Below are 256414 nucleotides of genomic sequence, written 5' to 3'. Positions count from 1 at the left end.
CATATGGAAAAACAAAAAAACCAGGATAGCCAAAATAATCCTGTACAATAAAGGATAATCTGGGGACATCACCATCCCTGACTTCAAGCTGTATTATAGAGCAATGGTAATGAAAATAGCTTGGTATAGGCATAAAAACAGACAGGTGGACCAATGTCCAAAGACCCCGATATCAATCCACACACCTATAAACACCTAATTTTTGACAAAGACGCTAAAAATACAAAATGGAAAAAAGAAAACATATTTTACAAATGATCCTGGTATAACTGGCTGTCAACATGTAGAAGAATGCAAATAGATCCATATCTATCACTAGGCACAAAACAAGTCCAAATGGACCCAAGACCTCAATATAAATCCATCCACACTGAACCTCATAGAAGAGAAAGTTGTGACGTCTGTGCCAGGACAAAGTCCGAGTATTGGGGGAAAGACTGGAGATTTATTTAAAAGCCGAAATGTCCGGTCGCTTGTGCTATGTGCATCTATCCAACTTTATTCATCTCCTTTATTCCAGGGAGAGAGCAGCCTTATATACACTTACAGCACAGTTGAAATGCCTCAGATGTAAGAGCACGTGGAGGAAGAGCTCGTGTTTTCCTAGGTGTAGTGGGGTGAGGCCGGGGCTGTAAGCCAGGACTAGAACACAGGATGCACCTGTGATTATTGGCTGACAAGCAACTAGAGACCCCGTGGGGGCTGGGACCCAAAAGAAAGTGGGAAATACACTTGAAAGCATAGGTACAGGAGATCACTTCCTAAATAGAACACCAGTAGCACAGACACTGAGAGCAACAATTAATAAATGGAACCCCCTGAAACTGAGAAGCTTCTGTAAAGCAAAGAACGCAGTCAACAAGACAAAATGGCTCCTTACAGAATGGGAAGAGATCTTCACCAACCCCATATCTGACAGAAGGCTGATCTCCAAAATATACAAAGAACTCAAGAAACTAGAAATTGAACTACCAAATAATCCAATTAAAAATGGGGTCCGTGTTGGGTGTTGATGGTGCATGCCTTTAATCCCAGCACTCAGGAGGCAGAGGCAGAAGGATCTCTGTTTGAGGCCAGCCTGGACTATAGAGCGAGTACCAGGATAGGCTCTCCAAAGCTACACTGAGAAACCCTGTCTTGGAAAGAAATGGGGTACAGATAAACAGAATTCTCAACAGAACAATCTCAAATGGCAGAAAGACACTTAAGGAATTGCTCAGCATCCTTAGTCATCAGGGAAATGCAAATCAAAACCACTCTGAGATTCCATCTTACACTGATCAGAATGGCTAAGATCAAAAACACAATGACAGCTTAAGCTGGAGAGGATGTGGAGAAAGGAGAACACTCCTCCATTGCTGGTGGGAGCGCCAACTTGTACAGCCACTGTGGAAATCAGTATGGTGATTTCTCAGAAAATTAGGGATCAACTTACCTCAAAACCCTGCAATACCACTGTTGGGCATATACCCAAGGGAGGCACAAGGACATTTGCTCAACTATGTTCATAACAACATTATTTGTAATAGCAAGATCTTGGAAACAACCTAGATGTCCAGCCTAGACACAGGGGTATGGGGGTGGAGAGGTGCCTTGGTGCTGCCTCAATGAGAAGATGGGACAGACTTAGTAGACTTCCTAGTGGAGGCCGTACCCTCTCCAAGGAACAGATGGGAGGAAGGGGAGAGGGGTGAGCAGGAGGAGAGGAAGGAGGGGAAAATGGGATTGGAATGTAAAAATTAAATTAATAAAAAAATTAGTCTTACCAGGCCATGCTGGCACACACCTTTAAACCTAACACTTGGGAAGCAGAAGCAGGTGGATCTCTGTGAGTTCAAGGCCAGCCTGGTCGACAGAGTCAGTTCCAGGGCAGCCAAGGCTACACAGAGAAACCCTGACTCAAAAAACAAAAACAAAACAAAACAAACAAAAAGACAGTCTCTAAAAATCTAGCCTCTATAAAACTTCAAAATCTCTTTAAAAGTTCACAGTCTCTCAACTGTGGGCTCCTGTAAAATAAATTACAAACTTCCTCATTCCAAGAAGGTAGAACCAGGGCACAGTCACAATCTGAAAAAGCAAAATCAGACTTCTGGGACTCACTCACAATGTTCCGGGTTTCTTCTAATGGTCTGCCACAGAACACATAGCTTGTCTTGTAGGCTCAGGCCAGCTCTACTACATACATAACTGCTGCTGTCCTTGGTGACTATCCTATGGACTGGCATCTCCAGAATGCTGGAGTTTCTTGCTGCAAGTAGGTTGCACTTTCACCAATAGCCTCTCTTAGGCCCTCTTCCTGGGACCGAGCAGAATTTCTCTTCATGACCCCTTCAGTCCTGGCCTTCAACTGTCCCTTTGTCTGTACCTTCACCGATGACCTTTCCTGGCCTCTCACAGTGCCCAAGCCTCAGCTGCTCGCTCTCCATGGCCCCTTCAAGCCTTCAAAATCACTACCTGAGAGATTCTTACAAGTAACCAAGTTCAGCTGCCAGCATAAAGTATAACCTAGGCCCCTCCTCAAACCCTTGCACTGACCTGAAACACTTTCCAGAAGATTTCCCCTCTGAGCTGGGCTTTTCTCACTAATCTCTCAGTTCCAGCTGACCTGCATCAATTGTCAGAGGAAAGCAATGTTTTCACCTTAGAGGCTTTGGTGTCTTGTTAATCAGTCAATTCTTCAGTACCAGCTGACCAGACACCACAGAGTCTTAATTCAAAATATGCAATGGCTCCAATAGAGTCTTTAAGTGACTCTCAAACTTCCCTCTGGAACTTCATAAGCCACGTCTCCATCATCTGTATTTCTCTCAAAATCTTATCTTCCAAGCTCCTACAGAACTGCTCACCCAGCTCTGAACACCCAATGGCTTTTCTAGCCCCGTGTGCCAAAGTTATTCCACAGGCCTCCAAAAAAGCATATGATCAGGTCTGTCACAGAAAATCCCCAGTGCCTAGTACTGATTTCTTTCTTAGTTAGGCTTAACTACTGCTGTAATGAAACACCTTGACCAAAAGCAACTTGGGAGGAAAGGGTTTATTTGGCTTTCATATCCCGAGTCACACAGTCCATTGAGGGAAACTAAGGCAGGAACTCAAGCAAGGCAGGAACTTGGAGGCAGGAGCTGATGCAGAGACCATGGAGAAGGGCTGCTTACTGTCTTGCTCCTCCTGCCTTTTTATTTTGTTTTATTTTAATAGAATCTAAGACTACCAGCCCAGGGGTGTCCTCACCCACAATGGGCTGGTCCCCGCTCCATCAGTCACTAATTAAGAAGACACTCTACAGGTCTGCCTACAGCCAGATCTTATGTAGGCAATTCTCAGTTAAGGTTATGAGACTGTGAGAATATGACCCTTCCAAATCAACCTTTAATCAAGCAGATACCCACAGGCTTGCTTACAGGCCAATCTGATTGGGACATTTTCTCAATTGAGGTTCCCTCTTCTGAGATGGCCCTAATTTGTGTCAGGTTGACATAAATGAATAAAAAATGTGTGGCCTCTGTGTAAGCCTGGCTGTCCTGGAACTCACTATGTAGATCAGGCTAGCCTTGAACTCAGAACTCCTCCTGTTTTAATTTTCAAAATGCCATGAAGAGAAGCCATTCCATGCAACAGGACTCACATGGCAGGTTTATTAGAAGAGGAGAGAGAAGGGGCAGAAAGGGGCAGAGAGAGGGGCAGAGACTGGTCCCTGGGGACAAGAGTGGAGCGAGAGAAAGGGAGAGAGGGTGGGAGGGCGAGAAAGATGGGGGTGAGGGGAAGGGAGGAGGGAGGGGAGTTAGAGGGGGGGGAGGAGTGAGATGGGCAGGACCCTTTTTAAAAGAGAGCATAGTGAATTGCACAGGTGGTGCTCTTAGTGGCTGCAGCTGAGGGTGTATCCTGTCAGATACCTGAATACTAGCATTCCTCCCTTTTATTATAAAGAGGTCAGGCATTAGGAAGGGGTAGCAGGTGAGGAAGGAATGATGATGATGCCATGTTCTCAAGACTACTTCCCGCTGACCTAAGGGGCATTGTTTATCTTTGGGGTACCTGGGAACACTGGGGTGCTGACCACGTGCTGGAGCAGCTGCCCATTTCACTTCACTGTCCAGGCTCTGTGGAACTACCAGGCATGGCCTGGACCTGGCAGAATGCTGTTCAAGGTGGATCCAAGTAGACTCCCTAGGGCCTAAAGCACCTGACACTTTCCTCCCACAATGTCACTGGACGTGTTTGGTCATCTTGCACCACCAGCCCTGTGGCCAATAGTCCTGAAACAATAGCTGATTAAGAATGTCCAGTGGCAGGTGTTGGTGGCACATGCCTTTAATCTCAGCACTCAGGAGGCAGAGGCAGGCGGATCTCTTTGAGTTCGAGGCCAGCCTGGTCTCCAGAGCGAGTGCCAGGATAGATAGGCTCCAAAGCTTCACAGAGAAACCCTGTCTCAAAAAACAAAAAAACAAACAAACAAAAATGAACCCCCTCTCCCCAGTGTTAGTGCTGCAAGCACTCACCACATTGTTGAATTGATGAGTGGTTGAATGTATCCCTAGACTACATAGAGTAGTTGGACTTTGTGCCTCTTAACCAGAAGCCATAGGTCCTTAGCTTAATGTACTAGAACTTGAGTGAAGCTGTAAATGGAGTCTGGGAGTCTGCAAACCTTAGAATCAGACTAAAAATTAACTATGTGTGCATTTGTATATAAATGCCCTACTTAGTTGTTAACATTTACTTTCACTACTATTTTTTAAAGATTTTATTTATTTATATGTTTACAGTGTTCTGGCATGTATACCTACACACTAGGAGAAGACACCAAATCTCATGACAGATGGTTGTGAGCTACCATGTGGTTGCTGGGAATTGAACTCAGGACTCTGGAAGAGCAGCCAGTGAGCTTAACCTCTGAGCCATCCCTCCAGCCCTACTTTTACTATTATTGATGTGTACCTGTGTGCATTTGTGTTCAGATCCCTGGGAGCTGGAGTTGCAGGCAATTGTAAATTGTCTGATGTGAATCCTGAGAACCAAACTCTGGTCCTCTGGATGAGCAGCACTCCTCGCTCCTGAGCTATCTCTCCAGCCTCCGATTAGTTTTGAATTTCTAAATTACATTTGTTTGCATATTATTTATTTTGGAGGGTGTGTGTACATGTTACAGCATGCTTGTGGAGGTCAGACGACAACTTGCAGGAGTGAGTTCTCTTCTTCCACCCTGTGGATCCTGGGAGTCAAATTTAAGCCTGCGTTGGTCAGACTTGGCAGCACATTTTACTAGCTTATCCATCTCCCTGGCCCAATTATTCCTTTTTTTGTTTGTGTTTTTTTATAACTTTTTGTATTAGAATGAAAATTATTTTACATGTCAATCCCAGGTGTGTTTTGTTTTTTGAGACAGGGTTTCTCTGTGTAGTCCTGCCTGTCCTTGTACTAGCTCTGTAGACCAGGCTAACCTTGAACTCAGAGATCTGCCTGCCTCTGTCTCCCGAGTTCTGGGATTAGAGATGTACACCACCACTGTCTCAACTCCCAATTACTCCTTTTTTTTGGGGGGGGGTCTTCGAGACAGGGTTTCTCTGTAGCTTTGGAGCCTATCTATCCTGGCACTCACTCTGGAGACCAGGCTGGCCTCGAACTCACAGAGATCCCCCTGCTTCTGTCTCCCGAGTGCTGGGATTAAAGGCGTGCGCCACCAACGCCCGGCCCAATTACTCCTTTTTAATTTACTTCCTATGTGCAGAACTTTTGCAGTGTTCTCACAAATGGAGAGATAGAGCCAAGCAGTGGTGAAACAGATGTGTTCTTTATCTCTCAGAAGTTTCATACGTGCCAATAATAACACAGCATAAAAAAGAGTATACCGCAGTTACTTTCACAGTAGGAAAAAGTCAGGAATGGGGATCTCTGAGGAGGGAGGGCAGAGGGATCTGTGTAGTGGCATCTTGTTCTGCCAATGGACTTGGGGTGGCGGCCACATCTTAAGGTGTGACTTTACTGTGTACAGACGTGACCCCTCCTAAGGAAGAGGAGAGGATGGCTCTTTCTCCTGGGTTGTGGTGGGAGCACCCTGAAGGGCAGAGGCTGCATCTTCAGGAGCAGGAAGGGTCACGCAGTTATTCACCATCATTGTGTGAGTGTTCCCCAAATAAATACCTATTATTTCTTTATCTGGGTATTTGTGGACTCCTTCAAACAGCCTTCAGATCTGAAGATAAAAACTGGGACCAAAGACCAGCATTCAGGCAGTGGGAAGGAATAGTGTGTCCCAAGACTAGTAACTTGTTCAGCTTGGCTGAAATACAAGGAATGCACACAGCAATAACAGATAAGGTTGGACTATCAGCAGAACTGGGTCTTGTTATAAAACTTCAAGCTAAGTATCTGGCTCCTCCCTGTGTCAGCTTTTCCATCTCAATAGCAGCATGAGGGAGAACTGGAGATATGCTCAGTTTGTAGAATACCTGCTTGGCATGCAGGAGGCCATAGGTTTATTCCCAGCATAGTGAATAACTATAACCCCAGAATTTAGGAGAGGGAGGCAGGAGGATGAGAGGTTCAAGGTCATCATTACACAGTGAGTTTGAGTCAAATGTGGGCAACCGGAAAGAGATCCTCTTCTAAAACCTCAAAGTCACGCAAAACAAAATAACAAGAACAAAACTCCGTATTTGACAAGAAAGGTTGCTTTTTAAGTTAATGTTTTTGAGAATTTCATATGTGGTATGATTCCCAACACCCTTCCTACTCCAAATCCTCCCATGCCCCATCACTCCCTCTCAAACTCATGATCTCTTCTATAATTATCATTGCATGTGGACACACACACACACACACACACACACACACACACACACACCCTACAGAGCCCGTTTAGTGTTGCACTTACACACATGTGCTCAGGGCTGACCCCTTGGGATAACCTGTCAGTATGTTTGTCTCTAGAGAAAACTGATGCTCCTCCTCTCAGCAGCCACAGTTTGCCAGTAGCTCATCAAGAGGTGGGGCCTCATGCAAGTCCCCTCATCCCTGTTGGCGTGCCTTGTGTTATTATGCAGACCTTGTTCATGAATGAAGCATCTCTGGCTTTAACAATCTTCCTGCTCCTTCTTCCAATGTTTCCTAAGCCTTAGGTGTTAAGGGTTGCATTGTAGACGTTTGGGGGTCCTCCCTTTGTATTGTTGGCCAAGGTGGTCCAAGGTTGCTCTCTTTTTAAGATCCAGATTAGCTGTCACAGTACTTAGATGCTAAGGAGGGGCTTTACCGCCCTCTGTCAGAGAAACTGAAACCCAAAGGAGTTCTCAAACTGAGTACAGGGCAGGGTCAGAATGGGACTGCCTGGCTGAGATCAGATTTCTATTCCTCTTTCCTCCTGGGCTCTGTGGAATCTAAAGTCACATTAATGTCACCTCTCTAGAGCCTGGAACAAGTACCTCCTTTGGGCGGGAATACAGCTTACCATAACAGACTGTCTCTGTTCCTCAGCCTCTCTACGAACTGCCACTTCTGCAAGCTGGCTAACATTCTAAGTAAGATGCGATGTGTCCAAAACAAACAAAAACAAACAAACAAACAAACAAAGCATTGGGCTGGGGTGCATGCAGGATTTTGGAATTGTTTTTGGTGTGTTTTTGTTTTGTTTTGTTTGTTCTTGAGACGGTATCTCTGTATATAGACCTGGCTCTCCTGAGACTCCTTATGTAGACCAGGTTGCCTTTGAACTCAGAAGTCAGAGATTCTCCTGCTTCTACCTCCATAGTGCTAAGATTAAAATCCTGTTCTACCACCATGCTGGGTCAGGATTTCCAGATGTCATGCAACATGATCTCAGGGAAGTAAGCCCTCTTCCCTCTCTGCACCTGTTGGACTCCTTGTATAAATCTTGTGAGTTGCACTCCATTGCTTTTCCTGGTGTGGACCTTAATTAGGATAGAGCATATAGTTAAAATGTACATTCTAGGACAGGAAGATGGCTCAGTGGCACTTGCTGCCAAGCCTGAAAACTTGAATTTGATTCCTGATTCCCACATGGTGGAAAGAGAAAACTAATTCCCACCAGTTGTCCTCTGATCTACACATACACAGAGAGAGAGCAGTAAGGGGGAGAGGAAATAAAGAGGAGAGAGAGAGAGAGACAGAGAGAGAGAGACAGAGACAGAGACAGAGACAGAGACAGAGACAGAGGGCTGGAAGTGTAGTCATGTAGTCATGCCTTTACCCCAGTGTTGGGAGGTAGAGGCCGGCAGATCTGAGCACCAGACCAACTTTGGCTGCATAGTGAGACTGTTTCAAAAATAAAGAGGGTGATTGAAACAAAGTAATTTTTTTAATTGGTTGAATTGTTCCTTCTTAATATTTACTAAGTATTGGTAAATACCTGGGTACTCATTATAGGCTAGACCTATCTAGGTGCTGGAGGATACAGAAATGAACAAAACAAGCAAAATCCCCATTCTTGCCAGCCATTGGTGGCACACGCTTTTAATCCCAGAACTCTGGAGGCTGAGGCAGGTGGAACCGTGAGTACTAGTCTACAGATCAAGTTCAAGGATGGCCAGTGTTACACAGAGAAACTTTGTCTCCACACGCCCCCACCCCCGCCCAAGCCTCATAAGTTAACATTGGGTATGACAGGCATAATGAAACGTCTGTAATTCAATCACATGGGCGACTCAGTCAGTATTACTCTGACTTGGGATCATCTTGGGCTACATAGCCAGTACCCGGGCAGCAAGACTTCATGTCCAAAATACATAAAGGACTTGGAAGATGGCAGTCAATGAAGACCCAAGTGGACCCAAGTGCAGACTCCACTCTAGTGAAAAGCTAGGCCAGGGGCCTGTAATCCCAACTCTGGGGAGGTGGACACGGCAGAATCCCAGGACTTGCTGGTTTGCTCAGAAAACAAAGTGAAGGGCTGACATAGCCCAGTGAATAAACTGCTTGCTGCCCGAGCATGAGGACCTCAGTTGCTAGCCCCAGAATCGACATGAATAAAGGGTGCAATGGCACATGCCTGTAATCAAAAGCTCTGGGGGAGCAGCCAGGGGGGACTGAAGAGATGGCTCAGAGGTTAAGAGCACCGACTGCTCTTCCAGAGGTCCTGAGTTCAATTCCCAGAAAAAAAAAAAAAAAAAAAAAAAGAACCATGGGGTCTTGCAGGCACTAGCTTACAAACAAACAAAAAACAAAAACCGGTGAGCCCCAGGTTCAGTCTCTCAAAAGCTAAGGTGGAGAGCGACGGAAGACAGCAAACATCAACCTCTGGACACACACTTTGCACATACACGCACACACACGCGCACACGCACACACACGCGCGCACACGCACACAGCGGTGGTAAATAGGTGTCCGCTAGGCTCCCGTGACGTCAGGCGGTTCTGTGACACGGCTCCTCTGTGACGCCAACAGCGGGCAGGTCGCAGACGCCAGGGCTGAGTCGGCCGCGCCGCCCGGGGTTCACGCAGGGTCCGACCCCGCGGCGCGCGGCAGCTGAGGGAGGGCCGAGGGCTTTGGCTGCTGCGGCGACTTCGGCTTCCCGGGGTGGGGGCAGCCCCAGGTCAGGATGCGGCGGAGCCACCGCCCAGGCTCGGCCGCATCCTCTCACAATCACGCACCCGACTTCTACAGCGAGAACAGCAATAGTTCCCACAGCGTGACTTCGGGGGACAGCAATGGGCGCCGGTCCCCTGGGCCGGAGCTCGAGCAGCCCGAGGGCAGAAGGGCCCGGGGCTCGAGCTGTGGTGAGCCCGCCTTAAGTCCAGGAGTGCCCGGAGGAGACACACGGGCAGGAAGCTCTCGGCCGAAGCCTGCGCCTCGGAGCCACAATGGCCAGACCGCCTGTGGCGCGGCAACCGTGAGGGGCGGGTCCTCGGGTGCGGGCGGGGTCGAGCCTGGGGGCGAGAGGGCGGGGCGGGCGCGCGGGGCGGGGCCCGGCGCGGGCCTGGGAGCAGTTCCGACCTGGCGCCTGAGGGCCCGTGCTCAAACGAGTCCCCGAGGCCACGCAGTGCCAGGGCCGGTCCCGGGAGGGGGCGGAGGAGATCCTGTGACCGCGCCTGGCTGAGGAGGCGCCACGGCGCCGGCGTGAGTGGCAGGCAGCCCGGGACCCGGGCCCGGGCCCGGGCTCGCCCGGCTGCTCGCGGGCTCAGGCCGGGGCTTGTTCTTCCGCGGACCGAGGCTCTCCCGCCCCGCATCTGGGGGTGCGCAGGGAGCGCGGCATAGGCGCGCGGCGGGACCACGGCCTGCCCAGCGGTTTAGCACTAGGCTCAGGAGCCTGCGCCCGGGCCCCGGGGGAAATGCGGGTCCGTGGTGCACAGCACCTCAATGGAGCCCTGGGCTCCCACAGAACCGTGTGGATCTTCCGCAGTCTTGGAGGAGCAGCTCAACCTTATCCCGAGCCTGGATCTGAGGCAGGAGATGCCTCCGGTGCGGGTGTCCAAGAGCTTCCTGAGTACGAGCCAGACCAGCCCCCTCCCCTCTGACTGGCACTCGGAACCCCAGTCAGTTCTCCTGCCCGAGACTGGGTCCCAGAGTCCAGCCCGATCCCCTCTGACCTTGGCACTCGGAAGCCCAGTTCTCCTTCCCCGGCCCGGGTCCGAGTGTCCGGCCTCAGCTCGTTTTCCCAGCCCACCCTCGCCTCCTGAGCCCCCGGACCTCACCCCGCGGCCCTCCCGAGCCTCCCTGAACCTGCACCACCCCTCCCTCATAGCGCGTCCTCTCTGAACGGCTTCTCCTGTCCCCGTCCCAGACCTCCTCTTTCAGGTGCTGAGCGTATTGTTATCGGTGGCAGGAGACGCGCTGGTCAGTGTGTACAGGTCAGAGCAAGGAGGAGCAGGGATGGCTCAGGGAAGGGCAGCAGGGCTGGGCCCCACCAAGGCTTGAGCTTATTCGTGTCTGGTTGAGTCGAGTTCCCGGGAACTGGGTCTAGGATCCTGGGGTCGAGGCGAGGGTGGGTTAGGGCCTCAGAGCATCAGCTTCTGTCACGGTTTCTCAGGGAGGTCTGCTCCATCCGCTTCCTGTTAACTGCTGTGACGCTCCTGAGCGTCTTTCTGGCAGGTGAGGAGCTTCGATTCCCTGGGGTCCCAGCTCTGCAGGTTTGCAGCCAAATCCAGCTCGCATGTCCCTGTGCCCCTCAGCTCACTCTAGTGACCCCTGCTTGGTCTCTCACAGTCCTTGTGCAGCCCCAGCCACCATCCCAACCCCTTTGCTTTCCTCCGTGTCCCTTTATACCAGAGAATGCCCCTTCTCTTTCTCCAGCACTCTGGTGGGGTCTCCTGTATCTGGTCCCCGCTTTAGAGAATGTGAGTTGGGGAGACTATGTCCCCAGGTGGGGTGGAGGTTGTGTGGGTGGGTGGGGCATCACTGGGCTGCTGGGAGTGGGCAGTATAGGAAGCTTTGGGTATAATATCCAGAGGCCAACGGAGAATGGGAGGGAAATGGGAGTAGTTCTCAAGAGGGAGGCCGCGTGAGTCTAGCCACGCCTTGCAGACTTGGGAGAAGCTTGCTTATTTGTCCCTCCTTATTTGTCCCTTCAACAGGAACCTAAGGAGATGCTGACTCTAAGGTGAAAGGGCAGCTGGGGTGGGATGTGGGCAGCTCTGAAATCTATCTATGGGGGCCAGGGACAGGTAGCTAACCACATGGTGCCTACCGCCTCCCCCCCCACGCCTTGTAGCCAATACCACCAGCGTGTGTACTCCCAGGGCCAGCAGCTGCAGCAGCTCCAGACAGAACTGAATAAACTCCACAAGGAGGTGTCCAGCGTTCGTGCAGCTCACAGTGAGGTGTGTCCCTGCGTTGGTTTGGGGGGTGGGTGTAGGTATTCGCTCTGCGTTCACTCAAGGCTGCACTTTGGAACTACCACAGCCTGGGTTCTGAGACGAATCTTCGCTCCAGATACCCACAGTGGGGACTCTTTTTCTAGGCCCTTAAGGTCCTATCTCTGAGTATTGAGTTACTGAGAGGCAGGCCCACTGTAAACTAGCCTGCAACCCTCCTGTCCCACCCTCTGAGTCTTTAGAGAGTGGCCAAGCTCGTGTTCCAGAGGCTGAATGAGGACTTTGTGCGGAAACCCGACTATGCACTGAGCTCTGTGGGTAAGACACAAATATGTGGAAGGAACTTGGACTCCAGGTCATAGACAACTGTGTTAATGCGAAAGTGACTTCTGCCTGTTCTAGGAGCCTCCATCGACCTGGAGAAGACATCCAGTGACTATGAGGATACCAACACTGTCTATTTCTGGAACCGCCTGAGCTTCTGGAACTATGCACGCCCACCCTCAGTCATCCTGGAGGTGGGCCTGGAACCAGGGTGCTGGGGATGGGACCAAAGGGCAAGAGCCAGGGTAAGAGCAAGAATCAACTTGGTAGAGGCAGGACTGGAGTTGAGGTCAGTTTGGCATCAGGAGGTGCCCCACTGGAGGCAGGGTCTGGCATGGTGTGGGAAGGCTCCTGCCAAGCCAAGGATGAAGTTAAACTGAAGAGAATTGTAAACTCTGGGGACTTAGCATTGCCTCACACGACTAGGCAAGAACCAAGGGAACAGGCAAAGCTCTGGGCTGAGAAGCTCTAGGGCAAGGTCTTGCTATCCAGCTCAGGCTGCTCTCCAATTCTCAGTACTGTCTGGTCTCCAGTTCGTTATATGTTCTGATGGTCTGCCCAAACCCCTGCAGCCAGATGTGTTCCCTGGAAACTGCTGGGCTTTTGAAGGTGATCAAGGCCAGGTGGTGATCCGACTGCCAGGTCATGTGCAGTTAAGCGACGTCACCCTGCAGCATCCTCCACCCACTGTGGCACACACTGGAGGAGCCAGCAGTGCACCCCGGGACTTTGCAGTCTTTGTAAGTGGGGCCGAGGCCAGGAGGTGGGGAAGTTTTAGAAACCCCTAGGTAGTGGTGAGAAGCATTGCCGGCATTTGTCATTGTTTGTTCATCTATAAGCTGGACATACTCACAGGCTGCTGCAGGTTGTAAGTTTAGCATCCCTGGTACTAGGATGTCCTGGCTGTTACTGGTTTCTTCAAGCCTACATTCCACAATGCACCACCTACATTAGAATGTGAACAGGACCCATGTAGCTGTTGAACATGTATGTAGAAGGCCTGAGCAAAGCAGTTTCCCCTCCCTTCCTGTGTCTCACGGGGCTCCTCCATATACTCTTCACCCACCAGGGGCTCCAGGCTGATGATGAGACTGAAGTGTTCTTGGGAAAATTCATCTTTGATGTGCAGAAATCTGAAATTCAGACTTTCCATCTACAGGTGTGTTTATCTCTGGGGGTGCTAACATGGGGGCAGTGAACACTGATGGGGAGGACAGTCTTGAGAGCAGTTGTTGGCATGATCCATTTGTTTCCCCAGAATGACCCTCCATCAGCCTTCCCTAAGGTGAAAATTCAGATTCTAAGCAACTGGGGCCATCCACGTTTCACATGCTTATATCGAGTCCGTGCCCATGGTGTGAGGATCTCAGAGTGGGCAGAGGACAATGCCACAGGGGTCGCTGGGGGACCCCATTAAAAATGCTGATGGTTGAAGCAGAATTGAGATTTGTGCTAAAGAAAACTGCTTCAGAGTTGGGAGGTCACCTTTTGGGGAAAGCTCTGCCTATGGCAGGTCAGTATGGCAGAATATGCCCCTCAACACATCCTCTTTTCCTGGAAAAGTCCAGAGTCATATAGTAGCAAAAGTTGATGTTTCCAGTGTCTACCATATGCAAGAGACAGTGTTGTGGACATTCTACACCGTACAAGATGCAGCTTGATCCTCAATACAAAGAAGGAAACTGCTAGTGCAACTTGCTCCACTCACGCTAGTGAAGAGTTACACAAGAATGGGGCCTTCCTCAAGAGGCATCCTTCCCTCTTCAGCTGGAGAACTATCATGTCGCTAAAGCCACACGTCAACTCAAATCTCTACCCCAATAACGGGGAAACTCTCCTCTGGCAAACAGTGAAAAGCTAAGTTCTGAAAACTTCTAGGAAATCTTTGAGTCAAAGCTGACCTAGGCTTGGTAGCCCTCATGCAGTTGGTCATTCCTAGGACCTTAGGTGGTCATCTGACGTCCATCTGATCTAAGTCTTCGCTGGAATGGTGAAAAGAACTAGGGGTGGAAAGTACAAACAGGCAGTCAAGTAAGTCGAGTTCCTAGGGTGGGAAAGGGCCTCACATGAGCAAAGACAAGCACTATTTATCTTGGATGTTGGGATCCTTCCTACTGATATGTGAAGCAGATCACTTATTATTCACCTATTTAAATTAGGGTGATAGTATTTTGTCATTTGAAAAAAGCACTTACACCAAGTATTTTCAAAACCTAAGATTTCGGGGCTGGAGAGATGGCTCATTGTTAATACTGGCTGCCCTTCCAGAGGACCCGAGTTTGATTCCCAGCAACCACCTATAACTCCAGTTCTAGGGAATCTAATGCCCTCTTCCAGCCTTCTCAGGCACTAGGCACACATGTGGTATATTCAAGCAGGCAGAACACCCAAACACATGAAAATTCAACAAAAGGTAAGGTTAGGACAGGTGGGATGTCTCAACAGGGAAAGACCACCAAGCCTAACAATTGGAATTTAATCCCTGGGTCCCATATGGTAGAAGAAGAGAAACAACTCCAGGGATGTCTGTCCTCTGCCCCCCACATGCTGTGGCACTTAACACACAAAAAAATATACTAAAAATACTTAAGGATCATTAAGATGACTCAAGTGGGCTAAAGTGGGCTTACCACCACCAAGTCTATGACCTGAATTCAGTCTCTGGGACCCATACAATAGATAGCCAAGTCTCACAGGTTGTCTTTTCAACTCCATGTGCACATACAAAATAAATGTAATAGGAACAAATTAAAACTAAGGTTAAAAATAGAACTAAGGGCTGGATATGGCAGCGCCCAGATGCTTTTAATTCCAGCACTCAGGAGGCAAAAGTAAGGGGATTTCTATGAGTTTGAGTGCTACATAGACCCTGTCTCAAAAAAAAAAAAAAAAAAAAAAAAAAAAAAAAAAAGAAAAGAAATAGAACTAAAGATCGGACATAGTGGTGCACACCTTTACTCCCAGCACTTGGGAGGCAGAGACCAGGGCAGGTGGATTGATGGAGTGGATAGAGTATCAGTTTGCCTAGTCTGCAAGACCCCATGGCCCTGGTTTCAGTTCTCAGTGCACATAAACAGAAGCCAGAGGAATCAAAATCCTTAAGACTTTTCATACATTTTCACCATCTAAGGCTGGCCTAGAACTCACTATGTAGCCCAGATTAGCATAAGGTTCAAGGCATTACTCCTGCCTCAGGCACTCCAGTGCTAGGACTGCAGACATGAACCACCTCAGTCAGTTTCTGTTCATACTTTTTATAGATGTCTAAGTGTGCACACCATTGTTAGTGCGGGCGGAGTTCAGAGGACAGCTTTGTAGAGTTAATTTTCTCCTTCCGCCTTTACGTGGATCCTATAAGTAAAATTCAGGTTGTTAAACTTGTACAGCAAGCACTTAATCCAGCTAGCAATCACACAAGACCCTGTAAGTTTTTTGTACTCTAACTGTATTGGAACATGTCCTTGAACTCTACAGCCCCCTACGTACACTCAAAGATAAGATAAGTGGTAGAGCCTGATTCAAACATGGCTTAGGCCCTAGGCACAATTCCCAGTACCAAACAAAACAAAACAAATGCAGCCACTGAGGGAGTATTTATTATCATTGATATATGGATACATTTTTAAAAGCAGATTAGCATTTATAAAAAATAAAATTTTCATATTGCATATAAAAACATATGAAACAGTAACAGCTAAGGGAAAAATAATTTGAACATGTTGAAAAGAACAGCAGAATGAAGACTCTTGACACATATAGCCATGAACAGGCTACTGAGAATGAAGTCAGTGTATGAAATGATTCCTAGCCTTACCTATGGAAATAAATTCAAACTGAAAATGAGATCTGGGTGAGGAAGGTGACCAAGGGTTAACAAATGGAATGAGTGGGACTATGACTTTACAGAAGGTAACCTGTAATATCTGCTAAAATTTTAAATACCCTCTGTGAGCTATCATTTCCATATCTAGAAGCCAATTCCTCAAAAATGAGTAAGCAGAACAAAACAAACCTAGGGGAATTACTAAATTCTGGTATAAGAGAGTAACAGGAGACAAGGCAGTTTGGATAAGGCATCCAAAATAAATGCAAACCAGATACAAATAGCTCATGTGATCCCTTAGAAGATGTTCTGTCTGATCTGAAACTCAGAGAAGAATTTAAGTCCACATCACAATCACAGCAATCTTCTTGACCCAGACTTCCATGTGTTGGGATTATAGCCATGAGCTACCAATCTTTATTTCCATTATCTATCCCCCCACCCCACCCCCTACCCCCCCCAAACCCCCTTGCAGGGTTTTCTCTGTGTAACAGTCCTGGCTGTCCTGGAACTCGATTAGAAGACTAGGTTGGCCTCTGCCTCCCAAGTGCTGTGACTAAACGTGTGCACCACCTGCCCAGCCCATTATCTATATTTATATGATATTGATATTTGAAACAATTTTTCCTTTGTTTTTGTTTTGTTTGTTTGCTTGTTTTGAGACAGGGTTTCTCTGTGTAGCCCTAGCTGTCCTGGAACTGGTCTCAAACTCGGAAATCCTCCTGCCTCTGCCTCCTGAGTGCTAGGATTAAAGATGTGTGCCATCACACTCAGTTTTGAAATAATGTTTTAGGGGTTGGAGAGATGGCTCAGAGGTTAAAGGCACCCACTGCTCTTCCAGAGGTCCTGAGTTCAATTCCCAGCACCTACATCACAGCTCACAAAATTGTAACTACAGGATCTGACACCCTCACACAGACATATATGCAGGCAGAACACTAATGCATATAAAACAAAACTGAATAATTTTAGATCTCTATGAATTCGAGCCAGCCTGATCTACAGAGTGAGTGCCAGTACAGGCTCCAAAACAATACAGAGAAACGCCCCCCACAAAAAACTTTAAAATATCTCTGCCTCCTGAGTACTGGGATTCAAGTTGTGCACAACCATGACTTACTGGCAGATTGAGTGAAATTTTACTTCTGCATTTAAAAGTTCCCTCCTCCCTGCAAGAGAAAATCTGTTTTTCTAAACCAGGCATTAAGTGCACCATAGATCCATCTACTCCATAAGCTGAGGAAGGAGAAGCTCTTGAGTTCAGAGTCTGAAGCCAGCCTGCATAATGTGGTGAAGATGGGTCCCTCCTACAAAATTTTCCTACAATATACATGTTTAATCTCTAATATTAAAAAAAAAAAAAACCATTAAGCTGGACATACTGGTCATGCTTATGATTTTAGCACTTGGGAGGTGAGGGTAGGAGGACTAGGAATTAAAGTCATCCTTGGTTACACATGTAGCTCAGGGACAGCCTGATGAAAACCAGGCACAGTAGCACAAGTCTCTAATTCCAGCATCCATGAGGTTGAGGCAGGATGGTAAATTGCAGGCCAGCTTAGACTACACAAGTGTTCCCAAAAAACAGTGGAACACAGCTAGTCCTAGAGGTCTAATAGTCGTCACTCTACAGTGAAATGTGTCATTCTCTCAACTTTTCCACCTCTTATGAGGCATAGCACCTTCCATCTTATCCATGTTCCCAGCTCAGCTCCACTCGGAGGATGGACAACCACACGCTTACTTTATATTCAAACTTCGTGTTTGCAAAGTGAGTTGACCCAATTTGCTTGGATAGGATTACCAGACCAGGGGTAACCTTTCACTCAACAAGCCCAAGGTCAACAAAGACTTAGGTCAAAGTAAGGCTATCTTACTTACACCGGCCTGTAACCTCGAGAAAGAGGTCTTTCCTGAATGGTGTCAGGCACAGGTAGGTAGTCAAGAGCAGCAAAAGCAGAAGTAAGTATCAAAGTATCAACTATAAAGTGAGAAGAATGTGCAGGTTTGGTCCATGCCTGGAGGATGGTACCAGCTGAAATAGATGGGTCACAGCCTACTCTCCCAGGAAACCTATGCCTGGGGGGGCTGTGCAGGGACCTTGGCTGGAGCTGGAGGTGCCTTCAATGGGGCCCAACCTTGGGCTTTGAAGTAGGAAACCAGCTGAGTAGGCACTTCTGCAAGTACAGTCTGTGCCAGTGTCTCCCGTGGAGCCTGTCAGAAGAAGAAAGGCAAGTTCAATGAGGGCCTGTAGGTCTCCCAGGGTCTACATCTTACCCCAAATTCAACCTTGCCAGACTGATGAAAAGGCTTTATCTGCTGGACCTCAACTCCATTCTCATCACCCTGCAAACTCTTCCCATACTCACATTCTGAAATCGTCGATAGGGCACAAACTGTACTATGTCACGGGAAGCTGCTTCTCCATAGCGAGTACGAAGAGGGCCACCATCAGCATCCAGCTGCTCCATGACCTCAAAGTCAGCACCACCCACGCCCACAATGATCACTGACATGGGCAGCTTTGAGGCTTGCACCACAGCCTCACATGTGGCCTCCACGTCTGTCACAGCGCCGTCAGTCAAAATCAACAGTACGAAGTATTGCTAGAGAAAAGTTCATATACTGAGGAAAATTCTCTTTCCCAACCCCTCCCAACAAACCAGGCACACATTCCCACTAATGAGATGGCCCCCATGATACAGTCCTCGCCACCTCAGCACCACAGCTATCCGTAGCTCTTACCGAGGCAGTCCTCTGCTGTGCCGCCTGGGCTGCAAATCTAGCCACATGGTTGATGATGGGTGCAAAGTTGGTAGGGCCATAGAGACGAACTTGGGGCAATGCTTGGCGGTAGGCATCTACAATACCCTGGATGCCTACAAAGAACAACAGAAAATTCTGAAGTTGTAGACCTTAGACCTCATGGGATTAAGTAAGACCTGAAATCTGTCCATCTAGACCCAGAAGATTTGGAAACCTGAAAGTGTTTTACCCTTGTCACTCAGGACACAGTTCTATCCAACAAATGAAATTAAAAGGCGCCAGACAGTGGTGGCGCACGCCTTTAATCCCAGCCCTTGGGAGGCAGAGGCAGAGGCAGGTGGATCTCTGTGAGTTTGAGACCAGCCTGGTCTGCAAGGGCTAGTTATAGGACAGCCCCCAAAGCCATGGAGAAACCCTGTCTCAAAAAATCAAAAGGGCAAAGACAACAGGACTTGATATAAAGAATATCTTGTATTAAAACTAATATTAAAAGTTATTTTCTGAACCAGTGGTGGTGGTACACACCTCTGAACTCAGCCCCTTGGGAGGCAGAAACAGAGGCAGAGGCAGAGGCAGATGGATCTCTGATTTGGGGGCCAGCCTGGTCTTCAAAGTGAGTTCGAGGACAGCTAGGGCCACACAGAGAAACTGTCTCAAAAAAAAAAAAAAAAAAAGCATTTTTCTGAACTGGGAGAATGGTTTAGCCTGGTTATGTTAGTACTTTGGAAACTGAGCAAGAGGATTGCTATGAGTATCAAGAGAGCCTGGCATACACAGTAAGACTCTTAAGGAAATAAGACCAGCGAGATGGCTCAGCAGGTAAAGAGCTTGGTGTACAATCCCAGTGACATGAGTTCTATCCACAGAACTACACAGAGATAGAGGGAGACAACTGACCCCACAAAGCAAGATCCACCTGCCTTGTACTCCCAAAAGCTAGGGTTAAAGGAGTGAACTACCGTGCCTAGCCTGGGTCACAAGTTAGAGGCTAGCCTGCATACTTCTAGGCCATCCCAGGGTACAGAGAGTCTCTGTCAAGAAGGGAAAGAAAAAGTTTGACAGACTAAGAAGACAATATAGATTTGAACATATATATGTAATATATTCTAGGGTTATAAAAGAAAGGGGACTATGAGGTAGAAGGAAAAGGTCTTAAGGTACAAGATAAGGTAATGGAGCCGGGCAGTGGTGGTTCACTCTGTAACGATAAATCTTTCCGCCAAGCCGCCTGGGCCCTGCCGCCACATGGTTGCCCAAAATAACACACAGAGATTAATATTAGGTACAATGATGCTGCTCAATGACTAGGATTTCTTAACTGTAAGATTAGTCTTAATTATCAACCATAACTATTAATCTATATATTTACAAGACTTATCTAATAGAGGACGCCTGTCTTCCTTGCTGCCACATGGATACTCTCCCTCAACTACATTTCCCAGAATAATCCTTGATTCCTACTCCTACTTATCTTGCTTTCCTATTGGCTAACAGTGCTTTATTCATAAACCAATAAGACAAACATATACAGAAGGACCTCCCCCATCATCACTCCTTTAATCCCAGCACTCAGGAGGCAGGGACAGGTGGATCCCTGGGTTCCAGGCCAGCCTGTTCTACAGAGTGAGTTCCAGGACAGCCAGGGTTACACAGAGAATCCCAGTCTCAAAAAACACCAAACAAAAAGGCAATGGAATATGTGACATGAAGCAAATTGGGGTACTATTTGGAAGGGAGGGCTAGGGGTGTAATAAGAAGATATACGTGATATATATGTGTGTGAATAGCACAGACCTATAATCAACAGTTGGGAGGTGGAAACAGGAGATTCAGTTTGAGACTATTGTGAACTATAACAAGAACCAGACTCAAATGCCAAAAAAAAAAAAAAAAAAAAAAAAGGCCATAATAAAACAATCATATGCTGATGAAGGTTTAATAAAAGTAATCAGGGTCTGGGATATAGCTCTGTGGTAAAGCAAATTACCTAGTCCCTCAGTAACATAGAATTATTTAAATACAAAAGAATGGCCTTGATTTTAGGAAACATACTTAAGTATTTGGGGTGAAGAGCTATGTGAACGACACTGGGCACAAAGTTGATGGAGGCCAACGTGTTCTGTATACCATTATCAAATACTCCAGGGAAAGGGACTTTTAAAGCCAAACTCAGAGGCAGTGAGGCCTCTGGGGTTAAGGCAGTTGTCACCAAGCCTGACTACCTGAGTTCCATCCCCAGGGACCACATGGTAAAAATAAGAAGACTTCCAGAAAGTTGTGCAATGATGCTCATGAACATACACATATACACTGAATACACATAATTTAACTTTTTAAAAATGTAAACTCTGCTGGGCACTGTGGCGCACACCTTTAATCCCAGAAACTAGGGAGGCAGAGACAGATGGATCTCTGTGAGCTTGAGGCTGGCCAGGTCTACAAAGAGAGTTATAAGACAGCTAGGACTATTGCACAGAGAAACCCTGTCTTAAAAGGAGGAGGGAAGGATATATAACCCCTTCTCTTCCTCCCTCCCTCCCTCCCTTACCCCTCACCCAACTACCCTGTAGCTCCAATGACTCCAGAATTCCTGTGACTGCTGTAACTTTTCTCTAAGGCTGATGTTTTGTTTTGAGCCATGCTTATGTTATTTAGTCTTCTGTGACTGCTGTTAACTTTTCTCTAAGGCTGATGTTTTGTTTTGAGCCATGCTTATGTTATTTAGTCTAGCCTTGACCTCTAATTTCCCCACTTGCACTTCAAGTGCTTAAGATTACACTGGCTTCCAAATATGGTTTTACATCAAAATACAAAGTGAGAAGAAATTTTTAGATTGAAGCCATAGCCTTGTGTGGTGCTCACACCTGCAATCTTAGCACCTACATGGTTGAGGGAAGAAGGATCACCTGGTGCTCAAGGCTAGCTTTGGTTAGTGAGTTCTAGAACAGTCCAGGTGAGGGTGAGATCCGGAGCTGGAGCAAAGCAGCATGAACTGCTCTTCCAGAGGACCTGAGCTGGATTCTTAGCACTCAAACCAGGAGGCTCACAACCACATGTAACTCCAGCTACAAGAGATCTGTTACCTCTGGTCTCTGTGGGCACCTGTACTTACATGTACACACCAACACACAAATAGACACCCATACATACAAAGAAAAATAAAAATAAGAAGATCAGATGAGATCAGGTCAATTTTTTTTTTTTTTCACTTTAACTTGGTGCTCACGTGGAAGTGCTGGCAAGACCCAAATCTTGGGTCTTTTGTTTGTTTGTTTGTTTTTGTTTTTGGAGACAGGGTTTCTCTGTGGCTTTGGAATCTGTCCTGGAACTAGCTCTTGTAGACCAAGCTGGCCTCGAACTCACAGAGATCCACCTGCCTCTGCCTCTGCCTCTGCCTCCCAAGGGCTGGGATCAAAGGCGTGCACCACCAATGCCCCGGCTTTTTGTTGTTGTTGTTATCTCAACCAAGTTTTTATTGCTCTAGCAACTGCAAAATATACAAATTTCTGAAAGGTGTGTCCTGTTTAAAAGCTTGCAAAGCTTCTTCCCAGGCCCTTGAGAGAGACAATTACACAGAACATGAAGAAGTCATCAATCACACATTGAAAGGCCCCAAACCAATGGATAGTTAAACCCAATCTATACAGCTTTCTAGTTTTAGGCTTCCTTATACATATTTGATAAGTAAATAGCTATCAAAATAATAAAAAAATAATTTTCAAATATTACAAATGAAAATATCATTGGTGTGATTCCAACAGTTTTTCTTCTCATAAATGAAGCAATGCCCAGCTTTTTAATACATTTTTTAAAGACTTATTTTGTATGAGCATTGGTGTCTGAACTGCATGTATGTCTCTGCAAGGGTGTCAGAGCTCCTGGAACCCCAAATCTTGGGTCTTTACAAAGAAGCTTGGAAAGTTCCCATAAATAACTACCTACCCTGGCTGGGGATGTGTCTAGTCACAGATTGTTTTCCCAGTGTATAGAAAGCTCTGGACTACACCCTTAGCACAGCAGGCAGTGACAGCCCACCTAGCCCTTTTCCATGTTTTCATTTGAGAACACGTTGCCCAGGCAGGTCTTGAACTTTTGATTCTCTTGCCCCAGCCCCTCTGCCACTAGCCCCAGGTAACTTTAGTTTTATTTTAAAACCAAAGCACAAAGAGGTAAGCAACTTGCCCAAGGCCATCAGTAATAAGATGAATTTAACCCCACTGGGCTAGCTCTGACCTCCACTCCTCTGTACAAAGAAGCAGGCTCCTCCCTCCTAGTCCCCTCTGCCCAGGAACACTCACTCCCAGTGTGAGACTGTGTCTCACTGGAGAATGGGGAATTACCTGCACAGTAGGGATTACTGGGATTGAAGTTCAAGGCAAATTCATGTGAGACCTGAGGGCAAGAATGAAAATGACTCAACCAGGTATGGGTTACCTCCAGTATTAGCTAGCACACAGGAGACTAACACTTGAAGATTTCAAATTTAAACCTAGCCTGAGTTATATAGTGAGACCAATTTCAAAAAGCAAAAAAGGAAAAACAAAACCCCAACAAAAACCCCAAAAAGGCTGGGTATAGGAGTTTATGCGTTTAATCCCAGCACAGAGGGACATTAGGATTTCAGTACCTTTGGGGCAGTCTGAACAAAAAACAAAAAGCCAAACAAAAAAAAGAGAGAGAGAGAGAGAGAAAAATGACAATCTTTCTTTCCACCTTCCCCTTGTTCCCCTTTTTTGCCTCCTGAGCCCCTCCCTAACACACACTCCAAACAGGGTCTATGTAAACCAGGCTTGTCTTGAACTCAGAGAGATCCACTTGCCACTGCCTCCCAAATGCTGGGTTAAAAGTTGTGAGCCACAACACCCAGCAAAGATTTCATTTTATTTCCAACAGGATTTTTTCGGTGTTGCCTTGGCTGGTCATTACATACACCAGGCTAGCCTCAAACTCACAGAGATCCACCTGCCTCTGCCTCTTGAGTGCTGGGATTAAAGTTGCGCGCCACCATGTCTGGCAATCAGAAGAATGCATTGGGTTCCCTTTGAGGCCAAGCTCCAGGTAGCTAGCCATCTTACAAGGGTGCTGGGAACTGAAGTGTTCAACAGCCATGCCACCTCTCCAGGTACCCCCAGCCCTTTCTATGCCAAGACATGTCATTCTTGGGGGGCTCAAGTGCAGTCAGTAGAGTGCATGCTTAGCTTGCTTAAGACCCTGGGTTCAAGCCTCAGAACTACAAAGTCAAAGCAAGGGCATTCTGATGTATGCCCACGGGTGCGAGCTATCTGGCCCTGCACCTGCTGTATACCGCCCACTAGAACAGATCTCTGTATCTCTCCTTGTAGCTCAATGCCAAGCAATAAATAAATTTACCACAGACTCTGGAATTAGGATCTTGATACTAAAACCTAGAATAGAGAGAAGGAAGAAGAGAGCTTACCTGCCAATTAGGGGGTACCTGGGCCCCAAATCCAAATGCTGGGAACAGCTTGTCTCTGTGGAGAAGCAGTGAGGGGATCTTGAGTCTAGAGGCTGAGATGTGAACAGGGCATGGGAGTGGCCAGAACCTGAAACTCACGAGTCATAGTCTTGAACCACGCTGCCCACACTCCACAGTGCTGTCAGATACTCGTTGACTCCTGAAGGGCTCAGATAGTGCAGGGAATCAGGAGAGGATGGGTCTCCATTGGAGCCAGTGAAGTCAACACCCACCTGGGAAGAGACCAAGAATGGAGGTAAGGGCGGCCTAAGCCTTAAGGCCTGATCACGTGCCCCTAGGACAGCAACTTACAGTAAAGTTGATTTGGCAGCCTCCCATCACATAGTCCAGGAAGGAATACTCTGTCTCTACCTGCAGATGAAACCGGGGTTAGGCCATGGCTACTAGCGGGCTAGCATCATACAGTCCAAAGCTTAGAACTCAGAGCCTGGGACACATGGGCTGCCATCTTACCCGGCAAGTTTTCACTCGGACAGTTCCAGAGTTCTTGTAGCTTTTCTTTTTCTGCTGCTTCTCGGGGTGGATACATTCAAATTCAGCCTGGTGGAGAGAAAAAGTAGGGCAGGAAACCACCACAGCATCAGCTAAGGACCTAAGCTGCACTGGCCAGACGTTCCTATGGACAGCAGCCATCACGGCCCACCGGAGCACTGTCAACAGTCACTACCTACCGGGACTGCTTGAAGTTGGGCCAAGGTGGTGTGGAAGGTACCAATGAGATCATGTGACCCGTCACTGTCATAGTCCGAGCAGCGCACCTGAGGGAGAGTGTGTGTTTGTATAACAGAGATACAACACAGGGCCGGCAAGAAGTCCCTCCCCAGAATCCGTTCCCTTCATCATTCTATTTACAGTTGACTCCTCACCTGGATGGGTGTGCCCAGGTCCCCACCGCAGAAATGCTGAAGAGGAACCGAGAAGCGCTTCCATGTAGGGTTCAGGTTGTTCTTGATTACCTGGGGTGGAGGGTAGTGAGCTCTGAGCTGGCCCATGAAGATCTCCCACCCTCTCCTACCCACCAGTTTTTCTCCCTCAGTTCCCAAACCCTGGAGATTCTCTCCCGTGCCAACCATCAACACCACGAGTCACACCTCAGATCGGTAAGTCAGGTGCCACTTCCCATCACCTTGGCGGAAGAACTCCAAGAACGGATCAGATTTTCCTAGGAAGTCCTGCCGATGCCAAAGAGATTCAGTTATAAGACTTCAGAAGACAGCCAGTGTCAGCCCTCTGCCCCCTTAATTCTCAGATCCCCATGGCCTCCTTCCAAACACACCTTCTTGTCTAGGTTTCTAGCTTCTACCTCCATGGTTACTACCCGGTTGTCCTTTAACTCCTGAGCTGAAACCTAGAAAGAGAGGACTATATCATCTCATGAATTACTCATTACATAAACTGCTTCCCTGCCCAGGGTTTATTTCTTACAGTAATGGTTCCCTGCCCGGCAGGCTTCCCCGGCTTCAACATCAAGGGTAGAGTCAAAGTCTGGCTGGACACAATCTGGGGGAAAATGAGGTGAGAGAGGCTTCAGCACCTTAGACAGGGTGGGGTCCTGTGTGACTGGCACATCCAAGCTTCTTAATCCCTGGCCCTACACACCTGACCTAGGGAGCACTCTGCTGCCCCTAAGAAGTCGTCATCCCCCAGCTCCGGTGTCTTGTTGTCAATGTCATAGATTCCAAAGCGCAGCTTCTGGACAGTCTCAAAGTGGTACTCGACCTGCAGAGTCTTGGAGAACGCAGGGCTTGAGCAGTTCCGGACTCGCTCAGTCCGGCAAAGCTGTAGGAAGAGGCCACTAAGCATCAGTAACAAACCTGCCACCCCCAAACATAACCCTCCCCTCCCTCAATGACCTTAACCTTCAAGGTTCATCTCACCTCAGCCCAGGTGCCCCCTCCCACATCCTGTAAAAGGACGCAGAGTGGGTCAGATTTGGAGCCGATGTCCTTGTCAATGAGATGATCACAGGAAATGGACAGCTGCACCAAGGTCACACAGTGGGCCATCTGGAGGGAGACAGCAGGGTCAAGCATCAGGGCCTCTCCTCCATCCTTCACTGACTATAGTTCCCAGCCTGGGAAAGCCACACGCAGGCTTTACACAGGCAGCCTGGACACCCCGGAACCCTAAGTGGACTCAATAGCACAGGACACATTTTTGATAACAAACTCTGGCTCCAGATGAATCCTTACTCTCTAAGTGGTCTTCATCTCAACAATGCTGTCCAGACTTGGAACTTGAGCCTTAACCACTGCAGAGCATAATCAATCTCTATCTGGCCTCTTAGCACCTTCCCCAAGGTCAGAACGAGGCTATATTTCAATTCCAACAGTTTCCAGGGGGGCCATCATCTAGATACTGCTCCCTAACTGCTGATAACCATAACCTCTAATTCTGGGACCTGACATCTTGCAAATTGGGATCCATTCCATCCATTAACTCTTCTTATCTCTAATCAGCTGCTCAGGTCTACTCATTTCCATGTATGTCATGATCTAGTCTAAGCTACTGTTTAGGTTACCTAGAAATGGCAATAGTTTCTTCAGCTGCTCACTTAACCTCTTGCCAACCCTACTTCCACTTCCCATTACCACCCAGTGGACTGTTAACATAGCAACCAAACTTATCCTGTCAGAACAGTCCATCACAGCACACAGGAAGCAGAAGCAGGACTGCTGTAAGTGCAAGGGTCACCTTAGATAACATACAGAGACTTCCATGGCTACAAAGTGAAACCCTGTCTGGGGCTGGAGGGATGGCTCAGAGGATAAAAACATTGGCTGCTTTTCCACCTGAACTAGGTCCTGAGTTCAATTCCAAGCAACCACATGGTGGCTCACAAAGTGAAACCCTGTCTCAAAAACCACAAAGTATGGCTCACACTGTAATACTATCTCTGGGAGGCCAAACAGAAGGAATAAGAGTACGAGGCCAGCCTGAGTTACACCGTGAGTATGAAGCCAGTCTAGGCTATGTGAGATCAGACCAGTGTGCAACATGAGTGGCTCACATCTGCCTACAACTCCAGCTCCAGGGGGATCCAATGTCTCTGGCCCAAACATTTCGTCCACGGACACATACACATTTAAAGATAACAACAACAACAACAACAAAATCCTCACTGATATCACTCTAAGCTGCACACTGGTCTGATGTACCATCTGAAAGATCTAGGTCCCTCTAATTTAATCTGCCAGTTCTCTCGCTCAATCATTCTGGCCTTTGCCATCCCTCAAGCCCACTGGATTCCTATTCCAAAGCCCCGCAGTCACAGGCTGCTCTTTGTTTTTATTACCCACATAGTGGTTCCCTCTTCTGTAAGGTTCTTACCATCGCATCTTAATGTAGGTAGTCTTGCCTGCCACTCTAATTCCAACCCTACCACCACTGACATCAGACTCCATCACAGCCTTCACACCAGTATCCAACTTACTATACATATTTTAGTTATACAATCAGTCTCTAGCACTAAAATGTAAACTGTACAAAGGAGAATTTACCTGTTTGTGCACCTGCTCTATCCCAGCAACTAAATACACTTGTTGCATGAAATTCAAGAGGCCATCTCCAGGACCAGCTCACAGACTGACTTGTCTCCAAATCAAGCATCCCCAAACCTCTACAGTTCACCTATTTCCTCCATCACAATCATCACTACCTTGCATGAATCAACACAGTAACTACAACGTAGTTGGGCCTACAGCCCAGGATGATCCACAGGCGACACACACCATCTACACAAGTCTCCAAGATTCCTCACTGGACTTGCTTCAACAGCCCAACTTCCTACCTAGCAGTGCTTCCTGGGAGGTCTCCAGCCTCCTTCTGCCCCCAGCCTGTATCATCTCACGTTGGTCTCTAAAGTCTCCTGTTTGTTCTTGTTTTATGGTATTGGGAATTGACTAGGGCCTTGTGCATACCAGGCAACCATCTGTCGCTGAACTATATCCCAGCTCTAGCCTCCCACCCAGAATTCAGTACACAACATTGATTATTTTTAGAGTCACACACAGCACTTGCTCAAATGAGTGTTAAAATCCACTACTCTTGATCCAAAAGGTTGCAACCAAACTAAACCACATGTGTATATTCTCACTCCCACCCTGGAGGCCTCCTTCTTCCCCAGGCTCTATATTCCATGTGGCTGCAAGACAGGGTCTGGAAGCAGATGATAACCCCAACACCACACGATGGCAGGTCCTGTGTTCTAAGGCTGCTCCTCCAAGAGGCCTGCAGACTTCCAATCTTCCCAATGACTCCCCTAGAGGCTCAACAGACCACAGCTTATGCTGAATTCCACCATTGTCAGCTCATGTCTTGACAAAGGATCCCAGAACTCAGGTAGCTCACAGGTGTATCAACTAGGTGGGCTGTGCTCACCACCAAACACAAAGGAATGCCGAATGCAGATCAACCAGAAAGAACCAAGTGTATACATTACTTGAAAGATCTAGACTGCAAAGTCTCAGGTAAGTGTATATTCGATAGATCTGAATACTCTCACACAGGAATATACACAGGGAAACAGCATGTACACACACCCACCCCTTTGTATTCTGGCACAGGGTTCCATGTAATCCAGGCTGGCTTCCAATGGACTTTGCAGATGAGGGTGACCTAAATTCTAGATTCTCCTACCTTTCCCTGTGAGTGCTGGGATTACAGGCATACATCACCATGCCTGAGCTATTTATGATTTATACACTTCCTTCCGTATAGACTTGTACATTGAAGGCCCTCATTAGCTCCCTACTTAACCCCAATACACAGCCTAAGTATCAATTATTCTAAACCCTATACTTTTATCCCACTTCTTACCCTCCCAAGTTTCTCCTCCTTGGTACTGCCTCACCTAGCCAACTTCCAGTCTCAACAAAAAAACCCTGTATAACTGCCCGATGACTGTAAACAGCAAATGCTCTAGCAAGCTATTTTGTTCTACTCCTAAGGGAGAATTTCTACAGAAATTGCTAAGTCTTTCTTAGTCAGCCACTTTCCTTAGCTCTTACCAATAGGAGACAGGTGAGAACCTACATAACCAACATCTTGATACCCACAGCTCTGGTCTGACGGGACTCCCCTTATGAATTCTTGCCAGGTAAGATTTCATTGTCTTTGGATAACTGCAGTGGTCTCCTTACCAGTCTTTCTGCAACCTCACAGCCATTTCTGTGTTTACTAGCTAAATGAAAACCAGATCATGTCACTTCCCTGATTAAAACTCTGGGACAGCTTCCCAATACATTCAACATAAAATCATTCGATGTAAAACCCTAACTTTGAAAGCAGGAGAGATGGCTCAGGGGTTAGAGCCCTTGTGTTTCCAGGGGACCAGAGTTCAGTTCCTAGCACCCACATCAGGCAGCCTACACACAGGTGCCTGTGACTTCAGCTCCAAAGAATCCAATGCCCTCTTCTGGCACGCACAGGCACTGCAATCACAGGCACAAACCCACACAGAGACACAAACCTAAGTACACTAAATTAAAAACAAAACAACACACACACACACACACACACACACACACACACACACACACAAAAGCATTCTGTGGCTGGCATGACAGCTTAGTGGGTACAGTGCTTGCCATTACCTGAGTTTGATCCGTGGAACCCATGTGTAAAGAGTCATCTAACCACCCAAGTGTGTCCCACAAGGCTGTCCTTAACCATCCGAAGCGTCAATCCCATTCTCCATCTCTGGGTCTTTGTACTGTATGGTTCTATGTAAGAGCAGGAACTCTGTCTACTTTGCCAGTGTCTCTGGTACCTACTTATAACAGACACTCGGTAAATATTCAGTAACTGCATTAATGCTGAAATTACAACAGCAGAATCGTATCTTTCTCTCCCCGCCATTTAATTGTGGGCTCCTCCAAACTAGCTCTGAGTATCATCTCTATATGCCCAGTGCAACAAGCTGGTACTCAGCTATTTGATGAACTCATGGGAACTCACAACTTCACGAACTTTTCATTTGAATTAATGTACATCTGTAACCTTCCCTTTCTTGCTTTTTTGACAACTGAGTTGTGAAATTTTAATGTGGAGGGCTAAGATGTAGTATAGTGGTAAGAGTACACATATCCCTGGGTTCAACCCCCAACACCAAATAAAAATAAACGAAAACGAAAACCAAACCTGTAAGACAAAATTTCAATGCCAGACTCCTACAATTCCATTTTAATGAGAATCAAGTTAAATAAATAGGCAAAAGATTCAAAGATTCTTTATAAAACATAAATAAGAAATAAGCTTGTGAAATGATCCACAGCCTAAGTGGCTTGAGAAATGCAAAATGGGGCTGGACGGTGATGGCGCACGCCTTTAATCCTGGCACTCGGGAAGCAGAGGCAGGCGGATCTCAGAGTTCGAGGCCAGCCTGGTTTACTGAGTGAGTTCCAGGACAGCTACAGAAACGCTGTCTTAAAAAAAAAAAAAAAAAAAAAAGCCAAAACCAAACAACAAAAAACTACAATGAGATAGTTAGAAATCCATCCATGCCCAACAAAGCCCAATGTTGGCAAAGGATTTAAGATTCTTATAGCTGGTCAAAGTATTAAATATGTCACCTTGGAAGACAGCCCAGCAAGCCTGTCAGAAAGCCAAGTGAATACCTAGCTAAGTGCAATTCCACTGGCAGATTTTAATCTAAAAGAAATGAAAACATCATGTCCAAAAGCTTTATTAGGACTGCTCACAGCAGATTTAGTCATTATAGCCTAAAACTTGAAACATTCCCAGTGCTCATCAATAGGAGAATGAATCGCTATGCTTATAGAAAGCCAATTGGCAGCAGATTAATACCTGAAATCTGAATAAATCTGAAGGATGAAATGATGATTTTATTCATTAGATTTAGAATAGACAGAAACTATCTATGGTGTTGGTGCACACCTTTAATCACAACACTCAAGAGGCAGAAGCAGATCTCTGTAAGTTTGAGGCCAGCCTGGTCTAACTACACAGAAGAAACCCTATTTTGAAAAACAAACAAAAGAATATGCAAAACCTAATCTTTGCTGTCCTCCTTTCTCCCCCAAGGGAGAAGTGGTTGTTAACTGCGGGAAGCCCTAGGACTCCAGGAAAAGATGTTCCTTTGGGTCACAGAGGGTCTCACTTAATTCCAACCATATTACTGTGGGTCCACTGTGTGGAAAGTAGCATATGGGGCCTAACTCTGTGATGTTACTAAGTTGGCCTGGCTTCTATTCTCAATGTCAGGGCTTCCTGTGCAACCAAGGTTTCTTATTTTTGTTTTTTTTTTCTTCCCACAGATCTGCCCCCTTTTCTTTCTTATTGGAATATTACTGTGTGGGAAAAAAAGAAAAACCTTAATAACTTGCAGCTTTCACTGGGCAGTGAGAATCACATCTACAATCCTGTCACTTGGGGGGTAGAGGATGGAAGCCAGCTTGGGCCATGAAACTGTCTCAGGAATATGGATATGACACACGTGTACTCCCTTGGAGCTATTTCACCAGCCCCCACCCCTGAAGTGACTTGCTGGCCTGAAGTCTCAATTCTCCTTCGTCTCAAGCACAGGGATTGAAGGTGAAAACCACAATAACTACCCATAGCTACTTTTCTTGTTGAGCTAAGTTTCCTTTAAATTACCTGTAATTTATGGCATTAATTTTTCAACTCTTTCTCATAAGCCTATCCCTGCTTGGAAATCTGTGGCTAAAAATCCTGGTGCACTTTTGACCACTGTTGATTACTAACTACACACCACTTGAGACAGCATCTTTTCAGATGGGCTAGGCTGGTTTCAAATTCACTATCCTCCTGCCTTTGGCTTCAGAGTGCTGGGATTACAGCCTTTGCCACTGTGCCCTGGCAACTGCCACATACTTTACCCAGACTCACTTTTCATATATTATAGTGCCATTTCAATCAACACGAGGCTTTCATTCCAAACCCCTTGCATGTCACAGTAAGATGAATCAGAAAGTAAAAATAAGAAAATTTATCATTTAAGAGATCTGGTTATGCGTACTAGATCTTTGTGTACAGAATTCCTGTTCAATCAATTGTAGACGCCAAGGACCTTCTGGAATTATTTAAAACTTGTTTAATGCTAACCCATCAAAGGGGAGGCGAGTTTGCTGGCACATCTGACATAGTTAGCTTTGGTGTCTCCTCTTTCTGTTGGAACTTGTGCATTAGCGCAGATGGGAACACCTATAAGGTAAAGCTCCAGCCTTCTCTGCCTTGTTTGTGGTCACTTGGGGTCTCATTCCTTTCAAATCTCCTTTATTTGTTGTTTACCTCTCCTCCTACTGCCAACCTCAGAGCTTTCTAAGCCCTGTACAATTATATATTCTCCCTTAAAGCACCATCCTCCCAGCAGGGCACACCTGCACTCCCAGCATAGGCAGGGGATCCAAGGTCTGAGTCCACAATGCAATGTGCTTACATAGAGGATCTATCTCAAAAACAAATGAAACCCCCCTCATCTCCTCCCATCATAAATAAAATGGATTGACTACCGAGCCCACATTCTGTGACCCAGGCAGAATTTGGTTAAGTGAAATGAGGACTAGAACACAAACATTTGGACTCCTGAGTCATCCTTGGAACTTCGGTTTTTTTGAGACAGGATCTCCTGTGTGGTCCTGGCTGGCCTGTAACCTGCTATATTGGTCAGACTGACCTCAAACTTATGCCTTTGCCTCCTAAGAAGGGTTGGGATTAAAAGTATGCACTTTCATGGCTGGCCTAGAACTTTCTGTATTATAATTAAACTCCCTTCTCTTTTGGGGGAAAATGTTTTTATATTCACTGTCAACCTGATGAAGACAAAAGTATGGACTTCCCAACAGTGAGCAGGCACCAACTACTTCCCTCATTTCTTCCTATCCATCAGATAATACTGTACCAGATGGTGTCCTGCATATATAGTTTAGGCAAAATGACTAAGCCTCAGGTTCCTCAGCTGTAAAGGGTTTATGATCAACCTCTGAAGATTAATGTAAATAATGTGTGCACAACTCGTATACCACCCTTAAGACTTGTGCTGGAATTGTCATCGTGTTACTCAGCCATCACCATCTTCCAAGCCTAACTCAGGCATGCTGACTCTCCCAAGCTCCCCACAGCAGCACGCAATGTCTCTGGAGGTCCTGTATCTAATCTACAATGGGCAATTGCATTCTCTCCCTGTGTGTCTGCACCTTCTTGCTTATTGACAAACTTTTGGCACCAGGGTCTCATATAGCCCACAATGGCCTCCAACCACAGGAAAGCCAAAGATGGTCAGTATCTTTTTGCCTATACCTCCCAAATGCTTAATTATAGGTCACAAATTCTGCCAGTACATCTTAGCTGGGCACCATAGACCTATATTCAATGGAAATTCAAAACACTTGGGAGAAGCTGGCATCATTGTACTGGACCAGACTTGTAAGAATCCCAAGCATTGTGTGAGCAGGTGGCCTTGGTAAGTTTTAAGGAAAGACTAAATGTTGTAAGCCTCCCACATTGCTCCCTGGGAGATAGGTTATCTGCATAGCATTGAGATAGGGACTCTCATCGGTAATACAAAAATTATGTGCCTTTCATGTTTTAAATGACATTCATTCCCCTGCATTAGCAGGCTCTAATTGCTATTTGTAAACCCAAAAACAGACTGTGTCCTCCTGGGTTCAGTTGCATCTCAGTACCAAATGGCCTAAAATTCACTTATCAGTCCTTTAAGCTCAAGAGTTACATGAGCCTCTCCATTCCCAAGAGCTTAACCAGGCAACTGTGCAATCCCTGTCTCCCTTTGTCTAACAAGGACATGGCACAGATGTGGCAGAGGCTGGCCACAAGCAGGTCAGTCTGAGTAGCAACAGCATCTCTTCAGACAACTCACGTCATGCTCACACCTGATGTCGCCTACCTTGGCAAGATGGAGCAGCTCACAGATGCTGGATCGAGTCTTGGAGGCCAATCAGGAAATCCTCCAGAGGCTCCAGAAGCACTCCCCACCCCTCATCCCCACCCTCGCTGAACAGCCCTTCCCCACGAATCAAAAGACTGAGCCCACCAACACCATTTTCATTCCCGTCTCACTTCCTCAAGGGATATGGAGGAGGCAGCTCTTTTCTTACCCCTGAATCTCTCTCTAATTTCAGAATTCTCCAAATTTAAATCAGCAGCTCCAAAAACATTTCTCACAGGTCACGAATTTAATCAAATAATTTCTTTTTGAGGCAGTCTTTAGAGCAAGCTGGCTTATTGGTCTAGATTCCTCTTGCCTCAGTCTCCCACGTGCTGTTATTAAAGTTGTACCCCATCATGACCCAGTCAAAGCTCTTACTATGGAGTGACATTCTTTATTCCCCCCCACGTGACTAAGGTGACTAAGGACTAAACAAGGAGATTTATTTAGATGCACGAATTTCTAAGAAGCCTATGTGCCACACAGAATCTGGCAGTACTACAAAGCTTAAACTGTGCACACACACAGGAAACCTAAGTGGAGAATTACAGCTGTTTCCCACCTTGTACTGGGATGGCCAGGAAAGTCTGAAAGCCACTCATCCAACTCTAACATCCCTGAAGACTACCCCAAAGCCAAACAACATCTCACCTATGCCGGATCACTCACAGAAAAAAAAATCTATCCCAAAGAGAGTTGGAAATGGAGGGAAGCTAGGACTGCTCTAGCATGCTCTCCACCCAGAGACTCAGAATACATCCCATACCAAACTTGAACTGCCCACTTGAAACTCCTGTCTGATCAGCACCTGAAGATAACAGGTAGTACTTTTGTGTCTCCCTGCTTACATGGAGTTGGAAAACCAAAATCATGGAGCATTGAGAGAGGCTCTTCCCTAGAAGACTGGGGATGTATCACAGGGCCACTGCTAGTGACTTCAGCCCCCACAACCATCAAGGAAAAACAGGTAACACTTGTGTCTAAGAAGTATGAAGAATTTTCACTATGAAGTGAAAATTCCATTCATAGCTGGGCAGGTTCCTAGCTCACAGCTGTAATCCCAACATTGAGGAAGATTACTGTTTTCAAGGCCAGCCTGGGCCACAAAGTGCATTTAAAAACCTCTATCCAAACAGTACTAGCAATAGAACCTCAGGCAAGTTAGTTTCCCTTTCTTTATAGATTCCCCTATCTATAAAATGAGTGGTGATGGCAACTCTAGAAGTTAAGCTCACCCTTAAAAGTGACCAATAATAAGGATCCCTTGATAGTGGGATGCCTACAGTACATTAACTCTCCCATTTAGCACTCACAAATGAGTAAATGTGCCTTTGCTCCTTGTTTGCTCATGGAACACTTAGGACAGGCTATGAGACTGACAATGTAGGGTTTCCGCCATGCAGAAAAGAGAGGGGTCACAAAGTAGCCAAATCAAAAGTGCTGAAGTTCCATGCTTTTAGCTTCTGTTCAGGGCCAAACTCATAATGATTGTCAAAAGAAATGGAATAGCTGGGTTCACAGAACCATAGATGCAAACCACTGGATAGGATAATCCAAACCTTCTTTTATAGAACAGAGGCCAAAGGACACATTTGCCATGGGTCACAAGAACTCATGGGAGCAAAGGGGATTTCTCTGTTCCATTCTGTCACTAGTTCACATCCTGTAGTTCAGTCCAATCTTAGACAGTTCACTATTGTGTCTCAAACACCTCTTCTTCATGGCCTATACTAACCAGCCTTATACAAAGATGTAAAGGAAGTCCACATCCACCACAATCTCATTATTGGAACAGGAATGGAGGGCTTGCTGGACTCCATGTTTATAGGATTTCATAGGGACAAATTTTAAACAGCAAACACAAATAGTAAATAAACATGTATAGTAAAATTCATCGCAGGTAGTCATTTCTGGACCCCGTCCTACCCTGCTGCAACTTACATATTCAATGCCTGTTATATGGAGTGCTGTGAAACCACCTTCCTGAGCATCATGAGGGCAAGGGCATCGCCAAAAACCATCGCCTCTACAGTGTGCATGCAAGTTTAACAGCACAGCAAACCAAAGCCTGCGGAGAAGCTAACTTAAGTTTGTTCACAGGGCATGCTTCCCTACCCGACACTTGAACAAGTCACTTGGTTGGAATATGTAGAGGATCTTAAGACTGTTCTCTAAAACTTCTGTCTGGAAAACTAAAAATTTCAACAGGGAAACTGTAGAATAAACACAAACTAGTTTCACATGTGTCAAGTGTCCAGAAAGCCTTTACACAGTTCGGTGGTACAGTCAGATCCAAGCACAACTAAGCACTTAAGTATGTGAATTTAAGAATCTAATCTCTTGAGAAACTGACATCTTTCTGTTCACCTTCCCACCATTAAGTCCTGTTGTGCTCAACACACAACACTGCCCCCCCAAAATTTAGGACAACATATAGATATGGCTAAGCTGTAGTTACAAGAAGACCAACAGAAGTGGAGTTCTACCATGTAAGAAGCAAAGTGGTATCTACTGTAGCAAATAACCACCTGAGCAAGTCTGTAACCTAGGGGCACAGCTGGTCCCGTAGATCACAAGGCTAAAGGGAAGAGCAGATGCTGTGTCAGCCAACTGTCCAATTGCAGCCTAACAGTATAGAACATAAGGGGAGGGAAGCCGAACTCAGAGTGGAGCAAGACATAAGGAAATCAGTAGCCGCATGTTATATGTTAAGACTGTTCAAGCAGCTCAACTCCTTCATCCTTTTCTTTCCCCCCTCGAGACAAGGTCTCAACATGTAGCCCTGCCTGGCTTGGAAGTCACTATGTAGAGCAGGTTGATCCAGAGTGCTGGAATTAGAAGCATGTACAATGAATGACCAGTCTTTCTTAAGTGTGAAAATTTAACAGCTTGTGGAGTGTATGGCAGCACATTGTGGACACTGTCTGGTATGAATTATATTTAACTATCTTTAGCAATCAAAAGTTCCAAGTAAATGTCAGGAGGCTACATTCTGCTGAGACTCATCACCTGGTACCCAGATGACTTGCTATGTCAGTAGGCAAAACAAAAAAACTGAAACATCAAGGGGCCGGCAGCAACTCCTGGGATGAGTTATGCTGCTGCTTCACCTCTGTACTTGTTTTTTTTTTTCTCCTTCCAGATTAGTAAGAGACTCAAAACTAATTGTTCCCTAGGCCAGAGTCTAGGTGTATAATGGGGGGGGGGGGGTGTGTGGCACACATAATATCAATTCTGCCATTCACCCTTCTCTACAACTTATGTCTTAACCTCTCATTGGAGGGACGTTCCCAGGGCTTAAGAGAAATCAAAGGACATAATGAGATTTTTCTCCCCTGCTACACACAGACTCAGTGTTTTTGAAGTGTTGTCCTATACCTGGGGCTGGACTGTTTACATCAGGGCCGTGTCTCCTGGACTCTTCAGTAGCAGAGCCGGTATTTAGAGTATGCTCTTGGCTGTGACATGTTGATCCAGAAAAAAAACGATGCTTTTGAGACTCTGACAGCACAAAACAGCACAAATAAGTCCAGAAGAGCACACTGAGAATTACCATTTAATAGATTAACTTGCTTATGTTGTTAAACATAAGGCTTTTTTTCTCAGAACTGTGCTTACCAACGTACTGTGCTACCAAAGTACTCCTCAAACTATCTTACAGTAAACCTTCATGAGCTTAAAGAGATAAAATCTTAGCTGGAAGTAGTAGCACACGTGTTTAATGCCAGTACTTGGGAGGCAGAGGCAGGGGGATCTCTGTGAGTTTGAGGCCAGCCTGGTCTACAAAGCATGTTCCAGGACAGCACCAGGGATGGGGGTGGGGGGCAGAGATCTATATTTAGATCCTATCATATCCCTGAAGTCTATTTTGGGGAGAGTAGTGATGGGTATACATAACCAATACACTTTCTTCTGAAAAGCTAGACAACAGCAAACAATGTGTTACAGAAGTGATCTGTCCTGAGTCCACTCCTCTCAGATAAAGTCACACTGTGTATGCGGGGGTTGCTGATCTGATCTGTTTTTAAGACTCAGACCAGGTGACCTGTATCTACTGTCCAGTTACTCCGAAAGCTGAGGTGAAAGAGTGCTTGAACCCATGCCTGGGCAATATAGTGAGACCTAGCCCTGTAATAAATAAAATCACTTCATTGCTACCTGGAATTATGTATTGGTCTAAGCTCGTCTCAAGCAGGACATGTAGCTCAGTGGTAGACTGACTGCTCAGACATTCTACAACACTAGGAAATTCAAACATAAGCTAAACTCTGATGTGATAAAGACAAAAATTACGAGCATTTTCTGAGAACTTTGGTTGTAGGGAACAGCCCACTAATTCTTTCAACTCTAACTCATCCTTTTAAAATATAAACCAGCAGTCTACAACAACTTCCTTTACTAATTTTCCTAAGTTGAACAAATGTGAAAGGGACAAAACCCATAACAGCGATGTCACAAAGCACCAATTGCTTTGGCTCCCTTTTCTTCCCCACCTTAAACCCATCGCATTGAAATACAAAAACAAAGTTTTAGGTAGGTGGAATTAAGAATCTACTCCAAGCATTTCTTTACCCTTTCCCACTGCAACCAGTATTTGGAAAATGAGAGTTCACAGACCCCTTGGAGACTCCTGTTGAGAAGGAGTATCTGGTCCTCAAGTTCTTTCCAAATCCACATAACGAAGCCATTAGCTAGCAAAGCACACACAATAAAACGAAATTCTGAAAAAACGAGGTTCGCACATGTGACCTAAAATCAAGTTTCCTCCCTGCCGTCCCAGGCATCTTCTTTCCACACTTCAGCATTAGGCGACAAAAAGACACAAACATTTTTACCTCTAAAATCACCAAGTCCACATTTCCAAAGGCACCAATATTGTCATGAGTTAAAAACAAAAACCCACAAAGTGGTATTAGAGCTGAAAGACGTACTTTTGTGCAGTTAAAGCATTCAAAGCATCAGCCTTTATTTTGTGATAAGTTTATTGAACAGTATCCAAGACTTCTTCTTTATCAACAAAAACTGCTAAATGATGCCAGAGGAGGAGGTGCTGGCAATGCTGTGGTCACACTGTCAACAGCCTCTTGGCTGTACTGAGGTTCTAAAGTTTGGACTACAGAACTGCCAATAAAACAGCTGGAGGAAAATAATTTACACATGGCATTGTAAGTGGGAAAGGACTCAAAATGATCACCTCTAGAAACTCTCCCCCAAAATGGACTAGAAGTCATTTTACATGTTCTTCACTCATTTTTCCAGTGCTTTTAAACTGAGTGCATTTTATTTTCACACTTATACAATCACAGAATCCAGTAAAATGGAGTTTGAATGAGCTTTTGTGTTTCCTTATTTTTGTGCAAGGTGATCATTTCCTCCAAAATTGTGTATGCTTGCTTACTTCCACATATGTACATATTCCTAGATTTTCATCAAGTAGGTCAAGACTGACCTTAACTACACTGAATATTACTATCTGTAAGTTTGACATTTCCTAGTGCAGGAACTGCATTTCACTTAACACTGTTGCATTAAAACAAAACCCACAACAGCCACTAATAATTGTACATCCAAACTAGTATAATCACAGAAAACACCTCCAAATTATGCTTATGAGCTAAATCTGTCACTGAAAATTTACAGATTTGCTTATTTATAAAATACATTTGTAGGTTTCACTAATCCTTTAAAATCAAAAGAAAAATAAACACCAATTAAAAACTCAGGAGAAAACAAATTAAACCTAATGGAAAAGATTCTCTTCCATTAATGTCAAAGTCACCAAAAACAGTAAGATTTACACATGAAATTAAGAATACCTTGACAGTGTTTACAAACACTCTTTGAGCAAAGCTTTACAAAGCCTTCATGCCATACAGATGAGAAAAATCAAGTAAATTCAATCTATACCAAACCTAGTTCTGGAGAAAATTTGTCTGTCGAGAGGTATGAATAGTTTCATGGAACACATTTTCATGGTTATTAAAACAAAACTGAAACTTCAATGCCCAGAACAAGATAAAACAATATACTCAGCAGTTAGGTCTGTTAATAGTTTCAGTTATACAAAAACTGAAGTTCCAGACGGCAGAGTTATTTATATTTAGTCACATTTCACAACAAGCACTGTTGTGATCCAAGGAGTGCAGAACACAATTCTCTCTGATTTCTACACCAATACTATGTTCTTAATTTATTTAATGAACAGTGAGATCCAAGCTTTTCTTTTTAGCATTTATCTAAGATGTAGAAATAACAAAACAGTTGTAAATGAGTGAACGAAATATTTGGTCAGTGTGTAAGAATATACAACCAAAATAACTTGTGAGAAAGGATAAAAGATTTTCACCTTCCAACAACCCAATTTTTCTAAAATATAGACAGCTTTCCAATGGGAAAATAACCTGCAGTTGAAATACGATGCCCAAGTAGTTCTGAAGTTTAGTCTTTGGGATGAGAAATGATTACTTAACACAAAACATCACATATAAACATATTGCTTTTTGAGGCAGTATCTATCTGTCAAGCAAATTGTATCTGTTGAGTTACTAAGTGATTAACAATGCAGCCACTTCTTTCCAAAGTCTGCACAATCCTTTCCCTAAACAAAAACTCCACACTATCAACCCTCCAAGACTATACTAGTGAATAGGCTTTCCAAACTTTATCACAAGACTGTTGCCATTCAACTCTAGAGTTACACGACGAAACTGTATTTCCGTGTTCCACTGCCTTAGAACACCAAAAAGGCACTGTGTATAGACATACATAAATGTCTGTGTATATTTATGTGTATATGTATATATACATACATACACACGTATTCATATATAAGTATATAAGAAATGCCTCTTTTAAAAGTAAATACAGACTTGTAAATAATGTTGGTGTGTTTCAAACCAAAGCAAGGTCATATGAAAGATAAAATTGATTTCCCATGATTATTCATTAATTTCCAATTCTGTGTTACGTTAATGTGAAACAGCTTTCAAGCATTTTAAATAAAGAAACCAACTCTAGACAGAGCCTTAAGTGTCAGTGAACAAGATGTGATAAACCAAATACTTTTATGGAAAGGATACTTAGCCAACCAAAGTCTATGTGACCCCCCCCCCACTTTGGTGCCTTGATTGCCAACAGGAAAGAATATGAAAACGCAATGAGTGACCTCAGTTCTCTTGTCCGATAGCTGTACTTGTACTTTGCATAAAGAATATTAGTGAACAGGCTCATGATCGAACAACTACACCAAAAAGCCTCCAAGTTAACAGAATTAAACACACATCAACCTATGGTCCAACTTAGGGATCTTACATTCTACAATACTACTGCTAACAAAACTACCAATTTCAACTTCAGTTTTAAACCCCCAAGATAGAATGCTCTTTCTTATGGACTCCTTTGTTCCAAAATGTCACCTAAATCGGGGCAAAAGCCATTTGCTAGGTTAGTCCATCACAGAAAGGACTTCAAATCAAACACCTAAACACTGATTACCAAAGTGGTTTCTGGTTTTCACTGCCATCCAAACAATATGAACAATTTTAAACGTACTAAACTAATAAAACTTGGCGGTCAAACCAAAAAAGGCCAGTAGAGGACTACATACTTTATTTTTATGGTAAAAGTCATTCCACACAACCATAAGTGTGACATTAGAAATCAAAGTTCAGGGTTATATAGCACAAACCAAGTGTGGAGTTTTTATATTAGAAATTAATTAAAAACAAAATAGTTGTACTCATTACAAGTGAGTCAATTAGGCAAATAAAGTGGCAACATCTGAAGCAGGACTGTCTATACAGCAAGAACCCTCAAGAAGCAATAAAGGTACATACAATGAATCCATATACAGACTTTATTCAATTTAAAAAGAAAATGTAGGTTTTAGACAAAGCTTTGACCCTGTAACAAAGCAAATATGTCCACCTTTAAATCGAATTGCAAAAGTAGCCAACTTCTAATTGTCAGCAACTGGCGAGAGCACCCTCCTCGAGCTCTACTTATGTTTCTATTGTCTTCATCCCATGTGGTATAAAAGAAAGCCAATCTAGATTTCCTTGATAAGCTTTATATGATCATAGTTTTAGAAATGGTTTCCACTGGTATGCCAAAAATTATTTTTGTGTTCTCTCCAGATAGCTTTACGAAACAAATTGCAATGTTTAATTCTGTGAGTTGTAAACAGCCAACCAATGCTCTGTGTTATAGAAACCAATCTATCTGCAATTGAAACAATCCACAGGCTCTAACCTGGAAATACTATGAAAACAATCTGGATGCATTAATCACAGCAACATGAAGATATACCCTATAATGTGAACCACTATCCTAAAACGAGCTTTACCTTTCTTGAACCTATAGGTCTATCATTTAAGTCAATGACAGCAGCTGTGGCTTCGTCCCGAGATTCAAAGGCCACCATGGCTTCACCTGTAGGCATACCTTTTTCATTGTATTTTAAACACACTGAACCTGGGATTACCTGATACCCATAAAAGAAATCTAAAATTTCATCAATAGATACAGTAAAGGGCATGTTCTGAACCTTAATTATTGTAGGTCCTGGTTTTCCAGAGCTAGCTCCAAAGCCAGGGGGACCCGCAATATGTATTGGGCCAGGCCCAGGCCCAGGCCCAAAGGCTGGAGGCCCACTCAAATGCCCAGGGACACTTCCAAGACTAGGGGGCCCACTTCCAAAACCAGGGGGAGCATTTAAACTACCAGGGCCATTTCCAAAATTCTGAGGAATGCCCCCAAATCCTGACGGCCCACTTAAATTATTTGGTGCTCCTCCAAAACCTGGAACTTCCAGTCCTAGGCCAGGCAAACCACTGTTTCCAACTGAAGGCATAACAGGCCTAACATCACCAAAAGCCCCCCCTAATCCTGGAGGGGGAAGTGGTGGCCCAAAGGCATTCGGCCCGCCAAAATTACCAGGGAAATTAAATGGCGGCCCATTATTGGCCTCCTTCGATCCTACAGTCAAGAAGACATGCTCCTCTCCTCCTGCAGTGGGGATGCCAGCACCAGGCAGTGCAGGACCAGGTATTGCGGGACCAGGTATTGCGGCACCAGGTATTGCAGGGCCAGGCATTGCAGGACCAGGCATTGCGGGACCAGGTATTGCTGGACCAGGCATTGCGGGACCAGGTATTCCAGCACCGGGTATTCCGGCACCAGGCATTCCAGCACCAGGTATTCCGGCACCAGGCATTCCAGCGCTGGGCATCCCAGCACCAGGCATTCCAGCAGCGGGCATCCCCGCACTAGGCATTCCAGCACCTGGCATCCCGGCACCAGGCATCCCAGAACCGGGAATTCCGGCAGCGGGAATTCCAGCAGCAGGCATCCCTGCACTAGGCATCACTGGTACTGCAGGATTACCTGGAACAGGTATCTTTAAGCCCTTTTTTCCTTGGGCTGGGGGATTTTTCTCAATCTCTCGCATATCTTCTAGGGTAACTATATGGACAAAAGCTTCTCTCCCATTCAGCTTTTTACGGTGTAAGTGTTCAGATTTACGTGCATCATCTTCAGTTTTAAACTGAACCAATGCCTGCCCAAGACCTTGCCCATTGTTATCAACAAGAACATGGACAGCACTCTCATCCACCGGGATTCCTTCTAGGAACTGAAGAACGTCCATCTTGGTAATGCTGAATGGAATGTTTGTTATATGGGCACAGACTTTGGCAGAACTGACATCCCCCTCTGGATTTAACACCATTTCCCTCTGGTCATAGCTGAAGTTTTGAAGTCGTTTTCGAATCATATCTATCTTTTCTAGCATACCTTTCTTAGTAATTGGATGAACTTGAATAAAGCGATTGCCCATGTATTGTTTATGACGGCACAGAGCAGCCTTATAGTCAGCATCATTCCTGAATTCTACAAAGCCTTCACCAGTTGCTTTCCCATTGGGTCCATAAGCTATATAAATACTATCTTCCACAATATCCAACTTCTTAAAAAAATCAATGACGTGTTTGTTTTCTGCTTCAAATGGTAGCCCTTTTAAGTAAACACAATAACCAGCCTCATGTGGTGATCTTGACCGTGACCTTTTCTGCCCACTGGGCGATTTTGACCTTGGAAGTGTCTGTGGAGGGGGGTGGGCTTGTCCAGAAGGCCCCATGCTTTGTTTGAAAGTGATATGACCTCCAGCAGCTACCCACTGTCTCTCTGTGGCAGGACTGACTTCCACATAGCGTTGAATCATCAGCATTCTGTTCCGTTTCAAAGCTTCAAATGTATCTTGAGGGGAGAGAAACTTAACCAATCCATTCCCATTATTTCGACCTACATGATCTTTTAACAAATGCACTGCATCAACACGGAGCCCATGGAAAAACTCTCTGACATCATTTTCCATTGCAGAAAAGGGCATTCCGTGCACACTCACATACAGATCATCAGGGTTGACGGGAAGTGACTTCACGCTGCTTTGAGAGTTCATCTGGATAGGGTTAACAGGAGTTAATGGACCCAGAAACACAGGGTTCAGATTATTGTTCAGACTCATAGGTGCTCCAGAGCCATTCATTCCAGCAGGTAGAGGTGCCACAGGTGGTGGATTCAAGGGTGGCATGCCTGACATGGGTGGCAATGGGGTCATAGGAGGCACATTAGGGACTGGGGGAATGGGAGGGACAGGAGGCACAGGAGGCAATGTTGGTACTGGAGGAGGAACTGGTATTGGGGGGATGGATGGCAGCGGTGGCAAAGATGGCATTGCTGGGATTGGAGGAATCGGTGGTGGTGGGACTGTGTTCATTGGAGAAGCTGTACTCGGAATGGTCGAGCTGAAGGTTGGACTCCCAAACGAAGTCCCCATACTTGGAGGAGCAGATCCTACGCTGGCTGTGGAAAATGTCTGTATATTTTTGTTGCTCTCATGAACAGAAGTGGTAGCAGTAACTACACTTGGCGAAGGATTATTAAAGTTGGGTACTGTTGCCGGCAAGTTTACCCTGTTGCTCATCCCTGAGCTAGGTGGTGGTCCTGATCTACTAGCATTTGCTGGTGGTATATCTAAGTTGGCAGTTTCAAAACGCCTACGACTCAGTTCAATCATATTCTGCATTTCTGTTTTACTACTCAATAATAGTGTTACTTTTGACCCTTTAATTGTACCACCTGTGCGCATCATACCAAGCCTTGCATCTTCATCAGTGGCAAAAACGATGAAAGCCTCACCCAGTTCACCCCCTACAATATGCACGCCCCCATCAGGGATGGTCAATCCAGAGAAGAAGTGGCGAATGTCCATGGTCCCCGCCACAATTGGGAGACCTTGCAAACGGATGACCACAGCCATGCTGCGCTGAAACCACACACACCTGCAGATGAGAAAAGGCAACGGCCATGTCAGACTCCTTTTTATTACACTGAATTTTTAGTTGCAAGAATGACCAGCTACCATATTATCCCATAAACATTCCCTCAAGCTATCACAATGTCTTTAATTTAGATCTGAACAATTACAACTTCCAAAGACTTTAATTCTAGAGTCAGTTATAGAGAGGTTCAGTCCAAGACTCAAGAAAAACTATGTAACAATAAAGTCATCATAAAAACTATGTAACAATAAAGTCATCATAAACATTCACAGCACTAAAACTTCAGTCAGTGAGATTTAAAAGAAATGCATAAAAATCTATAGAGGGGAATCATGCAAAGGATGCATCAAAATTAATATTTAAAACTGATTTAGCATCTTTCTTTTAAACTTTACAATTTTATAGTTTTATCAGAGTGATACCTTATAAGGCTCAATCTCAAAAGCCAAAAGAAACAGAAAACTGGAATGTTCCTGGATTACAAATACCTATTGATAATTAGGTTCATATCTCAAACGAAAGACATATCTCAAATGTGAAAGCATTCACAAGACCCAGTTCAATACGTAGCACCAGAAATCTCAAATAACAAATTCCATATTTCATAGTAAAACTTTCGATTTGTTCTATAAAAACAAAGAACTATCTGGGGCTGTGAAGATGATTCAGTGGGTAAGAGCACATTCTGTATGTCCAACTGTAAGAACATGAGTTCTATCCTGCATCCACATGGGTGTGGCTGCACACATACATCTGAAAGTCTAGCTGGAACCCCCAACTGTCAGCCTAGTTCCAAGTATAGAGAAAGATACTCTCAAGAGAATAAGGCACAGAATAATGGAATGCCTGACACCCCCTTCCAGCCTTTGCCTGTATACACAGGCTTATATACGTATTTATGTATATGCACACACATACATGCATGCATCACTCATAAACACTCTTTCTGTATTTATTATAAGCAAAGTTAATACATATTAAGAATCCAAAGAATACTAAACAGAAAGGTCAAATTCTGAATTAACCGTAATATATCACCCTAAAATGGAACCTATCATACATACCATTATTCACCATGGCTATTTAACCAAAACTCAGGTACAGAGACTGTACCAAACTCTGCATTACATCTTTTTTTAACCACTTTTTATAAAACAAACAAAAAACCCCAGAGCCAGATACTGTGGGATTCCCTTTAACCCCAGTATGTGAGAGGTGGAGTTCTATGAGTTTGAAGTCATTCTGACTACAAAGAGCTCCAGGCCAGGGAGAGTTTCACAATGAGACTCAGTTTCAAAGAAATAAATATCAGTTGGCAGAATGTTTGCCTAGCACTCATAAAGCTCTAGGATCCTCCCCTAATTCTATATAAGCTCAGTAGGGTGGTGAATGTCAATTACCAGAGTACTTGAGAGGTTGAGGCAGGAGCATCTAGAATTCAAGAGCAACACCACAGATTACACACATTAATGTATAATTCACTATTTGGGCATCTGACCCAACTTAACTCCTGTTGAATCTCTGGTTGCTCACTGATACCCTTATACAGCAAAACCTGTCTCAAAAAATAAATGAAAGGAAGACGAGAAGGGGGCTCAGTGAGATGGCTCAGCTCACTGACAATACTGAAGACTTGAGTTCCATCCCTAGGACCCTTACAGTTAAGGGAGAGACTCAACTCCCACATATATACCCACACGCACAAGTAAATAACTGTAAAATATTAATAGGGTTCAGCTGGAGAAATGGCTCAGCAGTTAAGAGTGCTCACTATCCTTGCAGAGAAACTGAGGCCCAGCACCCTCATAGCAGCTCACAACCACCTCTAACTGAGCTCCAGGAGATCTGATGCTCGTGTCTGTCCTCCAGGAGTACCAGACACATGTGGTACACATATGTACATAGCAAAATACTCATATACACAAAATAACTCCTTAATAACAGTAACAGGGCAGACTTGGGAGGCAGAGGCAGACAAATTTGGCTGTGGTGACCTACATGTTTAATCTCAGCATCCAAAAGTCAGAGGCAGGAAGATATCTGTAAGTCTGAGGCCAGCCTGGTCTACAGTGAGTTTCAGGACAGCCAGAGCTGTATAGTAACAAAAAACACAAAGTAGTAATAATATGGGCTGGAAATGTAGCTTAGTTGGTAGAGTGTTTGCATGGCATCCATGTGGCTTTGGGTTCAATCCCATCAGCTCATAAACTGAGTGTGAAGGCATATACCTGTAATCCTAGCATGGGAGGGTTAGTTACAGGAGGGTCAGCTCAAAGTCATACTTGGCTACTAAGTCAATTTAAGGCCAACTTGACATACATGAAATTGTTTCAAAATAATAAAGGGACTGGAGAAATGGTTCAGTGATTAAGATCACTTGCTTTTACAAAGGATCCAGGTTAAGTTCCCAGCATCCACGTAGCAGCTCACAACCATAAACTCCATAAACTCCAGTTCCAGGATCTTCAACAACTTCTTCTTGCCTTGCTAGGTACATACACATACATGAAATAAAAATAAAATTTTAGAATAGGGGCAGAGAGATAGCTCAACAGTTAAAAGCACAAACTGTTGTTCTAGGGAATCTTAGTTCAATTCTAAGTATCATGTTGAAGGCATATAGCTGCTTTCAGCCAGTCCCAGGGGTCAAATGGCTTGCACAAGTACCTGCACTCACATATACAAAAAACACAGACATACAAATATAAATCTTTAAAAAATTGTATTTAAATATTTTTGAGGAGGGGCTGGAGAGATGGCTCAGAGGTTAAGAGCACTGGCTGTTCTTCCAGAGGTCCTGAGTTCAATTCCCAGCAACCACATGGTGGCTCACAACCATCTGGAATGAGATCTGGTGCCCTCTTCTGGTGTGCAGGCATACATGCAGATAGAGCACTTGCATACATAAAATAAATATTTAAATATTTTTGAATCTGGATTCAAGATTTTCAATTATTTATTAATACATTGTTCCTGTTGCCATTGTGGTACCTGGTAGCATTAACACTTTAGTTTTGGGTTTTGTTTTTTTTTTTTTAATTATTTATTCTTAGGAACATTTTGCCTGCATGTATGTCTGTGTGAGGGTGTCAGATCTTAGAGTTATAGACAGTTGTTAGCTGTCTATAGTTTAGCACTTTAGCACTTTAGTTTTAAAGGCTTCTACTTTTAATTTTTTTGTTTTTGTTTTTGTAGACAGGCTTTCTCTGTAGCTTTGAAGCTTGTCCTGGCACTCTGTAGACCAGGCTGGCCTTGAACTCACAGAGATCCCACCTGCCTCTGCCTCCCAAGTGCTGGGATTAAAGGCCTGTGCCACCACTGCCCAGCAATGGTTTCTCCTTTTATGAAATGTTTTGGAATCAAATTTTGGGGACTGGAAAAATGGTAATTTTGAAAGTAATCTGATCAATCAAGTTTTAAATATAAACCTATTAACTTGGTTCTGAGTCCTCAGAGAAATTTCAATTATATGCGTGATCTAGCTTAATCACTTCTCAAGAACATTAGAAAGGACAAGATTTCCTGCTATAAGCTCTAAGACTTAATACAAATCAATGGAGGGAATTCTTCAATGTCAAATACTATACAAACTATAATTTAATGTAATAAAATCTAATTATATCACGATTTTATGATTACTGTGTGCAAAATAGAAATATGGTTTTGATGGCTGGATTTTTTCCTATTTGTTTACACAGACACACCCCTGTTGTTGTTTTTTTCTTTTGAGACACGGTCTTACTATGTAGCCTCAGAAAGCCTAGAGGTCTCCCTAAGGAGACCAGGCTGTCTTCCAAATCACATAGACCTACCTGCCTCTGCCTCTACCTCCTGAGTGCTGGGATTAAAAGGCATACCACCATTCCTGGCTATATGTTCTATTTTAAAGCTTTCTGGGCAGCCAAAAACAAAAAACAAACAACAACAAAAAAGCCCACCTCATTGTTTACTATACCTGAAGAAATTTCAAAAATCAAACATAACCAAATGGTATATTTAAAATCACATTCTATTTGTAAACAGTTAATTTAAAAGCTACTGACCTTTGCATCTTAGGACATACACAGAACCAACACAATGAAATGACAAATTCTGCACTGATAACATGCTTACTGGTTTCCTTGCTCTCTCCTCTTTGACTACGCAAGTATGATTTCCTTATTTGAGACAATGTCTCATGAAGCCTAGCCTACTCATAAACTGGCTTTGTAACCAGAGGACCCTGGGTTCTCTTGCCTTTACCTCCCCTAGTGCTGGGATGTGCTACCTAATACCCAGTTCATGTGGTACCGGGGGGTTGAAACAATTTGTGCTTGCTAAGCAAATACTCTACTGACTTACATTCTCTACCCCTTCATAGCTTTCCTCACACAATTACACACAAAGATAAAAGCAATCTTCAAATTTAATCAAGAATGACGGACTAGCACCTAGAACATATTTTATAAGGCTATACAGAGCACTAGAAATGGAGGTAGAATGGGTGAGTAAAGATTTCAGGTATGGACTTCAAGAGTCAACAAAGAGGGCTGGTAAGATGATGGCTCAGATAGTAAAAACCTGAGTTTGACCTCTGCAATCTACATGGTAGAAAAAGACAACTGACTCCCACAAGCTGCCCTATGACTTCCACAGGTGTCACTGTGAGCGCCAGCACTCTCAGAAACACACACGCACAACTACAAAAGAGAAATAGACCAATAGACTTAACAGGCAAATGTAAGTTTATCAGAACATTTCCAAGTAACTGAGGCAAATTCACATTCCTTACTGAATCGGAAACATGTTTAAGTGAAAATTGTGGTGGCACTCTTTTCAACTTCAAAAATATGTTCCATCACTTTCTATAGAGGAAACATCATAGGTAAACCAGATATGCAATACCTAGGGAAAAGATACTTTCCTTTGTAATTGAAGAATAAGATGAGAACTTGAAATGGTCCCAATACACAGACAGATTAAACACAAGCATAAATGACATTCACAGTAAGTTTCTAAACCATATTGTTAAGAGATTTACCAAAAGTCGGTACAAGGCATCCATGAAAACATTCCAATTATTAATAACCTGCCTAAGACTGCCAGTTGGAAAAGGGATGGAGAACTGAACCAAGCAGAGTACAAGATTTGCTCCTAAAGCTATCTGACAACAAACACTGAAAGTATGAAGTGACAGCTGTTACTCTGCTACTAAGTATCTAGGTATCTGAGTGACAGCAAGTCTTAACCAGTCTTGAGTCAATGAAAACATTAAATCCAATTGCTAAGGTTTAAAATTCGCACTCTACAAACCTAACATCTACACCTGTATTTCTAGGGAATATAACCATATCAAGAAGCACTGAAATCCACAATCCATCTGTAATGCTACAAGGGAGGGCGCAGGAGCTTACTACCTAGCAATAAGAAATACATCCATATAAATAAAACACTTTCAGAGGAGGAAATTATTCATCCCACCCTATCCCTCAGATAGGCTTCTAACACTAACACACACACACACACACACACACACACACACACACACACACTCACACTCTGCTATATTTATTTTCTTATTTCTTAATAAGGTATCTCATTTTATTTTGCATAAAAATAAACCTTCTATTCAAAATCTCTTACCTTGTAAAACAAGAGATGTATTTTCTTAAGAAGTAGAGGCCAAGTCAATCCTGTGGGCAACCAATTAAAACCAACTTTTAGACTGCAATAGAGAATAAATGGAGGCAAAAAATCAATGCAGGAAACAAAACAACACACACAGGCCACACTGCACTGTACATTATGAAGGAGTCTGACACCAGTGGAGTACTTAGTAAGAATGTATAGTTTTGTTGTTTTTTAAGAAAGAGATACCAAAATCCCACACTTGCTTTCAAGTCTGAGAACCATTCTATCAAAAATATGCCATCAGGTATTTATATAAATATGCCATGTAGCCAAAACATAAATATAAAAACAGTACACGCTCAGCTTCAGATGGTAATTATCACTCAATGTTTATACAATCCAGAAATGCCATAAAAGTCTATTAACATGTCCAACCTCAACTTATTTCCTAAGTTCTCACCAAACTTCTGATGAAAAGCAAATTTACATAATAACAATTCCTGAACTGTCCTCAGGTCAGGGATATTCACAGAAACCACTATAATTACTCTTTCAAATATATTACCTTTGCATCAAACTATCACAGGTCACAATACAACTGAAATCAAATTTCAGTCTCTAAGCACTAATTCCACTATATTCAACAGAGATTTCTTTGAACGTAACAACAAAAAACTTATTTAAAAAGTTATCTAAAGCATATCTGTAACCTCAGTCAGCATCAAGAAGCAGGAGCTGAAATACTACTTAAGTCTGAGACTAACCTGGGCTACATGCTGAGTTCTAAGGCCAACCTAAGCCAACAGGAAGTCCCTGTCTCAAAAACAAAATATTTCTTCAGCAAATGTCTAAGGACATAATAATACTTTCTAAATCACAAACGGGGTAGCAGAGTACTTATCTTTCAGAGTAATTTCTTCTGTACTAGTGAAGTTATTAACAATTCGCAAGCAACACAAACAAACAAATAACTGACTATATTTCCTTTTTTTTTTTAAATGTACCTAGTCTGTGCACCGTGAGCATGGCCAGTGCCCAGGGACCAGAAGAGGGCTTCAGATTCCCTGAGACTGGAGTTACACACAGCTGTAAACTGTATGTGGGTCCTGGGAATCAAACCCAGATCCTCTAAAAGGATGCCAGTGCTCTTAACTGCTCAGCCCTCTCTTCAACCCCCTGATTGTATTTAAAAGGTCATTTTAAAATGCATTTTTAATTTTAACTGTTTTGGGGGGCTAAGTGGGTGCAAACAGTCCCAGACTGAATCTAAGCCTAACATATTTTAGGCAAGCCCTCTACCACTGAACTCTATCCTCAGCTCAACATATCTAATTTCTCAATTTATTGTACGGACACATGCAAACATGAATGTATGTTATGTGTATGCTGATATATATATATATATATGCCAAAAAATGCATGTGGAAGCTACACAACTCTGAAAGTTGTGGGTCCCAGGACTGGAACTCAGTTCATCTAGCTTGGAATCAAGTTGAATCATCTTATCAGCCCTATTATTTTACTTTTTAAATCAGGCTGGTGATGCTTCTGGCTCAAATACACTAGTTGTTCATTTTTGTTTTGGGGACAAGTGTCAGGTAGTCAAACCTAGTCTCAAGTTCAGGAAGTAGCTGAGGCTGGACTTAAGTACTAATCCTGTCTCCATCCCATGCTGACGCCTTTAGTCCCAGCACTCAGGAGGCAGAGGCAGGAGGATCTCTGTGAGTTCGAGGCCAGCCTGGTCTACAGAGCGAGTGTCAGGATAGGCTCCAAAGCTTTACAGAGAAACTCTGTCTCGAAAAACCAAAAAACAAACAAAAAAATCTGCTGGACGACGGTGGCACACACCTTTAATCTCAGCACTTGGAAGGCAGAAGCAGGTAGATCTCCTCGTCTGAAGCCAGCCTGTTCTACAGAACGAGTTCCAGGACACCCAGGGCTAACAGAGAAACGGGTGGGGGGGTGGAAATCTGTGTTCTTGGGGAAGTCAGAAGAGCATCTTGGGTTTCAGTCCTTGCCTTTCACCTTGAGAAAGAGCTTCTTTGTTTGTTTGTTTTACAGCTGCAATATATCAGGCTAGCTGGCCTGTGAACTTCCCAAAACTGTTTCTACCACCCATCTCCCCATAGGAGCACTGGGATTACAGATGTCATTATCTCTCTTTTCTTTACATGGACTCTGAGAATCCTCATACTTCCACAGCTTTATGAACTAAAACACCATCCCAGACAAGCAACCATCTTTAACTTCAGAGAGTAAGAAAACCCTACCACTCTCTGGTACTAAGATTACCAACAAAATCACTTATCTGAATGATGATACTCATTGTTAAAATACTGTGAGACCAAGTAAGCCACAGTAATAATTTTTTATCACCAAAAAGTAAAACAAGGCAGGCAGTGCTGGTGCATGCCTTTAATCCCAGCACTAGGAAGGCAGAGGCAGGCAGATCTCTTTGAGTTCAAGGCCAGCCTTGATTACAAAGCAAGTTCCAGGACAGGTTCCAAAGCTACAGAGAAATTCTCTCTCGAAAAACAAATCATGTTATTCTAAACTTGTCTAGAGGAAAAAGCAAATATCTTCTAACAATTTAAAATATTATACAATGCACTTTGCCAAAAAGGCCAAGCTTTTAAAAGCCTAAAGTGCATACATTAATCTTTAGAATGTAAAAATCTAACTGAATATAAATCTTTGTCAAATCACTGTGTACATGTTCATGATACATGTGTGTGCACATGTGCCATACAGAACTGTGTGGATGTAAGAAAACAACTCCATGGAGTTGAATCTTTCCTTCTAACTTTAGGTGAGTTCTAGGGATGTGGCAAGAGCCTTTTACCTTCTGAACAATCTTGACAGCTATGTTTTCTTAAACTCTTCATTTAATTAGTCTTATTTCCTTCCTTTATTGATGTGTCAGAAAAACCACAACGTATGTGTGTGGACGTCAGAAGACAACTTTTGGCCAGGCATCAGTGGTGCACGCCTTTAATCCTAGCACTCAGGAGGCAGAGGCAAGTGGATGGATCTCTGTGAGTTTGAGACCAGCCTGGTCTACAAGGGCTAGTTCCAGGACAGCATCCAAAGCCACGGAGAAACCCTGTCTCGAAAAAAAAACAAAAAACAGAGGACAACTTTTGGGAGTCAATCCTCTCCTTCTATGTGGGTCCTAGAGATTAAAATTAGGTGGTCAAGATGGATGACAAGTACTTTTACTCACTGAGTAATCTCACAGACCCTAATTAAACTCTTCATTTTAAAAGTTGTGGTGGTGTATACCTTTGATCCCAACATTTGGGAGACTGAGGCAGACAGATCTCCTGAGTTTGAGACCAACCTGTTTTACAAGTGAGTTGCAGTACACTTAGGGTTACACAGAGAACCTGACTTGAAAAGTACAAAACCAAAAACTGTACCTAGGGAAACAGAAAACAGAAAGTTTGCTTCAAATAAAGCAAAAAAAAAAAAAAAAAAAAAAAAATTATGGCAATGCATATTATGTTTAATTGCATAAAGAATCAGCCTTAAGAGCTATAGAACCAGAGTAATTTTGTAGATTGGTTGGTTGGTTGGTTCCTAAACATCTGACACCTACTGGAGATTTAATTCCAAAGGTCTGCTGGCACAGCAGGGTGTGGCAGTGTATGCCTATAAACTCAGTGCTCCAAGAGGCAGGAGGACACTCAGTTCAAAGTCAGCACAGACAACATAGAGAATTCAAATCCAGCCAGGATATGAGAATCTTGTCTCCAAAACAACAGAGTAGGAACAAAACAGAAGGCAAGGGCCTGGGCATATCCCCAAATATTAGGAACTGAGTTTCCTAATGCTTGTCTTCCCTTTCAGACACAAGACATTCCACATCCATCCAGAAGGATAAATTTAGGTCAGCCAGTTATGCCCAAAGGGAACTCCCATATCTACAAGGTTCCAAGAAATTAATAAGGAAAATTCTTATTACATCAAGAAATGTTGAAAGCCCAGCTAATCTCAGTAAATGTGTACTTCAAATTTTGTGTTCAACTTTACAGCACAAAAATCAATCCCCACACAAGTACCATCTGAAGCATCCAGTGCCAAGGAGAATTGTACACCTCAGGGCTAAATACCACAACTGCAGAACCTTTTCTACCACAGCTCTTCCTTCACAAGTACAATAATTGGAAACTGAAAATTTGTAGCACTTTTGTTTCAACTCCTCACTTTGTAGAGACCAGCTTTGTTTATCAGTTCAAAAATTATTTGTGTTATTCGCCACGCGGTGGTGGCACACGCCTTTAATCCCAGCACTCAGGAGGCAGAGGCAGGAGGATCTCTGTGAGTTCCAGACCAGCCTGGTCTACAAGAGCTAGTTCCAGGACAGCCTCCAAAGCCACAGAGAAAGCCTGTCTCAAAAAACCAAAAAAAAAAAAAAATTGTGTTATTTTATGTATATGGATATTCCGCCTATCACATGCACAAAGTACAAGTAGAGGCCAGAAGGGGGAATCAGGAATCATATCCCCTGGAACTGGTGGCACAGCACAGATGGCTCTGGGCTGCCTTGTAAGTCCTAGGAATTGAACAACCCTGGTCATCTGGAAGAATGAATATATATATATATATATATATATATATATATATATATATATATATATATATATTGATTGCTGAGGCATCTCTCCAGCCCCAAGAGGTAGTACTGTTTTCCAAGAATCTACTTGTTCCTATATGTTAAAATATATCAGCTAGTGCCTAACTGAACACAGGATTCCAAACTAAAATCTATCCCACTCACCTGATAATGACCTTTGGAAGGACGTGAGTGAAATAATACTATGCAAAATACAAACAACCGAAAAACAGTATTGAGCCATATGTGATGGCATGTGCCTTTAATCCCAAAGCTCAGAGACAACAGTCAGGTGGATCTCTGGTGTTCTGAGGCCAGCCTTGTCTACAAAGGAGTTCAGGATAGCCAGGGGCACACACTTATCTCAAAAAGATAAATAAGAATAGGTATTGTAACGAGACAATGTACACATGCAATGCTAGCAGAGTACTTAGGAGGCAGAGGAAGGAAGACTGAGAGTTTAAGATAAGTTATCTTATAAACATACACATTTTATCTATATAGAGAGACAGGCAAAGAGAAAATTGACCCTGGTTTGCCACTGATCCATTGCTCTAGTTTAAAATACCTAAAACAAGCTTGTTTAGTGTATTTTTCATTTCATTTCCTAACATATGTTGCTTCAATACAATACCAGATACAAACACAAACTAAGTATTTTCGTATTATGACAAGATAAACTTTACCAGCCATTCCAATTATTTGAAACTTCAAGGTAAAATGTCTATCAACAAACCTTTCCATCATGAAGAAAAGGTATAAACTAATTCTCCAGCTTTTCCACTCTTCATCTGGCAATAAACACTGAGAAGTGAATTTTCACTTTGTTCAGTCACAATCTTTACATTACAAAGGAAAGAAAACCCCAGTAACCCCTTAAATGTTCACTTTAGAAACCAGCAAGTTCCTATTGAAACAGGCACAATGTTATCAGCAGGGTAATCGCATCACAGACATCATGAAACCACACTTCATTCCCCTTGGGTTTGTCCCCATCACCAAATAAAGCACACTTCAGATCCTGGGACCACTCTAATGAATACACTCTTCTGACACTGATAAAATGTGTAATACTGAATTTTCACATTAACTTCCCATTTAGTACTCATAGGCAGTAAATCAAGACATTCGAAATAAGAAGTCCCTCCTGTCAAAAAGATTATAATATTGTTATTATTGATACCAACAAAAATGTCCTCTTTAATTCATTTGTACTTCAAAACAAAAATATTGCTTCTAGCCTAACTAACTACATATCTACTTTCACTATGGCTTTAAGCTTAAAACTCTACAAACCAAAAGCTACATAGGTTAGAACTACAACTATTAGAACTACAAGTGAAATTATTTTTTTTCTGTGTAGTCTACCCTTAAACTTTTCACAGGCATTCATTTTTGTGAGTTTTATTAAGAATATGTAGACTAGGGCTGGTGAAACTGATCAGTGGTTAAGATCTCTGGCTGCTCTTCCTGAGGATCCAGGTTCAATTCCCAGCACCCACAGGGCAGCTCACAACCATCTATATGTCCAGTTCCAGGGGATCTAACACCCTCTTATGGCCTCTGAGGTCACCAGGCATGAACATGAAACATGTAGGCAAAACACCCATACAATTAAAAAAAGTAGACTAGGCATTAGATTTTAAACTGGACTCTGCATTTTAGGGAAAGTAATTCTAAACATATATACATTGTGCAACCAATTACTAACATTTTCAGAAGAAATCACTCGTTCAAACTAAATATTCCCAGCCAACTATTATCCCAATGACTCCAGAGGCTTAATAGTTCAATGCTAGCCTAAGCTACCTAACAAGATCCTATCTCCAATGAGGAACAAACAAAGACTATCAGTACTGGCACTGGGTTCTAGTATCTGGCCCACAGTACAAAAGAGAAGTATAAAATGAAATTTTACACCTAAAAATAGTACCAAGAAGTCCAAAACTTTCAATATGCAGTCAGTCAAAACATTCAATGTGTCAGAGAAAGAGAAAAAGAAGCCTAGAGTAGACCAGAACAGTAGCCACCAGTGGTTTCTAAAGTGTCACATATTCACTTGACAGATCTGAACATAAAATTTAAATTATTCATTACAACCCATCGAACAACATTTAATCAAGCATTAGGTAATATAAAAATGTAGCACGTTTTGATAAACTACCCAATAAACCCTAAGCACAGCCTTGTGAACTCACCTAAATACATTTAATTTCCCTCAAAAATTACATTAGGAAAGTTATGTGAACAGATCTTCAATTTTTAATATCCTTAGAAATGTCCAGACACAGTCACTTTCCATTAAACCCAAAGTCTCAGTCTCAACAAAAGTAACAAATTTTCAAAAACAAGAACACCAGTTTCGTATTTCTATTAATTTTAGTAAAGGTTTTTGTAGAATTTTTTTCCAACTGCAAATGCTCTTAACACTGTAACAGTATACACTGCTCAACAAGGTCCCGAACAATTTGTTTCTCCTAAGACTGAATTCATCAAAATTAACATTTCCAACTATCCAAGAAGCCTGAAGAAATAGTCCACTCACAGCCTCTCCCTTCAAATCCTAGTTTTTCCCACCAGGTTGTGTAGGCTGGTATCAACTCAATCTTAAAGAACATAAGATGATTGTTGCCAACTGCACACATTCAGTCTTCTCTGTCAATCTAGGAGTCAAGAAGGCTTTAGGACCCAGAATACAGCAACACAGCCTGTAATTCTCCACATACCCTATCTACCAGAATGAATGAATCTTTTGCACTGAATTAACCCTAAGTAGACCACTCGGGAGTCCTTCAAACTTTTCACTACATAGCACACGCACGAGTCCACTCGCTTACCAACGGGCATCCAAACCCGCTACATTACTCCATACCCCGTCACTAACCTGTAGATCCTTAAGGGACTTCCCATCTATTTCACGCGGCTGCAAACTAGCGCCGCCAACCTTCAGCCAGCTACCTAAGGCACCCATCATCCTTCCTCCCTGTTGCTCCCCCCGCCCAAAGGTGCCGTAAAGGTGTTGCAGCTAGCAGCCCCTTCCCTATCTGGGTACCAAGGACCTGCCATCCTTGCTACAGTTGAGACTTCACCCCTTCCTCCTTAGCTACAGGGCGGCTCCAGATTCCCTACACTCCCTAGTAAGACCCTCCTTAGTGCTGGTCATAGACAGCACTTGGCTGCAACCCGTTGCACCTTCAGGTCCTGAAGGCGGCGGGTTCCTGGCCTCCGGGGCGAGCTTCCTCCTCCTAGGTGTCCCTAATGTGGTCCCCTTTGCTGGTCATAGGCCACTGGGAGCTCTTCACTTTGGGGCAGGGGTGGGAGTTAAAACCTCGGCCCCGTCGGAAGCCCAAGAAGCCCTCCCCATTCTGCGTGCAGGCGTTTTCATCGCAACCCCCACGCCCCGGCAGTTCGCAGGCCGCGGGGGCCACCCAGGGCCGGCCGATTGCCCTCTCAAGACCACCGGGGCGTCCCCGCTACGGCCTGGAGCCCACTGCGGCACGCCGGCTCCACCTCTCGCGTCCTCGGAGGCCGCAGAGTGTAAGCGGCACCCCAGGACCCCCGCAGCCTCGCCGCGACCCTTTGTGTAGGGTGCTCGCGGCCGCGGGCTCCGAGGCCTGGGAAGGCCCCGCCCCGAGGCACCGAGGAGGCGGCTCGAGCCCCGCACAGCCCCGCCCGTTTCGGGGCTGCGGGAGTCTTACCGGGGAGAGCTTGCGCGGCACCAGAACCCAGACCCGAGTTACCCCCCGCGCGAGTGCCTCAGCCCCGCGGCCGACAGCCCCAGCCCGGACGGCTTCCCGGAGCCCACTGCAGCCAGCACCTCCGATGCCGCCTCACAAAATGGCCGCCCGCCCGCTCGGCGGCTCCGCGTCCCAGGAGGGGGCGGGGCGGCGCTGCGACGTCACCCGGTGGGAGACGCAGGCGCGCTGAGGTTTGGGGGTAGGAAGGGGAAGCCTCGGAAGTTGCAGGTGTTTGCGGCGAAGGGGGTTTCTTAATTCCGGTTTGTGGAGTTTGCTCCCGAGCCAGGCCTGAAGCTAGTGCCCCAGGTTCTTTGCAGGGCCTTTGTGCAGGCTGCTTTGAACCTCTGTGAAAGGAGCGAACAGTGCCTACCTTGCACAACTGTCTTGAGGTTAAACGGACCAAAATTGTAGCTTTGATTAGACTCTGCCGAGCAAAAAAAGCGTGGTGGTTTTTTGTTTTTGACTATTGAAAACATTCGGCCTTGGGGCTGGAGAGTAGGCTCAGTGGGTAAGAGTTCGTTCGTACTGCTCTTCCAGAGGTCTTGAATTCGGCTAGCAACATCGGGTGGCTCACAACCTCCTGTAACTCCAGCCCCAGGAGATCTAACGCCCTACCCTGGCCGCCGAGGTTTCCTGCACTCATGTGTACATACCCTCATTCACAAACGTTAATAAAAATGAAATAAATCTAAGCCGGACGTTGGTGGCGCACGCCTTTAATCCCAGCACTCGGGAGGCAGAGGCAGGCGGATCTCTGTGAGTTCAAGACCAGCCTGGTCAACAGAGCGAGTTCCAGAAAAGGCTCCAAAGCTACAGAGAAACCCTGTCTCAAAAAACCAAAGATAGATAGACAGACAGACAGATAGATCAGCCTGATCTACAAAGAGTTCCAGAAAAGCCAGGGCTGTTACACAGAGAAACCCCCCCTGTCTGGAAAAACAACAGCAAAAAAAATGTTCAACCTACTGTGGCAACCCACATAATCCCCTGTAGGGAGTCCTGGTCTGCACCAGACCCTGTCTCAAAAATATAGGACTAGGTGTGGTGCCTCATGCTCCTAATCCCAGCATATCTGAGGCAGAGGCAGTCAGATCTCTGTAAATTCCAGGCCACCAGAGTCTACAAAGGGAGTGTCAGGACTAGATAGTAAGATTTTCCCTAGGGCTGGGGATGTAGCAGGTAGTACCCTGTGTGAGTAGCATGCATGAGGTTCTAGATTTGCCTCAGGCACAAAATAAGCAAATGTGGTGGTACTCACCTGTAATTCCATTATATAGGAGGTAAGACAGGGGAATTTAGAGCCCGCTAAAACGGGTGAGAGACTCCTGTTGCAAAGTCTGAGCCGGACAGTAGTGACACATGCCTTTAGTCCCAGCACTCAGGAGGCAGAGGCAAGCAGATCAAACCTATGTGAGTTCGAGGCCAGCCTGGTCTACTGAGCAAGTTCCAGGACAGGCTCCAAAGCTACAGAGAAACCCTGTCTCAAAAAACAAAAGAAAAATTAATAAATAATTTATTTTTATAAGCATTGATTGGTATTTTGCATATATGTATTGTTAGATTTTTGTTGAAATTAGAAATAAAAGGGGAGAGCACAAGATGAGACATGTTGGACATATTAACTAGTTTATTATAGGTCCGGCAGAGTAGGGAGACTAATAGAGAAGAGGAACAGGGTTAATGGCTGACCGCCATGGCTGGTCGCGAGAGGAGAGCGAGAGAGAGGGAGAGAGCGAGAGAGCGAGAGAGAGACAGAGAGAGAGAGGGAGAGAGAGACAGAGAGAGAGAGAGAGAGAGCACACAGAGGAGAGAAGAGCAAAGGAGGAGAGAGAAGAGCAGAGAGTAGAGATCATAAATGGGCAGGGGTCTGTCTTTTAAAGGGGTCCTCTGCACCTGCGTGCAGACTTGGTTCCCATGGAACCCTGGCTGACCAGGGTACTGCCTGTTCTACCAGGTAACAGGGTCAGGCCAGCATAATGCCCGAACCTTTCATGTCTGCTTGTGTGAGGATGTCAAATCCCCTGGAACAGGAGTTACAGACAGTTGTAAACTGCCACGTGAGTGCTGGGAATTGAACCTGGGTCTTCCAAAAGAGCACTCAGTGTTATTAACCACTGAACACTCTCTCTGGCCCCCATAAAATACATCTTAATATTGTCTTGTTACAGAAAAAAAAAAAAGAAAGAAAACAACCTTTCTCAGATTACTATGGACCTAGTCTTCATCAATCCTCATCCCTCCACTTCCTGCTCCCTAACTGTACCCTGTATCTTTTTCTTGGGGGGGGGGGGTCAGAGGTTGCATTGTCTTGACACAGGATCTCATGTAGTTCAGGCTGACCTGGAACTATGCAGTCCAGGATGTCCTTGAATTTCTGGTCACTTTTCCTCAAACTACCAAGTGTTGGGGTTAAGGCCTATCCCATCACATCCAGCCTTTTGTATACTTTGTATCTCTTTGTTAAAGACCTGGGATTGAACGCAAGGCTTGCACAAACTAAACCAGTAAGTACTCTACCACTGAGCTACACATTCTCAGCCCTGCACTTTAATGAAAGTCTCTCTGTCATGGATCTAGTCTTCTAAATCAGAAAGTGAAGCATTAATTTACCAACAAAATCGGAGCCTAAACTGAGTAGTGGCTGCACACTCCTTTAATCCCAGCGCTCGGGAGGCAGAGGCAGGTGGATCTCTGTGAGTTCGAGGCCAGCCTGGTCTACAGAGAGAGTTCCAGGACAGCCTCCAAAGCAATACAGAGAAAGCCTATCTGAAAAAAATAAATGCCCCCACGGGAGGGGGGGGTAACTAACAAACAAACTCATGACCACATGTCCCTGCAACCCCAGGCCCCTGCCCTATCTTGCTTAAATGTATCTTGCTTAAATATATGGTTATTGCTTTACGTTGTACTTTATGTAACAACCTTGAGTAACCATGGAAACTTGTAATCTTGTGGCTCTAAGATTTGTGGTCATTGCCTGTAAAAACTTTCCTCAATTGTTGGTAGATACCTTTCACTCTCACAAACATAGAGGTCCCTGACGGCTTGAACAATAAAGAAATCTTCGCTTTTGCATCTGAGAATCTGCTCCTTGTGGTGGTCTATTTGAGGTTTCAAGAACCTGGCATAACAATTTTTAAAGACAAGGTCTTTCCGTGAAGTTCACTGAAGGAGTTTACCAGTTTGGCTTTTTTTGGCTGGTCTGCAAGATGAAGGGATCCTATTATTTATTTCCTTTTTCTTACCCAGCACTGGGGTGAAGGCTAAGCCGCCACACTGGCTTTTTTTACTTGGGTTCTGGGAACTAAACTCAGGTCATCAAGCCTGTGGGAAAAGCCCAAGAAAGAGGACTGTTACAACTTGGCGGGCATCCTAGTCTACAGAGTGAGACACATACCATTTAAAACCAGAAGAGAGTTGTGTGGATGTCTCATCCTAAGCAAGTAAATTCTGAAGCAACTACTCTCAAAAGTAAACCAGTTCCCTCTGTCTTACTACAAACTATTAGATTACATTACTGAAGCAAGGCCCCAAGGCCCATTCCCTTGTTTGGCCAACCCCTCCCCCTGAGGCTAACTACCAAGGTCCCACAATAAAAGTGTTGAAATCCAGCAATCAAAAGCCCCCTTTAGGGTTGGAGAGATGGCTCAGAGGTTAAGAGCACTGACTGCTCTTCCAGAGGTACTGAGTCAATTCCCAGCAACCACATGGTGACTCATAACCATCTGGAATGAGATCTGGTGCCCTCTTCTGGTGTGCAGATATACATGGAAGCAGAATGTTGTATACATAATAAACATATAATAAAAAAAAGAACTTAAAAAAAAAGCCCCCTTTAAAGCCGGGCATTAGTGGCGAATGCCTTTAATCCCAGCACTCAGGAGGCAGAGGCAGGCGGGTCTCTGTGAGTTCGAGGCCAACCTAGTCTCCAGAGCGAGTGCCAGGATAGGCTCCAAAGCTACACAGAGAAACCCTGTCTCAAAAAAAAACAAACAAGCAAAAAGCCCCCTTTAGCAGGGCGGTGGTGGCCCACGCCTTTTATCTCAACACTCTGTCGGCAAACAGATGCAGGCAGATCTCTGTGACTTCTAGACTAGCCTGGTCTACAATTGCTAGTTCCAAGACAGCCTCCAAAGCCACAGAAAAACCCTGTCTCAGAAAAAAAAAAAAAGCTCCCTTTGGCCCAACTAATTAACATGTCCAATTAAAATTAAATATCTCATCCTAACATGGGGTTCCCCTTGTGCTTTTATAAACCTCCATTTTCCTATGAGCCAAATGAGACTGTTTCCTCTCTATCCAGAGGCAGTCCTTTGTCTTCTGGGACAAATACCCCTCCCCCTTTCCCTGGTTCCCTTCCCCTTCTCCCTTTTCCTCTATCTTCTGTCTTTGTCCTGTATCCCTGCCTCTGTCCCTCTATGGCAAATAAATCTCCTTTGGTCTGAGAATTTGGTCTTGGGAGTCCTGAGCCCATACTTATTGGAGTGTACACCTTTAATTACAGAAATAAATAAGTGAACCAGGGCCAGTGACATGGTTGAGCAGGTAAAAAAACACTAGCTATGAAGCCTTGACCTGAGTCCCAAAAGCCTTCATAAAAGTAGAACTGACTCTCCGAAGCTGTCCTCTAACCTCCACAAGTGAACCATAAGTAAATACACACACACAGAGAGATTTATATAAAAATTTAATGTTTGTTTTGGTTTTTGAAACAGAGACTGTGAGGCCCTGACTCTGGAATTCGATTTGTAAACCAGGCTGGGTTTGAACCTACTGAGATCTTCCTGCCTCTGCCTCCCAAGAACTGGTATTAACAGTATGCACAACCAATCCAGCTGTTTGTGTTGCTGTTGTTTTGAGGCAGTTATCAATTATGTAGTTCTGGCTGGTTTAGAACTTGCAGTGTAAAGATCAGTTTGGCATTGAAATTAGATTGCCAGCCTTTGCCTGAGATAACAGACATATGCTTTCATGCCCCATTTAAAATCATTAAAAATAAAAAGACTCCCCTGGCCCTTTTTTTTGAGACTTTTTTTTTTTCTTTTTTTGTCTGCTTACAGGACTGAGCACTGAACTCAGAACCCAAAATGCTCTATGACTGAGGTATATCCTTAACCTTATAAAGGCTTAATTTTTTTTGTTTTGTTTTAGATAGGTCTCTTTTTAGGCAACACTCTTAAAGAAATAGAACTAATAGAATGAACATGTATATACTAAAAGGAATTAATTACAGTGGCTTACAGACAGGCCCAGTTAGTCCAACAATGGCTGTTTCCCTGAAAGACCAAGAATCCATGAGACAGAATGTCTTTTTTTTTTTTTTTTTTTTTAAGACAGGTTTTCTCTGTAGCTTTAGAGCCTATCCTTGAAATCACTTTGTAGACCAGGCTGGCCTAGAACTCACAGAGATTCACCTGTCTCTGCCTCCCAAGTGCTGGGACTAAAGGCATGTGCCACCACTGCCCAGCCAGAATGAATGTCTTGGTTTGAGATCCAAAGTTACATTTAAGTTTTAATAATTCTGCCTAAGAGATCCATGAAACAAAAATGCCTCTGATATGCAAGCCCCTTGCCCAAGGACAGATAGTTCCTAAAAGGCTGGAGGCTATTGTTTATGGGCCGTAACAAGCCAAAAGTGTCACTCCCCTCAATGTTTATTTGACCTATCTGCACCAATGTGCTTGATCACATGCATGTCGGAGGTTCACAGGCTGGAGGAATGTCAGGAAGTATGCTTGTCCCTGATTGGACCTGATGGAAAATGCACTGAATTATGGGTTTTTCCTTCTTAAGCCAATACAAACTGATTCTGGGCCATTTCCCAGGAACCTGGGTGTGGACTTGACCAGAACCCATCTACCTGGCCAGAATTTAATTAAAGTTTGCTTCAAATTTGGCTTTAAATTGTGGTAGTGGTCTTATTCTTGATCAGTAGGATTAACATTAACAGTATCACTCTGGTGCTAGAGTCGCAATGAAGTCCTGGAGAACTTCAGTCTAATTGGAATTCCTAAGAAAGGTCCTATTTGCTTTGATTTAGCATAGTTTCTTTATTGATTCTTTGATAATTTCACATTATGGACCCCAGTAATTTCCCAATCCTTTCATCCCTTGCAGCATCTCCCCACAAAAGAAAATTTTAGAAAAATTTAAAATCAAAACAAACCAAACACAAAAGCTCTTTGCTCTTCCATCTTTCCTAACTTTCCAGCACCTCTTCATTTGGTGTTAGTGGTATTGGGAGCCATGGTGTTAACACACAGTATACTCTTTTGTCCAATCAGCTTTACCTGCAAATGTTCATTGCAATAAGTCACTGGTCTGGTTTGAAGCCTCAGGTTTCTGGCACACCATCATCACTGGACCCTCACCAAAACACCTCTTGAATATTCTGCTATTGCCCAGAGTCATGGAGATCCTGTGGGTAACATTCCCCAGGACCAGCCCCTTCACGAGCATCAGCAGATCATAGATGGGTAGATGTTAGGCTGGGCCAACTTCAGGCCCTGGATGGGGGCCTGGGTGCTAGCTGAGCTGGTCCGTCCTGGCCACTGGGGCTGTCCCCCACTTTGGGCAAAGGGCAAACCCAGCTCTCTCTATGTACAACTCATGGCTAGTTCTCCCATGTCCATGGAGAAGGGTGGGACCATTCTTCTGAGTGGAGGGGAGAGGCAGCTCTCTCATGAGGGGTAGGAACAGCTCTCTATGCAGTGATTAGCTAGGGGCAGGGCAAGTTTTCCTAGGGCCAGCAAAGGGTAGGGTCAGCTCAGCATGGCCCTCTGATTTCATCAGGCATGGTTCCTATGTCCCCTGATCCCAACCCTTCCTCCCCATGATAACATGGACCACAGACATCAACACAGACCCCAACTGCACCAGGACCATGGACACAGACGTGGCACTGGGCAGCAGCTCAGACACAATGACCCTGGGTGACAATAAAGGCCAGTCAGATCAGCATGGCCCTGGTGGCATCACAGCCCTCAGACACCAATAAGACCACAGGCTTTGGCCACAGGTTCAGTCCATTGCCATCATGGGTGGAGGGGAGAGCGTGGCAATGTGTGGGCAGACATGACACTGGAGCTGAGAGTGCTATATCTTTCAGGCAACAGGAAGTCAATTGAGACACTGGGTGATATCCTGAGCATAGGAAACCTCAAAGCCCACCCCAACAGTGACACACTCCTTCCAACAAGGCCATAACAACTCCACCCAGCAAAGCAACACTTCCTAATAGTGCCTCTCCCTATGAGATTAAGGGGGCCAATTACATTCAAACTACCACAAAAGTTTTTTTTTTTTAATTATTTACATTTCAAATGACTGAGCAGCTAAAGACACTTGCTGTTCTACCAGCTACAGAGGATCCAATGCCTGTGGCCTCTGGGAGCACCTGTGCCCACATGCACAGACACAAACATACTACAAAGAACATGAAAAATGGTAACGGGATGAAATCAAACACATATACAACTAGCTTCCTTTCTTCTTCTTTTTTTTTTTTTTTTGTTTTTTTTGTTTTTTTTGTTTTTCGAGACAGGGTTTCTCTGTGGCTTTGGAGGCTGTCCTGGAACTAGCTCTTGTAGACCAGGCTGGTCTCAAACTCACTGAGATCCGCCTGCTTCTGCCTCCCGAGTGCTGGGATTAAAGGCGTGTGCCACCACCGCCCGGCTCTACCACTAGCTTTCTAAAATTTAAATATGTATGGTAAATTAAAAGCTTTTTAGTTTTGGTTTTGTATTTTGGTTTTGTTTAGGCCACTAATATTTGGCAAAATTTAAAGAAACTTTCTCCTTGGCAGTTAGTGCTGAGAGTGTGGAGTGTATGCTCTGGGCTTGGAACACACATTTATTATTATTTTTTTTAAATCTAAAAAAAAAATTTAAAGAAAATATTCTATCCCCTATCCTATCTTTGTGAGTCTAAAGTTTTATATGTAACTTATCTTTTATCATAAACTAAGGAAAACCATAACCATAACTATCTGTCTTCAACTCCATCAAAGACCCCAGAAGGATATAATATAAACTCTATAATTGACAGAGACATCTTGCTGCCTAGACAGTCACCCAAAGTTTCTCTGTAACTTTGGGGCATTCATTTTCAGCCCATAAGCTGAAGTTTCTGGCAGACGTTTTAATGAAGTAGGAAATTTGAAGATCTCTTTTGTCTTGTATTGGCAAAGTTGCTCTCTTTTGTGAGCCAGGAACCCTGAAGAACCATTTTGTCTCTTGGCAAGTTCAGCAGTCACTTCCCTTTGTAACCTGCTTGTCCAGTTTGGACAGCGTGCTTACTGTCAGCAGGTGAGGCAAGGGCAAACTCCATAACGAGTTTCTTCTGCGTCTATCTTCCTCTATGATGTAACTGGTGTTGCAGGAACAGGTGTGTCTTATTGTCATGAAAAACCCTAATAAGTCATTTTAAGTCCCGTATTCTGTAGGTCTTTGAAAGGTTTTCAAGAATATGTATCCATATGAAAATATATCTCTGTATATCTAGAAAACCTAACAAACATAAGTTTTGACTATTATAGGCAGGCGGATCTCTGTGAGTTCGAGACTAGCCTGGTCTACAAGAGCTAGTTCCAGGACAGGCTCCAAAGCCAAAGAGAAACCCTGTCTAGAAAAAAAAAATTGTGTCAATAAAACAAAATCCATACAAAAGCAAAGTACTCATTTCTATATCATATTCCTTTTTTTCTTTACAAAGAGATTAACTGCGATCATTAACTACTTATTACCAACCCTGTTTAAATGAAAACAAACATCTATAAACAATATTTGAGAATGTGGGCATAGTTCTCTCCAAACTGCTTCTTGCTGTTTAAGGTGCTGTCAATCCCAAGGAGATCCTGAGAAAACCCAGAACCATGGCCAAATCCTGGCTGTGGTAGTCTGAGGCTGCCTGGTCTCAGCTATTTTGGATGTTGGATCACCTGGGCCACTGCTTCAGGGGATCTTGCTTGATCAAATCATATTAGTCTGGAAAGAATCCACAGCTTTTCATCTTCTGTGGAAACAAAAGCAGAACCTCTTTTCCAAAGTAACACGTCTTTAGACTTAAATTTTGAAGTCAAAGCATTTTCAAAATATATAGGTTGGAATGTATATAACATTCTGCTTCCATGTATATCTGCACACCAGAAGAGGGCACCAGATCTCATTACGCATGGCTGTGAGCCACCATGTAGTTGCTGGGATTTGAACTCAGGACCTCTGGAAGAGCAGCCAGAGATCTTAACCTCTGAGCCATCTCTCCAGCCCCAACCCAAAGTCTTTTAGCAGCTGTTATTCCTTTCTCTGCAATCAAACAATTCAAAGACAACATAATAACATATAGTATCCAAAATCTGTGTATTTTTCATCTTTATATGGCTTTTTTTATTACTTTTAAAATTTTTTTATTTTATTTATTTATTTATTTATTTATTTTGAGACGGGGTTTTTCTGTGTAATTTTGGCTATCTTTGAACTCACTGTGTAGACCAGGCTGGCCTTAAAATCATAGAGATTCACCTGCCTCTGCCTCTGAAGTGCTGGGATTAAAGGTATACCACACCCAGCTACTCTATTCCTTTTTTAAGGACTTTCTCTATCCTTTTTCTTTTCTATCCTAAGCCTACCTATATTTTTTATAACAAATATTTATTTAAAAGAAAAGATAACAGGCAAGATTTGACTCAAGGCATATAGTTTGTTGACTACTGAAACTGAAAATTAAATTCTAAATTTAGAAATTATTAATTAGAAATCACTGTAAACTGTTTATCACTAGAACAAAATTAGTGCCCAGGAATATTCTTAGTAGAAAATGTGCAAGACAGATATGCCACAAGTTATATTACTGTATCCAATAGTGACATGGGACACATAATAATTGAATTAAAACCTGAGGACTTAGATGGGAAGTTTACATTTAATGATTCCAGTTCTCTTCAGTGCATCTAAGTTGAAGAAATTCAAACTGTATTTTAATAGTAAATAATCTAATGTTTAACAGATAAAAAATAAACACAGGAGAGCAAATAGTCTCTACTATTCTCCCAAATGGAGAGAGACTGAACCTAGAGGCAGAGTGTAAGGTTGTTTGCTTTGTTTCATTTATTTTTCTGTTTTTTGGCTCTAAATAACTGAAATTCTGCCTGAAGTATAGGGAAACTCAAACTCATACTTTATAAGTATAAATTTGGAGACAAGTTGAAGTCATTTTTGATTTAATTCAGACTTTTCAACCCAATTCTCAGTTTTCTTACTTAAGGATGGAGTTTTCAATTGGAATGATTTATCATTGCAGAGAACTTCTGGCAAGGCTTGGGGATGTTGCTGATTGTTAGAGCTGGGTATTGAGAGAGGGCATGGTGTGCAGCATAGCTTCTGGCTCTGTGGAGTGAACAGAGGCCAGGGATAATATATAAACATACTATAACACATGAGACAATCCTCAGTAGCAAAGAGCTCTCTGCCTCCAAGTGCGATGCGAACCCTGTCCTATGATCACTTTTGAGTAGTATTTATTCAGAAGTAGTGTCCTTCAGAGGTAAAAGGAACTTTCTTTCCTACCTATATTTTTAAATGCACTGTAAACCCTTTAGAGGTTTTTCTTCATCTGAATCAGTCTTTATTGTATATCTCTGTCTTTTTCTGACAGTGAGTCTTTATTCTGCTAAACTGCGTGGCTAGGATTAAAGCTGCAGCTTTGGTAGCTGGCTCTGCTCCATTCTTTGGTTTCCTGGGAATCTATCTTCATCGCAGAGGTCTGGCGGGAGTCATTTTTATTGCCACAACTTTGCAGAGTTTCTCCGTCCATGCCACCACCAAGAAGCATGTCACCGGCTGCTTGTAAACACCATTTAGGTGTTTGGTAGCAAGGCCTCATTAGCCCTGCAGTTTTTGCGGCTAATGCTGAGTCAGGAAGTCTCTCTTGAAGCAGCTAAGCCTCTGCTTATCTCTAGCAAACAGAGCCCACCAGAGAAAATGCTGCTACCGAGAAGCCGTGTTTGACTCTGTTCTTTTGTTTTTAGAATTCCTTTTTAAGCTTTGTCAGGTTTTACGTGGGAATTATTGCCAAATGTTTGGGTGCCACATAATTCCAGCACTCGGGAGGCGGAGGCAGGAAGATGGGATCTCTGTGACTTCAAGGCCAGCCTGGTCTAAAGAGCAAGTTCCAGGACAGGTTCCAAAGCCACAGAGAACAAAGCTACAGAGAAACCCCATCTCAAAAAACAAAACAAAACCCCAAACAAAAAAAGATTTTTCCACTGGAACTGGATTTACAGATGGTTATGAACTGCCATGTGGGTGCTGGGACTGAACCTGGGTCCTCTACAAGAACAGCCAAGTGCTCTTAACTGCTGAGTTATCTCTTCAGCCGCTATTCTAACATACATATATTTCAACACACACACACACACACACACACACACAAAAAAAAAAAAAAAAAAAAAAAAAAAAAAAAAACACACACAGAGTTTTTGTTTGTTTTTCAAGACACGGTCTCTCTGTGTAACAGCCCTATCTGTCCTGGAACTAGCTTTGTATACCAGGATGGTCTTGAACTTACAATGATTTCCCTGCCTTTGCCTCCCAAGCACTGGAATTAAAGGTGTGTAAGTAACACCACTGCCACTTGGCCCCTATTCTATCATATTATATTCCCTCATTTTTTTAGGGCTAATAAACATCTACTCCCGAGTTCAGACACACAGAGAGATGATCTACCCTAGTTTCACTGGCATTCTTTGGGTTTTCTATTTCAGGCTGTTTCTGCTCCTTCTTACCTAGCTAAGCCATCACTCCCTCTCTAGGGTGTTTTGCTTAAATATGACTTTGTGGTGATTTGAATAGGAATGGCCCCCATAGACTCATGTGTTTGAATAATTGGCCACAGGGAGTAGCACTATTAGGAGGCATGGCCTTGTTGGAGTACGTATGTCTCTAGGGGTGCACTTTAAGATCTCAGAAACTCAAGCCAAACCCAATGCAGACTTCACTTTCTGTTTTCAGCTGATAGGGATGTAGAGCTCTCAGCTCCTTCACTAGCACCATGTCTGTCTACCCACCACCATGCTTTCTGCCATAAGAATGGACTAAACATCTGAACAGTAATCCAGCCCCAGTTAAATGTTTCCTTTTGTAAGACTTGTGGTCATGTTTCTTCACAGCAATAGAATCCCCAAAGAACTTCCCCAGAACACCTATTGCCACAATTCTCCCTACTAGTTCCTCAAAATAGTTTATTATTTATTTATTTAGGTTTTTCAAGACAGGGTTTCTCTGTGTAACAGCTCTAGCTCTCCTGGAACTTGCTCTGTAGACCACGAGGTTGGCCTCAAACTCACAGAGATCCTCCTGCCTCTACTGCTTCCTAAGTGCTGGGATTAAAGGTGGGTGACACTAATGCCTGCCAAAATACTCATTTTTTAATAACACTGCCACATCTATTACAGTCTTTATTCATTTCTGATTTTCTATCCCTCTTTTAGTATGAAAGCTCACAGAGGGCAGTGTGTTTTCTGGTCCTATTAACCAGTGTGTCCCTACACCCAGAATAAAATGTGTGTCCTGGCAATCCTTTAAAATGTTGGATGAAAAGATATGCAAGTGGGTTGAGTCATCTGTGGGAGGCAGGTGGGAGTTCTCAAGTGCAGATCTTGTTCCTCAGCCTCTCAAGAACTCACAGAATAAGAAGGGAAATGGGAATTTATTTCTCCAATCTTCAAATTAACAAATTTTAAGGAAATAAAATGATTAGAGTAATGGGGGGAATCATATGGATATTTCTACTTCCATTAAATCAAAAGGAAGGAAGGAAGATGAGCTGGTCGGTGGTGGCACACACTTTTAGTCCCAGCACCTGGGAGGCAGAGGCAGGCAGAAATCTGTGAGTTCGAGGCCAGACTGTTCACAGAGTTCTAGGACACCAGGGCTATACAGAGAAACTCTGTGTCAAAAAACAAACAAGAAAATAAAAAGGAAGGAGATGAGAACACAAAGGAAATAAGCCTTTAATAAAACTTGCTGTTTTGGCTGCAGTTGATATATCCAGAGACATCTTTTGAAGCCACAAAAAAAGGTTAAAATAAGGTTTGTTGATGCTAGTTGCTGATGGTGCCAGTCCAGCTGAGCAGCGATTGGTGATCCAAATGTTCACATGGAGAAACAGTCTTTGAACCTAGAGCCGTCTTCCAGTTCTTCCACCTCCCCAAGGGTCGGTAAGCCTAGTGGCAGAGAGGCAGCAGTGCCTCTAGGCGCTTAGCAAAGAATGTCCACACACTAAATAGAGAAGAGCCCCTGAGGAGGAACAGGGAACGTCTCCCTACAAAGGCTGAGGCTAAGAAGGATGCTTCCTTGAATTTCTCAATTAACAGCGTTCTTTGGTGAAATCAACTGGGCTATGCCAGCTCTGGTTGACCATGGACCACCCAGCAGCTAACAAGGTTCCTGGCTGTACATGGGTCAGTGAGGCAGGAAGGGCCAGGTCAGCACAAAGTCACAGGCCGGCTCTTCTAATGTTGGGTCCACTTGATGCTCTTGAGGTCGATGCCATCCTGCACCATCTCCCAGAGGGGACTGCCAAAGAGAAGAGGCACTGATAAGAAACAGCAGCCAACACTGGTGCTCAGGCCCTGAGCCATGATTTGCCTCCTGTCCTTGCTGCTCCTCTGCCTTTGACCTGGTGAACCCCAATACAGGAGATGCACAAGCCTTTTCCAGCCTCAGACCTGAGCACTCTCTTATACAGGAGATGCTACTGAGAAGACGGACCATATCCTTAAACCAGACTTACTTCCAGGGTGGTGGCAACAATGACCATTTTGTTTGTGTGCTTGTGCCACTGAAGAGTAAACCCTCTTCTGCACTACAGCCCTATACCCAACTATTGAATTCTGTGCCTTCTGTTCCCCGGTTAATTTTCTTCAACATTACTGAATCCCAGACTTTGTTTTTGTTTCTGAGAAAAGGTCTCATTCACAATCTTCCTGCCGAAGCCTGAGGGCTGTGACTTCAGACATATGCAAGATTCCTGGTTTTGGTTTTGTTCCTTCTTGGCAAGCACTCTGCCACTGAGCTTCCCACCCCAGCCTTAGCTTGCTTTTTAGGGTTCAGTGGACTTTATTGATTCAACAATAAATGGTTAAGGAAAACGCGTTACTTATCACTCTCGAGGCGTCATCTGCAGATGTGAGAACCACCCTTCGAAAGCCTTACCTTGCTTTTTATAGGACTAGGATCAAACCCAGGACCTTTATTGATGTTAGACAAGCAATCTCTATGCTATATACAAAAACCCAACTTTTGGGGGCTGGAGAGGTGGCTCAGAGGTTAAGAGCTCTGGCTGTTCTTCCAGAGGTCCTGAGTTCAATTCCCAGCTACCACATTGTGGCTCACAGCCATCTGTAATGAGATCTGGTGCCCTCTTTTGGTGTGCAGATATACATGGAAGCAGAATGTTGCATACATAATAAATAAATAAAATCTTAAAAGAAAACATTTTTTAAAAAATGAACAACAACAACAACAACAAAAAACCCCTAACTTTTAAAGCATTCTAGGCTGGGTGGTAGTGTTGTACACCCTTAATCCCAGCACTTACAAGGCAGAGGGAGTCGGATCTCTATGAGTTTGAGACTAGCCTGGTCTACAGAGTTCCAGGACAGCCAGGGTTACATAAAGAAACTCTATCTCAAAAAAAAAAACCAAAAAACAAAAAACAAAAAAACAAAACAAAACAAAGAATCTGAACAATAGGAAGCCAAAGAGGTCCAATTTCTTCCTTTGTGGAGCCTTTAGAAACCTGCAAACACGGGTTTCTGTGAATACAGAGCCCAAGGACAGGAAAGGAGGCAGCTGTGCAGCTTCCACAGCGTCCCCGGCAGCAGTGTATACCTCATTTCCCGGAGGCGCTTCACGTGATGGATGCATTTCTCCACAGTGTAGTCCACTTCCTCTTCTGTAGTGAAGCGGCCGATGCCAAACCTGAGAGAACACACAAGAGCTCTACACTAGGCCCAGGGTTGGCTTGGTTTTCTTTTTTAGGCAGTGCTCACTGAGAACCTACTAAACAAAAGACAAGAAAGATGGGGGTGGGGTGGGGAGGGTTGCTCACTCCTTTAATCCCAGCACTTGGGAGGCAGAGGCAGGTAGATCTCTGTGAGTTCAAGGCCAGAGAGAGAGAGAGAGAGAGAGAGAGAGAGAGAGAGAGAGAGAGAGAGAGAGAGAGATCTGGGGGTACAGGGGACTCGGTTCAGGGGTAGAGTGCCTGCCTGAAATCCAGGGTTCATTCCTGACTGCATAAGAAGGCATGGTGCCGCACACCTGTGAGTCCAGCATTTGGGAGGTAGAGGCAGAGCAATCCCGGGCTACATGTGAGTTGGAAGCCAACTGGGATACATGAAAGCTATTAGCTCAAAGGAAGAGGAAAAGAGCGCAGGCTGTCTTTCTTAGTAAAGCTTCTTAGAACATAGCTGTGGACCCGAATCCACTGAGAAGTCTCCTACAGCTACTCTGAATATGACACTCAGACATCTTCATCTTCACCAAGACTCAAGGAGGAGACCGGGACATAGCTCAGTAGGAGGTGTGCTTGCCTATTTCAAAAAATGCATAAACCAGGCATGGTGGTCATACACTTATAATCTCAGTACTCTGGAGCTGGAGATAGGAGGACAGACTTCAAGGCCAGCCTGGGTACTTGACAAGACCTTATCTTAACAAACAAGGAACACACACACACCAGGTGAACTCAACTGACCTGATAGAAGAGTGTGCTAAATCCTCATCAGTGCCAATTGCTCTGAGGACGTAAGAGGGCTCCAGTGATGCTGAAGTGCAGGCACTAAGGATGGAGACATGAACCTTTAGCCCATAGGACACACCCAGAGCCATTACTCCCAGGGCCCTGGAATCATACCATAGGGACCAAAGATACATAGCCTGGAAATGTCATGGGGCCTGGTGATGCCCTGTACATCCTGGGACGTAAACCCAGTCCCTCTGGTCCCTAGAGTAGATAATGTTCTTGAGGAAGGACACTGTCAAGGTGTGAACCAGCAGTTAGATCCATGCACTTTATCTGACCAAAGAGCCAGAGAACCTTCTGTATCTGGGGCAGCAGGCACAATGTATGACCCTGAAGGACAGATAAACCCTAGGCGGCTTACAACCAAACTAATTGTTTAACTCTGTAAAAGACACATACATCTTCATCCAGGCATAATGGTGCACAAGCCTTTAATCCCAGCACTCAGGAGGCAGAGGCAGGAGGATCTATGTGAGGTTGAGGACAGCCTGGTCTATACAGAGAGTCTTAGGATAGCCAGGGCTACATAGTCCAATTCTGTCTCCAAATAAAAGACAAAAGAAGATAGATACATCTTCTAGGTCCTAAAGTCACCAATTTCTGTCAAAGACAGAGACCTGCTAGCTATGTGACCATCAGCCTATGGCCGCCAGCTAAAAAGTGACCTTACCAGCATCAAGAGCTTCTCCCTAATCCAGCCAGGAAGCTCAGTGACCTGTAGGTTACTGAACAGGAAAGCTAACTGGTGCTATCACAGTGCTTGTCTACCTGGTCCAACTCACCTTCCTGAGGACAAGGCAACATCCTTGAGTGCCATCAGCAGACTCTCCCCCTCCACATATGCAAAGGAGAGGTTGATACACCCTGAAGAAGAGAAAACATGATGACAGCCCTCTGGGTCTCAGACTCTGCCAGAATGGAGCCGAGAGCTGGAGACAGAGCTAAGGGGTAGACAATTTGCCTAGCGTGAAAGAGGCAAGTACAGACAAACAAACAAACAAACTTTAGCTAAAAAAATATTTAAAAAACAAAAACAGAATGGTGGGGCTGCAGAGGGGGCACCAGGATGGCTCAGCACGTAAAGCAAGCACTTGCTACACAAGCCTGATGACCTAAGTTGTATCTCTCTGGAACCCACAAAAGATTGGACGCAGAAAACTGACTCCACAAAATTGTCCTCTGACCTCCACAAGTGCACTGTGGCAGGCATCCCCATGCCCACATAATAAATACAATTTAAAAAAGAACAGAATTCAGATTGGAAGGGCGCGTCCATACCAGGGTAGTGCTGTTTGGGGTCCCCGTTCATCACCACATCTGGAAGGCTGTTCATTATCTTCTGTATCAGCCGCTCTGCTAACTTGGAGATCCGCTTATGGTCATACTAAGGAGCAGGCAGGGAGAGCTCAGTGCAGTAACCACCAGACAGCTCAGCGACAGAGAGTTCCAGAAGCCCTCTCTACCCAGGAGTGGGTGTGTGCTACACAGGCCCTTCTATTGTCTTGCTATGTGTGGAGATCACAGGGGCTCCAGCACTGTCTGGTGTGTAAGAGGTGCTCAGTAGCTGAACACACGGTTCTAACAACCCGGGGAAAATGAACTGGGAACCACGAACAGGACACGTTTTGAATCATCTCCTCCAGAACAAGGGGGCGGCAGGACCTTGACAGAGCAGGTTTTTATTTAGCTGTGGGCACATGTGCACACATTTACTTCTGAGGGATTGAAATCAAGGCCTTGCATGTCCCAGGCAAGTACTTTCCTACTGACCCAGCCCTTTACTTTTTATTTTGAGCCAGGGTCTTGCTATGTAGTCCAGGCTAGCCTTGAACTGAAAATTCTCCTGTCTCGGGCCCCCAGGCAGCTAGGATACCAGCATTGACTGCCACACCTGGCTCAAAGACAGGATTTCCTTCCAGCAGAGATGAGAGTCTGCTGAGCTGTTACTAAATGGGAGACCTTGAACCGCTAGTGGGACGGACGTTCTGAGGGGAGCTGCGGCTCTCTCCAGTACCCACCTCCATCTCTTGCTGTGCCACCTCACAAGCTGCTCCCAGCCCCACCACCAAGGGTGTGGGCACCGTCCCAGACCGCATACCCCGCTCCTGCCCGCCTCCGCTCTGTAGGGCCTCCACACGGACCCGGGGCCTACGCCGGATATAGATAGCACCAACCCCTTGGGGAAAAAAGTTGTTAGAAAAAAAAAATAAGAGAGAGAGAAACACCAATGAAACAAACTGGGGAACCAACAGAGGACCAAACCGGGCCGCCTGAACGTGAGTGTCAGCTAGGAGCACTGGGCAGTCTATGAGGCCTCTGGCAGTGGCACCAGGATGTATCCCTAGTGCACGAACGGACTTCAGGGGCCCATTTCCCATGGTGGGACACTCTCTTTGCCTAGATACACGGGAGAGGGCCCAGGCCCTGCCCCAAATGACTTGACAGATTTTGATGACCCCCGCTTCATGGAAGGCCTTACCCTCCCTGGGGAGTAGATGGGGGGATGGAACTGGGGGGGTTGGCGGGGGGGGGCATGGGAGGATGGGTGGGAGAGGGAACTGGGATTGATATGTAAAATAAGAGTGTTTCTAATTTACATAAAATTTATTTAAAAAAGAAATTAAAATATTTCAAATTTTATAGTTAACCTTTTCTAAATAAAAAAAATTAAAGGAAAAGAAGAAATGTAAAAGCATAATTTTTAGCAAAAGTATTCAATGTAAATTATGTTACCACAGGAATAATTACCAAAATTATTTCAAGCAGCTCCCTATCATACAACGTAGACTTCTTTTTAAGATTAATTTTAAAAAATTTTATGAGCTGGGTGGTGGTGGTGCATGCCTTTAATCCCAGCATTTGGGAAGCAGAGGCAGGTGGATCTCTGTGATTACAAGGCCAGCCTGTAACATGAATAGTGAATAATAAAAACCCAGAGACAGATATTGGATTTCAAGCTGAAAGATCAGAGAAGCAAAGCAGCCAGCCACTAGAGAGTTCTTACCTCTACCACTCCACCAAGGCTGGAGCGATCCTGTCCTCAGAGTGACTGCAGACTGCAATACTCTCTACCAAAACAACCCCAGACTGCCTAGACTGCAGACTGAATACAGAATGAGACCCTGAGCTCCTACCTTATATTCCTCTCTAGTGCTGGGATTAAATGTGAGGGCTCTGTTTCTCTTTTAGACTTAGTCACTCTCATGTAGCCCAGGATGTCAAGTTCCAGAGGACCTGACACCCACGGCAAAGCACCAATGCATATAAAATAAAAATTAATACATTAAAAAAATAAAGTTGAAGGAGAAGAAGATGATGATGATAACAATGACAACCCACTAGGGGCTAGAGATGGATCAATGGTGTTGCTCTTCCAGAGGAGACCCAGGTTCAGTCTCTAACACCCACATAACAGCTCACACAGTTATAACTCCAGTTCCAGGAGAGTCAGTGCCATCTGCTGGTCTTTATGGACATTGTGCTCACACAACACACACATGAATTCAAGCAAAACACTCACACATATAAAAATAAATCTTTAAAAAATCAAATAACTTAGGTGATAATCATTGGAGGAATTTAAATAAGTCATGATATGTTAATATAATGAAACACCAAGCAGATAGAAAAGCCTGACTTTGTTTGTTTTTCGAGACAGGGTTTCTCTGTAGCTTTGGAACCTGTCCTGGAACTCACTCTGTAGGCTGGCCTCAACTCAAGATTGACATTCTTGGGCTGGAGAGATGGCTCAGAGGTTAAGAGCACCGACTGCTCTTCCAGAGGTCCTGAGTTCAATTCCCAGCAACCACATGGTGGCTCACAACCATCCGTTATGAGATCTGGTGCCCTCTTCTGGTGTGCAGATATACATGGAAGCAGAATGTTGTATACATAATAAATAAATAAAATCTTAAAAAAAAAAAAAAAAAGATTGACATTCTTGGGCTGGAGAGATGGCTCAGCGGTTAAGAGAATTGACTGTTCTTCCAGAGGTCCTGAGTTCAATTCCCACCAATCACATGGTGGCTCACAACCAACTTGAATGAGATCTGGTGCTTTCTGCTAGCACACAGGCAGAAGATTGTATACTAAACAAATAAAATTCTTCTAAAAACTCTAAAATACATTGTTAGTAAACTGGTGAGGTCAGGCTTGTGGCACATGCCCATAATACTAGCACTAGGGAGGCAGCATCAACCTTAGATAAAGTAAAACCCCTGATGAAAAAGAAAGGAAAGAAAGGAAGATCTCAACAACTCTGTACTACCCCTTTCCTTTTATTTCAGCTTCCTTTCTAGACTCTCAAGTACTCTAAGGTGACCTAAAACTCAATATGTAATCAAAAATAAACTTTTTCACTGGATGGTGGTGGCTCACACTTTTAGTTTCAGCACTCAGGAGCCAGAGTTCAAGGGAGTTCTAGGATGGCTAGGGGCACTCAGAGAAACCCCGTCTCAAAAAAAAAAAAAAAAAAAGGGTCTAATAATATAGAACTGCCTACCCTGGAACTCACTATGTTCACTATGGAGCCCAGACTGGCCTTGAACTCACAGAGATCTAATTGTATACAGGACTTTGGAATTAAAGGAATATACTACCATGTCTGACATTTTATTTTACTTTTAAGATGGTTTGTAGGTGAAAAAGCAAATGAGAACACACATAATTTAGGTAAAAAGGGGTGGAAGGAAAGTATGGCTGTCCTCATAAATAAAAGGAACTGTAAAAAGGGCGACACAGCAGACATGTCTATGACCCCATCACTCAGGAGACTGAGGAAGGAGGATGCAAACTCAAAGGCAGGTGGGACTAAATCACAAGACCCTGATGAGGAGTGAATAGGGTCAAGAAGAGATCCTACTCAAGTCACATTTTAGAGTACAAGTTGGCATCTGCAAGAACAGCTCATAGAACTGTTAATTATAACCTGTGGGAACCTTTGGTAGCCAGCATGGTGGGGCAGTTAGTATTATCAGCCTATCTCATGAAATCTGTTCTGTTTTTACTTACTGATACCTAGTGAAACCTGAATTAACAGAACCCTGTTTTCCTAAGCCAAATTAACATCCGTATCCCCTTTAAGGACATGTGGAGGGATCAAAGAAGAATGCCTGCTGTGTACACGGCACATATGAAGAGGCAAGAGTTTTGGCTACTGTTGAACGAAACTTGCATATTCCAGGCCACTCTGAAGGTACAACCTTCCTGAAAGCAATGTGATGAGCATCTGTCAAAGGGTTTGCTGAGAAGTTCGAAGAAGAGGCAGGGGCTGGTACCTTTAGGACCATAGAGTTTGTGACCGCTGATGCTCATCAGATCAATTTTCATATCATTGACATCAAGTGGGATTTTCCCAACAGCTTGGGCTGCATCAGTATGGAAATAGACCTTTCTGGAACTGCAAATCTGCCCTGAGGGATGACAGAGAAGAAGACCCATAGCACAGTAAAAGTAAGCTGCCAGCAGCCCTGCAAGGCACCACGGATGACATAAGCAACTGATATATAAGTCCTCCCCTACTCTGGGCCTTCCCACCTTCATGTCCCCTCCCCCACCCACTCCCTCCCAACTCCCAGCCTCTCAGCTATTCCTCTAAAGATCAAGGGCAAAACACAAAACCACAAACACACATGATGTTTTGATGCCCAAGATTCTGTATACCAGCTCATTTACCTTGGGGCTATAGTATCACCTTTTAAATTCTTTTTTATTTAAAAGAAGCAAAGATTAATTGGTATTTTTGCTAATTTGCATACAGGTTACAAGGTGAACTCTAAATGGGGATAAAGAACATTCTAAATGGAAAAAGAATAGATGCCCTTATCTTACTGTGTTGTCATTTGGGGCAAAAAAAAAAAAAAAAAAAATGAAAGAAAAAAAAAGGGCATTCCACCCTCCATTCTAAAAACTCAAATAGTAGCCACACCACCTAGAATGTGGTCAGCAAGGCACATAGTTCTTTTCCTTGGACCTCTTGGCTACTGTGTTAAAACTGTCTGTACCTGATCCCTTATATGGACCCCAGGGCTGGTAAGGGTCAGGGATAACCTAATATACTCACCTATTTCTGCAATAGGCTGCTTTACACCAATCTCATTGTTCACAGTCATAACTGATACTAGGCTGGTGTCTGGCTGGATGGCAGCCTCTAGTTCCTAAGAATGTAGGAGTAAGGAGTACATGTGATGCCAAGAGAACTATATAAATAAGAATGTAGACAACCTTTAGCCTAGAAAAGTGACCTTTCACTATAACTCCATCTGAACACTTTTTTTTTTTTTTTTTTGGTTTTTCAAGACAGGGTTTCTCTGTGGCTTTGGAGGCTGTCCTGGAACTAGCTCTTGTAGACCAGGCTGGTCTCAAACTCAGAGATCCACCTGCCTCTGCCTCCCAAGTGCTGGGATTAAAGGCGTGCGCCACCAACGTCCGGCTATGAACACTTAAATCTTAATAACAGGGGGTTTGGGATGTAGCTCAGTGGTTACCTAGCATGTTTAATCCCTAGTAACACCAGATAAAAATACACAGTAACACACAAGGCACTGGAGACATGGCTCAGCAATTAAGAGCACCACCTGCTGTACCAGAGGACCCATGCTCAATTCCTAGCACACCATAGAGGAACAGAACTGACTCTAACTCCAGTTCCAGGGGATTGGACACATTCTTCTGGCCTCTACAGGCACCAGGCACACATGTGGTACACAGACATGCATGCAGAGCAAACACCCATACACAAAAAATAGAAGTTAATCAGGCGTTGGTAGTGCACACATTTAATCCCATCACTCTGGAGGCAGAGGCAGGCGGATCTCTGTGAGTTTGAGGCCAGCTGGTCTACAGAGCAAGTTCCAGGACAGGCTCCAACACAATACAGAGAAACCCTGTCTCGAAAAACAAAACAAAACAAAACAAAAACAAAAACAAAAAGAAGAAGTTAAAAAAGGATGGGCTGAAGAAATGGCCAGGGGGTTTAATAGCACATGTTGCTGTTGTAGATGACATAAGTTCAATTCTTAGCACCCACACAGTGGCTCACTACCGTCTGTAACACCCAGGCACTCATAAAACAAATCTAAAAAAAGAAAAGAGAATGGCTAGTTGAGTAGGTATTGTACCCTATGACTATAATACCAACTCTCAATAGGATGAGGCAAGAGGATCAGGAGTTCAAAGTCATTCATGGCTACAGAGCCACTTGAGCTAGCCTGAGATTCACAAGACACTGTCTCAAAGACAAAAAAAAAAGAAAAAAGAAAGAAAGAAAAGAAGAAAAAGACTTAAAGCTTACACAAGAGCCTAACTAGACCAATTAAACAAATCCTGATTTCAAGCTGCCACAGAGATACAGAAATAAGAGCAGTATGGTCATGGCATGAGGACAGACGTGAACTAGGACAGAAATATATATTCAAGTCTTTTATTTGTAGACAGGATCTCACTCTGCAGTCCAGGCTAGCTCCACACTCTGGTGATCCTCTTGTCTGAGCCTCCAGAGGGCTGAGTTTAAGGGTCTGGTCTATACTTGCGTGTTTGTTTTTACAGTTCTGGGGTTCAAGTCTACAGCCTTGTGCATGCTATGCAGGAATTCTACTGCTGAGACACACCTCCAACCACCCGGCTCCCTTTATAGCTCGTAAGAAACATTAGTGCAGGGAAGGATGAGGCAGAGCTCTTCTGTGGCGTGGATATCTGACATCCTACACTCATGTCCAGCAGCTCTCCTACAAACCAGGATCACCAAAAAAGCTAAGAGGCAAGTCTTCCACAGAGAAGATCAGTGCACACATAGAGAGCATCATCTCCCTCTCTGCTCAATGCTCCACTCTCACCATTAGCTCAACCTTTAGGCTACACCCACGGCTGGAGAGACAGGATGAAGCCAGGCCCCGCCCATTTTTGTCAGTCCAGCCTAGCATAGGACTCCTACCTTTAAGTCAATGATCCCACTCTTCTGCACTGGGAGGTAAGTGACTCGAAAGCCCTCAGCCTCCAGTGAGCGGCAGGAATCCAGCACACATTTGTGTTCAGTCTGAGTGGTGACCACGTGCTTTTTCCGTGACTTGTAGAACCTGGCCACTCCCTAAAAATTGATGATAATAGGAAAAAAGTATAACAGAGGTAGCAATGACATGAATCCTATTTATAAACAGTTTTCCTAAGGACTGAATCCAGAGCCTCGAGCATGCTAAAGATATTCTATGTCACTGACCAAGTTCCCATTCTTGTATGTGATACTGTCAACATCAGAAGAAATTATAAAAATAGGCTAGGAAAAACTGAAATAACTAGAATCTCACTATGTAGCTGTGAAACTCACAGAGATGTGCCTGCCTCTGTGTTCCAAGTGCTGGGATTAAGGCTCTGCACCATCACACCCAGTTTTGCTGAACTATTTATAATAGCTAAGAAATGGAACTCAACAGAAAATGCCCATAAAGAGAATGTGGTACATATACAATAGCATTTAATTTAGATGTAATAAAAAATTAAATAGTGACATCTACAGAAAAATGAATGAAATCACAAATCATATGTTAAGCAATATAAGTCAGACAGAAACAAATTCTGAGCTGCCAACAGGTTCAGCAGGTAAGGGCAGTTGCCACAAGGCTTACTACCTAGAGCCCCAATTGTGGAACCTCAACATGTGTGTTGTGGCACAGGCATGCACAAACATAAATTGATTAAATGATCTAAAAAAGACATGTATCACCGGGCGTTGGTGGTGCACACCTTTAATCCCAGCACTCGGGAGGCAGAAGCAGACGGATCTCTGTGAGTTCGAGGCCAGCCTGGTCTACAGAACGAATTCCAGGACAACCTACAAAGCAATACAGAGAAGAAACCCTGTCTCAAAAAAAAAAAACAAAAAAACAAAAAAACAAAACAAAACAAACAACCCCCCCAAAAAAACCGAAAACAAAAAAAGACAAGTATTATATCCTCTCTTAAGTGGAATATAGATGTGTTATAGATGTGTGCATATGTGTAAATATAGCCATATGTGTGTGTTTCTAAGTCATAAAGGTAGAAAAGGGACCATGAGAAAGGAAAGAGATCTTTGTATGTATGTATCTGTCTGTATGCATGATGTGTGTCTGTCCATGGACATGAAGGCAAGAAAGGATGTTTGGAGGTCAGAGGACAGACAACCTCTAGTATCAGTCCTCACCTTCTACCTTATTTGAGGCAAGGCCTCCTTGCTGTTTACTGCTGACCTGCAAGCCTGTGCAGGGTCTCTTGTCTCTTCTGCCTAGCAGTTACAGACACACACACTGTTATGCCTGACTTCACCTGTGCTCCGAGGATTTGAACTCAGGTCCTCACACTTGCACAGCTGGAAAGGTAGTCATGATGGAGAGGGTACAGACACAGTGGCGTGAAAGGGGGAGGGGACCTACTGAGGGAGGACAAGGGCCAGCAAGGATGGGGCAGGGTAAAAACGAAATGTGTGCATGAAAAGCCATAATAAAATCCATTACTTTGTATTCTGATTTTAAAAATTAATTTAAAAAATTTAAATCTTGGGGCTGGGGAGATTGCTGTCCTTGCAAAGGACCCTTGTTCAGTTTCCAACACCTTCATGGCAGCTCACAACCATCTTTAACTCCAGTTCCAGGAGATCCAACACTTTCCCTTGGCTTCCATAGGTACCAAGCATACATGCTATGCATGCACACTCGTATACATGAAAAATAAAAATAGGGGCCAGAAGCCTTTAATGCCAGCACTCAAGAGGCAGAGGCAGGTGGATCTCTTGAGTTCAAAGCCAGCCTGGTCTACAGAGTGAGATACTACAGAGGCTACACAAAGAAATCCAATCTCAAAAAAAAAAAAAAAAAAAAAAAAAGGCAGAGGCATGAGGATCTCTGTGAGTTTGAGGCCAGCCTGGTCTCCAGAGTGAGTGCCAGGATAGGCTCCAAAGCTACACAGAGATACCCTGTCTCCAAAAACAAAAAACACAACAACAACAACAACAACAAAACCCAAAAAAGCAAAACAACAACATAAAAAACTAAACCAAACAAAAAAACAAACAAACAAAAAGGGGATTGGGAGTTAGGTTGGAGAGATACTTAAAAGTTAAGAGAATTGGCTCCTCTTCCAGAGAACCCAGGTTCAGTTCCAAACACCCACATGGCAGCTCTGTAACTCCTGTCCCAAGGGATCTAACACCCTCTTTTGACCTCCACAGGCACTACATACATGTGGTACACAGACATACATGCAGGCATAAACACCCATAGACATAAAACAAAAATATATTTAAAAAGGACAAATAGGGGGTTAGAATGGAGGCCTGGTGGCTAAAAGCACTTGTTGGTCTTGCAGAGAGTTCCCAGAATCCACATGGCAGCTCACAGCTATCTGAAACTCAAATCCCAGAGGGCCAGACACGCTTCTGACCAGCTTTAGACAGCAAGCATGCATGTAAGAAAAATCTGAGCCGGACGTTGGTGGCGCACGCCTTTAATCCCAGCACTCAAGAAGCAGAGGCAGGCGGATCTCTGTGAGTTCAAGACCAGCCTGGTCTACTGAGTTTCAGGACAGCCTCCAAAAGCTACAGTGAAACCCTGTCTTGAACCCCCCCTCCCAAAAAAAAGGAAAAATAAAAATGCTGAAACACATAAAAACTAACAAAAATTTTAATTTCCTTTTATATTTTTTAAATAATTTATTTATTTGTATTTTATATACAATGGTGTTTTGCCCACATATTGGAGTTGTCAGATTCACTGGAACTAGAGTTACAGACAGCTGTGAGCTGCCATGTGGGTGCTGGGAACTGAACCCAGGTTCTCTGGAAGAACAGCCAGTGCACTTAACCACTGAGCCATCTCTCCAGCTCAATTTTCCTTTATTTTATTTTTTGGTTTTCTTTCTTTCTTTTTTTCTTTTCCCCACAAGACAGGGTTTCTCTGTGGCTTTGGAGGCTGTCCTGGAACTAGCTCTTGTAGACAGGCTGGTCTCAAACTCACAGATATCCACCTGCCTCTGCCTCCCAAGTGCTGGGACTAAAGGCATGTGCCACCACCACTTGGCAGTTTTCTTTTGTCTTTGAGACATAGTTTCTCTGTGTAGTCCTGGCTGTCCTGGAACAGTCCTGGCTGTCCTGGAACATACACTATAGACCAAGCTGGACTCAAACTCAGAGATCCACCTGCCTCTGCCTCCTGAGTGCTGGCATTAAAGGCGTGTGCCACTACCAACAGGCTCCACTTTTTTTTTTTTTTCTGGTTTTTCGAGATAGGGTTTCTCTGTGTAGCTTTGGAGTCTGTCCTCGAACTCACAGAGATCTGCCTGCCTCTCTCCAGAGTGCTGGGGTTAAAGACTTGCACTACCACCACCAGGCTTAATTTTTTTTTTTAAATGTGCGTTGGTATTCTGCCTTGGGTGTCAGATCCCCTGAAACTGGAGTTACAGACAGTTGTTAGTTGCCATATGGGTGCTGGGAATTAAACTTGGATCCTCTGAAAGAGCAGTCTCTCCAGTCCCAACTCCCAATTTTAAGTAGATAAATCCTTAAAAAGAGATAAGTTAATCTTATCAGGTGCACAAATGATTTTTCAAAAACCAAAAACTTTTAAATGACAAAATGAGGGCTGGAGAGATGGATCAGTGGTAAAAGGAGTATACAGCTCTTGTAGAAGAATCATGACCGGTCCACAGTATAAACACTGAATGGCTCACAATTATCTATAATTCACTCCAGAGGGATTTAATGCCTCTGGCTTCTGAGAACACTGCAGTCACATGAACATACCCCCACACAGATACACACAAAACTAAAATAAAGTTTTTTTCATCTTAAAAAAGCCTGGTGCAGTGGGGTATGTCTTTAATCCTAGCATTCAGAAGGAAGAAGCAGGCAGATCACTAGGAGTCTGAGGCCAGCCTGGCCAAAAGAGTAAGTTCTGGGCCAGCCAGAGCTACACAGTGAGACCAGGTCTCAAAAGAGAAAAAAAAGGCAGGATATCAGAATATTAACTTATCAGTGGTACAGCACGACTTTAGTAAGCTTGAAAGTTGAAATGCCCATCACCAAAAAATAAATAAGAAAAAAATAGACAAATAGTTGACTAGATCTAAGTAAAATGTGATTGTGTTGTATGAATTATCAGCATGACTATTAAGAGTGGGACACTTGCACAAAGTATCTGCTTGGCCCAAATATAGAAAGACTGATACAGACCTAGACCGAGTCAATGGCACAGGGGGTACCAAAGCAACAATTACTGAAAAGGCAGAGGAACTCTGTAAACAGATCCAATCAGAAAGCAAAGGGAGAGCCCATAGGAAAGTAAGAGTGAACTGATCCCTGATGGGGAATGTACTGTGTATGTTTATCTTATTGATTGTTAAATAAAATACTGTTTAGCCAATGAGACACCAAGTTAGACGGGACTAGGAGTCAAAGAGGATTCTGGGAAATGTAGTAGAGAAGTGGTGATCCAGCAGGAAGTGACATAGCAAGGAGACTCATATTTAAAGAAGGAGAAACAGGAAGGGTCCCTCTTTTCCCCTTGCTCCTCCAGCAGCACAATGTGATCCACCGGCAAGGAGGGATGCCAATAAGGCGTCCAATAAGATAAGTCTTATAAAATATATAGATTTATGATAATTAAGACTGAGCTAACAGATGAGGAATCCTAGTCATTGGCCAAGCAGCATTTGAACCTAATACAAGTTTCTGTGTATTCATTTGGGCCTAACTCGGGCGGGCGGCTGGTGTAAAGCTCACACGTGGCAGTGGGGCTCAGGCGGCTTTTGGTAGAAAGATTTATAGTAACAGATCCCAGTTAGTTTTTTGTCAACACGAAACAAGCTAAGATCATCTGAGAATGGCTACCTAGCTGGAAAAAAATGCCTCCATCAGACTACTGCCTGTAGTCAACCAGTAAAGGTACTGACCTGATTAATAATTTTTTTTTCTTTTTTTTTAGTTTTTCGAGGCAGGGTTTCTCTGTGTAGTTTTGGAGCCTATCCTGGCACTCGCTCTGGAGACCAGGCTGGCCTTGAACTCACAGAGATCTGCCTGTCTCTGCCTCCCGAGTGCCGGGACTAAAGACGTGCGCCACCAACACCTGGCCCTGATTAAAGATTAATGTGCAGGAGCTAATGCAATATGGGTGGCACTACCCCTGGGCAGGTGGTTCTGGGTGGTATAAGGAAACATGCTGAGCAAGCCACTGGGAGGAAGCAGCCCTTCTCCATGGAATCTACTTCGGTTCCTTCCCTAAGCTCTTTCCCTGACTTCCCTTCATCAAGAGCCAGTGCTCTTAACCTCTGAGCCATCTCTCCAGCCACCACATATTTTTTCTTTTAAGGCATAAGAAAGAAATAGGGATGTGTGGGAATCTGAGGAAAAAAATATCTGAGTCCAAATGATAAAGGAGCTCTAATCTCTAAACCCAAAAAGCCCAGAGATAGTTCTGGCTCCCTTCTGTTTCCTTCTGTCCCTCATCTTCCCACATGCTCCTCACTCTCCTAAAGAAGTGGTCCACCACACAGTGTCCTCACCCCATTCTCTTACCTTAATTGCTATGTTGTTGGATTCAGTAGCTCCACTGGTGAAAATGATTTCTCGAGGATCAGCTCCAATCAGAGATGCTACTTGCTGTAAGCCAAGAGCCAAAGATACATAGCATCAGTTCCCTGGCAGGAGTAGGGCTGCAGACAAAGCTAGGCCAGAGTTTCATGGCAAGAGAAACTCCACTGCATTCTACCCACTGCCTACCAAGACACTCTGTGCATACTAGGTCTGGCTTGAGATAAAAAAAGGAACTGATTATTAAAGTTTAAATGTTCTATTCTTTCTCCATTCTAGGACAGTCTAATAAGAATGTCAAATGTGGCCGGGCGGTGGTGGTGCACGCCTTTAATCCCAGCACTCTGGAGGCAGAGGCAGGCCGATCTCTGTGAGTTTGAGGCCAGCCTGGTCTACAAAAGCCAGTTCCAGGACAGCCTCCAAAGCCACAGGGAAACCCTATCTTGAAAAAAAAAAAAAAATGTCAAATGGAGCTATGGCTCAGAGGTTAAGAGCACTGGCTACTCTTCCAGAGGTCCTGAGTTCAACTCCCAGGAAACAAATGATGGCTCACAACCATCTGTTACGAGATCTGGTGCCCTCTTTGGGTCTGCAAGGACACATGCAGACAGAACACTGTATACATAATAAATAAATCTTTTAAAAAAAGTAAAAATGTCATTCAGTTGATAGAGTGCTTGCCTCATATTTATGAAGCCCTGCATTTGATTCCCAGCACTGCATAAACCAGGTATGGTGGTGCAAACCTCAGGAAGCCAAGGTAAGACAGCTGCCATGAGTTCGAGGCCAGCCTGGGATACAGTAAGTTCCAAGTTATCTTAGGCTAGAATGTGAAACTGGTCTCAAACAACTAACGTGCGGAGCCAGTGAGATGGAGCAGTGGCATAGACACTACTAACAGGCCAGGTTTCACTTCCTGAGATCCACCTGGTAAGGTGAAAGTCTGCTCCAAGTTGTCCTCTGATCTCCATACTGCATAGTTTGGTACATACATATATACATACATGCACTCAAACCAACCACACACATACACAGATGTTCACGCACACATATTTGCAATTTAAAAAATTATTCTTTGCTGGGCAGTGGTGGCACACGCCTTTAATCCCAGCAGGCAGGAAGCAGAGACAGGTGAATCTCTGAGTTCGAGGCCAGCCTGGTCTACAGAGTAAGTTCTAGGGCAGCCAGGGCTGTTACACAAAGAAACACTGTCATAAAAAAACAAAATCAACAAAAAAATTCTAACAAAATGTCAAGCAAGAAACTGGAAAAATGGCTCAGTGTTAGGAGCACTGGCTCTTCTTGCTGAGGACCCAGTTTTAGTTCCTAGCACCCGCATGGTGGTTGACAACCATCCTAAACTTCCAGGCACATACATGGTACACACACACACACACACACACAGACACAGACACACACACACACACACACACACACACACACACACACACACAGAGGCAAGGCATCTCTATGCACAAATGCAAAAATAAATATTCTTAATGATAAATTTTGTTTTTAAATAATTTTTTAACATTTATTTTTGGTTGGGTAACATTCATGCCACAGCATGTGGATTTTTGGGGGATTAAACTTAAGTTGTCAGGTTAGAAATGCATTTTTAAAATATATTTACCGAACTCTTTCTATGCACTTCTTGAGCAATGTGTAAGTGTTAGCCTTTACCAAACCAGCACTGTGTCATTTAACTTACCCAATCCCCTTATAGAGCATGAACTATTTCACTTTCAACTTGATAGGTGAGGATTTTAAGGCTTAGAGAAATGAGATGATTTTCCCAAGGTACTTTACCTAGTGAATATGTGAAGTAATTAAACACCTGCAGTCCAACTCCAAAACTACTCTCTGAATCTCTTCTAGAAATACCACCATTTCCTAAGAAAGAAATGCCTCCCGCAGGCCACCAAACTTGACTTGCAACTTCACAGAGTTCTTTGTGCTAACCTGGCGAGCATGTTCCATGGCTGCTTCACTCTCCCAGCCATATGCATGAGTCCGAGAATGAGGGTTCCCATAGTAGTTCACAAGGTATGGGAGCATGGCATCCAGAACCCTGGGATCCTGTACACAAGAGAACAGATCAGTCTCTCTGAGTCTATAATCAACTCAGAACCTGCTGCAGCCACTGCAACTGCCCACCTTGCTCAGTGCCCACCTCTTCACATACTAATCAAAGATTGACCTGATATACCATACTCCCACTTCGAAAACATTTTTTTGGGGGGAGAGGGGTTGAAACAGGGCTTCTCTGTGGCTTTGGAGGTTGTCCTGGAACTTGCTCTTGCAGACCAGGCTGGCCTCAAACTCAGAGTTCCGCCTGCTCCCAAGTGCTGGTATTAGTTTATGCTAGGGCTGGAGAGATGGCTCAGCAGTTAAGAACACTGACTGTTCTTCCAGAGGTCCTGGGTTCAATTCCCAGCAAACACATGGTGGCTCACAACCATCTATAATGAGATCTGGTGCCCTCTTCTGACCTGCAGACATACTACGGGCAGGCAGATCATTGTAATAAACAGACAAATCTTTAAAAGAAAAAAGGAAGTTTATGCTACCATACTGGCAAGTCACAGCTCTTTGTAAGGCATTTCTTGGCAAGAGGACTGCATTTCTGCTCTCCCCTAGGAAAAACAATGGGAACACCTGTAGAAACAGTTGGAACAGGCCTGTGTGGGATGGGAATCTAGATGGTAGGGCACTGGCCCAGCATGTACAAAGCCTTTAGTTGGATTACCAGCACTTCACAAAGCCAGGCATGGTGGTATACAGTTCTGTTCCCACACAACTCTAAAGTATTGGGGAGGTGGAGTCAGAAAGATTGGGATCAGAAGTTTAAGATCTTCAACTATAGAGTAAATTTGAGGGTATCTGAGGTTAGAGGCCTTGTCTTAAAAAAAAATGTAAAAGGGGTTAGGATGGAGAGATGGTTCAGTAGTTAAAGACACTGGTTGCTCTTCCATAGGACCCGGATTTGATTCCCAGAACCCATATCAGGCAAATTAAATTGCCCTGTAACTACAGTTCCAGGGAATCTGACACCCTCTTATGGACTCCATGGACTCTTGGTGACATGTAGGGCACATATACACATGAAAGCAGAACGCCCCCACACACGTAATTAATAAAATAACTTTTTAAAAAAGGACAAGATTGTATTGCTAGAAGAATGATTAAAATGTCAGGCTGTTTTGTTTTGGTGGGGCCGGTGGATTTTAGAGACAGGGGCTCTTTGTATAACTGGCTGGCCTGGAAAGCACTTGCACTGTAGTCAAGGCTGGCCTTCAGAGATCTGTCTGCCTCTCCCTCCTGAGCAATGGGATTAAAAACATGTACCACCACACCCAGGAGGACTACAAGTTTGAGGTCAGACTGAACTACATAAGACTCTATCTTTCAATAAACAAGTAAAAGAAAATTTAAGCCAGGTTGGCCTTCAAGAGACTCTCTCTTAAAACATAAAGTAGCCTGGCAGTGGTCCATCCCTTTAATCCCAGCACTCAGGAGGCAGAGACAGGTGGAACTCTGTCTGACCTAGTCTACAGAGCAAGTTCCCAGCAATTCAGAGAAACCCTGTCTCGAAAAACCAAAAAGAACAGTCTTAGGTTCTAGAGAGATAGCTGAGTGGTTAAGAGTAAAGGTTGCTCTTTCAGAGGACCGAGGTTCAATTTCTAGCAACCACATGGCAGTTTACAAGGGCCTATAGAGTTCCCGTTTGAGGGGTTCCACTCTCTCATGGCCTCTACAGGCACAACACGTATGTGCTGCGTGCAGACAAACATTTAGGTAAACACTTACTTGTAAGGTAAAAAGAAATAAACAGGGTCTTATTTATTTCTAGTTAGTCAAAGATGACCTTAAGATTCCGATATTCCTGCGTCTACCTCTCAAATGCTGGAATTACAGGAATTGAGTTTTATGTGGTGCTGGGGATTGAACCCAAGACTCTGCATTCCAGCCAAGTACTCTACCAACTGAGCCACATGTCCAGCTCTCAGTAACTATTTTTATTTCATGCTTACCATGTGCTGGACTGCTGTCTTTCATTTCATTTAACACTTGACCAAATCCTCACACATTTACTATATGGTAGTTAATTCCGGAGCTAATTCCAGAGCCTATGTATTTGTCTGTTTTCTTTATTTATTTTTTATTTTTACACAGGTTTGAAGCTCCCTATGTGGCCCAGGCTGGCCTTGAGCTTACTCAAACTCTCCATGCTACAATGTCCAGCTCCAAGGCCTGAGCATTTACAATTAACTACAATACCTGTTCGAAAGTGATTTGACCAAGATCAATAGCTAAAAACTAGTAAAGCCTTTTCTAGCAAACTAAAATCTAAGCCTCCTGATGCCTGACTCGCTTTTCTAGCACATTTAATGGTTCTGAATTCTCCAGAAATCTAGCCTTCTGGTAAAATTTGTTCTTCTAACCCTCAAAGAGCCTGGGGGAAGGTTCCCTTTAGTCCTTACCAGAGGAGTTGTAGCCTGCACATCCATATAGAGAGGTCGCAGCACTGTCTCTGAGGGAACAGCCGAGTGGATAGCATGATCTACGACTGACAACAGAGTGGAGTGGCAAAGTGAGAAATGACGCAACCGTGGATGCCAGGTGCACAAGACAACAGATTGCCAAAGCCGCTTCGAGGTAAATTAAGGAAGGTTGAGGTCGAGTGTCAAAGGAAAAGAAAACAACGGGCGGTAAAAGACATTGAGGAAAATAATAGACGCGGGGTTCTTTGAAGGGACGCTGGCGGCAAAAGGGAGCAATCTTTAAACTATCCAGCAGAGTGGATGGGCTCTAAAAAGCAAAAACCTTTATAAGAACATTGAAAAGCACAGGGTCCTTCAAAGGTTCATGACTGGAGGAACCTCGAATAGCATCTTTAACAGTTGGTCAGGAGAGATCTGAAGGATGAGACTCTGGCTCATATGTGGCAAGATGTACGGGCCGTCCTGAGGAAATGTGAGAGCGAGCAGCGGGACACGGAACGCGTCGGGCAGGCTCCGCAACAATGCAGTGCGTAGCAGCAACCACCCAGCGGGTTCGGGCGGCTAGGGAGACTGGGCGCTACAAAGAAGGGGGGCGTACCGCGCAGGCGCAATCCCCGGGTGGGCGCCGTGAACCCGGGCCGGGCCGCCGCGGCGGCCGCCAGTGCCGCCCGCCTCCAAGTGGCTCGCAGCATGCTCCCAGCAGTCGAGCCCACCATCCACAGCGCTTGCAAGTTCTCAGCCCATGCTCCCGGAAGTAGCTCCCAGCGCTCCGGAAGCGATACGACAGGCGACGAGCGCCCTCCGCCTAGCTTTCGGTGTGAGACGTAGAGCCGAGCGAACGCGGCGGCGAACGAGGTGAGGTGGGGCCGGGCCCAGCCCGGCGTCGCGCGTGCGGGGTCCCTGACTGCCAGCAGGGTGGTGGAGGCGTGCTCCGGGCTGGCGTCCGCCCCGGGGCCTGCGGAAGCCTTCTGGGCGCCGCTGGCTGCCGGCGCGCCAGGCCTCCAGGCCTCACTGTCGTAGCCCTCTCTCACCCCAGATGCCGGTGGCCGTGGGTCCCTATGGGCAGTCCCAGCCCAGCTGCTTCGACCGTGTGAAGATGGGCTTTGTCATGGGTTGCGCCGTGGGCATGGCGGCCGGGGCGCTGTTCGGCACCTTCTCCTGTCTCAGGTGAGCCTCGCGGGCGGGACTTCCTGGGATCCACGGACACTTAGTCGAGGTTGGAAGCCCAGTGCTTAGGGATCTGAGCTCTGGAGTCAAAATGGCTTTGTGACTCCTTTGTAGTTTAGTAACCTTAGGCAAGTTAGATGCCGTTTCCTCAGCTGTGGTCGAGGACAGTACGCTTACCTCCACTTTTCTAAGAACCGATCATACTAGTATGCTTTCCATAAACTCTAGCATGTCGTAAATGCGCAGTGAAAGCTTATTATTGTTGCATGGCATTTTAACTTACAACTGAATGTGATAAAATGAGCTTGTAGAGCCATTTTCCGATAAACTTAATTCTGAGATACACGGTTATTCTAAAGGCCATCTCCACTATTTATTCAGTTCTTGTTAAATGTGCTAATGTGTAGTGAATCAGTTTGTAAAGTTTCACTTTACACTTTGAGCAGCTTATAAACTGGCCAACTTTTTAATCTGGGTTAAACTCCAAAAATAAACACTAAGGCATCATCTATAAGACAAAGGTCTATTAGGTAACACACCCATAGAAGCAGTCATGACTGCATTTCCTGCCATTACATGTCCTTCTGTTCCTCTTCCTGCTACAAACAGAAGAGAATTCTGTACGTAATGCCCTAGAGCCCTTAGATGTTTTACTTGTCACTGCTAATCCTCCTTGGGGAAAGAGTAACATCTTAAGAATGACAAAGATAAAGGTATTATCAAGCTGTTAATTCTTGATATATTTCAACAATGATTATAAAGGGTGAAGGAAGGTAATTCAAAATCTTTCGTCTATTTTTATTCCTAAATGATCGCATCTTGCCTCCTCAGGATCGGAATGCGGGGTCGGGAGCTGATGGGCGGCATTGGTAAAACCATGATGCAGAGTGGCGGAACCTTTGGCACATTCATGGCCATTGGAATGGGCATACGATGCTAATCAGGGCAGTGATTAGCTGGCTACATCTTTACTTTCCCATTCATTTCAACCCTTGTACAATAATAAAGTTTTTTCTTCTCAGTCTTGTCTATTTTTACTCCAAAAAAACATCCCAAAGGGCTAAAGAAGTTGGTCAGTCCCTGTATCCCCATAGTTACATTTTCTAGCTCCTGTTGCTTAGGGTCTTCTGGCCTGTGCAGGCATCAGACACATACATGGTACACCTTATATTACATCCAAGGATGCAATACTTAAATCTCTAGCCAGGCTTAATGTGTTGACATACACATTTAATCCTGGTGCGATGGAAGTGGAGGCAGCCATTGCTAGATAGACCTGTCCAAAAACATTTTTTTAAAAATATTTGAGCTAATAAAAATGAGAAGTCCCAACAGATGATGGTACACGCCTTTAATTCCAGCACTTGGCACAGGCAGGTGGATCTCTGCATTATGGTCTACAGAGCCAAGTTCCGGGATAGGCTCCAAAGTTGAGTACAGAGAAACACTGATCAGAAAAAAGTTTTTTTTTTTTTTTCACAAATCCTGTTTCTGCATATCAAATATAGTAAACATTTGCTTCTTGGCAAAAGTAGACAATTTGGACATGGTCACATACACTACATGTCACATTCACAATAGAACATTGCATGTCCTGAGATTGTCTTCCTAACTTTAGACGGAATTATTTATTGAAAAGACCAGTTTCTCAAGGACTGTATCTTTATCAGGACATTCCTAACAGCCTCAAAATTGGACATTAGAATGTAATATCCAGACCAAAGATTTTTCTGATGTGGATTACCCTTCAACTAAATTTTGATCAGAATGCTAATGCAATGTCCTTAGGACATCAAAGCCCTTTTGAAGCCCTAGATGCCAAAGGGCCCCAGCCGGCTGAGTGGCAAACTCAGCCATCTTGTTTTCATTGTTCACCCAAGGATTGCAAAACTATTAGAAAACACATGGGCAAGAGTTGGAGGATCTGCCAACCAAAGGATAATGTTCAAACCAAGAGAAAGGCCTCAGCTCCATCTAGGGCTCCCGAAGATGCCCAGGCCCCATAGAAAAGGTTTCTGTCAACATGAACACAGATGGACTGGTGTAACACACAATTTGCAGATCATCAGGACGATATTGCTGCTTTTTACAAATAAACTAGAGGTAAGATCTGTGTAAAAGTGTTTTGAGGGCATAAAAAGAAACAAGATTTAGCATCTACAGATTTCTTATCAAAGAGTTGCAACTGCAATTAAATGGACTTCACTCAGAATGGACTCTTCAAAATACTTTCTGTGCATCTTATACAAGAAACAAAATAACAAGAGGCAGCTTGTTTGACCCAGGGAACATACCTTCATTGCAAACACTATGCTGTATGTATTGACACATATATACAATTTCAAGATTGCAGAGGTTGAGAGAGTAGCATTTTCAAATTGTGAAAAACCTAAACTGTAATGCTTAGACGCTAATTTGAAAGCAAAAGAGAAAACAATCACCGACAGCCTATGCTCCAGTTAGTAACCTCAAAATTTAAAAAAATGAAAATTTTCTTGTGGCCTTTTTCAGAGAATTTTATTTGAGTGGTTCTTACAAAGATTGTTGCAATATGAAAGTCATTTGTTTGATAGAAATATCAAGCTGTCTTGTCAAACACACTGAAGTAACCCAAAAATATATTTCAGAGCTCACAGAGCTTAAAAAGAGCAAAGATTATATGCAACCAGACAAAACCTATTTCTGCATTTCCTATATCTTGCCCAGACTTCTTTGCTCAAACTGTTACATCAACCATCTTCAGGAAATGCAGGGATCATTTTGTTTGGAAACTCAAGACACACTAAAACACAGTATTTACAAAGAAACTTTTACACATACATTAATTGAAAAGTTACCATCAAGAAATATAATTTTGAAATACCTTCTTGCCAAATGATCAAGGTGAGATGCTAAACAGCCTCTTAGCTGCCTAGACTGTTCATACACTGTGTATTCCAGAAACCTTTGCTGAACCATGAGCCAAATACATGAATGAATGTGAACTGTAACTGCTATGTAAAAAGTTAGGCTTCTGAAACATTAAAATATTACCTGTCTGCCTTTATACAGAAAGGACATTTGTTCCCCTAGAGCTATTCTATAGATCCTTAATGTAATTTTCTACATGGACATTTAAAACGGCAGAACAAGCGAACAGCTTTGCATAAAGTAGGATTTGCTAGTTAGGGAGAATGAGCACACTGCATTCCTGTTAACATCTTTATTTTTCAAGATAACAGGAGTTGTATACAAATGACAGTAGACCCTTGCCTCTTTATTTTTATCTAAATAAAAGATAACTCAAGATGAATTCTCAAGAAAAAAAAAAAGCTATATACATAAGGGACTATATCTTCCTTCATCGTCTACTTGGAACCAGTAGTTGTGTTGCTGTCATAGAATCAGGAAAGAGGTTGTGGTAAGTTGGAAGAGGTACATATGCAGCTGTTATCATTTTACCTGTTGACAAAAAGAAAAAAAGTTGAGTGATTACTTTCATGTTATCACTAGGTGTTCAACATAAAGTCTTTGTAGCAGTCACTCACCAGCAAACCACCTGCCATGCAATGCATTGACAGCAGCAATAGCTGCAGCAATAGATGGGCACTTCACATATACGTTGCCCTGAAAGCATATCAAGAAAAAATCGTAATTAGAAACAACTGTATTGACCACATATTCTCCCAAAGAAAAAAAAGCAAAAACAAAAATGAAAATACCTGAGCTGAATTTTTGTCAACATAAATATGAATAACTCCTCCATGTTTATTACATTCTTCAATAACATCATCTTTAATCTCTGTATCCCATCCAACTTCTTCTTCTCTGTAAGAAAGCAGAAAGATAATAGAATTGTATTCAAATAGGAAAGGTGCACACATTATCTGTGTATGTATGGCCATGTAGGTTGACCCGTCAGAGGGAGACCATTCTCCTTGTCACTATATGGGTATCAAGTGATCCAAATCTAGTCCTCACACAGCAAGCACCTTTGCTCACTGAACCACCTAATGTGCCTTACACCATGCAGTAAGTCTCTTCAAGAAGCATAACTATTCGATGGGCAAAGGTGGTGCACTCATTTAAACCCAGCACTCGGGAGGCAGAGGCAGGCAGATCTTATGAGTTAGAGGCCAGCCTGGTCTACCCAGCCAGTTCCAGGACAGGCTCCAAAGCTACAGAGAAACTCTGTCACAAAAACAAACAACAAACAAAACAACAATTCAGCTGGGCTAGGAAACAAATGAGCTCACTCCATGAACCTGCCTATTTATACCCAACTCAAAACTGCCATTCATGCAAACATGGCAACTAACAATACATTCTGAGCCATCTACCTAGAAGCTAAGCATATATTCTTAACATTTAAGGTATCAAAGGGTATGAAGCATAAAAAGATATACAAGGTGTTCCATTTGAGCTTATTGTTACTACCATTGTAAATTTTTGTGGAACTGGCTCAGTAGTTGACAGCACTGGCAAATGTGTGGCACATATACAAACATGCAGAAATACTCATATTCATAAAATAATTTTAAACAAAGCAAAAAGAATTACAAGTACACAAATACATGGTATTTGTGGCCACACAGAAATTTATCATTAACAGAGTTTAAATTTCAGCTTTGCTATGTGCCCAAATAAAATATAAACTGCGTAAAAAAGTGTCAACTATTTATCATAATACTTTCCAACTATGAAATATTAAAAATGGGAAATTGCCAATTGCAAACACACTTACGTTTGAGGGTTAAACATGTTAGAAAGTTGAAAACATTGTGTTGCAAGTGGTTGAACAGACGCAGCTGCAGCTAAAGCTGAGGCTAAAAAAGAAGAGGAAAAATTAGATTCCTGGAATATGTGTGAACATCCTTGGACAATTACCTAAAAAGAAAAACCACCCTATCTTAATGTGGAGGAGATATTTTCCAATCACCATCAACAGTTGCTCATTATATCATGACAGTAACACAACAGTTAAGCTGTTAAATTAAGCTTATAAGATTAACTAACTTATAATAGGTAACACAATGTATAAATACTCAAGTATTCTTTAGAGATGAGATGGGGAAAACAGTGCAGACATACAGACAGAAATTTGGTACAGATGTAAATATATTTCCCTAAAGATTTCAGGAACTGGGTTTGTGACTTAGTTGTCAATGTGCTTGTCTAGCAGGCACAAAGCTCTGGGTTTGATCCTCAACACTGAATAAACTGGGTGCATCTATAATTTCAGCCTAAGGAAGGTAGAGGCAGGAAAATGAGACGTTCACAGTCACACAGTCTATCATACCAAATTTTAAGTAAGACTGCAACATATAAAATACTGTCTCTAAGAAAATATACAAAAACAGTGTTTGAAATGGGGAATAGTTGCACAGGAGGAAGCAGGAGGATTTGTTTATAGAGTTCTAGGTCCCCTGGGCTAGAAAGTAAATTGTGGGATATCCAGGACTACAGAAGAGACCTTTTCTCAAACCAAACAAAACCTAAGAAGAGCTTGAGAACAGACATGTAGTCTAAATCTATTAAATTACAGCAAACAAACCTCGATACAAATCATTCCAGAATGAACAAAGGCTAAAAAGAAGTTTGATCTTATTCTGAAGTGATGGGAATGACAAAAAATGGAATTGTTGGAAAAATACTAAATACAACACCCTTCTACTTCTCTTGGTTTTAACAGGAATATAGTTTTCTTTTTAAAAGACACAGGTCTGTATTTTAGATCTATAGACATCTCAGATTCAGTCATCTCAACTACCCCTCAAGATTTATTTTTACTTTCATCTGTATGTATGTACCTGATGGCCTCAAAGGGACACCCTGATATGTTCTTCATAGTGCTGTGAACTACCATATGGATTCTAGGAACCAAACCTGGGTACGGAAGTAAGGGTTCAAGTGCTCTAAATCAGGGAGCAATCTCTCTGGTCCAACTACTTTTTTTCAATGCACGAACCTTATTATTATTAAGGTTTGAAAAGAAAAAAGTATCCAAAGGAAAAAAAATGCCATTGTAAACATTTTACTTGATTTTTCTTAGGAAAACAGAAACAAAAAGAATGGTATGGTATGACTATTATAATTTGGACATAATGGACAATGCAACGCTTAAAGTAACATTGTAACATTAAAGCATACATAGGTGTAGTTAAACACTTTTTCCAAATTAGGTGTTTTCCAAGTTTGGCATTCTTTAGGTTTGGGTTTTCTGTTGTTGAGACAGGGACTTGTCTCTCTCCAGTTTTCACAGAATCACCAAAAAATTAATTATAGCACCAGTTACAGAACTCACCGTAATCATATTATCTGACCATATCCCATTCCAATGCATAACAACAAACAGCTAAGGATAAAATAATGCATTAAGAAATCGAGATAACTAAAATAAATGATCACCTAAGTACCAGACAAATTGCACTGAAAAAAACTTTACAAATATACATGAAATAAATAACACCACTAAAAAATTATTCTGGTATTTTGTGCTTTCTGGTTAAAAAAAAAAAAAAAAGTGCTTTTCCTTCATTAATCCTTTAGATAAAAAAGGTAATTTCCTTTAACAACAAAACTTTTCTGTGTATTTCTTTCTGAGAACAAATATTAACTGCCATAGTCTAAGAGCTAGTAATTCTCAGCTAGCTACTTAGGAATCTAAGGGCTGTTAAAGAGAAACCCTGTCTCAAAAAACAAAACACCAAAACAGAAAGAAAACATTAACCCATTGTACATTTAAATATTCCAGGCTCTAGGAGGCAGAGTCAAGTGATCTGACTTATAGGACAGTCTTGTTCTACATACATAGTTGCAACACAGTCAGAGTGACAACCCTGTCTCCCCAAAAATAAATAAAAACACAAGTATGCATAACTAAAATGTTTTAAGAAGACTGAAGGGAACTACTGAATGATTATGAATAGTACAGATGAAGCAAATTACAATAGGATCATTCTGGCTTAATCTACGCAGCATGCAGAAGAATAAAGAATTCTGACTTTCAATCGATAAATTATTAAAAAAGCAGTAATTACAAATGTTGCATTTGCTTAAAGAGAATTAAAATATATTTAAATCTCATCTAAAATATAACAAGATGTTTTTTTTTTCACATAGGATCATTATCAAAAAACAATAATCATGCTACTCTAAAGGTAGTACTGAACAAGAACACTGAAGAGAACCCTATGAGGTGGATTTCATGAAATCATTGCCTACTTGCCATCATTTCAAAATGCATGTAATATATTTGAACAGTTTATGGGCCCATTCATGGTTTTTGATATTACAGGCTACTAGAAACCAATCAGTGTATCAGTATTAAACATCTAGCCCACATGACTATAAATCTAAGTAAACTTATGTTACATATATTCCACGTTCTAAATCTGGTCTGGGAAAATACTGAGTCTACTAAGTAAACCTTACACCTAGAGAAATACAAGAAAGAAATACAAGACTGAGTTCTGGTTCGTACGTGTTTAACTGTCAAGGAGAGAGTGCTAGCATGCTAGGCCAGGGATTAAACAGCTACAGCTTAAGGCTGAAAAATTCAAGTAATCCAAAACAGAAACAACCACAGATAATTTTATCTTCTTTGACTCAAAATTTAGTTGATTAAGTTTAACTAGTCATATTACACTGAAAAAAATAAATCCAAACAACCATTAAAACAAATTCTATCTTTGTACATTTAATTGTATTTCAAAGACAAAAAAAGTGAAAAATAAGTAACTCACCTTCAGTCTGTTGGGAAAGTCGTGTTTGCAAATCTATAACAAAAGAGAATTCTACAGCTCAGTGCAGGAACAATGAAGAGCCTCAACTAACAGGGTAAATGTCAGGAAAGTATTAATAAAAGAGGACTTCAACAGCAGGGTTTATTAGAATAAACTTATCAAAACCTGGCAGCAAAACCTCCTTCCCCATTCCTCATTGAGAAGGCTTTGGGGCCTTTTGTTGCCTCATATCGTGGAAGTTATTCACCTTTCCTCCTAACCCTAATACATCCTTTCCTATCATATGTGTGCTGCACTGTGATACCACAGCCAGGAATAATGGGAAATGGGGAAAGGGAAGCACACCGGCGAGAAAATATGTGAAACACCCTGATTGAGAATTCAATTCCAAGTACTTAGAAAGTAAGTTTTCTTTTGTTTTTTCAGTGGTAATAAGCACTAAGTATTTCAGAAGGTTATGTTAAAATGGTAAACCTTAACTACCACACACATAAGGGAGCTAGAGCTAGGACCATGTTCCCTAATTTCCCAATTTAGCAATAACTGAGAAAGAGACAATTGCAACAATGTGGAATTTATCTTTTTATGAGATTTTCAGAAGCCGGGCAGTGGTGGTGCACACCTTTAATCCCCAGCACTCCACTGTCAGAGGCAGGTGGATCTCTGTGAGTTTGAGACCAGGCTGGTCAACAAAAGAGCTAGTTCTAAAACAGCCCCCAGAACCACAGAGATACCCTGTTTTGAAAGTGCCACCCCTTTCCTCCCCAAATTTCAACTTGTCAATGGTTTCTAGCACAGGTTAACAATTTGATGTAAGTTTATTCTCTCACATATGATGAAAATTATTGTTTCTACACTGGAAAGCATTTTCAACAAATCTGTATGAGCTGCAAACCAAATTCAAGCAGCTAATAGGTGTGGCCAATCAGCAACAACAGAGTAGGAGGCAGGCAACTCTCTGCTTGAGGCGAGCTTGATCTACATAGTGAATTTCAGAACAGCCAGCTAGGGGATCATCACAGTGAGACCTTGTCTCAAATACCAAAACAAACTCCTGCATTTTTGCAAAGCTACTACAGCTAATAAAAACACCATAAGAAATAAATATGGCATTATCAGTGATAAAGGAATGTATTTATACTAAATGAATTAAGATATTAATATAGAACCAGTGTCAGAAACTTAAAATACAATCTCTCTTCTTCACCCCAAATAGGTGATGCTATTAATTGCCAATCCCGATTATGATGTTAAAAACAACTTTGGAGCTAGGTGGTGGTATCACACATCTTTAACCCCAGCACTTGAGAAGCAGAGGCAGGCAGATCTCTGTGAATTTAAGGCTCCAAAACTATAGAGAAACCCTGTCTGGAAAAACAAACCAACAATAAAACCTTTGGCTACTTTTAATACATTAGTAAACTAGGCACAAATTGTGTATTTTACACAAGAAACATTAGAGAAGTTGTATTATCTAAGGGTTTTGGAACACTCCGTAAATCCCAGTACTCAGGAAAGGCAGAATTAAGCTCAATGCCTGGCTGTTTAAAGCAGGGAACAACCACATGTGGACCACACCACCTTGAATGAGATCTGGTGCCAGTCTGCAGGGCACATACAGGCAGAACACTGGATACGTAATAAATAAATCTTTAACATAAGTTCAAGGCCAGCCTCGGTTATATACACAAGTCTCTAAAGCCTGGGATACCCCAAAAAGAGAATACTTTGAGGGACAAGGCTGACCAGCAGAATAACTGAGTTGTATGATACAGAGCAAAATTGAAGCAAACCAGGGATATCCAATAACATCCTGTCTCAATAATGACAATCTGGATATAAACCTAATACATAAATGAGAAAGCTGCAACTCTGTCCACAGTTGGATCTCTGAATCACATGTACATGGTGGAAGGATAGAGCAACACAGCTAAAATGCCCTCTGATCTCCACACATAAGGAAAGCAAATGAAACTACAGAGACACACCAGCTCCCAAAGTGAATTTCTCTTTAAATGTTTATGTTTATTTTTGCCTGGATGTATGTGTGTGAAACATGGGTGTCAGAAGGCATCATTTCCCCTGCAAGAGGAGTTATATATAGTTAGCTGTGAGTCATCAGGCGGGTACATAGAATACACCCAGAATCCTATGTAAGAACAGCCAATGCTCGTATGCCACTATGAAGCCCTTACACCTAACAATTTCACTAAAGACAACCCGGACAAATCATCCTGAGGGTTAGTAAAAGACATATTTTTTTTTATTTTTTTAAAAATCTTCTAAATCTATTTATTTATTATGTATACAACATTCTGCTTCCATGTATATCTGCACACCAGAAGAGGGCACCAGATCGCATAACGGATGGCTGTGAGCCACCATGTGGTTGTTGGGATTTGAACTCAGGACCTCTGGAAGAGCAGTCAGTGCTCTTAACCTCTGAGCCATCTCTCCATCCCAAGAAATAGACATCTTATTCGGGAAATAGCATGATATATATACCTCAGGTTGGCCTGGGACTCATTTCAGGACAGTTTACTCATAGAAACATAGCCACTAAAGTTACATGGATTACAGGAGTGAGCAGACCTTGCCAAACCTTGCTCCTATGTCCTCACCTTCATGTTGAGAAATCACGTTTTCACAGAGTAACCTAAGACTATGAGAAATGTTATTTATCACAACATGAGGAAATGTAAAAAAGGCCACGGCAATAAGGTTAAAAACCACTGCTCTTTCTAAGAGCACCCTTTTTTCAAATGAAAATTTGACCTTGAAAGAAGGGAAGTAACAATAGAACAGTTTTCAAGTTAAATCATTATTTTTGGTGGCAGGATCTCGCTACACAGTCCCTGCTATCCAAGAGCTCACTTGGATAAAACATAGTGAGGTTTGACCACCAAAGCACTGAGATTAGGGGCCGGAGAGAGGGCTCAGCAGTTAAGAGCACTTAAGAGTTCTTCCAGAGGTCCTGAGTTCCAATTACCGACAACCACATGGTGGCTCACAACCACCTTGAATGAGATCTGGTGCCCTCTGCTGGTGTACAGGCAGAAGACTGTATACATAATAAATCAAACACACACACACACACACACACAAAGCACCGAGATTAAAAGTGAACATTGCCAGATTTAGCCTATCATGTTTTTTTGTATAGCTTTGGAGCCTGTCCTGCAGCCCATTCTGTAGACCTGGCTGGAGACAACTAACATCCGCTTGCCTCTACCTTCCAAGGGTGGGAATTCAAGAAGCGTGCTAGCATCATCCTGCTGTATCGTTTTTTAAAGAATTGTTTTCATCTTTCTGTGTAGAGGTCAATGTGAATGCATATCCAAAGAGTTAAATTCATCTTAACATCCCATACTCAAGGAAATTTCTAAAATAAATTCCTTTCAATTACAGAAAGCTGCTTGGAATGACTATTAATTGACTGCACAACAAACAAACCTAACATTAAGGTTTTAAAATTCAAAAGCAGAAATACAGGTAACAGATACTTGTGGGAGATTACCAAATAGTGCTTACAGAAATGCCTCAATGATTACTTTTACCTCCTCATAATTAATTACATTGGCATTGTCTTCAGAAATTGTAAGTTGCATAAGATTTTAAAGGACACCATTTGACAAAAAGAAAGTCTTTCTTGCTTTTAAATGTGTCAAAATATGAAGACAAGATCACTAACTTCACATTTCTTAAATTATTTTGAAGTATTGCATATGGATGAATCTGTTGGCAGGTATTGTGACTGGACAGGGACTTAAAGCTAGTGCTGGGAATTTAGATACTTTAAAAGAGCAGTACATGCTTTTAAACTGAGGAAAAATCTGAAGCCTCATCCTCATTTGTTTTGGTTTTGAAGACAAGGTTCTTCTGTGTAACAGCTCTGGCTGTCCTGGAAATGTTTATAGAGCAGGCTGGCTTCTAAGTTACAGAGATCCAACCACCTGCCTACACCTCTCAGTGCTGGCATTACAGGCATGTATCACCACCACCAGGCACTGGCCCCTACTTCTTTTTTTTTATTGTGCCCTAGGCATGAAACAGCTTTGGCCACCAAACCAGGCATCAAGCTAGGATGAACAAAGGGCTACTAGCTCCTCTGCCCCTGACTGATATAAGAACAACACCACCACCAAGGTGTCTCTATGCCCATTGCCAGGGGTTCATCCCTACTTCTTAATGGCAAAATAAAATTACCTGCTTTAGATAGCTTTGTATCTAAGCAGATTTAATAAGAAAGCACAAGTTTCTTATTACATTAACATTACTACTTATCTAAAACTGCACATGGTCTTACTTTCTAGAAAACTTAGAACAGAAATTACTATTAGAATTTCAGAACACTTGAGTTTAAAAACAGGGTCTGGACACTGCCACCCAGGCTGGCATGGAAATCATGGTAAAGCAGCCTGACTTTTTTTTTTAACCAAAGTTGGTATAGCAAAAGTTATTATTCATTTCTATCCAAGACATATATATAAAGAAACAAGTATTACCCTAGGTCCTAGATTTAGGACAATGTAAATCTCTTTTTAGGATTTACTTAATTTCTATTTGAATACAACTTTTGCCTCCATGTATATATCTGTAAGACATATGACCTGCAAATATTAGAAGACATGGATAGATGTGACAATACTGGAGATTACTTTAGAAATATTATTATTATTATTGCATAAAGCAAAAGTTAATTTTAACCAACTCTGGGCTTTTCCTAAACATTAACAATTCAGTCTAAAACTTCACATGTTTCCATAGTCTCATGGGTCACTCTGGCTAATACTAAAGTATACTAAAGCTACTCTTCTTTTGCAACCATTAAGGTGCTAGAAGTACTTAATGAATTGAATTCTCAGTTAGTCCTTTGAAATGCAAAAAATTTGGCATGTTTTCGAATTAGGTGAAAAAACAAATGATTTCAAATTAGAAAAGATTCAATTCCTACCTGCCACAGCACCAAATGCCAAAGAGCCACTCATTTGTAAAGCTTGCTGTGCTGCTGGTGGAATCTGCAAACCTGTACCTGTAAAAGAGTAAGTCTTAAAGTTCTTACTATGTTAACGGCAAAAAAACCCACAATTTTGGGAATTATGTTATCAACTCAGTCATCGGCAAAATGGTTCACTACACCAAGGTAAAATAATCACAACTAACTTTTTTTTTTGGTTTTTTTTTTTTTCTGTGTATCTTTGGAGCCTATCCTGGCACTCACAGAGATCTGCCTGCCTCTGCCTCCCGAGTGATGGAATTAAAGGCGTGCGCAACCAACTCGAAGCTAATCACAACAAATTTCTTACTGAGTCTGGTGACACACAAAATAAAACTCATTAAACTCACAGTAGTACACAAAAACACCAAAATAAGGAGTATATAAAACTTTAATAAAGGTAAAGATTAGAATGCACTCCTACAAATATATAGGAACTCCAAAACAATACACCTGCCTGCATATTTCGTAGTTTGCATGGTTACCTTTCTTTTTCACCACTATACCTATACATCAATAATTGAAAACTTACCCTCTGCAAGTCTCGCCATTAACTGGAGACGACCAGTTGTTCCCAAGTCAATTCCAGTTCTTTCTAGTTCATCACTGTCCAAAAATGAACTAGCACTAGAAGCATCAGTTCGTTCAGTAACATGACCAACTTTCATTGGCCTTCCAGCTAGTTCAAATCCATTAAGCTGTTCCAAAGCTTTTTTGGCACATTCTGAGTCAGAAAACTAGAATAGACAATAGGAATGATACAATTGAATACTTTGTATTTGTATCACTACAGACATAACATTGCCTTCAAGTGCATTGGTGTCAATTTGCTTGAATGCACGTTGTGAGGGTGTCAGACAAGTTGTGAGCTGCCACATGGCTGCTTGGAGTTGAACGCAGGTCCTCTTGATGAGCAGTCAGTGCTCTTAACAACTGTGCCATCTATCCAGCCCCCAAAATAGCAACTTTGTAAGTCTAATTACACACTCATGAAAAAGTACAAAAAGTATATAAAAATTGTGTACATGTAAAATTAGACCATAAATTTTTGCAAATAAAAATGCAAGATAGTGTGAAAATGATTTTTTTTAAAGACCAATTTTTACTTTTTTGACAAGTTGTCTTTACATAAGACATGACTTTTTTATTTTTATTTTTAAATTTTTTCGAGACAGGGTTTCTCTGTGGCTTGGGAGGCTGTCCCGAAATTAGCTCTTATAAACCAGGCTGGTCTGGAACTCATGGAGATCCATCTGCCTCTGCCTCCCTAGTGCTGGGATTAAAGGCGTGCATCACCAACGCCTGGGCCCATAAGACAAAACTTTTGGACAAGTATTTACTATGTAGATCAAGCTGGCCTTTAACTCCTCCCTCCCTGAGACTCATAATTTGTTCCAAAATGCCAAGAACCCTATGTAATTTTTTAGTGAATCTGACAGAGTGGAAAAGAGTGACAGGCACCTAGGATCTTAAACGTGTAACATGATTACCCAACCAACCAAATCTACCAAAGGTGTTTTCCTTCACACCTCTCCTTTAGTCTCCAGATCCCTTCTCACTGTCTTTACCTCTTTCTAAACAGGGGTAAGAGGATCCTGCCAGGCAGTGGTGGTTCACGCCTTTAATCCCAGCACTCAGGAGGCAGAGGCAGGCAGATCTCTGTGTGTTCGAGACCAGCCTGGTCTCCAGAGCAAGTGCCAGGATAGGCTCCAAAGCCACACAGAAAAACCCTGTCTCAAAAAAGCAAAAAACAAACAAAAGAGCTGGGTGTTGGTGGGTCATGCCTTTTAGTCCCACACTGGGGAGGCAAGCTGATATCTGTGAGTTCAGGGCCAGCCTGTCTACAGACAGCCTCCAAATCCACAGAGAAACCAATTTAGTTTGTGCTTTTAACGCCAGGATATGGGAGGCAGATCAAGTCATTTGTTATTTTGAGGCCCGCTTGGCGTCTTCCAGTTGCTAGGGTTACACTGAGAGGCCAGCTCTCAAAATAAACAAGGACATAATAAATAAATAATCAAATAAATGTGGGCTCCAAGTTAGAGGTAGATCTGATACCACTATACTCTATGTGCACCAGAATTTAAATGCACAAAGCAAACTACTTGAAAATACTAATCTTTCTTCATTCCCAACACATACAGTTCACATATTGTGTTACATTAAGAGAACTACTTACTGTAATGAATCCATATCCCTTAGACCGGCCTGTTTCACTATCCATCATGAGCTGAATACTTTCAATCTAAAATTTAATGGCATAAATTTAGGCAAAATTATTCTGTGAGCTATAGTTTTAAAAAATCTGAAATATTCTGTACCCTTATACCCCAGCCCTCAAGTAATGAAGACATCACAACCATTCTTTACAAAAAAAATTTTTTTTTTTCATGGCCTAGAATTTTTAAAAATTTTCCCACTTTGACAGGGAAATACTGTCTGGAGTCAGGGAACTAAACAAAAAACTAAAACTTACCCTTCCAAAAGGCTCAAATATCCCCCGAAGCATATCTTCAGTTATGTTAAAATGTAATGAGCCCACGTAGAGCCTCATGGGTCCAGCACTTCCCTTTTGTAAATTGTTTGCCATTGCAGCAGCTCTGTTTTTTTCTGCCTGTAAGTAAAACCCACATCAAATACTAATAAAAAGCAGAAATGTGTCAATGACAAAGGAGCACTAAGATTGGAAAGCCAAAAACTATGAGTAAAAAGGAAAAAAATAAACCCTAAATTGATTGCTAGGAGGCACTGAAAATACACAAATCTGTAGAAGACATTTGCTAAGAACTAGTGTAAAGAGAAACATCATCAGAAAGATGTAGGTGAGATATATACCATGCTGTGAATGTCATTAATGGCACTAAATTGAATGCAAGAGTTGTGACACAGCATATTAAACTCAAATGTCTGCCTTCTGTGCAAGCACTCTACTGAGCTACATTCCATTACCCTAAACTTTTGCACTCAATAGCAGATGTGCCAACGGTGGTATTATACAATTTTTATAACGTTTAAAGTATATGACAATTATATACAAAACTATATACTCATGTTTCATACCTATATGTAATCCACTATAAAACTTAAACCAAGTCAGGCGGTGAGGGCACAAGCCTTTATTCCCAGCCCTTGTCTACATAACAATTTGCAGGATAGCCAGGGCAGTTACATGGAGAAACCATGTCTTGAAAGAAAACAAATAAATTAAGCCAAAATATCTTGTTTTGTGATATCACAACCAGTAAAAAATACAAATAATCTGTTTACTGAATATTTGTAAACATATAACTCATTATTAGACATACCCCAAGATGAGTTTGAGAGTTGAATGAATGTCTTAGCAAACCATGACGAGGTGTTTGAAGAACCATATACATAGTCACCTAAGTAAAGCATAGCTATTTTGTCTCTATTAAGACAACCTTTTTTTTTTTTTTTTTTTTGGTTTTGACACAGGGTTTCTCTGTATTGTTTGAGGGTGTCCTGGCACTTGCTCTGGAGGCTTTTGGAGGACTTTGGAGGCTGTCCTGGAACTAGCTCTTATAGACCAGCCTGGTCTCGAACTCACAGAGATCTGCCTGTCTCTGCCTCCCAAGTGCTGGGATGAAAGGCGTGTTCCACTACCGCCTGGCTCTATTAAGACCTTTTAAAACTTTTTATATGCTGTAGGTGTTTGTCTGCTTGTGAATCTGTGTATCATGTTCATGTCTGGTGTCAGAATAGGCCAGAAAGATATCAGGTCCGATGAATCGACAGCCACAAAACAGCTGTGCATGTGGATGATCAAAATGCAGAAGGTGGCCTATAGCCACAGCAAGTGCTCTTTAACTATGGAGCCATCTAAAAACCGTAGCTACATTAATACTTTCTAAATTCTCAATCTACATTATAAAACAAACTATCTTTCTAATAACAAACTGCTAGAGAGCACTCACTCACGGACCAGTGCTTCCCACACAATGATGTAAACTACCATCTCATTGATTCCACTTATTAGGTCTGTTAATGAATAATTAATACATAGCCCAAGCTGAGTCAAATTGATTCCAATTCTCCTGCCTAACCCTAAGCCACTGCTGCATATGCTGTGACACCCAGCTCAATGACCAATATCTAAATCAAGAAGTTACCTGTGATGCCTGTACTATAATTGGCACTCCTAAAACACGTTGGCCAGTTAATCCAATTGCTAGAGGCACTGAACTAACATCAACAAATTCCACATAGGCAATTCCTTTGGAACGTCTTGAATTTCTATCAGAAATCATCCTCACATCTCGAACCTAAAATGAAAAGAAATATAATTATTCTATAGTCAAACAATCCACGTAAGTATTTCAAACATACTATTTCTTCAGAAACAGTGTCTCAATCAATACATGGCACCAGGGTTAAACGTTTTGTGTAGACTTGATTACCCTTAAATTCACATAATTCTGTATACCTCTGTCTTCAGAATGCCAAAATTAAATTTCAGTAGTCAGGCAAGGTGTTAGTACATGTCTTTAAAATAGAGCACTAAGGATATCTCTAAGGTGGATTTCTGAGTTTCAGGTGAGCCTGCACTACACAATGAAGACTCAATAAAGATAGGGTGTCAGAGCCTGGCATTGGTGGTGCACGCCTTTAATCCCAGCACTCGGGAGGAAGAAGCAGGTGGATCTCTGTGAGATCGAGGCCAGCCTGGTCTCCAGAGTGAGTGCCAGGATAGGCTCATTTTTAGAGACAGAGAAACCCTGTCTCGAGAAAAAAAAAAAAAAAAAAAAAAAAGATAGGGTGTCAGTATTTATGTCCATCTTATGAAAACTTATATCCTTCTACCTCAGTAATAGGATTACATTATCCAAGAACTGCTTCTAAAAATAATTGGAGATGCCCTGCATTTGTGGTACACACCTTAAATCCCAGCACTTGGGAAGCAGAGACAGGCCCAGCCTGGTCTACAGAATGAGTTCTAGGACATGACCCAAAGCTACAGAGAAACCCAGTCTCAATAAAAGGAAACAAACCAGCTTGGTCTATAAAAGCTAGTTCTAGGACAGCCTACAAAGCCACAGAGAAACCCTGCCTTAAAACCCACCCAACACACAGAATTTGGTCTGCCTGGGACTCCAAGTGATTAAAGGCATTTGCCAATCACCCCTTCCGTTTTTATTGAATCTATTGAAATTACCTATTGCTGTTATCCTTGAGTACATTCCAAAATTTGAAGCTAAGACCCTATTGTTAATTATATAAGCACAATGTATGGAAATAGGACTTGGAGGAATTTGGCTGAACTGAACTGGAGGACTCTCTCATAGTACTGGAAGGAGCTAATACAAGCTTCCAAGGGAGAAAGCAATCAATAGTCTTACCCTGCTGTGACACCTCCAAAACACAATGATGATCAACAGGAAGATTTCCCAAAAGATACAATGTGGCACTTTGTTGTTTTTCCAGACACGGTTTCTCTGTATTGCGCTGGAGCCTGTCCTGGAACTTTCGCTGGATTAAAGTTTTATGTTAGGGCTGGGGGGATGCCTCAGCCAATGTGGCACTTTCATCCTGAGGATTACCACAAACTGTCTATTTGAACTCACAGCTGACTAAACAGAAGAGAATTCATAATCCATTCCTGCAATGTAAACTTACTTAACTGCGTTTGATGAGGCCAAAGAGGCAAGAAAATAAGCTAATAAGGCCATTTCAGAATGCAACCACTAAATCATGGGGTATCCAGGCCTAAATGATACATTTGTAACACATCCCTAACTTAATTATGACAGGGAAGCTGCACTAAGGAAATGTAAACAATACAGCAGGAAAACAAGACATACCAAGGTAGACATGGAGGTCCTTAGTATTGGTTACCCAATACTAAGTATTATTTGAATAAAACTATTAATCTACAAAGACCACTAAATGTACTCACTAGAAATACACACACACACACACACACACACACACACACACACACACACACACACACACACACACACACACACTTAATTAAGATAATTAGAGCTGGGTATTTGTGGCATGTCTTTAATCCCAGCACTCCGGAGGCAGAGGCAGGTAGATCTCTGTGAGTTTCAGACCAGCCTGGTCTACAAGAGCTAGTTCCAGGATAGCCTCCAAAGCCAGAGAAACCGGGTCTTGAAAACAAAACAAAACTCACCTTTTTTTTTTTGAGATAGGATTTCACTCTGGCCCTGGCTGTCCTAGAACTCAATCTATAGACCTACCTGAGTGCCTGGCCTTCTGACTGCCACCACTGCCTGTGTGCCTCACTTCTACCAACTTAACAGTCTCTTATAAATGGGGAGTTACCTTTCCTACTGTAGAGAAAAACTCTTCCAAATCCCTTGGTCGAATTCTTGCTGCCAGTTGCATGCAGAAAACTGTCCTTGCATCTCTTTCCTCAGGAGTTAGATTATCAATAGGTTCCCTAAGAGGAGAAGATTACAAAATTAATAACTGCAACATTTTTTAGTGGGACACAAGATTATTTTGATCATTGGTAGCCTCAAAATCCAGTTCTTTGTTTTACTAGACATAAGATTTTCTTGCCGGGCGGTGGTGGTGCACGCCTTTAATCCCAGCACTTAGGAAGCAGAGGTAGGCGGGTCTCTGTGAGTTTTAGGCCAGCCTGGTCTCCAGAACAAGTACCATGATAGGCTTCAAAACTACACAGAGAAATCGGGTCTTGAAAAACCAACCCCCGCCCCATTAAAGCCTAAGAAGCTAGAGGGTTCAGAAATTAAGGACATGTATTGCTCTTCTCAAGGACTTAATTTTGGTGCACAGCACCATGTTGAGTGGCTATAACTCTAGTTCCATGGCCTCTTGGGATAGCAGCATTAACATAAATACATTTGTATTAAATAAACATTTTTTGTTCTCTCTTTACTCTATTTTGAAACACTAATTCCTGAAAAGTCTTATTAAAGTTTACCAAGATATCAGTGGATAATTTTGTTTGTAAAGTTGTAGATGAAATCATGATATCCAAGTGCTGTACCACTGGTACACTTACAAGTCCCACATGTTAACGTCAAAAGGTATAAAACTGAATTAGATTTTACAAGTAAACAGATTACTAAGAATATCACAATAAGCCGGGCATTGGTGGCCCACACCTTTAATCACAGCACTCAGGAGGCAGAGGCAGGCAGATCACTGTGAGTTTTAGTTCTAGGACTAAAGCCAGAGAAAACCTGTCTCTAAAAACCAAAACAAACTATCAGGGCTGGAGAGATAGCTCAAGAGTTTAAGCGCACTAACTACTCTTCTAGGTCCTCAGTTCATGTGCCAACAGCCATCTATAATGAGATTTGATACCCTCCTTCTTCTGGTATGCAGGCATACATAGACAGAATTTCTGCTTATAATAAATAAGTCTTTAAAAATAAATAAATGAAAGTAATTGTAAATCTTCCCCTTAAGGTCAACAAGGTTAGTGAAGTATGTACCGTATTACAAAATGTGCCTTGAAACAAGATGATCATTATAGTCTAAACTTACTGAGGAAGAAAATAAGTTGAAGAATATTCAATGATCATTATGTAAACTCAAAATGTTTTGGTGTTTTGTTTGCAGATGGGGGGAAAAAAAGGTCAGCGGTTACCTCACAGGGCTCTTGTCTTTTCTGAATGGACTTTTGCTTCGGGAACGTCTTCTGCTGTAAGGGTAAAAAGTTTCACAAGTTACCCAAACAAGTAATGTCTCATTAGTTCCTTGAAAAACAATTTAAGCAATTCAGAAGTGTGTTTAAAAACCTTAATTTGATGCTATGAGGCAACCCAATCTTTCCTCGGATGGCACTGTTAAATTTTGGTCCGGAGCTAAAAAGAAAACACAAAATTACACTAGTTACAGGTTTAGGGTCTTGCCAAGATCAAGTTCATGGGCTCTCCAGCAAGACTAACATTGTTTAGGCTGCTTCTTTTCTACATCAACTATAAAAAGGAAACAAAAGAACTTAGAAAAATTTGTATCTTTATCCCTGACCTGAAGCCCTTGTATTTATCTATCCTGGATGAGTTAGAGGTGCCAAGAACAAACGTTACAGCTTCAAAATTTTCTCACTCTAAAAATGGATTGCATCTACTTTTAGTTTTTCAACCATGTAATTATGAACATGAGTTGTTAAAATTTAGTAGAGTAAAAACAAATGATTCTGAACCCTCATCCCAGCATCAGTTTACTATACAGTTCTTTCTTGGAAAAAATATGTACTTATATGAACTCACTCTGTAGTAAAGAATGACCAAGAACTCCTGTTCCTGCATTGCTAATCTCTGGGAGGATTTTAAAAAAAAAAATGCATCAAACCATGAAAACTGGTACGTTCCATATAATACATCCCTTTCTTTTTTTAAGACAGAACAACCCTCATAGTGCTGGAACTTACTATATTACATATCAGGCCAGCCTCACAGAGATTCTACCTGCCTCTGCCTCCTGAGATTATTATTATTTTTTTTTTGGTGTTTTTCGAGACAGGGTTTCTCTGTGGCTTTGGAGGCTGCCCTGAAACTAGCTCTTGTAGACCCTTGGCCCCCCAGTGCTGCGACTAAATGCATTTGCCACCAGGGCACGGACTTTTAAAATTTTATGACAGGTTCTCACTGTGTAGTCCTAGTTGGTGGAACTCAAAAAAGCCTATCTGGAGTGCTGGAATTAAATGCATTTGTCACCATACTCAGCTCCCATGTAATAATTCATTTTATTACATTTTTAACTATTTTTAAAATTATTTTATGTGCATTGGTGTTTAGCCTACATGTGTATCTGTTTGAGGGTGTCAGCTCTTGGAATTACAGACAGTTCTGAGCTGCCATGGGAGTACCTGGAACTGAACCTGGGTCCTTTGGAAGAGTAGACAGTGCTCTTACCCACTGTTGGCACTGCAACTCAGGACCTCTGAAGAGCAGTTAGTGCTCTTAAGCTCTGAGGAAGCTCTCCAGCCCTGATTTATGTTTTTAATGCAGAGTATATCCCTTTGTAGCCCTCACCCACTTGGAACAGGTAACAACATCAGCAGCAGCAAGAACAAGGAAGCAAATCAGAATTCTAAAAGGTTATTATCCTAAGGAGCTAAAGGGTTCAGCAATTAAGGATATGTATTCCTCTTCCCACGTAACCAGTGTTATTAAATGTTGAGCCATTTTTCTAGCTCCCCCCACCCTCTTTTTATCAATATGGACTAGAACTTAGCTGTGATCCTCCTCTTCCTTACTAACCCCTAATAAGATAATTACTGGAATTCATGTAATCATATAAACAATTTTTATAACTTATATTTTATGTGCACCGGTGTTTTGCATACATTTACGTCTGTGTGAAGGTGTCACTGTTACAGACAGTTGTGAGCAGCCATGTGGGTGCAGGGAATTAAAACAGGATCTTCAGGAAATGTCTGCTCTTAACCCCAGAACCATCTGTCTAGCACCATAAAAAAGTAAAATTTAACAAGGCATTTTTTATCCTGTTACAAATTAATACAGATTGGTATTTAGGAGTCAGGGTATCACTATGCATCCCTAGCTGACACATGGTAAAGTAAGCCAACTAGGTTTCTCCTTTAGTTATAACTGTGGAGTCCAGTTATAGACGCCACAGTTCATTGAAACCCAACACCAGTTTAAATAAAGTCAGACTAGGATAAGAAGCAGGCACAGACAGACATAGACACCACAGACACTCACATATCACCCATCCATACTCTACAAATGGTATTCTCATGTTTTGGGGTTTGTTTGTTTTTGAGACAGAGTTTCTCTGTGTAGCTTTGTAGAGCAGGCTGGCCTGTAACTCAGAGATCCCCCGCCTTTGTCTCCTGAGTGCTGGGACTAAAGGGGTGCAACCATCAACGCTCAGTATTCTAATTTTTAAAGAAACTATATCCATTTAGTTCATCCTGGTAAGACAATTAACAATCCTAAAAAATGTAGAGTAGCAGGGGGTTGGTGGTGCACGCCTTTAATCCCAGCGCTCAGGAGGCAGAGGCAGGTTGATCTCTGTGAGTTCGATGCTAGCCTGGTCTACAGAGTGAGTTCCAGGACTAGCTCCAAAGCAATACATAGAAACCCTGCCTTAAGAAGCAGAGAATGTACAGTAACTCTTGAAGAAGAAACAATTTCTAATATAAATTCAGCATTAAAATACCATCATGGCTCTAGTAATCATCATGTAAAGTCTTATAGTAAAGTTACTTATATAAGTAAAGTTACTTATAGTAACTATAAGTAACTAAAAGGACCCTATAACCTATAAATATGGGAAGCATCCACAGACTCAGGCATGCATACTAATAAATGAAAGCCAATATTCTGAGTATTTTGTAGACAATCTTCATTACTCATTATGTCCAAGTGAATTCCTTAACAAAAGTGAAGGGGTTGATTCAGTTGAGTGTCTTTGAACTCAATTCTTAACTACTTCAACATTTAGAATTAAACAGTTAAGGGCAATACTGCTTCCACAGAGTTCCTGAGTTCAGTTCTCAGCATCCACAAATCAAGAAGCTCACAAACGCCTCTTAACTCCAGCTCTAGAAGTAGAGTGTAGTCCAATGCTTTTGGCCTACATGGACACTTGCACTCACTGGCAACACACACAAGCATATGTACATTTAAAAGTGATTTACAATGGTGTGCATTTTAAATTGACAATTGACAAAAGATTGTTAATTGTCTTACCAGGATGAACTAAATGGATATAGTTTCTTTAAAAATTAGGTAAGGACCTTGCTTCTTTCAATCCTTTCTCAGAAATGCAATTTCTTCCCAAAATACAGATGAATTTTATGTGCATTGGTGCTTTGCCTACATGTATGTCTATGTGAGGTTGTCAGGGAAGTATTAGAACTGATTTTACAGCCTGTTGTGAGCAGCCTTGTGGGTACTGGGAATTAAATCTGTGTCCTATGGAAGAGCAATCAGTGCTGCTCAACCCCAGCCATCTTTCTAGCCCCAGATGATTTTTTTTTCATAAGTGATGTCATCCTTTTTTAAGCACAGGGTTTCTCTGTGGCTTTGGAGACTGTCCTCGAACTAGCTCTTGTAGTCCAGGTTGGTTGCCAACTCAGATAAGTGATGTTATCTTAAATATCCTTAAATAATGCATGCAAATTTTTGTTGTTTTTGAGACAGCATTTCTCTGTGCAGCTTTACAGACCAGAGATCTCACATAGATCCGCCTGCCTCTGTGTCTCAAGTGCTGGGACTAAAGGTGTGGGCCACCACTCCCGGGCTACAAAGCACTTTCAATTTAAAGGTTTAAATACAAATAGTTAAAATAATGAGCCTAAAAGTTGAGAACACAAAATGGTGACAGATTTCAGCTCAAGACAGCCACAAATAAGATTTTCTATCCAAAACTATACAGTTTAGACACATATTTTGTATGATGAGTGTTCTAATGGCTCACATACTTTAGGTTTTCTCTATCAAGTACTCAAATGCTTTATTTTAATTTGGACTGGCAAGCAATCAAAGCTGGTCAAAAAATGTTGGTAGTTCTGGTAGTTTCTAAGTTTTTATATAATCAATCCACATACTGTATTTTCACCTTACTAGGGGTCAATGTCAGTATCTTTCATTTTAAATCTGTTATTGGAAAACACAATCTCATAATGCTTTCAGTTAAACTATTATCTAAACACCTGCAACAAAAGTAATTGCAGTTACATACTAGGGACTTCTGTAGCGGCCTCGGAATCTTCTATCTCGACTTCGTGAGCGGCTTCGTCTCCTTTCTTTGCTTCTGCTTCGTTTCCGTTCACGGCTTTTGCTCTTTTTCCTTTCTCTATCTCTACTTCGCTTCCGTTCCTTACTTTTGCTCCTTTTTCGCTCATGACTACGACTTCTGCTCTTGCTTTTTTTTCTCCTGGGGGAGGGAAAAGTACCATTATCATGCTGGTGTAAATACTAAGTAATATATACTTCCTTTTACGGTCAAAATGTTTATCCTTTTGTAAATGTATTTTTTACCACTGTACAATGGTACAAAATCATACTTTAGGAAAAAATTCCTAGGCATGGGACCTAAAACCCCAACCTTTGCTTCATGTTAACTGAATACAATCAAAGAATTGAGAGACAGGTTTAAGAGGAAGAATTTGCAATCATCTCCTGAGGCAGCTACAGCTTGAAACAAGAGACCGGGACTTGCTGGTAAGTAGAAACCAAGCCTCAACTTCAAAAACAATATAATTGCCATTCCCCTAATAGACCACCAAGCAAACAGTAATAAAAGTTACAGTATGTTCACATTTAAGAAATAGTAATTGTCATGTGAAAAATTTCCATACAGTAATTTAGTTCAAGTCAATTTTGACACAATGTACATGTAGTCTGAACTTTCAAAACACCATATACATAGCATTTTTGTTTCATAGGAAAAATTATAAGAAATGATAAAGGACATTAAGAATGCAGTAAATTCACTTTAACAAGCCCAGTTTTAATGTGACCATTTATAAGGTTTCCACTTAAAGCTAGGATAAAAATGGAAAATGCCCTTTTTAAGCTAGTTTATACAAGCCTGTGGGATAAATTAAAACAACTTGACCTTCCTTGGAAAAGTAAAAAAAAGCCCATCACTTATCTTCCCATATATTTCTGTGTTCCTCACAATATTTCACCCACTGGTTTAATAATGAAACCTTGAAATCTGTTCCTCTGTCATCACCCAAATTAGAGGTGCCTTCAGATATTTCAATGTAAATGAAAGACATTTCAAAATAAATTTATTCCACCAAAATGTCCATTTTTAAGTGGTTTGAAGCCTGAACATTTTGACAACTCTACATCATTAGGAAAATTAATTAGCTATTTAATCTGTATCAAAGCAAAGTTAGCACAAGAACCACTGAGGCATGCCTCAGAGAACCTGTAAGCAGGTCATCTTAGAGTGCACTGAAAATAGAAAATGGAAACACCCACCTTCTGGAATCTCGAAACCCACACTCCAATCACAAGGAGATGTAGAGCTTTCCAAGGAGGCAGAAACTTTGTCTAAAATTTCAAGATAATCCACCTGACTGTCAGAAATATGCTAGGTAGCACATGACACAAAATTAGGCTACACTCATTTATACAGAAGTCAAAGCAACTCCAATGCTCAAAAGGGCAACAATTAACATTCCAACTTTGATGTTTCAAACACTGACACTATTTCTTAGGACTAAAGAATTCTGAATTCTGTAAATCCTACCAAATTAGGGGACAAGGTAAAAATTAATTTCATTCCCCTGGGGGGAAAAAAAGACAGCAAGTTTTTGCTCTGCTCAAAGGCGGCCCACAGCAGAGTCAATCTTAGTCTGTCAAAGAAACTTAAAAAATAACTGAGAGAGCTAATTTTAACTCAATGTCTTGCTAGACGTTTCATAAGCAAATCCCCACCCACATCTGAAGGCAACCCCAGATAGGTAAGTAGACATACTAAGATATCAGAAAATTCAATTTTCCATATAAAAGCCCAGACAAAAGATAAATGTTGCAAGAAACAAAGATACTTCTCTAGAGTAAATTCCAGCATTAAAGAACATTATCAACTAAAGAAATGGTTATAAAAATCCATCCTAATAGTCAAATCCTGTTACAACTTAAATGGGACTTTCCCAAGTCTTTAGTGGCAGTGGAATTTGTACTGAACATCATTGAAGTAAATGGTCCACTGGGCCTTTGGACTTTTTGGTTATATGGCCTCTGCTGTAAAGGTGTTTTGCTATAACTGGATTTGACCTCTTCCATGTAAGAAGATCTAAAATTTAAATGCAAAGTATTCTGGAAAATAAGAAAAAAAAAATAGAAGTCATTTATTCCAAAATTTGATAATCCACACCACAGTAGCCAATATATTTTAACTGTGCCATTTTACTGTTATCCTTTTCTAAATGATTCTTTAAAGACTTTAACAAAATAAAGTTTGACTTGAGACTTGCAAAACTTGTCACAGCAACATACTTCCCTGAGGACGAACCTAAGTCCATAGAGAGTTTACTGGAGGCCTTGACAAACTTCCGTGTTACAACTCTTCAGAAAGTAGGCTAACAGGCTGTTATTTCAAACTTCATCCCTTACTACTGGGATATGACACTGTGTGTTACAAGTCAGTTACAATTTTTTTACACAAGAGTTTATACACATAGCTAACTTTGTCAGAATGTGAAGTTTCTTCTTTCTACCTTATCAGCAACAATTACCTCCAATTCAATAAGGTTTTAACATGAGCCATACAAAAATGTTATCTACCTTAGGTGAACACAAATTATCTTAAAATGAGAAAATTTATTTTTCATCCACATTAGGTTCAATTACTTTTTGTGGCATGTTCCTTCAAATAACTAGATAAAAACTTTGTGACTACATTAGGCAATCACCTAATTTAAATCAGCTGTAACTAAAGAAGCCTTGAACATTTTGAAGATACTACTGATTAAAGTATTTAGGGAAGTCTTCCTTTAAAACACTATGTTAAATTGCCCAACTGACTCTATGCATTAGACAAAACTACAATGACTAACCCCCACCCCAAAAAGCACAATCTCTAATATAATACATGGTGCTCAAATGGGTTATAAAAGCGTGGTGATTTTTAATGAACTTAGACACAGGATTCAAAGAAAAAACTAAAGATATTGGTGGAAAGAAGTGACATTAAAGAATGTCAAAGATTTGCATTCAAGTTTATCCTCATCCTTTTCAACCTTAAGATCAAAATCTTTACTATGTCACTATAAATATGACATCTGAAGAAATTTTTGTTCCAGGATTTTATTTTGATTATAAAATTATGAAGCTGAAAATTTAGGAAACTGTTACACTGGCAAAGGTTAAAAATGCACGATATGAATCCTGTCAACCTGCTCTCTGCATCCACTTCTGACCAGTATAGAACCTGATTCAACCCAATCATGCATAAGAAAAAATTTACACTAATCAGACCTGTGTTTCCTCTTAATATTAATTCATTTTTGTATTCTCTACAGGATCTCACTATGAAACCCAGGCTGGCATTGAATTTATTATGATCACTATGCCTCTACCTAAGGAGGGAGTTATAAACCTACATCCATACCCAAACCCACATACTAATAGTAATCCATTACTACACCACATTAAAATTATAAACCCTTTGCTTAGCAAACCTAAGTAACCCATTGAGCATTTTCTCATCTATTTTATGAAATTGTATCAACCTACCTAACAAAGTTGTTGTGAGGATGACTGAGGTAGTTACTATGATGCACTTTGAGCTCTTAGGAGGAAAAGAGCCAAAAAGAGTCAAGTAAGTGGCTATTTTATCATCATTTTCATTATTTATCACGGGGTCATGATATGACAAACTTTTGGTATGGCATCATAAACATGGGCTAGAACTTAATGCATATGACCATATCATGTTAAGAATCACTAATTTTGGAGCTAAATGCTAATTTTACAACAGCTGATAAGCTCCAACCTTATAAATTGGATCCTGTTTAAACTGTTAACATAACTTTGTATATTGTATTCTGTACTAAGTCTATAGCATGAAGTTCTTATTTCAGATTACTCACCTAACCCAAATAAATTACATATTCTTAACGGTCTCCTTAGATACACTAAAGATAAAAAGGCCCAAAACAATGAAGGAAAAAATTTTACAAAGAATTACTGCCAAAAGGGCCTTTAAGCTGCAAGGAGCAGAAATAACTCATAGCCAATTCCTTTAGTGAATGAAGGTAAACACAGTATTTTCTGTGGCCTTGATTTGATTTTTTTTCCAATGTAAGTCTTCTAATTCAATGATTATCACATCTCCAAAAAAATTAAGCCAAAGTTACCAAATTTAAAACATTATAGAACTCAAGAGAATCATGGGATCCTTGAAGGGAAAAGTGTCCAGAAGGTCTCTGAAACCATATGCTGAAGTCTACATCGCAAAGTCCATAGTTTTAAATCCTGAAGGACTTTCTCATCCCAAAGGGTATGACCAGTTTTCTAAGAAGCGAAGAAAACCACAGTTTGATGCTTTAGGCACAAGAACATAAGATTTCCACCACAAGAAGTTTAGAGCCCACCCTCCCAGGTTCCTTGTTCAAACTTACTTTTTGCTACGTTCTTCATGGCCGTTAGCACTGCTCAACTTGTTCTCATCCTAAGCAAGGTTGATAGAAGAACATCATGAGGACGAAGTGGTAACATTTCAAGTTGTCAAAGGGTAAAGGGAATAGGAATAAGAAAATACAAGACAATTTTAAAACTAATTACTTATTTAGTCTAACATGGAAGGCTATAAAAAAAATTTAGATGGTATATGTTTAACCACTTTGTTGCTAATAATTAAGTCATCAAGAAACAAAAAATTAAAATCTTTCCACATTAACATGTTATATTTTACTTTCTTACATTGTTTAGATAATAAATAAGTTAACCAGAGTTACAAAACGTTGAAGTGGTTATTATTTTTATGAAACATGAAGTCACTGAGTTTTATTCCATGTGCTATTGTCCCTTTTGTCGGTACCATGGCTCTATTTCTGCCTAAGCCCCAAGTGGCCATGCTAGCAGCCAGCCACTATCGATTTCCTGTGACCGATGCCATTCCTGAGATCTTCGCCCATTTCCGCTGGAGGGTTGGGACTGTAAGAGCTTGATGCCACCTCTGTCACACATCTCGCCCTGAAGCAAACAGGGATTCACACTGCTTTAGTAATGTTGACTCCCAAGAACCCAAGAAAAGTTAATTAATAATTCACCAGTCCAGCCTAAACATTTCCTACTTCCATACCTGTTTACATGGAATTACATCCACGTTAAACTAAGACAAGAAACATTAAAAACAGCAAACACGTCTTCAAGAGTCTAGCATTATAAATTATACTATTTTATAACTATCAGAATTCATCCAAAAGGAACCACATGGTCGTGCTACACTCCAAAACAAATGTATTATTTTAAATGGTTTAAGCGCAATGTTTATTTCAAAGTTTGAACACATCAGCTACGTAGTATATCTGCTAAGTTACAGAGGCTAAGGTTTGTGACACCAGTGATAATGCATGCATACTGCTATTTTCACCACCAAGTGGGGGAAGAAGGAAGAGTGTTTACTTTTACTCTGATACTGAAACGGGTCATATTGTATTACTAATCAAAATAACTCCTTTGTAGTTTTTAGTGTGAAATACTTCGGCAGGGCCTAATTAAAAACAAAATACTATGGAGAACAGTAAAACAGTCATCAAGTGACTCTAATTTGTGACATTGCCTCTTGCCTTTTGTTTTGGTGGTTTTATATTGTTTTGTTTTGGTTTCTGCTAATGTCTATTCAGGGATCCAAGAATTTCAGTAATTATTAACTGAAAAGCAGATCAGCACCTGCCTGTTTTAAGGTTACTATCGCCAGCCTTGTATCTATTTATATAAAATAAATTTTAAATCTCACCCATTTCTTCTTTAAAGACTCGTAAGATTTACTTGCCACAGACTGGTTATGATTTATTCTTGGACCCCTGCTATTTTCCCAAACCACTACATTCACCTTTTTTGCTATACCAAACTGGAGCTGGTAATTCTTAGTTGAGTCATTTTACCTAGGGGACCACGGTACAGCGATAAGTCACTCAATTACTACCTTATGATTGACAGTTCACACTGGAATCAAAGGTGAATTCATGGGAGTAGAGGTGAGATATCGTTAGGCAAGTCTACAAAGAGAGATAGATGGGCATTTATTCATCACGCTGAAGTGAAACTACTGCACAATATTATTACATCAATAGCATATATTTACTTTTGTAAGTTACACGTAATGCATCTCTGATAAGATAATCAAGAGGGCTCCGGGAAGGTTAGTTTACATTTCAGCAGTAGTTTCGTGAATAATGCTAAATTAAGAAACATATTAAAGCTCACTGGCATGTTTTTCTCACCTTCTTGTAAGGGGCCTCAAGCATCGCCTCAATATCAATATCGTCTGCCATTTTCTCTACACGCCTAGGGAAGAACAAGACAGTCCTGTTAAGTAAACAACGACTAATTCGTCTAAAAACACTCGACTCCTCGGCCTAAAAAAAAAAAAAATTCAGATTTTTGAGAAAAGTCCTTAGTTTAAAAAAAAAGCCCGACAACGACTAAAACTGCGCGACGCACGTCAACAACCAGAGGCTTGACGTGGGCGAGCAAACGCGAAGGGCTCCTCCTTCCAGCAAACGCACGGGCCGAGCCCCGCGTCTCATCGCGCAGGGCGGCCCCTGGGCCCCCGAGGCCCGACCGCAGCGGCGTACGGAGCGCACCCGGGGCTTCCTTCCGCACAAAACCCGCGCTGCCATCTTAGCGGCGGGGAGCGCCCTCCGCGGGGAGGGGTTGTGTACCGAGGCGGCGTTCGGCAGGCGCCATGTTGGAGGTCGCGACCAGCCCCGGCCTGCGAAGGGCAGACCCGTCCGCCCGCGGTGCCCTGGCCGCCACCCGAAGCCCAGCGGCGGACACGAGCCCGCCGCCCGCCCGCCTGCCCTCCCCGCCTGCCCTCGCCCACCAGCCCCGGCCGCGCGCCGCGAAACGCCGCCCCGCAGCGACAGGACGAGGGCGGCCGCGGGCGGCGCCACGCCGCGTACCTGTGCGGGCTTCCGCGCGCCTGTGCTCGGTTCGGGAGGCCGCCGCCGCCGCCGCCGCCGCCGCTACTGTTAAGCCCCTAGGCCCAGGCCGCGGTACCGCCCAACCCGAATATCGGGCCCCGAGGGCGTCTAGGCCCAAGCGAATCTAAAAGAAACAATGGGATTAAAGGAGCCCGCGCGGGAGAGCAGGGCAGCGGCTTCGGCAGCTCGGGATCCACCCCTGCGACAGCGTCCGTCGGCTGGCTCCCTGAAATGGCGGCCGCTGCTCCTCCGTACTCACATTCACCAACACACATACACACACACAAACACCCGGGGTCTCCCGGAGCCTCAGCACGGGCTCTCGCGAGAAACTGCCCGGCGTTCCAGACTGCAGGGGAGGGGGGACGAAATATCGCGAGATCTCGGGACGGCCGACACACCACCCCCACCCCCCCACCACCCCGGCGACGGTCGCCCAATCTCGTGCAATGATTGCGCCACAGACGAGCCCATTTCCCCTCCCCCTCCCGCTCGGGAAGGCCTCTCGGACTCCCACACCAGGTATGCGTCGGAATCTCGCGATGCTACGCCGTCGGTAGGGCGGAGGCAGTTGGGGCTCCGGCCGTCAATCTCGGGGAGAATGCCTTGCTTGCTTCGCTGTCACCCGCCGGTGTCGCCTCCTCGCGGGTGTGGACGCCCACCCCCCCCGCCCCCGCCTCCACCCAGGTGGCCGTCAAGGTCGCCATGAGGCGCCTATGACAGAACGTAGGGCCGCGGGGTGAGCGTTCGTGAGGACGCGCGCAGGCTGCGCCCGAGTGGGGAATAAAGACTTCCGTGTCCCTGTCCTCTGGTGTCGCCGCTGAGAGGCGACCGCCGTGCTGAAGCCACGGAAAACACCGGGACCCTGACGAGGGCGGGCGGGGAGGGAAGAAGTGCTTCTTCCCTCCTCTCCGGTTCCCTCACCGCGGGCGGCCTTGTACACCCTGAGTTCAGTGGGCTGTGCGTCAGGATTGAGGCTTTCTTGGATTTTGGCTGTCCACGTGTAAATTTACCGCTTTTTTAATCTGTTTTTTCCTGGAGTTTTTTTTTGCGGGGGGGGGGCGTTAATACTGTCGCAGAGGAAAAGCTGCGAGGTCATTGTAACTTTTGTTTCCCCCTTTCATAGGAAAGCAAACGTTTAAAAATAAAATGTGAAACCAATTTTGAACCCTGTCAGCAGCTTGAGGGTCTAAAAGAGTCACAGTGTGAACACCTTGATTGGTGTGTAGCTTCTGCAACGCTGTGTGACCTTGGGCGAGTCAATTAAGCTCTCGGGGCGTATATTTCACTTCCTCCTCATAAAGAAGGAGGGAGAATATTGTAATTAGTAGCAAGGGAAAGCTTGACACTGACCACCAAGGCTGCAAATGTTGATGGAATGAATTCCAGGTTTAGCAGGGAATGTCTATCCAGGTGAACTCCATGAAACGAATGAAGGCTCATTAGGAGAAGGGGTGAGGAATAAGCGACATGATGACTGAAATGCTGGAAAAATAATATTTTCATCATTGAAAACTTCTAGGGCTGACAATGCAGCTCTGTTGGCATATTGCTTACCTAGCATGCCTGATGGAGCATGTCTGTAATTCCAGCACTCAGAAAACAGGCAGGGGCCTCTTTGTGAACATGAGATCAGCCTACTGTGGGGAGCTCCAGGCCAGCCAGAACTACAAACAAGACCTAGAGGACATGTAACCATAAAGAGACTCAACACTCAGGAGGCAGAGGCAGGCAGACCTCTGTGAGTCTGAGTCCAGCCTGGTCTACAAAGCAAGTACCCTGACAGCCAGAACTACAAAGAGAAACCTTGTCTGGAAGAAGAGGAGGGGCAGGTGAGGGGATGGGAGGTTGGGGGGAGACTTGCTTTCTCTCTCAGACTTTATAGACTGCCTAAGATCCGGGATAGCTCCAACTGAAAACCTACACTTCCCAACTTCCCACCCAGTAAGGGGCCCTAGTCCTTCCTGCAGGCATTTTGACCATGGGGTGGAGGCAGACAGAGGTGGCCCTTACCATGAATGAGGATGGTCTTGCCCTCTGTTCTCTTTAGAGCTGTCCTTAACAATCCTGTCCTGGGATGACAAATCAAGGACAACCTGTGACACCTAGTGAAAGCCTATGAAAAGGACAAAAGGGGAGCTGGAGAGAAGGTAGTTAAGGTCACTGACTGCTCTTGCAGGGGACTGGGTTTTGATTCCCAGACTTCATATACAAACTAGAGTTTGAGAGGATCTCTAGCCCAGTGGTGGAGGCGCACACCTTTAATCCCAGCAGTACACCCCTATTCCCGAGGCAGATCTCTGTAAGTTCAAAGCCAGCCTGGTCTACAGAGATAGTTCCAGGACAGCCTCCAAAGCCACAGAGAAATCCTGTCTCAAATAAATAATAAGTATGCTGGATCTGTATATGCTATGGTTTAATCTACAGTACACTTTAAATACTTTTCTACTTTCAACTTTCAGGCAGAAGTATATTTTCTTGTTTTCATTTGTTTTTTTTTTGTTTTGTTTTGTTTTGTTTGGTTTTTCGAGACAAGGTTTCTCTGTGGCTTCAGAGGCTGTCCTGGAACTAGCTCTTGTAGATCAAGCTGGTCTCGAACTCACAGAGATCTACCTGCCTCTGCCTCCCGAGTGCTGGGATTAAAGGCGTGCGCCACCACTGCCCGGCCTGTTTTGTTTTTCAAAATAGGGTTTCTCTGTGTAGCTTTGGAGCCTTTCCTGGAACTCATTCTGTAGACCAGGCTGTCCTTGAAATCACATAGATCCACCTGCCTCTTCCTCCTAGAGCTGGCTTTAAAGGAATGCACCACCCTGCCCATGGGCCAGATGTTTTATGACCTGGAGGGAATACTTGTGTTTATATGGCTTAGCTGCTAGAGTAGCAATTCTTTAGAAATCAATGGACACAAGGAACCTTTTAAATTGTCTCTTGTCATTGGTTAATACTTCTTGCTAGCTTATAATCAAGAATTCCACCACAGTTAGCAACATTTGAAGGTTGCTGACATAGAAACAATATTCCTTTTACATACAATTTTCAAATGATGCTAAAATAGCAATGAACCATGCTTAAGGCCTAAGTATATTGGCCTTGAAGTGTGGCTGTATTACTTTCCCAGATATTTTCAGAGAATCTTACAAACTAGATTAAACATTTGTTAATAGTTAACAAAAATAAAGAAAAAAGGAGGAAGAAGCAGCAGAAGTAGTAGTAGTAGTAATATATTTGGCCAGGCGGTGGTGGCACACACCTTTAATCTCAGCTCTCGGGAGGCAGAGGCAGAGGCAGGTGGATCTCTGTGAGTTCGAGACCAGCCTGGTCTATAAGACCTAGTTCCAGGACAGCCTCCAAAGCCACAGAGAAAACCTGTCTCAAAAAACAAAACAAACAAACAAAATTATTTTATTTGTTTACATTGGTTTTTTGAGTCAGGGTTTCTCTGTGCAGCTCTGATTGCCCCGGGACTTGCTTTATAAACAAGACCAGGATAGCCTAGAACAGAGATTGTCTGCCTCTGCTTCCCCAAGTGCGAGGATTAAAGGAGTGTATCACCATGCCAGTCTCCAAAAAAGAAAAGGTCATTTTGCAACACTTTGAGATATAACTTCAAAAGCTACAAAACACTATAGCTACCTTAACTATCCTAAAAAGCTGCTCTCTCTCACCATTTTTTTTTTTAAAGCCAGGATCTCTATGTAGCTTAGAAGTCACTCTGTAGACCAGGCTGGCCTCCAACTCAGAGATCTACCTATCTCTGCTGTTATTGTTTTGTTTAAAAAGAAGAAAAGAGAAATTGCTGAGACAGACATATTGACTATAAGTTTATTATAAGGCCCGTCAGAATGGGGAGACTAAGAGGAGGAACAGGGGTAAATGGCTGACCGCCATGGCCGGTCGCCATAGAGAGACAGAGCGGGGAAACAGAGACAGGAGAGCACAGAGAGAGAGAGAGAGACAGGGGGAGAGAGAGAAAGAGAGTAAAGGGGCAGGAGCCTATCTTTTAAAGGGGTCCTCTGCACCTGCGTGCAGACTTCTTTCCCATGGAACCTCGGGCTGACCAGGGTATTGCCTGAGTGGATTCCACCAGGTAACAGGGGCAGGCCAGCATAATGCCTGAACCTTTCATCTGCCTCCCAAGTTCCAGGATTAAAGCTGTGGACCACCACTGCTGACTCATTCAAGGTCTTGTTTGTGATTTTTTTTTTTATGAACATGCTGCTGAGAATTTATCAATTTTAACACTTATTTTATGCATATGGATGTTTTGATTACATCTGTACACCATGTGTGTGCCTGGTACCATCAAGAGACCAAAAGAGAGAACATCCAATCCCTTCAGCTGGAGTTACATCTGTGAGGTTCCATGCGGGTGCTGGAAGGTATCCAGATCCTCTGGAAGAGGGGCCAGTGCCCTGAACTGCTGAACCGTCTCTCCAGAATACCCCCAAAGAGACTTTTTTCACGAGGTCAACATCCTTAGCCCTTAAGGAAATCCATTCTGGTGCTCACTTTAACCCCAGCAAGTAGGCAGATCTCTGTGTCTGTGAGTTTCAGGCCCAGGGGCTACATAGTAGAAAACCTGTCTTTAAATAAAATTTATTGTAACAGGAAAAATAAAAGACCCAGAAACTGATATTGGGGTTCAAACTCCAAGCTGAAGGAGAGAAAAGCAAAGCAGCTGGCACTAGCTTTCACCTCAAGTTCAGGCTGAAGGGGCTGGTCCACATATGAGCTCTTCACCAAGCCTCAAACTCTACCTCTCCCCATTGTGGCCAGAGAATCCTGAGACTTCAATGTCTTCCTATCCTCTTTGATACTGAGCCTTCCTGTCTTCAGTGTGACTGGAGAATCAATGACTGATACCGACTAGTGAAGACCCTGCTTATATCTTTTATAACCCTCTAGCCCTGGGTTTAAAGACATATGATCTGTTACTCTTTTAGACTGATTCAACCTTGTGTCCCTGGGTGGTCTTGAACTCTGAGAGATCCATCTACCTCTAATCCTGACTTGTACAACTAAAGGTGTGTACCACCACCTCCTAGCTTCTGGCTGTTGGGATTAAGTGTATGCCTGGTTTCTATGGCTTGAGGCTGACTTTGCTTCCTGAATCCTTAGGCAAGCTTTAATAAATCATAAATAATATATCATGACAATTTATTAGTCAGGTTTCTCTAGAGAATAGAAGTGATGGAATGAATGTATATGTATAGATTCATATATGTAGGTGGGATTTATTAGTTGTGTTCTGAGTAGCTCAACAATGGCTGTCTTCTTACAGAAAGATAAAGGACCTGCTAGTTGTTCATTCCAGGAGACTGGATGTCTCAGCTGTCACAATTTGCTGCTAAGGTCAAGAAGTCCCAGAGAGCTGCTGGGTTTAGTCTTCCTTGGAATCCTGAAGTAGTAGTTCTAATACCACTGAAGAAATACCTTAGGAATGGAATAGATGGGAAAAGTGAAAGCTTCCTTCTTCCAGGTCCTTTTATGTGCACTGCTATCAGGAGATGTGGCCCAGATTCAGGATGGATCCTCTACCTCAAATAATCCAACCAAGACAAGATCCTGACAGATGTGCCCAGCTACTTGGGTTTTAGTTAATTCCAGATGTAGATAATGGTGATGACTAGCCATCAGATGTGAAGAGTGATCAAAGGACACACCTGATGTTGGCCCCTAGACTCCCCATGCATGTGGACAATATCCATGTGCACACAGCCAGAAATATACCATACCTTCTCTCACACAAACCAGTCAGTAAATAAATAAATACAAAATAAAGAAAAAGGAAAAAAATTATTTAACCTAGCTGGACCTAAAAGTTCACACTTTAAACCCAGCACTTAGGAAGCAGAGAGAGGCCAATACCTGTGAATTCAAAACCAGCTTGGTCTACACAGCAAGTTCTAACCCATCCAGGACTACATAGTGAGTCCCTCTCTCAAAAAAAACAAAAGAAAACAAAAAAATGATTTAACCTTACAAGATGTTCTAGTTTATCCCTTACTGGGGATCTAACCCACAGCCTCAGGAAACCTATACAATAAACAAAGCAAAGGCTTGTTTTTTTAAGGACATTGTTCCCTAGGGGCAGGAAACATGCTTTGAGACAGATTACTAAGAGACAAATACATAAAGCATCATAGGAAAATTAAAGCTATAGGAATGTGAACTCTGAAAAAATCAGAGACTTACCCTTGTGCATGTGGTAGGAGGGCAAAAACTCAGATAAAGGAGTGTTTCCAAATAGCCAAGTGGGCTGTCATTCACCTGGCTCCGCTTCCCAAGTACTGGAATTACAGGCGTGTATAGTCACAGAAGGCTTACTTTCTCTCTCTCTCTCTCTCTCTCTCTCTCTCTCTCTCTCTCTCTCTCTTTCTCTATTGTTTTTCAAGACAGGGTTTCTCTATGTAGCTTTGGCTGTCTTGGAACTCACTCTGTAAGCCAGGCTGACCTCAAACTCACAAGGATCTGCCTGCCGCTGCCTCCTGAGTGCTGGGATTAAAAAATATGCTCCACCACAGGCCTGCATCTTCTTTATTTTTTGAAATTATTTTACTTTTTTAATCATTGCGCTAAAGAGGCAGACGTTGTTGGATCTCTATGAGTTCAAGGCTGGTCTATATAGCAAACTCGAGGCTAGCCAATGTGATACAGTGAGGCCCAGTTTAAGGAGAAAAACTATTCTATTTATATGAATATTTTACCTGCATGCATGTCTGTGTACTAAGTGTGTGCTGGGTGCCCTCAGAGGCCTGGGGAGATCATTAGATCCCTTGGAACTGGAGTTACAAATGGTCATAAGACATGTGAGTGCTAAGAGCCCGCAAATCATCAGGCCCATTACCAGTGCTCTTAACCACTGAGCCAATTGTGCAATCCCAGGTAAATACAAAATAGAATCTTTTTTTGAAGTTTTTTTAAAAAAGATTTTGTTTATTAATTATATATACAGTCTTCTGTCTTTGTACTACCAGAGGGTACCATATCTCATTCAAGGTGGTTGTGAGCCACCATGTGGTTGCTGGGAATTGAACTCAGGGCCTCTGGAAGAGCAGTCAGTGCTCTTAACCACTGAGCCATCTCTCTAGTCCAACAATCTTTAAAAAAAGAAAAGTTACTGGAAGGTGGTGGCTGACACCTTTAATCCCAGCACTTGGGAGGCAGAAGCAGGTGGATCTCTGTGAGATCGAGGCCAGCCTGGTCTACACAGCAAGTTCCAGGACATGCTCTAGCTACATGCTCCTGTCTTGGAAAAAAAAAAAGAAAAGAAAAAAGAAAAAGAAAAGTTAGCTGGGCAGTATTGGCACAGCACTTGGAAGGCAGAGGTAGTTGGTTCTGTAGGAAGAGGCCAGCCTGATCTACAGAGCTAGTTCCAAGATAGCCAGGGCTACACCAAGCAACCCTATCTTGAAAAAACAAAGTAAATAAGTAAGGAAGAAAAATCAAAAAAGAAAGAAAGAAAAGTTAGAAAGCTGGGTGTGGTGACCTATGCCATTAATCCTATGCAATTAGTAGGCAGAGGCAGGTATAGTTTGGGACCAGTCTGGTCTATATAGTGAGTTTCAAGACAACTAGAGCTGTATAATAGATCCTATCTAAAAAAAAAAAAAAAAATGGGGGTGGGGGGTGAAGAGATATGTGCAGGCAAAACATCCAAACACATAAATATGAAAAGAAAGAAACTTTAAGAATGACCATCATAGCCAGGTGGTGGTGGTGGCACAGCCTTTAATCCCAGCACTCAGGAGGCAGAGGCAGGTGAGTCTCTGTGAGTTTGAGGCCAGCCTGGCCTACAGAGGGAGTTCTAGAACAGCCAGGGGTGTACAGAGAAACCCTGTCCCAAAAAAACAAACAACTAAAAAGAATGATTATCATTAGTGGAATTGTTTGTTGCAGCATTGTTAAACATCTGAAATAAAGTAAATGGCCCTTCTTTGCTTCCTTTTCTTTCTGTATATTTGTTTGTTCTGAGACTTGGTCTCTTTTACATAGGCCTGGCTATCCTGAAACTCACCATGTAGACCAGGCTGGCCCTGAACTTTCAGAGACTCACCTGCCTCTGCCTCTGCCTTCTGAGTGCTGAGATTAAAGATGCATGCTACTACACTCAGCTTTAAACCTTTTTTAAAAATATTTATTTTAAAAATAATTTATTTAACTTTATGTGTATTGGTGTCAGATCCTCTGGAACTGGAGTTATAAAATGCAATGTGGGTGTTGGGAATTGAACCCTGGTCCTCTGGAAGAGCAGCCAGTACTCTTAACCACTGAGCCATCTCTCCAGACCCTAATACTTACTTTTTAAAAAATATACTTAATTTGTATTTTATACAATTGGTTAGTTGGTTTGTTTATTCTATTGTTTCATGTGTTTTCTTTTTATGTGTATGGCCGTTTAGCCTGCATGTATGTCTGTACATCACAGACATGCCTGATATCTTCATAGGGCAAAACAGGACATTAGATTTCCAGGGGCTGGAATTACCGACAGTTTCGAATCTTCGAACCCAGGTCCTCTGGAAGAGCAGCCAGTGCTTTCAACCTCTGAACCATCTCTCTAGGCCCATGGTTTCTTATATTTTTATTTATTTATTTATTTATTTTTGAGACAATCAGGCCTGGAACTCACTATGTAGACCAGTCTGGCTTTGAACAGAGCTCTACTTGCCTGTCCCCCTAGTGCTGGGATTAGAGAGACCTGTAACAAAAACAGATGGATCTATGTGAGTTGGAGGCCAGCCTGGTCTACAGAATGAGTGCCAGAACAGACTCCAAAGCTACACAGAGAAATCCTGTCTTGAAAAAACAAAAACAAAAAATTGTATATAGAGAGAGACCTGTAACACTGCACTCTGCCTTAGGGGGCATACATAGTTTGTGCTCTTGAAGTAGTCTGCGTAGACTTACTCTTTTTAGTGACTAGGCCAAAAATGTTTTTTTCTTCCTTGTGCTCCCCTACTTAGAATATTGCCAAATGCTGGAAATATAATGACTGCACTTAGTTTTCCTCATCCTCACTTAGGGATTAGTTAAGGCCTGAAGAACTCAGAAACTATCCATCAAAGTCAGTCTGGAAGGACCTCAGGGTGGGGCCAAAACTCAGGTTGCCTGGGGCCAGGCCTTGTGGAGTTGAGGCTCTGGGAGCTCTAGTCTTTGTGGTTCTAGCTTCCTGAGTTCTCATGCGGTCTGACAGCAGAGCTCCCTTCTGGGTATGTTGTTGGGTGTTGGGCTGATATGATGAGTATGTATGTATGTATGTATGTATGTATGTATGTATGTATGTAGGTATGTATTTGAGACAGGGTTTCTCTGTATTACTTTGGAGGTTGTCCTGGAACTCACTTTGTAGATCAGGCTGGCCTGACTGCCTTCTGCGTGCTAGGAATTAAGTATGTGACTTACCCTTTGTAGAGTTATCTTAGATATGCTATCTCAAAATCAAGTAGGAAAACAAAAGATCATCTGGGGCTAGAGAGAGAGATCGTTTAGTAGTTAGGAACATTTGTTACTCTTCCACAGGGTCTCAGTTCAATTCTGAGGATCTACATGGGACTAATAGCCACTGGTGACCACAGCTCCAGGCAATGTGATGCCCTCTTCTGGTCTCCACTGGTACAGCATGCACACGGGGCACAAATATACATGTGGGTGAGACACCAATATATTAAATCAAAATAAATATTTTTTACAATTTTAAGAAGAATTTGCAATTTGTTTTTCTCCTATTATTAGTTGGGCAAGGATAATGATTATTAGTATATGAATGTGTGATTGCTGGTGCCAGGGCCTGTAAGCGGAGTTTCTCCCAAATAACCATTCAGAGACTTATTATTAATTATAAATGCTCAGTCAATAGCTCAGACTGGTTACTAGATTGCTTTTACATTTTAAATTAGCCTTCTTTTCTTCTTTGTTTCTTTCTTTCTTTTTTTTGGTTTTTAGAGATAGAATTTCTCTGTGTAACTGTCCTGGCTGTCCTTGAACTTGCTTTGTAGACAAGGCTGGCCTCAAACTCACAGAGTCTCTGCCTCCCAATGCTGGGATTAAAGGCGTGTGACACCACTGCCGGGTCCCTAATATATTTTTTAAAAATGCCTTGGTTTATAACTTTCTTTGTTCTGTTGCTATGAAACACCATGAAACTACTTCCATGAAGTAGTTAATTTAAATCTGTGTTTTGCCCAGGGCATAATCACTCACACTTTGGTTCCAAAAATTCTCTCTTACTTCCTTTGACTTGAGAGCTGTTTTTGTGTGGACAATCTCAGTACTCCAGGGGCAAGATATGTGAATTACTGTGAGTTCAAGGTTAACCTTTTCTATGTACTGAGTTCCAGATTAGCCAGGGATACACACTGAGACTGTTTTAAACAAACATGAAAGGAAAATAGAACGACACACAGTGTGGGTAGATAAGCAAAGGCACAGGACACAGAAGGGTAATTGATAGGTTCAGTAGCATAGAGAAGTGATGTGATTAGACTTATAATTTATGAAGCACAAGTTTGGGCCGGGAGTTGGTGGCACACACCTTTAATCCCAGCACTCGGGAGGCAGAGGCAGGCGGATCGCTGTGAGTTCGAGGCCAGCCTGGTCTCCAGAGTAAGTGCCAGGACAGGCTCCAAAGCTACACAGATCAACCCTGTCTCGAAAAATCAAAAAATAAATAAATAAATAAATAAATAAATAAAAAATAAAAAAATAAAAAGAAGCACAAGTTTGGTTGCTTCCAGTGTCAAGTCATGACTGCCCCTGGAAACAGCAATTTTAACACTTCTGGTTGGCACTTGCTGAGTCCCACTGTGAAAACCTCTCTTTTGTTGTGGCTGCATCTTTGACCTTGGTCCCTAGAGACAAAATACAGCCCCCCCCCCCGGTCCCCTCCCCGAAGCCATTGGAATCCTTTTCTAGGGATGAGAGCAAAGACAGAGGTAAGAAGGCGCAGTCGAGGACTTGGAAGAGGCGGAGCACAGAGGGCAGACTGGATGTGTGAGAATGAGAAAGCCTGGTGACAATCGAGCTTGCAGACTTAGCTCTTCTTCTGGAGAGGGGAACTAGGCGTTTGAAAAGCCCTCGCGCGTGAAGGACGGATTGCAAGAGGAAAGTAACGAGCTGTAAAGACCACGGTCTTCGTGGAGACCAGTGACAGAAGGCTGGAGGAAAGTGGGTGACTTCCAGAGGCATTAAGTTAGGAGGCGAATTAGGACGGCAGATGGGCAGCATCCCGGCCCCGGTTTCTAGTGACCTCAGCGGTCACGGGTGAGTGCGGACTCGGTGTTCCCGCGTCAGGGAGGTGGGCGTGGCCTGCTCGCGCTGTCGTCCCGGTGACCGGACGGGGCGGGGCCCGGGGCGGGGCCGCCCGGCCGCTGCGTCACTCGATGGTGGCGATGGTGCGTGTGTGTAGGGGGCGGGGGATACGCTGGGCGCGTCCCCGGGGTCACGTGGTGCGCAGCGCGCACAGTCCTTCTGTCGGTTGGTCCTGGAGCGGCGCAGCAGGAGCGGGGCCGTGAGGTGAGCTCGTGGCGAGGCGCGGCGACGCGAAGCCAGCTGGTTGGGGCCGTGGCGGGGGCAGGCCCTGTGCCGCGCGCGCGCCATGCGGGCTGGACCGGGGACGGACGCCCCGCTACTGCGGGACCCTTGTCCAGCCCCGCTCCCCGTCTGGCCCCCGATCACCCAGCCCCGGAGGGAGGCCCGGGGACCGCTGCTGTGAGCGTGGCGGGCGTGCGAGCTCCGCCCAATCACTGCGGTTGCCCGCGGGAGTGACGGCCACCGCGGCCAATCAGCGCGGCCCGAGGGGGCTGGGCTGCGAGGTGCGGGCCCGGGGCGCGGAACAGGGCAGTGGGGGTGGGGAGGGGTGCTGGAGCTGCACCCCCTGCTTGGCCTGTGAGATTAGGGCGCAGCCTACACTGCTGCCTCTGTCGCGGGAACACGTTTTCGTGCAGTGCCTTTCTTATCCTGCTCTGGGAAGCACACCCTTTCCTCAAGACCCTGTATATGGGAGTGTCCTTTCTCTATAGTTTTGAAAATCTGGGCGTCGCTCCCCTTCCTTAAACTCTAGTCCTGGGATTTTCTCAGTTTCTAGCCATCCCTAAGAACGGACTGAAGGCATTCTCGCTTCTCTTTGCTCCTCAATACTGAGGGAACACTCCCATATTCAAACGTAATTAACAGTTCTCCTTTTTCAGTTTGGGGTTCAGTCTGCTGATAGGTCCTTGAGAAGTCAGGTCTGTAACCAAAGTTTTGCAGTACTTTATTATATCCCACAACTCTGAGGAAAGGAATCCTTCTTTTCAGGCCCCAAATCTGGCATGCTTCAGTAGTGAATTTGAGGGCCAGTTTTTGTTTTTGTTTTGTTTTTTGTTTTGTACTTTGGTCTACGGTGAGCATCTCTTTTCGGGTTCTAGTCCAATCCTGATGCTTATGGCTCATAGTTTCCAGTTTCATCTATAAGAGGATTCGCTGACTTGTCCTTAAGTCTGTCCTTGGGGTTGTATTTTTTTCTTGTGTTCGCCAAGCTTACTTGTTTCTGGGGGAGACTGGTTTTCCTATCTGAGAGTGTGTTTGCTTTCTGGGTCTCTTTAGGGTTTGAGATGCACCTCTTTTAGGAGGACACATACCACCGTGGGGGGTGCAGCAGGGCTGGGCACACCTTTCTCTTGAATCCTCCCATTCCTAGATGGGGTAGTTCTTGAGCACCCCTCACCCACCGGTTTTCCACCTTGTCCTGTTTTCTAATTGAAAAAAATTATTTATTTATTTGGTGTGTGCCATAACATGTATGTGGCAATAACAGGACAACTTGAAGGATGTTATCTCTCTGCTTCCACTTCGTGGGTTCTAGGAATGAAACTCAGGTGGTCACTTGTGGCTGCAAGTGTTGAGCCATCTAGCTAGCCAGTCCTCCTGTTTTGAGACCAGGTCTTGCTGTGTAGCTCTCCAGGAAATAGTGTGAAGTCCCAGCTGGCTTTAAATTCATGATCCTCCTGCCTTGGCACCGGAGCTGAGATTACAGGTGCTCTTTCCTATCCCCTTTCTTCTTAAGCTTTTCTGCCATGCAAGATAGTTTCACTCTTGGGTTTCCTTCCCCCTTTAGAACCACATTCCCCTTCATGTGCTCTCCCAGGCTCTGTAGTGTGTCTCTTTGGTCTTCCTTCCTCTGTTGAATGTGTATCTGCAGAACACTTTCTGTATTGATGCCCTCCTCCCACAGGGCAGTTCTTTTAGTCACCCTGCCCGAGCCTTTCTTTCTTGACAGAATCCCCTTCCACACCCATGAGACTTTCATTGTTCATTGTGAGGCCCTGTCTCACGAAGTAGTTCAGGTTATCCTGGAACTTACTGGGTTGTCTAAGTTGGCTTTGAACCCATGATCCCCCTGCCTCAGCCTCACAAGTGCTGGGGATTACCGGCCAGAACTCCGGTGGCGTCTGAGTTGTGTGGTGCACTCCTTTAGTCCCAATGCAAGCAGGAGATCTCTGAGTTGGAGGCCAGCCTGATCTGCAGAGCTAGTTCCAGGACATTCAGGGCTACACGAAACCCTGTCTTGAAAAGCCCCCCAAAAGAACTACCATGCTTGGCTCACATTTATATATATATAGTTTATCTTTCTGCAAATAGGAATTCTCTTTTGGTTCACTGTTTGTCCAGGCATTTTTCTGGTTTCTGGTTCCTGTTGGACACTGTTCTGCTTATCTGGTGATGATAATGTTTCTCCTTTCTCTTCCTCTGTGTTGGAGATGGCCGTAAGACCAGGGCTGCTTGACCTGTTGCTACAGTCAAAATATAAAGAAATCCCCTTGTAATTTTTGATTATTCTTAGAACTCTTAGTCCTCCGATGCTTTACTTCCTGTAAGTTTCTGGTGAAGCTCTTAATAGTTTTTGTGGATTTGATCCCAGCAATCATGGCTGGAGGATTGTTGCAAATTTGAGGGCTGCCTGGTCCATATGATGAGCTCCAGGCTAGCTAGGGACTTATAGCAAGAGCCTATCTGAAACCAACAGATCTGATTAGGTAGGCTCTATTCCTTTACTTCCCTTTCCCTCAAGCCGTGCACACACGCACGCACGCACGCACGCACGCACGCACGCACGCACGCACGCACGCACGCACGCACGCGCGCACACACACACACTGTCTTCTTTTTCCCTCAAGACAGGGTTTCTCTGTGTAGGCTTGTCTATCTTGGAGCTCACTCTGTAGGCTAGTCTGACCTCAAACTCATAGAGATTGCCTGAGGCCTGGGATCAAAGGTGTGCACCACCACTGCCCAGCCTCTTTTTTAAACTTCCCTGTTCTGGGTTGGGGCTTCAAGAGATTTTTCTACTAATGTATGCCTTCTAGCCCATAAACTACCTTCCATTAGTTCTCTGTATCAAGCAAAAAAGTCATATGGGCTCAGTGTGGATTATTTGCCTGCCATGTGTGGAGGGTCTTGATTTGATTCTTAGCATGAAAAACTGTGGCAGCTTGATTTGGTGGCAGACACCTTTAATCTCAGTACTTAGGGGGCAGAGGCAGGCAGATCTCTGTGAGTTTGAAGCCAGCCTGCTCTACGTAGTGAGTTCTAGAACAGCCAGGGCTATTTAGAGACTGCCTTAAAAATAAATGAATGAAAAGAAAGAAAGAAAAAAAAACTGTATGTCTTTCTCTCCTTCATCTTGAATATCTGAATATCTGTCTGTCTTTTCTCCCAACCCCCATTTTTAAAAAAATCTTCAAACACCTGGGACATCTTGTCTTAATAGATCCTCACTGCTAATATTTCTCTTTCCCTCTCCAGAGTTTTGCATAGGGCTTTTCAGTCTTGAACCCCTGATTCATTTCTCCACAGCTGGAGTTTCAAATGCTGAGGGGATAATGACTCCTCTGACCTTTCTTCCTTTTGGGAAGTACTTGAATGTGCAGCTGAAGGAGGCATGAGGCAGGGGGAAGGGAGTTTGGCTATGAGAAGCTATACCTGTAGGACAGGGCAGGAATATAGCATTTCATGACCCAAGTACTGAATCTCATTTGGAAACTGGACATTTGCCAGGCACCTGCTTCCTAGGGATGCTGGAGGATTTAATGGTACCCTGGGAACCTGTAGGAATTAATGGGGTTTTCGGGGAGGTGCCCCAACTCAGTGTGAGAACGTGAATAAAATTGACCATCATTATGTTTTGGAACAGATAAGCTGCCTCAGATTTTTTTGTTCACTAAAGTACTAGAACTAAGTTGTGTTATTTCAAGAAGGGAAATAAATCCCTTGTTCAGTACCACATTTATTTATTTATTTAGATTTTTGGAGGCAGGGTTTCTCTGTGTAACAGCCCTAGCTGTCCTGGAACTAGCTCTATAGACCAGGCTGGCCTCGGACTCACCTGCTTCTGCCTCCCAGGTGCTGGGATTAAAGGCTTGGGCCACCACTGCCTAGCACATACTACATTTCTTTAAAAAAAAAAAAGAAAAGGTGGGGTGGGGTGGGGTGGGGAGGTCTGTTTGATTAGTACCTAATAAAATATGATCTGCTGAAGTGAACAGGTAGTTTGTCTCTTTATTTGGCTCTTGCTGCTCTATCTGTGTAGTGCTGTAAGCACTCCCTTGAAGGGCCCTACATTCCTGCTCCTCATCCTGAATGTGACTTCTAATGACCTGCTTGTCTTGGGTCTGTATATATTCCACTCTAGTTTTTGGGTGGTGTAAAGATAGGGAACTACACATTGAGTAGCCAGATTCCCATATACAGCTGAAGAGTGAATCCTCAGTGAAAACAAAACTGATTGTTAACAAATGCTGGGGTATTGTTCTCCATTTTCTCTTTGTCCAGACACACAGGTCAAAGCTTGTACAATGTACCGGATTTCTTTTTTCTTTCTTTCTTTTTGGTTTTTCAAGACAAGGTTTCTCTGTGTAGCATTGACCATCCTGGAACTCATTTTGTAGAACGGGCTGGCTTTGAACTCACAGAGATCCATCTGCCTCTCTGCTTCTGGAGTGCTGGGATTAAGGGAGTGTGCCACCACTACTGGCCCAATTTCTTTTTTTTTTTTTTCCCTCCCTATTTTTAGCAAAAAGAAAAAAAATCATTTTATGTGTTTGCCTGCATGTATATGTCTGCACTATGTGCGTGCATGCCTAGTGCCCACAGAGGTCAAAAGAGGGAGTTGGATCCCCTGGAACTGGTTATAGTCAGTTGTGAGTTGCTTTGTGACTGCCAGAAATTAACTGGGGTCCTCTGAAAGAGCAGCAGTACTCTTCTTTTTTTTTTTTTTAAAGGAGGTCAAGTGTTTTATTTATTTTTTAGAGATTTATTTATTTTTATTTATTTATTTATTATGATTTATTATGTGTACAGTGTTCTGTCTGTATGTCGCCTGCAGGCCAGGGGAGGGCACCAGATCTCATTACAGATGGTTGTGAGCTACCACGGGTTGCTGGGAATTGAACTCAGGACCTTTGGAAGAACAAGCAGTGAGTGCTCTTAACCACTGAGCCATCTCTCCAGCCCGCAGCCAGTACTCTTAACCTGTGAGCCATCTATCCAGTCCAGAACCCCTCCCCCGACTTTTTGAGATAGTAGCTCCAGGCTGTCTTCCTCGTCGTCGTCTTTTTTTTTTTTTTTTTTTTTTTTTTTTTTTGGTTTTTTGAGACAGGGTTTCTCTGTGGCTTTGGAGGCTGTCCTGGAACTAACTCTTGTAAACCAGGCTGGTCTCGAACTCACAGAGATCCACCTGCCTTTGCCTCCCGAGTGCTGGGATTAAAGGCATGGGCTACCAACGTCCGGTCGTTTTTTATTTTGTTTTTTTTAAGATTTTATTAATAATGTATACAACATTCTGCTTCCATGTATATCTGCACACCAGAAGAGGGCACCAGATCTCATAACAGATGGTTGTGAGCCACCCTGTGGTTGCTGGGAATTGAACTCAGGACCTCTGGAAGAGCAGTCAGTGCTCTTAACTTCTGAGCCATCTCTCCAGCCCCAAGGCTGTCTTCTTACCTCATAGTCTGGTACTGTAGATAGTTGCCACTGTTTCTAGCTAACCTTTAGCTTTTTTAAGCTGTCTGTAAAATTTACTGGTTTCTCTGTATATTGCCAGATTTAAGTGCTTAAATATATGTTGCTTAAAGGTGTGTTTTGCCTGGTGTTGGTGGTGCACGCCTTTTATCCCAGCACTTAGGAGGTAGAGGCAGGCAGATCTCTGAGTTCGAGGGCAGCCTGGTCTACAGAGTGAGTGCCTGGATAGGCTCGAAACCCTGTCTCTCGAAAAATGAAAAAAGAAAAAGAAAGAAAAAAAGGGAAAAAAAGGTGAACTTTTTTTTTTTTTGCCTTGGGTATGGGTTTGAACCAGGGTGTTGTACATTTAAGACAGGTGCTCTTCTGCTGAGCTCCTGTACCCCAAGGTCTGATGGGTAATTTTTGACATGAAATAATTCTAGTAAGTATTGAGTAGCCAGCTTGTTTCTGACTCCTCTCTTGTTACTGTGAGAAGGGAATCAGGATACCCCACATCAAGCCACTGGAGTTTCTAGAGTTAGTTCTCTTTGGTTTTCTGGCTCTTCAGATGGACATGAGAAGGTCCAGATTGCAGCTAGGTGCTTGGCCTTGGATGGAAGCTGTCGGACATCTGTAAATGCTCTAGAAGATAGTCCTGGGGAGCTGGTGGCATTTTTGATGAGCTTTTAGTTTGTGATACTCTCTCCTTGTGTTATAGGGGGTATTTCTTTCCTTTATATTTTTTAAAGCTAGGTTCTCTTATATAGCCTAGACTGGCTTTGAACTCCTCCTGCTCAAACTCCCAAGTGTTGGAATTCTAGGCATCTGCTACTTATGCCCAGCTCTCACTGGGCTTTTCCACTCTGAATCTCTTAAATCATTCATTCCTGTTTGCCTGTTAGCTTTCATGGCCCTTTCCCAATGTGATCCTATTCCAGGTCTTGATCATGAGGAACCTGAATGTTTTGTGTCCCTGATCTTCCTCACACAAATGGCAGATTATTGTCAGTGACAGATTTGATCTGGATCTGGCACTGGTCCCAGCTCTTATGGGCACATGTAACCTCAGGCAAATCACTTTGTGCTCTTATGGCTAGGCCTCATTCTCCCCAGCTGAATACTGAGCAGTTGACTATTTCAAGGTCCACCCCTCACAGATTCTGCAGGGACCTTGTTTAGAAACCCAGTTGCCTGCAGGAGCGCCTAGTAGCTGGTCTGATTTCCTTCACGTGCTTCAGCTGGCAGACTGCCAATGGTTTTCTTGTCCCAAGTCACTTTTGCTGGCACTGTCTCCTTTCTAGCCAAACAGCCAGCTTGTCTTCACGCCCAATGTCAACATTCTTCTGCCTCTGTGTTCTCTTGTCAGTTGTGGGCTGTATTTCATTCAGAACTACTTCAGGTTCTCAAAGAAGTCTGACTTGAGTTTTCCATTCAATATTAGCTGCTTGTCTGCATCACTAAGAGAGCAGCTGTTTGTTTTTTAGGCTGTATTTCAAATATAATCATTTACTTGTTAATGCTTTTATTTTTTAAAATGATTTATTTTGATTTTTTAGTGTTTTACCTGCATGTATATCTGTATGAAGTTGTTTTTGTTTTTGTTTTTGTTTTTTGTTTTTCAAGACAGGGTTTCTCTGTGTAGCTTTGGAGTCTATCCTGGCACTCGCTCTGGAGACCAGGCTGGCCTCGAACTCACAGCAATCCGCCTGCCTCTCTCTCCCGAGTGCTGGGATTAAAGGTGCAGCCTGTATGTAGTTGTTTAATCTCCTGGAACTGGAATTACAGACAGTTGTTAGCTGCTATGTAGTTGCTGCGAATTTAACCTGGGTCCTCTGGAAGAGCAGCCAATTTGTGTGTGTGTGTGAAAAGTATGTGTGTGTATGTGTGCATTTTTGGAAGCCAAAGTTCTTCAATCACTTAGACCTTTTATATTCATTCATTTATTTAGAGACAAGATTTTACTATGTAAATCAGACCTCAAACTCACAGAGATCCTACTTCATCTTGCCTGGTACACCCCTCATGCCACTGCGGACTCCACCCCCCCCCCCCCCCCACCCCACCCCACCCACCCCCCCCGCAAAAAAATTCATTCATTCATTCATTTATTTATTTATTTTTGGTTTTTAGAGACAGTGTTTCTCTGTGTAGCTTTGGATCCTGTCCTGGAAGTTGCTCTGTAGCCTAGACTGGCCTCAAACTCAGAGATCCGACTTCCTTTGCCTACCAAGTGCTGGGATTAAAGGCCTGTGCCACCACTGCCCTGCTTAAAAAAATTTTTTTGAGACTGGGTCTTACCACATAGATCTGGCTGTCCTGGAATTCACAGAGATCCACCTGCTTCTGCCTCCCGAGTGCTGGGATTAAAAACAAATTTATTTACTTTAGATTTTTTTCTTTTACCCACCTCATTTATTTGTTATTTTTCAATCTTAATTAAAAGCCTTTTTTTGTGTGTGTTTTTGCCTTCATGAATGTATACTTCGTGAATGCAGTGTCCTCTGAGGCCAGAAGAGGGTGTGGGATTCCCTTGGAACTAGAGTTACAGACAGTTGGGAGCTGCCTCGTGGGTGCTGGGGATTGAACCCAGGTTCTCTGGAAGAGCAGTGCTCCTAATCACTGAGCCATTTCTCCAGCCCCATCCCTGTTGGTTCTTGACTAACAATGAGGTAACCTAATAGCTTTGTTGGATTCTTGCCTAGGTCTCTCCAGTTGGACCTTGGTTATTTGGCCAAATGGAACTAATGGGCTTTCAGAAATCTTGCAAAAATTTAGAGAGTCTGGTATTAGTCACCCAGTGTAAATAGGATGGTTGTGGGAAAGAGAGGTGGTGCTGGAGTCAGTGGTCTTTGGAAAAGGACTCAGAGGTGTTGTTTGGGGAAGGGTTTAAAATGGGGCCTTTATTCCATGAAGGAACATAATCCTAGGAATTCAGGCCAACTCCTAGGTGTGTGTCCTAGGGGAGTGCATTTGAATGTTTTTTTTCTAGTAGGAACCTGTGATTTTAGAGGTCTCTCCCAAATGAAAAAGATCTAATCTTTAATTCCATTACACCTTTAATACTAGCACTCAGAGGCAGGAGCATCTCTGAATTTGAGGCCAATCTGGTCTACACAGGGAGTTCCAGGCCAGGTGAGACTGCATAGTGAGACCCTGCCTTTTTGTTTTGTTTTGTTTTGAGACAGTGTTTCTGTGTGGCTTTGGAGGCTGTCCTGGAATTAGGTCTTGTAGACGAGGCTGGTCTTGAACTCACAGAGATCTGCCTGCTTCTGCCTCCCGAGTGCTAGGATTAAAGGCGCCAGCACGCCTGGCGACCCTGTCTTAAAAAGAGAGTGGGTGTGGGTGTCTATAGCTGGGTGGATTGATTTACCTTTCTGGCTTCTGTTGATGCACAGATGATTGAAATACCAAGGTTGTGGAAGTCTGTCATAGAAATGTGGGTACTTAAATCCTGCTGCCTCTACCAGGAGCAAGGGTTGCAGGATGCTACCATGCCTGACTCTTCATTTTCAAAAAAGGAAACATAGCAGTTCCTTATCGTTAGTATCCTAAAGATCTTTTTGTTGTTGTTTGTTTGTTTTTTGAGACAGGGTTTCTCTGTGTAACAGCCTGGCTTTCCTGGAACTCGATCAGTAAACCAGGCTGGCCTAGAACTCATAGAGATCCACCTGCCTTTGCCTGGCTCATTTTATTTTTTTAAATAACACACAATTCTATTTGCATGTATGTGGGACCATACACTATAACATGAGCACACACTCAAAGAAAAGTAACTGTCCCTCTTCCAGTAGCCATCAATTGCCACAGCTCCTCAGCTAAGTGGAAGACTGGCTTGATCTTATGCAGCTCTACTGTAGGTAACCATAGCTGCTGTGGCTTTATGTGTGCAACAGCTATGTCCTATCCAAAGGACAGCAGTTCCCAGCAGCCCTCCCCAGCCTCTGGCTCTTATTCTTTCCACCCCCTCTTCCAAGATGTTCCTTGGGGGATGGGGATTACTATAGATTCTCAGCACTTTGTCAGTTTTGAGTCCCTGAATTAACCACTGCTCACTGTAAAAAGAAGCTTGTCTGTGCAGGTTGAGAATAGCACAAATCTGTGAGTATAAACCTAAACATCTAGGAGGTGCTTGACCATATATCTGACCATTTAGCAAAGCAATAGTAGCTCCCCCAGGGCCTTTAAGCACTTGAGCCAGGGTTTTTTGACCCGGTTTCCAATATCAAAAGGCCTTTTTAAAGAAAGCTATATAGTGGCATGAAGTCCTACTTCTCAGATTTCAGCTTTTCTGCTTAGCCAGGTGCCATATGGCCTTTTCCTACCTTGTAGGTTGTGGGTCATTGCTGCCTGTTTCTCTGCATTGTTGGAAATGGGATTTTTGTCAAGGATTTGGTATGTGGCAAAAACTGAACAGATGTTATCTAATTCCTGGAATTAATAGTTAAGGAAGGCCTGGGATAAAAGTTAATATTTAAAGCGTAAGAGAATTAGTTGTCACTAATTGTGGTGGTGGTGCACACATTAAGTCCCAGGCAGATGTAGGCAGATCTGTGAGTTTGAGCCCAGCCTGGTCTACAGAGCTAGTTCCAGGACAGACAGGAATACACAGAGAAACTCTATCTTGAAAAAACAAATAGTTGAATATTAAATAATGTGTTTTTAACATTCTATAAGCAACAAAAGGGATGCTTTTTTCAAGGAAAAACTTAGTTTAGCTGTGTTTTCCTATGACTTTCAGAAAGAACACACATGTACCCAGGTAATGGTGGTTCATGCCCATGATCCCAATACTTAGGAGGAGGCTAAGGCAGAAGGATTACTTCAGGAGCTAACCTGGACTACAGAGTAAATTTTTATTTCAAAAAAAGGAAATAGGGGGAGAAAAGAAAAAAGAATCTACACAAAACTCACTACAAGCCTGGCCAAAGGCAGGTAGATTTCTGTGAGTTCAAAACCAGCCTGGTCTATATAGCAAGTTCCAGGCTAGCCAGGGCCACATAGTGATCCCTGTCTAGAAATAAACCAAAAAGACAAAAACCAACCAACCAACCAACCAAACAAACAAAAAACCCTGAAAAATAGAACAGCAACTCCCCCCCCAAAACAAAACCCAAAACCAAGCCTCACTTGAGACCTCTACTCTTCAGTCTCTAGACAATGGAGGTACTTACAGGCTGAGGTCCCCAGGGCCTGTGAAAAGTAGTTAAAAATTTTGTCAGACCCTTGGAGAAAATAATAGCCTGTCTTCAGGTGCTATTTTTTCCTTAGGTTTTGCCACCTCCCTGTGTTTCCAAAGAGTACTATTTTTTTTTTAAAGATTTTATTTATTTATTATGTATACAACATTCTGCTTCTGTGTATATTTGCACACCAGAAGAGGGCACCAGATCTCATAACGGATGGTTGTGAGCCACCATGTGGTTGCTGGGAATTGAACTCAGGACCTCTAGACAGCAGACAGTGCTCTTAACCTCTGAGCCATCTCTCCAGCTCGAGTATTATTAATAATTAATAGTTCATATGTTTTTGTATGCAGAGCATTTTTTATTTTTGTTTTTTTATTTTATTTTTTTGCTTTTCAGGGTTTTAGCACAATGATGTCCTTTAATCCTGCATAGGATGGTACTGACATTCTTCCACTTTCCTAGTGAGGAAGCTGAGGTTACCACCTAACAAGTGTATGTCACATAAGGTCACTGCCTGTTAGACTGGGGCGCCCATCAAGAGCTCCTTAGCTTCTAGAAGAGTTCAGCTGCAACAGTGTCTCAGTCAACTGTCATGAGAAGAGGATACAGAACTGATGTCCTGTTGAGAGGTACTGATGGCTGTGCCCAGGCCTAATGGATGAGGGCGGGGCTTTTCTGCAAAGGTTCTACAAGCAGTCTGGATTGGTAGGGCTAAGGGCTGCAAGATTAGTAGCCTTGACAGTTTATTGTGAGCCAAGCTCTTGGACACCCTGTGAAGGTAAGCACTAGCTGCTGATCCTCAATGTTATAGGGGAGGAGCCTCAGTCTCCGCACGAAATGACTTGTTCAACATTTTGTGATCCCAGCCTAGGCCACCCTGATGCAGAGTCCTGGCTTAGATTCCCTGCTTCCCTCCTTTCCAGCTCCCGTCTTTAGAGACCCCCATTTGGCTTGGCAGTACAGTTGTTACCTGGAATCAGACCACCTGTTTTCCAGATACTGTCCTTGTGTGCTCAAAGCTGTCCTCACACAGAATCTCCTGCTTCCCCCTCTCAGGTTCTTAAGTGCTAGGATTATAGGTGTATACCACCATGCCCTCCCTGCTTGTGTGTTTGTGGGGCATGTATACATGTTTGTGTGTGGGTTTATATATAATCACTTCCCTCAGGCGGTAGAGGCAGCAGGAAGGTCCAGGTCCAAGGTCATCCTCAGCTACATGAGATCCCATCTAAAAAAGAAAAAGAAAAAATTACCAAAATAGGGGTGGATCCTTAATTGGGTACCCTTTGGCAAAGGAGAAACCTTTAAGTAGGGCCTGCAGAATGGTGACCAACCAGAAATGAAATAATACTGGATGTGTAATCTTGCCCACTTGAAAAGCTGAGGCAGGAGTTTGGCTATAGAATAAGACCATGTCGAAAAAAAGAAAGAAAAACACAAGAAGAAAGGTGTTCAGGGCATTGCTTGTGTCAGGCTGGAGGCCTTCCTTCCACAGTGGTGGACAGGGAGGAGGAGTGATTGTGAGGGTAAGATGTTCCTTTAGTGAGGCTGAGGAATAGGCCAGAAGTCATAGAGAAAAAGTATTCCAGGGAAAAACCTGGGCATTAGGCTCTCCCACTGACTGTGGAAAGTTCCACTGATTCAGCCAGCTCATTCTCAGTAATAGGAAGGAGTAAACTCAACCCATTTAGTTATGGAAGATAAGCTTGGGGCCTCAGAGAATGCAGTTTTGAATATGGCTTTGAAAACAGTGTTTCACTGTATAACTCAGGTTACCTCAAACTTGGGGCAGCCCTCTTTGTATCAGAGTGTCTCCTTATTTTATTTATCAGTGTGTGTGTGTGTGTGTGTGTGTGTGTGTGTGTGTGTGTGTGTGTGTGTGTGTGTGTGTGATACATGGGTGGGTTGGTGGTGTGGCGTGTGCTGTGGCACCTGTGGCGATCAAAGAACATCTTTTTTTTTCTTTGCTTTTTTCCAAGATAGGGTTTCTCTTGAACTCACAGAGATCCACCTGCCTCTGTTTCCCAAGTTCTGGGACTAAAGGCATGGGTCATCATCTGGCCAGATGACAACTTTTATAGTGTCAGTTTTCTCCTTCCATCTTTTATTTTATTTTTTATTTTTTGAGACAGGGTTTCTCTGTAGCTTTGGAGACTGTCCTGGAACTAGCTCTTGTAACCAGGCTGGTTTCAAACTCACAGAAACCCGTCTGCCTCTGCCTCCTGAGTGCTGGGACAAAAGGCGTGTGCCACCAACGCCCGACAAGAAAGATACTTATATAAAAGAAAGTCTTTTGTTTTAATTTATTTATTTCTTATGTACAATAATCTGCTTCCATGTATATCTGCACACCAGAAGAGGGCACCAGATCTCATAACGGATGGTTGTGAACCACCATGTGGTTGCTGGGAGTTGAACTCAGGACTTCTGGAAGAGCAGCCGGTGCTCTTAACCTCTGAGCCATCTCTCCAACCCCTAAAAGAAAGTCCTATCACTCACACACACACACACACACACACACACACACACACACACACAGTGAGAGAGAGAGAGAGAGAGAGAGAGAGAGAGAGAGAGAGAGAGAGAGAGAGAGAGAGAGAGATGGGTAGATGACTTAGATGACTGAGCAGTTAAGAGCACTGGCCCTTCTTCTGGAGGACCTGGATTAGATTCCCAGCACCCATATGGAGGTTCACAACCATCTCTAACTGCAGTTCCTGGGGACCCAACTCTTCTTCTGCAGGCACCAGACACGCATGTGGTGCACAGACAATCATGTAGGCAAAATGTCCATACACATAAAACAAAAAACAACCTTCATAAAACCAAACCAAACTGTCCCTCCCCTCCTAGTCTTCATCTCTCTATCCTGTCAGTCTAATAGACTTGTAGTGTGAGCTAGGAGAAGGCCCTGCTTGAAACACTTGATGTTGGGATAAACTACGGATTTATTTATTTGTAGCACAGATGTGCCTCAGATTTACTGGGTTGTGCGGGATGATCTCAGATATCTGTGTCCACCTGTTGGGCTTGCTTCATGGAGTCTGGCATTTATTTTATCTCGTTAAGGTTCTGGGAATTGCACTCACAGCTCCTGCATGCTAAAGCACACATCCTGTGCCGTGTCCCCCAGTCCTGTGATAGACATTTTAAAGGACCTTAGAGACTTTTCTGGTCTGATCCTCACAGATCCCAAGATAGAGGCCAATAGGCTGTATGATAGATAACAGGAAGAAAGGCCTGAGGAGGTAGCTGGTAAACAGAACTGGAGTGGTAATTAGGGGTCTGTGGACAGTGGTGCCCACTTCCAGCACTTGGGAGGCAGAGGTAAGCAGTTTACAAAGTGAGTTCCAGGCCAGCCAGGGCTGCCCAATAAGACCCCACCTAAGAAAAAAACTAAACAACTCTGGGATGAGCCTCTTGCTATAGAGTGTCCTAGAATGTTCTGAATTTGCCTTCTCTGTGTGTGGGAGCTTCCCACCACTTGCCTCTGACTCCCACATGGCTACTGTGGCACATGGGCCCACACATACACATACACATGCACATGAAATAAATGAAAGTGTAATAAAAATTTTAAATGGAAAAATACTCTCTTGTTCCTAAATGTGAGCATTATTTCTAAATTTCTCCAGAACTGGGTGTAGGAGGCTCTTGGTTTCTTGTCACAGATGAATCTTTTGTATTCTGGGTTGTGGTCTTCTGGTGGAAGTGTCAGAGTCTGGGATTCCAAGCGTCTTCACAGCATGCTCTGCCTTCTACCTTGAGGTTTGAAAGATGACCGCTGCTAGAGTCCCAGCTATGTTCCACTTTCCCCTCCACAGGGGCCGCATTAGCTTGGTCCTTTCTGCTTGTTGTAAAAGGTGTGGTAATGCTAGCACAGCCTTTGAAAGGCTTCAGTGGCTTTATCTTCCTTTATTCAAAATTTGCCTCTATCTAAAGGCGTGAATACAAACAAGCACAGCCATGTCTGCTTCTTTTGATAACAGGGATTTCTCATGCTTGGATATTTTGTTGTTACATTCATGTTGATTTTTATTTCTGGTTATGTGTGTCCCATGTGTGTAGATACCCACAGAAGCCAGAAGGCATTAGATTTCCTGAGGCTGGAGGCTGTTGTGAGCTGTCCGGTGTAGGTGCTGGGAACTGAACTCAGATCCTCTGGAGGAGTAACGGGTGCCCTTCGTTGCTGAGACTCCTCTCCATCTCTGCCTTGTATCTTTATAACCTTATGTAATCTGGGAATGCCTGATGCTTCAGCTTTTCTGCACTTATATCTTCTCAGTATCATGGGAACAAGAAATTTAGTCTTAATTGTATTACCTGGTTTTGAAGGTCCAGTAACACAGTATAAGTATAATATTCTTTAAAATTTTATATACCTATGTGAAGGTCAGGGGGAAAGCTTGTGGGAGCTTTCTACCGTATGAGTTTTAGGGATTGAACTCAGGTCTTCAGGCTTACTGGCAAGTTTACCTAGAGAGACATGTTTCCAGTCCACAAATGAATTCTTGCAATTAAAAATTTGTGCAGCAACAACACAAAACAAAAAAAATTTTTGTATGATATCCTAGTCATGATGGCTCATGCCTGTAATCTCAGCACTTGAGAGACTGAGGCAGAAAGATTGCTGTGAGTTTGAGACCAGATTGTCTATATAGACATAGTGAGTTCCAGACCAGTTTGGGCTACAGGGAGACCCTGTCCCTGAAAATATAAAATTGTTTTGATTTGCATTTCCTTTAACTTAGGGTGCTTATGTGGACATGGACCTTTGTGTCTCCCCTTGTCAGTCAGTATAATCTGACAGCTCTTGCATTTTGCCCATTTTTGGCATGCCTTTTTACCTTTGTCCTTAGTTATAGCACTCCTTGTTAATAAAGGAAGTTGCCTCTTTGTCCTAATGAGCTATAGTTATTTGTCCCTTTGAACTGTGCTCCACCATGTGTATTAAAGCTCTCATTACTGTTGACTCAGGGCATTGACAGAGCACTGTGTCTAAGTAAACACATTGGGCTTCCGGTCTCCTTTGGGCCAGTGGATTCCTGTTTAGAGTTTGAATGTTAGGAGTATTTTGAAGTTCTGCCAGTCTTGAGAGTAGAATCCTATAGATCTCATCAGGCTTTTTTATTTTTTGGTTTTTCAAGACAGGGTTTCTGAATAGCTATGGAGCTAGTCCTGGAACTCTCTCTGTAGACCAGGTTTGTCTTGAACTCACAGATCTGTCTGTCTTTGTCCTCTGAGTGCTGGGATTAAAGGCAAGTGCCACCACCACTGGGCAGAAATTGTTTACATTTAATCCTTTTTGTGTGTTTTCTGTGTTTGTGTATATTTAAGTGTGAACATCATAGGACGACTCTCTGGAATGTGTTTTCTGCTGTCCATCCGAGTCCACTGAGCCATCTCACCATCTCATGTGAGACTTTTGTAAAGATTAAAATTTAATATTGTTTGAGCTGGGACGGTACTCTGTAGCCCTAGCTGACCTGGAACTTGATATGTAGACCAGGTGTGCCTGGAACTCACAGAGATCCCTTGGCTCTGCCTCCCCAGTGCTGGAATTACAGGTGTTTACCACCATACCTGGCCCTTAGCAGTTCAACACCATGGAGACTATTTTCAGGAGCCACAGGAAATAATTTGGTCATCTTCACTCATCAGTTCCTGCTTCATGCCTATATTATTTGTTTATTTTTTCTCTGAGACAGGGTTTCACAATGTAGTCTTGGTTGGCATTAAACTTTCAGTGATCCTCCTGCCTCTGCCTTTCATGCTCTTTGATTCCACGCATGTGTTACCACATCAGGCTTGATTGATTGCTTACACTCTGCAGTGCGAATTGAATACAGGACCTTGTGCTTGCTGGGCAAATTCTTTTCTGCGGAGCCGACTCCCCAGCACTATAGAGTTCATTTAGTCAAGTCTGGCCTGGAATTGGAGCTTGAAATGTAGCCGAGGATAACCTTGAACTCTTTTATTGTACTTACTCTTTTTGAAACAGAATAAGTCAGTTTCTGTGTAACTCTGGCTAGTTTGAAATTTGCAGATAGCAGATATCAGCCTGCCTCTGTCTCTGCCTCTGGAGTGCTGGGATTGAAGTTCAGTTCTACTGGACTCATGATAGACCAGGCTGGCCTCATATTCTTTGTGTTTCTTCTGTCTTAGCTTCTTGAGAACTGGAATTGTAGGTGTGTGTCATAATGCTTGGCCTTCCTTTTGTTTTTAAAGGATTAATTTTTATGTGTGTATGTATGCTGGTGCCCATGGAAGCCGGAAGAGGGCATTGGGATCTCTTGGATCTGGGGATACAGGTGGTTGTGATCTGTTTGATGTTGGGTACTGAACTTTTGGTACTCTGGAAAAAAAAGTAAGAGGCCTTAATCAGGCCTCCTTCCTTTTATAGTTATTTAGTTTTTTTTTTTTTTTTTCTTTTTTTCTTTTTTCAAGGCAGGGTTTCTCTGTGTAACAGCCCCACAAAACTCACTCTGTAGACTAGGCCAGCTTCAAACTCTAAGAGGTTGGCCTGCCTCTGCTTCTCAAGTGCCTGGCTTTACTTAAGTGGTTTTTGAGATAGGGTTCTCTGTATAGACCTGTCTGTTCTAGAACTCACTATGTGATTATAAGTGCTCAGCCAATAGATCAGGCTTGTTTCTCTCTAACTCTTACATTTTCAATTAACCTGTATTTTTAATCTATGCTTTGCCATGTGGCTTGGTACCTTTTCTCAGTACAGCATGTCTCTCTTGTCTTTGCATGTGCTGGCAACTCCAGACTCCACCTTCCTTCTTCCCAGAATTCTCCTAGTCTGGCTCCCCTGCCCAATCTCTTCCTGGACAGCTATTGGACAGTCATTTTCTTTATTAAATGATTCATAGCAACATGTATTCACACAGTGTAAAGGAATATTCAACAGTATACTACCATGCTGAGCTTTATTTATTTACTTATTTTGAGACTGCATTATTTATATTTATTTGGGTCTCACTGTGTAGTAATGGCTGGCCTGGAACACACAGGGAGAGACCTGCCTGCCTCTTCTTCTGGAGTGTTGGATTAAAGGCACGCACCACCCTGATTTATTCCCCCCCTCTTCCCTTTTTTTGTGTGTGCTGGATGGGACTTAGGGCCTTGTATTTGCTAGCCAAGCGCTCTACTACTTGCTGGGTGCACATGCAGCTCTAGAACTCTGTTTTTTCCTTGTTCTTTTTATGGTAAGGTCTCATGTAGCTCAGGCTGGCTACAAACTCCCTAGGTAAAAGGATGACTATGTACTTTTTTTTTTTTTAAAGCAGAAAGAACAGATAGAGTGTATTTTATGTGTATTGATGTTTTGTCTGAATGTATATCTATGTAATATTGTGTGTGCGCTGCAGAACCCAGAACAGGGCGTTAGGTTCTCTGAAACCCAAGTTATAGAAGGTTGTGAGCTATCATGTGGGTACTGGAATTGAACCCAGGTCCTCTGAAAGAACAGCTATTGGCCTTAACCACTGAGCCATCTCTCCAGCCTAGGAACAGATTTATAAAAAAAAATAAATAAATAAAAAATAAGGAAACCTCTTGATGTGAAATGTTGACAAGGGAGGAATACCAGGCCTAGAACTTCTGATCCTTTGCCTCTACTTGCTTAGATTATAGGGAGGGCCACCATGCCTGGCTTTGTTCAATGCTGGGGATCCTTGTGTGCCCTAGGCAAGTACTCTACCAACTCAGCCCTACAACTTTTTGTCTACTTTTCCAAAAGTAGGGTTGGAGGACAACAGTGTGTCTTTTGTTGTTGTTCTTGTTTTTTGTTTTTCTTGCTTTGTTGTTCAGAGTTGGCATCAACTCCCTGGGGCTCAGGGATCCTCTTTCAGCTTCTAAGTCTTGGCTGCATCTCAGCTCATATCTACGTCCTTTCTAGCACTCAACTTTTTATAGCAGTTACAGCTTGAACTGACTCCTGTTTATTGGCTACATATTAATATGAAGGCTCCTCGAGGGTAAGGATTGTTCATCTCTTTGGGTCTTGACTAAGTCATTTCTGAACAAATATTTGTTGAATGTGTCATCGAGGTTGAGCTACATCATGAGAGGAGAGCAGTTATTTTTTGGAGCTCTGAGGGATGAACTTCATAGGGGAGCCCTTGGTAAGCCTTGCTGAGAGGGGCCTCTGAAATTTCAGAGATCACAGGCACAGTAGAGGAGTGCTGCTGGTGGGGACACCGGATAGGAGGGGAGGCACCAGAGAGGGTGCTGACAGGGTCATGGAGCTTGGTGTTTTGAATAATGCCTGCTTGTTTTTTTATGTGTGGTGGTGATGCTACACGCTGGGCAGACTTTCCCAAGTTTCATAAATATTTAATTGGCTTTTTCAGGAGAATAAAAGCAGCCCCGTTGATGACTGAAAATGACAAAGCATCCACCTAACAGACGAGGAATCAGCTTTGAAGTGGGAGCCCAGTTGGAAGCTCGGGACCGTTTAAAGAACTGGTACTTTTATATTTTTTTCTAATTAAAGCACTTTAGGGAGGGAGTCTCACCAGCACCTATAGAGTGGTGCTGCTGTCCTGTTTTCCGGCTTCTTGGAAGATGAAGGGAAACAAGTTTAGAATATAGGCCTGTTTTTTCTCTTTGGGTCACATTTGTTTCTCCTTTTCCTGTTTGATGGAGTTATGTTAAAGCGGAGCAGGGGTTACCCTGGGAAGGAAAGCGTTCTCACTCTTGGTTGCCTGTTTGAAAGAAGAGCAGAAGTGAGATAGAGATGAGTGGATGGATAGACGCAACAGCACCCATGTCATCACAACCTCCCCTGTTTTTCTGGGTGTGGCGTAGGATGCTAAGAATTGTTGAACAGGATAATTAGATTGAGAAGCTGAGGGGTTGTTTTGACTGCATTGCTGAATTTTGCTTGTTTTATGTGAAAAGGTTTCTGGTAACTATGGCCGACCTTGAATTGATAGCTGAGCCTCCTTAATGCTGGGATTACGGGTCTCTGCAACTATGGCTGGCTTGTGTTAATTGCTTTTTATCCTCTGGCTGTCAGATACTTTGAATGTTCATGTCATCTATAAATGTGGTCACTGGTAATGTTGGCATCTGGAGAGGATATTCTAAGAGTCACATATTGAATATCTGGAGAGCAATCTTCAAAACTAAACTTACCTGGGTGTGGTGGTACACACCTGTACTTCAGTAGCTGGGAGGCTAAGGTAGGAAGGTTACTGAGAACTGGAGCATAGCCTGGCATAATGAGTTCCTCCAGGTCAGCATAAACTACAGAGTGAAATCCTGACCCCAAAAATCCAAGCTAGCCAACGGAAATTCGGGTTCAGTTGGTAGAGTGTTTGTCTAGCATGCACAAAGCCCTGGGTTTGATTCCCAGCACTGGATAAATCAGAGGTGGAGAGGTAGAGGCAGGGGTGTCAGAGGTTCAAGGTTATCCTACCTGCTGCATAGTGAATTTGAGGCCAGCTATGGTTATATAAGACCCTGCCTGAAAACAAGAAGAAAAAGAAAAACAGAACAACTACAAAGATAGCTGTAGTTGAGGGCATCCTAGATTTTGGTTATTTCGTGGTGCTCCAAAACAGTTAGAAGTTTCAGAACCACAAACCTTTTGAGTTTTTCTAAGGAATAGCCTAACCCTGTGATAGTTATCTCAGAATAGATTGAGTGATTTCTGGGATATAGGGAAAGGAAAGGGGAATGGCTTGGGTAGAAAACTGTGCTATTAGGATTAAAGACCCTGGAACTAGAGAGTGAGTTTGATAAAATACTTGTCTGGTATAGGTGAGGCCCTGGGTTCAGTCCCTAGCACCTCAGAAATAAAAGAAAATATGGTTTGGTTGTATTTATACTGGTTGTGAACAGAATTACTGATTCTATAATTATTTTTATGTTGGTTTCAGCTATTTTGTATTTTTTGTGTGGGGGGCAGTACATGTCTGTACATGTTTTCAAGTGCATTTGCCTATTTGCGCATGTATGGTAGTCATTTTCCTGTGTATGCATGTGGAAGGAAGCATTAAATGGACTCTTCTATCACTGCCCATCTTGTTTTTTGAGACAGTCACTCAGAGAACCTGACTGGGCAGGGAGGCACCATGATCTGCCTGTCTCTTTCCCTTCCCCAAGCAATGGGCCCTGTACCTAGTGCTTGGGATTCAAACTCAGGCCCTCATAGTTACATAGCAAGCACTTTACCCCTGAACCATTTTCCAGCCTTGTCAGTCAAGGGGAAGTGGAGATTGAACCTGTGACTTTGTGTATATTAGACAATTGTTTCTTCTATTCCCAGCCTGTATTTCTGGTTTAGTTTGCTTTCCACTCCTCTAAACACCACAACCAAAAACAACTCAGGAAGGAAAGGCTCTCGTGTCTGGATCATAGTTCACCCCTGAGGGAAGCCAAGGCCGGAACCTGGAATCAGGAACTGATTGAAGCAGAGATCACAGAGGAATGCTCCTAGAGGCTTGCTCAGTTTGTTCCCTTATATACTCTGGGACCATCTGCCAAGGGATGGCATGGCCTAAGTGGGTGGGCTCTTCCCACATACATTGTTAATCAAGAACATGCCCTTACATACTTGCTTACAGGCCAGTCTGACTGAAGGAGACATTTTCTCAGGTGGTGTTCCTCTTCCCAGATATTGACAAAAAATTGACCAGCATAATTTTGTTTTTTTTGAGACAGCCAGTAAATTTTTTAAATTTATTTTTTCTTTTTATTCCTGTGTGTGTGTGTGTGTGTGTGTGTGTGTGTGTGTGTGTGTGTGTGTGTGTGTGTGTGTGTGTGTGTGTCTGTCTGTCTGTCTGTCTGTCTGTCTGTCTGTCTGTCTGTCTGTCTAAGTTTATGTCTGTGCACATCTGTGCATTAGTGGAGGTCAGAGGACAACTTGTGGAAGATTCTCCTTTACTGTAGAATCAGAGAAACGCAGGTCACAAGGGATGTAGTAAGTGCTTTTATGCATTAAACCATCTTGCTGACTGTGGTTTTGACATTTTTGTTCATTTGTTTGTTTGAGACAGGGTTGCCCTAGAACTCAGAGATCTATCTTTCTCTGTCTCCCCAGTACTGGAATTAAAGGTGTTCACTACCATTTCTGGCTTTGGTTTGGATTTTTTTTTAAAGTGTGCATTGGTATTTTTCCTGCATTTATGGCTGTGTGAGGGTGTTGGATCCCTGGAACTGGAGTTGTAGACAGTTATGAGCTGCCATGTGGGTGCTGGGAACTGAACTCAGGTCCTCTGGAAGAACAGCTAGTCCTTTTCACCACTCTCTAGCCTGGGTTTTGACATTTATTGAAGGCCTGCTTTTACTGACTAGGATGGTGTATACACCTATATTTCTAGCACTTAGGGTAAGACAGGAGTTTAAAGCTAACCTGCAATCTTATCTCAATAAACAGATAGCCCCAAATAAAAATGTTACTGTTAGTGTTATAGTCAAGGAATCAAGGGAATACTTTTTTTTTTTTTGAAAGGGTCTAACTATACAGACCAGACTTGTTCTTGAACTCACAGAGATCTGCCTGCCTCTGCCTCCTGAGTGCTGGGATTACTACCCCGGCAACATTTTTTGTTTTAAAAATGAAAAAATATTAGGATACAGATAAAGCTAATTATAAAATAATTTACCTGTCAATCAGAATCAGTAAATACATTTTTGTTTAATTTGCTTAAAACATTTTAGAATAAAGGTCTTATCCTCCTGCTTCATCAGCCTTCTGAATTCTGGGATTTGTTACTTTAAAAAATATATTAATTTTAAAAATAAGCCGGGCGTTGGTGGTGCAGGGCTTCTCTGTAGCTTTGGAGCCTATCCTGGCACTCACTCTGGAGACCAGACTGGTTTCGAACTCAAAGAGATCTGCTTGCCTCTGCCTCCCGAATGTTGGGATTAAAGGCGTGTGCCACCAACGCCCGGCTTATTTTTGAAATTTTAAAAATATTTGTATATGAATTCTTTTGGCTGCACGTCTGCACGTATGTGTCTGGTGCCCAAGGAGGTCAGAGGGGGGTGGGATCCCTTGGAACTGGATTTACAGAGAGTTGTGAGCCACCATGTGGGTGCTGGGAATCCACGGGTCCTCTGGAAGAACAGCCAATGCTCTTAACTGCTGAGCCAGCTCATTTTTATGTGTGTATGTGTATGTCTAAGTGTATTGTGTAGCACATGTGTGGAGGAGCCTTTGGAGATCACAACAGGTATGAGAAGTCTGGGCAGTGGTGGGTAATCCCAGCACTGGGGGGGGGGCAGAGAATGACAGATCTCTATGAGTTCGAGGACAGCTTTGTCTACATAGCAAGTTGGAGGACAACCAGAGGTGTTACACAGAGAAACCCTGTTTCAAAAAACAGAGAAACTACCACCAACAAACAGAAGAGGCACTGTGTCCCCTAGAACAGTTGTGAGCTGCTGTGTGGTGCTGGGACATGAACGTGGGTTTTTTCAAGAGAAGTAGGTGCTCTTAACCACTGAGCAATCTCTCCAGCTCAGGATTTGTTTAATTTTGAGACATAGTCCAACTGGTAGCTCTTGGTGGCCTGGAACTTATATCCTTCTGCCTCAAGACTCCCGAGTCCTATGATTATATGTGTGTGTCAGTATACCTGCCTGAACTCTCTACTTTGCTCCTCTTTCCCTTATTACATTTATTTATTTATTTTTGGGTTTTTTTTGAGACAGGGTTTCTCTGTATTGTTTTAGAGGCTGTCGTGGAACTCTCTGTAGAACAGGCTGGCCTTGAACTCACAGAGATCCTCCTGCCTCTGCCTCCCAAGTGCTGGGATTAAAGTCTTGTGCCACCAACACCCGGCAAATTTTTACTTTTTAACATCTGTGCAAGATGCATTCTGACAGTGCTCACTGGCTGGGACATTTCATTGTTTGCTTAGATCATTGCTTCTGAACGCCTTGGTATAGATGGAGGTAGTTACGCTGTGAGTATCACAGCAGTGTTTCTGCCAGGTTGAGTGTGTATGTTTTAAATAAGTTTTAGTTGTTTCTTTCCTTTCTCCCTCTGCTACCCAGGCTGGCCTAGGCTAGTCACTCTCGGACTCATGTTTCCCATGTGCTGGGATTACAGGTGTGAACCATACCTTAACAACTTACTAATTTTGACACATAGATTCTTCTTTGGTTTTTTTTGAGGCCGGGTTTCTCTGTAGCTTTGAAGCCTGTCCTGGAACTTGTTCTGTAGCCCAGGCTGGCCTTGAACTCACAGAGTGCTGGGACTAAAGATGTGTTCCACCACTGTCTGGCTAGACACATAGATTCTTGGCAGCACTTTTACTCTTTCTTCCCCCAGGAAAAATGTACATTTAACACCCAGACTACTCACGAGACCGAGGTGAGAGGTTGGAAGTTCAATGCCACCCTAGGCTACAGAGGAATCTCAAGGCAGCCTGGGCTGCATATGCATAGCAGGATCCCTCTCTCAGAAACAAACAAACCCAGGGAAGCCAGAAGAGGGCTGAATGGGAGAGATCATGCCTTGAATGCTTGAGCTCTTGGTTTAACCAATTCCCAGTACAGAAATAAAGAAAGAAAGAAAGCAGGGATGTAATTGGACAAAATTTCAGGTTTACTTTAAACTTTTTTGTTTTTTGAGATAGGAACTCATTCTGTAGCCCTAGCTAGCCTGGCTAGGGGTCAATTAGTAGCCAGAAGATGAGAATTTGATAAGTTCATAGAGAGCCATCCACTAGCCTCTGCCTCAAGCGCTGGGATTAAAGGTGTGCACCACCACGCCTTGGTTCATTTCATGAGCTAGCCAGGGAGACAAGACAGTAGAGCAATAGCTGGTTCAAGGCAGTGCACTTCATCTTAAGATCTGTTTCAGGATCAAGGCTTGTAGACCGTCATTACTATGCCAGTTGAAACTGGTCTGTGTGGGAAATCTGACTGTTACCATTCCAATCTTGATTTCTTAGATCCAGCTTGGCGATCTGGGACTTTATTGTGAGTGATTCCATTTTGATGTTGAGTTCAGGCTTAGTCTAAAACAATGGCCTCCTGTAACTTTGTTTTAGCAGACCATTTTTGGCAGAGTAGAAAGGGAGTTCTCAAGACAAAGTTACCACCAGCAGAGCCTCCTCTTCTAAAAGTCTTGCTTATTATCAGCCGGCAGCCAGGGAGAGCTGTGTTGGCTCAGAGGTACCCATGGGATTCGTGACTAGGGTCAGTTACTAGCCAGAAGATGAGAATTTGATAAGTGTGTTTTCAAGTCCTCTGAAGGTAAACTATCTGCCTTATTCACTGATATCTCAGAGCTCAGGGCCTTGTACATCCTAAGCACAAGCCCCACTACTGCGCCTATGCCTTTAGGGCAGAGAGAAAGCAAAAATTTTCTTCAATGCTGGATGGAGGGTCTCATACATGCTAGAAAATGCCCTATTATTGAGCCATCCCCCAATTCATACTTTTCCTAATATTGCAGAATTAGATAGCCTATTTATAATAAATTTCCTAGCAAGCTAAGGGATTGTTTGTTGTTTTGATTTATGTGTGTGTGTTGTGCACATGTGTGCATATTTGAAGGTGTGCCTCAGTACACGTGTGGAGGTAAGAAGACAACTCACAGGGTTATTTCTCTCCTGCCATGTCTGTCCTGGGGACCCAGCTCAGGTCTCAGGCTTCACACCAAGTGTTCTTAGCCCACTGTGCCACCTCACTAGCCCCTAGAAATGAGGTAAGGGGGCTGGAGAAGTGGCACAGTGGGTACTAGTACTTGCTGCTTTTCCTGAGGATCTGAGTTTGGTTCCCAAACTGAGTGGCTCACAACTGCTTGTAACTCAGTTCAAGGGGACCCTACCCTTTTCTAGCCTCTGTGCATCCCTGCACCTAAGTGACATATACTTGTACAAACACATATGCATACACATAAATAAAAATAGATCTTAAAAATGAATGAGGGAATAAACAAGAATCACAGAGGTAAAAATTTCTTTCCCATATTACAGAGTGAAAGAAATGGTAGAGCTGGGACTTGAAACTGTTAGTCGGACTCTAAAGGCAAACCATGCTTCCAAGTGGATTCCTCTTGCCTATTTTCTGGATATGCTACTATTTGCATAGTAAGGAAAAAATGGGAAGCATAAAAAATAACAAGTTAATTATATTTTTCTTTTTCTTCTGTGTCCTGGAACTCATTCTGTAGACCAGGCTGATCTTGAACTCAGAGATTTGCCTGTCTCTGCTTCCCAAGTGCTGGGATTAAAGGTGCATGCCACCACAGCCCAACTTAGTCATATTTTAATACACAAAGCAGGAGTGTAGATGGGTGTTTTATGTTATTAGTTTTTGCTATGTTGCTTATGCAGAGGCCTGGGTCTCCCTCATCTTAGAATGCTGCTTGTTAGACAAACAGCAATGACAACTAACATGTTTGCAGGTTTGCTTTGACAAGTATGAGGCTTGTTGTCCCCAGTGGTTTTTACCTGGACTGTCTCATTTAGCTCTCTATAGAAATGCTCATCTGTGCATGGGAGGTATATAGCCCAGTGGTAGAGCACATACTTACAACATCCAGGCTCTGGTTTCAATTTCTAGCTCTAAAATAAAGACATAAATAGAATAAAGGTTTATTTGGAATTGAGGTTCAGAGATAAAATGATTTTTTTGTATTTTTTATTTAAATTCTTTAATTACCACTCATATTTACATATCCATCCCCCCATTCTCTTGCCTTCCCATCCTCCCAAGTTCTTCACCAACCTCCCCAACCTCCCCCAACTCCTCCCCAGGGACCTTCAAAGTCTGTCATATCGTTTGGAGGAGGGCCTAGGCCCTCCTTGCTGTATCTGGGCTACAATAGTGTCCCTCCATAAGGAATGGGCTCGATAAAATGATTTTAAAGACACAAAATTCTTACTCTTGAGTCTTAGACTCACTTAGTTCTGTTTGACAGTGGTGCTCTGAGGGCCTCATAGATTTATTTGTAAATCACCCAGGAGAGATTTCTTTTCACAATTTAAGGTCCTAAAGAAGTAATACTATTGGTATTTTTACTTCTTTGGGGTCAGGAGGGGAGCTGGCCTCACATTTGTTGAGATCCTTTTGTCTCTGCCTCCAAAGTGCTGGGATTGAAGGAGTGCATCACAACATCTGGCTTGGAGTTTGTCAAACAAAAGAAAGCATGCCCAAACAGCTGGTGGGCAGAGGTGTAGCTTAGTGACAGGACACTTGCCTGTCATGCAAGAAGCCGGGGTTCAGAGGCCTGCCCTGCAAAGAGAACAACACAGATGTTAAGCTGGATGTGGTGGTTACTCCTGTTACCCCTGCATTGGGAGGCTGAGGCAGGAAGATTGTCAAAAGTTCAAGGCCAGCTTGGGTGATATAGTAATTTCCAGGCCAGCTAACAAGTCCCTGTCTCAAAAAACAGAACTTAAACCAAAGGGATTCTAATTTTGGAGCTGCGGCTTTTGGGCAAATGTCTCTCTGTAGAGCGTAATTCTGTCTACCCGGCTCACTCCCAGACTTGTGCAGAAAAACTGGCTAAGGTGATGGGCTTCGTTTGATTTCCTAGTCAAGATGCTGGGTGGATGAAATAGAAAATGCTTGCTCTGCTTGATGCTTCCACCTTCTTCCTGTCAGCTGTCAGCCGTGCACCATCTGTCCCAGCAGCAGGCTGGCCTTCCCTGTTCTCACACTGAGCACAGTGAGGTAGCTCTCTGTCTGGTGCCTTCTGGATCCTTCTGCCACAGTCTCCCTACTGTTTTCTAGTTAAGTGCTCATAGTTTGTTTCATTTACAAAGAATTAAAAAATCTGATTTTGCAATCACTTTATTTTTGGTTTCTTTATTTAGGGTGTGTGTGTGTGTGTGTGTGTGTGTGTGAGAGAGAGAGAGAGAGAGAGAGAGAGAGAGAGAGAGAGAGAGAGAGAGAGAGAGAGAGAGAGTGCTCTTGAATACACAGTGTTAGAGCATGCATATGGAGGTCAGATTACTGATGACTTTGAGTAGTCTGTTCTCTACTCTCACCATGTTAGAACAGGGACTTTCTTGTTTCCAACATTCTGCATGCTCCAGGCTAGCTGGCCCAAGAGCTTATGGGAAGTTTTTTCTCAACTTCCCACCTCACCACAGAATGCTGGAATTACAGTTATGTCTGTCCTACTACATTTGGCATTTTTATATAGGCTCCAGGGATCAAACTCAAATGTTTAAGTTGGTTATGGCAAGCACTTATATCCATTGAGCTATCTTGTCTACCATTTGGTTTCTTTTCCTTCTTTCCTTTATTTTAATTTTCTAAAATTTTATGTTTATGGCTGCTTTTCCCCTACATGTGTATCTGTGTCTGCCACCCACAGAGGCCTGAAGAAGGTGTCAGATCTTTTGGAACTGGAGTTACAGAAAGTTATGAGCTACATGTGGGTTCTGGAAATCTGGGGGAGCTCCTAATGCTCTTAACCGTTGATCTATCTCTCCAACCCCTGCTTTCTCCTTTTATTAGGATTCTTTCCACTGATCATATTTTGGTGTGTGGTTTATACCTCCTTTTTTAAAAAAAGGTTTTTTTAGTGCCGGGCTGTGGTGGCGCACGCCTTTAATCCCAGCACTCAGGATGCAGAGGCAGGCAGATCTCTGTGAGTTTGAGGCTAACCTGATCTATACAGAGTGAGTTCCAGGACAACCAGAGCTACACAGAGAGACCCTGCATTGTAAAACAAACAAACAAACAAACAAACAAACATTGCAGTCCTTTTAATATCCGAAGGCTTGCTATTATGGATGTATGCTAGCATGCCTGCCTTCTCTTCATTTTTATTGTGTATGCTTTTTAAAAATAATTATGTGAATATGTGTTCATGTTAAGTGCAGGTGTCTGAGGAGAAACATTGGATCCCCTGGAGCTGGAGTTGTATACAGATGGTTATGAGCTGCTAAACCTGGTGTTGGGAACCAAATTCTAGCTTTCTGCAAGAGCAGCATGTGTTCCTTACCACCAAGCCATCTTTCCATCTTCCCCCACCTTTCTTTTCTTCCTTCATTTTTTAAGATGCACTAATATTTTTATTTATTGTTCACTGCTTGCATTTGAAGTTCTTCAGTGACATCCTCCCTTTGATTCTATGCCACAGTCCTTAACCACACAGAGCTGCAACCAACCCCTTCACGTTTTTGCACAAGTTTGCCCATTCCTTAGTTCCTTCTTGCCATCAACCCTAATTAGGTTATTTGGTGTTCAGAACAAAGGACCCTCCTACACTTACATAAAGTAGGCCTATACAGATGGGTGAAAGCACACAAAGATGGACTGGGTGCTTGTCCAAAGGTTAGCAGCTTTGTGAATCCACACATCCAGTAGCAATGTCCCCTCTTTAGCCCTGGTGGTAGGTAAGGGAGAAGCTGAATCTTGAAAGCACCCAAGTCTATGCTTCTGTATGACTTGACCATGGCAGGCTTATCTTCAGTTCTTTTTTTTTTTTTAAGATAATTTATTTAATTTAATTTTATGTGCATCGGTGTGAAGGTATCACATCCCCTGGAATTGGAGTTACAGACTGTTGGAAGCTACCATGTGGGTGCTGGGAATTGAACCCAGGTCCTCTGGAAGACCAGTCAGTGCTCTTAACCTGAGCCATCTCTCCAGCCCCTTCTCTTCAGTTCTTATAGTGTTTTATTTATTTATTATTTTAAAGTAACCTTCCTTTTCTAAGAATTTTGTGTATTTCTGTTTGCCTGTGTGTGTGTATGAGAGCAGAATGAGCATAGTTTTATTGTGGAAAAGTGAGGAAGATCTCTCAAGAGTGGGAGGGGCTCCAAGGAAGGAGTACCTTCTTTTCTGAGTTTTCCACAAACGTATATCAGATGGCACTACACTGGGTGTGTGGATAGAAGACAAAATGCACAGATCCCTGATGAAATTCAGAGATGCTTGAGGATTTGGTGTTGGCCTTAATGGCAAAGCATTGTTAGTCATATGTTCTTATGATTCCTGTCTTTGCCAATTGCTCACATTTATTCAGTGATTTACTCTGTGCCAAGCAAATTCTAAAAGCTTTACATTCAACACCTCACAGTATTCTGAGTTACCTACTTTTAAGTATGCCCATTTTATATATGGGTAACAGGCACAAATCAGGTGACTAAGTTGTATGAAGTTATAATTAGTAAGTGGTAAGTTTGGGATTTTTTCTTTTTGTGATTTTCCTTTCTTTCTTTCTTTCTTTCTTTCTTTCTTTCTTTCTTTCTTTCTTTCTTTCTTTCTTTCTTTCTTTCTTTCGGAGATAGGGTTTCTCTGTGTAACACCCCTGGCTGACCTGGAACTCGCTTTGTATACTATGCTAGCCTCAAACTCACAGAGATCTGCTGGCCTCTGCCTCCCCGGTGCTGGGATTAAAAACATGTGCCACCACTACCCGGTGATCTATTTCTTAATTATTTGTATTGAGGGTTCATGTAACTCAGGGTAGTCTTGAATTTAACCATGTAGCAAAGGATGCCTCCTGACCTTCCTGCCTTTTTCCCAAGTGCTGGGATTGTAGGTATGAGTTATCATGCTCTGCTTGAATTTGGGATTTGAATACAGGTGGTCTCAGCTGGCCACAGTGGTGCACACTTATAATTCTAGTATTTAAGAGGCTGAGGCAGGGGGATCTCTGTGAGTTTGAGGCCAGCCTGGTTTACAGAGCGAGTGCCAGGATAAGCCCCAAAGCTATACAGAGAAACCCTATCTAAAAAAACAAAACAAAAAACAACAAAAGTGGTTTCCAAGAAGCTGAGTTTGACTCTGTTTTTGTGTGTTTAGAATCCATTTTTAAGCTTTGTCAGGTCTCATGTGGAAATTCTTTCCTCACATTGGGCTCCTTTTGTGGGCAGAGTTTTCCTGTGCTGGTGGCTGCTCCCAATTAATCACACAGAAACTTAATTGTAAATGATCTGCCAATAGCTCAGTCTTGTTACTAGCTAACTCTTACATTTAATTTAACCCATGTTTCTTATCTGTGCCTTGCCATGTGGCTTGGTATCTTTTCTCAGTACAGCCTGTCTATCCTGGTTTTCTCTGCTTCAGCTGGTGACTCTCTACTCTGCCCTTCTTCCTCCCAGCATTGTCAGTTTTGCTATCAGCTTAACTCTATCCTGTTCAGTTATTGGCCAGTCAGCTTGTTGACTAAACCAATCTTAATGACATATATTCACACAGTGTAAAGGAATATCCCACAACTCTCCATTTGTCTTTTGACAGTCTGATGTAGCTTAGGCTAGCCGTGAATAGGCTTGGTAGCAGAGGATGGCCTTAAACTCCTGATCCTCCTGTCCTCACTTCTCAAGTGTTGAGTTGCAGGCATGTGCCACCATTCTTGGCTCTTAAGTTTTTTTCTTTTTGTGTTTGCTTGGAGGTCAGAGGAAAACTTCCGGGAAGCAGTTCTCTCCTTCTACTATATGGGTATGTGAGAACTGAACTCAGGTCAACCTTGGCAGCAAACATTTTTCCTCCCTGAGCATTCTGGTGCGGTTCTGTATGTTACATTAAAAGTCTTTATTGAGCCAAGTGTCCACCTGTAGTCACGGTGCTTGGGAGGCTGAAGAAGGAGGGTTGTGAGTTTGAGGTAGCTTGGGCTATATATGCACACCAAGATGATCCAACAGGGGCGTTATTTACAAAAGACTGGATTGAGGCATCATTTATTGGAGTACACACATCTCTTTTGTTTTTCTTTTTTCTTTTTTTCTCCGAGACAGGGTTTCTCTGTGGCTTTGGAGCCTGTCCTCGCACTTGCTCTGGAGACCAGGCTGGCCTCGAACTCACAGAGATTCCCCTGCCTCTGACTCCTGAGTGCTGGGACTAAAGGTTTGCGCCACCAACGCCTGGCTAGAGTACACACATCTTAATCTGAGGCAAAACGGCTTGTCCCCTCACTGAGTTGCATAGCTCCTCCCTCCCCAGAAGGAAGCCTTGTTTGCAGCCCTGCATTTCAAGTGAGTCCTGGAGGCATCAACAGCTTATTAAGTGTTTTTTTTTTCCTGGCTATGTTCAGAATCCTCATTGCAAGAGTTCAGGACATGGAGAGTCTGACATAACCAGGATCACAAGGCTGTTATGAGGGAAGGAGAAGGACCAGGAAGTGAGAGGAAGAGGTGGTTTCCAGGGCATGAGAGTGAGAGCTGAAGGTGGCAGAAGGACACCAGCAGTATTCTATTGTGAGAGTGTAGAAAAAACTAAGCAGGGATGGTGGGACAAGGGGCTAGAGGGGAAGGGTTAAGCAGAAAAGAGATGTACTAGGGTCCCTGGTAGGAGCAGGGAAATTACACTGTTCAGCCTCTCTGTCTCTCTTTCTGTCTGTCTGTCTCTCTTTTTCTTTCTTAAGACAGGGTTTCTCTGTGCAGCCTGGCTGTCCTGGAACTCACTAGTAGACCAGGATGGCCTTGAACTCACAGAGATCCGCCTGCCTCTGCCTCCCGAGTGCTGGGATTAAAGGTGTGTGCCACCACCACCTGGCTCTCTGCTTAGTTTCTAAGTATTTACTGAGTGGTGCTAGCTCAATCCTCTGCCTGGTACTGATTCAGGGCCTCAGGGCTTGCTGTATTCATTATACTGAGTATTGTTGATGAATGGAGTAGGATAGAGTAGAAAGATGGACTCAAGATCAAGACCCTTCCTGAACTGAAACTATCAAGTGTTGATTAGCAGAGGTGGGAAAGGAAGGAGTAAGGGAGGCTGGCACTGAAACCAGTAGAATTTTTTCTCAAAGTTTAGTAGCTAGCTCTTTCTTTTTGCCAAATATATCTTCCATCCCCAGCCTCTCTCCAGCAAAAGTTGCTGATGGCTTGGAGTGTCGCTTTTGTGCATATAAATCCTGGCTTCTTCAGTGTGCTGTGAGCCAGCAATAGAGGCATGGTCTGATTCCTGAAGTATAGTGAGTTGCTATATGTTTGCAGAAAGACTATTTATATAAGGAACAATCTAGAAGCAGCCTGAAGACCCAAACCCAGGGCAAAAAAATGAGGCAAATGCTGGGGTAGCCACTAGATAGACTACTAAATAGCTACGAGAAGAGGCCCACTATGAGCATGTCGCTACTGGATAGCTAAAAAACAGACCGGCTGGGCAGTGGTGGCACACACCTTCAATCCTAGTACTCAGGAGGCGGAGACAGGCGGATCTCTGTGAGTTCAAGGCCAGCCTGGCCTATAGAGTGAGTTCAGGACAGCCAAAGATACACAGAGAAACCATGTCTTGAAAAACAAGAGGACAGATGTCTATGGTATCACTTCTCCGGTGTACACATGGAGTTCATGTCAAGAGCAGAGGTCTCTTGATGGGTTTGGAGTTGCAGGAGTCAGATGCTGATCATGGATGTACTCTTGTTAGTCACTGAGTTTTTTTTTCTTTAGGTGTAAAATGGATGTAGTGATGGTAGTGATTCTTAAGTCCTCATAGGATTGTGGTAAAAATCACGTGAGATTCCTTATATAAGGGTCCTTTGTAAACCTTGTAACAAGCCATGCACAGGAGTGTTTTAGAGAAAGTCTCACTATAGTGTTGGCTGGCCCAGGACTTACTCTAAAACCAGGCTGGCCTTGAACTCTACCTCCCAAGTGCTGGAATTAAAGGCATTCACCACCACACCTGGTTGTATTTTTTATAAAATGATTTATTTATTGTGTATATAGTGTTATGCATGCATGTATGCCTGCAGGCCAGAAGAGGGCACAAGATCTCATTATAGATGGTTGTGAGCCACCACGTGGTTGCCAGGAATTGAACTCAGGACCTCTGGAAAAGCAGCCCATTCTCTTAACCTCTGTGCCATCTCTCCAGCCCCCACCCAGTTGTATTATTATTACTATCATCATCATTATTATTATTAAATGAAAAAATTACACCTTTAATCCCAGCACTTAAGAGGCAGAGGCAGAGGCAGGTGAATCTCTTTGCATTTGAGGCCAGGTCTACAAAGAGTTCTAGGGCAGCCAGGACTGTTAACAGAGAAACCCTGTCTCGAAAAACAAAAAATGGGCCTGGAGAGATGGCTCAGTGGTTAAGAGCACTGAATGCTTGCTCTTCCAGAGGACTTGGGCTCAAATCCCAGCACCCACATGCCAGCTAACAACTGTCTGTAAGTCCAAAATCTGACACCCTCACACAGACATATATGCAGGCAAAACACCAATGTATATAAAGTAAGAATAAATAAATTATTAAGAAAAACAAAAAAATAAAAACAACAACAAAAGATTAGTTTGTGTGTTTGTAAAGAACAACTTGCAAGTGTCATTTTTCTCCTTCTACTATGTGGTTCCCAGGGATGTTACTCAGGTGTCATGCTAAGTGGTAAGAACAGCCTCTGTCTGTTAAGTCATAGTCATCTTGAGAGCCCTTGTTTGATTTTGAAATAGAGTTTCACTTGCTCTGTAGTCCAGGCTTGCCTCAAATCTGGGCAGTCTTTCTGTTTCAGACTCTCTAGTGCTAGGATTATAAGTACGAGCCACCACCTCAGTTTACACATTAGTAGTTCGTGAGTCCTGTTTACTCCAGGAATTACAAACTGGTGACTGTTGGCCAGTTAAAGTCGGTCCCAATATTTTCGTTTTTTTGTCTTGGCAGCACTGGGGTTGGTGTGCAAGGTGTTGCACAGGCTAACACATGCTCACTGGGCCACATCCCTGGAGTAGGCATTCAGAAGGAAATTTCTCCCCTATCGGGTTTCTTCCTTCACTCAAAAGCCTTGCTGCTTTTGTTTTCGTTTCTAGTCCATGGAGTGGAGGTCGGGCCAGCAATGGCAGTTAATCTTATGTGAGCAGGAAGCTTGTGGTAGTAGGTATTTTGATTTATTCTGAAGGGCAAGCCTGGGCATGGAGTCAGCCTTCCTGGGGCTTCAGGGCCTATAGTATGAACAAGTCAACATTGTATCCCTGCATTAGACCTGGCTGCTTCTGACCCTCTGGACATGCCTGGGGGTCAGCCTTTCCCAGTACTTGGCAGGAGCTTTGGGTCCCTCCTGTCCTCTCCTTTCCTTGGTGAGCCTAGGTATGTTAGTTTATCCAGTAGCTTTCAGAAGTATTTCTCTAACTCGAAAATCCCAGGCCTGGAGTCTCTAACCTACAGTCTCCTTTTAGAAAACCACAAGAGTCCTGCAAATACTACTTTGTTAGTTTTTCATTGTATTGTAACAAGTTTTCTTAGAGTTTAGTGGTTTGAGGTTTGAAACAAGGATAAACGTTTATTATCCTCCAAGTTTCTGTGGGTCAGAATTCAGGAGCAGCTAACTGGAAGATTTTGATTCAGGCTTGCAGTTCAAAGTGTCTTATTCATAGAGCTGGGATTTTGGTGTGGGTTCTTGAGGGGCATGTTGATCCCTCGCCTTTATATAGATAGACCTTTGCATAGGAATTTACAATGTTTTCACAGCGTAGCACCTGGTTGTTCTCACACTTCCCCTGATGGGAGCCCAAGAGCACATAGGCAAAAGCAACAGTACTGTGTATACTAAAATACATACAGTATGTTGGGTGTAGCCTGTAATCTCAGCCCTTAGGGGGCAGAGGCAGGAGACCAGCCTGATGAGTTCCAGGCCAGTTAGGGCCACACAACAAGACCCGCCCTCCCAATAACATCCTCCCCCCAAAAAAACCCCAAGTAAATAAGTTGATTATATTCCTTCCAATACTTGGGTTTTAGGGGTTAACTCAGGTTGTTGGGCTTGGCCTCATGTGTCTTTACTGACTGAGCCATCTCACCAGCCCAGGTTACTATTTTGAGCATTTTAAGTTTGTAATTATGTAATATTTATTTATTTTATGGTGAAAAATATGTTTAGAACTAGGCAGTGTAAGGCACCTAATGTGAGATGGGAATTATCTCAGCTGTAAATAGACATACAGCAAACATACAGGACCTTTTATTTATTTATTTTATAATGAGTGGTTGTTTTGCCTACATGTATGTTTGTGTACCATGTCACCTGTGTGTCTGGGGCCCACAGAGGCCATCACATCCCCTGGAGCTGGAGTTACAGATGGTTGTGAGCTGCTGAGTGGGTGCTGGGAATTGAACCTGGGTCCTCTGAAAAACCTTCAGTGTTTATCCAGCACCAACAGGAACTTTTGTATGAGCCAGCTTTGGAAGTCCCACACTATTTCTTCTGCCACATCCAAGCATTGGATAATGAGACTCCACCCTTTGAAGGCAGGAATGTGCACCGTTGTCATGGCCCTGGTTTCCTCTGATGTGAGATCTGAGGTAGTGAAGACGTTGGTGTGTTCGAGGACTGCTGTGCTCTTTGTGTCTGTGCATGGCCTTGATGAGTCATCTCCAATCTGTTCTGAACACTGGCTCAGCTCAGAACTGGAAGAACTCGTGGGAATGGGCACCTTGGCTTGAGTGGTATCTGGGAGCTGGCTGTTCCTTTCTGTCTGACATTGTGTTCAGGTTACTTTCCTGCCTCTGGAGCATCCGCAACCAGGGTCTGCCTTGGGCCATTCTCAATCAAAATCCACTTGCATATATTTAATATCAGAGGATGTCTTATCATGCTTTCTTTGAAGAAAGCTTATATTCTCTCATATACAGACATATGGGGAGAGAGAGAGAGAGAGAGAGAGAGAGAGAGAGAGAGAGAGAGAGAGAGAGAGAATATGAGAATAGTTGTACAGGTAGGGAGATAACTTAAGGACTAGTGGGAAGGAAAACCAACTTTGTATGAAGAAGGTGTTTGGGGACTGGGGATCCTGTTGGGAATGGTAGTTGAGTTGTTAGATTAATTTTTCTGCTTTGGTCCTAAGTAGAGGAATTAAACTATAAATGATGGTGGACTTTTACTAAGCCTGACTCCTACTATCCAAGGATTTCATTATTTCTTAGAAGTGGGGTTAATGGCCAGGTGCTGGTGGTGCACGCCTTTAATCCCAGCACTCGGGAGGCAGAGGCAGGAGGATCGCTGTGAGTTCCAGACCAGCCTGGTCTACAAACAAGAGCTAATTCCAGGATAGCCTCCAAAGCCACCGAGAAACCCTGTCTCAAAAAACCGAAAAAAAAAAAAAAAAAAAAAAGTGGGGTTAATACCTGCAGCTGTTTTCACCTTTTTAGTGTTCTTTAAGATGAGTGTGCTCTGCTGTGCATGTTTGCCAAGTCTTTGGATCTCACAGAAGGGAGCTTCTTCATGCTTTAAAAATTACATTGAAGGTAATGGTTAAAAACAAAGTTTTGACTATCTTACGCTTGCAGACATTTTAAAGTCATTGCAATGACTGTTGGAAAGAGATTACACCTGGGGGTTACTTGCAAACAGTTGTTTTAGTAGTACTTGATTACATGGTGCTGATCTGGCATCTTGAACTTTTTATGTCGTTTTTCTGTTTTTCTCTCTTTATCTTTTTCATTCTCCCCTTCCCTTTCTCATCCTCCTCCTCCCTCCCCCTACTTCTAATCACAAAGCCGGGGCTGGGCTAAGATGTATCAGTCTTATTGCTTAGCTTCATGAGCGCTGGGATTACAGGTGTTAGCCATTGTGTCAGACCATCAGTCTTTTCTTGTCATCCATTTCTGGGACCCAGTTAGGAAGTCCTGATAAAGATGGTCCAGATTTCGTAGAGCACAGTGAACCCTCTGGAGACCTTGTAGCCTAGTGCTCTCTGGAGACTTTTTAAGGAGACCTTACAGGCCAGCATCCCCTGGGCCAGGGACTGCTTTTATAAAACACTATTTGTGAGTGCCTGGAGGTCAGAGGACAACTTGCTGGAGTCCACTCTATCCTTCCACCCTGTGATCCAGCTCAGGTTGTCAGATGTGGTGATAGGTGCCTTTACCTACTGGCCACCATCTCACTGGCCCAGGACTGTGTTTGGAAAGCACTGATTTAGGGCCTAGCAGCCCATCCGGAAGGTTCTAGAGCAGCAATTCTCAACATGTGAATTGCAACCGCTATGAGACTCTGTTGAACAACCCATTCACAGGGGTCGAATATCAGATATCCTGCATATCAGATATTCACATTACAATTCAAAACAATAGCAAAATTACAGATGAAGTTGCAGCAAAACTAATTTCATGGCAGGGGTCGCCACAACATGAGGACCTGTACTAAAGGGTCACAGTTTAGGGAGGTTGAGAACCAGTGCTCTAGAGGCAGAGTTATTTGCTGCTTCCTGGATTTCCTTGTTGCCTTCTTCCCTCAGCCCTGTCTAATTAGCCGGACTGCATTCTATGCTCCTCAGCTCTACTCCTGTTTATTTATTTATTTTTTAACTTATTTCTTCCTTGAGATAGGTTCTCTAGCCCAGGCTAGCCTTAACTCATCATGTAACTTCAGATAGGCATAAATTCCCGATTTAGCTGCCTCTGCCTTCTGCGCGCTGAGATTCCAGATGTGTGCCACAGTGCCCAGCTTCCACAGCCCTCGTGGCCACATGGAAAATCTTGCCATCTTTCAGAGTAGAGAGCAAGCATCTCCTCCTCGAGAGGTGTCCTGGTTTCTTCTCTTCCTCAAACTTCCTCTTCCCTGCCTTTTGCTTCTCTGGATCCTACTCCAGTTACAGAGTCTTCTGTTGTTGGAAGTTTACTGTTTCTGGTATTTCTGTCTGTAGACACAGGTTTATTTTGAGTTCCAAGCTAGCCAGAGTTACATAGTGAGACTCTGTCTCAAAAAAGGGAGTGGGGGGCATGGAGAGATGTCTCAGTTGTTAAGAGCACTGTTCTTCCAGAGGTCCCGGCTCACAACAATCTGTAACTCCAGTTTTAGGGCATCCAGCTCTGTTTTCTGACATTCAAGGGCACTGAATGCATGTGGTTCACAGACATACACGTGCAGGCAAAGCACCCATACACATGAAATGAAAAACTGAAAAGAAAACAAGTAAGTGTGAGTTCTAGCTAGTGTCTGTTTACAAAGGTGCCTCAGTGGCTCTTAATTACATTTTGAGGCTGGGAATTCCATCTTCCTTTTCCTGCCTGTGAATGGAACACTCAAAACTCACCTGCTAACTTCCTCCTATCCTCTCTAGCTTGCCTTATAGCTGTCCAGATGTTCAGACTGAGCCAGATGAAATTATTTGGTAAAAGTAGTTGCTATCACTAGTCTGGAGCTCAACCTAATAGTCGGAAAGCTTCTAGGGTGGATGAAAGCTTCTAGGGTGGTGGTATTAGAGCACACATGTATATGCTCAGTTTCGGGCCTGTAGTTGACTGGCTATATCAGAGGCACTTAATGAGGCCCTGTGACTGATGACGCTAAGCTGTCCCCAAGGCAGGTAGCAATTGTCATCTTGTAAGTTCTACCAGGTCAGTCTAATATTAAGCCCTACTGGGTCAGTATCTAAGACTGTCATTACTGCTTCGTATTTCCCCGACACACAGATAGGTTCCCTCACCCAGGAGTGACTTGCCTCCTGTCACTTATTTTTAACTTAAAATTACTTACTTAATTTATTTAACTTTTGGTTTTTCTCAAGACAAGGTTTCTGTCTGTGTATCCCTGGCTATCATGGAACTCGCTCTGTAGACCAGGCTGGCCTCAAACTCAGATCTACCAGCCTCTGGCTCCCAAGTGCTGGGATTAAAGGTCTGTGCCACTACTTCCCAGCTGTATTTTATTTTTTTTATGGATATGTGTGTGCCTGAGTGTATGTGTTTTATCTGCTTTAAGCCCATGGAGGAGTCTGCAAGGTCAGAAGGGGTGTGTTAGATCCATGTGTGGTCTTCTACAAGAGCAGTAAGTGTTCTTATCTGCTGAACTGTTTTTCTAGCCCCAGTTCTGCCATGTTAGAGAAATAGAGAAGACAGACCACTTTTAGGAAACTGTCCCTTGGCAACAACTTCTGGAGAGTTGTCTTTTGGTCTACAAACCGTTGGAATACCCCAGCACAATACACTTTTCTCATAATTCTAACACTTGGGAGGCAGACTGCAAGTTAAAGGCCAGCCTGGCAATAGAACAAAACAACAACAAAAATACCTTCTCTATGAGTTTGAGGCCAGCCTGGTCTACATAGCTCATTCTAGACCACCTAGTCTACATAGTGATCACTGTCTCAAAAAACAAAAAAACAAAAAGACAAAAATTTTAAATTGTGGTTGGAGAGATGGCTTAGGAGTCAAGAGACTGATTGCTTTTCCACAGGACCTGCATCCACATGGCAGCAGACAACTCCAGCTCCTATCAGAGTCTCCGCTGGTTTCCAAGTATGTGGTTGAGGGGGACCTTGAACTTTTTTTTTAATCTATCTCCAGGGTACTAGATTACAGACTCGTGCTACCATACCCAGCTTTTTTTTTTGTTTTGTTTTGAGACAGGATCTTGCTTTAAGACACCATATTCACATCTTATTTCTGTTTGTATGTATGTGCACAGAGCATACGGCATGCATATAGAAGTCAGGGGACACCCTGTAGGAGTTGGCTCTCCTTCCGTTATGTGGGTTTCAGGGATTGAATTCAGGGCGTCAGGCTTCTTGGTGGCAGGCACCTTACCCACTGAGCGTCTCTGCAGACCAAGTCTTGCTTTGCATCCCATATTGATCTTGAGCTCGCAGTGGTCCTCCTGCTCAAAACTTCAGTGCTGGGATACAGATATATGCTACAGTACTAGCTTTTTTTGGGGTGGGGTGGTGGGGAGGCTGACAGTATTTGACTATATAGCTCCAGGCTGGCCTACAATTTTCAATCTTCTGTCTCATGAGTGCTAGGAGTACAGAGTGTGCCACCATAGTTCAGCTTCTTTGAGTATTTTAGCCCCCAAAAGATTTAACACAGGGAGTTAGACATTTATAACTCAAGGAGGCTATCCTTAGAGTCCTGGTTTGTGGGGCTATCACTTGGCAGCTAGTGATTGCCACCCACACAGCTACTCTTTAACACTGACATAGCAGCTAGTGGCTAGACATTTGCTACTGAAGAGCCGCAGCAGTCACATCCTGGAACTCCTCAGTGCTCTGAGGTCAAAGGCCAAGCTGTGTGGTTGGTCTGGTCACTAAACTATGGGTCTCTTGTCATCTCGATTGCTTATTGGAAGGGAACGAGGGAATGCTGTTTGGTTTTCCAATTCTCAATTCTCAATCTAGAAAGGGTGAAATGGAGACAGGAAGAGTCCATGGGCCGAGCTGGCTACACTTCTGCATCCTCCATATATTTTGTACATATGCATCTTTTTTTTTTTTAATTTTTATTTATTATGTATACAGTCTTCTGCCTGCATGCCAGCAGAGGGCACCAGATCTCATTCAAGGTAGTTGTGAGACACCATGTGGTTGCTGGGAATTGAACTCGGGACCTCTGGAAGAACAGTGCTCTTAACCGCTGAGCTATCTCTCCAGCCCACATATTCACCTTTCTTTTAAGGTAATAGCTGGGTGGGATAGCACATGCCTTGGATTCCAGCACTCAACGAGGCATGGGCAGACAGATTTCTGTGACTTCAGGTCCAGCCAGGGCTACATTGTAACACCCTGTCTCAAAAAACAAAGAACAAAAACAAAAACAAAAAACAAAAAACCCAAACGAACAAAAGAACTTCAAACATTCAAGTAATAGGTCCTGTGGGATGGGTCAGCAGGTCAAGGCACTTGCCATCAAGCTTAACAGCCTGAGTTCTGTTCCTGGAATCCACACACTGAAGGAGAGAATTGACTCCCAAAACTTGTCCTCTGACCGCCTGCTGTGTGCTGTGGCATACATGTACACACAATTAATAAATGTAATAAAAAGGAAACACTCCATACACAGCTGATCCTCCTTAGTGCTGTGTATTGTGTCTCAGTGCATCCCGGGGGCTTTCTTCATCAGGACAGGCAGAATCATCTTGTTCTTTTCCCTATCTGCACAGCACTTCATCATATTTTTAAAAATATTCAGGAACAGCTGGCCATGCTGGCAATCACAGTAGTGGCTGGACTTGGAAGGTAGAGAGAAGCAGGAGGATCAGGAGTTTGAGATAATTTTTACCTACATAGTGTTTGAAACTAACATGGGCCACACGAGACCCTGTCTTAGAAAACCAACCAACCAAAGCAAACAAACACACAAATTAAACAAAAACCTAACCTCATGAGGCTGTGTTATAGTCTATGGGCACATGCTAATAGAACTGGGAAGTTCACTTTTGCTTCTTGCCTCCTCTGTGCTGAGGCCTTGTGTATATGTCATCTCTTTTAACTGGTACAACAACCAGCTTCACATGAGTGAACTCAGGCTCTTAAAGGTTACTAGTTGATCAACTAAGAAAGCACCCTATTGCTGGGCAGCCTTTAATCCCAGCACAGAGGCAGGCGGAGCTCTGTGAGTTTGAGCAAGTTCAGGAAGTACAGAGAAAGCCTCTCCTCTTGAGATTTTTGGTTTTTTGAGACAGGGTTTCTCTGTGTAGCTTTGGAACCTATCCTGGCACTCGCTCTGGAGACCAAGCTGGCATTGAACTCACAGCGATCCACTGCCTCTGCCTCCCGAGTGCTGGGATTAAAGGCATGCGCCACCATCACCTGGCCTCCTCTTGAGATTTTTTTAGTCTGAGTCTGTGCCTGAGCCAGCATGTACGTGGAGGTCAGAGGACAACTTGTCGGGTTTCTTCTCTCCCTCCAGTGTGGGTTCTGGGGATAGAGCTTGTCAGCCCAGGTGCCAAGTGCTTTCACCATCTTGTTTGCTCTGGATAAGACCTTTGTTATTTATTATCTATTTATTTTTGAGATGGGTCTCTAGTCTGGGTTTCATGAGACTTCTTGGGATTCATGGCACTTCTTCCTGCTTTAGCCTGTGAGGGGCTGTAGTTACAGGTGTGCATTAGCTTTGCCCCATGAGACTTGAATCCAAGTCTATTATCTTCTGTAATTATTTGACCTAGTTACACAGCATCTCAAAGTGTTAGGAGTTTTTTGTTTGTTTGTTTTTCTCTTTTTGAGACAGGGTCTTCATGAAGCCCAAGTTGGCCTGGCTCAGATTTGCAGCAATCCCTTTGCTTTAGCTCCCAAGTGCTGGCATTATAGGCTAGTACCCCATGCCTGGATTCAAAATGGTAGGACTTTGGTGCTGGAGAGATGGCTCAGCAGTTAAGAGCACTTGCTGCTTTTCCAGAGGACCTGTGCTTGATTCCTTAGCGCCTAGGTGGTGGCTCAGAACCATTGTAACTCCACTTCCAGGGAGCCCCACTCTCCCTTGACCTCCATGGGCTGCAACAGGCACCCAGTTGATACACAAAGGGGCACACAGACAAAACATGCATACAAATAAATAAATAAACAAACAAACCTTTAAAAGGAAATTGCAAAAATTTAAAGAACCACAAAATGATAGGCCTTAAATGCTTTGTTTTGTGCTCTGTGAAAAGAGGCTTGGATATTTTGGGTAAGCATTAAGGAAATTTCCCTTTTTTTGACTCAGGTATCCGGCTCACATTGAAGACATTGACTACGAAGAAGGGAAAGTTCTCATCCATTTCAAGCGTTGGAATCATCGTTACGATGAGTGGTTTTGCTGGGACAGTCCTTATCTCCGCCCTTTAGAGAAAATACAGCTGAGGAAAGAAGGCTTACATGAAGAGGATGGATCTTCTGTGAGTAGCAAATCCCTGGAGTTCTGTTATGAATGAGGCTGATCAGCAGCAGGCAGTTTATTTGTGTCTAGCCTTTGATCTTTAGTGGGCAAGTAGTGCCTACTGGTGAGCAATCCTTGCCTTGGCCTGTGATGGTAGCCATGTGCTGTCCATAAGAGTCTAGTTTTCACAGATTTGATGCAATTGATATAATAGAAGCTAACTTGTCTTAAACAACCCACACAGCACCTCTTCCATTCCAGGAATGGTGATATATACCTCTAATCCCAGGCCTGAGGATATGAAGGCAGGGAAGGGAGGATCAAGAGGTCAAAGATTCTGTCCAAATAACCAAACCAAACCAAACCAAACCAGTGATACTGTTATTTCAGCACTTGAGAGGCAGAGGCCAGACACTTGTATGTAGGGAGCCGTCCCTGCATTCTCCATTACAAGATGGCGCCTGCATCCGGCAGGCACCGAATGTAAACAAGATTATTGCGCAGGCGCTGGGTAATTTTCCATTCCTTGATCTCTGCCTATTCCGTGGGACAGCAAGCCTCAATCTCTAGACAGTTTTTAATTAGGTCTCTCTGTTTTGAAGAGCCCATTATGCTGGAGGCTACCTGGGGTAAGCTTGGTCGAGAACTGGAACACCAGCCACGGTGGGCACAATATAAGACCAATGTAATAAAGACTAGAATTAAGGCTTTTACTGATCCATCCCATAGTGGTGACAAATTAAAAACAAAGTCAAAAAAGAAGGTGTCAGAATAAAGCATACCTCTCCGAACTTACCACCCTGCAGTTCTGAATCCGCCCCGTCCGAGGGGTCTCCGCAGTGCCGGCGATGTTAACAAGTTCCCGGGTTTCGGCACCAGATGTCCCGCGTGATAGTCTCGCCGGCAAGAACCACACAGGACATTCGGATCCTTCTGCAGTAAAGCTTTAATGCGTCTTGAGAGGAGAGCATAAGCTTACCAGAGCGGAGACCCCGAGCCAAGAATCCCGTCCCCTAATAAAGGCTGGCAACCGCCGCCTCGGACGTGTCACCCCATGATTGGCTGCAGCTCATCGGGCCATATGACGCCACGGAATAGGCAGAGATCAAGGAATGGAAAATTACCCAGCGCCTGCGCAATAATCTTGTTTACATTCGGTGCCTGCCGGATGCAGGCGCCATCTTGTAATGGAGAATGCAGGGACGGCTCCCTACACTTGTACAGCTCAAGGCCAGTCTGGTTTACACCAGAGGTTCCAGACGACCAACCAGAACTATATAATGAGACCTATCTTAAAACTGACAGCACACCTTTAATCCCAGCACTGGGGAGGCAGAGGCAGGTGGATCTCTGTGAGTTCAAGGCTAGCCTGGTCTACAGAGGGAGTTCCAGGACAGCCAGGGCTGTTAAAAGGAGAAGGCCCATCTCAAAACAAACAAACAAAACCCCCTAAAAAAAACCAACAATAAATAAAAATATCCCTCCACCAGACTGTAGAATAATGAATAGATGATTGAAATCTGGTCCCACTGTGTCTAGAATATTGTATACTAGATAAGGTAGCCTTGAAGATCATTTGCTATGCTAACTCCAATTATTAAAGTCACTTTATATGTGGATCCTGAGCTTGTTATATGGTCTTTTAAAAGCCCTAGATAACTTGGCCTTGGACTGTTTTTGCTTTTCTAAATTTTATCATTGTGCCTGGAGCTTTAATTTCCTTCAAAATGATACACAAACCTTTACTTTTGTTTAAAATAGACATTGAGACGTTTGTGGTAGCCCTTGCTTTGAGATCTGACTCAGCCTGGATTCTGGATTCCATTTTAACTTTACTGAAGACCTTGAACTCTGGCTGGCCCTTTTGTTTTGCTTTTTTCCTTCCAATTTAGGGTTGTTTAATGTTGTTCCATTAGATCATTGTGAATGTGCACTGTGTGATAGAAAACAGCATGAAATATGAAAGGTGCAGGGGTGCCCCCCTTGGTCAGAGACCTGGCAGTAGTGTGGGCGGCACGAAATGCCATGAATGCTGCTTCTCTGGAGGTGAGGCAGCCTCATTTCTTCTAGCTCCTTAACTAGGTATGTTCTCTGCTAGCCCTGGATTCTTAGATTCCCTTTTATTAGGCATACTAGATAGGGGAAGATTGTCTCGGTGCTGTCCTGTGCTTGCCTAGAACTCTCTGGTTTAGGGACTCTTATGTCTCAGCCTTAGCTACTTTGTTTGTTTGTTTATTTAGTTTGTTGTTTGAGACAGGGTCTCACTATGTAGTCCTAACGATCCTGGAACTCATTATGTAGACCAGGCTGGCCTTGAACTCACAGAGATCTGTCTACTTCTGCTACCCACGAGCTGTTTAAGGCATGTTTAAGAATACCCAGTTATTTTGTTGTTGTTGTTGTTATTTATTTAACTTTACATACATGGGGGTTTGCATGCATGTTTTTTTTTGTTACTTTTGTAGGTCAGAACCGGGCATCAGATTTCTTGGAACTATAATTATAAAGATAGTTGTGAGCTAACACAGGACCCAAACTCAGGTCCTCTCTGCAAGAAAAAAAAGTACTTTTTAAACAAAATTTTTTTTGGAGGCGGGTTTCTCTGTGTAGCTCTGGCTGTCCTGGCACTCACAGCGATCTACCTACTTCTGCCTCTGAAGTGCTCGGATTAAAGGTGTGTGCTACTACCTGCTGGCTGAAGCAAATGCTCTTAACCCCTGAACTGTCTCTTCAGCCTTCTTACTTTTGGCTCTCTGGGATGACTATCAGAATCATCTTGTATCTCAATAGTCCATTCCAATCCACTCTTGTTGGTATGGTGTGGTGTGGTTGTTCACATAAGCACTCATAAAATACATTCTAATAGCCAGGTGGTGGTGGCACATGCCTTTAGTCCCAGCACTCGGGAGGCAGAGGGAGGCAGATCTCTGTGAGTTCGAGACCAGCTTGGTCTACAAGAGCTAGTTCCAGGACAGCCTCCAAAGCCACAGAGAAACACTAAAACAAAACAAAACAAAATATATATCAGAACATATGTTCTGATATGAGTGTTTGCCTGCATGTATATGTTTGTACTATGTGTGTGTTTGTGCCTGAACAGGCCAAAAGAGAGTGTTGGATCCCCTGGAAATAGGGTTAAGACAGCTTTGAGCTTCCACATGGGTGCTCAGACCCAAATCCCAGTCCTCTGCAAGAGCAGCAAGTACTCATAACTGCTGAGCCATCTATCCAGCCCCAACCAAGTGTTACTGCTTTTTAATTAAGATGATATTTGTTTGTGTAAATGCGCAGAAAATCTTTCAGGAGTTGGTTCTTTGTGCGTGTGGGTCCTTGGGATTGGATTTAGGTTGTTGGGCTGGGGGTAAGTGCCTTGACCTGCTGAGTCATCTTAACTAACCCATCTTTTTTTCTTAAATTTGTTACTTTATGAAATTTACTCATTTATTTATTTAGTATGTGTGCACTTATGCCACAACATAGGTTTTGGATGTCAGAGGACAACTTGCAGGAGTTGTCCCTTGTTCTAGAATGAGTGTCCCATGGATAGAACTCAGGTTGTCAGGCCTGGCAGCCCTTTGTTCATTTTTGAGAAAGAATCTTTCTGTGTGGCCATGGCTGGCCTCGCACTCCTGATTCTTCTAGTGCTAGGATTCCTCGTTCTCAGCACTATACCAGCCTTCCCTGACCACTCACACTCATCCCAGCTGCTTTTATGAATTGTGCTATCATGTGCACCCTATGGAATTCAGTTGGTAACTGGACATTTACTTTTTTTTTTTATAGGAATTTCAAATAAACGAGCAAGTGCTTGCTTGCTGGTCTGACTGTCGATTTTATCCAGCTAAAGTCACTGCTGTGAACAAGGATGGTAAGGTGTTGCAGTTGCAGTTTTTTTTTTTTTTTTTTTTTTCACTTCACCTGTAGGGGAATTTCACAGTATGAGTATTTGATAGTGTATCAGTATTTATTGCCTAGAAATATTTTTTTTCAAATTAATGTGCCTGGCAGTAGGAGGAGATTATAAACAGAAAGAAAGCTGGATATAAAGGATGGATTTGCCCTAGGTTCAATCCCCAGCATCAGAAATAAAAGAGAGGGAGGGAATTAATTCTTTGCTACTAAATTTCAGTCATTTTCTCAACCAATCACAGTGGACTCTGGCAAGAAGTCTGTGGGTTCTTTCTGTCTAGAACTTTGTGATATTTTGGTGAAATAAATACCATTGTTTATTGTATTTATTAGTGAACAGCTTACAAATTAAATGGACATCAACAAACATTTTAAACTGTGCTGTGTGGCTGAAAGGGTGTAAATTGAGGTGGTGGTATGCAGAACTCTGACTGTGGTTGCCTTGCTAGAGTTTTTAACATGTGGGAAGACAGGGCGGGGATTTTGATCCAAAAAGATGCATTTTTTGAGTGTAAGGAAGTGGTATGGGGAGTAGTTGGCATGATCAAGGTTAGTGTTAGGTCTTTGGGTCCATGTGATTTCTTTTCCTTAGCATGTTCCAGCAGGATGTCTGTGCTGTGGCCCTGATCTCTGGAGTAAATGTTTCTGGCAATCAGGTCAAGAGGTTGAGGATATAGCCTACTGATAGAGCACTGGCCTAGCATGCATGGGGTCCTGGACCAATCCAAAGCACTGCAAGAAAAAGGAAGACTAAAATCAAAACAACAGAAAACCAGCAACAACCCACATTGGTCTTTTGTTGTTGTTGTTGTTGTTGTTTTTGAGACAGAGTCTTACTATGAAGCCTTGGCTGGCCTGGAACTCATTTTGTAGACCAGCCTGGCCTAGAATCCATAGAGATCCCTATTTGCTTCTGCCTGCTTTGCTGGGATTAAAGTCAAGCACATCATACCTGGCCCATATTGGTTTTTTATCCCATGAAGTTATTTAGCTGTTTATTAGTACTCTGCCAAGTGTTTGGATGATTAAATTTTGTCTGAGAGTGGTTGACATTGTGTAAAGAAACCTCTAAAGTGAGGTTCCATCTTTTTAGCTAGTTAAGCAATTACTGATTTTCCAGTTCACATAAAGTCCATTTGGTGGAATGTAAAAAATAAATTATTTTAAAAAGTCCATTTGTATAATTCCATCTTTCCCTAAATTATTATATATATATGTATATAAATATATGTGTATATATATGTATATATATTATATATACATATATTTATATACATATATATGACATATATATCACATATATATGCCCATGTTCAAAATAACATCTCTGATTAGTGGTTTTCACATATATCTTATCAACAGACAGCTTGTTTGGGGGAAAGCTCATATATTAAACCACTGTAAGTCCTCCTGAAAACAGACATGATTAGGTCAAGATGCATTCTGCCTCTACAGATCTACAGATTTTTGTTTTCAAGATTGCCTTTCTTGGTTTACTGACTTTTGTAGCCATGTGTTCTTCATACTCATAAATGGTCTGAGAAGCTATAGGGTGATGAGTGCTGGTCAAGTCATGTTCTCCCCTCCAGTAAGAAGCACTGGAGGTGCTCCATTGGGGAACTTCAGCCCTGCAGCTGGGAGGAAAATTTGGGGCTGTTCCATGAGTCACTTCTTAGATAGTGGCTGAAGTTAGCAGGGAGCATCTTTCATTCCCAAGATGGCCGAGTCCATGGGGGATAGGATTGGAATAGAGTGATTGGGGTCAGATGCAGCAGGGGAAAGGAAGGAAGGGCAGACCGAGGAAGAGGATTTTAGGAGCTTTGTGGTAGTGGTGGGGGAGTGATCTCTTAGAAGAGTAGGGGGTGGCTTCATAGAGGTCACAGAAGTCTTAGGAACTGACGGTTTACGTCTAGTATTTGCAGAGTCCTGAGCTTGGCATATGACAACAACCAGAAGCCCTAGTAAGGCATAACGAAGCCAGTGTACGATGGGCTGGAGGACATAGTGCGGGAGCAGGTTGGTGCAGACAATCCTAATAAGGGGAGAAGGGGGTGTGGGTGTGGGGTGACTGTGAACATTTTTTGAAGTAATTAAGGAATGAACATCATTGGCTACGTTATTGGCTATAGCTAATTAGCAGTTTTAAATGGCTTTTAAGCTGGGGCAACTACAGTTGGGCATGGTGGCACATGCCTGTAATTCAACATTTGGGAGGCTGGACTAGAAGATCCCAAGTTTGCAATCAGTTTTGGGTTACATCCTGAGTTAGAGGCCAGCCTGGGCTACACAGTGAGACCCAGTCTCAGAAAAACACAGCACAACTAGTCAAATCAAACTAATAACAAAATACCTGGGGTAGCTAGAGCATTGCAAACGTAAAAAATCCTTTCCATTGTTTCCTTATGAGCTCCTATTATAGGAAGGAGAGTCTTGAGGCCACGGGCTCCTGCCTGAAGTGGTCATTGGCCACCTGGTGGATTTATTTATTTACTTTATTTTTGTTTTTTCGAGACAGGTTTCTCTGTGGCTTTGGAGGCTGTCCTGGAACTAGCTCTTGTAGACCAGGCTGGGCTGGAACTCACAGAGATCCGCCTGCCTCTGCCTCCCGAGTGCTGAGACTAAAGGCGTGCACCACCACTGCCTGGCTGGCCACCTGGTGGATTGGTTCTGTAGCTCTGAAGTAATTCCACCTGCTCATTTACATAATCGAAGGACAAGGAGACTTAGTGGGGATTTCTGTCCAGGCCTGTTTATATTATGCTGCCAGCCTTACTGGTTCTTGAGATTCATTGGAAGTGGGAGGCTAGCAAGGCATGCTGGGAAAGCTGGCCTTTGTGGGAGCTCAGATCTGTGTCTAGTCTGAAGTGAAGACTTTTTCCTGTGAACTCTGTCCCCCAATCCACTGATTCTTAGGTGGTGTCTCCGGGGGTTAGTTTTTGTTCTTGGGTCTGACAGACTTAAGTAGGTGAGCTTCCCTTCATGCTGCTTTAGTCTAGAACTTCTGGGCTTGTTTGTCTTGTTTTGTTTTGAGAGCAGGAACCTGTTTACTTCTCCAGCCTCAGCCTCCCAAATGCTGGGATTATGGGCATGCATCATCCTGCCCCCACGCCCTCTCTCCTCCTCTCCCTTTGTCCATCTTTCTCTTTGGTTTGGGGGCTGGGGCTTAAACCTAAGGCTTCCTGCACAGGAGGATAGTGCTCTGCCACTGAGCCCTTGACTTTCTTTTTCTTCCTACTTTGGATTTCTCTACCTGCCTAAGTTGGTTTTCTTAGTAGTCACAGGGGCCCTGTGAGGAGTGCTCTGCTGCCAGGTACCCTTTTATTTCCTCCAAGTGACTCCATGCTGCTAGGAGGAAGCAAGCACAGTGAACGACAGCTTGTGTGTTCATCTTTGGTGTAACTCTTTGTTGTTTTTGTTTTGCTTTTTGAGACAGGTTTTCTGTGGAGCCCTGGCTGTGCTAAACTAGCTCTGTAGAGCAGACTGGCTTCAAACTCTGCCTCTGCGTCCCAAGTAGTCCCAAGTGTTGGGATTAAAGGCGTGCACTACCAGCACCCAGCTGGTTTAACTTCCTTGGAGGTTAAGCTGAGCATTGGCTGAGCAGATTGTGGGGTCTGTGGGAAGAGTAGGGAGCAGCAGCTATTGTCAAGGGGAGTCTGGCAAGATTAATCAGCCCTGAATAACAACTCAAGAGCTTCTTTGGGAAATTGTGTAACACTTGGAAGAGAGGGAGAAGAATACTTGTGATTGATAATGGGTCTTTGGGTTTTGTTGTTGTTGTTGTTTCTTTGAGGGGGATGCCTGTATCTCAGGCTGGCTTTGAACTTACTATGTAGCTGAGGATGCCCTTGACTCGTGATCCTACTGCCTCCACCTTCAGAGTGCTGAGACTATAAAATCCTTTCACCATACCTGGTTATTACTTTGCTTTTTAATTAGAATCTTACTCCATAGTCCTGGCTGACCTGTTCTTAACTGTGCAGCCATTACTGGCCTTGAGCTCGTGGCAATCCTCCTGCATCAGTTTCCCAAGGGCTGAGATTACAGATGGGGGCCAGGCCACATGCCCAGCTTTTTATTTGTTCTTTGGTAGTGGAAAAAGAATCTCATTTAGCCGGGTGTTGGTGGCTCACGCCTTTCATCCCGGCACTCGGGAGGCAGAGGCAGGCAGATCTCTGTGATTTCGAGACCAGCCTGGTCTACAAGAGCTAGTTCCAGGACAGCCTCCAAAGCCACAGAGAAACCCTGTCTTGAAAAACCAAAAAAAAAAAAAAAAAAAACTCATTTAGTGTGAAGCAGCCTTAGTTGGGTAGCCATTTTAGACCCCCCAACCCTCAGTTTATGTAGCAGTAAAAGACAGAATTCTGCTTTCAGTGTCTGTGTTTGTGTGTGTCTGTCTGTGTGTGTCTGTGTGTGTGTGTGTGTGTGTGTGTGTGTGTGTGTGTGTGTGTGTGCCAATGTATCTTTGGTGAGCTGACCTTGGCACTCGCTCCCCCCCCCCCAGGTAAAGTCTGGTTGCTGAGGCTGGCCTTGTATTTTTGGACTCCATCTGCCTCAGACTCCCTAGGAGTTGTGTTACCAGTGTGTACTGCCATGCCTACCATCTCTATTTTTATTCAGGGAAATCAAAGCCACATGACTGCCAAGGTTCTGTGCCTCAGTGGAGCACCCAAGGCTTTCTCACTGAGGAAACTGCAAGTGGTTAGCATTTGCAACAAGACGGGTAATTGTTCCTTGCTATTGATCTTACCTGCCCAGGCTGGCCTGGGACTTGCTATGTAGGATCAGGCTCGCCTCAACTTGTAGCAATCCTTGTGTTGCTGCTTCCTAAGTGCTGGAATTAAGGGTGAGTGCACTAAACAAGTCCTCTTCTTAATTAAATGAGTATTTCTAGGTCACATGCTCCCCTTTCCTCAAGTTCAGTCTACTTTGGGCCAGTGCCTGGAGCTTGTGTTTATAACAGGAGATGCTATGGAAATGGTCTCAAGTCTCTGCAGAGTAGTTCTTTTCTGTGTTTCCTTTATGCTGTCACTGAACTTACATTTGGAGTATGGGGAGGCTGGTACCTTGTAAACAGCTTTGCAGAGAGGAAAATAAAAGGAAGACTTAGGCCCACGTGTACAAGAACTGACTTCATTCTCATTATGTTGTCCATGGCGGGAGTTAATCACTCTTCTTTCAAAGTGACTAGAGCCACTTACTGATTTTTTTCTCTGTGTCTGTCTCTGTGCTACGTTATTTCCCCACTTTGTTGCTTTTAAGACTGGGTCTTACTATGTAGCCTTGGTTGGCCTAGAACTCATGACTTTCTTGCTTCATCTTGTGCTGGGTCTGTGCCATTATATCTAGTAGAATTTGCACATTTATCTCATCTAGTTTTCACGAGATGTAGAAAGGTTATTGCCATCAAAGTCCTCATTTTATAGGTGAGAAACTAAGCTCACTGGAGAAAATGAGCATAAATGAATGCAAAGCACATAAATAGAGCTGAGGTTTGAGGTCTGTGAGGCTGTAGGGTTTCTGAACTGTATCTCTGTAGTTCAAGCCTGCCTTTCCAGGGCAGGCCAGCTGGATTGTCCTGAAAGACCACAAGTTGTCCAGTGTCTTAGTTAAGTTTCTATTGCTGTGAAGAGACACTATGACCACAACAATTCTTACAAGGAAAACCATCCTTGAGAGGGCTCACTTACAGTTTCAGAGGTTCAATCCATTGTCACCATAGTGCGAGTGTGGTGGTGTGTAGGGTTAGGATGCTAAGCTGGCTGAGAGTCCTCCATCTTGCAGGCAACAGGAAGTTGACTGATACAGTGGGTGACATCATGAGTGTAAGAAACCTCAAAGCCCACCCCCACAGTGACATACTTCCTCCAACAAGGCCACGCCCACTCCAACAGAGCTACACCTCCTAGTAATGTGTCTTTCTATGAGATTGTGGGGGCCATTTACATTCAAACTACCTCATTTTGTATGCCTGGTGTTCACTGATCTCATGCCAGGGAGGGTGTCAAGTGTGCCCTATCTATCTATCTATCTATCTATCTATCTATCTATCTATCTATCTATCTATCTTAGATAGGCCTGGAACTTCCTATGTAGATGAGAATGACCTGGAACTCACAGAGATCCACCTGATGCTACCTCTTTTTTTTTTTTTTTTGATGTTTATTTTTATTTTATTTGCATTGGTATTTTGTTTGTATGTATGTTTGTGTGAGGGTGTCAGATCTTGGAGTTACAGACAGTTGTGAGCTGCCATGTGGGTTCTGGGAATTGAACCAGAGACCTTTGGAAGAGCAGTCAGTTTTCTTAACTGCTGAGGCAACTCTCCAGCCCCCCTGATGCTACCTCTTAAGTGCTGGAATTAAATGTGTGTGCCACCATGCCTGGCTTTGTCCAGTCTTTTGACTTGACTGCATGACTTAGTCATCTTCACTGCTCACCCTAAAGTCTAAAAAATAATAATCTCATGATGCCTCAGCCCCAACAGATTATTATTTTTTAAACTCATGAGAGTGTGCAGTTATTAAGTAAGTTTATATTTTATTGTTGCTATCCTAGGCTACATGTATTTGTGTGCTGTGGGTTGGATAGCCTGGTAGGTAGGTGGTTTGGCCCTTTAGTACTTAGTAGTGTCTTAGGAGCCCTGACTGGAAGACAGGCCCTGGTTGCTGGTCCTGTGAAGAAGTTATGGCCATTTGCTGCTCTTGATCAGGACTCATTTGAGCAGTTAGAAGTCAGAGAGGGAGCCGGGCAGTGGTGGCACATGCCTTTAATCCCAGCACTCGGGAGGCAGTTCTCTGTGAGTTCGAGACCAGCCTGGTTTACAAGAGCTAGTTCCAAGACAGCCTCCAAAGCCACAGAGAAACCCTGTCTTGAAAAACAAAAAAAAAAAAAAAAAAAAAAAAAAAAAAAGTCAGAGAGGGAAGCTAGGCTTGGTGCAGGTCTCAGCTACTCAAGAAACCAAGGCAGGAGGATCATAGTTCAAGGCCAGCCTGGTGTTAGAAATAAGATAATAAATTTACAAGAGTAGTGAAAAGAAAGTAGTTTCTAACGTACAGTTCCATAGGAAGGGACATCAGCATAGAGAAAAGGCAGAAATGACTGGCGTGCTGATTTCACACAGGACAGTGGGTTCCAAAGTCCCAGAACCCTAGACATTTTGGTCTTTTCTCCTAGGCCAGGACATCTTCCCCAATTACCTATCTTACTGGTTTAGGTCACAAAGCCTTGTTTATTGAATGATTTAGGGCTTAAAAAATGCCCATTTTCTGATCATGGGCTCAGTCATATAGCACCAAACCTGTAGCTTTCCACCTGTAGCTCTAAATGTTGAGACAGAGAGGGCCTGTTGCTCCCTGCCTTATCCCTCACCAGTGCACTCTAAGCACACCACATACAGAAGTGGACCATAACAATTTGTTTCTTACACTGGGGAACTTAGTGAGATCCAGGCTGGGCATATAGCTTGGGTTGAAAGGTTTGGGAAATTTTCTGTGGCAGAAAGCAAGGTCAGCATGTAAAATAGCTCAGAAGAAAAGGCTTGGGGAAGGAAAGCCCTTCTGTGTATGCATGTCTTGTATTCAGATGCCCAGGCACTTCTGTGGATGCTTTCAGACAGGCTGGCTTTGTCTCCCCTCTTCCTGAGTTTGTGGGCCACCATACCTGGTGGGAAAACTGTCGTTTTTTTTTTTTTTTTTTTTTTGGTTTTGGTTTTGATTCTTTTTGTTTTGGTTTTGGTTTTTGTTTTGACTGAGTCTCACTACTGTCTAGCTCTGGCTGACCTGGAACTGGATGTGGAGGCCTTAGAGAAGAAAAGCTTGCAGAGCAGCTGTAGCTGGGTTCTCAGCCCTTCTGCATTCTGAAGGCTTCCAAGGTCATCTGATAACATTCTGAGTTCTTAGCCACAGAGGGCTGCAAGGCCTTACTTTGTTTAAACAGACACTGATAAGAGCTGCTTAAGCTAACCTGTCAGGCTAGAGGACATAGGGCAGGCTACATTTGTTGTTGTTTTTAGGGTGGAACTTAGCTTTCTGAATACAGCACATGTGCTGTACCGCTGAGCTACACCCTCAGCCAGGATGTATTTATTTTATTTTATTTTATTTTTTTACTTCTGTCACATATTTATATGTTACCTGTTAGATGTGATTTGTGGCCAGTAGAGCACTCTATTATCAGCCATCCATGGAGGAATTCCATGGGGAGATGGTCTTTAAATTTTTTTAAATTGTGTGTGTATGCCTGCTGAGTCCAGAAAAGTATGTCAGACCCACTGGAACTAGAGTTGCAGGCAATTGTGAGCGACCTGATGGGGATGCTGGGAACCTATCTCTGACCTTCCAAAAGAGCAATGTCTGTTCTTAACCACTGGGAAAATGTTCTTTTAAGTTCTACATAAACATCTTGAAAGTAATTTGGGGCCAGACCATTGTCATCCCTCTGATGCATTTGTTAGGCTGTATTTAGTGTGAGCAAGGGAGGAGGTTTCAAGATGATGGCTCATAGTCCTTTGGATATCAAAAGGGTCCGGAATGGGATATTGCTCTGTAGCAATGGGGCCTCCAAACCTTTCGCCAGAGCTTGGGTTATTTCATAGTGGCCAGCTGGTGTTCAGGATCTGTGGTTTGGACTTAGGCATCAGGGCTGGGGCAATGGGCAGTAGGTCAGAGGTCAGCAGGCAGGTATGGGTTCTAATTCTAGCTCTTTTTTTGTTTGTTTGTTTATTTTTGAGACAAATTGTTGCTTGTTATCTCAGGCTGGGCTTGACAGTCTACTGAATGATATAAGGTGTTATTCTTAGCTTTAAGTTCTGTCTTTGGTCTGATGTGCAACTGGGGTCTCTCTCATGTAAGGCTTCTACCATCTGGGAGAGTTAACTTCAGAATGAACCCCAAACAGCTCAAAATGATGGCCCATTCTTCTACTACTTTTAGAGCCTGAAAATAGCTCTAAAAATGGCAGTCTTCCTCCTCCCCCCCCTTTCTTTTTTGAGTCAGTCTATCACACTATATCCAAGACTGGTCTAGAACTCAAGGCAGTCCTACTGTTTCAGGCTCCTAAGTGTAGGTACATGTCGCCGTGTGTGTGTGTGTGTGTGTGTGTGTGTGTGTGTGTGTGTGTGTGTGTGTGTGTGTGTGTGTCTGTGTGTCTGTGTGTCTGTCTGTCTGTGTGTGTCTGTGTGTGTCTGTGTGTTTCTCTGTGTAGCCCTGGCTGTCCTGGAACTCCTCTGTAGATCAGGCTGGCCTTGAACTTAGAGATCCCACCTGCCTCTCTCTGCCTAGTGCTAGAATTAAAAAAGGTGGTAGCCACTACCATGGGTTGACTTTTTCTTTGTGAACAGTATAGTCCTGGTGGCTTGCCAGCACACTGAGTATTTAAGATCGAAGGAGTTAACTGAAGAGACAACTCAGCAGTTAAGAGCACTGGCTGCTTTTGTAGGAGACTTGGGTTTGATTCCCAGTATCCACATGGTGGTTCACAACTGTTTGTAGTATCAGGGTATCCAGTGCCCCCCTTTGGTCTCTGTGGACAAAATAATAAATACATTAACACATAAAATTAAATTGGATTTAACAATACTGAAGGAGAGCTTGGTCTTGATGCTGCCATCCCTCAGCTTTGTCTCCAGAGACACATTATACCATGTTGCTTGACAAGTCTTTATTTACTTGTTTTTTTAGTGTATATGTTTGTCTATACATATCCCTTCCCACACCCCTGTGCTTACCACCTTATCCTGAGCTTCTTACTGAACCTAGAACTTGATGATTTGGCTACAGCAACTGGCCAGTAAGTGCCAAAGATCTCCCTGTCTCTGCCTCCTAAGTGCTGCAGTTATAGGCTGCTGGGATTGGTCTTTTTCACATCAGTACTGGGGCCCTTCACTGAACCATCTCCTTAGCCCTTGAGAAGTCTTCAAAAGTTGGATATAAGCATTACTGCTTGTCCATATTCCCAGCATTGGTGAGACTGAGGCAGGAGAATCACAATGAATTTGAGGCCATCCTCAGCTACCTGGTAAGTCTACAGCCAGCTTGGCTACAGATTAAGACCCTATCTCAAACAACAATAAACAAACAAGAAAACCCCACCCTCAAAAATAAAACACAAAAAAAACTAGAAGGAGGAATGGAGAGATGGTTCGGTGGTTAATAAATTAATTGCCTGCTCTTTCTGAGGACCCAGGTTTGATTTACAGCAATACATGGTGGCTCACAACTCCAGTTCCAGGGGATTTGACACCCTCTTCTGGCCACTCAGGCATTGCAAACATGTGGTACACAGATACATATATGCAGGCAAAACAACCATATACATAAAATAAAAATAAAGGAAAATAATTAAAACTTTAAAAAATCTTAAAACCCCAAAGACACAGAAAGGTCTGTTTGGCACTCCATCGCAGTTGCTCTTCTGCTAGACGTCATTCCTCATGGAGAAGGCGGAAAACAGGAGCTTAAACATTTGCTGTTATTACCCCTAAGAAAGCCAGTCATTTGCTGAGCCACCTGTGTAGAGAATAGATAGGCCTTCTTTCCCAGGCTTCCTTGTCATAGCCTAAATCCAACTGCTGCTATTTAATTGGCTGAGCCTGCCTGTGTGTTCTGATAGGTTCCTAGCCACTTTCCTTCTGTGGTGATGACACTGGTTGATAATGGTCTGGAGTAAAGGTCCATAGGTAGCTGCCAGTTGCCTTCAGGGTGGTTCTCAGGTTTATGGCATCAGAACCACCTGGAGGACTTGCTAAAAACTCACATGTGCCCAGTCCCTTGCATTCCTAATTCTGTGTGTCTCTGAGGTAGGGCTGGTGAAATGCACTTCTTGGGAGTTGCTAATGTTACTGGTGTGGTAGCTTTGAGCTCTGGGCTGTTGTGTGCTATGTGCTGTGTGAGGAAGAAGTTGAGACATGTTCTGGTCTTGAAGACCTTTCCTTGATTCAGGAGTCTTTCTCCCAGTAGCTCTGAGAGTATGAGTTTCTGCAAGTGGCAAATGAGGGTTTCGGAGCAGAGGGAACCAGCCAGTAGCAGGGAAGCCAGAAAGCTTTCGCAGAACTGTTACTTGGTTGGTCATTTGAGCTGACTATCTGAGACTCACTGAGTGGAACATTCTAGGTAGGAAAACACTTCTGTTACAGTGTGGAGATGGAGCTGGACATGGTGACCTATGCTTGTAATCCCAGCATGCAGGAGGTTGTGGTAGAATAATAGCTGTGAAATCATGCCCACCCCTGCTACACAGTGTGGGCCAGGCTAGTTTGAGTTACATTATGAGACCCTGTCTCAAAAAAACAAAACAACTTTAAACCAGCATCAGCATACAACCGCTATTTTCAACTACATAATCTCAATAAAAAAAACCTTTTTTTTTAATTAAAACAAGAGGAGATGGAAATATTATAGGTATTTTAGTGGGTAAGTAGTGAGTCACTACGCTGATGGGGATTTGATTGATTGAGAGGTTAGCATGTACAAGGCCCTGGGTTCAATCGACAGCACCAAGACATCCACAAACACACCCAGATTGTATGGGTTTCTAGCTTTAATTATTTCACAGGATTTCTGTTGAACAACTGCCAAGCAGCATTTAGCATTTTGGCCAAGACAGGTTCACAGATTTTAAGGTTCACACAACCTCTAAAAAACTTGATTACTGCCCTTCAAGACAAAAAAATCAAGTAAAGATTAAATCTCAAACACCACTCACCAAGGGATTGGTACGTCTGTATTTTTCTTGATTTTTAATCGTTTTACTGTTCTTTTTTTTTCTTGACCCAAATTCAATGTACATAATTCTTATTTTAATGAAACAGCATAAAAATTTTTAAAGTGGATTTTGAATTGTATAGGTAAAAAGCAAACTAATCTGACCAATAAATAGGAAGCTAAATTTGCCTTTGTGTGTGTGCTAGGAATTGAACTTAGGGTCTTGAGCATGCTAAGAAGCTATTTTGCCATTGTGAATCTGCCCTCAATGTGATTCTTAAACTTTTGTTTTTAAACACACATACATTTATTGTATTTGGCGCTCCTTTATGTGTATTTAAAAGTTGCTGCTTTCATGAAACAGCAAGTTAAAATCATATCTTCTTGAATTTTAGGTACTTACACTGTGAAATTTTATGATGGAGTAGTTCAAACTGTCAAACATATTCATGTCAAAGCTTATTCCAAAGATCAGGTGAGAAATGTGGTTTTGTGCTTTGTGTTCTGAACTATGCTAACATTGTACTTTTGTTTCTCAAATAAAGACATTACATGTGTTTATGATGACAAGTCTTTATTTCCTCCATCTGACAGCTTCACCAGAAAGTAATAACACACATTCCCAGAAGTTGTAATTGTGTTTCTTTGTCCTTTCCTTTTAACAAGGATTTTCTTCTTTGAAAATGCTGAGTTCAGTCCCCATTGTTTGATTTCTGTTTTCCTCATCTCTTTTCAAGTGTTCTGACTATCTCCTTTCCCCTCTTCCTATCCTGTCACCCAACACAGGGGGTTTGAACACTTGAGCCCTAGAACACACCTTCTCCTTGTCTAGCTGTGCTCCTGACATGACTGAGGACCATGGCTTTGTAGCCTTCCCTTGCCGTGTCCTTGGCACCACTTCAGCTTAGATGTGCCTAGTTTGAAACTGAGTGTTGTGATGACCCATTCGCCTTGCCTGAGCAAAGAGTCTGAGCTCTGCTCCTGGAAAACAGCCCCAGATCTCTGAGACCTCTTGAAATACTTTCTTTATGGTTTCTCTCCACCTCATGTTTTAATCAGACCAACATTTGTGTGTAGGTGTTTTTTGGGCTGTTTTAAATTCTGATAGTTTCTGATGAGACAGCTGAAGCAAGTTAGCCAAGGGTTTTAGTTCCAAGACATCCTCACTGGTCCCTCCCATTGGGTGGACGTGGGACTGCGGATGCTGTAACCTGCTGGGTCTTTTTTTGTGATGATCAAGTGCTTCCACTTGGCACAGATTTCACCAGATTTGCTATGAACACCAAGGGCAGGAGAACTTTGAAGGGGCCTCAGGAACATTTTTGCCTTTGATGGTTTTCCTCTAGAGGACGCTGAGGAACTGCTGCCAGATATTTGATACTTTCTTTCTCCTTGTCTGCCCCTCAGTCATCTAAGTAGCCACACCTGTACTTGACTGTGCTAATTTGGCCTTCAATTTGGCTTGTGGTGAAGTTTTGTGGAATGAGTTGCTATAGGCAGAAGAACTGAGACATAAACTTACATGGTGTTGGTAGATAGATAGGTCCTGAGACCCCACAGCTCCTGATAACATTGCTCAACTTTTTAAAAAAATATATTTTGGGACAGACTCTCACTCTGGCCCAGGCTATCCTCCAACTCATGGTGATCTGCTGCCTCACCACCCAGGTGCTGGGGATGTAGATCTGAGCCCCGAACCCCATAGAGTTTAACTGTTTATTCAGTAAATTGAATATGGCCTGGGGTGTGGGCGTTACTGAGGGAAGGTTTACAAGCAATTTCCTTCTCAGTTCCCAGCTGCCTTTGAGTGTGCCTTACCTCACTCCCAGCAGGCCACCTAGATAGACGGTAGCTTGTTTAGATGGACACCCACACACACACAGAGACACACATACACTGAGACAGAAAGACAGACAGATATCCCTACACCTACCTGCCAAGAGGCTGTAGTCCTTTGATTAAAGGTGACTAAAAGTTTTTTAGACAATATTAGAATAGGTGAAAATTTTTACTGTAGAACCTCATTACTCTCAATGTTTTGGTAATTTATACTTGATTTACACTTAATTTTCTGAGTTTATAAAAGGAATATTCACTTGTAGAAAATCTGGAAAGCAAAACTTCACCATTCAGATGAAGGGCTTCTACTCGTTTTGTGTTTGACACTTTGTATCTGTCCTGCTGGTTTGGTGTTATACGTGTGTGTGTGTGTGTGTGTGTGTGTGTGTGTGTGTGTGTGTGTGTGTGTTGTTTCCAAAATTAGAGTCAAGTGCATGCTACTGTCTATAGCTTGTTCTCTTAACAATATAACATTGCCCAAAGCTCCTTTGTCTTCGGAAGTTACAGCTGTGTGGTAGCTCCACAGTGTTCTGTAGTATGCATGTAGTTATCCCTTAAGTGTCTCGTTTATGAGTACACGTCAGGGTGTTTGTACCCAACTGTGACCTCTGCTTATTCTGTTAGTGAACTCTGTTTCTGGAAATTCACTTCAGTTCACAAGTAGGAACTTTCAAGTCTTGACCTGAACTGATAATCACCACCTTCTAGGAGGAGGTGCAACTGGGTACTTCTGTTAATTGTTCCTCTCAGTGTCTGGCTCTTTTCAGAATAGTAATGGGACTTTAAAAAAAAAAAAAGAAAAGAAAAAGTCTCACTGTTTATGACTTTCCCTGTGGGACAAATTTGTCATTGGCTGCCAAGGACTTAAGGGTTCCTTCCCTCCTTCTGGAGAAATCAATGCGTCTAGAATGTGTGTTCATGCTAGGAATTCCCTGTGGACATACTATGGAGTTAAATCCCCGCTCTGCTCAAGATTGTAGAAGTAAACTAAATTATAGTCTTAGAAATTCTAACTTTCAGAGTCAACTTTATTAGGAGACAGTCACACTAGGACAAGATTTTAGAATGACTTTTAAAGTAATTTAGTAATAAATTAGAAGCAATACTATACATTTCAGTGGAAAAAACACCCACCAGCTCAGGAACCCAGTATGTGGCTTGCTGGAGTGAGCACAGCCATTACCCAGAAAGGAAGCTGAGACCTGAGACCTTGGTCTGATGCGGACATTCTGAACAGTGTTTCTGTTAAGCCTCCAGTTACTAGTTGGTTTTCTTCTACATAAAACTGGGCAGCAGTGTACATTGGGCCTCTGAAAAGCCCTGGATGAGAAGGTTAGAACACTTTTGTAGTAACACTGCTTCCAGTCAAGGGTCCCGTTGTTGCTAGTTGACATCCCTTTAACTGGTCTCATGTGGCTCCTCATCATAATAAGAGAGATTGCAGAGTCTCAGGATGATTGCGACTGGCAGTTGTGTTTAAATGCAGGGTTGGTTCTCAGGTATTCTCCTCAAAGCTCAGATACTCTCCCGGTGCTCTGCATCGTGTGACCCGGCCTGTGTTCTCTTAGTGTCTTCATTGTCTGCATAAGTGTGCAAGCAACCTCCTGATTATGTATTTGCAAGTAATCACAAAGTGTTTCATCGCTATTTTGCTCATTTTAGAATATTGTGGGTAATGCTAGGCCTAAAGAAACAGATCACAAAAGTCTTTCATCATCTTCTGAGAAACGAGAGAAGTTTAAAGAGCAGAGAAAAGCCACGGTCAATGTGAAGAAAGACAAAGCAGAAAAAGCCTTAAAGACGGAAAAGCGGCCCAAACAGCCTGACAAGGAAGGAAAGCTGACCTGCTCAGAGAAGGGCAAAGTGCCTGAGAAAAGCCTTCCCAAGAACGAGAAGGAAGATAAGGAGAACATTTCAGAGAATGACAGGGAGTACTCTGGGGATGTCCAGGTGGAAAAGAAGCCTGAAAATGACCTTGTGAAGAGTCCACAAGAGAACCTGAAGGAGCCAAAAAGAAAACGAGGCAGACCCCCTTCCATAGCTCCTACTGGTGAGTTTCCCAAGCGGGCTCTGCAATGGGCGATGCCAGTGTTCTTCTGTGGCTTTTGTGGTTCTTTATACCTTCTGTACTTGAGTCCTTCGTGTTTGTGATTTGCTTGTGACCTGAAACAGATCATGCCGGTAGAGCTGAATTTCATTGAGGTGTATGTCCAGGTGAACATGTTGGGAGTGTGGCCATGGCTGAGCGTCTGAGGTGTTTACCCCATCCTTCCCTGAAAGAGCCAAGGGAACCGAGGCCTTCTCCTTGTGCCTGCTTCATGACCTCTGTCTGAGGGAAAAACATCCTAGTGGGCAGAGGATGGCAGGGGCTGGAGGTGCAGGTAGCAGTTGGAGACACTTTGAGCCTGCATGAGGCCTTACCACCCAAAACAAACGCATCCAAACATGAGCCTCTGAGGGAGGCAGGGTCCAAAAACATTAGAGCTGGAGGCAAGGCTACATTTTGGAATTGAGCCATAGCGGGCATTGTGGCTTACACCTGTGACACAATAACACTTGGGAAGTGGATGCAGGGGGACCATTAGTTCAAGACTAGCCTGAGCTTCTTGAACCTAGGTGATGATGAGACCCTGTCTCAAAAAGACATTGAGCTTTTAAAAGATGTTTATGGATAGAGAAATTTCAATCTAAATAAAAAGATAATTTGGTTAATTAAATTGATAAGAGTTAAGGATCCAGTATAGATTTAGAGAATAATACCCAATTATTTAAAGGAAGTATAAACTCTGAGGCAGGGCATTGCCATGAGTGCAAGGCTAGCCTGGGCTTCATAGTGAGTTCCAGGTCTGCCCATGCTAGAATGAAACATTGCCTCAAAAAGCCAGGATTAAAAAAAAAGAAAGAAAAAGAAAAAGTTTGGAATTCTTCTATAATAACCAAGAATGAAACAAGTTTTGAGTTTTTGTCAAGCCAGACATTCATTCTTCAGGTGATTTGGCAGCAGAGAAAGAACACTCCCCAGGATGTCTAGATGGAACCCACCCATGACTGAATGCATTTGTGGTCTTTAGACTTTCTTCTTTGTATATTCTCTGCATGAACAGTGAAAAACTGTGAACCCAGGGGCTGGAGAGATGGTTCAGTGGCTAAGAACACGAGCTTGTCTTCCAGAGGTCCTGAGTTCAATTCCCAGCAACCACATGATGGCTCACAACTATCTGTAATGAAATCTGGTGCCCTCTTCTGGCCTTCAAGGATACATGCAGACAGAACACTGTGTGCATAATAAATAAATAAATAAATAAATAAATAAATAAATAAATCTAAAAAGAAAGAAAAACCATGAGCCCCGCCACATTTTCAAGTAACATATAGTTTGTGTTTTTGTTTTCAGTTGGGCTGGGAGCCCATAGCCTTGCACAGGGCAAACACATGCTTTACTACTGAGCTACACCCCTAGCCCACAATATCTTTTTTTCTTTAAAATACAAGTTTAAGCAGTTGATAATTTAAAATGTACAATTTGACATAAAATATATTTTGTCAAAACTGGAATAATAGCCCATTCATTGATACCTAGTGGACAAAGTCTACCTGGAGCTGCTTCATCCATATGGATGCATGCAGCAGCACCTCCCTCTCAGATCTGGGCTCTCATTTATAGGAAACTAGATAACAGCCTGATTTGTCTGCACATGAAATACTTGTCTCTCCACTTTGAAAAAACCAACAAGAAAGGAAGGCCGGGGAAAGCCCTTGTTGCATATGCCTTGTAACCCGAGTTTGGTCTACCAAACCTACATGAGGGCTCGACACTGTAGTTCATGTTTGTAATCCTAGATTAGCATCCCAGGAGAGTCACTGGAAGTTATGGGCCAGCCACTTTGTCATATACAGCAAGAGATGGCTAGAGAGACCCTGTCTCAAGGTTTAAGGCAAGGGCCGATTCCCTGGATTGTCATCTGGCCTCCACATTTGCTGTAATATGAAGGGGCTTGCATTCACTCACATACATACAGAGGAAAATACATATTACACACAAACACACACATATACACACACGGGGGGGGGGGACACATGTGCACACACACTAATAAAACAAAGAAAAAAGGACTTTTTTCTTTGTTTTTTGTTTGTTTTGTTGAGACAGGGTTTCTTTGCATAGTCCTGGCTGTCCTGGAACTTAACTTGCTCTGTAGACTAGACTGTCCTTGACCTCTGAAATCCTCCTGCCTCTACCTGTTGAAATTAAAGGTCTGCACCACCACCAGCTCTCCTTTTTATTTGTTTATTTTTTAGTTGCCAGCACTGGGGATCGAACCCAGGGCCTTCTGCATGATAAGCAAGTGCTGTGCTTGCTATTAAGCTACACCCATAGCCCTCTCTCAATATATATATATATAGACTATATGTTGAAATGTTTTAGATGGATTGGTTTAAATAAAATAAATTCTTAAAGTTAATTTTACTTTTTAATTTCTTAATATGATTGCCTAAAATTTGATTACATGTGGCTTACATTTGTTGCTCTCATTGTATTTCTGTTGGACAGCATTGTCCATAAATTTAGTTGCTGTATTGACTGCCTTTTGAGAAAGGATTAAGCACCAATACTAATTAGGGTCTGCAGGACTCTTGGTGAACTGACCTCTCTGCATTGAGAGTGGTACTAGCTGTTTACTGTTCTTAGGGAAACAGAAAACACCCTGTGTGTCCTGTGTTCAAGTAAAGAATGAAGAATGAGTTGGGACAGTCTAGAGGTTTTACCCATACCAGGTAGTAAGTGCCCCATGTTCAGATGGTGAATGAGCGAGAGGCAGGCCTTCCCCCATTCAGGACTGAACCCAGCTTTGTTCACACAGATGCTTCACAACCATGCTATACCTCAAGACCCCAAAGCAGACATTCTGTTGAAAGTTGGAGAAGGGCAGTTGTGCAGAGAGAGAGAGAGAGAGAGAGAGAGAGAAGAGATGGAAAGTGTGAACTGGTAGAAATCAGACTCGCCTGCAGCTCAGTTTAGCTCTTCCTGCTGCATCTTGGAGCCTTGGGAGTGTGTACTGAGTATCTGTGTCCCAGGTCATAGACTTTCCCCCGTCCATGGCTTCAGTCTCCCCAAAATTCATTTATTGCTTTTGTAAGTATGTGATTGCATATCAGCTAGAACAGTTTTAGAGAGAGGGCATTTTCCAAGTTTCCTGTTAACTGGACTGAGACATTTGTAAGAACAGGCTGCACTTGTGCCCCAGTACTCCTGGTTAGCAACTGTGGAGACCTTGGGCTTGTGACTGTTAACAAGCTTCCCAGATGAGGTGTTCCGGGGAGAGTTAGGGAAACACTCTGTGTAGGGCCGTGTTTGTATGTGGTATCAAATGGAAGAAGGCTTGTCTGATGCTGCATACTTAGTTCAGGCACCCTTAGAAAAGTCAAGTAGCCTGGGTTGGTTCATTGACCTGGTGGAGTTCTGAGCTCCCTAGACTGCACAGATCTGATTGGGAGCAGAATCTGAATCTGAGCTATGTAGAATGGAAGGGTTGGTGTTGATGTTTAGCTTGTAATCAGGCTTGGATCCAGGTTTCTGCCACTTGGAACACAATAGTGTTGGTATGTTGGGAAGACTGAATATAGCAAGAGCCAAGAATGGAGATTGCCTCCTCCCTCTCTCCTTCAGTCGCACCGCAGCTACTGGTCTTACATGAGTCTTCTCTCTCTTTCCTCTCACTTGTTTCCTGTCTGTAGTCCTCTTTTATCTTCTTCTGCCCTCCTCAGACCCTTCAGTCTTGCCTTCCTGCGGGGCTCCCTAATCTTTCTTCTGCCTCTTTTTGGGTTGTCATCTTTCAGATTTGAGGAGAGTGTCTTATGCTTTAGGATTAAAAATAGCGAATGAAGCCTCTCCAGGGGCTCAGTGTCTGCACTGCTGGGTTAGTGATCGGCAGTGGTGCCTGGAACACTGAGATTTGGGTTGACTTTCATTTAGATCTTCCAAACAATACAAAACAGAACAAAAACACTTAGAACCAGTGACAGCTGATTTAGCAGGTAGACAGTGAAGACAGTAATCAAGCCCTAACCCAGCACACATTTTAAGAGTTAGCCTGCATGGTGGGTTTTCTAAGTACTGGGTAGATCAGGGTTTGCTTAGTTTTAGTTCTTTTCTTTTTCTGGCCTGGTTGGCAGGTTTTGAAAAGATTTGATGTTCAAAATGCCTGAAAGTGTCAGGCACTGGTGGTGCAAGCCTGTCATCCCAGCACTTGAGAAGTGGGGGTCATTTTTGGCTACATCAAGAGTTCAAGGCCTTCTATACCTCTTCCTAATGCTGTGAACTTTAATACAGTTCCTCATGTTGTATTGATCCCAACCATAAAATTATTTTCATTACTACTTTATAACTAGAATTTTGTTACTGTTATGAATTGTAATGTAAATATTTTTAGAGATAAAGGTTTGTCAAAGGGGTTTCGACGCACAGGTTGAGAACCACTGATCTAGACTCTGAAACCCTGTCCCCCGTGGTACGCGTCCCCAAGACTGCAGGAGTCTTAATTGGTGGTGACTGCCTGGAACCCCAGGAGGTAGAGGCAAGAGGATCGAGAGTTTAAAGTCAGACCAGCCTGGGCTTACAATATTGTCTGATTTTCTCTCTCCTCCAAATAAAGACAAACAGGTGCATGTGCAGTAGTGCCTGCCTACAATCCTATCTACTCCAGAGACCGACACTGTCCCTCCCCTGTCTCCTGCCAAGGGGTTTATGTTGCCCATAAACCTTTGTATTTTTAAGAGGTCATGTTGGAATGTGGTATTTTAAAGAGAAGGTTATGTAAGTGCTAGGTCCTAGGCAAGACCACAAAAAGGAATCCAGGAAGTCAGTCTGCAGAGTGAGTCACCGTCTTCCCAAGATTTTATAGTATCTGCATATAAGGATGTCTGTCTTCTCTCTCTTTCTCCATGTATTTAAAGTCTATATACATATATATTGCTTTATTTGTGTAAAGATGCACAATTAGGCACTAAGAAGTTACAAATTTTTTGTGTGTTTCGTATATATTACAGCTGTAGACTCAAACTCTCAAACTTTGCAACCAATAACATTGGAATTGAGAAGACGGAAAATATCAAAAGGAAGTGACATCCCATTAAAACGTTCCCGACTTGACAAAAATTCATGTGAGTCTCCAATTTATATTTGTGGCTGGAATTTGATAAATTGTTTGGGTCAGCCTCTGTGTCTGTATGTCTGTCCTGTTTCTTATGAGTGCTAATGACTGTCCTTGAGTACATGAGCTAATGTGAATGGAATGTGGTTGAGTCAGTAGTTTTTGCTAGAACCCATGTGGTCTGTATTTGCACTGGGCTCAGTGATAGTAGTGTATCTATTTCCATAAAGTATATTTGGTTTGGATTCCTTCAGAAATATATGACCTAGCGAGGATGGACTTCATGTGGTGAGAAAAGTTTTAGCTAGGCATGGTGGCTCATACCTTCAACCCAGCACCGGGTAGGCAGAGGGAAACTGATCTCTATGAGTTTTGAGGAGCACTACATGGAGAATGCTTGTAACCAAATAGAATATTAGAAATTATTAGAATATTAGAATTCATATGTATATATATGAAAGCAAACATGCTGGCTTCAAAAAAGGATTTGTGATAGCTCTAAATAGGTTCTCACAAGCCTTGACTTGGGGTTAGCATACAGTCTTTTACATTGGAATTTCCAAAATAGAGCTTTGGTCAAGATTGGGGTGTGTCTTGGCACCTCTTCAACCTGAATTCTTGACATTTGGTTGTAGGCTTTCTCCAGCCCAGACTGAAGTCTTAGCAAAGTAAAATTCCTTTCTAGCAGAGGTTTTGCTTTTACTATGAACTAGGAAAGGCAATCACTTTGACATTCTAGAAGCCTCTGTAGAAAAGCCCTTGTAGAATTGAGCAGCTCAGAAGTCTGCCATCGTGGAAGTCTTCCTTCCTATTGGTCTCTGAGTACAACTCTCTGAATGGTTTACAGCCCAGGAACAGACCAAAAACCGCTCTGAAAACAGTGACAAAGACTTGTCCAGGAGACGGTCCTCCAGGCTATCCACTAATGGGACCCATGAGACCCTAGATCCCGACTCAGTTGTACCTGATCTGGTTCATATGGTTGATACGAATTCTCTACAAGACAAGTCACCCGGTGCCAAGGAATCTACCGAAGGTGAGTCAGTGCCTGGTTGAATTTGGCCAGCCTGGTGCCTGTCTACTCGGAACCAGTCTAGATTCTTCTGTATAGGCTTCTGTGTTAGACTCTATTGAAATTTTTTTTTAATTATGTATATAGGGCTGGAGAGATGGTTCCGTGGCACTTGCTGTTCTTGCAGAAGAACCAGGTTCAGTGCCTAGCACCCGTTAGGTGGCCCACAAACACCTGTAACATCTGTTCTAAAGGGATCTGACATGGCCTTTGTAGACACTGCATGCATGTGGTACACAGATAGACTTGCAGGCAAAACACACGTCACAGCTGGGTATGGTTGTGCACACCTTTAATCTCAACATGGGGAGGCAGAGAGAGGCAAGCCTATCTTTATGAGTTCCAGGCCAGCCAAGGCTACAAACAAACAACCCCCCCATATTCTTATAAATAAGAAATAAAATATAATCTAATAATAACTCTTAAAAGTCTTAATAACTCTTAAAAGTGTGTACTGCTGTAATGTGAGCTCTTACTACGGAGCCATCTCTCCAGTCCCAGGTTAGGGTGCATTGAAATCACCCATTGAAGGTGCTGCAGCACTTGATAGTATATTGTTCTTCCCTGATGGTCTGGATGCTTTTTTGGTGTTTTTTACTTATTTTCCATTCTGTGTGTTAGGCTGGCAGCACGTGGCTTGGGCAGCCCTGCTTTTCTGCCTTTTTGATGCTGCCTCACTCTGTGTGCATTTTTGCTGACCTTCTTTCACTTTAACCAATTCTTTGAAGTACTTATAGCCCTTGCTGTATGGGTAGAAGGCCTTTTTTTTTTTCTTCTTTAATTTTTAAAAAATCACCTATTACTTATTTTTGTGTGTGCATGTCTGCACTTGTGCCACAGGATGTGTGGTCAGGAGATAACTTGTGGGACTTGTTTTCTTTGCCGAATAGGAACTGGGGATTGACTACAGATTGTCTGGCTTGGAAGCATCTGTTGGCTGGCTCTGTCTGTCTGTCTGTCTTTTGAAATGAAACCTCATTATGGCCTGGAACTCATTCTGCAGATTAGGCTGGCCTCGAACTCCACCTGCCTCTGCCTTTCAAATGCTGGGATTAAAGATGTGTGCTACCAACCTTGGTCCTCTTTTTCCCTCTGGTTTCCTTCCTTTCTCTCTTTTTAATGTGTCTGTTCCAACACCCGCAGAAGAGCATTGGATGCCCTGGATTTGGAGTTGCGGGTGGTTTTGAACTGCCTAACGTGCTGCTGGGATGTGCACTTGAGTCGTGTGTGGTCTGACTCTGAACCATCCCTCCAGCCCCTGAAGAGTGGCCTCACATATTGTCTTCTAAGGCGTCTCAGGCTTCCTAGTGTGTTTTGGAACTCTTTATTTCTTGATTGTTTACATATATATTTCCCAAGCACTCTTTATTTCTTCCTCTAGGTCAGTTGAACTCTCCATTGGAAGCTGGCCAGGTCTCATCTGTATTAACTTGCCACTCCTCTGGGGATGGACTGGGAGCTGCAGGCTTGGAGTTGAACTGCAAGTCAATGGGAGAAAACACTATGAAAACTGAACCGGTGTCTCCTCTTGCTGAGGCGCAGGAGGTTTCGACTGTTGAAGGTGTGTGTTTAGAATGAACTTAATTGTGTATACTTTTGTATATGTGTATACTTACTCTTTTACTTAAACTATAAGGTGTGTGTTTGTTTGTTTGTTTTCTGAGACAGGGTTTCTCCGTGTAGCCCTGGCTATCCTGGAACTTGCTCTGTAGGCGAGGCCTGCCTCTGCCTCCTGAGTGCTGGGACTAAAGGTGAGCACCCCAGCCACCACCCAGCTCATTAGTAATATTTTAAGGCCTTCACACCTATACTATAATCTCCACATTAGAGAAGCAGAAGTAGAAGCATTGTCACATGTTCAAGACCAGCCTCATTTAAGTAGAGGGCTCCAGGCTAGCCAAGGTTTCACAGTGAGGCGATCTCAAAAGATACATACATACATACATACATACATACATACATACATACATACATACATACATACATACATACTGGAATAAAAGCCCGAGTGAGTGAGTGAGTGTGTGTGTGTGTGTGTGTGTGTGTGTGTGTGTGTGTGTGTGTGTGTTTCAGACAATCTCACTATGTAGCTCTGGCTGTCCCCTATGTAGACCAGGCTGGCCTATAACTCACAGAGATCTTCCTACCTCTCTCTTCCCAGTGCTGAGATTAAAGATGTACGCCACCATTCCTGGAAAAATTCTTTAATTTAATGCTATGCTCCATTCATTTCTGATTTTGTTACTATATTCTCTTGTGGTAAATTTGACTATCATCAATTTTATTGATCACTTCAAAGAGGTAACCTGGTTAGTTTCTCTATTGTTTTGTCTCTAAAAGATTTGTCCTAGCTTTCTAGGATCTTATAGTTGTTTTAGCCCTGTCATCTTTTCCCCCAGTATGTGTGTGTTTGTGTTTGTATATGTATGGTTGCACATCTACCCATTTAATCAGTAGATGTTAAATGCATGTAAGTTCCAGACCTTATTCTAAACTGTCTTACTTGTGAATGTTCTGTATGTACAGAACATAGATTCATGTGGTTTCTAGATCAGTAGCTCTAACCTCCATAGTCTTGGTGGTTGCTGGTTTATTATAAAGTGAACAGAAAGGCATTTGCCACAGAGCATTAGAAGCCAACAAGTGTTGCAGTTTTAAGTAGGTCTATTTACCATAATGCCTAAAAGAATTGTAGTTTTCACAAACTTAGGTTCTTTAGGCTGTTTGTTTGTTTGAGACTCACTTTGTAGCCCAAGTTGGCTTAGCACTCACTGTGTAGCCCAGGCTATCCCCAAACTCCTAGCCATTCTTCTGTCTCAGCCTCTGAGCGCTAGAATTGCAGGCATAAGTCTCCTGGTTCTGTTTTCTTAAGACTAGTCTTAGATATGTAATCATTCTACTTTGGGAAGTTGTGTCTATAGCCCACTGTATCACCAAGTGGGCTTATCAATTTAAGCCCTCCTGTGTTTTTTTGTCTAACAGAATGGATAATCAAGATGTGAACTCCAGAAGCCCTTAAAATAAATACTGAGAATAGAATGTCCGCACCCCTGTGTGCCTGCTGTGGAGGAACTAAACTCAGAACTCCCTCTCTGAGTCCTCCTGTGTGCCAAAGAGTTCTGGCTGTTCATTTTACAAAGATGAATGGGCATTCTTGGGCTTAGTGTTCTTAACTGCCTCCGGGAGAGAGGTGCGATTTCGGCAGGAGTGGAGGAAGGGTCTTGGAAGGTGCCAGGTAGTCATTTGAAGATGGGCGCAAAGCACTGTGTGGCCCATGAGCCTATCAGGTGTGTGCTTTTTAACTTAACTTAATTGCAGGCTTCCTAAAATAGGTTAAGACCTAACCAGAAAATTGCTGTCAATCTGAGGCCATTTGCTTTGAGGAATTTGTGGAGTTCTTGACTTTGAAGTTAAGTCTAACTTTATAGTAGACAAAGGAGCCCGATAAGTTGCAAGAAGAAGCAACTCATTCAAAACTCTCTGCTTCTATGAATTGCTAGTGTGGTCCCAAATCCTGCCCTCCTGCCGTGTCCCCATCCCACCTGATGAGCTGCTGGGTCACATCTGTGAACACAGGAGAGGAGAGCACAATTGCTGCCTGGAGGGATTTTGTACAATGTAAGGTGCAGGCCCATCTGTTTCCTAGGTGCTTGTTTGTCACAGTCTTGTGTCCACTCTGAATGAGAGGCAGCATGCAGTAGATGATCAGGACTTAAGCCTTTGTAGCTAAAGGGAGACAATTGTCCTAGAAGCAGAATAGTGTTCCTGGGGTTTGTTTTGAAACAAGGGCTCTGTGGGAAATACAGATGATACAGAAAGCTTGCCGGGAGGAAGGCCACTAAAGACTCATGCTCCAGGAATGTGTTATATAAGTGAACAGGAAACGGGCTGAGATGTCAGCAGAACAGCCACAGGGAGCAGGGGCTGCTAGATGCAGCATAGTTACTGGGTAGTGACTGTTCTATAGGTTACCGCCGCAGCTTTGGTGTTCCCAAACCTAGATGGAGTCATGTCTGTGTGAGAGACTCCTAGGCAGCAGTTGCAGCTGGCATAAACAACATGTCAGAGAAGGCTGGCAGCTGGGCCTCCCAAAGCTCAGCCCAGGCACCTGGGGCAACACTGCCATCTTATGGAATGGATGTTTAGTGCTTTCTCTTGGTGTATATTTGTGTAGAAATTGATATTCTGTGGGAGAGCTGGGAAATGTTCACTGGGACCAGGCGCATGGAGGTCAACAGACATCTTTATGACTCACTCACTCTCTTTTACCTTTTACGTGGGTTTTGGGAATCAAAATCACACAGTCAACATAGACAGCAGGCACCTTTACTCACTGAGCTGTCTCGTTGGCCCTCAAAATACTTATCTTATATATTTTTCCTGAGCACACACATACACATGTGTACATATGTGAACATATATGTATGTATTATCTTTTTTCTTAGTGATAAGGACTGAACCATAGATTCACCCTACTGAGTACATAGTCTGTTACTGAGCTACGTGCCTGGTTATGCCTTCTTTTCTCCTGCGGTGCTAGACTGAGCTCAGGGCTTTGTGCAAATCAAGTAAGGGGTTATACCCCTGAGTTATACCCTCAACCCTGAGTATATTGTTAAGTGAGTCTAATTTGAAATTATCTCAGGCCCATGAAAATGTTGTAAATATAGTACAGAGAAGAGGAGCATGGTGGCTCACACATGTAATCCCCCCATTTGTGAGGCTGAGGATGGAGGGTCACTGTGAGTTTGAGACTACCCTGGGCTACCCAGTTAGTTCAAAGTCAGCCTGGGCTACAGGTTTGTTCAAGGCCGATATGGGACACAGAGTGAAATTCTGTCTCAACAACAACAGTTAGTAGGTAGAATTTCCGTAACTGTCTCTTATGTGGGGGAACGTGATGAAGCAACGCCGGATAGGACAGGAGGTGGTACAGGCATTAAAGGAGTGTTGCTTTAGAGTTTCTCAACAGGCGCGCGCGCGCACACACACACACACACACACACACACACACACACACACACACACACACACACACACACACACACACACACACACACACACACACACACACACCATATATATATACTCCCTGTTCATCTGCTTTCTTCAGTTTGCCAGGTACTGGTATTGCAAGCAGCTGTCACTACACTCAAGTCACTGTTTTTTGAGACAGGGTTTCTCTGTGTAACGGCCTCAGCTATCCTAGAACTTGGTTGGTAGACCAGGCTGGCCTCCAACTCAGAGATCCGCCTACCTCTGCCTCTTGGGATTAAAATGCTAGGATTAAAGGTGTGTGCCACCATGCCTAGCCCAAATTAATTAATTTTGAGACAGGGTTCCTTGTATCCTAGATTGGCCTGGAATTTGCTGGATAGGTGAGGACATCTTCAACTCCTGATCCTCCTGTCTCCACTTCCAGAGTGCTGGGATTGTAGGCCACCAAACTTGGTGTATTCAGGGTTGGGGGCTGGAGCTAAGGCTTTGTACAAAGCAGCCAGGCCTTCTGTCAGCTGAGCTAGATCTTCTGCCACCCTTAATAATTAATTTTAGACAGGGTCTTACTCTGCAGTCCAGGTAGTCCTTAAACTCACAGCAGTCCTCCTGCCTTAGCCTCTGAGTGCTGGAATTATAGGCTTGACCCATTACACCTTGCTCTTTGGTTGTATTCTTATTATTTGTTGTTTTCAGTTGTAAGCTTGAGTGGGGTCATTCACATGTATGTAGTAGCAGCTTGCCATTGTCACCTAACAGTATATGTTGAGGTCAAACAGGTTAGTAAATGCTGACCTACCTCATTCTTTGCCCTTTACTTTGTCTTTCTTTTTTTGGATGGAGTCTTGTGTGGCCCAGCCTGGCAGCCTGGCTTTGAGCTCACTTTGTACATGAGGATGGACTCCCAATCCTGCTGCCTCTAACTCTGAGGTGCTAGCATTACAGGCCTGTACCACTGTGCCTAGGACACACACACACGCACGCACGCACGCACGCACGCACGCACGCACACTTTGTACTGCCGAGGATGGAACTACAGCCTCACATATGCTATGCAAGTGCTCTACTCATCCTGATTTATTCTATTTAATGGTTGGTTAGGATTACACAATACAGGCCTGGGCTGTAGCTCATTTGGTGGAATGCTTGCTTAGCTTGGAGGAAGCCTGGGCTCAAAACTCAGCACCACATAACCCAGATATGGGAGTACACAGCTGCAATTCCAAGCACAAGGATCAGAAGTTCATGACCAGTTGGCCAGTCTGGCATACATGAGATTATGTCTCATAAAGAAAAAGTTACATCTGACATGGTGGTTCACCCCTTTAATACCCAGTGTTTGAGAAGCAGAGGCAGGAGGATATCTGTGAGTTTCAAGCCAGCCTGGTCTCATAGTGAGCTCCAAGACAGCTAAGGTAACATAGTAAGACTGTCTTTGAGGGAGGGAGGGAGGGAGGGAGGGAGGGAGGGAGGGAGGGGTAGATAATGCAGATTTGCCATAATTTCGTTTTGTTTTGTTTTGTTTTGAGACAGCATTTCTCTGTGGCTTTGGAGACTGTCCCAGAACTGTCTCTTGTAGACCATGCTGGTCTCCACTCACAGAGATCCACCTGCCTCTGTCTCCCATATTTGGCCACATTTGCCATAATTTAACTGATAAATTCATGGACATTGTAATTTATTATTATGACATTTTAATTTTAACATTTGACTAGTATTGTGAATTAAAAGCTCTTTGGGTCACTCTTGGATTGTTTTTCATTGCTTCAGAGTAGAGAAAGTTGTTTTTTTACAGACCTGTAAATACTGTGTTATGGCATTATTGCACAGAACATGTCAGAAAATATGAATGCCCTGTTAGATCCTGGTGCTGAGGCAGCACCAAACAATGAGAAGTGACTCCTTCCCTGTGTCTAGAGAAGTGACAGGTGATAGAATCCAGCAGCAGATGCTGAGTGCCAGGGTGAGGTACAGTACGTAGTCACTGTGCCAGCAGTAGATGGCATGTGCTCCCTGCCAGAGGGGGCCATCTGGAACCCTTCTCACACCGTGAGTGAGCTGGGCCTAGATGGAAGTGAAGACTTGGCTGAGCCAGGGATGATGGCAGGGAGAGGAGGCACAGCATGTGAGTAGGGAGAGCATGAAGCCGTCATCAGGGCCAGGTGGTGCTGGCTAAGGTGGGAACTGAAGCTTGTTGTGGAACAATGATTTTAAAAAACAATATAGTGCTGAGGACACAGAATTAGGCCATTTTTAGCGTTATGAGTGTCATCTACCTGAGGTTTTGAGATATTGGCAATGGGCATACAAAAAGAGTTTAAAGTAGGTCTAGCTTTTTTATTAAATTTTTTGTGTGTGGGAGGGTGTTTTGCCTGTGTCTGTCTTTGCACCACCGCCACATGTGAGCTTTACAAAGCCAGCCGCCTTCCCGAGTTAGGCCCAAATGAATACACAGAAACTTGTATTAAGTTCAAAGCTGCTTGGCCAATGACTAGGATTCTCATCTGTTAGCTCAATTATCATAAACCTATATATTTTATAAGACTTATCTTATTGGACACCTTATTGGCGTCCCTACTTGCTGGTGGATCACATTGTGCCGCTGGAGCAGGAGCGGAGGGGAAAAGAGGGACACTTCCTATTTCTCCTTCTTTAAATATGAGTCTCCTTGCTATGTCACTTCCTACCTGGATCACCACTTCTCTACTACATTTACCAGAATCCTCTTTGACTCCTAGTACTGCCATTAGCCAAGTAGAACTTTATCAAACAATCAATAAGACAAACATACACAAAAGTACTTCCCCCATCAGAGAGCCTTCCTGAAAATAGAGTTACAGACTGTTGTGAGGAACCACTTGGGTGCCGAGAATTGAACCCAGATCCTTTGAAAGAAAGCAACCAGTGCTTTTAACTGCTGAGCCTTTGATCTAGCCCCTAAAGTGGGCTTTTACAGTGAACAAATTGGGTTCAACCCCCTAGCACTGCAGCAGCAGCACAAAACAATAAAAATGCTAATCTAGGCTGGACTCTGGAATGCAGCCTTTAATCCCAGCACTTCAGAAGCAGAGTCAGGCAGATCTCTGAGACCAACCTGGTCTACAAGAGCTAGTTCTAGGACAGGCTTCAAAGCTACACAGAGAAACCCTGTCTTGAAAAACCAAAACCAAACAAACAAAAGCTAACCTAGTTTAAAAGCTCTTTCAGAAGTATGAAGTAGTATATATTTATTTTAATAGGAAAAATATAAATCATTACCCAGGTATGTATAATTTATAACGTACTAGCCTCTGAGGAGATGAATGCTGCCAATAGCCAGAAGGCCCTGGCTTTCTCCCCATTGGACACAGGTGAAAACACAGACCTGCCAAACCCTTGATTGCTCTGCATGCAGAAAGGAATCCATATGCACGCATGTAAATACACATACATGTATGCCTGATTTCTCTATTACAGGTCTATAGGAAATAAGAAGCCTCCATCCCACTCTGCATTTTCTATTACAGTGTAATAGTATGACTGCAAACACAGAGGCTTTGTACATTTTTATTTTCTCATAATCCATATGGTTGACTCAGCCAGGGGTTATCTAGGATTGGGCTCCCATCTGAAAACTTTCAGGGGAAGACCCCAGTCTTCGGCTACTTGAAGATGGTGACTGGGGCATTTTACTGGCACTTCCGGGTCCTTTGTGCTGAAGGCTGTTGTGAGGGCTTCCCTTCTTTTGTTGACTTGGGTAAAGAATGTATAGGTTTGCACAGTAAGAATTACAAAGTTCTCGCTGGGCATATTGAGCAGGCCTATAATCCCATGACTTGCAACAGGGAGGCAGGAAGTCTAGAGTTTGTAGGTACAATAGCCTACATAGCAAGAACTTTTCCCCCTCCAAAAACCAAAATTGATGAAAAAAAATTACCAAGGTCTTAGACTAAAACAATCGGGTGGAATTCATTAGGGGTAATTGTAATTTACCATATAGTTTTTTGAGGATATTTGTCACTTTTATAGGCAAGAAACTAAAGAACCCGACTGACTCAGGCAGCTTACATGTGTGGCTAATAAAGGGCTGAGCTGTTGTGACTATGCAGTGAAGATGCAGGGTGGCGGGGGAGGGGAATGACACACTTCTCTCTTCTGCTTATTCAGGTCAATTCCAGAAAAGCTGCTCATAAGTACAAAATAATCCTGTAGAGTAATACTAGCCCATATTTATTGTGCACTCAAATCTCAGGCAGCCCTCTGAAAGACTCTTGACATATAATTTATTCAATTCTCATAACTCAGTGATAGGTTGCCTTTATTATCTCCACTCTGCACACGAGGCAAAGGAAGTAAGTTGGGGATCCAGGATTTGAACAGACCATCCAACTGTGAAGCCTGCATATGGCTTCATAGCCACTTTGCTTATGCAGTTGGTAGTGTGTGTATAAGTGTGCAGTTGACCCTGAACATACAGAGTCAGGAGGTGATTCACAACTGACTGGCCTTGAACTCCATGTATAGCTTAGGATAGTTTTGGATTTCTAGTTATCCTGCCTTTAACTCCTGAGTGCAAAGGTAACCAATGTGTACCACCTCAGATTGTACAGTGCCGGAAGTGAAAGCATTCAAGGCAAGCGCTCTACCAACCAAGTTACCACACAAGCCCCTTGTTTTGTTTTGTTTTGTTTTGTTGTTTGTTGTTGTTTTGGTTTTTTTGTTGTGGTTGTTTTGTTTTGTTTTTTCGAGACAGGGTTTCTCTGTGGCTTTGGAGGCTGTCCTGGAACTAGCTCTTATAGACCAGGTTGGTCTCGAACTCACAGAGATCCACCTGCCTCTGCCTCCCAAGTGCTGGGATTAAACACATGCGCCACCACCGTCCTGCCAAGCCTATTGTTTTATTGTATGTTGCTTTTTGAGGCAAGGTCTCACTATGTAGTGTAGCCCAGACTGATCTGGGACTTACTATCTTCCCAGGCTGCCTCACACTCCCAGTCCTTTACCTTAGCCTCGTAGTGCTAGGATTACTGGCATATTCTACCATACTTAGCTGGGGTCACATTTTTTACTAATGAGAATGACGATTCTTCATGGAACTAGCCTACAGTGCACATGTGCGAGTGTGTGTGTGTGTTTATGTGTGTTTGTCTGTCTGTCTGTCCACGATAGTGTGTATGCATGAATGTGCTTGCTGATGTAACTGCAGTACCCACAGAGGTTGGACAAGGACATTAGATTCCCAGAAACTAGAGTTACAGATGGTTTCACACCAAAGCCCAAGCCTAACATGGATGTTGGGATTTGAACCTGGATCCTCTGCAAGAGCAGTTCGTGCTCTTTACCACTGAGCCATCTCTCCAGCCCATAGATTTTATTTAATTCAAAGATGTTACTGTTTTGGCATTCAGCTTTTCCATTACAAACAAGAGGATCCCAACTTAGGGCTTCAAACAAGATTCAAGAATGTTGGGGTTCATCATGCCTGTACTTGACCTCTTGTCACCCGTAGACTATTGCTGTCAGGCTTTGATGCCCTTTGACCTTAAGTCTGTTCATGCAGTTTTAGAGTTGTCTGAGATGGTTGTTGAAAGATTATGAAAGGGGCTTATTAAGTTGAGCCATACAAACTAGCCGATATTTAACCTTTAGAAATCGACAGTAGTACGTGCTACTCTCCCAGAGGACCAGGCTTAACTCCCAGAACTCAAAAGGAGTCTCACAACTGACTTAACTACAGTTCCAGGGGACCCAACACTCTTCTGGTCTCCACAGGCCCCAGGCTTGCATGCAGTACATAAACATACATGCAAACAAAACAGTCATAAATAAAACAAAATTTAATAATAATAAAAACCTACATAAATGGTTCAATCTAATAGATCCAAGAGGAGAAAACTCCAGAGAACCTGGCGTGTATAGGTGTGTGTTTGTGCATGAGAACATACTTCTGAGGGAAGAAGTCTTTTTTGATTGTTCTGATTGAACACTGGGTCTCACTGTATAGTCCAGGCTAGCCTCTTGCTCGCAGAGATCCACCTGTCTCTGTTCACAAAAGGCTGGTTTTGCTGGGGTCTTTTTTTTTTTTTTTCCTTTTAAACATAGAATTTTAGTGCCAGATATGGTGGCTCATATCTGAAATACAGCATTCTGAAGGGTGCTAGCCACGAGGTCAGAGCCAGCCTGGGTTACACAGTGAGATTAGAGGCTTGAGTTTTGGATTCCTCCCATTGATACCTTTTCTGGAGTTCTATATCTGAACAGCATATTTCCCAACTCACTTCATTACCTTCCCTCTTACCTGTTACTATTTTAGATCTTCTTTGTTTCTTAGCATGGGCATAAACTGTTCTGAAGGCCTTCTGATTTGACATGTGTTCATGCTGTAGGTTTTTTGTTAAAGTTCATCCTATAACAGCGTTCACCAGATCTCCAACCCAGTTTTGAAGTGAAGATTTTTGAAATGTAGTGTCTAACTTAGATTGAGTTTAAGATTTAAACATTTTTTTTCTTTTGATGGTACTTGCAAAAATAATCATGATATTTACCAGAGATTTAGCATGTGACTTAATAGAAAGTATGTCATTGCATTAAGGGAAAATTTATGTCTCCCAAGAAAATTCCCTTAAAGATATTCTGTAGAGATGGAGTATAAAAGATAATTACTCCTATTGGGTTGAGGGCACTGTGAAGGGAGATTTTTTTTTTAAGATTTTATTTATTTATTATGTATACAACATTCTGCTTCCATGTATATCTGCACACCAGAAGAGGACACCAGATCTCATAACGGATGGCTGTGAGCCACCATGTGGTTGCTGGGAATTGAACTCAGGACCTTTGGAAGAGCAGTCAGTGATCTTAACCTCTGAGCCATCTCTCCAGCCCCATGAAGGGAGATCTTTAATGAACAATATCTTTCCCTTCTCCCTCCCTCCCTCCCTCCTCCCTCCCTTCCCTCTCTCCTTTTACGAAAATATTTATGTATTTTAAGTGTTTGGCTGTTGCTCCTGCATTTTTATCTGTGTATCATATGCATGCGGGGTACAAGGGGACCAGAAGAGGGTGTTGAATCCCCCGGGACTGGAGTTTACAGATGTTTGTGAGCTACCATGCGGGTGCTGGGAATTGCACTGGGCCTTCTGCAAGTGTATTTCAGGCTGGCCTTGAACTTGAGACTGTCTTGCTTCTACCTCACGAGTACTCAAATAACAGGTGTCCACTCCTAACACCCAGCTGTGCCTCAGAACTGAGTTTCTGAGGCATATGAAGACCCTGTGACAGCTTTCCTCCATCATGGTACATTGCAGACTGTTATCCTCTGCTTATTTGAATATAGGAGGCTCAAAGTTGAAATTTACTCATTGAGTCCTGGGTTCTCATGCGCTTGCTCTCTTTCTCTCTCTCTCTCTCTCTCTCTCTCTCTCTCTCTCTCTCTCTCTCTCTCTCTCTCTCTCTCTTGGTTTTTTGAGACAGAGTTTCTCTGTGGCTTTGGAGGCTGTCCTGGCACTAGCTCTTGTAGATCAGGCTGGTCCTCTGCATCTGCCTCCCAAGTGCTGGGATAAAAGGTGTGCGCCACCACTGCCCAGCTCTCATGCTCTCTTATTCACCTGCTTGGTTGCTTTGTGTGTTTGTTTGCAGTATTTAGGTTGTTTAAAATCAGTGCATGGAGCTGGGCATTGGTGGCTCACGCCTTTAATTTCAGCACTCAGGAGGCAGAGGCATGTGGATTTCTGTGAGTTCGAGGCCAGCCTGGTCTCTAGAGCGAGTGCCAGGATAGGCTCCAAAACTACACAGAGAATCCCTGTCTTGGAAAAAGAAAAAAAAGAAAAAAATCAGTGCATGGTAACATTTCAAAGCTCTGTACAAATACTATTGTAAAACCCCCTTGGTTTCATAAGAGACCTCTGGCTCTGTCCACACAGACTGGCAAAGAATGGTGGTGAATTTAAATCTAGTCTAGCACACAAGTCACTCTAGCATTTCCCCCAGTTCTGCCCAAGGTCTGTGAAACCCTGAGGACCAAGGCTGTGTCAGTCTCCTCTCTTTCTAACACTGAATCAAGGTTGTTTCCTGGAAGTTGGATCCCTTCTCTCCAAACAGTGTTTTGGGAGGTAGCAGTGCGTTTTGATGTCTTGGGCAGGGTTTGCCTGCCACTGCCCCTTTTTGTGCCTGTGTGCTGATGCACATTCCGTAATAGCCAGCCGATCCAGGACTCTTCACTTTTTTTTTGTTGTTTTTTTTTTGTTGTTTTTTTTTTTTTTTTTTACAGTTCCAAATACTTTGAAGAAAACAGATGACTTTGTGACATTGAATGTGCCAGCTGTGGATCTAGACCACAAGTTTCGATGCAAGGTTGTGGACTGTTTGAAATTTTTCCGAAAAGCTAAACTGCTGCACTATCATATGAAGTATTTTCATGGAATGGAGAAGTCACCAGAGCCAGAGGAGAGCCCAGGGAAGAGGCATGTGCAGACTCGGGGCTCTGTAGTGCCTGACAAGGCTGGCCAGGAGAGCCTGACCAGGAAGCGGGTCTCTGCCAGCTCCCCAAGTGAGTGTCTTGGTTCTGTGGAGGGCTCTGGCATTTCTAAGATGGAAAGTTGCCTTAGGTTGATGGTCCAGTTGAGGAAGTGGTTCTTGGGAGTTACATTGTGGAACTGAAGCCCTCCTGGAGGAAGCAGGAAGCTCTGCCTCTCTCTGTTCATGTGACATTGAGGGAATTGATGTGAAGGCTGAGGCACTCCCAAGTGGGAACCATCAAGCAAAGGAGCTCTGAGATCAGCAAAAGTTGGTCCCAGGGCAGATGGGTGCCACCATGCTACCCCACAAATCCATATCCCATTCCTGTCAGGACAAAAGTTCAAAAGACTTAAAAGTGAGTGTGAGTCTGTTTGTTGCTGGGTACAGATGTGAACCCTCTAACCCTTCACTGAACCACAAGATGCTTTCTAAAAGTACTCAGTACAGAATCCACAATGCACTGTGCAGCCACCACCAAGTCTCCCTTCCTACCTCGGCAGAGGACACTCCCCCCCCACCCCCCTTTGAGGTTTCTTCTAAAATTGAAAGAAACTGTGTTTCCAAGAGTATTTCAGAATTATTATAAATTTGCAATAAATTGCATTGTTTTTAGACAGTCTCATTTATGCCAGACTGTTCTTTAAGTATTGAGAATGATTTTGAACTCCAAATCCCTTAGTCTCTGCTTCCAGAGTGCTAAGACTACAGAACTGCACCACCATGACCCAGCAGATTTCCAATAAACTCTACAGTCTTCTAAGGTTATTTATTTACATCTGAATTTGTAGTATCAGCACAGGTTTTATTTATTTATTTTGGTTAGATCTCTGTTACTGAAGTGTAGGTATTGAGCTAGGAGGACAGGTTAGTGGGTAAAACACGCACTGTGTATGTGAGAACTACAGTTTGGGTCCCAAGCACCCATGTAAAAGCCAGGTGCGGTGGGGTGGGGCTGGAATCTCAGAGCTGGGGGTGTGGGGAGGAGGAGACATTGATCTCAGAGGCTCACTGGCCAACCAGCCTGGCCAGATGCTATCAAAGGGTAAGATAGTGATTGAAAACATTCAGCATCAGTATCTGGTGTCCATACACACATGCAAGGGTGAGCACACCTGTACAGTCTTATACATATACCATATCTCGCGCACACACACACACACACACACACACACACACACACACATCTCCAATATTAAATGCAATATGGAATTTTTGAGGCACCTGCTAGTGTCTCCAGGGGAGTGTAAGAAGACACTTTGTGGAATAATGGGGTAGGAGCATGGGGTCTAAGATCTCTGGCCCAGTGAGAAGGCATTCTTTAGTTGTGCTAGGAAGACATAATGCATCAGGATTAGGGTTGATCATTTGTGTTGTGTTACTCACCAGGAATGTGAACCACATGCGCAGTTTACTATTTTTTTTTAAATTATTTGGGTTTTATTTTATGTATGCTGGTATTTTACCTGCATGTTTATCTGTGTGAAGATGTCAGATCCGCTGACCTAGAGTTGCAAACAGTTGTGAGCTGCCATGTGGGTGCTGGGAATTGAACCTGGGCACTATGGAAGAACAGCCAGTGCTCTTAACCACTGAGCTATCTCTCCAGTCCACAGTTTTCTATTATTGAGTAGTCACATTTTAAAAATATGAAAAGAAAGAATGCTTTTTGTTTTGTTTTGTTTTGTTTCCGAGACAGGGTTTCTCTGTGTAGCTTTGGAGCCTATCCTGGCACTCGCTCTGGAGACCAGGCTGGCCACAAATTCACAGAGATCCCCCTGCCTCTGCCTCCTGAGTGCTGGGATTAAAGGCATGCGCCACCAACCCTGGCCAGAAAGAATGCTTTTAATAGTATATTTAGTATATCCAAAATAGCCTGTGGCACCTTGTGACAATGTGGTCAGTGGCAGAGCATGTGTACAACTATAACGTCATAAAATTATGTTGTCTGTGACATTGCAGCCATTGGAGTTTGTGCACATTCTGTGTTGTTTGGACATTGAAATTAACTAAGGATGAGTTTCTCAGAACATATCCTGTGTAGTGGACATATGACTTAACCATTTAGTGTGTCATCAACATAAAAATCATGACTTCTGCCGGGTGGTGGTGGCGCACTTGGGAGGCAGAGGCAGGTGGATCTCTGGGAGTTCGAGACCAGCCTGGTCTACAAGAGCTAGTTCCAGGACAGCCTCCAAAGCCATAGAGAAACCCTGTCTCAAGAAAAAAAAAACAAAACAAAAAACAAAAACACCTCCCAAAATCCTGACTTCTCGGGGGCTGGAGAGATGGCTCAGTGGTTAAGAGCACTGACTGTTCTTCCAGAGTGCCCAGGTTCAATTCCCAGCACCCACATGGCAGCTCACAACCACCTTGAATGAGACCTGGTGCCCTCTGCTGGCATGCAGGCAGAAGGCTGTATACATAATAAATAAACAAAATCTTTAAAAAAAAAAAAAGTCATGACTTATCTAGTTTATATATTTTTCATAGAAGTCAGTCTTTAAAACCCATCTTGGGTTTTCTATGTAGGAAACATAAATCAGTACAAAGCAGCTGTATATGTCTAGTGCCCAGTAGCTATGAATGGGTGGGAGTGGTGTTCAGTTTGTTGGCCTCTGTAGCTCTCTGTCCTTCAGCTGGCTGTACTTGGTGAGACTAAAGGTGAATCGCTTTCTCTTCCATTCCATAGTGTTCTTTCTAGGTTAAACCTCCGTGTAGGAGGCTGGGAACATGACTCCGTTATAGAAAAGGCACCTACTTTCAAGCCTGCTGGCAGGAGTCCTGCCCCAGGGACAAGTGCAGAGATGCTGTGCAGAGACTCTGGGGACACAATGTCTACTCATATAGCAAGGATAAATGAAAGGGAGAGGTCTGTGGTACTGGGTAGGAGAGGGGCCATATTGAGCATTTAGATCATGTCCATTTGTAGTTCCCATTTTGGGAACAGTGCTCACAGTTCGTATCCCAAGACTTATACTAGATAGAGTGTGGTTTATTTTTTTCTATAACAACTTTTTTTTCCTGACAATTTTATTATTATTATTATTATTATTATTATTATTATTATTATTATTATTGAGACAAAGTCTCATTACGTAGCTCTGGCTAGCCTGGAACTTGCTAGGTAGACCAGTTGGTTTTGAACTCATGAGATCCACCTGCCTCTTCCTCCTGAGCATCAGTGCACTTTCCTATCAAGGGCCAGATAATACTGTCATCTTTGAGGGCCCTGAAGTCTGTCCTCAGTCCTCAGCTTGGCAGCTGAGACAAGAAAGCAGCTGTAGACATATGGTAAATAAGTGATGCACATTTCACGTCTCCAAAGGTCCCACCAGCTCCCACTCTGTATCTCCTGGGCGGCAGGGACCCTCCCGGGCAGGACCAGGTCAGGGATTGTGTTAGTTTTTTGCCTTGTACATACTTGATTACTAAGAACAAGACCTCATAAATGTAAATAAACATTAAAGTAATAATTCTTGAATGTGTTTAATTCTAGCTGCAAAGGAGAAGGAAAAGAATAAAGAAAAGAAATTCAAAGAGCTTGTGAGAGTGAAGCCAAAGAAGAAGAAGAAAAAGAAAAAGAAAACCAAGCCTGGTAATTTTCCCTGGAGGGCTTGCCCACCTAGGAATGACTAGCAGGCTCAGCATGGGCCTTGGAAGAGGGTGTGGGTTGAGGCAGAACACTCACCCGACTCTTGAAGACATTGAGCTTATTATTATTGCATGTGCACTTACGATGTGTGCAAGTGAAGGTGTCCACATTCTACAGTGCATGTGCCTCAGGGAACATGTGGAGGTCAGAGGGCAATTTCAGGAACTAATTCTCTCCTCCCACTTTGGGTCCAAGGATTGAACTTAGGTCATCAGACTTGTGCAGCAAATTTCTTTTCCCTCTGAGCCATCTTGCCGACCCCTCACTCAGATCTCAGAAGGTTTGACTAGCCTCCCCACTTGTTGCGTTGGCTGTGTGCCCTGTCGTGGGGAAGTATATGGATGTGCACAGGAATAGCTTTTTACATAATAACTTTTTCTCTTGAGTTTTTTGAGACATGGACTTACTCTTTAGCTCAGGCTAGCCTAGACCTCACCGTGTAGCTCAGGTTGCTCTCAAACTCTCAATCCTTCGAGCTCCAGCCTCCCAAGCACTGAGATTACAGGTGTGCATAATCTTCATAGTTTACTTGATTAACTGTTAAACACCTAACTCTCTAGAAAAGCTTCAATTCTTGAAAAGCGTGTTTCAATCTCAACAACAGTGTTTAAAAAAAATCTCTTCTGGCACTTGGGAGGCAGAGGCAGGCAAATCTGAGTTCCAGGCCAGCAAGGGCTACACAGAGAAACCCTGTCTCCAAGAAACAAATAAGTCTCTGTTTGACCTTGGGAGGTAAAGCGATGCCGTGTTTTATTCTCGGTACCCCTTTGACTTAACAAAAACCATTTTACCAGAAAAGAAGGGCAAGGGGGAGGAGGAAGTAACTACCCTTCGCCCCTCTCTGTAGTGCTGCCCCAGGCCTTGGAGCTCTCTGAACTGCAGACTGCTTGCTATTGGGTTGCTTCTGGGATGTCTGATGGTACCTTGGGTTGCTGTTCTTGTAGAATGTCCCTGCAGTGAAGACATCAGTGACACCTCCCAGGAACCTTCTCCACCCAAAGCATTTGCTGTCACCAGGTGTGGGTCCTCACACAAGCCTGGAGTCCATATGAGCCCGCAGCTCCATGTTTCAGATAATGGAAACCATAAAGGGAAGCTGAAAGCATGTGGTAAGAGCTCACTCTCACCTGATCCATCACCTGCTAGAAAGTGTGTGGCATCTGACCAGTGGGTGTGGCGTAGAGTAAGGAATCAGTGACTGTAAGTAGTCAGGCCCTGGGGTCTAGCCTTATCCCTGCTAGAAAGTGTGTGACATCTGACCAATGGGTGTGGTGTGGAGTGAGGACTCTGTGACTGTAAGTAATTGGGCACTGGGGTCTAGCCTTATCCCTGCTAGAAAGTGTGTAGCATCTGACCAGTGGGTGTGGTGTAGAGTGAGGGCTTTGTGACTGTAAGTAGTCTGGCACTGGGGTCTAGCCTTATCCCTGCAGTTGGCCCTGCCTCTTGCCCTATGATGCACAGAACCTCAAAGGTGACTGTGGACAGAGATGGCTATAAGCCAGGTCCTGTCTGCCTGGGGACAGCTAGGGAGCATTTTCGAGTCCTTAGGGTGATGGTGTGTGTGGCTCACAAGAAGTCAATCTTCTGACGGCTACAGGGGTTCTGGGAGCCCCTTCGTGGTCCCTTAATGAAATGAGGTCATGTCGTTCCGCCCTTGGCAGACAGCATGCATCATTTGAGCTGTTCTAGTAACAAGCCCTGAGAGCAGTGTCCTTTTCCAGGCCATGGAAGTCCCTGGAGGAGTGGCTGAGACAGTGTAATGTTCAGAAATGTCATCTGTGAGTTTAGAGCACTGACTGTTGCCCCCCTCCCTTTCCTTCCAGAGGAGGATAATTTGAGCGAGTCCTCTTCCGAGAGCTTTCTTTGGAGTGATGACGAATTTGGTCCAGATGTGGATGTGACCACCAACCCAGATGAGGACCTTGATGCTGACGACCGCTATGACTTTGAGGTGGTCCGTTGCATCTGTGAAGTCCAAGAGGAAAATGACTTCATGATTCAGGCAAGTAGAGCTCTCAGAACACAGGTTAGGAGAGGACAAACTGATCATCCGAGAGTATGTGAGGCCCGCAGTGAGCTGTGTCAGCCACCCCCAGTGTGCACCATTCCCAGCAGCAGACCAAGTTTGCATTTTAGTCCAGCTTTCTGAGAATTCTAGGCTGCTGTAAACAGAATGAGAAAGGAGTCATTGAGGCTAAAGAGGACAACCTTGCCTGTGTCCCACAGTGAGGAGTTGGGTGGGCAACAGGAACTTGGACTGGAGTGGCAATTCAGTCTTCTTTATGGACAGTCTTCTCTTTGACATAAATTTCCCCTGTGGTTTTATAATTTATCTGCCACTGTTACTTGGTGTTACTTGAGAGGTGTGTGTGTCTGTGTCTGTCTGTCTGTCTGTGTCAGCGGCAGCAGGTGTTACAATAAAAGGACTGGCAGCCCACCATGCATTAATACGCTCCATTAGGAAGAATGGGCCCAGCCCCCTTGGTTTGCTTTGTTTTTATGTAGATGGCATCAGATTTTGAAATTGACTCGATTTAAAGTACATAGTTGAATTTATATGTTTTATCCTTTTAGTTGATGGGCTTTTATGTGGAGTCTTTGTCTTAGTTATTTTCTTTTGTTATGATAAAATATTCTGACAAAAGCAACCTATGGGGGAAATTACTTTAGCTCATAGTTCTAGAGGGGTAGATAGGATACAGTATGACATGGTGGCAGGAACATAAAGCCAGCCCATCATCCTGCATCAGCAGTCAGAAGCGTGGAACTAATTAACACCTCTGCCTGCATGCTGTGCTGGGCTTCCTTTCTCTGTTCTTACAAAGGTTAACATCCCCTGCGTAGGGAATGGTGCCACCTATGGTGAGAAGGTCTTCCACTCAACCTACCCAAGAGAACCCGAAATAAACAGACCCAGAAACTAACCTGATCTAGACAATCCCTTGTGGAGAAACTCTTCACAGGTGATTCTAGATTCAAGCTGGTAAAACTACCCACAGTCTCACTCTGACCATTTATCCTCAACCTTGCTGTATTCTGTCTCTGCTTCTAAATACTTAGATAAAATTCTGAGATTATAGTCACATGCTACCGTGTGTCTCTGCTTCCTAAGTATAGTTTGTGGTTTCTTCTAGAACTTCAGCTAGAACTTTGCATATTTCATTTTTTAAGAACCTTATGCCTGTTTTAGCTGGGCTGTGGTGGCACACATTTTTAATCCCAGTACTAGGGAGGCAGAGGCTGGTGGATCTCTGTGAGTTTGAGGCCAGTCTGGTCTACAAATCGAGTTCCAGGACAGCCAGGGCTACACAGAGAAGCCCTGTCTTGAAAGAAGAAGAAAAAAAGAAAAAGGAAAAAAAAAAAACTTATGCATGCTTTATCCTTTTGCAGTTTATTTTGATGTGAAATGAGGACTGTGGCTTCACAGTTGATTGGCAGTAGAAGCTGAGAGGTGCTAGTGGCAGCAGTCAGTCTTCAGTCGGTACTATTTAGTTAATCTACATTTTGGTTTTGCGACAGATTCTAAAGTATCCCAGGCTGGCTTTGGTCTCACTATATAATTGAGGCTGGCCTCATGCTACACTACACCTCACAATCTAAATGTTCTTTGTGTGTGTGGCCTGTACCAGAGCTGGTAGCCTCATGTGGGCACTTCAGATATAGCTCTTAGGACTAAAGAACTAAGAACTTTTTTAACTAAACCTCCATGTGGTTAGTGGTGGGTAGAAGTCGGTACTGAATGCTCCCTCCCTTTCCTCTTACCCTCACTCTCAGTAAATGGGCCATGCTTCTGGGGGCTTTCTGCATTCTAAGTTTTGTTGCTTCTTTAATCTTCACAGTGTGAAGAATGCCAGTGCTGGCAGCACGGGATCTGCATGGGATTACTGGAAGAAAATGTGCCCGAAAAATATACCTGTTATGTCTGCCAAGACCCTCCAGGTAGAGATCTCTGAAGCTGGGGTGTGAGCAGTATGTAACCTCCTCATAGCACAGCAGCTTGTGAGACACCCTGTCTGTGCTCTTAATGAACTTCTTTGCTGATGGCTAGGTGGTCAGCTCTCCTCAACCCAATAGTGAGGGAGTGTGTATGTAGGTGCTTACCTAGCAGAAGGCTTGACCTTGGTCTAGAACATTTCTTGAAATGTACTGAAAAAAGACATGATATTGTAAATGCTAAGCACAACGTGGTATAGCAGTCTAGAGCATCTGCAGGTCTGGCTGGGACTATCTATCCACAGTGTTGAATGCTCCATGAATTAGCCCATCATTCTTGCTCAGGGCCTTGCTGGTTTTTTGTTCCAGTTTCAGCACTGAAGCACTTTCCTTGAGAAATGTGAGGGTCGGCGTGTAACTCTGTTCTTGGCATTTCAGGATGCTGGAGGGTATACCTGCCCACACTGCATCACTGCCCCTGGGAGGGGAGACATGCTCTGGGGAGGAAGAGCCAAGGGATGTTGTATACACTTGTCAGCACTCTGGCCAGTGTCTTGCTCAATTCCTTAGCAGGATCAGTTAGTTTCCTGGCTAACAGGGGTTGTCCATGACACTTGGCTGTCCCTTCCACCATGCCCTGTTTGTTTAAGAGTTTTTATATTGACTGAAGAGTGAATGAATCTCCTTGCAAAGTGCTGTCTCCTGAGCTTTTGGAGCAGGAAGTACTGTTTTATGTCCTTTCTAATGTAATGAGCAGGGCCCCTGGAGCTGTCTGCGTCATCTGTGATGTAACAGATGGGAAGCAGGGGTCCAGAGAAGGCAAGGAGCCCTGCCACCTGTCTAGTTAGGGCCAGGTGGCACTTTTGGAAAGGGGCTTGGAGCCTTCCATTCACTGGATAAGTCCATTTGAGCACTTTGCCAGGCTCTGGGACTGCAGCCATCAATAAGATGGTTCCATTTCTTATGACTTAATAGGATTGGAACAGAAAACATAAGACTGTGTGTACAGCTGAAGCTAGGAGAGGCAGTGATGAGGGAGTAACAGGGGTCCCCGAGAGGCTCTTTTGATGCTGGATGGTGGTAAAAAGGGGAGATGGGGAGCACAGTCCTGGAGAGGCCTAGGTGAATGGCACTTCAGACAGAGGTGCACTAGCAGAAAGGTCAGGCCAAGATAAGGATTTTGTGTGTGTGTTCCTAAAACTCAGAAAAACCATAGGGTAGAATGAGGAGAGCAGAAAGGTACAGTTCTTTGGCTTTAGTAGTTAGTTAGGAATTTGGATTTCCTTCTGTGAGCCGTCGAAAGTTGTGAAAGGTTCCAAGTGGAGGAGGGAAGAATATGACTAACATGTAAGAGAAAAATCCAGCTGACCATGGGGTTTGCATCTCTATCCCAGCTTTTTGCATCTCTATACCAGCCTTTTGCTCCTGCCCCCCCCCCTTTTTTTTTTCTTTTTGAGATAGGGTTTCTCTGGAATTTGCTCTGTAGACCAGGCTGGCCTTGAACTCACAAAGATCCACTTGTCTCTGCCTCCCTAGTGATGGGATTAAAGATGTGCACCATCACCACCCAACTAGGCTTTTGTTTTTTTGTTTAGTTTTGTTTTCTTTTTTGGACCACCAACCAGCTCCCAAATCATGACATGGAGATCTCTTACTAGTTTTGAATGATTAGCCTAGTTTAGGCAGGCTTCTGGCTAGCTCTTTTAACTTAAATTAACCTATTTGTCTCTATTTACCTTTTGCCTCAGGACTTTTTACTTTTCTTTGTTTCCTTTTCTTTCTTTTTGTATAACTTACTTTCACTGCTTCTCCTGACTGGCTGGCTGGGACTGCCTGGCTCCTGGCTGTTTCCCTTGTCCCCTCCTCCTTGCATTCCTCCTCAAGCCTAAATTTCTCCTACTTATTCTTGCTCCCTACCAGCCCTGCCTATCCTTTTCTTGCCTAGTTATTGGCCATTAAGCTTTTTAGCCCAGTCAGGTGAAACAAATGATAACACATCTTTACATAAAATGTAGCATAAACAAATTTACAAATGTAGCATAAACAAAAGTAACACACCTTAACACAAATAAAGTAACATTCTACAGCATAAAAAAATGTAACACATCTTTACAGAGTTAAAATAATATTCTACAGCACCAGAACACTCCAAGTGGAAACAAGAGGAACAGGAATTTAAAGCCAGTCTAAGCTATATAGTTAATTTGAAGATAGTCTGAGCCACATGAGACCCTGTCTAGAAAAAGAGAGGGGAGGAGGCAAAGAGAGAAGGAAGATAAGGAAGGAGGGAGAAAAATAAATCAGAATTGTTCTCTCATTGCCCCTGTGGCCGGTGGAAGGGACCATGCCTTACTCCTTCCTTATCTGCAACACCTAGTAGAGGCCAAGCATAGAGAGGGTACCAAGTAAACGTGAACAAAATGAACAGTGACAGTCTGTTATGGAAATTCATGAGGACTGGACCAGTGATGGGGCACACTGGCTTTCCCTCGGACCATGTTTGATCCTCTTTTAATGTCACCACTTTAGGTCAGAGGCCTGGCTTCAAGTACTGGTATGACAAGGAGTGGTTGAGCCGGGGACATATGCATGGCCTGGCATTTCTGGAAGAGAACTACTCCCATCAGAATGCCAAGAAGATTGTGGCCACTCACCAGCTCCTCGGGGATGTGCAGAGGGTGATCGAGGTGCTTCACGGCTTGCAGCTCAAGATGAGCATCTTGCAGTAAGTGCAGCGCCTGCAGCGCTGACTCTCAGCTCAGTCACGCTGTGAGAAAGTGGGAAGCCTCCAAGTCAGCCCTGAGACCGATAAGTTTAGATCTGTACCAACAATTCTGTTGCTGTGCTGAGCATGTGGCCCGGGTAGAGTGTTTGCCTGCCTGGCGTGTGTGTGGGTCTCAGTGTGATTACCAGTGCCCTCGCTCTGCTCTCCTCCCCCATCAGTTATGTAGTAAGCACGCAATCCTTTGTACAACAATTGGCTTTATGGAGGAATATTTTACATGTAATTAAGTTCACTTCTTTTAAGATCTTATTTGAATTTGATAAATGCATAACCCATGTAATCCACACTGTAACCAGAACATGCTGTAACACAAATTCTAATAGGTCTTAATAATAAAAGCCTGGAGTCAGATATTAGGGGGTAAAGGCTAAAAGATCAGAGAAGCAGAGCAGCCAGCCACTTAGAGCTCTTACCTCTACGAAATCCTCAGATTGAAAAGAGGCTGAGTTCCTGTCTCCTCACGCCTATATTACTCTGTCCCCCAGCTATCTCACTTCCTGTCTGTCTGTACAGACCTCCAGACCTGTATAGTTAGCTAATGGCTAGTTCTGCCCTTGATCTTCAGGCAAGCCTTATTTGTTAGAGTATAAACAAGGTATCACCACAGGTGTATGCATTTTAAGTTTTTCGTTTTTTTATTTATTTCAAGTGGGTCCCAGGGATCAAAATTCAGTTTATCGGGCATTGGGGGGGGGGTTCTTTTTTTTTTTTTTTTTTTTGCTGAGACAGGGTTTCTCTGTGTAGCTTTGGAGCCTATCCTAGCACTCTGTAGACCAGGCTGGCTTCGAACTCACAGAGATCCGCCTGCCTCTATCTCCCGAGTGCTGGGATTAAAGGCGTGCTCCAAACCCAGGCTGGCCTAGAATTCACTGTGTAGTCCACACTGGCATCAGACTCCCAGTGTTCCTCCTGTCTCGGCCAGTTGAGAGCTAGTGTCACAGGTGTGGGCCACTGCGGCATGGCTACACACTTATAGTTTGTTTTGTGCTGTCTTTGGGTATACCGCTTTGAGGGGTTTTAAAATTGTGATAAAATACAGATAATGTAAATTTAAAATTTACCATCTACACCTTTTTATTCCCCCCCCCCCCCCCGCCGCCGCCGCCCCCCAGTTTTTTTTTCTTTTTTTGTGACAGGATCTCTCTATTTAGTCCTGGTTGTCTTGGAACTAGATATGTAGACCTGGCTGGTCTCGAACTCTCAGAGATATGATTGCCTCTGCCTTCTGAGTGCTGGGAAAAATAAAGTTTTTAAAAGTCTGCTAGGAGAGTCATTGTTAGATCTTGCTCAGGGAGTGGTTGCTCAGGCACCAGTCCCTGTCAAGGTTTTGCGCATACAGAAAAGTTGTAGGTCTTACGGAGCTGGGTTTTGGCTTTTGGTGGCCTCTTGTTTCCGTGCAGGCCCTGGAGGACTGTCTTCCCCTTTGTATTTGCTGTGCTCTAGACCCACCTTTACTGTCGTCTTCCTCTTCCTCTTTCTTCCTTTAGTAATCAAAAGTTATAATAGAAGTTCTGGGTGCTTAAGAAATGAAAGGTGGGCCGGGCTGTGGTGGCACACACCTTTAATCCCAGCACTCAAGAGGCAGAAGCAGGCAGATCTCTATGGGTTCTAGGCCAGCCTGGTCTACAGGGTGAGTTCTAGGACAGCCAAGGCTGTTACACAGAGAACCCTGTCTTGAAAAACCAGAGAGGGGGAGAGAGAGAGAGAGAGGAGATCTACACCTCAGTGTGGCATGTGGGTAGAGGCTGTTCTCCCTCATGGGAGAGAGTTTTGTGATGGTCCTAGCTGCCCTCCAAACTGTTTGTGTTTGCCATCCCCACAGAAGCAGGGAGCACCCTGATCTGCAACTGTGGTGCCAGCCCTGGAAACAGCAGTCTGCAGAGGGGAGAGTGCATCCCAGACACATCCACATCACAGACACCAGGAGCAAAGAGGAGTCCCCAAGCTATAGAACTTTGAATGGGGCAGTGGAGAAGCCCTTGCCGCTGCCCCGGTCTGTGGAGGAGTCCTATATCACCAGTGAGCACTGTTACCAGAAGCCCCGCACCTACTACCCAGCTGTGGAGCAGAAGCTGGTAGTAGAGACCAGAGGATCTGCCCTCGATGATACAGTCAACCCCCTCTGTGAGAATGGTGATGACCCCCTCTCCCCTCGCCTAGGCTGGCCTCTCGACCAAGACAGGAGCAGAGGGGACAGTGATACCAAACCTAGCTCCCCAAAGGTACGTGGCTTGCCTCCTCTTACTCTACTTAGTGGCTGAGTCCTCCTTCTGGGCTAACCGTTCTGTGGAAGGTGCTTCTTAATAGAACTCTTTAAGTTTGCGCATCAGAAGGGTTTCTGGTTTTTGTTTGTTTAATGGTGTTTTTTTTTCTCCTAAATACAAAGTAAGGCTAAATACAAAGTATTTGGCTCAAATACATTTGAGCCAAAGGTCATGAGTTCCAGGAAATCCCACAAAATGGCATAATTAGGGGGCCAAGGACAGACAGAGGCGGTATCAAGCAGAGAAGTTGATTTAAACTTGGAAAAAATAGAATGAAGACAAAATAGTTTTTTCTTTAGTATCATTTACATTGTAATTGCTCTAGGGTACTAATTATTAACATGAGCACAGTCAAGCACATTGTTATGCATATTGTAACGCCAGGCTCAGTCTTTGTTATTTTTAAGTCACTCTTTTCTGAGCCCCTGTGTCATGCCAGTGCCCCCCCCCCCTTTAATTCTTCGTGAGTCTCCCCGTGCCTGTCTTCTGTGAGTGAGGTCTTGTGTGCTTTCAGAGCTTTGCCCAGGTCATTCCTACTTTCCCAGACGTTAGCCTAGGGATCGGCATCAGCAGTATGGATAGATACACTGCTGAGTATTGCCAGGAGGGAGGGAGCAGCCCACCCCCCATGCTTCCAGAGTGGCATTGTACCTTTAGCCTATGTCTTGCCAATGTCCAAGCAATTCTTTTGTGGCAGATCATTTCCAAGCCTAGGTTTAGCCACTTTGGTTGTGGCTTTCCTCATCAGACCCATGGAAGCTTTCAGGACATTGCTTTGTACACAGAAAACCCTAAATGTTACCTTAAATTGTTACCATTCCAAATGAATAAAAGGTTGAGATCCCAATTGTATAGTAAAAGGCAGACTTCTAAAGGAAACACTTGTGAAATCTGGACTTCTTATCCTCATCACAGTGAGCTGACTGTATTCTGGCACCATATTTTACCTTCATGAAACTGCAGAAGACTACAGCCATGTTGCCCATAGGGGCAGTAACTCATCAGGGCCACATATTCACCAAAAACCAGGCAGGACTCACTAAACATGTCTATAATACCCTAACCTTCTTCTACACTAGGCCTGCTCTGGGCAGCCCCCAGAGTTCTGAGAGGCCTGCTTCAGGCTGGGGCACTGAGGCAGCCAGAGGAAGCATCTGCAGGACCTTCTGAGCCCATGGGTACAGTCCTGAGGCAGTGGCATTGGTGGTAGTGGATGGGAGTAGAGGGCACTCTGGCAAGTAGTGCTTTTTCCCAGGATTGTAAATGCTGGCCACTTGGAGAAAGAGCTGGATGTGTCTGCTCAGTGATTTAAACATTGCTTGCCCAGGTGAAGGAATACGTTTCGAAGAAGGTCCTGCCGGAAGAAGCCCCTGCTCGGAAGCTGCTGGACAGAGGCGGAGAAGGGCTGGTGAGTTCTCAGCACCAGTGGCAGTTTAACCTGCTGACGCATGTGGAGTCTCTTCAGGATGAAGTGACGCATCGGATGGACTCCATTGAGAAGGAGCTGGATGGTAGGATTCCTTTCTTGGCATCACTCTTGTCTTTCCCTTCCCCTGTGTTACCTTCTGAAGCTGTCTAGGGACTCGCTCTGTAAACCAGGCTGGCCTGGAACTCACAGAGATCCACTTGCCTCTGTCTCTGCCTCTGCCTCTGCCTCCGCCTACCAAGTGTTTGGATTAAAGGTGTGTGCCACCATGTCCCAGTTTAGCTAACTTCCTTCCTTCCTTCCTTCCTTCCTTCCTTCCTTCCTTCCTTCCTTCCTTTCTTTCTTTCTTTCTTTCTTTCTTAAAGATTTACTTATTATGTGCACAGTTTTCTGTCTACATGTACATATGCAAGCCAGAAGAGGGTACCAGATCTCATTACAGAAGGTTGTGAGCCACCATGTAGTTGCTGGGAATCGAACTCAGGACCTCTGGAAGAGCAGGCAGTGCTCTTAACCTCTGAGCCATCTCTCCAGCCCTAGCTAACTTTCTTATGCAGCCCAGAATCACCTGTCCAGGAGATGGCACTACCCATGGAGGCTAGGCCCTCTTACTAGAAATGGGACCACCCATTGTCCTGGAACTTGCTCTGTAGACCAGGCTGGTCTTGAACTCACTGAGATTCATCTGCCTCTGCCACCTGCTGGGATTAAAGGCGTATGCCACCACTGCCCAACCAACAAGTCTAACTTTTAATATTTTATTATCCACTTATAAAGTGGTGCTATTAGGGGTCTTGCTTTACTTTTCCAATCTCTTCTGCAGTGGGGACTATGCAGGACTAAGAGTAAGTAGCTTGGTGGCAGAGTCTATGCTTAGCAGGAGAGCGCTGGGTTCCATCTCAGCCCCACAAAGATAAAGTAAGGCATATGCATAGAAGAACAACTGGAGTTGGCTTGTTGGAAACATCTGAGCATATTTTTATTGAGTCTGTGGGGAATTAAGATTTTTTTTTTTCTGCCGGGTGGTGGTGGCGCACGCCTTTAATCCCAGCACTCGGGAGGCAGAGGCAGGCGGATCTCTGTGAGTTCAAGACCAGCCTGGTCTACAAGAGCTAGTTCTAGGACAGCCTCCAAAGCCACAGGGAAACCCTGTCTCGAAAAACCAAAAAAAAAAAAAAAAGTTTTTTTGTTGTTGTTTTTTTTTTTTTTTTCTTTCAAGGCTGGCCAGAACTGGCTCAGTGGTTAAGAGGGACCTGGGTTCAATAACCAGCACTCACATGGAAGTTCACAACTGTCTGTAAGTCCAGTTCCAGGGGATCTGGCACCATCACGCAGACATATGTGCAGGCAGAACACCAGAGCATAAAATAGAAATAAATCTTTAAAAAGAGTTTTTTTCAAATTCGCATGTATGTGTGTTGGTTGTATGGGCACAGCTTTATACCACAGCATGGTTGTGGAGGTCAGAAGACAGCCTTGGGTGTCAGTCCTCATTGTCCACTTTGAGGCAGGGTCTCTTGCTCACCACATGAGCCAGGCTTGCTGGCCTACAAGCTTCAGGGGAGTCCCTTGTCCCTCTTGTTTCTGCCTCTCATTTCTCTGTAGATTCTTTTGATTTCATTTGTGCTGCCACATCTGACTTTATGTAAATTCTGATTATCCAAACTGGTTCTTAAGCTTTCGTGAAGCTTGTTATCTGCTGAGCCATTTCACCAGCCTAGGAAACTATCTTGTGCTTTTAAAACACAAACAAACAAAACAACTTTTTTGGGGGGTGGGTAGGATCTCAGTGTGTATCCCTACCTGTCCTGGAACTGGCTCTGTAGCCGAGGCTGGCCTCAAATTCAGAGTTCCACCTACCTCAACCTCCTAAGTGCAGGGATTAAAGTTGTGTGCCACTATCACCTGACCAGATAAATTGTTGAGTCAGGGTCTCTCTGTGTGGGCTAGGCTTGTCTCTGCATCCTGAGTGCTGGGATTAAAGGTGTACACCACTACTGCCCCACTACACTAATTTCTTAAAGAGAGAGAATAAGTGTATTTTGTGCTGATAACTACATATCAAGTATTAACATGAAGCAAGTCAGAATTGACAGTGATTTAAAAAAAAAAAAAGTCCCTGTAGATGCTTCGTTTTTCTGGCAGGACAGCCTGCCCTGTTTACATGGGAAAGCTTTAAAAAGACAGATAACTCAGAGTAGTCTTCAGAACCTTCTGGACTCTGCTCTGGCACAACAGCCGCTAGCATTGTGTGGCTAGTTAACATAATTAAAAGTGAATGCAGCTGGGCTCTGGCTCTCACCTTTAATCCCAGCACACAGGAGACAGAAGCATGTGAATCTCTTTGAGTTTGAGGTCAGCTTGGGCTACAGAATGAGTTGAGTTCTAGGATAGCCACACAGAGAAAACATGAAAAAAAGTGAATACAATTCAGGTGCACTCCTTAGTTTCACTCACCCTACTGTAAGAGCTCAGCAGCTGTATCTGATTTGACTGGTGGTCACTGCATTGGGGAACATAGATATAGATCATTCCTTCTATCACTAATTAGGGCTTCAGGCCTGCACTGTGGGGAGGCATCGATGTAACCAAATACCTGACAAAAGCACATTGAGTAGCTTATCATTTCAGAGAGTCCAGTCCAAAGCTACTTGGTCTAGTCCTGGCAGTGAGAGCCTGTCGTGGAGGCATCTGGCTATGTCTTGGCAGACAGGGATGATAGAGGAAGGGATGCAGGCATAATTGTCAAAGGCATACCCCTAGTGACCTACTTTCTCTCCAAATAGCATCACCAGCTAGGGTCCAACCATCCACCACACAAGCCTATGCTTACCATGCAAACCCTAACATTAGAGCTTTGTGCCCTGGAGCAATGCTTTGTGGGGCGCTAATATTGGGGCAGCCTGGGTTGAAATGGCCTTGTGGCCTTGTGGCCTTGTAGGTTTTTGTAAGTCAAGTTCTAAGCACTCAAGGGTCTTCTCTCTCTTCTACCTGCAGTACTGGAGAGCTGGCTGGACTACACTGGGGAACTGGAGCCCCCAGAGCCACTGGCCAGGCTTCCACAGCTCAAGCATTGCATCAAGCAGCTGCTGACTGACCTAGGCAAGGTGCAGCAGATTGCCCTCTGCTGCTCGACATGAGATTGGGCGCCCAGGACAATTGGAGCACAGTCCTGGCATGACCGCCAGGGGGAGCTTCGAATATTTAAATAAATAAACTTAGCATGCTGAATGCACGTGACACTGACTGACTTCAGGGATTTGGCCAGGAGTGTGATGGACACTGGGACAAAGAGACCATTTTGGCTGCTGGAGGACGGGGCACTCTTGATCTGGAAGCCAACTACGAAGGCAGCGCATAGTCTTAGAACCCTCTTCTGTGCACATCGTTGAACGAAGCGAGTCTTTGCACATCTTCACTTGGAATCGTGCCACTGGTGATAAATGGAATGAGAGCCAAAAAAAAAAAAAAAAAAAAAAATCTAGTTGGAAACAGTTGTAAATTCAAATTGCAGTTTATTGAATTGACTTTTGGGTCAGGTTGAGGCATATACCAACCCCTCTGGTTTCTCTGCCTGGTGTGGTGTATGGCAGCAGGCACTGTTTGTTTTCATCTTTCAGCTTCACTGGAATATTGGGACTTGACTGTGCCATGCAGTTTGGGAAGGAGAAGCACGGCCTTGACGGCACTGCCTCCTCAAGACTTCATTTTCTTGCCACGTCTCTTGCATGATTTCACGGTACGGGGGACAAGGTTTTATGCTGTTTTTCAGCCCACAGTAGGCTGGGCCATGGCTTTGGCAGCCAAGCCGAAACTGCCGAAGGAGAACTAGAATCTTGCTGCGATTCGAATCTACAAGGAGTCCCAGAAGGAAGCAGGCAGGGTCTGGAACCCAACGGACAGCATTTTCTACACATGTATTAATTCCAACAACTTCCCACTTCTGTTTAAAGTTTAAAAAAGTTTCCCAAGATTTTGAACTATTACTGTAAAGATTTGTTACAAAGAATGTGGGAATTACCTTATTTTATATTGTCGTCAGCAACTTGAGATTCTGTGTGCCACTCTCCTCCTCTTTGGAGGCTAGTGTGGTAGCTGGCATTTTCAGAGCTGCTGATGCACTTTAACACTTTCAATTTCCTGTTTGTATTACTTGTGAGATCAAGGTGATTATGCTGCTTAAGGTCCAGGTACAACCTGTTTGTACGTTCAGAGAAAATATTTGTGTTATTTTGTAGGTTCTGGTTCCATGTGTAATTGCTATATTGTTTTGTTTTACCTTACTAGGCAAAGTTTAAAAGGTTCCATGCTTTGAGGACTTGATTTAACCAGTTTTTGCATCACTAAAGGCAAATATCAAAGTACCTTTATCCATCAACACCCCCAGGTTCATCATGAGTTTTGGAATCTGTAATGCTTTAGGCAGCAAATATTTACTATGTAAACATCAAGGAGCCAATGTCAGTAGCTAGAATAGCAGCATCTCCAGCTGCCTCAGGAACTGTTCAGCTTCAGGCGTAACAGGTCATTGTGGCTGTGAATTGAGACTTGTGTACAGAGAAGTTTCAGGGAATGAATGCCCTGTCCAATGATATGTTCACCATCTGCTATAAATTGAGCTGCAGGCAGGGCAAGCATGAATTGACCTGGCATAGCTTGGGGAGTGTGTGACGCATAATGAAGCCAACACAGTCCCTTATTAAAGGCTGCTTCCCACTGTTAACATGTTTCTGTTGTGGGAAGAAATGCTCCAGGAGTCTGTGTGACATCGGTGTTTTGGATAATTTATTAATAGTTGCATCTTGAGAACTGGATGATGATTGTCTGAAAGGGGAAGAACCAAGAGAATTATCTATAGCTACAACTGTGTGAGGTATGATGATTGTTATATTAGATATTGGGGGCCAGAGAGATGGCTCAGTTGGTAAAGGTGCTTGCCACCAAGCCTGCTACCCGAGTTCAATCCCCAGGACCCACATAGTAGAGAATTGAAACCTTAAAGTTATCCTCTGACACACATACACATAATAGACAAATGTAATAAAGGTTTTTAAATTAAGGTTTGTTCTTTTATGTAACTACCCTTGAGTATCTGGGGAAGCTGTAACTTGGAAGGCAGTCTGTTTTGTGTCTTCTTCAAAGTTGAAAGCAGAAACTGAATGATCCTAATTTTGCCATATGGTCATTGCTGGGTTTATCATTTAGGTTTTGTGAAGGAAGTAATCTGGTTCCATTGTGACTTCTGTTCATAGGGAAGCAAAGCAGACTCATGTTCTGATAACCTCAGTTCTTCCCTAACTTAAAGCCATGTTGAGGGGCTCCACTTCCAGTTTCTGTGTCACAGTGAATTAACCCCTAAGTTGGAGCACTGGAATCTGTCATTTGCAAACAATGCTGATACCATTTAGAAAGACGTGCACTACCTGAGTTCTGTTAGGAAAAACTATCCACCAATGGAAGGTCACCTTGACACAGCAGTTCTGGTGTGATCAGTCATTGAAGTATGCAAGGTGGATCCTGGCTGAACCAGCATTGCACTGTGGCTACGTATCTGTGTTTACGTGCTATTAGACAGAAGGCACTGTACATAGGTGTTGCTCTCAAGCAATATTTGCAAAACATGCAAACTTCTGTATCTGGAAAAAATAAAACAGGTTCTTGTTGCTATGTCAGACACATGTTACTGAAATATAAAAGGTGGTTTTTGTTTGCTTTGTTTGGAGGTAAGGTATCAGTACATAGCCCTGACTGGCCTAGAACTCCCAGAAACCCCTGCCTCTGCTTCAAGTGCTAGGACTAAATCCTATGCTACCATAACAAGTTTGTTTTTTTTTTGTTTTGTTTTTTTTTTTTTAGATAGCCCAGGCTGGCCTTGAGCTTGTTATCTGTCCCCAAGTTGGGCTTTAAACTTGCAGCCATCCTACCGTGGTCAAATGTTTTACCTACTCTTAAAATATGTGTTACATAATCAACACCTCTTATAGCATGCCTGCTCGTCTGGACAATCTCATACAGGGAGACACATGCAACCTCTATCAAGAAATTCCATGAAATAATAAAATGTTTTCACATCGTCTAAAGCTAGATGATCATACCAGCTTTTACCCAAGTCTGGCTCATGCACTGTGGTGGAAGGTGCAGATTTACTAGTTTTGGTTGGTGGAAACAAAGCAAGAAGGGGCCCTGCTGGAACAAACCCAAGCTTCCTATAGACCCAAACTACATCCCATCATCATCCCCCACCCCAACACACATACACACACACACACACACACACACACACACACACACACACACACACACATCGGAAACTTTAAGGAAAACTGGTTTTCATTCCTTCAGAAATTCCTTCCTTTGGTAGAGTTGAGGGTTAGAGAAGTTGTTAAAAACAGGAGCCCCACTGAATACATTAAAATGAGGACTTCTAGCAATGTTACTTGACACACATGGAAAACCATTGTGCAAGTGGAGCATTAGGGATTGAGAAAGGTTTTTGTTTATTCATTGTAAAGACAAGGGAGCTTTGCTCACAAGTGTGCTTCACTACAGGAAGCTGACACAATTCCGGAGAGGCTAATAAAGGAGCAGGTAGAAATATTAAGGAATTGCTCTTTCCCTCTTCATGGTATACATTCTGGTCATGGCCAGGATGTTCTTAACCTTAGAGGTCATGAACCCTATTACAGTTTTAGACAAAACATTTCTCTAATGATAAACTGCTGCAACCGGTGGGTGGCAGTACACGCCTTTAATCCCAGCACTCCGGAGGCAGAGGCAGGAGGATCTCTGTGAGCTCGAGACCAGCCTGGTCTACAAGAGCTAGTTCCAGGCCAGGCTCCAAAGCCACAGAGAAACCCTGCCTCGAAAAACATAACAAAATGGTAAACAGCTGCACATGCAAAGTCTGCCTCCCAAATGCTGAGGTTAAAAGCATGAGCCACGCACGGGGCTGGAGATGGCTCAGAGGTTAAGAGCACTGACTGCTCTTCCAGAGGTCCTGAATTCAATTCCCAGCAACCACATGGTGGCTCACAACCATCTGTGATTTGATCTGGTGCCCTCTTCTGGTGTGCAGATATACGTGGAAGCAGAATGTTGTATACATAGTAAATAAAATCTTTAAAAAAAAAAAAAAAGCATGAGTCACGATTCTGAGCTAACTTAGCATTTAACCGGGTCATTTATTTCACTCCCCAGTTTCCAAAGCACTATGTATTGCTATCTGCTCAAGCTCGGAAACTAGATAGTATAGGGCAGGAGGTAATATGGAACACTAGCCGACCCTAACCGTCATTAACGTGGCCTTTTGCAAGACAATACTCAGGTAAGTTCAAAAAAACTGCCAATGTGGTAGAGGGATGGCCTAGATGTAGTCAACAGAAGGGAGAAATTTCCCGCCTAAAGGCAAAGTCCTGCGCATCCCCAGTGGTCCAGGAATAGCAAACAAAACCTTTACTTTTACAGGCTACCACAATCCTCTATCAACTGCAAAGGCGGGGGAATGACCTCCGGAAATAAGCCCAATAAATAAAGGACGAATGAAAGACACACTACACCACAGGAGCTGTCAAATTTTAACTTTCATTAACTCAGGGTAAGGCAGAGTATCAGTCCAAGGAGCTCCTGGCTCCGCTGCTCAGCCAGTGATGCGCACATCGGCGCGGCGCCGCAGCCGCCGGGCCCGGGCCGCCTCGGGCAGGATGGCCTGCAGCTGCTCCTGCACCAGCATCTCCACGATCTGCTCCTTAGTGCGGATGTCAGGCCGCAGCCACTGGCGGGACAGCTCCCGCAGCTGCCGGAAGGCTTCCCGGGGACCCGCCGCGTCCTGGTAGCGGAACTGCCGGAAGCGCTGGCGAAACGTCTCGGGGCCGGGCCGAGAGGCACCGGGCCGCGGGGCGGCCTCGGCCTGCAGCGCCGCGTCCAAAGGTGCGGGCGTGCCGGGGAGCTCCGGGGCCGCGGGGCTCAGGGCAGCGGGCTCCGGGTCCGCACCGTCTCCGGCTCCCTCCTGCTGCCCCGGCGGCGCCGCGGGGCTCCGGGCGGCCGGGCTGGGCTCCGGCGACGCCATAACTAGGGCTCTCGGCGTCACCCTTTGTCCCGCAAGTCCGGACTGGCTCTGCGTCTGCGCGGAGACCGGGAAAGAGACGGGCTGAAGGGCAGAGCCGGCGCTGCCCCCGCGGGGCGCGGACTCCGGACAGGGCAAGGGCGAGCGGGCGGGCGAGCGGGCGGGCGGCGAGCGGGCGAACGGGCGAGCCCAGCTTACCTCCGACAGCGAAGCGCTGGGGCGACCGGAAATGGGCGACTCCGCGGGCCCCCCCAGGAGCGAACCCAAGCTCCACGTCCCGGAAGCCGCGCCCCTCACCAGTCACGTGGAGTTTTACCCGGCCACGGCCTTGTGGTTCGATGATCTCAGCTTTTCCGGGAGTTCCGATGGCGACTTCGACTTCGGGCTGCACGAGAGGAAGGCAGACCTGCAGGAGGCGACGGACCAGGAGTTGGAATCCGAGTCCGAGTCCGACTCCGAGTCCGAACCCGAGTCCGAATCCGAGTCGGTAGTGAATTTCAAGTTGAAGTGGGAAGAGGTCGAGAAGGAAATGACGGCGGCCACCCTAAACAAGGTCTTGTAGGTGACCTGCGCCTGCTAGGGCAGACGCTGGACCAGGGAGGCGCGTTTACAGTCCTGGGAAAAAGGGAGTGAGGACTGGCCAGCGCTTGGCGGATGACTCGGGTGGGACAGCGACACCCGGGCGCAGACTACTTTAAGAGAGATGGCTCAGCAGGCGGTGGTGGCGCACGCCTTTAATTCCAGCTCCCAGGAGGCAGATTCCAGCTACAGAGAGAGTTTCAGGACAGCTAGGGCTACATAGAGTAACCCTGTCTTGAAAAAACAAAAAATATAAAAGACAGGCCTCCCAAGCCGGTAATGTTAGATTTAGGGGCCACCCGTGGGCTACAGAGTGAGCCGACACTCGAGTACACATAAGCATACCTTCTCGCCTGCTTAAGCACTCACCTTATTTTGAGGATAACAAAATACTTGGGCAAGATTCCTAAGATGTTTCCTGGTACAAGGCAAATGCTTGAGGGTTGGTTCTTTGTCATTATTTTTGCTTGTCTTCGAAAACCAAGAAAGAGGTGGTTCTATGGGTACTACTTTGTAATTTTGAGATTAATAAGTGAACTGTAATTACGGTGTCAGTGTCCATTATGTATTTACTGAGTCTTTGAAATGTAAATACCCCGAATTGAGATGTATTATAATTTAGAATACTCGTGTCTGTGTAGAAAAAAGGTTTTATGTTTATTACATGTTGGAACATGTTATATTATTTTGTATATATTGCGTCAAATAAACTATTATACTAAATTTTACCTATGTCTTTTTACTTTTGAAGTGCAGATGCTATGAAAATTGAAATTACATACACAGTTTGTGGTCTATTTTTAATGAACAGCCTCTGTCTAGTGTGTTGGAGTCAGGCTGTCTGGTGGCATCCTCTTTGCAGGGTGTCTTTGCTTTAGCACACCTAGCAGTAAATAATACCTACCTACCAGTTGTTGGGAGGTGTGAATAAAGCTCTGGGAAAGACGGGCTTTAAAAATTGTTTTCAGAGCTAGGGAGATGGCTCAGTTGGTAAGGGTGCTTCCTTCAAAAGCATGAGGGCCTGAATTCCCCTGCACCCATGATCCATGTAAACAAACAAACAAAAAACAGGCATGGTTTAACTCACCTATATAACCCTAGTGTTGTGGCCAGAGGCAGGTGGATCTCAAGAGCTGGTTCTTCAGCCTAACCAAACCTATGCACTTCTAAATTTAACTTGAGGCTCTATCTGGAGGCAATAAAGAGAGCAATAGAGTAATGCGCCCTCCGCTGGCCTTCTCACACCTTTACACTCACGAGTGCATCGCACACAGACATGCATTTTCATTAGATACATTGCCTACAGCCTCTGAACTACAGGTTTTTTGTTTTTGTTTTTTTAACTATGAAATAAAATCGTGGATGTTTCTGAAAATTCAGAGAGATGATGCCAGCAAAATTGTAATTTCTGGCAGATGGTATATTCTATTTGACAGCTTCCTCACAAATAAGATTTGTATCTGCATTTTCCAGAAAAAGAACTGAACCGCAGAAAAGGACAAAAGCCCTATATGGCATGTTCCCTGGAGCTAGAGAGATGGCTGGTTAAAAGTGAACACTGTGGCCAGGTGGTGGTAGTGCACACCTTTGATCTGCAGAGGCAGACAGATTTCTGAGTTCAAGGCCAGCCTTGAGTAAGAGAGTACTCACGAGAGTAAGTTCCAGGATAGTCAGGGCTACAAAGATAAATCCTGTCTTGAAAAAGAAAACAGAGTGCATGCTGTGGCTGGTATTGTAGCATAGTCCTTTAATGCAGGTCTATGATTTTGAAGCTAGCATAGTCTACACAGTGAGTTCTAGGCTAGTCAGAACTACATGGTGAAACCCTGTACACACCCAAATTCCAAAAAGAGTGCATACTGCTTTCAATTTTCAGCACCAGGTAGGGCAGCTCACAACCACCTGTGACTTCAGTTCTATGGGATTTAATATATAATTCTATTTTGCAGATTGAGAAGTCAATACTGAAAGGTTCAGGCATTATGCTGGCTTGCCCCTGTTACCTGGTGGAACAGGCAGTACCCTGGTCAGCCCAAGGTTCCATGGGAACTAAGTCTGCACACAGGTGCAGAGGACCCCTGTAAAAGACAAGTCCCTGCCCACTTATGCTCTCTGTTCCCTCTCTCTGTTTCCCCACTCTGTTTCCTCCCAGCTTCCTTTCTACTCTCTCACCTATGTGCTTTCTCTATGGCGACCGGCCATGGCGGTCAGCCATTTACCCCTGTTCCTCTTCTTAGTCTCCCCATTCTGCGGGGCCTTATAATAAACTTATAGTCTTATGTCTCATGTCTCAGCATTTCTCTTTTCTTCTTTTTAAACAAAAGAATAACAAATACCCCATAAGGTAGAAAGTTGGAGAACTATCAAACACCTAGTAAGTGACTCCATGAAGAAATTTTTTGGATGCAATGCCAATGTTGTTATTTTTTTAAGATTTTATTTATTTATTATGTATACAACATTCTGGTTCCATGTATATCGGCACACCAGAACAGGGCACCAGATCTCATAACGGGTGGTTGCTGGGAATTGAACTCAGGACCTCTGGAAGAGCAGTCAGTGTTCTTAACCACTGAGCCATCTCGCCAGCCCCCAATGTTGTTATTATATTAGACCTTTTTATTTTATTTTATTTTATTTTTAATTTTTACTGAGTGATTTTTTAAAATATTTTATTTATTTATTATGTGTACAACATTCTGCTTCCATGTAGATCTGCACACCAGAAGAAGGCACCAGATCTCATAATGGGTGGTTGTGAGCCACCATGTGGTTGCTGGGAATTGAACTCAGGACCTCTGGAAGAGCAGCCAGTGCTCTTAACCTTTGAGCCATCTCTCCAGCCCTAGACCTTTTTATTATAATTTATTATAATTTAGATTTTCTTAGGAAGAGATTTTTTTTTTAAGATTTTATTTGCCGGGCGTTGGTGGCACACACCTCTAATCCCAGCACTCGGGAGGCAGAGGCAGGGAGATCTCTGAGTTCAAGGCCAGCCTGGTCTCCAGAGCGAGTGTCAGGATAGGCTCCAAAGCTACACAGAGAAACCCTGTCTCAAAAAAAAAAAAAAAAAAAAAAAAAAAAAAAAAAAAAAAAAAAAAAAACCAAGATTTTATTTATTTAATATGTATACAGTCTTGTGCCTGCATGCCAGCAGAGGGCACCAGATCTCATTACAGATGGTTGTGAGCCACCATGTGGTGGCTGGGAGTTGAACTCAGGACCTCTGGAAGAACAGTCAGTGCTCTTAACCGCTGAGCCATCTCCCCAGCACAGGAAGGGATCTTAAAAAATTAATTTCTTAGCTTCCAACACATGCCCCGGATCTCAGTAAACCTTACATAAATATTGATTGATGACATAAAAAGCAAGCATAGATTCCATTCCTTTCTTGTGAAGGGAGAGCTTGAACACAATTCTCTGGCTTTTCCAGAGCTTTCCAGGTGTTTGAATTAGTGTCCTAGTTAGCATTAATTACCAACTCAACACAGCCTACAATTATGTGAAAAGAAGCCACTGAGTGTTCTGTCAGGTTGGTATATGGGCTTATCTGTGAGGGACTTGTCTTGATAGTTTAAATTCATGTCACAGGGTCTAGTCCACCATGGGTGGTCCCATTTCCTGTAACACCATGGGTGGTGCCATTTCCTGTAAGAGGGCCTAGCCCACCATGGGTGGTGCTATTTCCTGGACAAGGTGCTTCTGGGCTGCATAAGAAAGTTAGCTAAACCAGTCCCTGGTGGCACATGCTGTTAATCCCAGCACTTGGGGAGTCAGAGGCAAACTGATCTCAGTGAGTTTGAGGTCAGCCTGCTCTACAGAGTGAGTTCCTGGACAGCCAGGATTGTTACACAGAGAAACCCTGTCTCGAAAAACCATTAAAAAAAAAAAAAGTGCAAAATCAGTAGAAAAATTGTGTGCTGGGTGGTGGTGGTGCACACCTAAAATCCAAGCACTTGGGAGGCAGAGGCAGGTGGATCTCTGAGTTCCAGGCCAGCCTGGTTTACAGAGTGAGTTCCTGGACAACAGCTGAGGCTACACAGAGAAACGTGGTCTTGAAAACCAAACAAAAGAATAGTAGAGAACATGTATCCTTAATACAGTTCCTCGGTAGCAGCCTTGTTGGTTATAGTTTGAATATGGAAACTCCCTACAGGGTCATGTTTTAGATGCTTGGTCCTCAGGTGGCGATGCTGTGATGGTGAGTCTAGCTAACAGAAATAGGTGATCAGGGAGGGCAAAGCCTGCTCGGGGTTCCTGCCCTATGCTTTCTGCCGCAGGCACTAAGCCTCAATCTATGTTCTCACCGCTGTCCTCTGACCTGTGATTGAAACTGTTGCAATAATGTGATAATCTTTGAGAGCTAAAGTTCTTCCCATATTAGATTACAAATACCAATTTGCTACTAGGTTTCTGAGTCTGGGCAATCAAGGATACATACTTCTTTAAACCCAAAGAGAATGAATTGGAAATAAACATTTGTTTGTATATCACTACTTTTTCTCTCAGAAGTATCTTTGCTTTTGCATCACTGTAACCAAATATCAAGGACAACTTAAAGGGAAAGATTTGTTTTGAATTGTGGTACTTGGGCAGGTAGGGTGGGGGTGGGGTGGGCTTCTTCATTTCTCAATGGCCAGGAAGCAGAAAAATAAGACAACAGAAAGAAGCCAGGGCAAAGTGCAACACACACCCCCAACCATACACACAACCTCAGTGACCTGCTTCCTCCTCTCAGACCTCACCTTCCACAGTTCCACCATCTAATAGTACTGTGTGTGAGACCGGACTCCATCAAAGGATTAACTCATTCATTAGGATCGGAACCCTCAGGACCTAATTGTCCTTAGATAGGCCATCTGATACACATCCACAGCTGAGATGAGCTCCTAGGTGTTTTGTTTTGTTTATTTTCAAATCTTAAAAAAATATTATTAATTTTCAGATTTTTATGGGGCCAGGTGTAGTGATGAACACCTTTAATCCTAACACTCCAGAGGCAGGCAGAAGGATCTCTGTGAGTTTGAGGCCAGTTTGATCTACACAGAGAGTTCCACCCTGTCTCAGAAAAAAAATAAAAGTTGAGTATGGGTATTTTGCCTGCAAGTATGTCGATGCACTGAGGCCAGAAGAGCTCATCAGATCCCCTGGAACTGGAGTTAGTGATGGCTGAAAATCACCATATGGGTTCTGGGAATTAAAATCAGGTCCTGTGGAAGAGCAGCCAGTCTCTTAACTGCTAAGCCATCTCTCCAACTCCTGTTTTATTATATTTTATTATATATATATATATATATATATATATATATATGATGTATATATATATATGTGTGTGTGTGTGTGTGTGGCATTCAGTTTGTTCATGATACAGGGCAATAGTTACCATGTATCCATCTCCCAAGCTTTCTTCTTTTTCTCATCTAAAGCGAACTTAGCCCATTGAATAACAATTTCCCATTTATACACTCATAAATGAATATAGAAGTATATATTTGCTAATATTCCATTCTCCTGGATTTTTTTTTTTTTTTTTGGATTAAGGTATCAAGAAAGAAAAAGAAGAGGACCTGGGAAGAAACAAAAAACCTAGTAAGTGGTTCTGTTTTAATAATTGACTCACATGGCATGAACATACTGTTTCTACTCTTTGGCTATTGTAGATATAATTGCTGTGATATTTGTGGTTGAATTCACATTTTCAGCTGATTTAAATATGTACCCAGAAGTGGGATTTCTGGGGCTGGAGAGATGGCGCAATCATCTCTGGTTAAGAGCACTGGCTGTTCTTCCAGAGGCCCCAAGTTCAATTCCCAGTACCCCCATGGCAGCTAACAACTATCTGTAACTCCAAGACCTAACACCCTCAGGACACATACACAGAGGCAAAACATCAATGCACATAAAATAAGAACTAACAAATTATATTTAAAAGGAAGTGGAGGGCTAGAGAGACGGCTCAATAGTTAAGAGCATTGACTGCTCTGAGCGCCAGAGGGTCCAGGTTTAAATCCCAGCACCCATAGGGCAGTTTAAAACTGTCTGTAATTCTAGTTCCAGGGGATCTGACACATTCGTACCAATGTACATAAAATAAAAATAATGAGTTATTTAAAGAAAAACTTTATAAAAAAATTAAAAAGAGGTGAGATTCCTGGGTCAAATAGTAATTTTGTATTTAACTTTGTAAGAGTCAACCATACCTGGAGGCCTCCTGGGCCATTAAAATGCAAATCAGACAGTTGAGCTCTCTAGCCACTCACCTTCATTGATTTTCTAACAGTTCTTACTGAAAGGCTCAGGCTTTGACGCTGATCCGCTCTACCTCCTTAAGAGACAGACCCCGCCCCCTGACAACAGTCGGGCACGCACAGGAAAACTTGCTAGTTCATCACCACATCACCTGCCATGCATTACGGCCTGCTGAGGGTACTGGGCATGCGTGGAACCGCAGTGTGCATGCACAGTCTTCCCTTTAAAAGCTCCAACTTTCCTGCTTCACTCTCTCTCTGCTTCCTTTCTTTACGCTGCTCTCTCTCTGCTTCTTCTCTTTACGCTGCTCTCTCTCTGCTCACTCCTTCTCTGCTCTTCTCCCACCTACCATGGGGGTCAGCCATTACGCCTGTTCCTCTTCTCTCTTAGTCTCCCTACTCTGCCAGGCCATATAATAAACTAGTCAACATGTCTCATCTTAAAGCTTTCTCTTTTCCTCCTTTTAAATAAAAACATAACACTTACTTGACACACAGAACTGTACAGAAGTTTCACTTTTGTCTTCTCCTGCAAATGAACTTCTTGCCCCTCTCCTCTCTGGTCAGTTCTCATCAGCACCTAGGAACTCCTTCTCTGCTCTGAAAGTGCCAAGCTCACATTGCTCTCAAATGCTTGTACATGTGAATAGCCCTCAACCACACACCAGCGGATAACTTCCTTTCCTAAATTATTTAACCATGGCAATCTTCCATTATTCATAGGTTTACTTCACTAAGGAAGTTAAGCTTGGTAAGACACTTAATTTTGCAAACATAGTCAGCCAGGTGAGGATGATGGGGGAGTAAGCACAATCAATGTAAATGATATAGGTTTATAAAAATTTCATAATGAAACATTATTCTGTCCAATGGACACATGGTAAAAGAAGTAAAGTCACTGCTGGGCACACAACTCACCAGTAACAAATGCACTAAAGTATGCATAAGGCCCCGACTGTAATGCTTAGCAAAATAGTTAATAAATGAGAAACAAATTAAAAAAAAATCAACCATTCTATCTGGGTGTTGATGGCTCACGCCTTTAATCCCAGCACTTGGGAGGCAGAAGCAGGCAGATCTCTGTGAGTTCGAGACCAGCCTGGTCTACAAGAGCTAGTTCCAGGCCAGGCTCCGAAGCTACACAGAGAAACCCTGTCTGAAAAAAACAAAAAACAAAAATCCCAAAAAACAAACAAACAAAAGAATCAACCATACTAGCCAGGAGGTGGTTTGCTCAAGCCTTTAATCTCAGCACTCAGAAGGTAGAGGCAGGTGAATTTCCGTGAGTTTGAGGCCAGCCTGGTCTACAGAGAAAGTTCCAGGACAGCCAGGGATACACAGAGAAACCGTGTCTCAAAAACCAAACAAACAAAAAAACAAACAAACAAGAAAAAGAATCAACCATACATTTGTACAATGTGTCCATCCATTCTTGCCCGCAGTGCTCAAGATTTCCAAGAGTTCCATTTGGGGGTTGGATTGTGTTCATTTATATTATTAACCTGTTGGTCCACATCAGCACTCAGGAAGCAGAAGCAATTGGATCCCTGTGAGTTCAAGGCCAGCCTGGTCTATAGAGTGAGTTCCAGGACAACCTCCAAAGCTACACAGAGAAACCCTGTTTCAACCCCCCCCAAGAAAACCCCCCAAACAAAAAAGAATGAAAAAATAAGATGCCTCCAGGAGAGCAGGCTATAAGCAAGCCTGTAGGTGTATATTCTTAATTAATGATTCATCGGGAAGGGCCCAGCCCATAGTGGGTGCTGCCGGTGCTCCTGGGTTCTATAAGAAAACAGGTTGAGCAAGCCATGTGGAGCAAGCCACAAAGTAGCATGCCTCTCTCTCTGTAGTCCTAGCCGTCCTGGAAATCACTCTGAAGACGAGGCCAGCCTCAAACTCACAGAGACCCACTTGTCTTTGCCTCCCAAGTGCTAGAATTTCCCCCCACCAAACCTGTTTGGTAGTATTCTTTAATGTGAAGTATTTGATTTTTTTTTTTTTAGTTTTCATGAATAGAAAAAATATACTAGTACATATTAATTATAGAAAATGATGGGTTTCATTGTGACTTAAATAGAAATCTTTAGCATGTGTTACTTATAGGCAAACATTCAGGTTTTCAACACATTTAGTCCTATGATTTCATTTTGTTAGACCCCCGGAAAACTCAGGTATCTGGGGTCCCAGGCCACGACTGCAGTCACCCCAATCACCAGGCGGATTCAAGAGCTTGATGCAAACTGCATGAGGCTTTATTATAATTTAACGAGCTAACCCCATGTTAGCTCGGGTTTTTCACCCACCCGCCATGGTGGATGGCTAGCAAAGACAGCTCCTACGGCCTCCCAAGAGATCTTATAGGACAGCGTAAGGGGAGTGTCTAGGGGTACGCACAGGCTCACGATTGGTGTGCCTCCAGGCTTGGAGGGCTTGCCCTGTGTTGATTGGTCAACTGGTTGATATGGCCCATAGGCCCTCCCAGGGTGGTTGCTATGCTTTGTGCGTCATTGCTATGCGCTTGTCAGTAAAGCACACCCAAGGTCGTAAAGCATAGCGCCACCAGCTAACTTCTGATTGGTTCCTTGTCACGAGGCAGGCATCTGACTTTCTAGTGACTAACTAACTTCTGATTGGTTCCTTGTCACGAGGCAGGCATCTGACCTCTAAGTGACCAAGGCAAGGTTATGGCAAGCACGTGTTTGGCTGTTATGGAGGCCGAAAGGGAAGCTGGTCCATTCAATTTGCACATAGATCATACCAGGGACCAGCTGGGATCCAGATGGAGCACAAGCAGCTTCAGCTAATTAAAAATCCCCTATGACGACAATTTCATCAGTGTGTGTGTGCACGTGCACGCTTGCACATGCGGGCATATGTTTGTATAGGTAAGCGGGCACATGTGTGCTGCTACCCATTACAGCTCCGGCTGCCATGCCTTCCTGGGCCGTAGCTGTGGGCTCCTTGGGAAGCCCAGTCTTGGGCACACTCAAGCCTTGCAGCAGGGAAAAAGTATGTTTCATTTGATGTTCTGATGAGCTGGAGATAACTGGTTCAGGGCTCTTAATTTAGGCTGGGCCATGTTTGCAATTCTCTGCCATTAATAAACCTTTTAAAGAAGAGTTGTTTTGCCAGGTGGTGTTCGCCTTTAATCCCAGAACCCGGGAGGAGGAGGCAGGTTGTGTCTCTGTGAGTTCGAGGCTACCCTGGTCTACAGAGGAGTCCCAGGACAGCTAGGACTACACAGAGAAATCCTGTCTCAAAAAAACAAAAAAACAAAACAACAACAAAACACCAAGAAGTTTTTTTTAATTTTTAGATTTTTACTATTTTATGTGTTAAGGGTATTTTGCTTGCATGTATGTCTGTGTTTTAGAGTGCCTGGTGCCTGTGGAGGCCAGAGTAGAGCTTCAGATCCCCCGGAACTGGAGTTACAGTTGTTAGCTGCCATGTGGATGCTGGGAACTGAACCAGAATCCTCTGCTAGTGCAGGAACAAAAACAGCAAGTGCTCTTGACCATCTCTTTACCCCCATTAATAAATCTTGTATTTGGTAAGATAGTGTAAATTGAGTGTCCTAGGCCGGGCATTAGTGGCTCATGCCTTTAATCTCAGCATTCGGGAGGCAGAGGCAGAGGCAGAGGCAGGCAGATCTCTGTGAGTTCGAGGCTAGCCTAGTCAGACAGCCTCCAAAGCTACAGAGAAACCCTGTCTCGAAAAACAAACAAACAAACAAAAATTCAGTGTCCTAGATGCTTCAAAACCTTGTTTCTGGGCAGGAGAGAGAGCTCACTCAGTTCAGTATTTAAGAGCATGTACTACTCTCTCTCTCAGATTTATTTATTTATTTATTTATTTATTTATTTATTTATTTATTATGTATACAGTGTTCTGCCTGCATATATATAGGCATGCCTGTCTATATATGCCCGGCCGGTCTCTGCTCCAAACCACAACAGCCTTGAGATTCGGCCTGAGTGGGAGAACATGGGCTTGGAAACTTCTAGCAACCCAACGGTGATAAAGACCAAACACAGGCATCTTGTCATCTTTAGAGAGTTCTCAGTTCCATGCTGTAAAACTAGAGTCTCTTGTTTATTCACCATCTTCTTGGTTGTTTCTTAACCATGGCCTTCCACGAGGAGGTCATTTCTGTCCTTCTCTTGACTCCTCTCTGCTCGATGGCTCCTAACTCTCTGCCCTCACTTACTTACACTCCTAGCACCTCTGCCCAGGTGCAGGCCTATTCAGATGCTTAGGCACATAGAGATGCAGACTAGGAAGCATTCTACCCTGAGGCCACAGTAAACAATAGTAGACCTGCTGGCATTAGCAATATAATAGTGGGGGCTGGAGAGATGGCTCAGAGGTTAAGAGCACCAACTGCTCTTCCAGAGGTCATGAGTTCAGTTCCCAGCAACCACATGGTGGCTCACAACCATCTACAATGAGATATGGTGCCCTCTTCTGGTGTGCAGATATATATGGAAGCAGAATGTTGTATATATAATAAATAAATAAATTCTTTAAAAAAAAAATAGTGGGCTGGTGCTTCTATAGTCCCAACACATGCCAGAAGAGGGCACCAGATGTCTTCATAGGTGGTTGTTAAGCATCGTGTAGTTGAACTCAGAACCTCTGGAAGAGCTGCCAGTTCCCTCAGCTCCTAGAGCCCACTTCGAGGGCATAATGACCACTTGTTACTCTAGCTCCATGGAATCTAGCACCCTCTTCTGGAGTCCACAGCACCTGCACTCAAGTGCTTACCCACCTCCACCAATTAACACATCATTAAATCTTTAAAAGATATTTTTGTCTTTCTTTCCTTTCACTTCCATTTTAGGCAAGTCTTGCTTCTTAGTGGTTTTTTTTTTTAAGATTATTTATGTGCATGGGTGTTTTGCCTGCATGTATGTTTTTGTAACACATATGTTCTTGATGCCTTCAGAGGCCAGAAGAGGGCAAAGATCCCCTGAAACTGGAGTTAATAAAAGGTTGTGGCTGGGTGTTGGTTGCTCATGCCTTTAATCCTAGCATTCGGGAGGCAGTGGCAGGTGGATCTCTGTGAGTTCGAGAACAACCTAATCTACAAGAGCTAGTTCCAGGACAGCCTCCAAAGCCACAGAGAAACCCTGTCTTGAAAAACCAAAAAAAAAAAAAAAAAAAGGTTGTGAACCACCATGTGGGTGCTGGGCATAGAACCTGAGTGGTGTAGAAGAGCAGCCAGTGCTCTTAACCACTGAGCCATCTGTCTACTCCCCTTGGTGTGTGTGTGTGTGTGTGTGTGTGTTCATATATGTACTGGGGTGGGTGTGTATGGATACATGTGGAGAACCAAGATTAACCTTGGGTGTTATTCCTCAGGAACCATCTGTCTTGTTATTGTTGTTGTTTGGGGGATTTATTTATTTTTATGGATTGGGGTGTTTTCCCGGTATTTCTGTATACCATGTAGAGGCCAAAAGAGGGCATAAGATCCCTGGAATTGACTTATAGATGGTTGTAAGCCACCATGTGGGTGCTGTATGGGAAATTAACCCAGGTTCTCTGCAAGAGCAACCAGAGCTCTTAATCACTGAGCTGTCTCTTCAGTCACTGTCTTGTTTCTTGAGAGACAGTCTCTCATTGGCCTAGAGCTCACTATGTAGGCTAGGCTAGCTTGGCTGACTAGCAGACCTCAATGAGCCACCTCTCTCTGCCTTCCCAGCAGGCATTGGGATTGCTGTCTTGTGCTGTCAAACTTGGCTTTTTATATAGGTGGATCAAACTCAAGTCTCTATACTTGTTGGGCAAGCACTTGACTGACAGCTTCCTTAATGAGTCCTTGGCTTAACCCCAAATACCACACACACACACAAAAAGGAAAATCAAAGAGCCCTTATCCTTATGTCTCCCACCTCTCTCCACTCCCACACATGTATTAGTATTTCTAATACTAATACACAGGCTATAGTATTTCTTGACCCTGCTCATGTTTTTCTTTCTCAGATCTGGGGTTGTCTACAAGTGTGCAACATCCCAGGATCCTGTCAATCTTTCTAATTTACTTCCGGCTCCTTCACTTACTCTTTGCAGTTCTATCTTTTGTTGTCAGCAAGGCTAGCTGAGTTTCTAAAGTGATTTTCACTTCCAAAAAGCCTGCCTCCTCCATTTATATCATCTATCTATGGACGATTCTGTCTTCTCTTTGGTCTTTGACCTCTTGTTTTAAACCTGCCAAGCCTTTTGAATTCTTTATTGTTCACGATTAGCATCTGTTTTGTGTTATTTCTTTTCTCCTATTTTGTGTCTTTCATCTGACATTGATTTTTCTTGTTTCTTTTTTTTAAACATTTTATTTATTTATTACGTATACAACATTCTGCTTCCACATATATCTGCACACCAGCAGAGGGCACCAGATCTCATAACGGATGCTTGTGAGCCACCATGTGGTTGCTGGGAATGGAACTCAGGACCTCTGGAAGAGCAGTCGGTGCTCTTAACCTCTGAGCCATCTCTCCAGCCCCTATTTTTCTTGTTTCTTGCCTCCTTCTTTTTCTTGTTTTGTAATGTTTATTCTCTTTTTTTAAACATAACTGCTCTTTTTTGGTATTTCTGTGTATGTGTGCAATTCTGTGTGAGTATGTGTACCTACCGTGTATGTACAGAAGTCCACAGAGGCCAGAAGAGGATCTGGGATCCCCAGGAACTGGGGTTACAGGTTGTGAACCACCATGTGGGTGCTGAGAACCAAACCCAGGTCTTCTGCAAGAGCAGTGAGTGCCCTTATCTGCTAAGGCATCTTTCTAGTCCCACCATAACTCCTATAGACTCATAGAAAATTGTAAAAGTATGTCTTAGAGTTTTATTGCTGTAAAGGGACACCATGGCCATGGCAATCTTTTGCTTCTTTTGTTTGTTTGTTTGTTTTTTGTTTTTTAAGACAGGATTTCTCTGTGTATCCCTGGCTGTCCTGGAACTCACTCTGTATACCAGGCTGGCCTAGAACTCACAGAGATTCACCTGCCTCTGCCTCATGAGTGCTGGGATTAAAGGCTTGTGCCACCACTGCCCGGCCCATGGCAATTCTTATAAAGGAAAACATTTAATTGGGGCTGGCTTAAAGTTTCAGAGGTTTAGTCCATTATCATTATGGCCAGAAACATGGCAGCACTCAGGCAGACATGGTGCTGGAGAAGGAGCTGAGAGTTTTACCTCCAGATTGTAAGGAAGCAAGAAGTGAAGACAGAAACACACTTCTAACAAGGCCACACCTGCTCCAGCAAGGCCACACCTCCTAATAGTGCCACTCCTTGTGAGTTTACGGGAATCATTTTCTTTCCAACACACATAGTTTAGAGAGCTCTTGTATTCTTTACATAGTTTTCCCCAATAGTAATGTCTTACATAATATAATCCAGTATCAAAACCAGGAAACAAACATATGTACAAGTCTACAGACCTTATTCTTATGATTCCTTAGAGAAGAGAGCAGAAAGAGATGAGCAGGCAGAAAGACTGTTAAGTGGTTATAGTTAAGTCATAGTTATCATCAGGGGGTACATCTTCCTAGGAGAGAGTTGGACAGTAATTGTTCTCTTTTTCTTCTCTGCTCTTAGGACCACAGAGTCATTTACCAAGGTCCTTCAGCATTTTATCTTGCAGTTGTTTGAAGGATTCCCTGATTGTGACTTCTGGGACAAAGTTGTGCGCCCATTCCCTAGTGTCTTTTAAGTCTCAATATTACTGAGCTGATGTGCTGAATGTCCTTACCTGAAGCTGGGAAAATTTTACCTTCTTCAAGATGGTTCAATGACTCTGGGAGTCATCTTGAGCCCCAGTGTCTTCATGAATAGGGTTGGGTTTAAGGCCCCTCATATGGGTTGTTAGGATAATGCCCATGACAGCTCAATAAGTATTAGATTCTGATATCATACTGTTGCCTCCTCTTCTG

General features: G+C 43.6%; 7 protein-coding genes, 1 long non-coding RNA gene and 1 other non-coding gene across 29 annotated transcripts; 4 read left to right on the top strand and 5 right to left on the bottom strand.

The window, feature by feature from the left end:
• The first annotated feature begins 9114 nt into the window (after positions 1–9114).
• Positions 9115–16636, top strand: Spag4 (sperm associated antigen 4). The gene is made up of 12 exons (XM_027421346.2): positions 9115–9864; positions 10335–10439; positions 10737–10803; positions 10983–11044; positions 11246–11289; positions 11527–11552; positions 11664–11772; positions 12009–12084; positions 12169–12284; positions 12663–12830; positions 13160–13249; positions 13349–16636. The coding sequence occupies exons 1-12, from the start codon at positions 9555–9557 to the stop codon at positions 13505–13507; spliced, it is 1332 nt and encodes a 443-aa protein (XP_027277147.1). The 5' UTR covers positions 9115–9554; the 3' UTR covers positions 13508–16636.
• Positions 16637–17066: 430 nt separating this feature from the next.
• Positions 17067–59542, bottom strand: LOC100756430 (RNA-binding protein 12). Of its 8 annotated transcripts, XM_035446769.1 has the most exons (19): positions 59367–59527; positions 51066–51147; positions 43312–45443; positions 42440–43107; positions 26054–26182; positions 25776–25955; positions 25602–25676; positions 25453–25524; positions 25268–25348; positions 25043–25132; positions 24848–24934; positions 24630–24716; positions 24468–24527; positions 24255–24388; positions 24117–24171; positions 23020–23071; positions 18659–18792; positions 18283–18519; positions 17067–18127 (listed from the first exon to the last, which is right to left on the bottom strand). In XM_035446769.1, the coding sequence occupies exons 3-19, from the start codon at positions 45419–45421 to the stop codon at positions 17987–17989; spliced, it is 4392 nt and encodes a 1463-aa protein (XP_035302660.1). In that variant the 5' UTR covers positions 45422–45443; positions 51066–51147; positions 59367–59527; the 3' UTR covers positions 17067–17986. The 8 variants fall into 8 exon arrangements, 7 of the variants coding, with proteins under 7 accessions (XP_035302660.1, XP_027277141.1, XP_027277143.1 ...); XM_027421340.2 differs by lacking the exons at positions 42440–43107; positions 43312–45443 and having other exon boundaries at positions 59367–59522; XM_027421342.2 differs by lacking the exons at positions 42440–43107; positions 43312–45443 and having other exon boundaries at positions 51066–51115; positions 59367–59519.
• Positions 59543–72387: 12845 nt separating this feature from the next.
• Nfs1 (NFS1 cysteine desulfurase) lies at positions 72388–94025 on the bottom strand. Its single transcript, XM_027421336.2, has 13 exons — positions 93862–94025; positions 93243–93328; positions 90721–90837; positions 88744–88827; positions 83137–83289; positions 81268–81361; positions 80483–80617; positions 77225–77382; positions 76485–76590; positions 75989–76070; positions 75159–75242; positions 74294–74383; positions 72388–72976 (listed from the first exon to the last, which is right to left on the bottom strand). The coding sequence occupies exons 1-13, from the start codon at positions 93977–93979 to the stop codon at positions 72913–72915; spliced, it is 1371 nt and encodes a 456-aa protein (XP_027277137.1). The 5' UTR covers positions 93980–94025; the 3' UTR covers positions 72388–72912.
• Positions 93977–95451, top strand: Romo1 (reactive oxygen species modulator 1). The gene is made up of 3 exons (XM_027421337.1): positions 93977–94118; positions 94300–94430; positions 95262–95451. Exons 2-3 carry the CDS (start codon positions 94300–94302, stop codon positions 95368–95370), a joined length of 240 nt encoding a protein of 79 aa, XP_027277138.1. The 5' UTR covers positions 93977–94118; the 3' UTR covers positions 95371–95451.
• Positions 95452–96930: 1479 nt separating this feature from the next.
• Positions 96931–126050, bottom strand: Rbm39 (RNA binding motif protein 39). Of its 7 annotated transcripts, none has more exons than XM_027421331.2 (19): positions 125740–126049; positions 125059–125122; positions 124761–124833; positions 123232–123281; positions 122345–122399; positions 118830–119024; positions 114911–114976; positions 114760–114813; positions 113463–113580; positions 111281–111433; positions 109627–109764; positions 109330–109395; positions 107683–107887; positions 107109–107186; positions 102155–102205; positions 99154–99235; positions 98132–98237; positions 97958–98036; positions 96931–97871 (listed from the first exon to the last, which is right to left on the bottom strand). In XM_027421331.2, the coding sequence occupies exons 4-19, from the start codon at positions 123248–123250 to the stop codon at positions 97771–97773; spliced, it is 1566 nt and encodes a 521-aa protein (XP_027277132.1). In that variant the 5' UTR covers positions 123251–123281; positions 124761–124833; positions 125059–125122; positions 125740–126049; the 3' UTR covers positions 96931–97770. The 7 variants fall into 7 exon arrangements, with proteins under 7 accessions (XP_027277132.1, XP_035302390.1, XP_027277133.1 ...); XM_035446499.1 differs by lacking the exon at positions 122345–122399 and adding an exon at positions 123651–123805 and having other exon boundaries at positions 125740–126048; XM_027421332.2 differs by lacking the exon at positions 124761–124833.
• Positions 106184–106327, bottom strand: LOC113836435. Its single transcript, XR_003486640.1, has one exon. It is a non-coding gene; the product is annotated as a small nucleolar RNA SNORA48 (small nucleolar RNA).
• A 130-nt stretch (positions 126051–126180) lies between the features above and the next one.
• LOC118239063 lies at positions 126181–135578 on the top strand. Its single transcript, XR_004770504.1, has 3 exons — positions 126181–126282; positions 127353–127592; positions 135283–135578. It is a non-coding gene; the product is annotated as an uncharacterized LOC118239063 (long non-coding RNA).
• A 1545-nt stretch (positions 135579–137123) lies between these two features.
• Positions 137124–239264, top strand: Phf20 (PHD finger protein 20). 8 transcript variants are annotated; one of them, XM_035446493.1, is made up of 19 exons: positions 137160–137274; positions 148323–148555; positions 156284–156398; positions 180219–180390; positions 184155–184239; positions 196375–196454; positions 199481–199868; positions 204866–204979; positions 205817–206005; positions 207423–207602; positions 219285–219563; positions 223029–223127; positions 224129–224293; positions 225008–225186; positions 227024–227123; positions 229647–229842; positions 231725–232124; positions 233494–233677; positions 236590–239264. In XM_035446493.1, exons 3-19 carry the CDS (start codon positions 156316–156318, stop codon positions 236730–236732), a joined length of 3036 nt encoding a protein of 1011 aa, XP_035302384.1. In that variant the 5' UTR covers positions 137160–137274; positions 148323–148555; positions 156284–156315; the 3' UTR covers positions 236733–239264. The 8 variants fall into 8 exon arrangements, with proteins under 8 accessions (XP_027277121.1, XP_027277123.1, XP_027277125.1 ...); XM_027421320.2 differs by lacking the exon at positions 148323–148555 and having other exon boundaries at positions 137124–137274; XM_027421322.2 differs by lacking the exons at positions 148323–148555; positions 219285–219563 and having other exon boundaries at positions 137124–137274.
• Positions 239265–241154: 1890 nt separating this feature from the next.
• Scand1 (SCAN domain containing 1) lies at positions 241155–241687 on the bottom strand. Its single transcript, XM_035446498.1, has one exon. The coding sequence runs from the start codon at positions 241655–241657 to the stop codon at positions 241229–241231; it is 429 nt and encodes a 142-aa protein (XP_035302389.1). The 5' UTR covers positions 241658–241687; the 3' UTR covers positions 241155–241228.
• Between the last annotated feature and the right edge of the window lie 14727 nt (positions 241688–256414).

The sequence above is a fragment of the Cricetulus griseus genome, chromosome 6 (genome assembly GCF_003668045.3).
Source record: "Cricetulus griseus strain 17A/GY chromosome 6, alternate assembly CriGri-PICRH-1.0, whole genome shotgun sequence".
Lineage (NCBI taxonomy): Eukaryota > Metazoa > Chordata > Mammalia > Rodentia > Cricetidae > Cricetulus > Cricetulus griseus.
Note: the sequence above shows the minus strand (reverse complement) of the source record. Positions and strands in the feature narration are given on the sequence as shown.

What these genes read in the sequence shown, in the direction of transcription:
- Spag4 (XM_027421346.2), top strand. Translation starts at nt 9,555, where the DNA reads ATGCGGCGGAGCCACCGCCCAGGCTCGGCCGCATCCTCTCACAATCAC. An exon ending in TGGTCCCCGCTTTAGAGAAT is followed by an intron (nt 11,290 to 11,526) that starts GTGAGTTGGGGA and finishes TCCCTTCAACAG; the next exon opens with GAACCTAAGGAGATGCTGAC. An exon ending in TTCAGACTTTCCATCTACAG is followed by an intron (nt 13,250 to 13,348) that starts GTGTGTTTATCT and finishes TTGTTTCCCCAG; the next exon opens with AATGACCCTCCATCAGCCTT.
- LOC100756430 (XM_035446769.1), bottom strand. Translation starts at nt 45,421, where the DNA reads ATGGCTGTGGTCATCCGTTTGCAAGGTCTCCCAATTGTGGCGGGGACC. An exon ending in GAGGGGGCACCTGGGCTGAG is followed by an intron (nt 25,956 to 26,053) that starts GTGAGATGAACC and finishes CTCTTCCTACAG; the next exon opens with CTTTGCCGGACTGAGCGAGT. An exon ending in CCGGGCAGGGAACCATTACT is followed by an intron (nt 25,525 to 25,601) that starts GTAAGAAATAAA and finishes CTCTCTTTCTAG; the next exon opens with GTTTCAGCTCAGGAGTTAAA.
- Nfs1 (XM_027421336.2), bottom strand. Translation starts at nt 93,979, where the DNA reads ATGGTGGGCTCGACTGCTGGGAGCATGCTGCGAGCCACTTGGAGGCGG. An exon ending in CAAACTCTATGGTCCTAAAG is followed by an intron (nt 77,383 to 80,482) that starts GTACCAGCCCCT and finishes TTTTTCCCCAAG; the next exon opens with GGGTTGGTGCTATCTATATC. An exon ending in CCCCAAACAGCACTACCCTG is followed by an intron (nt 76,071 to 76,484) that starts GTATGGACGCGC and finishes TCTCTTCTTCAG; the next exon opens with GGTGTATCAACCTCTCCTTT.
- Romo1 (XM_027421337.1), top strand. Translation starts at nt 94,300, where the DNA reads ATGCCGGTGGCCGTGGGTCCCTATGGGCAGTCCCAGCCCAGCTGCTTC. An exon ending in GGCACCTTCTCCTGTCTCAG is followed by an intron (nt 94,431 to 95,261) that starts GTGAGCCTCGCG and finishes TTGCCTCCTCAG; the next exon opens with GATCGGAATGCGGGGTCGGG.
- Rbm39 (XM_027421325.2), bottom strand. Translation starts at nt 125,109, where the DNA reads ATGGCAGACGATATTGATATTGAGGCGATGCTTGAGGCCCCTTACAAG. An exon ending in TATTTGAGCCTTTTGGAAGG is followed by an intron (nt 109,396 to 109,626) that starts GTAAGTTTTAGT and finishes ATTAAATTTTAG; the next exon opens with ATTGAAAGTATTCAGCTCAT. An exon ending in AACATGTTTAACCCTCAAAC is followed by an intron (nt 98,238 to 99,153) that starts GTAAGTGTGTTT and finishes GCTTTCTTACAG; the next exon opens with AGAAGAAGAAGTTGGATGGG.
- Phf20 (XM_027421320.2), top strand. Translation starts at nt 156,316, where the DNA reads ATGACAAAGCATCCACCTAACAGACGAGGAATCAGCTTTGAAGTGGGA. An exon ending in CGGGACCGTTTAAAGAACTG is followed by an intron (nt 156,399 to 180,218) that starts GTACTTTTATAT and finishes TTTTTGACTCAG; the next exon opens with GTATCCGGCTCACATTGAAG. An exon ending in CCGACTTGACAAAAATTCAT is followed by an intron (nt 204,980 to 205,816) that starts GTGAGTCTCCAA and finishes AATGGTTTACAG; the next exon opens with CCCAGGAACAGACCAAAAAC.
- Scand1 (XM_035446498.1), bottom strand. Translation starts at nt 241,657, where the DNA reads ATGGCGTCGCCGGAGCCCAGCCCGGCCGCCCGGAGCCCCGCGGCGCCG.